At 33.4% G+C, this 237174-nt stretch overlaps 17 protein-coding genes and 5 long non-coding RNA genes across 48 annotated transcripts; 12 read left to right on the top strand and 10 right to left on the bottom strand.

Moving 5' to 3' along the window:
* Nucleotides 1-1112: 1112 nt before the first annotated feature.
* Nucleotides 1113-3779, bottom strand: LOC138132255 (chitin deacetylase 8-like). 2 transcript variants are annotated; one of them, XM_069049688.1, is made up of 7 exons: nt 3637-3779; nt 2432-2602; nt 2233-2376; nt 1982-2180; nt 1696-1933; nt 1464-1644; nt 1113-1407 (listed from the first exon to the last, which is right to left on the bottom strand). In XM_069049688.1, exons 2-7 carry the CDS (start codon nt 2600-2602, stop codon nt 1195-1197), a joined length of 1146 nt encoding a protein of 381 aa, XP_068905789.1. In that variant the 5' UTR covers nt 3637-3779; the 3' UTR covers nt 1113-1194. The 2 variants fall into 2 exon arrangements, with proteins under 2 accessions (XP_068905789.1, XP_068905796.1); XM_069049695.1 differs by lacking the exon at nt 3637-3779 and adding an exon at nt 3027-3032.
* Nucleotides 3780-17073: 13294 nt separating this feature from the next.
* Nucleotides 17074-19366, bottom strand: LOC138127987 (chitin deacetylase 8-like). Its single transcript, XM_069044170.1, has 7 exons — nt 19260-19366; nt 18368-18547; nt 18174-18317; nt 17924-18122; nt 17632-17869; nt 17400-17580; nt 17074-17351 (listed from the first exon to the last, which is right to left on the bottom strand). Exons 2-7 carry the CDS (start codon nt 18545-18547, stop codon nt 17139-17141), a joined length of 1155 nt encoding a protein of 384 aa, XP_068900271.1. The 5' UTR covers nt 19260-19366; the 3' UTR covers nt 17074-17138.
* Nucleotides 19367-23305: 3939 nt separating this feature from the next.
* On the bottom strand, nt 23306-31468 carry LOC138127976 (neuromedin-K receptor). Of its 2 annotated transcripts, XM_069044162.1 has the most exons (6): nt 26632-31468; nt 26473-26562; nt 26080-26423; nt 24424-24567; nt 24175-24366; nt 23306-24122 (listed from the first exon to the last, which is right to left on the bottom strand). In XM_069044162.1, the coding sequence occupies exons 2-6, from the start codon at nt 26525-26527 to the stop codon at nt 23793-23795; spliced, it is 1065 nt and encodes a 354-aa protein (XP_068900263.1). In that variant the 5' UTR covers nt 26528-26562; nt 26632-31468; the 3' UTR covers nt 23306-23792. The 2 variants fall into 2 exon arrangements, with proteins under 2 accessions (XP_068900263.1, XP_068900253.1); XM_069044152.1 differs by having other exon boundaries at nt 26080-26562.
* A 19-nt stretch (nt 31469-31487) lies between these two features.
* LOC138128045 (uncharacterized) lies at nt 31488-33974 on the top strand. Its single transcript, XR_011158503.1, has 3 exons — nt 31488-31810; nt 31865-33338; nt 33390-33974. It is a non-coding gene; the product is annotated as an uncharacterized lncRNA (long non-coding RNA).
* A 6635-nt stretch (nt 33975-40609) lies between these two features.
* Duox (dual oxidase) lies at nt 40610-72112 on the top strand. Of its 2 annotated transcripts, none has more exons than XM_069043932.1 (19): nt 40610-40937; nt 55892-55972; nt 63227-63576; nt 63626-63830; nt 63882-64276; nt 64329-64774; nt 64828-65029; nt 68623-69105; nt 69157-69441; nt 69491-69694; nt 69749-69894; nt 69946-70109; nt 70162-70536; nt 70593-70810; nt 70867-71092; nt 71139-71371; nt 71421-71576; nt 71632-71760; nt 71816-72112. In XM_069043932.1, exons 1-19 carry the CDS (start codon nt 40793-40795, stop codon nt 71942-71944), a joined length of 4572 nt encoding a protein of 1523 aa, XP_068900033.1. In that variant the 5' UTR covers nt 40610-40792; the 3' UTR covers nt 71945-72112. The 2 variants fall into 2 exon arrangements, with proteins under 2 accessions (XP_068900033.1, XP_068900038.1); XM_069043937.1 differs by lacking the exon at nt 40610-40937 and adding an exon at nt 47298-47339.
* LOC138128040 (uncharacterized) lies at nt 55115-55885 on the bottom strand. Its single transcript, XR_011158501.1, has 2 exons — nt 55473-55885; nt 55115-55388 (listed from the first exon to the last, which is right to left on the bottom strand). It is a non-coding gene; the product is annotated as an uncharacterized lncRNA (long non-coding RNA).
* On the bottom strand, nt 61198-88365 carry LOC138128056 (uncharacterized). Its single transcript, XR_011158512.1, has 3 exons — nt 88060-88365; nt 61526-61638; nt 61198-61459 (listed from the first exon to the last, which is right to left on the bottom strand). It is a non-coding gene; the product is annotated as an uncharacterized lncRNA (long non-coding RNA).
* On the top strand, nt 72401-104245 carry mol (dual oxidase maturation factor 1 mol). 10 transcript variants are annotated; one of them, XM_069044096.1, is made up of 10 exons: nt 72401-72608; nt 72678-72849; nt 99278-99457; nt 100320-100377; nt 102731-102865; nt 102920-103136; nt 103191-103402; nt 103460-103667; nt 103718-103936; nt 103992-104245. In XM_069044096.1, exons 3-10 carry the CDS (start codon nt 99293-99295, stop codon nt 104029-104031), a joined length of 1254 nt encoding a protein of 417 aa, XP_068900197.1. In that variant the 5' UTR covers nt 72401-72608; nt 72678-72849; nt 99278-99292; the 3' UTR covers nt 104032-104245. The 10 variants fall into 10 exon arrangements, with proteins under 10 accessions (XP_068900197.1, XP_068900178.1, XP_068900203.1 ...); XM_069044069.1 differs by lacking the exons at nt 72401-72608; nt 72678-72849 and adding exons at nt 88654-88977; nt 89191-89280; XM_069044118.1 differs by lacking the exons at nt 72401-72608; nt 72678-72849 and adding exons at nt 88654-88869; nt 89191-89280.
* Nucleotides 75577-78530, bottom strand: LOC138127899 (uncharacterized). Its single transcript, XM_069044010.1, has 5 exons — nt 77372-78530; nt 77017-77301; nt 76757-76964; nt 76344-76702; nt 75577-76283 (listed from the first exon to the last, which is right to left on the bottom strand). The coding sequence occupies exons 1-5, from the start codon at nt 77483-77485 to the stop codon at nt 75795-75797; spliced, it is 1455 nt and encodes a 484-aa protein (XP_068900111.1). The 5' UTR covers nt 77486-78530; the 3' UTR covers nt 75577-75794.
* Nucleotides 104246-104392: 147 nt separating the features above from the next.
* On the top strand, nt 104393-107866 carry tadr (torn and diminished rhabdomeres). 3 transcript variants are annotated; one of them, XM_069043988.1, is made up of 11 exons: nt 104393-104952; nt 105027-105349; nt 105399-105682; nt 105730-105867; nt 105922-106076; nt 106132-106373; nt 106424-106732; nt 106786-106979; nt 107032-107188; nt 107241-107423; nt 107485-107866. In XM_069043988.1, the coding sequence occupies exons 2-11, from the start codon at nt 105205-105207 to the stop codon at nt 107622-107624; spliced, it is 1947 nt and encodes a 648-aa protein (XP_068900089.1). In that variant the 5' UTR covers nt 104393-104952; nt 105027-105204; the 3' UTR covers nt 107625-107866. The 3 variants fall into 3 exon arrangements, with proteins under 3 accessions (XP_068900089.1, XP_068900098.1, XP_068900080.1); XM_069043997.1 differs by having other exon boundaries at nt 105106-105349; XM_069043979.1 differs by having other exon boundaries at nt 104393-105349.
* Nucleotides 107867-114524: 6658 nt separating this feature from the next.
* LOC138137319 (G2/mitotic-specific cyclin-B3-like) lies at nt 114525-116546 on the bottom strand. Of its 2 annotated transcripts, XM_069056651.1 has the most exons (8): nt 116391-116546; nt 116050-116296; nt 115732-115983; nt 115625-115674; nt 115449-115568; nt 115241-115396; nt 115026-115187; nt 114525-114970 (listed from the first exon to the last, which is right to left on the bottom strand). In XM_069056651.1, exons 1-8 carry the CDS (start codon nt 116529-116531, stop codon nt 114659-114661), a joined length of 1440 nt encoding a protein of 479 aa, XP_068912752.1. In that variant the 5' UTR covers nt 116532-116546; the 3' UTR covers nt 114525-114658. The 2 variants fall into 2 exon arrangements, with proteins under 2 accessions (XP_068912752.1, XP_068912740.1); XM_069056639.1 differs by having other exon boundaries at nt 115732-116296.
* An 11031-nt stretch (nt 116547-127577) lies between these two features.
* On the top strand, nt 127578-130934 carry LOC138128031 (uncharacterized). The gene is made up of 5 exons (XM_069044232.1): nt 127578-127731; nt 127786-128225; nt 128512-128671; nt 128733-129261; nt 130699-130934. The coding sequence occupies exons 2-5, from the start codon at nt 128057-128059 to the stop codon at nt 130726-130728; spliced, it is 888 nt and encodes a 295-aa protein (XP_068900333.1). The 5' UTR covers nt 127578-127731; nt 127786-128056; the 3' UTR covers nt 130729-130934.
* A 1441-nt stretch (nt 130935-132375) lies between these two features.
* LOC138128004 (transmembrane protein 120 homolog) lies at nt 132376-134390 on the bottom strand. Its single transcript, XM_069044194.1, has 8 exons — nt 134075-134390; nt 133899-134017; nt 133675-133845; nt 133497-133589; nt 133222-133439; nt 132943-133166; nt 132741-132890; nt 132376-132685 (listed from the first exon to the last, which is right to left on the bottom strand). Exons 1-8 carry the CDS (start codon nt 134132-134134, stop codon nt 132653-132655), a joined length of 1068 nt encoding a protein of 355 aa, XP_068900295.1. The 5' UTR covers nt 134135-134390; the 3' UTR covers nt 132376-132652.
* A 202-nt stretch (nt 134391-134592) lies between these two features.
* Nucleotides 134593-145400, top strand: Not3 (CCR4-associated factor Not3). Of its 2 annotated transcripts, XM_069043966.1 has the most exons (11): nt 134593-134810; nt 135375-135607; nt 135659-135814; nt 135867-136046; nt 136105-136401; nt 139335-139566; nt 139635-139753; nt 139817-139981; nt 144576-144824; nt 144879-145088; nt 145143-145400. In XM_069043966.1, exons 1-11 carry the CDS (start codon nt 134786-134788, stop codon nt 145239-145241), a joined length of 1965 nt encoding a protein of 654 aa, XP_068900067.1. In that variant the 5' UTR covers nt 134593-134785; the 3' UTR covers nt 145242-145400. The 2 variants fall into 2 exon arrangements, with proteins under 2 accessions (XP_068900067.1, XP_068900058.1); XM_069043957.1 differs by having other exon boundaries at nt 134594-134810; nt 144576-145088.
* Nucleotides 145401-145971: 571 nt separating this feature from the next.
* Nucleotides 145972-151871, bottom strand: RhoGAP1A (Rho GTPase activating protein at 1A). The gene is made up of 14 exons (XM_069043944.1): nt 151459-151871; nt 151140-151351; nt 150795-151091; nt 150596-150737; nt 150437-150544; nt 150206-150385; nt 149826-150152; nt 149645-149767; nt 149186-149377; nt 147442-147823; nt 147012-147384; nt 146815-146954; nt 146518-146764; nt 145972-146470 (listed from the first exon to the last, which is right to left on the bottom strand). Exons 1-14 carry the CDS (start codon nt 151732-151734, stop codon nt 146266-146268), a joined length of 3204 nt encoding a protein of 1067 aa, XP_068900045.1. The 5' UTR covers nt 151735-151871; the 3' UTR covers nt 145972-146265.
* Nucleotides 151872-152070: 199 nt separating this feature from the next.
* LOC138127997 (lysophosphatidylserine lipase ABHD12-like) lies at nt 152071-153965 on the top strand. Its single transcript, XM_069044181.1, has 7 exons — nt 152071-152472; nt 152539-152639; nt 152696-153004; nt 153054-153307; nt 153359-153520; nt 153571-153692; nt 153743-153965. The coding sequence occupies exons 1-7, from the start codon at nt 152363-152365 to the stop codon at nt 153783-153785; spliced, it is 1101 nt and encodes a 366-aa protein (XP_068900282.1). The 5' UTR covers nt 152071-152362; the 3' UTR covers nt 153786-153965.
* A 51-nt stretch (nt 153966-154016) lies between these two features.
* On the top strand, nt 154017-156254 carry LOC138128013 (lysophosphatidylserine lipase ABHD12-like). 3 transcript variants are annotated; one of them, XM_069044204.1, is made up of 8 exons: nt 154017-154532; nt 154578-154671; nt 154727-154827; nt 154892-155191; nt 155355-155602; nt 155657-155818; nt 155873-156000; nt 156051-156254. In XM_069044204.1, exons 2-8 carry the CDS (start codon nt 154628-154630, stop codon nt 156109-156111), a joined length of 1044 nt encoding a protein of 347 aa, XP_068900305.1. In that variant the 5' UTR covers nt 154017-154532; nt 154578-154627; the 3' UTR covers nt 156112-156254. The 3 variants fall into 3 exon arrangements, with proteins under 3 accessions (XP_068900305.1, XP_068900321.1, XP_068900313.1); XM_069044220.1 differs by having other exon boundaries at nt 154584-154671; XM_069044212.1 differs by having other exon boundaries at nt 154017-154528.
* An 88-nt stretch (nt 156255-156342) lies between these two features.
* ena (enabled) lies at nt 156343-173871 on the top strand. 3 transcript variants are annotated; one of them, XM_069044032.1, is made up of 8 exons: nt 156343-156513; nt 160497-160535; nt 171603-171768; nt 171822-171977; nt 172036-172533; nt 172784-172930; nt 172983-173259; nt 173314-173871. In XM_069044032.1, exons 1-8 carry the CDS (start codon nt 156509-156511, stop codon nt 173340-173342), a joined length of 1317 nt encoding a protein of 438 aa, XP_068900133.1. In that variant the 5' UTR covers nt 156343-156508; the 3' UTR covers nt 173343-173871. The 3 variants fall into 3 exon arrangements, with proteins under 3 accessions (XP_068900133.1, XP_068900143.1, XP_068900124.1); XM_069044042.1 differs by lacking the exon at nt 160497-160535; XM_069044023.1 differs by lacking the exons at nt 156343-156513; nt 160497-160535 and adding an exon at nt 164279-164532.
* LOC138128051 (uncharacterized) lies at nt 156529-160113 on the top strand. The gene is made up of 2 exons (XR_011158508.1): nt 156529-157247; nt 157294-160113. It is a non-coding gene; the product is annotated as an uncharacterized lncRNA (long non-coding RNA).
* Nucleotides 173872-175582: 1711 nt separating the features above from the next.
* LOC138141433 (zinc finger MYM-type protein 1-like) lies at nt 175583-177841 on the top strand. Its single transcript, XM_069062131.1, has one exon. It carries the CDS (start codon nt 175583-175585, stop codon nt 177839-177841), a length of 2259 nt encoding a protein of 752 aa, XP_068918232.1.
* Nucleotides 177842-177859: 18 nt separating this feature from the next.
* On the top strand, nt 177860-236970 carry LOC138141418 (uncharacterized). Of its 7 annotated transcripts, none has more exons than XM_069062142.1 (15): nt 194970-195215; nt 198826-199413; nt 212849-212944; nt 233424-233677; nt 233731-234138; nt 234188-234377; nt 234434-234563; nt 234694-234806; nt 234857-234880; nt 235010-235192; nt 235312-235525; nt 235578-235842; nt 235894-236046; nt 236135-236165; nt 236339-236970. In XM_069062142.1, the coding sequence occupies exons 2-14, from the start codon at nt 198871-198873 to the stop codon at nt 236160-236162; spliced, it is 2601 nt and encodes an 866-aa protein (XP_068918243.1). In that variant the 5' UTR covers nt 194970-195215; nt 198826-198870; the 3' UTR covers nt 236163-236165; nt 236339-236970. The 7 variants fall into 7 exon arrangements, with proteins under 7 accessions (XP_068918229.1, XP_068918243.1, XP_068918225.1 ...); XM_069062158.1 differs by lacking the exon at nt 236135-236165 and having other exon boundaries at nt 194974-195215; nt 212852-212944; nt 233731-233860; nt 233918-234138; XM_069062150.1 differs by lacking the exon at nt 236135-236165 and having other exon boundaries at nt 194975-195215; nt 233731-233860; nt 233918-234138.
* On the bottom strand, nt 187109-189818 carry LOC138141459 (uncharacterized). The gene is made up of 2 exons (XR_011163161.1): nt 188156-189818; nt 187109-188100 (listed from the first exon to the last, which is right to left on the bottom strand). It is a non-coding gene; the product is annotated as an uncharacterized lncRNA (long non-coding RNA).
* Nucleotides 236971-237174: the final 204 nt, after the last annotated feature.

Consider the following 237174-nt stretch of genomic DNA (forward strand, 5'->3'; position numbering starts at 1 on the left):
TGGGACACTCTGTATATGGCTCGTTTTACAAAGCGTCACTATGACTATGACTAGATAGTATAACAAACGCTGTGAACAAAATGCGAAATACTCGTAATTATCCGTCTGTCAACTCGTTTTAATTTGGATAGATTTTGTAAGTACATACTTACGTTTTGCAATAATGTACAAGTTTCTTGATTAAATCTTATTTATTCATTCAGCTTTCAACATCTAACATTCAGACACGAATTTGTTACAACTTGAGGCAGGAATTTCAAATGATTTAGCTAATCTGTATCAAAGTCAAAAATCCATCACCTGTTGAATTATTTTGCCAGAAAAAAAGAAATCCCTAGAATAAGTTTTTTTTTAGGTTGGCCTAACCTTCCGCCAAAATTTGACCTTCAGTTTGTCACAAATATCAAATTATAAAAATGCCTCGAAAAACAAGGAATCTTTTAACCGCTAAATTAAAGCGAGCGCTCATTAAGTGCTTCGAAGAATTTAAAAAACACGATGAACTACGACCAAAATGACTGTCAACCCCACGTTTTTCTGACACTTCCAAATACACTAAAAACAAAAATTGGCGACGTTGTCGGTTGTATTTTCGAGGTAGAATGCAGTGTTGGTAGATTGATTTTTGATTTTGAAACAAATTTATACTTTACTTCACAGCCGCTCATCAGCGAAGATAATAATTAATAACTTCACGGACGCTGGTCGGCTCGTTAGATGCCATAACAATGAAGTGACACTTTAGCATTATCAATGCAGCAGTATAATGTCATAATTTACGGACGTTTGAAGAAAAACAACAACAATTTTAGTTTATAAAAATACATATTTTAATACCAAATAAAATTTAAAGTAGTCATATGTTTTCGAGTGATGACGTCAGCGATATTTTTTTAAATGGAAACCTCCTATTTTTTTTCTTGATTCTGATAGCCTTTTTAGTGTTTTTCTTTCGAAACTTTCGAAAATACGAGAAAAACGTTTATACCTGTGAGTCGTTATGCATTTCTTTACAATTTAAATCAAGCTGACATTTTTTGAACTTTGCTAACTATCCTATCAGATTGTGTATGAATATTACTTGTTTTCGGAGAATAGAAATAAATAGAAACTTTTAATGTCGTTTAGCAATTTTTATTGTAGAAATATTTTTTATTAGAGTCTACTTTATACATTAGTTTTATATTGATCATCTTATTGTTGTTCACCTAGGGGATTGCCCAACCAAGGGTAAACGTCTGGACATTCACTACAGACAGTCATGTATCTAGTTTCATCACCTTTCTGTAACTGGCACGCATTTGGACCGGGGCATCCCAGGTCTTCAACTTCAACGCACGACGTCCAACTACCTGATCCAATCGGCGCAGGATTTTTAATCCATTCAATAGCCGTAGAAGGACTCACCTGAAATAAATTAACTTACTAGCTTTACAAAATAGAAAATAAATATTTTCAATTACCAAATACACATCATCTAAACCTTGTAGATAATCGATAAATCTCGAGTAGGCCTCTAGACGTATAGGATCTACATTGAAATATGCTGCGTGCACGTAAAAACCAAAGGGAGCCCTATTGCCACTGTAGCTAACGTTGAAGTTATCAATAAACCACCCGAGAAGTTCATCGGCATTGTCAGGGCTGTAAGTAACGTTTTACTTAAAGACATTGTATTTACTCTCAGACACTCACATGTTTACGCAAGCATCGACCATGCTGCAAACAATGTTAGACTGGTCTGTCCAGTCGATCATAGGAACGACCCACATTCCAGGAATGGCCTCTGAGGGACAAGGACCTATCGGACAGTCTTGGTTTGACTTGTAATCAAGAGTGTATGGCCAAAGTCCTGGATTTCTGAAGGTCTGAGTTGGCCAAGAACAGTCATATGTTAGACCTATCTCTTGGCCTACTTCGAAGCTATTGTCACCTACGATTGTTACTGAAGACTTTGCGCTGGTAGAATTGGGCTACATACCAGACAACTGCAAAAACGGTATTCTCATTCCCTTAATAGCGTCTTCCGGAATATTTGCAAAGTGAGCTATCAGAGTTTTTTCACCTCCGAATTCGTCTGTCAAACCTTCTTTAGAAATATCTCTCCAATAGTCGGTTAGGGCTTCGTGTGTGATAGAATGGAGCGCTATCTCCTGACTGTTGATGTACAAATCGTGTACCTATAAAAATGATAAGCCGCGATTTTTAATTTTTTTGTAAAAATTTACTCACTTTGCTGTAGTCAGTATATTCGTGTGCCATGAAGAATGTTGCCGAAATGGGACAGCCGTCAGGATTTGTTTTGTTATAAAACAGACTAGTGTAAATGTCGTAATTCGCTACTTGAATGGCGTCATCAAATGTGAAGAATACAAACTAAAATTACTTAAGTTAAAAGTGCTTTTTGACAAATAAATGCCACTTAATGTACCTGGGGAATTTCGTTAGTTTCAATGTCTGTTGGAGCTTTTGTTGATGCACATTTACAGTCGGGAAGAGAGCATTTGCTATTATCACATGCCTCAGCTGCTCGGGGTTTAAGATTAGTATGTCGTGCCATCACAACCGTGGCAATTAGGGTCAGTAATAGTACCTTCATCATCTTAAGAAATAACTACATTAGCACACAAGTAAAAATTCAAACATTGTAAAAAACAAAGAAAATATTGCTAACATTCTTAAGACTAATCTACGTGTTCTTTGTACATTTTTTAATAAAGTCACAAAGGCAATTTTCATTAGGAGTTGTCTTTTATTCATAGAAGTGTGAAATAAGAATAGACAAGAGTTTGTTGTTGTTATTGTTATTGATACGAAAGAAATATGAAAATTAACCTAAACTGCAAAAAGCGAATGAATGATTACAGAAACAACACGTTTGTTAAATAAAGTTTACGAAATGTTTCTTGTCCACGACGTTGTTCTTGTGATTGTTGGTTTCAATGTTAATTTTAGAAATAATTAAAATAAGTTGAAGCAGATTGAAGAGAACATACCTATTTCAGATAAAAGAAAATTGACATTAATTTAATTTATTTAGTTAATCTAATACAGCTAACTTATTGCAGTGGCACATTAAAAGCTTTTTGTAGAAAAATAAAGAGTATGTATTAAGAAAATTATAAAACACAGCATGAAATAGTAATTAATCAATCGATTAATGTAAATTAATAAAATTCCTTTTTTTAAATTTAAAGTAGATTTACTGTAAATTTGATTGTTATTACAAATCGGAGAATATTTTATAGTATTTAACATTACTAGCATGGTAAAAAGGGTTTTTACTGGCGACCTTCTGAAGCCAGTAAAACCCGTTACCATGCGTGTATTGTTGAATATTTTATTTGTTCCCTACTTGTAAACATCAGTTTATCAAGTCGCTGTATTTACCTTGAAAATTTCTCTTAACTGGCTAGCATGTAAAATGATACTAGCAAGCATGTAAAATAGTTTGTATAATTGTTTACAAGTGAGGAACAAATAAAATATTCAACAATACATGCATGGTAACGGGTTTTACTGGCTTTAGAAGGTGACCGGCTCGCCTTCAGGTCTCCAGTCATATCCTTCTGTCGCCAGTAAAAACCCTTTTTACCATGCTAGTAATGTTAAATACTATATGTTGTGTCTACTTACTTTAATTTATTTTATACAAAACTCTCACAGATCGCACTATCACAAATCACATGGCAATCATGTCATAATGTGTTTTATATACTTTTTCTTATCTTGAAATTTTAAATTAAGAAACTTATCAATCTAAAGTGATTTTTCAGTTCTAATCTAAGATTTGCTACAAATCTCACTTGTCGAATATTCGAATAGTTATTCAAGTGACTATTCGCATACAAAAATCCATCCATCAATCAGAACAGTTTTTAATATTATTTCATAATTTAACAACCACGGATGCGTCGACTATAAATTGGTTGAATAGCAAATATTCTTAATGCATTGATCTGTGCTTTTTAAAACTGAACATACGGAATATGTTCAGAGTTAAAAAAATGTCCCGGTATATCTACAGTAGCGAGCAATAAATTTTGGTCGTCAACGTCATTCTTTGACGCAATCGAAAATGTTCCATTGTAAAACAGTCGTAAATATTATAACCTATCATCATGTTGTATGACATTAATTGTCATTTTTTTCTCATTTTTTTGACACTTTGTTGACATGCGCATAATCAGGCAGGGAATTTTTTTAAATTTGTGACAATCTAAGCAAATTTTGAAATGACATTGACGATCAAAATTTATTGCTCGCGACAGTACATACTTATTATGTTGAGGTACATTTCAAAATTATTAATGTCTGCTAGAGTACAGTTGCGCCCAAATAAAAGCGACCACTAAATTGACATTTTATGTCATCTTTATAAATTTTGGTAATTCAAGCTTTTAAAATGAAAGTTTCTCGGGTAACCAGATACCCATACCTGTGGCACAACATAACAGTGACGGATGATGTCAATTCGAAAAATAGTTTTTTATGTTATCTCCTAGGAAATATTTTTCAGGTGATTTAATATTTAATTCCGATTTACAATAGAAAAAATTGCTGCCCAGTTTTATTTGGCCGCAACTGTACATTAAAATTTATTATACAAGGTGGGCCACAACTGCCTCTCCAGCGGAAATGTGCTAGTGGTAACAGCAATGGAAATGCCGTAAATGTAGAAAAAAGTAGGTCTTTTGTTCTTCGTTTGGTAGATATAGAGGTTTCAAAGTGACCAATCCCTGAAGCTCTCGCTCAGGTGTAGTGCTTACAGGAAAAGTGTTGCTAAGGAATGGAAAATATTCGTGCACTAGAATTTTTTTTTTTTTTTTTGGTGAACGAACCTTTTGATGCTGACACTGAGAGACATGACTAAAACCCGAAATTGAAACTTACTGTTGTCTGCCACAATAAAAAGGAATAAAACTGAAAAACTACTACATATTTTATGGTTGTACGAGTCGATTTTACGTTCGAAAGTCGAAATTTCGAGTAGGCCAGTGATGTGGGCCACCTCGGCTTATCCAACGCTGGGGATACTGCTGGTCCAATAATGTCATAACATCTCTGCTAAAGTGTGGTGGTGCACCATCGTGTTGATACCAACAGTTAGCACGAAAAACTAGGGGCACATCCTCAAGTAGATCTTCCAACTCGTTACGGATAAACTGTGCGCATCTTTGGCCCGTCAAACGCGCAGGAAATTCGAAAGGCCCAATCTTGCATAAAAGACTTATTAGGAATATGGCTTCACTGGAAGTAACTGTACCTACCACACGATCAACCAAAAGACCGGCCCACAAGTTGATAGGAAACCTTTCTTAGAATCCTCTGTGAAAGAGTGCGTGTGGATTTTCTTCAGCCCAGACATGCCCAGTTATGAGCATTAAAACAACCTTCTCGACCAAACATCGCCTCATCAGTAAATAGAACACGGGACATTATTTTGATTCAACAGCCACTCGCAAAACCTTAGTCTTATGGGATAATATTCAGGTTTTAATTGTTGCACCCGTGTGTAATGAAAAGCGTGCATGGTGTTGTCTTTCAAATAGTTATTTACGAACCAAGTGCGGGAAGACGATGTTCCCGCATGAGCGCATTTTTTAAAGCACGAGCGACGAAGGAGCGAGTGCCTTTAATTAATGCGCGAATGAACGGAAGATGTCTTCACGCAAGTGGTTCGTACAATATTTTTTGTACGAAAGTTAAATTAAATTTTTTTGTTTTAATACATTAAACATAAACGAACATAAAACCACTTGTCCTGTTTCTCTGCGTCTCGCTATTGCATGCAAAATGGTTTTATGATCCGGATGTCGGTTCCTGTTTGGAAAACGTTCGCGGTAAACTCTGGCGGCCTCCCGTGCGTTTCATCCACATTCTCCACAAATCACGATCATTTCAATGTATTCTACAGCTGTATACATTTCAGCGATAGATTTCTTTCCGCGAAATTAAATTTTCAGACGAAAAACCGTGACTGCACAAACGTCATTCACAAATCAATGACAGTAATGCTTGTCAAGTGGACGTAAAAAAACTCGTTCAGAATAACATCGTCCCTTTTACCTATTTTTGTTTTCCTAGCAACGTATTTTGTTCGCGCAGTCCTCCGGAGCGAGGTATTTCGTGATTGGTCACTTTCAAACCTTCTTCTCTCTTTTTTTTTTTTTTTTAATTGCCATTCCCGTTTTTTGCCATACGGCTTTTACGGTACCTTTCGGTCGGCCGTTTTTTTTTTCCAATTCATTTTCCTTGTTCCTTTGCCTATCGGTGATGCGACGGGGCTCCGGGGCACTTTCCCCGGCCACCCACGCCCATTCCACCTCACATTCACAGACATACACAACAACATTTATACACCCATGGGCACCCTTCCCGACGGGACTCGAACCCGTGCTGACCTCGCGGTGGTGGCCGAAAGAGTGTTGATTCTTCCTTCCACCACCCTACCGTCAGCTCCTGATAGACATACACACACATCCATGGCCGGGCGGAGGTTCCTTCCTTTGAAAAAATCCTCCCCCTTCGGTGGGATTCGAACCCACTAGCATCGGGACCGCGACCTCGGAGTACTTTCTCCGACAGCCATGCGGCCACCGAGCCACCTCAAATCTCCTTATCTCCTAAACGCAAAAAGTAAGAACTTTTTTGCAAAGGAATGTTAGCTTCAGAATTGCCTATTTTATATGCACGTTTCCGCTGGGGAGCCAGTTGTGGGCCACCCTGTATGTATTATTTTGTGTCTTGGACCCTGAAATAAATTAATTACAAAACAGGAAGTTTTCAATTTCCTTATGAAAGGTAACAAAATTTTTATACTGGCGTTTAGATAATTAAAAGGGCTATCAGAATCAAGACAAAAAATAGGGGGTTTCCATTTAAAAAAACTATCGATGACGTCATAACTCGAAAACAAATGATTGCTTGGAATTTTATTTTGAATTAAAATATGTATTTTTATAAACTAAAATTAACCTGTCCAAAGAATTTTTGAAGAGTTCCGAAAAAGCTCCATAACTTGTTTGTTATTAAAGATATCAACTTTTACTTTTTTCTAGATAGTTACGCTTCTACTGCACATAAGGAAAATATTGCGGTATATATACAGAGTGTTTCAATATTATAAAAACACTAAAGTTATGTTTTTTTAAACGGAAACTACCCAGTTTGATTTTATTTTTGAATATTTTTGAATATTTTGAAATACATATATTGACAATTCAATGGTCTGATTTACATAAATTAAATTTTAAGTGTCCCAGTTTTATTTGTCCACCGACCGTACCTTCCAAATCGTTGGACATAAATTAAATGGTTGACGCTGTTTGATTTCTGAATGTTTGCCGCATCTGCTGAGTGTTTCAAAATGGTTTGAAATGGTAGCGTTGACATCTGTATGACATTTCATATGCGTGCATTTAATTTTTTTTCTACGATCGTGCAAAAAGTGAGTGTTCATTGCACTGTTTTCAGTAGAAAAATTGCCTCTTAATTGCACTAGTGCAATAAAATCTTTATTGGACGCGTCTGTCAAACTTCAAAATAAATAGATAGAATAATCGAACAGTTAAACATTTAATTCAATGTAGTTTTGAACAGTGGCAAACGTTCAAATTCAATTTTTAAACACGGTAATGAAGAATTTTCTACATTCAATAGAGTTATTGTCTCTTGTACAGTCACGAGCAATACATTTTGATCGTCAAGGTCATTCTTTGACGCAATCGAAAATGCTCCATTGTAAAACAGTCGTAAATATCATAAATCATTTTATTTTTCACTTTAGTATAATTGCATGATAACTCCTAGGATAGGCAATACGTAAACATGGCCATAACAACCGGGGCATAATACAGGGCGTAATAAGAATAAGCGGGCGTAATGAATTCATAACGCCCTCATCAATTCATAATTGCAAAGATGCCAATTTTTTTTTTTAAAGAACACTTGTAGTGAAAAATAAAATCTTGTATGCACCACGGCGTCACCGAATGATTACGCCCATCGAACGATATCCATCTCTCGGGCTAAAGCCCTCGAGTTGGATTCATCGTCCATACATATGTCCATACACATGTTTAAAATGGTACCAGATCTATGTTTAAAATCACTAACGGACATCGTAAATTGTTCCATTGAAACAAAGGTGTTTCCTAACGTATGGAAAATGGGATTAATAACCCCAGTCCCTAAGATGTCGCAGCCTGTAGATTACGGGGATTTGAGACCTGTCTGTGTCTTGCCCGTACTATCGAAGGTCTTGGAAAGGCTAATTTTTCAACAAATTATGACATTTTTAGAAGATCATAAAATTATACCAATCTGTCAATCTGGATTTAGAAAGCATCATAGTGCAGCTACAGCTTTAATCAACGTTTTTGATGACATATTGAGAGCACTTGATAAAGGAATGATGACTTTATTAATATTGTTGGACTTTTCTAAGGCCTTTGATACAATTAGTCATAACTTATTAATAGCCAAACTGAAATACATCGGTTTTTCTATTGATACTATAGATTGGGTAAATAGTTATTTGAGAATACGGGGTGATCAATAAGGACTGTTTAAGTTGGTAACACTGAATCGTATTTTAAATCGTATAACAGGAGTAACTTCCGGTTGTTGGTGGCTTGTCGTTGTTAATGCTATACCTATATCAGATATTTGTCAAATAAACCAACAAAACATATCCAGTTACAGTGTTATAAATAAAAATTTTCTTAATTGTATTGCCAACTTAAACAGTCCTTCTTGATCACCCGGTAGATCTCAACAGGTCACAATTAATACGGAATCAGGGATGTTACGTCACAACATAGAAAAATAACGAACGGGGTTTCGCAGGGTTCAATATTGACCCCCCCCCTTGTTTGTCATTTACACGTTTGACTTTCATCATATATTTCATAACATTAACATTGAATATTATGCTGACGACACTCAAGCATACAATTCCTTCAAAGCAACAGATATCTTAGAAACAATCAATTTATTAAACACCAATCTAAACACACTATCAGCAAAATGTGAGAAACAACGTTAGAAACTTAATCCACGCAAAACACAAGCAATACTATTTGGTCCAAAAAAAAAACATGTGATGTAATCTATGATCCAATAAAGCTTAATATTAATGACAATGATATAGAAACTGTGTCTCAAGCTAAAGATTTAGGTGTAATTATAGACAATGACTTAAGTGTTACAGATGTTGAAAAGTTCCTTTTTTTTGTTTTGTTAGGATCGTGGTAGTTTTCACTTATGCGAAACGAGGGCAAATGTCCATTAGTCGCACTTGCCGACAGATCTAAGACAGCCCTCTGCGTTTCCCATGGGTGTTAGAAACAGTTGACATATGTTTTATGGTTAGTGTGTAAATTTGCTGGGACTGATATGACCGTTGTGGGTTTTTTGCGGGTGCATGTGGTTTGTGCATTTGGTGTGGGCCTTGGGTGGGTGAGGTGATAGATGGATGCCAGATGTAAGAAAGAGGATGTATAAATGCGATTTTAGTTAGTTTTTAGACACTCTTGTTTTGACCTAAGATCTGGTAACTTGTACCGATTTGCAAGAGTCCTTAATATATAGTGAATTATTAAGAGGTCTGAGTTTGTTTTTTTTTTAATCCTGACAAATTGAGTGTTTGATTGTAACATAAGTATGTCTTCACATGTGTCTTTTATCTGTAAACGTTGTTATTGTGCTCTGAAATCTATTTACCCACTACAATACACTCTTACTGTTCAATTAAAAATAAAAATCTGTGACACGCTAATTTTATCATTGATCAATTATTGTTTCATATTTTACGGCTCTTTTCTAACCAAGAGTGAATTTTATAGGCAACAAAAGATACAAAATTCATGTTTGCGTTATTGCTACAATGTTAAACGTTACAGCCCTTTCAAAATGGCGTTAACGTTACGTCGATGTTAAAACGTTAATGTTAACGTTAGATCTAATTACATGTATTTCAGTACTTTTTATAAACTATTTCCGTTGGCTATTGTTAGAATGTAACGTTAAGAATCCAGAACATTTCTAGAACTAACGTTAACGCTAACAATCTCATGCAACATTAATTTTCATCATAACGTCATTGTGAACGGTCCACAATGAAATACATGTAATTTTGAATTTCTAGATCTAACGTTAACATTAACGTTTTAACATCGACGTAACGTTAACGCCATTGTGTATGGACCTTTACGAACATATCACACCGTATCTACGCCGATCGGGTTTACTGCTCGTCAAATGTTAGATGGCCGCTGAGATTCGGATGCGCAATGGTAACGGTAGGAGTGGGGACGTCACTTGTTCGAGCGTCGCAGCAGTGGAAACACTGGTACACTCCAAACCATGGCTTTTAAAAGCACAGTGAAACATATTTATCGCGGAATCAGGCGATTCAAAATCAAAGAAATTTCTTTTCGAGAGGATTTCCCTTGCCATTCAACGTGGAAACGCTGCAAGCATTCGGGGCACTTTTCCAGATTCCGCAATATTATCGGAAATTTTTGTATTAAATATAAAACAAAAATGTTATGTAATTATGTTATTAATATTTTAAATTTAAACGATTAATATGACATTATGAATTAGGTATATGGAATAATGTCTTTGATTTCCTAATACATAACAGTTTATTAAAATAATGAATAATTCTTTGTGCCTCATCTTACCGTATTCGAATTCTGGGAAATTGTTTACGGCATTATGTAAAAGTGGCTGAAGCGCTGCGAATAACGAACATCTGTTTGTAATTGTAATTTAAGCGAACGGTTCAATCGACTCGTCCACCGACAAAATAGCAAGAACAGGTACTCCAATAAAATTTACAGTGCTTTATGATTTTGAAATTTAAGGAGACTTAATTATCAAAATGTACAACGTGTGTTAACAATAAGAGCAACTTTATGTGTCATTTTCTAAAAAGGAGAAATGTAAAAATTACAATGCCGTCGGAAATTTAGTGGAAAAGGTACCTATTTATTATTATTTAGGTAATAAAAATTGCAGATCACAAATACGTTGAAGTCTCGCAATACGTCAGTAGATTACAGCTACAGGATTAAAATCTCGTCGACAACGCGGAGTTAGAACAAGTCGATTTCTGTATCTGAGTGTATTTTTCAGAATTATACCCCACTTTACCGCTTCACCTTGTCGCATCTCGGTTCCACATCTTGCATCGCACTCCCTCTTCTGCGCATCCTTAGCGGCCATCTAAGATTTGACGAGCAGTAGTGGAGTAAAATCGGGCTGAAATTATGACTTTTAGTGATTCCAAGGTATAACTAAATGAGACCTATACTATCTTGTAGAGGACATTTTGGGGCATAAGGAATGGCCATCTATAACTTTTTTTAATAGGATCGAACTTTGAAAACGGCCTTCATACGTAGTTGAGGTGTAGTCCGAAAACGGGATTGTAGCAGTCTAAAAACAATAATTGTAAAATTTTGAGTAGGTAATAGTTATTTACATAATTAGTGGGATAAAAGCAATATTACAGGACTCGAGTGTGAAGATTGCAGATGACGAGGGCGTTAGCCCGAGTTCATCTGTAACACAGGAGTTTCCTGTAATATGCTTTAGTCCACGTGTTATGTACAACATTTTATCTACGGCTGCGAATTATTAATGAAAAAAATCAATTTTTGGCAAAAACGTCAAATTTGACATTTACAAAAATATATTTTGATAATTGTTAAATGTCAGTTTCAATCGTTTTAATTCAAAATCAAAGCAATAAGATTGAAACAATTTGCTCAATACCAGGACAACCAGCTAATTCTATTTGTAAACAACGCGTTGTTTTAAATTTTTCATAATTGAGAACCGGGTCGTTTACGTCTTATCGCGGCTCTCCGAAGTGAAGTGACTTCGAAAAATGTACATTGGGGTTACCCCGACGTCAAGTGAGAAAAGTACCAGAACCTGGAATGGAAACGTGTGTGATCCTGTTTCGAGGACGACCTGGAGTGCAAGAGACGAGCGTCTCTGGAGGTGTCACTGCAGTTTGCGTCGTTTTTCCAGTATGACGTGTATTACAAAGTGGTCTCTTGTGCCAGTAACCCAAAAGAGAGTAGTAGATGATATCATTAAAAGTGGAAGTGAGTCTTTTTGTGCCCAGCCCAGAGATTGAAGACCGAAACGAAGTCGATGCCGGCTACTGGGCGAACAAAATGCAAGGACTGTGTTATGTATTTACAATAAGTGCCTAGCTTTTCTTTTGTATTGTTGTATTTCAATAAATTTTGTCTGTTTGCTTCTAAATAAAAATGCGTTACGTAATGAAACCAGTGCGGTAATGAACTACATTACGCAACTCAAATGACTGTAAATGAGTGTGGTAATAACGACTTATCCAAGCAGCCGTAGATAATTTTTTTTTATTTTTGCTAAAATTTACCTACTTTAAATGCTTTCTTCTTCGTCATATTCATCCTCATATAAACAAAAAACATTGTTCTGACATTTTTTGCAAGAACAATCACTCCAGGATCTTAAGCCTTCCTTGATGCATATACATTTATTGTTTAATTATTTTTTTTAATTTAAGAAGGATAGATAAGCAATACCATTACAAAAAAAAGCAAAATATTATTTCTCGTCGATTCTCTTGTTCCTATAAAAAATGTTAGAAAAATGTCTTCAAAGTCAATCAATATCAAAAAATATTATTTTTTCACTACTAGTCTCAGAAGGCTTCATTATTGACTCTCGAACCGACCCCAGAATTTCTATCCCAAGGTTAATAATAATTTTCATTATTAACCTAGGTTAAAAATGAACAGCCGAAACAGTCCCTTATAGCCTTCGCGCCTTAGAACCCTAGGCACGCCTCGGGCTCTAATCTTGGCGCTCTGGCTATAATCATGAACTTCTTCACCTTGATGTATAATATGCTAAACTAGGCAAAAATGAATAGGGAATTTTTGCATTTTTGAATTTTTTATAAATGCAGTTTTAAATTTGTAACGAAATGTGTTAGAAATATAAATATATACACATTAAATGTAATGTTTCAAGTACCTGTAACATTTTAAATTTATCCAGTGTTTAAGATTACGTAGGAGGATTGGGGCAATTATTTTGCTTTCCAAGAAAAATTGTGGAATTCCCTATTCATTTTGGCCTAGTTTATTTTATACTAGTTTGAATTGCAGTTCATTTCTCGCTTTTTTTACTTCCTGTGCATTTTTTAACGTTTTAAAATCGGCAAAAAGAAGCAGCATACAATGTCCTTCTGACAACATTTAAAGAGTTAGGGAAGTTAAACTCGATGACTATGACCGAGGCGTTAAAATTTCTACTAAATTTACACTGGCTTTTTTAAAAAATAAAACTGAGACCATTAACATATTAAACCAACTACTGACTACAACCCCCAAATAGTCTGCTAAAATATTGCCACCAACAGATGATGCTTTTGGTCAAAATGTGCTAAGGTATTAACATTAAAAAATAATTATTATTATGTACATACTTCACTCAAATTTTAGGTGCATTGATTGTAAGAGAATTTTAAAAACGCAACAGAAAAACTACCTCTTCCACCCCAAACATGTGGCTCATAAATTATGTTCTGAAAGGTCCTTGACTCGGGGGTGATTTTTAAGAGTTCGACAAGCGAGACAGGGACAGTGTGGGCTTGGCAGCTGAAACCGACGGGCTGTCCAAGGTACGAGTACGAGAGTGACTGTAGGTGAATAGTTGTGGCCCGGAAGTGGTGTAGTGAATTAGGCTAGTGATAGCCGGTAATAGAGATACAGTTACCAGGTGTGTCGGTAACTTGGTGATAGCAGGTTGGGCAACCTGGGCTATAGATCAGTACCTCAATGCGTAAAACCTCGAGCAGATACCATGGTATAATTCCTGAGCACCGGATGTCCGGGTGAGGCATCTTTGGCTCATGACACGGCACGGCCGTTGACTGGGCGCGTCGGGAGAGACGGCCGGTGGTGACAACCAAATGTAACAGATCATACGTTGCGGATTGTAAGGTTATGAGGTCAGCCCAGTCCCCAGGTACTGAGGGGACAGTGTAACGTATGGAAGGGAGCTATCGCGCTCTCACGCTGGCATTGGCGGCCTTCTTCTGTGGAGGCTGCGGGCGGGCTGTGCACCCCAAACTGCACACGGGGCTATTACAGGTGCTACTAGAACATCTAACGCAATCCCGGAACGTAGCGCTCTGAAGACGACGCCCGTGGTTCGAGCCCCTCATCATGATAGAAGCTAGGGGGAGGAATCCCCCGGGTGAGTCACTGTATGACCTTGATTCGCGACAGATGTGTCAGGTGTTTATCATTTACATGTTTGTACCGTCCCATTGAGCAAACCCGAGTCCGGACCTGTGCTTTACCATTTGAATGACTGAATGAGGTGGAGGGGAGTCCGATTGTAGATTATCGTATGACTGTAGCTGAGATTGTCTAATTTAATGTGTATTAATGAGTCTGATCGATTAATTATCAAATATTGAGAGATAACGCCCTTGGGCAAAAACCAAGTCTTACATGATCAATTACGTATATCGTTGTGTAGTCATGTATAGTTTGTCCAGCGAGAGATTGGTTGACATAAAATTCATTAAATTCTACGTAGAGCAAGAAGTAGCTAACGCACGTAAAATTTGAAATATATTCTTCAAGCAGTTTATAACATTTTTGTCATGAACTTATGCTCTAATTAATGTATTCTAGTGCGTTTTGTAGTGTTGGGTTAATTTAATACAATTTAAAATCTCCCAATCTAAACAAGGGCATTTTACAACCTGTTTTAGCTACAATGGATCCCATACCTAATGACATTAGAAAGCTGATGAACATTTTTTGCACAGACCAATGATGCCAAAATAATAAATGTATGTGCATGAAGGAAGGCTTAAAATGCAGCAGATTGTTCTTGCAAAAAATGTCACAACAATGTTTCTTGTTTAGGTATATGAGAATGAAGATGACGAAGAGAGCATTTAAAATAGGTAAATTTTAGGAAAAATAAAAAAAAATTACCTACTCAAAATTTTACAATTATTGTTTTTAGACTGCTACAATCCCTACATCGATAGACGACTAAATACTCGTATATCTGCCTGCCAGGAGCCGCCCGGCGCGTTCACTCGTCGAATACAAACATTATTTTCTCAAAAAGTATACGGGCTACTAACTTAATTCTTTTTTTAAAAACTTTTACAATATCTTAGTTACATTTGACTCGCTGTATGTGTATCGAAATTTTCAACATTTCACATAGGTCCCAGCAGAGTGAAGTTTACGATGCGCATTTTTGATTAATCTAAATTTATTAATAATTTTTTTCAAAATTATCGATATTTCCGAAATTTCCGATTCACTACTGGAAGCGCTGTACTTTTTACTACAAATATACAGAAAATCATAATTATAGCTTCAATTGTTGAATTAACACAACGTTAAATGTTACGAGAAACGTAGTTTTTCGGACTACACCTCAACTACGTATGAAGGCCGTTTTCAAAGTTCGGTCCTATTAAAAAAAGTTGTAGATGGCCATTCCTTATGCCCCAAAATGTCCTCTACAAGATAGTATAGGTCTTATTTAGTTATACCTTGGAATCACCTACCCTCAGAAATAAGCGAGCTAGATATGTGATTTTACTCCACTAGTTGGCTGAATATAGAAAATAGAGATAAGTACTACTTGTGTAGCATTATTTTTAAAATAGTAACTACGAAGACACCCGAATATTATATAGCAGAATTACATTTAGGAAGGACATACATGATAGAAATACGAGGTCTAAACAACTGATTGACATCCCAAAACATAATAAAGAAATTTACAAATCTTCATTTACTTATATGTGTGCTAAATTGTACAATGATTTTCATGAATGTTTTAATTGTAATTCGTATATTGCTTTTCGGGCTAAGCTCAAACAAACTCTGTCTAAATAAATAGGCCCCTGGGCCTCTAAATGGCATGAATGGAAAACAGTCTTCCTTGACTGATTCATGCCTTTTGTAGCCGCTGTATTTTATATTTTTGTTCAATAATTTAAGGTTTTGCTTTGTATTTATTTATTTTATGCTTTTTTTGGAAGGCTGCAATAAACATTTATTATTATTATTATTATTATTATTCGTTCTCGTTCTCCGGGCGTAATCATCGTTGTAACGCCCTTGGTGCATAAATAGCTATTATTTTTCACTTTAGTATAATTGCATGATAACTCCTAGGATACGAAATACGTAAACATGTCCATAACAACCGGGGAATAAAACAACAAGGAGTAATAAGAATAAGCGGGCGTAATGAATTCATAACGCCCTCATCAATTCATAATTGCAAAGATGCCAATTTTTTTTTAAAGAACACGTGTAGTGAAAAATAAAATCTTGTATGCACCACGGCGTCACCGAATGATTACGCCCATCGAACGATATCCATCTCTCGGGCTAAAGCCCTCGAGCTGTTTTCATCGTTCTCCGGGCGTAATCATCGTTGTAACGCCCTTGGTGCATAAATAGCTATTTTGCTCATTTTGTTGACACTTTGTTGACATGGGCATAATCAGGCAGGGAAAATTTTTAAATTTGTGACAATCTAACCAAATTTTAAAATGACATTGACTACCAAAATGTATTGCTCACGACAGTACATTCTTCAGCTTCCATACGTTCTGCAGTCATTTCTTGTGGAAGAATCTTCTCGGCAGTAGTTATTTAATTTGTCAGTGACTCCTCAACGTACCCCTCGGCTACTGTAGTTGACTTCCAGCCGCCCGCCGTGTCCAAAACATTTGCCCCACTATTCGCTAAGATGGTCGTGGACCCTACACTCGTTTCACTGGCGTTTTAAACTGGCCCACTCATGCCATAAAAGCCCAATTTACACACAAACGAGTTGAATACAACGTTTTTTTGTTTGACGAGCCCCTTAGAGGCTCAAATCGCTTAAAATCTTTAAAATTAGCTTGACATTTCGTTTTGACAAGTTGTGACATTTATCAAAATCCCTTCGCACAGGCGAAAATTCTCAAATTCTGACAGTGCCGAACAAAAAAAAAAGTTTCAGTTCTTTTTAAAATAAGCTTTTATTATCATAATAGTGTCTTCTTCATTTACATCTTTTTATAACACTTAATTTTCTGCTATACCTAGTGGATTACCCAACCAAGGATACACTTCAGGACATTCACCACACAGCGTCATATACCTAACTTCTTCATCCTTTTGCAACTGACACACCTTTACATCGCATCCCAGATCATCAATCTGGGTACACTCTGGCCATCCACCTCCTCCAATAGGTACGGGATTTTTTATCCACTTAATAGCAGTAGACGGAGTGACCTAAAATAATTATTGAAGCACACGTGAAGGATATCGTTGCCAACATACCAGAAAAACATCATTTAGACCTTGTAAGTAGTCTACGAATTTTATGTAGGCTTCGAGATGTATAGGATCTGCATTGAAGTAGGCTGCATGTACGAAAAAACCGAAGGGGGCTTTATTTCCTAGATACTGAACGTTGAAGTTGTCGATAAACCATTGCAATAGGTCATCGGTATTGTCCGGGCTGAAAATCCACTGACTTTATAGACTTCCTACGCTTAGATTAATTACTAACATGTTAACACAGGCATCGACCATACTGCAGACAATGTTAGCCTGGTCCGTCCAGTCGATCATCGGAACGACCCACATTCCAGGAATGGAGTCTGCCGGACAAGGACCTATCGGACAGTCTTGGTTTGACTTGTAATCAAGAGTATATGGCCAAAGTCCTGGCTTTCTAAAAGTCTGGGTTGGCCACGAGCAGTCGTACGTAAGGTTAAGGTCTTTGCCCACTTGGAAAGTGTTATCACCTGAATTTCAAAAACGAAGAGTCAAATTTTCCTGAAAATTTATCAGTAACGCACCAGACAATTGCAGATAGGGAATCCTCATCCCTTGTATGGACTCGGGTGGAATGTTTGCAAATGTGGTAATGATCACTTTCTCATCTCCAAACTCACGATTCAGTTGTTCGATGGTGATGTCCCTCCAGTAGTCCGTTAGGGCCTGATGCGTGATCGAGTGAAGTGCAATTTCGTGGTGTTTGACGTACAAGTCGTGCACCTTTAATCACAAATTTTCACTGTGCAAATCAGAGGATGATCTAATACTTACTTTACTGTAATCTGTGTAGTCGTGGGACATGAAGAAGGTTGCCGATACAGGGCACCCATCAGGGTTCGTCAGGTTGTCAAACAGCGAAGAATAGATTTCATAATTGCCTTGTTGTATGGCATCGTCGAACGTCAGGAACACGAACTGGAAGATGCAAGTTAATTGGATGAAATTTCATTAGACGTTCAGCGTACTTGTGGAATTTGTTCGATGTCGATGTCAGTGGGGGGTGAAGTCCCGGAACATCTGCAGTCGGGTAGCACACATTGGGTGGAGTCACAAGACGCTGCGGCATCCAAATCGTAGGTGTAGTCGTTCTGGGGCGCCGCCAACGCAGCAATTACCAAAAGTGAAAAAATGACTGGCTTCAGCATCTTCAAATACAATAACGAATTTTAAAACAACGTACTTTTAGTATTGGAGATGATGTGATAAAAATTTGGACGTGATAAAACAGTATTTGAAGAGGATTGTTGTTGTTTGTGTCATGTGCATCATTAGCTAATTAGTTAATAACGGGTGACTATTAAAATTTTCACTTGGAGTTGGCTTTGAACGAGTTTTTATTTTTACTATTACTTTAGACACACGCAAGAACGAACGACAAACGTCAGTCAGTACTTACAGCTGGTTGCAAAAAAAACGGGAACTGTCAGAATAAAATTGACACATTTTTGCAATTTTTCCATAGTGTGAAACCTTCTTACAGGAGATAGGTTAGATTTAACGTCAAAATTCAATCACATTTTTAAAAATCACTTGATAGGTATTGTCAATTAGACAATTAATTGACAAATCGACAAAACCAAATTTACATTAGGAAAATTTTCATTTCCCGATTTTTTTGAAACCAGCTGTACAATTGAAACATAGTTTTGAAATGTCAAACTTTTCAGTGTCTAAGGTGCAACGGAAAACAAATAATGATCCATAGTCAACCCTAAGTGAAAATTTTAATAGTCACCAGTTGTAATTTACAGAGGAGAGTAAAGTAATGGTTCTAACGCAATTTTATGTTTGGAATAAAATAACACTTTAAAAGTTGACTAACATATTATATGAATAGAAATTTACAGATTTACTTACCTTATTGATTTTGTCGCAAACTGTTGATAAGTAAAAAATATCATCTTCACATGAAGTTTATATCGTTTTCTTATCTTAGGAACATATTGTCCTGTAACAATAACAACATGATTTCGACGGTTGTTGCTCTCATTTTTGTACTTAACATTTATACTTAAAACATTTTTAATCTGCAATACTTAACTGTTTCAAAGTTTGTTTCACTTACGGTTAAATGAAATATATTTATATTTTCTTCAATTTCAAAAGGAACATTTTACAATAATTTGACGTTTCGCTAGTTGTTTTGACCGGGAACCTCCAATTTATTTGCAGATTTGATAAGTTATCAAATTCTGATTTATGTCCATGTACATATATGACTTTAGAATTGATGGTTTTTCAAATATGTATGTATAGGTTTTTATTTTTCACTTTAGTATAATTGCATGATAACTCCTAGGATACGAAATACGTAAACATGTCCATAACAACCGGGGAATAATAACAGGGCGTAATAAGAATAAGCGGGCGTAATAAGAATAAGCGGGCGTAATGAATTCATAACGCCCTCATCAATTCAAAATTGCAAAGTTGCCGATTTTTTTTTTTTAAGAACACGTGTAGTGAAAAATAAAATCTTGTATGCACCACGGCGTCACCGAATGATTACGCCCATCGAACGATATCCATCTCTCGGGCGTAATCATCGTTGTAACGCCCTTGGTGCATAAATAGCTATTAAAGTCATGTTTAAATTTTATAAGGAAATTTTCAGAAAACATAAATTCTTCAATAAGAAAATGATAGGTACAATCGCGGCCATCCAAAAGTGAACGATAGCTTGCGAAAATTTTCGTATTTTTCGTTAAATTAAATCAGGCTGTATTCATTGGCGTTCGTGCAGCAGGCGTTACTATTTTAATAATAAAAAGTTGAAATAAATAATTTTTACTAAAAATGAGGCTGAGAAGTAATTAATGCATTATTAAAGTGAAAGTAAACTTTAGTAAAGAAACCTTTCCAACACCTATTCGTATTGGCCTCGCAAGCCTGTTTTTTGCCAACGCCTCTTTATACTGAAGATGCACCAGCAGCAACATGCAATGTAATTCTTTCGCAACAGCAGCCAACAACCGATTTTCTTCTAGCTTTGCAATAGCCCTAGCTGTCTGAATCGGAGTGAGATGTGGCATTTAAAAAAAAATAGTTTCAATAATTTTTTTAACGCTAGTGTCAAACTTTGACATTTTAGGACGCCTATGATTTAAAGTAAAAATCAAACTATAAAAAAAAAACGTTCACTTTTGGATGGCCGCGATAGTACATGGTTGAATTTAGATATTATCAGCCTTAACAAAGTACTATTGATTTCAACAAACTAAAACACCATATTAAAAGAGCATCCAAAATGCACAACAAAAATAAACAATCAATGGAAATTTCACGCTTATTGCCAGTAAATGCCAATTTCTTCTTCTTGGCAGTGTGCTAATCATCTTAGGAGCTCAAAAAAAAATTGGAGAGTTTAAGTTGCACTGATTTCATCGCTGATCATTTTTCTCAATTGCTCAACTGTATCTGGTCAATTGAAGTAAACCTTGTTTTCGATATAGGTATGTAATCCCATAAAAAAATGAATGGGGTGAGAATGTGACACCGCGTAGACCACTCAATAAAACCTCTTCGGAATTCTAAATTAATAACAGATTTAGGAATTATTTTAATTCCAAGAATTGACATTTTAGATGACCTTTTAATTTATTGTTTTAGTTTCTTGATACTAAAATAACATTGCTGATATAGAAATAATATCCAAATTCAGTCTTGTGCGCATCATTTTGTTATTGAAGGATTTATTTTTTATATAAACTCCTGTTCAAAATGATAGCACCACTCAGGTTTTTTGCTATATTTTTATTATAAATGGAATTATAAGAGAAATATAATAGTACAGGGTTATTCTAAATGATTGTAGTCGAAGTAGGCCATGCCCATGTTATTACGTTTTTGCCGCTTTCATGTGAACTGTCAGTTGTGTCACTGTCACTGTCATTTTTTAGGTGAAAAGTGCGGTAATGAGGATTTTATTTATTTTTGTTAAATTAACGATTGAATCCAGAAATATTGAGTTGTTCTACAATCAATTTTAAAAATATTGAGTTGTTTTGCACCCAATTTAAGACATCATTTTGATGATTTTTTTATGTGGAGCGGCAACCATAAATTTTACATTCAGTTTTCACCCCTACTTCGACTACAATCATTTAGAATAACCCAGTATATAATCAGTTGCTTTCTGAATTTTTCTTCATCGAAAGGTAAATTTCACTTTTTTTTTTAATTTTAATTTTTTTCCCAATATTCAATATGAATGCATGCTACTAAATTATTGTCTAGCTATTTCCCTTCACGCCACCAAATCTCAATATTGAATAATAAAAAGATACAGGCAGTAATTGAAGTGGTGGGATAATTTTGAACAGGAGTTTACATTTCGACGTAATTCCACCCTATTTTCGCTTTTAAAATTCGGTATCTCAGGAACCATCAGTACAAAGATTCATGTACATGGTATGTACAGTCGGAACGTTATGGATGTGGACTGGGGACTTGTCGTTAACTTGGCACTACCAGCAAAAGTAACTAGGCGCGCCAATAAGGTTATTGGAATTTATGACAGATCTCATTAATGTACAGTTCAATCATAAGTTTTAAGCGACCTTGAGTTTGACAATCCATATCCAAAACATTTCGAGTATACAGTGACGGACACGAAATTTCGTACATCAATGTCATTTCACTGGCAAAAATTGTGAAATGCTTTTAGTAATAGTAACCTCACTTTTAACATTTGACGTGTCTGCCAGTTTGTATTTGTCTCTATTTTGGTATAATGTATACTTTTTGGAATACCCAGTATTTTCGAAATATGCCCAAAAGTTACCATTTTAGAAAAGAGTTATTATTTTAACTTTATTAAAGTAAGTAATTTGATGTACGAAATTCCGTGGCCTCGATTGTACTGTTGTATTCAAAAAAATTGCGTACAGCTATTATTTGGCTGTGTAATTTTGTTGTTCTGGCGTTTATTAACGTTATACTGTGACACTTAAATTATTATTCAAAAATGCCAATATCAAAAGTTTCTGAACAAGAAAAGTGGGAATTTAGAGGAGCCTATGCCACGTAGATTAAATGCGGTTATCAATGCATACGGTGCCACGACTAAATATTAAAGTAATGTTCAAATGAAACTATCTAAAAATTAAGACATAACCTGTATTATTATAACTTTTGTCAAAATGACAGGAAAAGTCCGTTTTTAAACTATACAAAAACGTATAAAAACTGATTACTTGATTTAAATGGTGTACGCGATTTTTTTGAATACAAGTGTATATGTGCATAAATCAGAATTTAATAGCCTATCGAAATCTGTAAGACAATTGGGGGTTGATATTTAAAAAAATGGCGATGACGTCTTTTAGTGGAAACGGAAAGGGACAGAAGAATGAAAATTATCGAACAATTTTGCTTCTAAAAAAAATTGACGTGTTGGATTTATTTATACTTTCTCCGCGACTATACAAAGAAAAAACAATCTTTGAAAATTGAATTTCAACTGTCATAAATTCTCATTTTTCTCCTTTGTTAACTGCCTCCTAACTGCTCTAAAGCAAAAAGCAGATAACCAACCGTTGCCCTAGACAACACATTCAAAGTGACATTTCTTGGAAAATTTGTCAAAACTGTCAAAAGCAAATGCGAAATCATTTTTAATAGATTTGGAAGCTTTGGGGACGTCGTTTCAAACAATAAAGTTTTGTAACTATTACAAACGCATCCGATTGACGATCTGCCCATGATAAAATGAAAATACGAGGGATGTGATTGACCGACAGTCGTGAGTTTCTTCAGTACATATATTATATCACTGGGTGTGGAATTGATATCATCCTTTCATTGAATATCCAGCAAGAATGCATTCATTCTTTAATAGTCATCGAGAAAGAAAATATTTCCATTATTCCAAATTTTTGGCGCTCAGTGCATAATTACAGGTATACATTTTAAATAAACCTTGTTTATTAAATACATATTTCATTTTATATTACATTTTTTAAACAAAGCTATATATTTAATTTTATTTTTTGTGATACATATTTTTACTCTCATACAATAAGGTTAACAAAAAAGAGATAAGGAACGCCTATGGATAACAAAATTTCTGAAGACGTGCGACATAACTTAATAAGCTATCACTTGTCAGTTTTGACATTTATGTGAATTTTATTTAAAAAATGGTTTTTACTCGAGTATACAAAATATTCATGATAGAATCATATTCTTGAAATGAGAACTAAGAAAATGGTAACTGGATTTACCATTCATAACCTTTTATTGGAGTTTCGGCAAACCTCTCTTCATCAGCGCTATGATTGAAGCTACGCGAGACATTTTCACAAGTTTTGTTTTCCATAGCCGCCCTCCTTCTTTTTAAATACATATATTGTATATTCGTGCTGACAATGAGACATAAAGATTATTACTTTATTTAATAATTTGCAAATCATATTTGGGGTCAGTTGTCTCACCGCTGTCATCTGTCAAAGCGGTACTCTGCTTTTGTTTTTTCTTAAAAATAAACAATATACTTCTTTTGAAAAGTGACGACGTTTCGGAAGTCTTCTGATTTTCCTTGGGTACAATTACTGCAGGTTTATTCTTTTCGGGTGGAAACAGCCACTTGGACAATTTCGTCGTTTTGAATCCCCTTTGGAATTTGTCATTAGTCACGCTGTATATTAATGGATTCAGCGCAGAATTTACAAACATAAAAAATTTAGAGACGAACCAAAGATTGTGATAAGTACCACTGGCCTGTAAAAAATACAGTACAAGAATATTTGTCGGTGTGATGGTCTATACTCACTAGGTTTTGCACATGGTTAGACTGTGCCAGATTACTTTGACTCTTATCTCTGTACAAAATCAAAGCCGTAAAGGGCAATCTGCATATTAAGAATGTCACAATCATGGTGAACATCATGCGCACAGCTTTTTTCTTGTAGTTCACTTGGTGGTGGTCTAATTTTCTCATCATAGCTTTTTCGTATCTAGTAAGCTAAATCAAAGAAATTACAGAAGCGGAAGTGTTTTGTTTGGACGCACTTAACATTACCTTTATAAATATGGAGACATAGCAAATTAGCTGAATGGTTAAAGGGAGCCATACTAGTAGACTTATAATTACGTGCCAGTAAATGTTAGTAATTACACCTTGTTCAGTGCAATATTTTTCCAAAAAATTTTTCCACTGGCGCTCCTAGAATAAAATTCAAGTAGTCTGATTAAACAGCCTAAAATCTTTAGCAATCATTGACAAAGTGTAGCTCACAAATCCCACGATTTACTTTAATCCTCTCTAATAATATACAAAATAGAAGTTTATCAATTTCATAATAGGATATTTACATGTTAAGTTAAGCAATAGATTCATATTTAAATAACGGTTCTTAACAAGAACTGTGAAATTATTCCTTTGTAAAAAAGTGAATTTATTTCAGCCAAATAAAATCAATAAATTATTTATCGAGTCACTGTTTTACTAAAAGTGCATTACAATTTTGAAGTGTTGTTTATTTTGGATTTCATTTGTTGCACAACCATTTTAATTGATGTTATCAGCACTTACGGAAACATGAGTGTTTTGTTATCTTTATAAAACATTTTAGTAGTAAAAAAGGGTTAATCTAGAGTGAGACACAGGCAACTGTATCAATTACGTATTATTTATTAATAGAATCTAGTAAAAATGTTATTGGATTTGTTAAAAAAATATTCTATGTAAAGTTTTCAGAATAAGGAGTCAAAATCAATTGATTTGCCTCCTTTCTTCTTTTCTTTTTTTTTCATTAAATATTTCTAGATACTTTAATAAGTTCAGATTGATTAAATGACCGTTTGTTGGACTGAGTGAACTAGGAAAATAATCCATTGTCAAAATTGGTTTGAAGTTAAATTGATCAATTAGTTTTCTGTACCAAGTCCTAAAAACATTGATCCTACATCGACTAGAAGACTAGATGATCAAGCTGATATGGTACAGGGCCTAATTATTACCTAATTACCTAATAATTGTGAAATGAAATAATTCGCGAGTGCAGACGTTTTTTAAAATTAGTAAGTAGCAATAGATGAATTCAGAAAATTATGAATATTAAAATGTGTACGTCGTAGAAAAAGTATAGTATTTTACTCGCGTGTAATAGCAATTACACTCGAGGAATTATAGCTCGTGCTGCAATCTTCATTACACACTCGTTTAATAATAATATGCTACTTCTGTATTAGGTACTTCTTAGAGTCGGTAAATGTGATAAAAAAATCTTTGAAAAGCACCAAGTTTTTAGTAGATATTGATGTGAATTGGTAACAACTAGTAACAACAAATTTATCTGTAAAAATAAGCTGGCTTGGATCGTTCAACCTTATCGGTGAAATCTCATATCAAAGTCGGAGATTTAAAAATTGTACAATGTACTGTCGCGAGGAATAAATTTTGGCCGTCAATGTCATTTCATAATTTGGTTAGATTGTCACAAATTTAAAAAATTTCCCTGCCTGATTATGTCCACGTCAACAAAGTGTCAAAAAATTGGGAAAAAATGACAATTAATGTCATACAACATGATGATAGGTTATGCTATTTACGACTGTTTTACAATGGGGCATTTTCGATTACGTCAAAGAATGACTTTGATGACCAAAATTTATTGCTCGCTACTGTACCAGCCCGTGTTGGTGTAATTTATTAAAATCTAAAAAATATTCTTACCTTATAGGTTCGATAAACGCATAAAGGGGTAGAAATCAAAAAACCCGCAACCCACGTGATGACCATCACAATCTTCGCCCCCTTCTTCGTCAATTTAGACTCTCGAGGCAAAAGTATCGCTGTAAGTCTGTCGTAACTGATTACTGAGACGCTAATTACGCTAGCAAGCAGTATCGAACATTCGAGTGCGGCTTCAGTCTTGCACCCGAAACTGCCCAGTTGGTAATTTTGAAAAAAATCGTAACTCAGAAACACCCACGGATGTATGAGCAACGAGAACAAATCAGCCGCCGCCATGTTCCCGATGAGCATGTTGGTCGGGGTGCAAATGTGTCGGTTTTTAACTAGAACGTATATGGATAAGACATTGCCAAAAATTCCGAAGAGTACTACGGGAATAAAGATCGTCGATTCCACGATGATTTGAGAAGCTGGTCTCACAAGCCATATCTCGTTAATGAAGGAGTGATTCGAAATGTTCACCTGAATGATGTAAAACAATCATTTCATTTTTTGAAAGATGTACAACTGAAATTGACCAAAAATACTTACGTCCATTGCATAGTCGTCGCTGTCACTTTGATTTTTAAAGGTGTGATTGCCCATTACACTGTTTGATTTTTTAGGAATGAGCAATTCATGACTAGGTGTGTTAGTTAAGTATGTATACTGTTAATGCCTGCCAAAGCTATCACAGCTTTAGATATTTTGTCAGTTGATCGCTCATACTATTCTAATGGATCTTCATTAACCTGAACGAGTTTTGTTGATTCAACACTTCACGATGCACATAATGAATATTGTTCTAGCTAATGTAATTGGCGAAGACACACTGGTTGCCTAGACGTGATTTATACTAATGTTTTGGTCGTACTAAAGGATTCACGAAAATGTGCAGAAGCAAATTTTTCATTAAAATAAAAGTTGTAATAATTTATGGTTGATGATTTTTTTTATAAAGTGATTCTGATTGGGAGACATAAAAAATTTAGGGCTGTTTGTTTGTGTTATCAGAAAATAATCTGTAATAATTCTCAAATACAAATTTCTTGTGATTTTGTGTGTTAAAAAATTAATAACAACACTACGAGAGTTTGTTGAATAATTGTTTATGTAAACACGTGTCTGTTTGGGGATTTTGTGTTTTGTCCAAAATGAGATATTTTCACAAACAACGGATGTGTGTAAAATTTTGTGGACAAATCTTTTATGGAGACATTTTATTAAGAAAAAATGTTTTGGAAATACCGCTCTAGGCCGCCCTCAAACGCACAAGTTGCAGAAATATTTTAAATGTCGAACTTGAAGATGATCGTCAATATGAAAAATTAATGAAAATATTATAAAAATGTTGTAAACATGTCAAAAACTGTCTGGTTTGGCGAAGTACGAAACAATTTATTTACTCTCCGAATCTTGCAATTAAAGACTTTTTTATTCCTTAAATTAAAAATCATCTTGAAAAGCTGAAGCTTGGATCGAATGTTTCCATAAAAAAACAAAATTTGCTGACAGAACTGCGCTGCGTCCCAAAAAAGAATTCCAGAAATGTTTTAAAATATGGAAGAAACGTTGACAAAGATGCCTAGAATATGGAAAAAATTAATTCGAAGGTGTTAAATAAGTTCTAAACTTTGTCCAGCGAAAAATTGGGAGATTTTAAATTGTATTAAATTAACCCAACACTACAAAATGCACTAGAATACATTAATTAGAGCATAATTTCAGGGCAAAAATGTTACTGCTTGAAGGATATATATCAAATTTTACGTGCGCTAGCTACTACTTCCTCTACGTAGAATTTAGTGGATTTTACGTCAACCAATCTGGACAAACTTTACCAAAAAATTTTATTTCAAGAATTTGGGAATTTTCTGGACAAACCTCGTACTTGCAGTAATGTCAAGAGAAGAACGCGTAAACTAGAAAATTAAAATAACATTACTGCAGAAAAAACATGTTTCTTAAAATTATTGCACAAAAATGTGGATTTAGAATTAGAACGATCGTGACGTCACAGACGCTTGGGTAATAGATGGAATTAATCATCATCGTCTACCCCATGAAGTAAGTTTGTGGAAATGTTACATCATTTATCTGAAAAGTATTTCATCTGTTAAATCGCGGATATATTTAATAATACTGATTTCAGCAGAAAATAGAATACCTACCTGCTTCTATTTATTTTTTTTAAGAAATGAAAATAAATTTTACGACAATTAAATTGTTCAATCTTTGGCACAATTTCAGTATGAAACGTCACGATTTTTGTTGGTACTGTATTTAACACTAATTTTAAAGTTTAAAATTCAGTACCGTTGAAAATGACTGCAAGCTGTCAATTGCGACGCAAAACAGATAATTGTTTACAACGACAATATACAGGGCAAGTCACATAAGGCTTATTTCTGAAATTATTTTATACGCAACCAAAAATACTAATGAGGCTGACCACTCGATACCGTTTATAATGTGATATAATTTAGTAACGTAGGTGTGTAATTTGGCTAAAAATGTCAAAATGACAGTTGATGAATTTAATTTTTGATTTCATTAATCAGAACGGGATAATGTACTTTTGACATTTTTAGCCAAATTACATACCTACATTGATTACTAGTAGTACTATGGCGGACAAAAAATTTTGAACGACTTGTCATTCCTTTGAAATATAAATGTAAAACTGGCTTTATGGTCAACTAACCTCATTTTTTATTTTTGCCTTTCTTGTCATGTCACCAGTGACAGATTAGTCAATCATAGATTAACACAAAAATTTTGGTGTCCCTATGTCGGCTGAAGAATGGTGAACGTGGATGAATCTTAATCGTTTCGTCTTTGCCGTCGAAATTGCGAAAGTCGCTGCAGCCCCTAAGCTATCGAGTGGTGTTCTTAGAGGTTTAGCATCAACACAAAATCAGGAATGTCTTCATCATAGATGAAACCAAATTTAGTTCTATTTACGTCAAGACAGAAAGACCCAACAGGTTGTATTTTGGTACCTACGCAAATAACAAAAAATTCAAAGTACAGATCAATCCACAATACTAACAAATTATAACATTTATTTATTAAACTTAAAATTAAAAGTTTAAAATAAAAAAAACTTTACAACTAAAACTGAAGAAGTCAATATTTGATCATTGCTCCATTTTGTTGTACAACCAAGAGCAATCTATTCCTCATGGACAAGCACAGATTTCGGTGATAGTTCGGGGGTGCCTCGTTCTGTTCCACGGAAAACACCCGCCTTCTTCCAGAACCTGGACGCCGAACCACCGTCCCAGTGTGTTCCCACTTCCGCATAATGGCATGGATAGTGCCCTTCGATAACCCTAAATTCGTCGAAATTTGCCCATACGACATACCCCTCTGGTGAAGGGTTACTATTTTGGCTTTAGTAAATTCAGATACGGCTGGCATTGTATCACTAAATTATTATTATAAACTTGCGAGATGTTTAGGTACTTCAAACCGTCAATTTTTCGATTTAATTTATAAACGTCATAATAACAGTAAAGGGCAGCTTACATTGACATTTTTTGATATGCCAAAATTTGATCGTTCAAAATTTTTTGTCCGCCATAGTATCAAGTGGTCAGCGTCATTAGTATTTTTGGTTGCGTACAAAATAAATTCAGAAATAAGCCTTATGTGACTTGCCCTGTATTATTATTGACGTTATATGAAAATATAAAAATCTAAAATAAACTTTGATCATTTTTGCGTAAAAACTCTGTTATAAACATTTTTGAGCTTGAATACATTTCATGATATTGAACATTGAAAAAGAAAACCCGAAATTTTCAACTTCCTATGACATTCTTATAAACAAAATTTTATTTTTAATTATCTTCTATAACACATAAAATTTTAAAAACTACGGTTATGATCGAAAAAATGTGCACTTATTTGTGAAATAACTATTGTTGTAAAAGTTACAGTAGAAAAGATAAAATACGACTAGTATATTATGTTATTAGGAGCAAAAATGAAGTTTTATGTGTTGAGGATGGTAGTTTGGCTGCCGAACCAAATAAGGCAGACAAACCAGCCAAAGCGCATAAAACCATTTTTACTCAGAATATCATATGCTATTTTTTCTTCAAACGTCATGACAAATTATTTAAAAAATGTTGAGAAACTAGGAATTATTTTAAGGTAGAAGATTGGGTAGACTGATAAATTTATCTAGCTTGTTTTGGAAAAACAACTCTGTGAACGAAGTCCGATTTTAAAAAAATAATTATTCGTCTGTCAACCAGTCTTAATTTGGATAGATTTTGTACGTCGTGCCAAAACCAAATAATCACCACCACTGCATTCTACTCAGAAAATCAACCGGCAACGTTGTCTACTTAGATTTGGTTGGTGTAGCATCCTAGTAATATCAAAATTGCCATTAGTACACTTCGTGTAATTTTGTTTTCACCAACTTAATCCAACAGGTGGTGGTTATTTGGTTTTGGCATATGCCATATGTACAAGTTTCTCGATTAAATCTTATTTAGTCACGTCAGCTTGTAATATGTCAGATTCAGAAACGAATTTGTTAAAATTTAAGTTAGGAATTTCAAATGGTTTAGCTAGTTTACTTGTTAGCTCATCAGATGCCATGACAGTAAAGTGACACTTTAGTATCCAGCAGTATAATGTCATATTTTACTGACGTTTGAAGAAAACATAGTTTTTCTACTTTGGTATAATAATTGAGTTTTTGTGAAACTAAAAGTGGTGTCACAAAGAAACTTTTTGTGAAACTGTTTTTTTTTAATACGTATTACGTTGGTATTGCTGTAATAGCTGCTTTCCATTCGGTCAAAAGAACCGTTCGGAGCTGCTCCTGAGCTTGAAACTCCACGTTCCATTTGCTAGAAACGGAGGGCATCACGCTCATTGGTTTTACCGTTCCCTTTCCCCTCAAGGACCACCTTTCGTGCAGGGGCGTGTAGCCCAAACGTGCATTTTAATCTAAGATTTTAACCACGGGCATTTCAACTCAAAGTTCGCACATTTTAACCGTTCCTTTCATAACTGCTCTCGAGCAGCTCCGAGAAGTACGAGGCTTCAAGCACCAGGGGCGTAAGGATATTGAATGGAAAGCAGCTAATAGCACGCTGGCCGGCGTCCGGCATCTTTAGCGAGCTCCTGTTAACAATTAAAAAATTTGACATTTGACATAAATTTCACAGAAATGCCACCATAACTCATGCCACACAAAAGTCCCTAGATTATTTAATAATTAGATTTTTGAGTTTTTATTAAATTAATGCGAACAAAGTAGAAAAAATAGTATATTACACTCGTTTTATAAGAAGCACTGTGACGCTCGTTCCTCCTCACTGCGTTCATCGTGCTCCAACGAAGTCGTGTCACAATCAAGCGTCTATAAAACTCGTGTAATAATGTACTATTGTATCATTGTTGCTATAACAAAAACTACACTGCAATTCGAGTGTTTTTTTTGACTTGGAAAAAAGCTTGTTGATTATTATGATTATTGAATATTTACATTCTATTGTTTAAAATATCATATTTATAAATTTTACGTACATTTTTGAAATACTAATTAACGTTATAAGTCCGGGAATTCATAGTTTACAGTACGAGTGAGGCGTTTAAGGACGAGGCGACGAAGGAGCCGACTCTTGCAACTCGAAACGAGTGGAAAGCAGAAGACAATGAGAAGAAAATTACGGAAGAAGTTATGCTGGCCTATTTTTTAGAATTGGTAAGAATTTAAATGGTTATATTGATTATTTTATTTGTGAACTAATGTTTTTAGTTTAAGAAAATAGGCGCATCTTCTTTGTGGCCGAAATGATGATAATCAACATTAATTGCGAATGAAAATCTTGACATATCTTGCTTTTCTAAAAAAACAATCAATTGGTCATGATCATGAATCCAAACTAAACATTAACCCGAGAAGAAATCTATAGATTTATGAAAGAAACTTGTACTGACAAACGTAAGAGCAAATTTCAAATAAAACAATTGAATTGACAGATTATTGCTATGTTTGGAATAGCTGGTGGTTGCAGAAGAGAAGAATTCTATAACATTTCACTAGACCATATCCAGGAAACTCAAACGCAGTTAGTAATTATAATTCCCTGCACTAGGACAAATCAAAGAAGAACCTTTGCTGTAATAAACGAAGCATACGGAATTAGATGTGTGGAGTTATTCCAAAATACGTGTCACTGAGGCCAAAACATGTTAACCATAGAATGTTATTTTTGGGATATAGAAATTCAAAGTGCACCGTAAAAAGGGATGCCAAAACAAATTGCACTGTTTTTGGGTCTTCAAGATCCTGACAAATATACTGGTCATTCGTTTTGGAGAACTTCTGCAACGCTTTTGAGCAATGCTGGTGCTGATTTAGCAGTACTAAAAAGACACGGAGCTTGGAAGAGTTCGTCTGTGCCTGCTCTTTGGAAAGCAAAAATAAAATTGCTAGGATAATACTGAAGGGTGAAACGTTTGTCGAAGTGTTGCAGCAGCAAAACAAAGAAGTTAGTAATAAAACTAGTCTTAGTAACACCATTTCTTCTAGCAGTAATTATCCTCCAGTAAATATTGGGGACAATACAAATTGTACTATTAATCTGAACATTAACATTTAAGTTTAATTGTTAATTTGTATTTAAATGTAGTTTTCAATTAATAGATATTTATACACCAAGTGAGTTAAACCAATGTTTATTCAAGAGAAGAATGTTTAGCTCAAGAGCGCGAAGCGCGAGTGAGCTAATTCTTCGAATGAATAAACATTCGTTTAACTCACGCGGTTTATACAATATTTTATTCAATTTTGCGACAGACAGTTTCAATTCACGAATTATTATGAATTATGCAAAATACTGCAACAAAAATCAAGTCCGTGACAGTGGCAACACTTCCGTGACAACCATTTTGCTATAAACAATTATTTTAGTGTCAATAATTTTCGTGAAAAATGTCGGAGTCAGAAATATGCGACGAAACGAGATTTTTGTTCCGGAACATGTAATGAATGAAGCACTAGAAGCAGTAAGCAAAGTAGTGCCAGTAAAATGTAAAATATTGTACGAAAAAGAGTATAATTGTTTGTGTAATTGGAGAAATAAGAAGAACGACCCCCCGGTCGACGTGAAGATAATTTTGGCTTATATTTCGAAGCGATCAAAAACTGTAAAATCGTCTTAATTGTGGTCATACCGTTCACAGCTGACGAAAATGTTATTGATTAAGGAAAATGTCGATATAAACAGGTTTGTGGATAATGTTTAACTATAGAATTTGTGCTAAATTAAGGTTTGTAGATTCCATCAAGTAGAAACATTTTTGAAGCAGCATTCTGTAGGACACAGGGCAAAGAAGTAGAAGGCTTTGACACGGGAAGAACAAGTTCTACATATAGTTGAATTTTTTTAATAAACAATTGTCAAAACGTTGTCTTGTTGGTATGAGCCAAACTGTGATTTTCATGATAATACGATTGGTCACATTGAGTGTCAACATTTTTTTATGTAACTGAGCCTGCGCCCTAACGAGCGAGAGTTTATTTCAAATTCGAAAAGGTTTCTCCTGATTTCTCATTAAATTTGTTTTGAAAATGAATTCACGGAAGAAAGGTACGGGAAGTGAAGTGAACATAACCTTAACCATGATTTGGTGTCAAATTGTTATACAGCTGGTCCATATGTCCAAATTTTAGGGTGGTACAGTATGGTTTTTTACTTCATTTTTACACTGACAATTGTTTATTAAAAAAATTTCACTATACATATACATACGAGTACATTATACCGGGTGTAGAATTTGTTTACGAGACATAGGATTTTACATGTAAAAATAAAGAGTTTCAATTATTGGCTCCCCTAATAATTTTACGGCAAAATAGTTAAAATGAAAGTTGGAGAGAATTAAAATTACTGCCTAATATCAGTCTTACTTTTTTTCTAACATCTTGTGGTACTGAAAGAAAGGAAAGACAAAAGTTGACACAAAACAGTAAAAAGTACTACTAAGCATGAAATTGTATTTCTTCCTTTAAATGTTATTATGAAGGGTCTTTTTTAAGCAACTTCCAAGCAACATTTGCTTCAGGTTCCCCAGACCGATCAATTCCTGCCACAGAAACAATTGGAAGAATTGTAGAGAAGTTTGAGCATTTAATGGAAGATACCTTTTCATTCATCCTGTAGTCCTGTACGACTTTATTTGAAGGGCAAATTAAAAGACAATTAAATAATAAATAATAGAGAAACCATCTGACAAATACATAGTATTTTAAAAGTCAAATTTCATGGCTAGTGCTACTTTTTAGTATTTTTGTGTTAACTCCTTTCTTGCTTTTCTTTCAGTACCACAAAATGTTAGAAAAAACAAAGAGTGGAATTAGACAGTATTTTTAATTCTCTTTAACTTTCATTTTAACTATTTTGGCATAAAATTATTAGGGGAGCCAATAATTGAACTCTTTATTTTTACATGTAAAATCCTATGTCTCGTAAACCGATTCTACACCCGGTATATCTGTTTTTTAACAAAGAGTGAATTAAAAATTTTTTAAATCGCTAGTGAGTTAAATTTTTTTAACTCACTCTACCGAATAAACAATTGTTTACCTTGGTTGTTATGAAGTTGATAAATACGGTTTAAAACGTCAGAATTGAATAAACATTTTTAAAACCTGAATAATTGTTATTGCGTCTGTTAATTTTGTGTTTCCAATAGCAACACTTAACCGGCGTAAGGCCGTTTTTGCGTTTTCCCGGACTCAAACTGATCAGTGATCACGTAAAGAATTGGAATTTGACACAGGATGAAATAAAAATCATTTAACAATGGTATTCTCAATTTAAAATATAAATTACTGAGAATATTATTATCTTTCATGTTATTTAACCGAAACGAAATATATCTTGTCAGCAAAGTTTGAATGACTTCATATCTTCTGATTAAAGGAAATAAAAATCAGTGTTGATTTCCTATCATTACACTTGAAAAGTGAAGTTAAATTACTCACTGTTTGAATTTAGAGGGCTACAGAGTACAAAATTTTAACATAATCAGGTGCGTCATTATAGATTATAAATTTAATCAGATAAATTAATTTAAGTGTAAAGTTCCGGGGACTAAAAATTATAGATCAACAGATATTATGTGACTTATATTTGCAGTTTACGGTTTTGAATTTGGCGATTTAAAAAAGAGTCTTTAATTTGAAATGATGAACATTTTAGATACTGCCTCTGGACAGATTCAGTCTCGTCAATTCAATTGTTAAATAATTAAGACGCAAATTAATATCTCATACCTACTCTAGTTTAGATTTCAACCACGCATGTTTGGATGTTAGAATATTTTCTGTGATTCTTTGTACAAATGTAAAACCATATTTTTAAAAGCTTGGAAACCAGTGAGCAGAATGTGAAGATTAAATAAAAATTTGCTCCCTTTTTATGTTGTAGTCGAGTTCAAGTACCTATACAATAGTTCCTTGAATAAGACACAATACAATGTGGTGATAAAATAAGGAAAAGAAAATTATAATTGCGTTATTTAATGTTTTCAAGCAAAACGCTCGCACAGGTCGATTTGACTTACAAAAATGCCATCCCATGACATGCAATTTGTTTAAATGGCGTCATTGGTTTTTGCCAATGATGTCATCATCAATTTTTTTAAATGACAACCCCCACTTTTTTCTTCTCTTTCTTATAGACCTCCCTATTATCTAAACCATGAATGAAAAAAAAAATGGTCCTTACATAACAATTTTTTTGAGAAAATAACAAATTTTACTTCAATTTAATTCTATTTTTAGGCCAGGTTGTATAAAGCTTAGTTAACATCGTGTCGGCTAACAACGCGTCGGAAATCCGCCCATTTGATTGGCTGATACAAATAAAATGTTAAATATCCTCCAATCAGATCGCTTGACATTATGTTAACTTTAACAACGACTTGACATCGCTTTATACAACCGGGCCATAATGAAATATGTTGTATATTATGATACAAGTTTATAAGGAAACCTTTAGAGTATATTAAAGAACAAGTTTTATAAGGGTTGATTTGGCGCACGAGTCCCAGGTGTAGAAAACGAGCCGTAGGGGAGTTTTCTATGGGGCGAGTGCGCCAATGCCCTTATAAAACGAGTTTTTTTCTTGTTTTTTTGAATTTGCACCCTTTTTTTAATTTCTAAATAAAAAAATTAAAATTTCAAATTCTAGGAAATTTTGTATTACATAATTGGTAATTCAAAGTAACGGATGCAACTACATCTGCAACAGATGTTAAAAAGTAGAGTTTGAACGTTAATATTAGAAGTTTTTTTGGTGTAAATGACAATAATATGATAATAATACACTGAAATATTGATAAACATTTTCTTAGAGATCTATTAAACCATGAGTGCTTTTAATATACTGGGTGCCCCAAAATTCGCGGAACAACAAATGAGGCAATGTCAATTCATGTTAGAAAATAACGAGAAAAATAATTTAAAAATTCTATACCTCTAAGATTTGAAGATATGGGGGCCCAAAAGTTGCAGCTTTGATCTCATTTATTTTAAATAATAAAAAAGATTTTGACTATTTGTCTTTTACTAGCCAGTGGCCTAATAATTTTGAACGATTGTGATCAGGTTTGCAATTATTTTCTTCATTATTTCCAGCATTTCCAAGTAGTAATTTTTGTTCGTTTTACCTCAAATAGCGTACGGCAACACGGCTTTGATTTTTCCCTCTCATTTCCAAGGATACAACAAAAATGAAATATTTGCAGACTATTGGGACGCATAGAATGTTTTTAAATGTTGCCACATTTAGAGTAACGATAGGTTCATATCTTCTACAAAAAAAAAGATTGATTTTTTTAAACATTTTTGCCTGATCTCTTAATGACTACTTAACAACGTACTACTACGTTGTTCCGCGAATTTTGGGGCACCCAGTATAGCCATAAACGACTCCAACTTGAATATAATAATAGACCTATTAGAGACGCAAATTCGAAAAATGCCCAAAATCCGTTCAAACAGGAGAAAATTCTCAAATTCTGACAATGTCAAAAAAAAAAAAATTGTATGGTTTATTTAAAATAGAAGATTTATTTTAATAGACCAAACAATTTAGAAGATTTACGGCAGAGAATTCGCGCTGAAATGGAACAAAAAGCCTTGACATTATTGAGCGCAGTGTACAAAGTGTAGGTAAGTCCCTAATGGTTGGTGGGGGAAATTTCAACATTTGAGTTGTTAACTTTGTTTTTGTTTGAGGTGAATTAAAATTTTTACATTAAAGTTAACATGTAATTAACCAACTTAAGCACATAACATTTTTGTTTTGCAATGCAAAAATTTCCGATAATAATGCGGAATCTGGAAAAGTACCCCGAATGCTTGCAGCGTTTCCACGTTGAATAGCAAGGGAAATCCTCTCGAAAAGGAATTTCTTTGATTTTGAATCGCCTGATTCCGCAATAAGTCGGTTTTGCACCAAGGGCCTAAGGTTTCAAAGGCTAAATTTTTGCATTAAAAAAAATGTCATTTTCTCCAAAAAAATTGTTATGTAAGTAACGGTGAATTTTTCCATGAAGACTTCCTGATTGAGTACGTTTAACATTTGAATAAACTGATAAAGAAAGAATGCTTGTTTCCAGATTTCAGTAGGAATCGAAATTAAGATTCAGTATCTAGATTTTATAAAAATATAGTACAATGTTTAAGAACGAAACCATTTCCTCCTCGAGTGGACAAATTGTTATGTAGCTAATACATACAACACATGTCAAACTTGTAAAGGATTCAGTTAAGTTTATTTTTCGTTGGTGCAAAAAAATTATAAAGATATAACTGATAGGCTTCTTGCTTCTTCATATCAAGCTAATCAGACCTTCTTCAGAGAATTAAAAGTTTGCCACTGAGTTTTGTAAACACACGTTTACATCAAATGCCAGATTCACCAAATTATTTATGATACAAGAAAACAACGATTTTATCCACGATATGGTTCCCCTAAGTGGACGAGTCGGTCAAATTTATTGCAAACAGGTGTGCATTCTTTGTTAGTAGCGCAGAAAAACATTTTACACTCAGTTAAAAGAGAGACAAAAAGTGTATACTGTATGTTAACACTAGATCAGAAAGGCATTCGACAACAGATTTTTGAGACAAATTTAACTATCACCAGGATTTCGAAGCTTATTTTCTGATAATTTCAAGGCACAGTCAAAACGCCAGACTGTGGCAAACAGTTTGTATCGCGTGTTCAAATGAAATCCTGGGCTGAGTAGGCGTTGGAAAAATTAAACCGTTTAGAACACCGTTTGACACGTTTATGTTTAATCGGGGCATAATTGAACATGTTTGTTTTCAGCAAAGGGTGCCCTTAGATATTTGCTTCGAGAGTAACAATCGTTAAGTTATTCTTTTTTTAATGTAAAACATTGCAAAGAAAGAAAAAAGAAAGATTTTTTTGGTTCTAAATTTTAGGTTAGCTGTCAACATGCTCCAATTAATCTACGTTTTAAAAAAGCACAACAATTGACGGTTTCCAACGCCTTCGCAGCCCAGGATTTCATTTGAACGCGCGATATAACCACCACAGGAAGAGTTATGACAACAATTTTCTGAGAATTCGATGGAATGGTTTTGACTGATGATTTTTCAGCGTAACAACGGAGTACCTCTGATGTTAAATTAATTTCTGAACAAGCAAAAATTAAGAACAATAAGAAGCAATAAGAAGAGATATGTTTTATTAGGACAATACTCCGGTTGAGAAAAATTTAGTTCGATGGCTACTATCTAAAATACTATGTAATTTTCAAATCTTGAAGGAACTTCCCTATTCGTCAATTTTAACTACCATTGATTACTGCTTATTTCTAAAATTCTTCGTTTTCCGGACGTTACGACACTGACAAGAGAGGTTAATGACGGTCTTAAGACACATCAGCATCGTTACGCTAAATTAATGAATTGGTTTTGGTGACGGTGTTGCGAAACAAATGTATTGGAATCTAATACTTTATTATTAAATAATTCTATCTTTCCACACTCTTTAAATCAACATTAATAATTTAGCATTAGACTTGCAAAAATCCAGTAAGTACTGGTATTAATCAATACAAATTTTATATCAATTCGCAATTTTGTATGGAGAGAAGACACCAAAAATTTACATAAACTCGTAGATCATCATTTTGTCCAAGCTACGTTTCCATCTACTAAAATGTAGTAATTTATTCTCACATCTGAAATTCCTTACGCGGATACATTTCCAAAACGAACTCATCTTACTTTTTAATCGCCCATAATGTATTTTCCCAGCAGCCGTATCCTCTTTACACCTACGTACACTGGCACCGTCACACCGGATCTAAAAGACATTGAAAAGAGTGTTGGACTATATCTTTAACAATATCAAGAAATTTAAATCGCTTACGTCACCTCTGAATTCTTAATTACATTGCGGAAAAAGTACAAACAAAATTGATAATACTCCACAGTTCCTTCTAGTCGCTCTTATTATCCATCAGGGTTATTTCCGAACCTTGAGACTTTTCGTTCGATCTTATACTCGTAACATACATATAATTCAAGTTCAAAAACTAAGACGGCTAATTATGTCACGTCGAAAGCTGTTGACACATTTATTATTGTCGCCATGATTCATTGGGTGTCGTTCCGATTTCTCTATCTCAACTGGCGACTAACGACAGGATATGACACTATCTTCTCCTGACCAGAAACCATCTTCCACGTTAAATTGCCATCTTCCATCTCATTCAAGCGTGGTTAGGCGGCAATAATTAACCTGTTTTAAATCCATTACTGCAAAAATTCCGTAAAATGATTCAGGATGTCGTCAGAAAGATTATAATTTCAGGGTAATGACATTCACATATGGTCCTGCAACACCAACGGAAACAACAATTTATTTGTTTGCTCTTATACGCCAGAAAGGAAGCGAGCGTAACAAACTTAACATTTATCTAATAAATTAATTATTACATTCAACACACAAACTCGTAATGGCCTTTCCACATCGACGAATCCATCTGTTAAATTCTCGAAAGTAGAGCTTTCCTGCTTTAAAATCTGATGTCGAATGTTAAAAGGGTATGACTAATTAGTCTAACAATAAATGTAACGGTTGGGATGTTCACTGTTCTTCTTAGTCTTTTATTATTGCGTAAATAATGTATTGTTGCAACGTCTCGTTGAAAGTCTCATTAGCAATTTATCGAAAAAATAAATAACATCCTCCTCTTGGGTTCATTGTGGAAGAGTGTGAAGGTATCATATCTCGGTTGGATCTTTTCCATTTTGCAACTTCCTGCAAAGGCCATTTATGCGCAAATTATAAATTAAGCGCATAAAGTCACAGTTAGGCATAAGACGGGATTAAATAATTAATTATAAAGGTACATGTGCCATTGGAGGGGATTTATGTAAAGTCTACTTTCTCTTCAGTGTTGATGGTGAGGTTTTGTTTAAGCAATCTGTTAGTGTGAATGAAGTACAGTGTAGATATGCGTGCGTGTGTGCTGTTTCTTTCATGTTGTGAAAAACCTTCAAGAAAAACGACACTAACGTGACTTACCGATGTGGTCCATTTGAATACTTTGAATTTCTAATTTGTAAATAGTCCTGTCGTTTCTTGTTATTTAATTTAAATGTTAGTGCTGGTTTTACCGTGTACTGTAAATGTGGGATGTAAAACAGCTGATCGTATACATTAGATGGTTCTGGGGAGCCGCATCAGTTGATATGGTTTCTTTAACATCTCGTTTCTTTCGTCTGTTCACTTTCTGTGTCATTGTCCTCGTTGTCATTTCGACAGTTCGACCTGGTAAGTCTTGGTATACTTTTTATTTTGCACACCACTGATTATCTTGTTTGTTATTAATCAAGACGTTTACACGAATCACGAAGTCAGTACCGGCGCGAGGGTGGCGTTAGAATTGACAGAACCTACATTTCCTAGCAGGAAGCAAATTTTTATTCACTCACAATCTCACTTTGCAGGAATTGTCCGAATCTCGCAAACCGCCTATAGCGGCAGTCGAAGGCCGCTTTTCATGTCTCGGCGACAAGATACTAATGCCCTATATCTACATCCTGTTCAGATTCAAATGTTCCTCGGGTTAACGTCTGATTATAAATATAAAATGAAAACGTGACTTTAATAATTGTCGGGTTATTTCGTCCAGATCGTGAGCTAACTGAATTAGAAAACACAACTTAATTCATTTTGTCGGAGTTGTATCTTGGCAAATTTAATCCTTTCTAGGGGGTCATGAGATGTGGAAAGGTTATTATTTATTATACGTACAAGTGACCTACTTAAGCAAAGGCATGTCAAAATATTAGCAAAATAATTCCAGCATTTTTTTTGTGTAAGATGCTTTATATGTAAAAATGTGTGTCTGAATAATTTTCATATTTCAATAATTGCAGGAAGAATTTAAAGATCAGGTTTTTTAATTAAGTGTTAAATTATTGTCCCGGCGTATGTTCAGATAGAAAGGAAGATAAACAACGTATTCGGGTAAAAAATAGTGTTGGTCACGTTTATTTATCAAAACTCAAGATTTATTAATTTTTAATTTTTGTAATCAGTAAATCGAAGACATTGAGAAGTTTGATGATATTATCTCTAAGGGGACATCGAAGCCTTCAAAATTTTGACACGAAAATGTTACAATGATACAATCAATGATTGATTCTATTTTTGTCGTTGAGGTTCAGTTTTTATGCGTCTGTTTGGTATTCTATGCATAATTGTAGTGATTAATTAATTTTTTATTTACGTTCGTAGTTTTTATTACCGCACGTTATGAAATTCCGATTGTTGCAGATACTTTTTATACGTGAATTATTATAGGTGTGGTGCAGAAACGTATATGAGAAGCCTTTCTTAAGTTCAAATCATTAAATTAATTAGATTTTTGTCCTTTCTGAAAGGGATGTGTAACTGATACTCGTATAAGATATATCTTAACCTTCGGAAAGATTGTTACGAAACGTGAGACTGACTGTTGCAAACGAAATGAACACTATTAACAATAATTTATAATTTTCTTAATTAGTTTTAAAATAAATAACAACAAACTCAAAATAATCAGCTTTTCGTAAACCGCAAAACAACTGGATTAGTGTTAATTGTTATTTTACGATTATTATCTATGAGGTATTACTTAGAACAACATTAATCACTTATTAAGGAATAATGGTCTACTACGATAAATAGAAACGCCAACTCTACTCCTTTGTTATTACATATAGCAAAAAATTGTTTTCTAAAATGGCTGTGTGCACTAAATTAACATAACTTATTTTTGCAATAACGATATATAAAAAACGTCATAGTACATATATTTATTTAAATTTTTTATTGTTTTGTTTTTTTTACTAAAGACGAATTTAAAATTTTGTTATAATATTAATAATACGTTACCAATAATTGGAAAATGTATAGTGACATCATTTAACAAGTGATGTAATAAAAATCTAGCATCAAGGAAACATGAACTACTGAAAAGAAAACGACAAAGATGAAAGATTGCATTACTAAAGAATTTTTATTAAAAATTTAAATAAAAGGCCACATGGCAGAGAGGATGCTAAAGAGTATTTAATAATTACTAATTAATTTCAATGGTATTGACACAAAAATTAATAATTTTGTTGTAAAATTAGTTGGATAACACTATAAATGAGCAATAAACCTATTTTTGTAATAGCATAAAGTAGTGAAACTTAATAACTAGCAAATTCAATTGTGTTTCAAAACTTTCATCGTTAATGCAATTAACTTTTAAGTGATTTTGACATTTTTAAGAACATTGATAACAATCATCTCAGTTCCAGATATCGTTTTTAAATTATTCTCTTGAAATTGAATGTTATAGTACTTGTACAATAATAAGAATATAAAAGTCAAAATGTGGAAGCGAGACGCCGGTAATTATGTTGATTAGCACTGCACTATTACTTGATAGTAACATCCGTAATAGTGTATGTACTCCGGCAAAATTGCCGTGCCGCCGGGTGGTGGAGGGAAATAATAGAATCACAAATAAGGATTTTTCAAAATAAACAGTAAAATAAAAGTTTTTGTTTTAATTAAAATGTTATTTGAAAAATGTTTGTTTAACTAAAAGATGTTTTCTGATTGTTAAAAGACAGTATTTTTAAATAATTGTATGATATCTTTAACTGGTAGCAATATCAATTTTTTATAACGTACAAACAATCTATTGAATTTTTCTGTATATGTATTTTAATTTTTATGACAATTTAATTTTTATTTATTGTACCCCTAGCTTACGATGCAATGTCACCTTATTTTAAAACACTAGTTGTCCATTGCATAACTGTAAAAAATAAAATTGTTATTACTTTAGGTTTATTGAGTGGGCAATCCAGGTGGACTGGCATGAACAAACTGGATTACGTTGCCTTATTTAGCCAGAAGCAAAATTATTTATTTATACCACATTTCAACCATCTTTTTTATCAAGTTTTTTATCGATAGCTTACATGTGCCGTAAATTTATCATTTCAATCTAGAACGGTTTTCAAACCATATCATTGATCATTCACCAGTTGACATTTAACAAACAGATGGACTCAAATAAATTTAGAAACTTGGTAATTGCCTCCAAAATTTTCCTAGAAATTTGTCTTTGTCTCATAGAATTATCTGATTGATTTTCAGTTAAGTGTGTGTCGTATTGTTATCAGTATTTGTCAATGACTTTTTCCGTCCTAACTTATTGTTATCAACTGTTGCCGAATGTTATTGTTAAATAAATGACTTGAGATTTCGGTTTATATCTGCTTAAAGTATCAAAAGTACGTATCAAAAATTAAGATCCAAGTCGTACTGATGCAAGTTCTTAATTCTTTATAACAAAAAAATTGAATTTTCAATTCAATCAATTTGTTGTTTTTTTGTTGTTGTTGATTTTATACAAATTATTTTATTTTTAGTTCATTATTTAAACTTTAAGTATCTATGAATAAATAAAGAATCCCATTTATAAAATTATTAATCATGAAATAAAAATGAAAGTACACACTGTGAAATGTAAAATTGACTTGTAATTCAATTTGTAATTACTTTCAAGGTAAATATTTAATTCAAGTATTCACATCCATAAACTGATCTATTTTTCATTACCAACGTTAAAATCATCGGAGACTTTTTTAACGATATTACTAAATATGGGTACGTATCCTACACTAAAGAGAGGAGAAGAGTTGTTCAGTATGTCAAGAATACAGCAGAACGCATTTATTTGAAATAACAATTACATACTATATGATCAACAAAAAAGAAATAAGGGGCGACGATGAAAAACATTTCTGCAAACATCACTAAACAATTTTGACATTTACGTGAATTTTATTTTAATAGTAGTTTATTTAACGAGTTCGTGTGTAATTTGGGCTTTTTTTGTCATGAGTGGACCAGTTTAAAACTCGAGTGAAATGAGAGTTTTAAAGGCCCACGAGTGCCAAAAAAAGCCCAAATTACACAAGAACGAGTTGAATACAACGTTTTTTTGTTCGACGAGCCCCCCAAAGGCTCCAAATCGCTGAAAATCTTTAAAATTAGCTTGACGTTTCGTTTTGACAAGTTGTCAAATTTATCAAAATCCGTTCACACAGGAGAAAATTCTTAAATTCTGACAGTGTCGAACAAAAAAAATAATTTACACTCAAGAACAGAAATTATTCATGACAGAATTTTATTTTTGAAATAGAAGTGAAGAAAATGGTGACTGAGTTTACCATACACAATCCTATTTGTTGCAGTTTCGACAAAACCTCTCTTCATTGTAGTTGTTAGTATGACTGAAGAAGCTACGCCACATGTTTTCAGAGGTTTGGCTTACCACAGACGCCCCTTATCTCTTTTCTTATCGATCATATTGCACAAGGATAGCTCACCCTTGGCATAGAAGGAAATGTTTCCCCTCAAACTACTTTCCGTAAAAATAGTATATAATGGTATTAGGCCGATATGGGTTATATAACAGATGAGGTTGAGATATTGTAAAATCGAGGCGGAGCCGAGATTTTATAATCAACCGAGTCTGTTATATCCATATCGGCCGTATGTTGTTTTATAGTTTTCTTTATACCAGTAATACTTAACATTTAACGATGATTTATTTGTAAGACTGACATTTCTCTTTCCTTCAAAAATTAAATTTAGTTGTCATTTGTGCCGTAACCGTAGCAACGGCAGCAAAAATAACGGCCTCGGTCTGATAATTTTGAATAACGGCCTAGTCTGTTATAGGTGTCATATCAATCAAGCATTGAGTACTGATAAATCCTAATAACAGTATGGTATAAAGAAAATAATTTATTTACACATACAGAATGTCCTAGTACTCGCCGACGCCAATCTAGATCCCAAGAATGCAAATGAAGAAAAATTAATGACTTGCATAACATTGTTGTGAGACATCTAAGATCCACCAATTCCAGAACGGGAACTCCAGTCCAGGTGTTAATGTAAATAGAATCTGTCGCTAAGGGTATATTATCACACTGTCAGAATAACATTCCTGCCAAAGTGTCAACATTAACATGTTACCCTGCTGTCATTTAAATTATAAATTAGAGCAGGCTGTGAATTTTAAATTAGGTTGGCACTACGAACGGACTGTTGACAGTTTGATTTAAAAAATACATCTGGATGGCTTAAAACGCTTTGATTGGTCGAATTAAAAAATATTCTTTTCTTGAATACCATTCAAGGCAAAACAAAATTATTTATTTGTCATTTTTTTGGAGATTTCTCCTTTTATCTCCGGGGAGCGAGTTCTGGGACAGCTGTATATGTATTTTGTCCGTGTTGCTGATTTCCCGTTGGGTTTAATTTCTGTATTCTATTTTATCTGAAATTAACAATTGTTTATGAATATACACATTTTTTTTTTGGAAAATTTGTTAAATACAAGCCAAAACAATGTTATTTATAATCATTAAGAATAAAAATATTTATGAATATCTCGAATATGAATTTTTGTAATTAAATTTAAATAATTTAAATTTCCGTATCATTTTAAAACGGTAGAATTTTATTAAGAATCAGAAATCTATTAGGGCCGGTTTCACCAACGTGAGTTAAATTTAAATACAGATTAAAATACATATACGAAAAGATTGTTATAACAATAGGTAACTAAAGTAACGAAGCATTTTAACCTACAGTTAACTTTAACTGGCGTTGGTGAAATCGGCCCTAAGACATCTTAAATATTAATGAAAATTAAACAAGAAATAATAGTGTTTAACGTCCATTAATATGAGCTGTGGAAAGTAGATAATAAACAGTTTGTATGTTTTTAATTTACAATTAGTAATTACACTACTAAGAAAATTAGAATAACCAACGGCTGATAAATATATACAGTGTGTTCAAAAAGTCTGGAAATACCCAAATGAAACGTAACGCATAATTAAAAAAAAAATCCAAAGACAGGCGAATTAGTGTTTTAAAAAAGATTTCTGCTTGTATTTTCTTTTTGGTCTTTTCGATGACCTTGAAAAAGTTATTGTTATAAAAAAAAATTAGGTTTTTTCAGGAAATTTCTTATATAAATTGAAAATTTTTTGACCATCGGGTAGACAATTAAAAGATCTATTAAAATCGGTAGTAAAAATGCGACGTTGCCATTCAAAAAAAACTTAGATGACATCATAACTCTTTCAAGGTCATCAAAAATAGCAACAAGAAAGCTTTTTGAAAACGCTAGTTTACCTGTTTTTGCGCTTTTCTCGAAATTCATTCGTTTCTATTTTATTGGGGTGTTTCCAGACTTTTTGAACACACAGTATATATATAATGTTTTAAAAATTATTTTTAGTGATTTTAAAAGTCGAACTGTTTTATTCGAAAAATAATCTTGGGTTTTTCAGATCACCCTACTTAATTAAGAAAATTAAAAACCAAAAAACAAAATATATGGAACTAGTGTGTAGCCAAGTTTAATTTAGTTCGTTGAGAGCTTATCACAGTGATAAATGTTTCTCATAATAAAGAGTTGAAAAATGTACAATTGAACCAATTGTTTTATTATATTATTGAAGGCTTCACCTTGAGAAGTTACCTGCAACTTGTAATTATGGTCACATTGAAGTCATTATAAATCACACAAAGTAAAATTTAAATCTGCAAAACTAAAAAATAAACCTACATAGCTCTAGTGGTTTACAACGACCAGTTTGGGTAAGTAATTACTATAATTAACAATAGGTGACAGGTAGAGGGCGCGTACCATAAATCTTAGCTATCTTACTGACCTACTAGTACCAAAAACTACCTCGCCGCGCAATTATTGCACACATGTAGGTCTTTTTTCCTAACGAGCAACAATTCAAGTCTTCTAAATCCAAAAGCACACCATTATCAGCCAACAATCTCTTATTTACGATAATGATAAATTAAAGTCAATCAGTTGGAGCTTGTTATTCGTGTACTTGTAATAATTCACATTTCAAATCAGTAATTGGACAATAAATCAGTAGCCACATAGATAATTGTGTCTGGAAATTTGATAGAACGTTTCATCCAGACACATCAAGGTTTTTTCCTACAACTTCGAGAAAATGTTGAAATCAGATTGCGCCTCTACTTGAAAGAGAGTGATGAAGTGAAGAGATAATTTGCATGTTATCTCAAACGGATCTACTCACGCAAACCGTACAAATTGATTTTTGCTGCTCTAAATTTTCCTGAATTAAGTAAACTGGTATGTAGAAATGTAAATTCTCATAGCAGAAACTCAGTGAGAAGTGGGTCATAATTATACACATAAATTAAGCGAATTAAAGAGATGCACTTTATGTGAAGGTTGCAGAAACTATAGGGTATTAACTGTTATGCAATGCAAAAATATAGTCGTGATTTGAAAATGTCCGATTGTCTTGTACCATCATTGATTGTTAGAAGAATAGCTTGGCTCAGCGTAGCCGAGTTTCTGGGTTAATGGAATTTAATTTTAAAATGCAATTGCTAAATTTCTTAAGTGTAATCGAAAGAAATCCAAGTCGGAATGAATAATTACAACTATTTAAAACACTTGTGTAACCAAACTGAGAAAATAATCTTTCGTCACTTGAGGAATATTTATTTCTTGAAAGAAAAATTTTGACGTCAGTGTTGGTAAAATTAAATATTACTTTAAAATTCCAAATCTCATCTGTTGCGGTACATAACGCATGGTGCACCCAAAAAACTCTCTTAATTTGTTTTTTTGGTATAAACATAACTAGACATAAACGTAACAGTCTGCATTGGAAAGTAAACGAAAAAGCATAGATGATTCAGTTTTAATAACAGTGACATTTTCTGTCCCATTTAAGTAAATTCTCTGTGTAAATGTCAATTATCTTAAGCTATGTTAATTGTAGCAGTAAATAATGTAGTTAATTTATGTCACTTTGCATTGTCAAAATGAAGTTCATTTATAGCGGCCAAACCTTTCATACTTTTTCAAAATTTAATCGCCACAGTGTCCTACTTTTCGATTAAAAATGAAATTTTCACGGGTATAACTTGCAACTTTCATTTTATTAAAATATGTTATAGTTATCTACGTGATAAGGTCTGAGCATTACGTAAAAATTGCGTGTGTGATGGAGGCAAATATTTACATACATTTCCAAGCAGAAAAATGCGACAATAACTTCACCTTACAAATTTTGCATTTATATAAACATCATTGTTTTAAGTTTAATGGTTTAATTATTTTGTTGCCGAACTTGTTCTCTCTAAATTGTCAACGACTTGCAACACCTCATCATTATTAGTAATTTTTATTTTGATTAAAAACTGTGTTTTTTCGTTCTTTTTGATTTTCTTTTAAAACTTATTTTTTGTTCGACACTGTCAGAATTTGAGAATTTTATCCTATGTGAACGGATTTTGATAAATGTCACAACTTGTCAAAACGAAACGTCAAGCTAATTTTAAAGATTTTAAGCGATTTGGACCCTTTAAGGGGCTCGTCGAACAAAAAAACGTTGTATTCAACTCGTTCATGTGTCAATTGGGCTTTTTTGGCACTCGTGGGTCTTTAAAACACTCGTTTCACTCGCGTTTTAAACTGGCCCACTCGTGCCAAAAAAAACCCAATTTACACAAAAACTCGTCAAATAATTGTATATTATATAGGTGGAGAAGTTCATGATTATAGCCAGAGCAGCCAAGATTAGAGCCCGAGGCGCGCCGAGGGTTATAAGCCGCGAAGGCTATAAGGGACTTCTTCACCGTGGTTTATATACTATTTTTTCACTACTAGATACGTTAAAACCCTTTCTGATAATAATTATTAATCATATTATTTTGTCGGATGCGGCGGGTTCGAGTTGTCATTTCTTGACAGTTGGTATGAAAATCGTCTACGTTAACCAATGAAGTAGACGACAATCTTTCGTTGCTAGGTGACGGTCGTTTCATTATTCACCACTGGTTAATAATGAAAAATTATTTACCTGTCACTGGGCCAACGTAGAAAAACGAAACTTCTCAGTGTTCTATGACAACCGATAACGCTAGACTTTATTACTAGTAGTGAAAAAACGACTATTTTGTACTGCTACAGTGTGGAATAAAATGATTTAAGTACATCTAGTTACCTTTGCATTACCCTTGTAAAAATACGAAATGCCGCTCTACAAAAAAAAAGAAAGCCTAACCTCAAAATATTCCAAAATTCCAAATGTGATTTATTGCGAAGGGATGATATGAATGCAAAGTGGAGATTGAAATTAAAAAGGAGCTAACAAAAGCAAGTCACAGCTAGTGTTGAAAGTGGCCACCAACGTTTGTTAATTCAATTTAGTAAATTGTAACAATTGTCAATTCGATTGATGACATTTATTGACAGAACTAATAGTTCGGCACTTCAAAAAAAAAAGTAGAGCGGTACAGGAAAATTTACATGTGCAAAAATTCCAAAGGTAACTAGATGTAAATCATTTTATTCCACACTGTATTTCTTTTCAGAGTAAATAGCGAAAGGAAGAGTTCCACATTGTAAATCGATAAGAATCTTTGCAAATTTGATTTTTATTGAGTGATTTCCTAAATCCAATGTACGATTACGGATCGATAAGTCTTACACAATTTCAAATGTCACATGACGGAAATCCATTCATCCTTATCACCGTTATCTAGTATTATGATGGACTCAAGTTTCAAAATAAATCGACTAGGTTTAACGTTTTTTGTGTTTGGTTCACAATCTTTTATTAATAGAAAAACTTTGTCGTAAATAATTTTTAACCTGCGCCTGTCCCAGCCAGATACAATCTGCCTGTATGTAAATTATTGCAATTTGCATATTAATATTTTAATTTTATGTGGTCTTCTATGTTCATTTTAATAAAAAAATGATATTCAAATTTTCTCACCAGTAACGACGTTGAAGAAGCGTTGCAATTTAAATGTAATGGATTATTAACCAACTTGGTCGACTGCGAATACATTGCCATTTATTTAAGTAATTTTCATTGTTCTCAAAGAATTTTACAATCCTTTGAATATAAATACTTAAAATGTAAACAAATTTATAGCCATTAAATATTCTGTCACCAGATACAAGAATTGTTATGTCCGAGTGTCAGCAACATTTTACAGTTTTGGCTAATAAATTTGAAAGTTTTGTATAATTTTTGCTGACTACACCGTAACAGCAGGGAAGATGGTTGCGTAACGAAGACATTCTTCATTAACTTTGACTTTTTATTATATGGATAAAGTTCTGGAAGTAAATAAAAAAGGAGTTGAGAACCAGTGACGCCTTTTATATAGCAAAATGATATTAAACACGAAAACAATAAACATGTATTTCAAATTCGCTTTAGTAAAAATACGGAAATGTTGATTCAACGTTGCAAAATGCAGAAAAATTTATGACTGTCGCTGTCGTTTCTAAATTCCGTCGCCTTCCGTCTAAATTTTTGAATTCCATTAATTAATAATAAAGTTGTGGTCAACAACTCGCCTTAATTGAGATATAAATTCTCCAAATATTGTCAAAAGTCTCCTAAATTTGAAAATTAATGTACATACTTCTTCCAACAAACAAAATGTCATAATACTCATAATAGATACGTACAATAAGTATAAATTAAAAATCTACCGTTTCCTAAGTGTTCCACGAACTTGGAGAAGCGGAAAACGATAAATTTATCAACCATTATATTTGCATCCATTGTTTCATTGTGATAAGATTATATCAGCTGTCGTAAATCTTATTTTTCCCAAATATTCATATTGGTACATCACAATCAATCTCTAGACAGATCAAGGCTTGCGATTTTTAAGTAACTTATCATTCCATTATTCTTTTTTTGGTTATTTTGTCACTAATTGGTTCAAAAACTACTCAGTTGACTTGGCAACCAATCTTCAACCGTCTTTATTGGTCCAGCCTGACTCATTTCAACTTGGTTGATACAACTGGCCTTTAAACATATGAGTTAGCTTTTAATTTTGTTTATTTTTTTATTAAACTATAATACAGTCAAGGTAATTGGTCCCAAAGTGGTGTGGACGTTGTTAAACTTAAGATGTATTGTTTTTTATCTTTTTTATAAAAACAAATCTGAAAACTTGGACGCCACTCTTGAATGAATTGGCAATACTTTTGATTCGTTCTTGTATTTCTTATAAAAGAAATAGTTTCTAGTGCCTGGGGCGTTTCCTTTAACGCTTGAATTATAATGTTGTTACATAAACAGTATGTGAGCAAGTGAATAAACATGAAATTCTTATTATCCTGTTAATTAATATTAGTCTGAGCTATGGACAAGAAGAAATAACGACTTTCAGTCTGTAAAATATGACAATAGGTGTGCCAATAAAAACATGGATAGCTAGGTCGAGTCTAGGTTAACCTAACTGAGTTGACCCAAATATGCTATGGATATATCATAACTAGCTGCAATTTAAATTGTTGCTAAATTAACCCACATCAGCACTCTCTATTTTTATTTTAAAAAATCACATCTCGAGAATCTTGCATTCAAGGATCCAATTTGTTATGACGAAATCTGTACCTACTGAAGTAGTTGTTGCATTATCTGTTTAAAAAGCTTTGTTTTTAAAAAGAATGAGGATAGCTATTATGATTTTTTTCTATAAAGTTACATTATTTGCAAGGATAATTAAATTCATTAACAAAGATATTTACATATATATTTACAGCACAGTCTAACGGAATAAAATAATCGTTAAATAAGGCAAATATAGAGGAGTGTCTAAAGATGCACACACAAAGCAGACTAACTGAAAAGGAAATGAGAAAGGCTATAATTCTTTGTTTGCAACGAAAAAATAAAATTCAAGGTAAAATTAAAAACGTAATAAAAATTCTGTTGAATAACGGAATGTGGGGAGTATTTATGCAGTTCCACCTTTTATTATACTCTTTCTTGAAGAAAATGGGCGTACTATTTCACGTCAGATAAGATTACATGGTCATCATGAACCCTTCTTCGCCAGAATAAGGTTTGTAGGCCCTGTATAATCTTATTCAACGACGAATAGTGTAAAATCTGAAATATTCATTAAGCTCAAAAAAAGTTGTTAATACAAGTAGATAAAAAAATTTGCGATAAAGTTCTAATTATAGTGCTTCTTCAAACTCACGTCAAGTCATGTCAAGTTCTTTATAATGTACTAATTCGTTTTTGTTTGATTTTTTCGTAGCTTCACAGAAAATTTCTCACGAGTCTCCATTCATTTATTTCCAAAGTTAACATCTGCAAAGCAAATGTGAAGTTTCTAATAAAGTATGAAATATAATAGTATAAAGCATGGACTACATCAATTTTTTTTTAATTGACATGACAGTGACGGCCAAAATTCCGTGACCGCAATTGTACCTATTAAATGAAGACATCTACAATTTTTTTATTCTTACATAAATCTATAATTATGTAAAAACGATAACATCGTTTTTTATGTAATAAAAAAGCGCAATAGATGAATCATTTGAGAACACCGTATTCTGGACGTGTAGGAATACAGAGTTTTTCATAAAATGTGGTGAATCTTTAGAATTTTGTGTATATCTAGTGAAAATTACGTCAAAAGTTTCTACTTATAAAAAGTTTCTTCCGAGGTAACCCCACAAAGATATTCTCACTCTTGAAGTTAACGTCATTTTTTTATTATTAGATCAGTTTTGATAAATTCATGTTTTATCATTTGAAGCAATTTGGGAGATTGTATTCGAATTTTGGATAACGTTCTTGGGGGGTGCTCGACGGCAAAGCGCCTTCAGGCTTTCCAACCTCGAAGAAAATATTGGTGTTAGTTTTGAGCCTTCTTTACGTGCAAGATGTATGCTTTTTGATATCTTTTTGAGATAAACTCACTTAACAATGGAGGTTCCAATTTTTGTTCAAACAGTTAATAGTAGAGTTTTCAAATAAGTAGATATTTTTAAATAAACACCAGATGCCTCTTCAATATAAAACAATGTTATTTATTTCTGTATGAATTCATGGATTTGGAACACAAAAAATTCTACTTAAACCACCGAGACAAAACTAATTTCAAACATGGAAAGATTAAGATATATTATTAAATTTCATATTAAATGATTACTATAAAGACCCCCTTATCTGATGCATGCTCGTGCACGACATATTGTTGTTGTATTACTACACTCTCCATTAAATAACTTTGCGTTCCTTAATTTCATTTGAAGTAGTTCTTCTTCTATTTCTACTGGTGTCGCTTAAATGGGATGCTTTCAACATCACTGTTGCTTCAAGATGTTTTCTGCTACTTCAACAGTACGTGCTATCTAGAGCACCCTTGTTTTCTCTCGGAAATTGCTCATTTTATCGACATCAGACAAATATATCTTTTTACGTAAGAAAGTTTGAAAAAATGATAATAAAAATTAGTTCAAAATACTTTTTTGGGTTAAGGTTTTGAGTAAGTAGTAGAAATATTATCGGGTATTCGAGTACATTGTCTCAAATAGCTGCAAATGATATCGTGGAAAATTGGTTTTCGAAACTCAAGTTCGAGAGTGCACATCCTTGTAGGGTTACTTTAAAGGAGTTTTTTTAAGAATTTGTGACATTATCACTAGATCTACCAAAGTTCTAGAGATTGCCCATCATTTCTTGAATATCTTGTAGGTGATGTTTACCAACAATTAAGTAAAGTTACACCAAATACTTCATACAAATTTCAAAGATTTTATAAAACTTCTGAAAAACCGATCCTTATATTTAATTTTCTTTATTACTTTCTTTCTATTCTGGTTTGTTTCTATTCATTTATTTAACTACTTACACCTTATCGAGAATGTTTAAATGTACATGAAAAAAATATGGAAAACATTTTTTAGAGACAAAAAAAATCAATTATACTTAGGTACATACAATTAACGATAATACAATGTAAACAAAGATATACTCGTACATTATTACCTTGCAATGTTGCCGTAGTGGATTTAGGATAATTTTTACGATTTTCAAAGCTTCTAAATTCTATATAATAATAATAATAATAATAATAATAATAATGTTTATTTGCCCAACAGTTCTGGAAGAACCAATTACAGAGCAAAAATGACAAAAAAAAATGACATTAGTAATAATAATACATGAAACTAAATTAATGCTAAATGATATTCATCCTAACTTTTATTTACAATTTATTTATGCAGGATTAGATATTGGGAGTGAGTGATCTTGTACTTTGTGATAACTAAAAATTTGAAAACTGTTTTCAATACTTAAAATCTACTCTTCTTTCGTTATACGGGTCATTATAAATGTTTGTAACAACTAGTGGGCGTAGCGGCGCACCTAAAGCATAGCGCACAGCCACTACGATGGTACAATCATTTATAGTGACCCCGTATTAAAAAATATGTAATATTAATTTATTAATCACAAAAAAGTACACTTTGTTGCTTCATTTTGGAGAACTTATTCAGTGGTAAGGGTGAAAAAATGTAAAAAAAAATCAAAACGGCCATTAAGACTTTAATATTAAATAATTGCACATCATTGTGCAAAACTAAAGTCGGTAATAAGAAAAAAATGAGGCCATCTTTTATGGTCACAGCGTATGCACTTAATTACCCATCACGTATTTGCACACCCATCTTACTGAGATGCAAACTTTCGTTTCGTTTCCGTAGGCGTCATCTAACATTAGTTATCGTTTCTCCATTGGTACTTTTCATATTTCGTCATGAAAAAATGACTCACATGACGTAACCATGATACGTTACCAGAACTACAAATGCCTTCATTAAAAACGGTTTGCCCAGGATTTGCAACCGGAATTTCATCAAGGTTGATCCAGTTTTGGGTCACCTACCGAACGGAATTCCTCCATTATGATGTATGAGTCTTAATACCTAGATCTATTTGAGTCTCGTTCATCTAAATATAAATTTATGGGAATCAAATTAATTGATTCAGGTTATAAATAACGTGACCTGTGAAATCAGGATATACCTGCAACTAACGGCGTGCTTTTTACTTAGTGTTTACAACTCTAACCTACTTTTAAGTGACTATATCAGGCTTTATATTGCCATTATATTGCTCACTTTCTCTACTTAACTTATTATACTTTAACAATAAAAGCAAGGTTGTGTACGACTGTTCTTCAAGTGTTGTCGATGTCTATTTTCTCAAGTGATGAGCAAAAGCAATTACAAACACCTCAGCGTGTCAACGATTATCAAACAGTTCGATTGCAACATTATTGACAATTTTTTGTACTTGTTTCAGAACGTCTCTACAGTCGCACCGAAAAACAACGATACGATGGATGGTTCAATAATTTAGCTCATCCAGAATGGGGCTCTGTAGGTAAGAGTATTTCGGTATAAATTTCCTGTTTTTTAAGGAAATGTCATTGTCAAGCGAGTGGAGCTTTGCAAACCCACGACTATTACGTATTTACACAAAAACTCATCTTTAAATTAGATTTCATAAATTCTTATGTAGAAAAAATGATACTTGTAATAAGAAGTTAAGAATATTCATATCTATCATCAAATTGAACGAAAACCAAAAGCATTAACCCCGAGCTTTCAGATGCAATGCAATTAATTAATTATATTGAAAATTCAGAAACCAAATGAAAGATAATCTGATTTTGAAATTTTATTTGTCTACAATTTCTGTGCTTAACGGAAACAATATTGTTTTAAAACCACAAACTACATAAAATTTACATTATTCAAAATGATCTGTTGGTTTTCAAAAGACTACTTAATATGAGGTTTATAAAATACATTTGCATAATATCCACATTCATTTAATAATGTATTCAAGAAATTAAGAAGATGATTTTAAATACCAAATACCACTCAGTTTTATGAATTGTTAAACAGAAGAAAAGATGCTTAGCAATTTGTAACAAGAAGCACAAGGACATTTCGTATGTTGAACAAGTATTATAGGTACAGTGTGGAATAAAATGATTTACATCTAGTTACCTTTGGAATTTTTGCACATGTAAATTTTCCTGTACCGCTCTACCTTTTTTTTTCGAAGTCCGAACTATTAGTTTTGTCAATAAATGTCATCAATCGAATTGACAATTGTTACAATTTACTAAATTGAATTAACAAACGTTGGTGGCCACTGTCAACACTAGCTGTGACTCGCTTTTGTTAGCTCCTTTTTAATTTCAATCTTAACTTTGCATTCATATCATCCCTTCGCAATAAATCACATTTGGAATTTGGATATATATTTTGAGGTTAGGCTTTCTTTTTTTTGTAGAGCGGCATTTCGTATTTTTACAAGGGTAATGCAAAGGTAACTAGATGTAAATCATTTTATTCCACGCTGTACGTCCAGCAAGAGATTGGGAGATTTTAAATTGTATTAAATTAACCCAACACTACAAAATACACTAGAATACATTAATTAGAGCATAATTTCAGGGCAAAAAATGTTACTGCTTGAAGGTAAATAAATAAATAATTTACGCTAGGTAGTACCTCCTCTGCGTAGAATTTAGTGATTTTTATGTCAACCACTCTCTCGCCGGACAAACTATATCATATTTTTAAAATTCTGAATTTTGTTTTATTTTTTTATTTCGAACAATAACTATTACTTTCCAAAAGAAAAATATCAATTAAAACCACATTATTCTGGAGATAAATGCATTCTAACTTTTACAGAAGAAAATTAAGAAGTCTAAATTTACGTAATACGAAAGTGTTTATTCTGTTCCTGACAAAAGAAAAATTGGGAGCAAATGATCATTTATTGTCAGCAATATCTGTGCGTTTAAAATTTAAGCGATCAAGGAAAAAATTATTTGGTTCTGTACCATAAGCAGGTTACAGTGAAATTACAGCAGAGAGTGGTAACTTGTTTGTAGGTAGCGTAGAAAAAATTTGCATAGTGAATTATTATTATCCACTGGGTACCAAACTGGTAATTCTGGACTAGAGACACATTCCTATTCATGATGACCTATGATTATCATCGACCAGGATCCAGATGGATTCTTTGAAAGATTTGTTATAGTGAATGCATTTTTGGTTCAAAAATTGATTCAGGTTGGCGAAGGAAACACGAGGGTTTTCCACCTCACTGAAAGACCATATAATCACCTTAGCAAGAAATCTTTAGGAATAATTTTTGGGATGATTTTGATTCTGTATTTACTAAGTGGAACAATGTAGCAAGGAGTAATTGCTATCAAAGAGAAATGAAAGGGAGAGAACATAATTCTGTTTCATGGGGCAAATGCAAGAGGTGCTGTTCCTAAAGCCGCTTTGAAAATATTGGAATAACCCCTTCATTCGCAGGATCTAACCCTCAGAAATTATTATATATTCTTATTAATAAAAAAGCCTATTACTCGGTATTCTCCGGAGGTAAATGAGTGGTTCGAAACACAAAAGAAGATTTTTCTTATATACACATCAAAGCACTTCAGCATTGTTACCCAAAATATTTTAGTGTCTTAGAGGTGGCTAGTTGTGAAATAAAATTATTTGAACTTCCATATTCTTCTACTTCTATATCAGAGAAATAAATCGTAAACATCTTCGTATGTGCAGACGGAAAAATAAGAACACTGTTTTTTTTTTTGTTCCTACATTCAAACCATACGAAATTTAATGTGAAAAATAAAATTTAGAAAATCAAGGGTCCGTTTGTGTTTAAAAGAAAAATAAAGTGTCGCAGACAAATACCTTATTTCCGAACAACAACAAAAGCTTGACTGAAAAGTGAGGAAAAAAATAACAGCAATTAATTTAAATCGCACACCAAGTATCGAGTGTTCAATTGAAAAATTCGTCAAGTAGGTGGCCTTTGAATTTTTCACAACATTGTGAAGTATGTTTTAGAAGATCAATGACAAAAGTTAGGTTAAGACTACGTTAAAAAGTGACATTTTTGATTAAATTTATTTTATATGTATAAGGCATTCACGATCTTTTTGGGACCGAGTTGGCTATGACCATCTAATGATTTTGTTGGCAGTACCTCAGTGATAACTACATTCCCTAAAGGAAATTGACACTTTTTATGTTAGGTTAGGTTGTTTTCAGTTTAGGGTTATATTTTCTGAATAAGTACATTGTTGCCGGATCTCTTAAATCTGGTCTGTCCTTTTTAAATTAAATTAAATCGTTTAATAGAAATTGTTTATCGTAATAAAATTATTTTGGCAATTTTGACTGTTCCTTTGACGGAAATTTAAATTATTTTTGCACACTTAATAAATCATTTAGTTTCTCACAAATATTAAAATAAAAAATCTGGCAATGCGGTGGCAAGAAAATGTCGAACAGACACTGACAGGAAAAAAAATTGCATCTGTTGCATCACTGAGTCAGTTAGTCCAACATGAAAAGAAAAAATCATAGCCAACTCGGTCCCAAAAAGATCGTGAATGCCTAATATGTAATGTGAGTGGCAGGATTATAATTAGAGCAGGACATGTCTCTGACTACATGTTTGGTAACAAAATCTCTTAGTCTGACAAGTCGCAGCGATGTGTAATCTGTAAAATTTTAGATTAGATATGTTTTTTATGTTGAAATATTAAATGCACACAAGACTGGCTTCAATTCCCGTATTGCTGTGACACAGTAGGGATAAAGATGTAAATTCTTGTGTAACATTTTGTGCGTTGTTCCTAGAGAGAGATTAATTTACTGACGGATAGATGTTTTTGGTGCATTAATTAAATTGAAATTAAATTTAATTAAAGTTCAATTTCACAGAAAATGAAACTCAACTCAAAAAAGACGTTACACTCGCAAAACACAACTAACATCTGTCAAAGGAGACATCATCCCTTTTTCGCTCTATCTTCTTTCATCAAAAAGTCATAGTCAACTTGAAGAACTTCTCATTTGAACACCCGTTGTTATAATTACTTGAGAGAAAAATATTCGACTCGGTGTATGGAAAAAATTTTTCGTGCCCCTGGCCGGAATTTGGTAAATTACAGATCTCGAAATCGTCCAGAAACACATGCATTGCCGGCCTAGTCCGGCTAAAAGTAGGGATTTCGAGTTGTCATCGGTTTCAGTTGGCATTTGTTATCATAATTCTATCAAACGTCAATGTTTGTTCTGTGGATGGCTCGTTAAAAATGTTTTTCTATTTATAACAACGTACAAACTACAAAGAAGCAATATTTAACTAAAATTAATTAATTAAAATTACGTTTCGAGCCACTTCTTGAATATGGACTGGTGTATTTATTACAACAAATGTTTCAGGAAAATGTCAAAAACAAAACAAATTAATTAAATTTAATAAATGTCAGGAAACAAGAGCGATGTTGATTTTAAAATTTAAATGTTTAAATGTAAGTGTTGCCAACACAAAAAAAGTACCTAATACCAATTATTAAAACAAGTGCTTTAACTTCCATTTAACAAAAATCCGCAGAAGTCGGCATGAAAAATTTTGTGTATCGCACGTCCAGAAACTGTTTTGCAAGCATTCGTACTTACAATACTCGTCTATCGACTCGTACTGCAAACCGTACTCATACTCGCAAACGTGCAGTTTCTGGCCTAGTGATACAAATAACTATTACGTACCTATTTATGTATTAATTTCTTGAAATGGTCAAAAATTTCCCGAGTTTTTGTTGTAGCTAAGAAAACCGTACCAAATGAAAACATCACGAGAGGAAATTATTAACAGTTTAACATACAGGGGCAGATATTTTGGCAAACTATTTCCTGAGAAAAATGTGAAACTCACAAAAATTAATTTATGTTACAAACTTGCAATAATTAATCTTTTTTTTCGGTAATAAGTGTACTCGAAATTTGATAAGTTGATAACGATCCCTTGATTTCTTTTTAACAGAAATATATTTTTTATCACCACCATCGATTGATTATTTATTTCTAAATAATATTGTCTTATATGAAATTCTTTTGATATATGTACGAGTACAAGATATAAAATGGACATAAATCTTAACTGAACAAATAGGTAATACATATTTTACTTTTTCTTATTGCTGCATTATACAAGGTGATTCTGAAATAAGTTTGAAAAAAAAAAGTGGAGTATCATTGATTCAAAATAATTAATTCTGCGTAAATGACTTTTGGAGGTGAAATCAAAAGGAAGGAAATTACCCTATATCCTTGTATTTTCAACGCCTATGAATAGGGAAAATTTGTCCGAATTTGTTCACTTCATTAGCAACCATTATTACATCAACTCCACAATAAAGGCGTAGGTGCAAGCATACTGCTTTGTAAATGTTTCTATGGAAATAATCGAGAGGAGTAAGATTACGTTTGTGACTGATGGGCACCTTTGATTATTATTATTGATAAACTACCAAGATAATCAGGTAATCACCTTTAACTCAGCAGCGTATTAGCAATTTTGACCTAATTTTCAATCATTTGTATCTCGAAAACGAAAAAACTTTTATAAGAATTTTTTTTTGTCTATGACTTCTCAGCAATTACCGGTTTTTTTTTCCAAACTCATTTCAGAATCGCCCTGTACATTTTGAAATAATGTTTAAGTAATGTTAAAGGACATATAATCCATATTTCTATATATAAAATGTTTGCTACAAAAAAAGTTGTCTTAAAATTTTTAATATGTAAATGATTACTCTTACCTAATCTTCACAATTGAGTATTACAATTTTAAATAAGATAGAAAACTTGTTTCGCGCTACGAATACCTCCTAAAATTTAGTACTTAATACATAGTAGCTTTTCATGAATATTTTTCTGTCATGAATAAATCTCCTTAAAACACATAACCTTGATTTTGCTTTATTGGTAATTAATTGTTTATTTGATATTTTTTAGTATGATAGTCACATACCTAAAACCAAAATTTCGATTAAATATTTTAGAATCATTTTTATATTGTAAACATTTTTTAGCATACCTATTACTGCAAATGTTATGTTCAATATATTGTCAAAATATAAATAAATTTTGTAACCTTTGAAGTCCAAGGTAAATTTATAAAAGACATAATCCCAGTGGCCTTTACCAACCCTGAAACAGTATTACTCACTAATCTAGATCCATATATCTCATTTTTTATTTAATTTTTAAAAACCTCTCAGCGAGTCTAGTAAATAAAAATAAGGTGCCATTTTCTAATGCACTAAACATTGTTACTGTTTCGTCTGAATGTATTTATGAATAATTTTTTCGCCCTTGCTCTTTGACTGAATTACATCAGTTTTTATTTTATTGGATCAGGAAACCACTAATCAACAACTAAGTCGCCATGATAATGTATTTATAATAAAAATTAAGCAATTTATTAAAAAAAAGTCAATGATTGTGCAATATTTCTTACCAAATGTCGTCGACCGTTAATCGGTGTATTGTGATTGGCACATGCATTTGAAGAGAGTACAAAAAACTTGTACAGAGACAAAGTGTCTGGTGTTATTTAAAATGAAAGTTTGTCATTTTCAGGTCATATTAATTTTGGTTGGCCCACAAACAAGCGATACATACATAGACACAAAATGCCAATTTTATTTCAATTAGCTAAATTGTCTGACCAAGTTCTTCATTATGATTATTCATAAGTTGCCTTCGTGAAACAGCGTCCCAAATTTATGAACACTGGTTATATTGATTACACGTGAAAGCCAATATATTTCCAATAGATACATATCTATGACATTTTTATATTATTCAATAAAAATTTCTCTAAATGCCACATTTCGTTGCAAAAAATAACCTTGTCTCTTGAACTCCTGAAGGTTAATCTTCTTTGATTTCTAATTATTTCCAGTGTTAAAAATCTTCCAAATTTTCGAATTTATTGATACACTAACCAACGAAATATTTGGATAATTGCTTGAGGCATCCTTAGTTATTTTTCGTAGAAACTGATTTATCCTTGATAGCACTGTAACATATTCAATATATTACATTCTAATTTTTTTCACCGAAATTGGTCTTCATTATTTGTATCCAATAATCATTAATAACAATAATTAATTGTTGAATGTGGAGGACGAAAATGAAAGAAAACTCCGAACTGTTTGACTTACAAAAAATAGTTCATCACGTTTGAGATAGTAACCTTGAAATGGTGATTTATTTTATTTGGAAAGTAAATTTTAACCTGATGCTGAAAACGAGATCATATACTAGCTAATTGTGTATGTTGCAGGTGGACTTGTACCAATAAATTTATTGGTGCCAACTAATTTATACCCAATAAATTGCTAACATGCTATCTTTGATAAAAAAAAAAACTTATACTGGATACTAAGAATGATGTAATAATTTTATAAAGGTGTTCCATTAGCAGCAAATCCAGCAGCCGACATTAATTTCGGCTCCCGTTTTCTTGTAGCTTTAATTTATTTATTTTTCATCATCACTTTGCGACGATTTCCTAAGAAACGATTGTTCAAATTCTGACAATGGTTTATCTCGGTTTCTCAATACAAGTAGGAGAAGAAAGTGTTTACCTACAATTCATTGAATAGATATCTTGTCAAATTCGAGGAATAATTGCGATTAAATTGATATTTTCTAGATTTTGTCACAAACACCTTGCATGATTTATTCTCCTGTCATTGTTTACGTTTTGAAAAAAATATTTGTATTTCAGAGTCCCACCTCATCCGCCGCGCCCCCTCTGCCTACGCCGATGGCGTTTACATGTTGGCGGGTCAGAACCGCCCCAGCCCCCGGAAGCTGAGCCGATTGTTCATGCGAGGCTTGGACGGTCTGGGCTCCATGAACAATCGAACAGCTCTCTTGGCATTCTTCGGCCAGATGGTCACTTCGGAAGTGGTGATGGCCAGTGAGAGCGGATGTCCGATAGAAATGCATCACATAGAGATCGAAAGATGTGACGACGTCTACGACAAGGAGTGCAGAGGCGGCAAATACATTCCTTTCCACCGGGCGGGCTACGACAGGAAGACCGGCCAGAGCCCCAACAGCCCCAGAGAGCAGGTCTGACGAAAGCAATCTTGTTGGCGTCGTCGTGAACGTTGTCTTTCAGTTGAACCAAGTGTCGAGTTGGATTGATGGCAGCTTCATTTATAGTACCAGCGAGCCGTGGGTTAATACGATGCGATCGTTTCGCAATGGTACATTTTCAACAGACGCCACGGGCAAAATGCCGGTTCGAAATTCCATGAGAGTACCACTTTTCAATAACCCTGTTCCACATGTCATGAAAATGTTAAGTACCGAAAGATTATTCCGTAAGTACGGTGTCGGAGGAGAGATAAGGGGTCTCACTGTTGTTCTTGCAGTGTTGGGAGATCCTCGAACCAACCAAAACCCTGCTTTGCTCACCGTCAGCATTTTGTTTTTTCGCTGGCACAATGTTGTGGCTGAAAGAGTCCAAAAGGAGCATCCGGACTGGAGTGACGAAGACGTTTTCCAAAGAGCTCGAAGGATTGTTGTTGCCACTGTACAAAACATTGTAGCCTACGAGTACATACCGGCGTTTCTGGGCCAACCCTTGCCGGAATATACAGGGTACAAGCAAGACGTGCATCCTGGTATTACGCACGTGTTCCAGAGCGCAGCCTTCAGGTATGGACACTCTTTGATTCCTCCTGGTCTCTTCAGGAGGGACGGTGAATGTAATTTTGACGCATCTCCCATGGGACTGCGCTTATGCGCCACCTGGTGGGATTCTAATGTAAGACGCTTGAATAATATTGTTCTTGTGGTACAGTTATGATGTTTTAAAGGATGTGTTGTCTTCAAATTCGCTCGAGAAGCTTTTGTTGGGGATGACGTCTCAACTGGCTGAAAGAGAAGACTCAGTGTTGTGTTCAGATGTGAGGGACAAATTGTTTGGCCCTATGGAATTTTCTAGAAGGGATCTAGGCGCCTTGAATATCATGCGAGGCCGCGACAATGGCCTACCAGACTATAATACAGTCAGATCTTATTATAATTTGGCGAAAAGAAAAGAATGGGAAGAGATCAATCCCAAACTGTTCAAAGAAAAACCGGAATTGTTACAAGCGTTGGTGTCTGTCTATTCAGGTAACATCAATAATGTGGATGTTTACGTCGGAGGAATGTTGGAGAGTTACGGAGGTCCTGGCGAATTATTTACGACTGTGATTAAGGAACAATTTGTTCGCCTGCGGGATGCTGACAGATTCTGGTTTGAAAATGAAGCTAATGGGTAAGTGGTGTTGGAAAAAGAGATTGTATATAAAATTATTTGAAGATTTTTAGCATTTTTACCAAAGAGGAAATAGAAAGTCTTCGGAAAGTTACTCTTTGGGATGTTATAGTGAACAGTACAAGTATAGCGCCGCATCATATGCAGAAGAATGTGTTCTTTTGGATGAATGGCGATCCTTGTCCGCAGCCCATGCAGTTAAATGCATCGCTGATGGAACCGTGCAAGATTTTGAATGGATACGACTATTTCGAGGTAAACAAATCGATTAATAAATCAATAGATTGTGGGCTCAAATGTGTATATACTCATTTTAAAACTTCAATAAAAAAATCAATATAAAATTTTAAAGTGACCAAGGGGTCTTCTATTTATTTTGATAGAGTAATTCAGCGAGAGACTCACCGGACAACGTATCTAGTTAATTGAATTGATAATTTCACTTAAATCAATTCATTAAAATAATGAAAATCCATTCTATACTTGTGTATTCTTCTAAATGATTTTTAAATTTCATTTAGGTAAACCAGTATTCATACTATACAAAAAAAATAACCAAATTTAGTGCAAAATACAAATCTAGAGTACTCCAAATTAGTTAAACCTGTTCGACATTTAAATTTACTGAATTGTTAATAAAAAAATTTCGAGATTTATACACTGGATTGAGTATTCAAATGCTTATATTAACCTATAAATTTATTAGTAGAACATCTACTTTTCCTAATTATCCAAAAGTAGTAATAGAAATAAAAAATTAAAATTCTTACCATAAATTTAAATTCTTAAATAGTATTATTATTATTAGATTTGTAAAAACATTGCCATCTAATTTTTTCTCAGTGCATTTTCAGAATTTTATTAGCAAAAACACTAATTGCGGTTGATCTTGATTTTTTGTCAATAGAGAATATTCAACAAAATGTTTTATAATTGAATCTTTTCGAGGAAATAAAAATTACTCTTATAATTCCTGGCCTCAAGCTGACTCCAGTTATTTTTTAACACGCAACAGCTAATGATATATTTAGGTATATTCGTTCAAGACCTAGATTAATAATTTCAAGTTATCCAAATGTTTTTATATGTTTATTTTCTCAGATAAAATTAATTTACTTGATAACATTTTTGTCCTTAGTTGTTCTAATCTTGAATGCAACATATAACATAATAATAAATAAGAATACAATTCAAGTGTCACATGACCTTTTTTCGTTAATTAATTATTAATTGGCTGAAATAAGGTCCTAAGAAGATATCACAGCGATAACATAAAAAAGAAGAATCTATCACCTTATTTTGCTCAGTTTCTGGCGGTAACGACATTTATCAAATTTGACAATTAATCAATAAGTCAAAAATGCACAGTGTCCAAAAACCAAATTGGCGTATGTTTATGGATTTAAATGGTCCTCATTTATTTAATCATTGTACGAGCATTCTCTCATAAATATAAACTCGTGATTAGTAATCGATCATAATGACTCGTAAAACCGGAGCAGCACATTCTACTCGTCCTACGAATTCGTTTGGTAGATCTATTTCATCCGTAGATATTGATAAGAATCATATCAGCTGTTATATTAAAGCTGAAAATGTTTTGTGTTGAAACGTTATACATAGAAGTACAAAATAATCAAAAAGAAAACAAATCAGAGCAGGCGTTGCAAATTATCGGTCATGTCGTAGCATAATTCCAGGCAAATAAGCGTTCAATGATAATTTGTGATCTCAAACGCTAGTTTATAATAAATGATATCTCATGAATTTTAGGCGTTTTAGACGAATTTAGACTTATAATAGTGCATTTTATTATTATTATCTGATAATGGGGAAAATTTATAAAATAAACAAGAGCAACATTTTAGTGCTTATTCACAATGGACATAAGAAATACATAAGAGATACCTAAGAATAATTTGTAATTTTGGGCAATTGGAAAATAATTTATGTGTCCATATAACTCGCATATGATTCTTCATGCCTTTTTGTACACAACAATAATGTTCACTGAGGTGACTTCTCATAAGTTACGTAAAAATTAATAGTATATCCACTGCATGTATCATTTCTTATGCCTTATGTCAAGCTTATGTCCATTGTGAATAAGCACTTACATTCCTAATTTACCATCTTTATTGCCAAACGCGACGCTACTGGTAAGCAGATTTTTCGGTGAAATGTCAAACAAACGTCAGTTTTAAAGCAACGGTGTTGACGTTAACTTTGAAAAGAGTTTTCGATTTTGGCAAAATTTACTGACGTTTCCTGTAATTGTAAGCAACAATTATTATTATTATTATATATTCAATAGAGGTAACCTCCAATTATAGAATACATTCTGTCGATTAGTATATGTACTCAATTATCCCAGAATAAGTGGTAAATGAGTTTTACCAATTTACCATTATTAATTAATAATAGATTTTTTTTCCCTACCGGTTAGAAATGTAGGCTGTGGATACCTCATTTGAGGTGAGAAAATTCAACTTTCTCGCTAAGGTAAGAAAGTTAATCATGAAATGTTTATGGTAAAACTGTACCAAAATACAAATGTCAAAAGTGTCAAAAGTGAAATAAGTTATTGATAAATGAAAGCCAATTCAATAAAGCAAGTTGGTAGATCAATCATATAATCTGGAAAATAAACAGATAAGCTAGGTAGCTTATATCAAATTTTCGAACAAACGTCAAATCTTCAAATGCGATGACAAGTTAATTAAACAAATAACCCAGCCTACTATTCAATTCTCAAAATTTTCGTTTTAATCAGGAATATAACCATCTTTTTTTGACTTTTTTCAACGAAGTTGTGCCGGTAGAAAAAAAAAGTATTCAAACCTTGTTAAGAAAGTGCCCTTGCAGACCTTAGGCACTTACAAACCTCGCCTACGGCCCGGTTTATAATCTTTGCCTGCGGTCTGCAAGAAGGCACTTTCTTACCTTGGTTTGAAATATACTATTTCGAGAGGTAGGCAACCAATAAAACGACTGTGTATAGCAAGTATACATATGTGTAGGATTAAGCTAAGACAGACATTTCGATAAAACAAAAGATAAGGTAGCACTCTTGATTTGTTTTCTAGTTGAACATTCATTTTGTTATATTTAACAGAAAGAAAAAAATGAGGAAATCGACGTTCTGATTTGTACCATGTATACGAGAATACTCGTACATTAATTTAATTTCAAAAGCAGATCATTTCTGAATAAGTTGTAGCTACTTTCTCTATTAACAGTCATTAAAATTAATATTTAAATTATAATTTAATTATTAATTAGGTTATTAAAAATGACAAAAAAATTTAAAAGCACATATTAGATAATAATTATTATTCTTTTAAATTTTCTTGTCATTTTTAATAATAATAACCTATGAAATCTAAAATCCTTAAAAACATTAATATTGTCATATCGTAAATTGTCTGATGACGATAAATCAACTCTTGTCTAAAATTTGTGCTACTGCTACAGTGAATCGCGGTAATGAGAACTGTTAAATGAAAACATAACCAACCGGTTGATGGAATTAATAAATCTGCTTGCTGATTTATTGAAAGTTGATACATTAATAACACGCATTTGTGACCTTTATTGACACCAACAAATTTTAAACAAATTTTGTTTACAACAAATTTAAATTCACAAAAAAATTAAAAAGTATACCTAAGTAAAAGTATGACTTATGAGTTATGACTGTAGATGGACAGTTTAATTTTAACCTGGTCGAATAGTGTTTGGTACTTTCAAGTCTTCAGTTAACCTTTTAGAATTTAAGTGATTTAGATGATTTAAACGATTAAAACTGCGTAGCACACACGAAAATTCTATAATCGTCATCTTTTTAGGGCAACGAACTGGTTTACATCTATGCTTGCGTGTTTCTTGCTTTTGTCCCAATCCTCTGTGCCGGAGCTGGATATGGAGTTGTAAAGTTGCAAAATCGCCGTCGAAGACGCCTGAAGATTAAACAGGAAGAGTTGAGAAACTGCGTCGAGGGCAAACTCCCGGTCGACACCATGATCGTCCAAGAATGGCTTCACGCCAACCACAAACGCTTAGTCAAAGTGAAATTTGGTCCAGAAATTGCCATACACATAATGGGAAGGAAGGGAGAAAAACTACGCACAGTCAGCTTCAAAAACATCGAGTCCATCTTCGTCGAGGAATCCGTCGAGCTCACCAACCAGAAGAAACCCATGGTTCTGATCCGAGTTCCTCGCGACCACGATCTGGTAATCGAACTGGATTCTATCGGGTGTCGCAAGAAATTCCTAACAAAACTCGAACTGTTCCTGACGTCCAACAAGAAGAACCTGATCGTCACGCAGGTAGAGTTTTCTCTTTGAAGCAGTGGTCGAAGCAACTTTGGAAATTTGCAGGTGGTGCGCGAGATTATGCTGGCCAAAGCTGAGACCAGCGAGCGCAGACAGAAAAAACTGGAACACTTCTTCAGAGAGGCGTACGCTTTGACTTTCGGGCTTCGACCCGGAGAGCGTCGTCGAAGATCCGACGCGAGCGTAGACGGTGAAGTGGTAACTGTGATGAGGACATCTCTCACTAAGAGTGAATTTGCGAGTGCTCTAGGGATGAAACACGACGCAGTCTTCGTCAGGAAAATGTTCAACATCGTGGACAAGGACGGCGATGGGAGAATATCCTTTCAGGTAGGTCTTCTCGAGTTGCGAAGACGGAACCAAAACGAACCCATTTCAGGAATTTTTGGACACCGTAGTGTTGTTCTCGCGGGGAAAAACCGACGACAAGTTGCGCATCATTTTTGACATGTGCGACAACGACGGCAACGGTGTCATAGACAAAGAAGAACTATCCGAAATGTTGAGATCTCTGGTGGAGATAGCGAGAACGACGAGTTTGAGCGACGACCACGTGACAGAGTTGATAGATGGAATGTTTCAGGTTCGGGTTTAGCTCACCACCAATTTTCCTCAACCAAATATTAATTAATTGCAGGATGCAGGACTTCAACACAAACATTTCTTGACTTACAGCGATTTTAAAGAAATGATGAAAGAGTATAAAGGGGAATTTGTCGCAATTGGTTTGGATTGCAAAGGCGCGAAGCAGAACTTTTTAGACACTTCAACTAATGTCGCCAGGTAACAATAAATCCAATTTCTTTGTTCTAACTCTACATTTTTTGTATCTAGAATGACAAGCTTTCACATCGAGCCGACAATAGACTCAGAAAAAAACTACGTCGAGCTGAAGTGGAACTCCTTAACGACGTTTTTAGAAGAGAACCGCCAGAACATATTCTACTTGTTCATATTTTACGTCATCACCATCGCCCTGTTCGTTGAAAGATTTATTCGTAAGTTTTGAAACAAACAACAATAAGACTGTTAGAACGGCAACGATTTCAGATTACTCTTTTATGGCGGAACACACCGACTTACGTCACATCATGGGTGTTGGAATTGCAATAACAAGAGGCTCGGCAGCCTCTTTATCGTTTTGTTACAGCATTTTGTTGTTGACAATGTCCCGGAACCTTCTTACAAAACTGAAGGAATTTTCAATACAACAATACATTCCTTTGGATACGCACATTCAGTTTCATAAAATTGCAGCTTGCACAGCTTTGTTCTTTTCGCTGTTGCACACAGTAGGTCACATTGTTAATTTTTACCACGTGTCCACTCAACCCATTGAGAATTTAAAATGTCTAACGAACGAAGTCAGATTTCCTTCAGATTACAAGCCTGGGATTACATTTTGGTTGTTCCAAACGATAACAGGTAATCTGACACAATTTGAGTCATTTCAGAGGTAGACAATTTTTGTAACCTTTCAGGCCTGACTGGTGTCTTGCTGTTTGTCATTATGAGCATCATCATAGTCTTCGCCCATCCCACCATTAGAAAAAAAGCATATAATTTCTTCTGGGCGACTCACAATCTCTACATAATCTTGTACATCTTGTGCTTAATTCATGGTTTAGCCAGACTAACCGGAGCTCCAAGATTTTGGATATTTTTTATTGGACCTGGAACCATTTACATTCTGGACAAGGTCCTTGTTGCTCGAAACCTAAAACAAATCCGTCACATTAAATGTGCTCATTTTAGGTTGTAAGCCTGAGAACTAAATACATACCTTTGGACGTGATAGAAACCGAGCTGCTACCCTCCGACGTCATCAAGATTAAATTCTATAGACCTCCAAATTTGAAATATCTTTCGGGTCAGTGGGTCCGTCTAGCTTGCACAGCTTTCAAGAGTCACGAGTTTCATTCGTTCACTTTGACATCTGCACCACACGAAAATTTTTTGTCGTGCCATATTAAAGCTCAAGGTAATCGACAGACTCGATCATTTCCGGTGCTAATTCAGATTCGTAGGTCCTTGGACGTGGAAATTAAGAAATTACTTTGACCCCTCGAATTATAACCCGGAAGATCAACCGAAAATTCTTTTGGAAGGACCGTTCGGAGGTGGCAATCAAGACTGGTACAAGTTCGAAGTTGCGGTCATGGTCGGCGGCGGAATCGGAGTGACGCCGTACGCCTCGATTCTGAACGACTTAGTTTTCGGTACTTCGACCAACAGATATTCGGGGGTGGCGTGCAAGAAAGTACGAAACCGCAACCTGCGAGATTTGGTGTTATTTTGTTCGATTTCAGGTGTATTTCTTGTGGATATGTCCCTCGCACAAGCACTTCGAGTGGTTCATCGACGTGTTGCGCGACGTCGAGAAGAAAGATGTGACGAACGTCCTCGAGATCCACATCTTCATCACGCAATTTTTCCACAAGTTCGATTTGAGAACGACGATGTTGGTCAGTAGTGGTTGGCAATGAGTGAAACCTGGTTTTAATGGAGCTATCATTTTAGTACATTTGCGAGAACCATTTCCAAAGACTTTCGAAAACTTCCATTTTTACCGGACTGAAAGCTGTTAATCACTTCGGGAGACCGGACATGACCTCTTTCCTCAAATTTGTGCAAAAAAGACACAGTTACGTAAGTTTTTGCGTGCGTCAGTTTGAAACTTCGTTTTGCAATTTTGGAATTGTAGGTCAGCAAAATTGGAGTGTTCAGTTGCGGACCCAGACCCTTGACCAAGAGCGTGATGTCGGCGTGCGACGACGTCAACAAGGGGCGCAAGCTGCCGTACTTCATCCACCACTTCGAGAACTTCGGGTGAAGCCTGGCTCGGAGGTTTGGGCCGAGGGCCCTCACGGTGGTTGTGCGAATGTGATGATTAGTGCAATTTATCTTGTACATACTTATGTATATAACATTGCAGAGTTGTGTATGTTTAGCTCAATTCATTATTTATACTGCAATAGAATAAACCTATGAAACTGGAAAACGTGTTTCAATTTCCTCGAACGACACGCTGAACCAGTTGCCCGCTTTCGAGAAGAGCTATCGAAAACTGGTTTGACCATAATGCAAAAATAATTACAACACTAGCATCCGGGTGTTATCTTGCCCAACACCCACGCGTCTTGATGGCTGGAAATCGTGCGTCGTCCTCGTTCCATTGTGAAGAGCGCGTTTTGTCGGTAAAACCTAGTCTTGGCCACTTAAATGGTTTAAAATTTAACAACAAAACCGCCGACTTTCACCGAGATAAGTCGTCGGAGCTCGCGTGGTAATGTGATTTCACCAGGTCGACTGTCACCTGAACACGATGCAGAAGTAGTCATAGCGGGTGTCTGCATATACAAGGTCCATAAACTGTACTTGATCCATATTAACATTCTACAACTATGTAGGCACGTCTAAATCATGTGTGCAGCACCGAGCCATTCTTGGAAAATGTGAACTTGAACGGAGGTCAGAACTGTTGTCGGTGGTTGATGGTATTTAATTAATTTTAATTAGCGGCATTGTTTCTTAATTGACAATAGTTTTTTTTTTTTAATCAAAAGCTATGTGAAAAGTGAAAACTCTGGCTTAAGTGGGACGTTTTTTGTTAAGAAGTAAAGAAAGTAGGTGGACATGTAAATAATACCATCATCAAATAAAGAGTACAGTGACGTCACTTTTATGTGTTTCTCTTGAGAAAAATGAGGAAAGCTGGGTACTAGTCCGGGATTTAAGGTAAATATTTCGACGTGAAATTTTAACGGTTCTTTTGCTATTTTGCTGACACTGTAAACAAATTACTCACAACAAAACTATTTCGCTGCAATTTCACTAAATATTAATTTTTAATATACAACACCATTAAAGTTCAAATATTTGATCAAACATTTTTATTGAAAAGCTGACTAATAACCAGCGTCATTACACAAATAGGTTATGTTATTTAGTAGAGCTTCGTGTTCATCATCTCCCGTTTGAATTCTTCAAAACATTTAAATACCAAGGCAGCAAAAACATGTCTTAAAAGCACAGACAAGCTGCTCAGAGTATTTTTGTACGAGCTGACAATGAAGACATTACGGTTTTAATGAGAAGTCGAATCCATCAACATTTCAACGAAAGATATTAACACATCGATGTTTTACTTCTTTTGCGTTTGTACATAATTTTAAAATGAAAATTTGTCATTGTCAGTCAATTTAATATTGTTTTTATAAAGAACTATGTATCTACAAAAGTAACAGTCAGATTTTTTGCTTTTGTAATCTTAAAATGTTTCAATTAGGTTTGAAATATGCAAAATGAAACTGGATCAACAACTAACAAAAAGAAATCAGAATATAATTTGCTCGCATTTACTTTTTATCTAATTTGAAATGTTTCACGTTGTACCTACTCTTACTCCATATGTATTAAGAAGTTTTAAAAAAATCGAAAAGAAACTCGACCGATTTTTATGTAATTTAAGGAAACTATTACAGAAATGTCTTATGGATAAAAAATATTGAACTCATTAAGTTTAAAATAAAAAAATATGTAAATTTTAGTTTTGCTTGAAAAGAAAGTATCCAGTATTGTTTTATCTACAAATTTTCATTTGGAAAAAATATTGAAGTGAATGTGCTTTCTTGAAAAAAATTTGCAAAATTTTGAATGTAGGTCTTGAAATGAAGTTAATGTAACATTATAGCAATGACAGTAATTTAGAAAGAATTAGTACGTAGTGTGCAATTGTGGATAAGAAATTTAAAGAAGCGCTATAATGAGCGTAATTGCAAAAACAAATGTTAAAACATCTATCAAATAGAAACCATTTGCAGTAAACTCAAATTCTACTTTTTTGGTCATTTTGACAGAAATGTTGTGACATTCTTGCCTAATGACATAATTGCAAAATGTTGTGCTTAATAGATAAGTTAGAAGTTTTTAAGTCAAAAATGTGCACTGCTGTTGCAACAAAAAAAGTTGTCTTAAAATAATTATTTTATTATTTACTTATAATAAGCTATTGATATATTTTTTTGATATCTGTAGTACATATTACAATTCTTTGGATATAAGATTAAGGAGTTTTTTAAAATTATAAACAGATTTTCAAATCGACGATCGTTGTATATCTTTGTGGAAACATACTATATTATCTTACTCAATATTTAGCTGCAATAAACAATGATTGATTTGTTTTCGGTAATATAATGTATACTTTCGTCATTAGTCGGACAAAATTCTTCGAACGGATTATAAAATTGATTTGTTATTGCCGATTTAATTAATTTACATGTTGCGTAAAATGTGTAAAGTTACTGTTTACTACAGTTTAATACAGTCATATTTGCATCGCATTATTATTTTGATGTAAGAAATTCTCGAACTGCAGGGAGCCCACAACAGAAGCAACATTTTATATCTTACACTATGCTCAAACATTATGTTAGAATATATTATAACTAAATATTATATTAACATTTGGTATCTAAATTATATAAATATTTAACAATACTATAAGAAATAGTTATCGAAATGACATGACGAAATGACCCTTTACTCCAGACGTACATGCTAATTTTTATTTTTTAGAAAAAACATTCTTAAAATTTAAATGTAACTTTCTCAAAATTAGAGCATCAAAGTAGGCACACTTGCCGTTATCAAGGTTTAATTTTATATACAGGGTGTATCTAAAATGTGTGTTAATTTTAACACGTAGCAGAGCTCGTTAAATGAAACGTTTTTTCTATTTTAATTTTTTCGAAAAAGCGTTACAAATTGATTACATATTATTGTTAATAATAATAATTGATTTAAAATGTGGAAAAATTTGCCATCAAAATGTATACCTACCCGCCTATGGGTAAGGGCGAAAATTTTCTGTTGATAGAAACGTAGCATTGTCAAAAAAGTTACACTGTTATAGAAAAAATTCAATAATTAAATTCTGATGGTTACAAAATAAATAGAGACTAGTTAGTTAATCAAACAAAACGACTTGTTTAGTGTTGAATGAGGAGCAAAAAATCTTGGAAAACTTTTGCGAATTTTGCAAAATGTTATAGCGAAAAGTTTTATGAATTGTCGAGTTCTTCCACTGCTTAAAATTAACACACGTATTTCAGATACACCCTGTAGAGTTTACTTTACTTAGATTTTATGAATTTTTTAAGAATGGATAAATGGACAACGAAAATAAATGACAAAAAAATTAAGTACTGTAGATGCCATTTTTGCTTATTTGTCAAGCAAGTCAAAAACGTTATAATCAAAGTTCCTTATTAAGTAACACTTACAGCATTAAAACTTTAACAGTATTTTTACACCCTATGAAAGGAATATCATACTTGCGAGCCTAAGAATAGGTAGAAAATACCTACTTTCTTTTGAGGATATAGAAAAAATTTCTGTATTCAAATTTTAAAATTTTTCGTATTTTGATTTATGCGAAGTAGGGCCCGGATTTTAGGCAATTAAAAAGTCGGAAATAGGTGCCTAAAATAGTCCCTTAAACTACTGCAAATAGTCCCTTAAAAACTGAAAATAAGCCATACTAGGTCCTTAAAGTTGTGGTTAATTAAATTAAAAAATGTGTTTTTAAAGTTTTAAGTAGGTACACACAACAAGATATTTACTAATTATTTTTTATTAATTAATATACAATACTACAAGTTTGTTAGTTATTTACATTGTTACGTATTTACATTGCATACAAGATATTGCTCTAAATTTTCTACTTTAAAACATTGTCGGTTATCCACCAAAATGGACTTATATTTTGAAAAACTTCTTTCTACCTCGCAAGAGGTAATGGGCGCAAATTTGTAATAAATTTCTTCCATTTTGGTGTCATGTTCCGGCACATCTTCACCTCTAAAAATTCTTGCCAATTCTAGAAGAAATTTGTATCCAGGATTTTTTTCAGTAACATCTTCAAGTTTTTTTAATGCTACTGCTGCTACAGGGCCTGGAGATTTTTTTAGGGAGGTAAATACGTTTTCAACAATTTTGATTGAATCGGTTAAAGGTAACCCATTTTTTTCCAATTGAGTAATACTTTCGCAGATTATTTTAAAATTACTGCGAACATAAATTAATTGGTTTTTTATTCCGGGTTTCTTCATTATAGACTGTGCTTTTTGAATAGCAACAGCAGAACTTCCATCAAAGGACATGACAACCTGTGAGTAGTTAAAAACAGTTTAACAATCAATTAATTTGCTTATCTTTTATATACTTACTTCTTTAATGGAATCAAAGTGTTCGCTGTAAAACATAGCAGCCTGAAGCCATGTTCCCCATCGTGTTAAAATTGGCTGTGGAGGCAGTGGCATTTCTTTTAGTTTTTCTTTGTACATTTCAACTCTCAAAGGTGCCTTAACGAAAATTTTTTTCACGTTCGAAATTAAATTATCCACATCTTCATATTGATAGCGAATTTTTTCAGCCACTAGATTTAAAGCATGCGCTAAGCATGTGACATGCACAATTTTTGGATAAAACACCTTAAGGTGTCTACCAGATTTTATCATATATGGTGCTCCATCCGTTACAAACAAAAGAAACTTTTCAGCAACAACTCTGGTACTCCACAAGATTTCTACGCATAGAAATTTTAAATCAAAATAAATTTAAAAAAGTGAAAAACCCTTACCTAAAGATTGATTTACGAATCTAGCTATTGTCTCATGATTTGTTCTTTCTAATTGTTTAGACGCCAAAAGATAAGATTTTCCAGGTTCATCTTCTGAAAGTTTCCCAACCAGACAATTCGCCACATATCGCCCAAGTGCATCTGTTGTTTCGTCAACTGAAACCCATATGTTAAAAGGATCCAGCTCATTCCGAATGCGGTCAATAGTCTAAAAGTGAAAATAATTTTAAATTAAATATTAAAAGATAGTATGTTCATACATCTTTGTAGCATTTTGGTAAATAATTTTTCCGTAAAGTAGACTCATCCGGAATTTTTCTACCACAATATTTTGTCAGAAAATTCTGAAACGCAGGATTTTGTAGTTTGTGCCATGGTATATTGGCAGCTAAAAAGACGTTACAAAGTTCCATATTGAATGTACTATTTGCCGATTCCTCCAAGTTCTGTGTCAGCAACGTTTGCCGAAGCGGTGTCATAATGTTCTCTTTATGGATGGCCGTTTGCTCATGCTGTTGCAAGTGACATTTTTTTTCGCATATAAACTACAAAAAATAAAATTTTCAAATAAGTAAAAAATATAAAATGACATATTTTTAATTATGCTTAACTTACCAGTTTACCACAAGCTTTACAAAACATTTCTCGGGTTGATTTTATTTCATATAAATCTTTCTTGCTTGTCCACTGTAATATTTTTTCGCGTAAACTAATTTTTTGTTTCGGCATTATGTTCACTTTAAACAGGTTCACAAGAAACACGACCACTGCACGGAGATAAAGTAAACGAGAAATGACAAATTTGTAATGCTTATATTTACGTCTCCCACCAAATTTCAGAGGAGATGGTTAATTTTATATTTCTTAAATTTTTAGAAAATGACACCCTTAAGGTTTCTCTTATTGTTTCACTTCGGGATTTTAATTTTCGTTTTTATGGCAAGGACCATTTTATAAACGTTAAAGCTTCTAACAATACCTAAGTATCAGAAAACATTAGACCGCGTATACCTGCACCCCTTCGAACAGAGGCAAACAGATAAACTCTGTAATTTATGCCAGTCCAGTCTAATGGTTTGTGGTACTTAGGTATTGTCGGAGTATTTACCGCTGACATCATGGTCCCAACCGTAAAAGCGAAAAAGTAATTCCTGTATTGTACTGCACTTTGTACATTTCAGTAATTACATCTCCTTAAATTTTAAAATCATAAAGCATTGTAAATTTTATTGAGGTACCACTTTTACATTTTCAATACCGTAAACTTCCCAGAATTCGAAAATTGGGAAAAAACCGCAAAAATGAAATTGATTTTTGGTCATTTTAGGCATGTTCAGGCAGTTAAAAGGTAAAATAGGTATTTAAAGGGCATTTTAGGCCGAATAGGCAGAATCAAATATGGCTCTAATTACTCTAATTAAGCCAGAAATCATTTATAGACAAGTTTCATACATGTGCCTTAAAAAATAAAAATAGTCCATTTTGCCTAAAATCCGGGCCCTAATGCGAAGTATACCTACTGTTGTAATTTTTTTCTGTTTAATTTCTTGTTACATGTTAGCTAATTGTCGGCATTTAATAAAAATTGTGTCAAAAATGAAATCCTTGTGTTAAAGTCAATACTCTCTCATTCGTAACATAATGACCAGCATTAAGTAACTAGATCAATGCTATATTGTTATGCGCTTTTCAGCGATAATTTCTACAAATGGAATCAAAATGTAGGCAGTTTAGTATTCAACCTCGAATTTGACAAAGAATGTGAATAACCAAGTACCCACGCAACAATTTATTTCAATTTTGGTACATTCCAAAAATAAACTAAATTTTTCATCACTAACACAACCACATAAATGTCAAATATTTAAATGATTTTTACTCCTTTTTTTACAAGGATCCATTTCTGAATAAATTGTCTGTAAAATATATATATATATCACTTAATTATTTCCTTTATTTGCATTTGTCAGGACAACAATGATCATTGTTGTGATTGGTACTCGATGATTCAGCATTTAAATGCAATTTAAATTCTTTGTGAATTGAGAAACAAGGGAATCTAGACATAGTAGACCAGATTGAAATATAGTAAATATAAAAAAAAAACTCTTGTTAGTGATCAAAATCCTTGAGCAGAAGTCTCTAATTATTCAAGTAACAAGGCAAACATTGTTGACTTCCAGTTAAAACATTTCTTGAAGTAATTGAAATGTCTGACAAACGTCCATGAGAATACAAAATCGCTTAATTGACCCCGCAATAAATAATCTGGGAATGCTGGGGTCGCAATGTTCTGGGCAACGGTATGAGAAAAAGCACGGACGAAAAAAATAGAATAAATCAAAATAATAACATAATTGAATTACTCTTTCTCAATGTGTGTTAATTCGTTATTAACGAAGTCATGTAAAAGACATAAATAAAATATTATGTCAACGCAAACGAATAAATCATGTAATTATTCAATTTGAGCACTGACGCGAAACCATGTGGTTATTTTATTTTGTTGACATTATTCATCGGTTTATCTATAGTTTTACTTGAATGCACATGCATTATTCATGGTCGTTTCGTGAAGACTACGACCTTTCGTCATGTGTCACATGTCACAACAATTACCCTTGAGAACTAAGGCTTTTAGCCCAGTTTTGAAATTATGGTAGTTATTAATTTAAATTTTCTTGCTTGTATCAGTTCGCAACAACGCAACGACAACGATACATCTTATTACATGTACAATATGGATATTATATTATCTATTTAAGTAGATGGGAGATAAGGTTACAAGAATATTACGCAGATTAATTTACATATTAAAAAACAATTTCTAAACGTAATACAATATTGCTATTACCCACGTAATTATAGATACATGGACGATGTAAGAGCCGGAGACATTTGTTTCTATCTACGTATTTAGATAAAAATTCCACGTTTCGTAATGTTTTACGTTTGTTAAAAATTTTACAAACATTAACCTCCACTCTTGATCCAGTCTTAGATCAGACACTCAATCCTGCACAAAAAGCTTATTTATAGTCAATTATTATTGTAATCGTAGGAAACTCTAAAAACATTAACACTAATTGATGGTACGGAACTTTGCCGAAATATTTGCGCTGTGATAAAAGCAGATAGTTCAATTCTGAAATAAAAACACAAAAAACATACTAGTAGCGTAAAAGACACTAGAAATAAATGGGTCCGAACTTTTCGCTCAGACACCCGGTATACATTAGACATTATTGTAGTAATGCGTGTTCAAAACAATTTGTGATCAAGTCGCTTGGTATTTGCTTTTGTTTTCGTTAACGTATGGGGTAGCTTCATCAGCTGTCACCTGTCAAATATTTCGTGAAACAGGAAGAAAGAGTGGAATTGGACGATCATCAATTCGTCGTTTGTCACAACAAATGAAGGTATGATCGAAATGAGGTTATGCGTCTGAAGGATTTGTCAACTAAAAAGAAGACCTACGCTTGGAAAAGAGAGAAAAAACCACGGCCTGTTTGCCTGTTTGACTACAAATTTATTTACGGATTACAGATCATGGATCAGCTCACACAACATTACCAATTAAAAACAGTCTGTACTGACCTAATATTTCCTCTTAAGTTTTGAAATAAAAAAATAAATAAATTACAAAATTTCCCATAAGAGATTAGTTACTGCTCGAAAATGCGTAAGTGTACAACATAGCAACTGCATTATCAGTTTAATCGCACTTTTTTTTAAACTTATCTTAACGTAATGATTTATTATACACTTGACGAACAGTGATAAATTTGAGTTTAAATTTATCTAATGATTGCCAAACACCTGCGATATTTGCAACGATTATTTCAAAAACGCCTGTCTGTGTAATTAAAGCAGTAAATATAATGGAGATGTTATCCACATGTAAAGGTGATAGCATCCTGTTCATAGGGACAGATTACAGATTTACAATTCATGGCTAAAACCACAAGATTTGTTTGTTGTCTGTTATTGAATGGCCTTCGTTACTGGATATGTGAGGAAAATAATTATTGTATCCGATATTGAAACCATGAAACTGTAAAGAAGTATAATTTAAAACACTGTCAGCCATTAACTTTTGTTTTTAAATAAATGTGTATTGCAATAATGAGCAAATAAATTTTGTCTTGTCATGAACGAGAAATGTTTTTATAAAAAATTGATTTTTACACACTAAAAGCAATGTACCTAATGAACTTATCGAGGTCAAGTTTTACGAATATTTTGCTAGTTCGTGTGCACAGCCAGTGAAGAGGTGTACACATCTTTAAGAGTACATATTTGTTCACAAATTTTACTTTTATAAAAAAAAATAAAAATAAAAAACTTGATCTAGAAACCTAACCAGAAAACTGAATTCATTTCAAATGGCTTCAGGGATCATTCTTTTTACCTGACCAAGCTCCGCGTTTGAGTTAATCTACCTATTATTTAAATAAATGTTACTAAGAAAAATGCATTTAATTCCCAACGATTTTGCCATAACACTCTACAGTTTTAGAACTACGGTTAAGTTAACTAATCCAGAAGTATAAAGTAGATTCCAAAAGAGTTTAGTTTTATTTAAAAGTTAACCAATAATCTAACTTTTTAAATTATAACGGAAGACAGTCTTGCGTAAATGTATTAATTAAAATCCCATAGATCACAGACTACAAAAGTGAAACATCCATTTTATTATTCAATCAGTTTTAAATACTTTTCCGGAAACTGTTCGCATAAAGTAAAAATTACTGTTTTTATCGTGAGTAAATCTTTTTCAGAATTCTGTTAGTGTTAGTTGATAATGTGTGTTTTCCTTCACCCTTTCACCAAATTAATTATACGCATTTAATTTATTTTACCATTTTTGGTAATATTTTTAAATTTAATTTATCACGTATAAACAATACCTTGACTGACTTTATTGAAACTAACTCAATGCCATCCTTTTTAAATAATGATTGTCAATAAATGATAGATACATATAAAGCGACTCGTCTATTGTTAATTGGCCTATTTATATTACTTACACCAACCAGTGTTGCCCAATACGTCAAAACTTGTCTAAAACTGTAAATTGTCTAAAACTAATTAATTATAGCAATCTATAAACAATTAAAAATGAATTGTTGATATTTATAGCAATTTTTTCACTCAATATTAGATACCTCTTAATTTTACTGATACCCCATAAAATTTTACTAATAAAAACTCAATTTTTAATTTCTTTGTTAAGTATATAATTTATAATAAATATTCAAAAAATTTAATAAATAAATCACTACCATGCCATGTGTACCATATAACTTCGTGATATGTCTCACACGAAATGTATAAACTTGACCTTCATTTTATTTAAAAATACATTAGTACATATGTGTACACAAACAACATTTGTTCAGATGATTTCTCTCTCTAATACTGTCATGTAATGTAGATAAAGTTTACAATTTTTGTAAGAAAAATATTTAATGTTGATTTAATGTCGGCTTTTTTTAACGTAAATTGTTTTAAATTGAAAAATATTGTTATTATATTTTATTACATCAGTTAATATATTCATGCAACCATTTGGTCTTCACGCCTTTTAAATCCAATAGAAAAGATGTTCTTGGATGATGTTAATGTAGACATGATTTAATTAATTGATTAAAGATCAGAACTGCAGCAATTTAGATCAACCTTTTGAAAAAGTGAAGAATTTCTGGAAAGTGATTCAAGTCATGGTGGCAAATAGGCGGTGCAGCGCAAATGTGTAGCTATCTTTGTCCTACACATTAATTACCAATATGCGTTATCTTTCTCTTTTGCGACGTTACCATGACAACCACAAGTGCGACCGTCGCAAGTCAACTTGAAATCAGGCCTTTAGTTAAGAAGTTAATTCGTGCTGAAATGCTTTGCTTCTGTTAAAATTATTACGCTAAACATTTTTAATAAAATCTTAAAAGCATTAAAACATTTTTTTTAAATTTGTGTTTCTTAAATTCAAATGAATTTTCTTGTTTTAGATTATACAAACTCCGGATATTTGGTTTTTCGTATCCCACCTCCACCCGGCGGCACGGCAATTTTGCCGGAGTATATACACTATTACGGATAATACTATCAAGTAATAGTGCAGTGCTTATCAACATAATTACCGGCGTCTTGTCTCCACATTTAGACTTTTTTGTGTTTTATGTTCTGTGTCAATGTTAAGGAATTTCCTCACGATATGACATGAGTATAATAATATACCTTTTTGAATTTCAACCACCAATGTGTTCTCTAAATCCAAAATTTTCACATTTTTAAAAAGCGATTGCGGTACTATTCCCGTTGCTGAAATTATAAGTGGTAAAATAGAATTTTTTTCTAAACTCCAAAGATTTCTCATAGCAACGGAGAGTTCTAAATATTTATTAATTTTTGTGTTATATGTCTGTGTTATATTGTGTGAATTTGGAACAGCTATATTATACGAGTATTTTCTTGTACATACTCGTAGGTATATGAGAAAAAAGGGAACATTCTTTTATTAAACGACTTTAAGAAAATGAAAGTGTCCATGTCATTAAGTGAGATCATAAATTAATATTTTTTATTAATAATAAATGAAACAACACCCCGCTATTTGGTACAAAAATAAAATTGATTATGTGTTTAGTAAAACTTAAAAGCAATGTATAATATGCTGAAAACATTTGAAACTTAGTGGAAATATTATCAATAATCAGATTTAAGAAAAATTAAAAATCCCCTCTACTGATGCTCTTTGACGTTGAAGTCAATTTAACTAAATTCAAGTTGTTGATTAACAGTGAAATTTGTGTAAAACTGAGTCGATTAAACTCTTGGAAAATGTATTGCGAAATAATCACTCATTTCCTTAAATCACAAGTCCAGGATATTGTTTCTCATATTTGCTTTAGCAGGAAATGCATTCCTAAACAGGCACTACGAGTAACAGTTACAAGCTGATTGCTTTTCTCCAGCAAAATTGCACAATGCGTGCCGTACGATTAATAAATAATTTTGTAAACGCCGCTTATAACTCAAAAGTGAAAAGACTGATAATTGCGACCATTTCAGTTTGTTCCTTTGAATAAATAAAACATTACTTTACCTGGATGCAAAAATTCACGTCACATCTGCAAGATCTAGAACTTTCACCGAATTTACCAAAGCGTCTTATCTGTGCATATCATTACGTGTAAAATGCTTTCAAACTTGAATATTTTCGAAAATCACATAATAGGAAGTGGTCAGTGTTTCTTATCAGTTCACATTCCACTCTGATGGCCAGCAGTACCACATACTCACGTTGTATAATCCGAATTACTGTAATTGTATTTTTGAGATTACGAAGTCAGAATAAAATAAAATTTACGTAATTGTGTTAATATTTTTAATGAATTCAGCTGTGTACGTGTGAATTAAGTTTTTAATAACAATGTGGTTATTACACCAACCGTGGACCATAAGCAATACCGTAATTAGTAATTACGTGAAGTTGGAGGTTGTAGAAATCAAGTACTTGAAAAAGCAATTATATTAAGAACAATAATACCTAGGAGGTGATAGAGGACGTCGGATTATTTATGAAGATTTACGAGTTTTTCACAAAACATAACATTATTACCGCTTTCGTATTCGCGTTTCTTTCACCTAATTCAAAAAGGTTAAAAATAGGTGTCGACTTAATGTGCGCATCATTAATTAATGCTAAAATTCACACTTAACCTGTAATCTCACACAGAGTTTTCCAATTAAATTAATTAAACAATTATTCATAAATTCTACACCTACCATCTGTTTTTCTGATCAAATCCTACGACTCGCTTTCTTACTCACCGAACATACCGACCCGGATGACAAAGTCTCGACGTATTAATTCATCCATCTTTGTACTCGCAACGTACTTAACCGTATAATTCATTTATTACGAGCGGCTGAACATATTTCACAACATCTTTTGCTTAATTATTATAACAAGACTCGCTAATTTCCTGGTCAATGGCACAAAAGGAAGTGATATATAATCTCCGACGAAGTTGAGAAACGGTAAGACCCCGGGCTGATTGTTTAAATTTTCATTGTGGACGGAATCAAAAATGCCAAAATGATAGTATTATGTGTTTAGCTCGATACCAAAAGTGTAGGCATTGATAGCTAATGATATGTTATTTTGAGAGTTCTGTCCGTAATTGTGACCATATTTTACAACGGTGAAAGCTCGTCATAATAAGCACCCTCGGCAAATAACAAATATCCTTTCTGAATGAGCGATTTGTGCATAACGGGAAAAGAATTTTAATTTGCAAATACGGACACAATAAATGAATTACTTAATAATTATCGATAAATTACCTCTATTTACTTTTAAAAAATATTTTGCTGCAATCATATGTTTGCCCAAATAGAGAAACGACGATCGTTTAAAATTGTATAAGAACACAAAACACTTATTAACAATTATGTAATTACAAGAACATCCGAATTAACAGATGATTTACAGCAATAAAATACATACTGTCTACTTACATAAGACAGCAATTTGAGTCATAGGGCTTGCAAAATTTTTGGAAGATAAAAATTGAAACAACATGTTAAACACCATTTCCATTTGTTCTTTGTTATATTAGTGGAAATCACAGAGTACTAAGATCATTTTATTTAGTTATCGTAAAGTTTTCATAAATATGTATAGTTTGTCCAGCGAGATATAAAAGTCACTATACTTGGGCCAACCAACAGATATAGTAATAAAACCGCCCCCTAGTGCCCGCGTATTTTAAATAGCAGCTTCCAATTGGCTTATTTAAAACGTGCGCAGATTTTCGAAAGCCTGATGTACATCCACAAAAATTACTTGACGGCATCCGGCATCTCATTCGTTTTAACCTCACTTCGGGAGTTTGACCACGTGTTTATGTTTGTTTGTTTTCCTTGGCATTTTTCGATTTGTATTACAAAATAGTTTTTTTGAAGACTTATAAGAATGACAAATGGCAAAGAACCTGCTTCATTGTGGAATAGGCTTCGGCGTATATCGTTCTACGCAACTAGGCCACATCCCCCTTTTTTTATTACTATATCTGTTGGTTGGCCCAAGTATAGATTCTACGCACAGAAAGTATCACCGAGCGCGCGTAAAATTTGAAATACATAATATCCTTCAAGCCGTAACATTTTTTGCCCTGAAATTATGTATTCTAGTGCATTTTGTAGTGATGGCTAACAAGCCTACATTTTAAAATCCCCCAATCCTCTCGCTGGACGAAGTATATCCGTTTAGTTTTACAAATTATTCAAAAACACAATCTGATCATATTACTGACAAGATTGTTTTCTTTTTAATAATAATTGGTTGTACCCCTTGCAAAATATAATCAGGTTAAAATTTGTAGATTAGCTTTTCTTATATCAATTGAGTTTTTTGATATAATAATTAATTTTTTTCCGTTTTTTCCATTTCTTTTACTTCCTTTGTTGTTATTTTTCCATCAAATAATCTTTATGACTACATACGTTAAGTTTATTATTCTATGGATTTTTGTTTTGCGCTCTACTGGTCTATTAGATATAGTTTCTCTTTTTTCGGATTTTATTAGGTTGTTGCCTAGTTGCAACCTACATTGATTAACAGAAAAAGACCCACATGGTGTATAATATGATAACCTCCGTCCACATGTTTCACAAATGATTTTCCGAAAAGTAAACCAGCTATACAGCTAGAGTTTAATTTATTAATTTGAAATTTGTAAAGATACTATTTACCTAGATTTACAGGGTGACCAACGAATAGACGAAACAGGCGTGTTTCCTAACACTTAACCTCAATTTTTCGACAAATTAATTTGCGATATATAAAATAATTAGTAGCTATTTTCGTTTTCGTATCTTCAACCCGAATGTGAAGATGCACTTTACGCTAGGAATTTAATTTGACAAAACACAACCTGTCCTTGAATGTGTATGAAAACAAAGAAGATGCTCTCATTAGTTACCAAAAAAGGTATTTATTTAGGAAAATAGGTATCTAACGGGTGTTTTTTTTTTAATTTAGCATCGAAGTTGACTTTTTGCGTTATTTGTGGTTCATTCACAATCGACTCTTCAACGCCAATTTTGAGTATAAATTTAAATGGGTAAAATAGTTTGTTTCAACTTTTTTTTATCATTTTTTGTATTCACGCTTTATTTATTACTAAATAAACTTAAATGTTACTGTACAGTCACGATTTAGACTTATTTGAAAACAAAATATTAAACAATCGAACATCCATGAAATACAACTTCCTACACTTTATTCAGAAAAAGTTGTTGTCCTTTTCATTTAAACCGGAACCGGAAATACGATTAGAATAACACGCCCTAATCGAAATCACCAAGCATTCGTTAATACAAATTTGGTTCTAGGAACTTTTATTATTCCAAGGTAAAATAACAATCTGATCTCTTCCACCAGATATTCCTCAACTATCATGCTTCTAAATTTTAGATTTTTTACTAATTGTCCTGATACACTTATAAACTGTCCTGACATTGTTTATTGTCCTTAAAACAAAAATTAAAAAAAAATCATATGATTTACAATAATTGTACATTTTGGGCTTGTTCTTGTCGAAACATTTTAAATTATAATTGCACTCCTGGTTGCTTTCATTCAAACTATTTTTAAATTAAGATTTAAGCTAACGCAGGATAATCTCTGTTTCAATGAAAACTATTATCTAACCACATACTCGTAGTTGTTAGATAATACGAGAGAATAATTATCTGAGTGATATTTCATTCGCATGTAGCATCTTTAGAGGTACATAGTCTCATCTCAGTTGAACAGTGATCTTGTGTAATCAAAATGCAACTCTGACATTCTATGCTAAATCTCTTTTTTCAATAACTATTCTTATTCTAGACATTTTCATTCTTTCAGATTTTTTGTTATATGTACCTACCTACATATGTGTTTTTACATAGACATGTTCCATCTATTTTTATTAATAGAGTCTTTCGAGAAAGACAATATTAATGACGTTACCATTTAAAGGACAGAAATGTGGCAATCAGAGAAACAAAATTTAATTGAAAGTAAATCTAAAATTATGTATTTAAATTAAATCTGAAAATTTTTTTTTTTTGATAAAAAGCATACTTCACAAAGAAAATGTATGAAATCGAAAATTTGTATTAATTTAAAGATAAAGATAAAAATTTAGTAATATATACATAATACATATAAAAAATATGAAACTGATGTTTCGACAACAAATTTAATGAGTTAAGTAATTTTTTCATTACACTAAATAACAACAGACCTGAGAGATGGATGTTAAATCCAAAAATAACATTTTTTAACTACCAAATAAACACCAGGAAGTTGATGTTTGCACTATGTTTGTACTTTACTCTGTGATGAGCGTAGAAAAACTTGCTTTGGCATAACTCGCTAATGACCATTAATGTTTCATTGCCAAACAAACAAATAAACAACCCACACGTAAATACCACCTCACCGTACATGATTGTCGGAAAATCTGTACAGTCCCGGTCCCACCCTTGAATCCTTATCACGCCAACGTCACACCGCCTCTTGGAAGACAATGCTCCTCAAGGCAGCGCCGAATTTGACCCCCAACTGCGCTATCGTCATCCAGGCGGACCTGCCTCTGGGACATAATTATTGCAGACACGCCAACAAAAACAACATCAAAGGAAAATCCGAAATGTCATCTGTTGCACGAACGCGAGTGGTGCACGGCATGGTTGTCCCTTGAGTCACTCGTTCCTGCAAATTGTCGAGTACGAGCCGAGCAAAAAGTCCGGAGTAGCGCGCGATTCCGCTTCGATAGCCATGGTCAGAAGGTCATCGCAGAAAGTAGCTGTGTACGACCTTGCCGTAAGCTTCTCCCTTCTCGGCACCTTCCTTCCTGCCCAAGATCTCACGGCCATCGTCAGTCCACCAGTATCGCCGTACGTTGGTCTTATCACATAGGCGTCCGTCGCGCGAAGAGTGTCCGCTCCTGAAACCTCGCGGTGTTGACGACCGCGAAGAAGTTAAATGGTGTTATTAGTGACGTTTGTACGTGAAACTCTCGACGTTTGGTGGATTATTCCGGTTGGAAAAGGTATTCACTCCGTTCCTGGCTCCACTGAAATATCACGGATGCTCGCCTTTCAGATGTAAAGAGCCAGTATTTTTTTTGTGATTTTTTTTTCCTGCCAATCAGCACAAGGCAAGACTGTTTATTCGTATTTACTAATAACCCAAGAGTGTTAGGTGTGCACCTTTGATAAGAGAAATTATTAACCTTTTCAACTTGCATGCATGCCAAGTTATTTGATTTCCACTTTACTCAAACGTACGATTTATACCATTTATTTATTATTATTTATTACCGAAGGCACATACATCCTTCGATCGATTATAAAATATCTTCTATTTATAGATTTGCAGTTGCTGCTACAAACAGCATGTTTAACACCATTTACTAAAATATCTCGACCAACCCATCCCGGAAGCCGAGAGTAGAATTTAAGTAAGAGTATTAATTAAATTCGCTACTTAATGAAAGAGAAGGCTAATTTTAACCGAGTTAATAACCAAAAATGTCCCATATTAAATTTACGGCAACAAATAAATTTTGACCGTTTGTTTTCATCTCATATGATCATTTGTGTATTAACAATTAAGGAAGACATTAACTAATAATAACAGTAATTTAGCTGTGCTTTTCAGGGTCACTATTAATTAACACTTTTACGCATATGTTGATTCAAATTATTCCACCCGTCTTACGCCAACACTAAAATAATTTCATTTACACAATTTTAAACCATTTTACGATCAGTAATTATAGATTATAAAATTAATCACAAAAAAATTAATTGTACCTTACTTTTGTTCAAATTACAGATGATGATTCTAAATGTCAAAGCTTTATGTTCAATTTGGTACCGACAAAACTCAGACATTTAATTTCAATTACAATTATCGTTCACTGCCGAAAATACGCCAATGATAATTAAATTAAGCACATTTAAACCGTGTTGCCCATTTAAAGAAATATTTGGGTCCATGAACGCTTTTTACGTGCGAAAAAAAGACCGAAATCAATTAACAGTTTAAAATTCTACGCCCGACTAAATCCGCTTTATAACCACAATTAAACTTTTATTAAATGCAGATAGGTCAGTTTTACAGCACTTGTCGTTAATTAAATTTAACGTTTAATTAAACTCTGGTGCAGATTTTTTCATATTAGTTCAAATAAAATTTCTCAAGTCCGCAATGAACCGGACGAAGTTTTAAATTGCATTAAAGTGCAAGGTTGAGCCGATAAACAATTAAGTCAATTACATTTTTTGTTACCATTTTTTGCTGGCACTGTGTGATTAATTCATTCGCCGAAGGTTCATTCATCGACCTGAAAATCCATCTGTTATGCCTTTTTTGGCCAATCAATGTCGGCTGTAATGTAAAGTACTACTCTCCATTATAAAGATTATGAATATTGTATTAAGTGTTAGATATAAAGAAATGTGATGAACTTTACGGACTCTTTTTGAAGTGAAAATTTCTTTTTTCGAATTGCGTCTCTAATAGGTCTATTATTGTATCCAAGTTGGAGTCGTTTATGGCTATCTATTAAAGCACTCGTGAAAGCACTAAGAAAATGTTTATCAATATTTCACTGTATTATTGTAATTTACACCAAAAAACTTCCAATATTAACATTCAAACTCTACTTTTTAACATCTGTTGCAGATGCAGTTGCATCCATTACCTTGAATTAAAATTAATACAAAATTCCCTAGAATTTGAAAATTTAACTTTTTTATTTAAAAATTAAAACAAGGGTGCAAATTCTAAAAAATAACATAAAAAACTCGTTTTATAAGGGCATTGGCGCACTCGTTCCATAGAAAACTCCCCTACGGCTCGTTTTCTACACCTAGGACTCGTGCGCCAAATCAACCCTTATAATACTTGTTCTTTAATATACTATAGGCGCACCACACGGGCGGTGAATTAGTTTCATGCGTCACGCTAAAATCGTCACACTCAAATCGTCAGGCTCGGGCCAGAGAACAACGAGAGAACAAAACGGTCATTCATATGCGCCAAATTTAAAAATCTACAATCCATGAAAATTTGGTAATTTATACAACAGCAGGGTCTGCTCTATTCAATCGGAACTTACATGATTTGAAGAGGAGATTTTAATACCGATTTAAATAATAGGTATGTATTAATTATTATTTATGCCTTGTTCCTGATTGCTTTGGAGTACTTGGTACTATCATCCATAATAATATAATTTAAAATACATATTACTTAAAATCAATTAGGAGCGTCATAGAAGTTTTCTCTTCTGTCGTGCACACATTCTTTTTATTTTATTTAAAACTGGTGGAACTCAGAAACTTACTTCACTTCGAAAGAAGCAATTTCGAAAACCTTCACCCGAAAAATGTTTCCAGCAGTTTGATTTGGTGCGAGCACTACAAGCAACAGCGAACAAAACTGTTACTAATTATTATTGTTAATTAAAATCAGGTATTTTATTTAAAATGATAGTTGCTACACATGTTACAATGCGAATTTGTACCACAACCTGCATGACGAAATTCGTTTCGTGGTGCAAAACGTGTGGAATCCTTGAGCCATTGTTTTGCAGGCATATTAATAATTGTAATAAATGTTTTTTAAAATTTACGTGGTTTACCGCTTTTGAGTAAAATTACAGTGTGTCCGGTCGATGATTGGTTTGGCGTTAAATTATAGATTCTACGATAATAGCAATTTCCCAAGGAATAATTGCGCGGAATAGCAACAGAAGTCTGATCTCTCTGCGAATCAATTAAACCAATTTGGTAAGAATTAGGAAAGAGACTGAGCAAAATTAGTTAGTAGAAAGATTTGCAATTGTTGCACGAACAATAACATCGAATATAATAATGCGCCCCATTTAGTCGGCGATGGTGATATCTGAAATCGACTTTCCTCCTGTTACTCGCTGACCATCACCAACAAACGGGCCAAATCTCGCAAGGTTCAGCGAAGAGGTCACTCGTCAAAATTTGTCTTTCGAGTTAATCCATCATCCAGTCACGATTAATTCCACCTACTCGTTTTTTTCTGGCGCCTCTTTTGATTGTGATGTTATGGCCATATAAGAGAATGGTATGCCGGACTGTGGAGAGCTGAAACTCTGATTTACATAGTTCTTAATAAAAGAGAGTGAGGCGGATGTGGTCGTTGATGCGTGTCCGCAACGTTAAAACCACTTGTGCAAGTGAATGTTTAATGCCAACAATGAACCAAACAAAATCGTTATAGTAATAGTTCGGGTGAGCTGTGCTAAAGACACTGAAATGACGGTTAAATCTCGCTATATTTGATGTGGTGAGTGGAAGAAAGTGACATTTTGGTGGTGAGACGATTCGGTTTTCGCCCCGAAGTCAGGTTGCCATGTTCATTCTTCCAATTAAAGATCGCCTACCGGTTTGTTAAATCTGCAGAAGGCCAGTAGGAGTAGGTATTTAACTTGGAACCTTCACATTCAACCATAAAAATTATATTATGGTTGAATCTTGAAGCACTTGCAACGCATCAGGAAGTTTTGCTAAACCATCACATATTCTCGGATACTTCGCGGTACACCTCTCCCGAAGAGTATTTTTCAAAAGTGATGAAATTCTGAATTAAACTTCAATTAGACTTCCTCTCGCAGTGAGATATAAAATTATTTTCCATCACTGTCTGTTATTCACTGTTTGCATAATAATTTGTTTATAGTTTTATTTTGAAAAAATTGCGCACCTACGCAGGCTTCAGGTACGTGAAGGTTATTATATCGAAGCCACTTATGATGCGAATGTTAAATACTAACAGAAACGCAAATTAGTTGCCGGTCCATAAGGGCAAAATAAACAAGTGTGACTAATTGTGGAGAGATATATTTCCCAATTTTAGCTTCGTGTGTGAGCGTAAAATCAGCATGGATAAACCGGTAATTAAGGATTCTGAATGTCTGTTATTAACGTTATTAATATAATTCATTAGTTATTAAGTAGAAAATAATCAAATTATACGTCTCTGAATGCAGTCAGCAGTCATAAAAGGAATTCATAATTTAAATATACTGCCAGGAATAATATTAAATAATGACGATTTGTGAATTTTATGCAACGATTGATTAAAGTCAAACAATTAAAGTGTGCAATTAATGGAATGTATGTTTAATGAAACAAAGCTTTTATGAACTTTGAAAAAAATTGTAGCGTCATTTGATTTTCTATTTTTATGTCAACAGTAGTGAATTTTTACGGGCTGATTTTGGGCTGACACTAACACTGAAAAATTCAATACTAAATTGAATTGCTTAGTTATTTATTATTAATCTAAACATTATCCAGATTTCATAGTTTATAACAAGTTCAGAACAATAAAAAAAGATCTGTAAGACCAAAAAGTTTCTCTAATCACATATTTTTAAAAGTAATTTTTATTTTATCTTGAATAATTGTATTTTTTTATATTATTAATAAAAAATAGCTGTGGCTAAGTTGACACATTAAACAATAATTGTAATTTTCCGTTCTACAGTTGGTTGCAAAAAAACGGGAACTGTCAGAATAAAATTGACACATTTTTACAATTTGTCCATAGTGTGAACCTTCTTACGAGAAATAGGTTAGAATTAACGTCAAAATTCAATGACATTGATCGGATGATATTTTTACAGTTTGTTACATGTGAAAATTGGATCGATATTATTTTCTCCGGAATTTGTTAAATCGAACCAATTAAATGTATTGCTAGACAGAACAGAATGTATTGATTTTCGTGTTAGCTCAGGATATTGATCAACACTTCCCTCTTAATAAAATAAAATGAAATGAATTGAAATAACGATTCTCCTGACGGAATTGAGATGTGTGTGATCAACATTCATTGCCAGAACCCAGATGTGTATTTCATTAATTCATTTTTGTAAAACAAGCTTAATTAAACTAATTAACGGTAATTAAATAGAAGTGAGAAAACGGTCGATTTTGTTAAAAATGTATATATCACGCATCTAGTGGCACATTTCAAAGTAATTTGACAATTGTTTTAACTTAATAATGAAATGTACCACGTGAGCAACAATTACTGTTTGAGTTGGCAATAAAACTATGGTGACTTTTTTGGGTCCCTGTTGGCTAGATTTGTCACATAACCGGAAGTGACGGGAATTTGATAGATCACCGATTATGTGATGCGAAGCAACGGTTTATTGAAAAATGAGGAGTTTTCAAAAACAAAGAATTGAGCCCGAGGAAATAGTACTCGTAGTTTATTTAACGAGTGGCCAAAAAAAGCCCAATTTACACACGAACGAGTTGAATTTTTTGTTCGACGAGTTCCTTAAAGGCTCCAAATCGCTTAAAATCTTTAAAATTAGTTTTGACGTTTCGTTTTGACAAGTTGCGACATTTATCAAAATCCGTTCACACAGGGAAAAATTCTCAAATTCTGACAGTGTCGAACAAAAAAAGCATTTAAATTAAAGGTGCTGCTCCAAATGACTACCATCATTTTATCAATAAAAAATTACAAAAACCAAGACGTTTAAATGTGAAATTCATGTGTCATGTCAGCTGTCAATAATGAATAATGACAATGAAACTAACGGAAATAGGTACTATGACGGCCAAAAAATTTTAGCCGTCAATTTAGGTCACTTCAAAAAAAAATTTAAGCCATACTTTATTGTCACTATGATTACCGTCTTGATTATGATTGATATTTTTTGGTTGGTAAATTTCAAAACTCGAAATTATTTTGTCATTTTCTACTACACAGACGTTTACCTCAGGTTATCCATTTAATTTTGTTCATTCATGTCGGATTTTTGGAATAATCTGAGCTTTAAACAGTGTAAATTGATTGTCAGGATAACAATATGCATGTCAAAATGACAAGAATCGAAAGTGGGGTTACGGTTCCTAGAGGTTTATTTACATTTTACATGAATGTCAAAATAGTGACGGCTAAAAATTTTTGGCCGCCGTAGTAGTACAATTCACAGTTTTGCCAATTTCAAGCAAATTTTTTTATCGCCAACTCAAAGAGTAATTGTTCCTCAGACGGTATTAACTGGCACACAGAATGTTTTAATTGAAAACGATTTGGAACTTGGCTATTTCTATTGTTATTTATTTATAAAAGCTTTATTTTTTAAACAATATTACAATAGAATACAATACAATATTTGTTTAGAGGATTCATTTCATTCAAGAAATGTCACTCTTTAATGTATAGCGGTAAACAAAATAGTAGTAATGTTTCCATGTCTCTTTTAAAAGATTTTTTTTCTTCAGAATTTTTAATCTTTTATTATTCAAAAGTAAAGCATAATTTATGATTCCCGTTGTTAGCAGAAGAAAAAAATGTATGCTTTTGTTTATAATTACTTACTGATAAATTTTGGTGGGAAAAATATTTTTGATTCATAGTTGGTTGTACTGTATCAGTATCCGACATTAAACTGGATTCTAAAAAACTGGAAAAAAATTCACTAATAAAATAACTTCTTTAAAACTGCAGGATTATGATACCAAATCATACAATTTACAAACAAAAAAGTAAGTCAGGCTCAGGCCTTTCTCGTGGCCCTCCAGCTTCAGCTACGAAACAAAGGAACCGTGAGTAGAGCTATGCGTAAATACAAAGGTAGAAATTCAGTCGCTTTATAGCCCGTGAGGCGTTTTGTACTAATTATAAGGTACACGAGTTCAAAATGGTTGAACAACCCTGCATTATGGTAGGGGACACTTATTTGAATCCAAAATTGATGGGATTGATGTTACATTGTGGAGAATAATTGGGTATAGTTTGTCCAGCGAGAGATTGGTTGACATAAAAATCACTAAATTCTACGCAGAGAAAGTAGTACCTAGCGCGCGTAAAATTTGAAATATATCCTTCAAGCAGTAACATTTTGTGCCCTGAAATTATGCTCTAATTAAGGAAGTACCTTAACGAATAAGAGATAAAATGAATGAAAATATTACAGTTGCAGTATTTTACACGAAGACGTGTACTCTTGATAACTACTTGCGTCAAGAATATTTAAAAGTAAAACCTCAATCAACAAGATCGTTTATATATCAATGCGAAATCAAACGACTTAATTTTGCTGGGCGTGAAATGTCTACGAAACTGTTGTGTTCAAAATAGCGGAAGATCAGTTCGTGAAGCAAAATATGGGGAACTTCTCAGGGGACTAGGAGTTAAAATAAAACAATTCCTTGGGTTGAAGGACGCCTGCATTTAATTTTTCAAATAAATAAAATCAAATATGTTCTTGTTTTCACCTGCAGTAACTGGTTAATTTGAAATTAAATTTCTGACTTAGGTACACAAAATTATGGACAGTGCTGCTCGAGTATCCTTAAGACATAATACGTAATATAAACATAAAACAAAAATGGACAACGAGATCGTCAAGGTTAATTTAAATTAAATCCTGAGACTTCCTGCAGACGTTTGTCTGAATGACCTATTATCGTGCCCCAGTCCGAATTCAATTTGACTTATTAAAATAAATATATTCTAGAATATTAACTTTACTTATTGAATAAACATCAGAAGAGCCTTTGGCGGTACAAGACTGAAAATTTAAAAAAGAAATATTTCATTAAAAAAAAACTAGCTTTACAGTACACAACCCTTGTCTTACTGCTCTGCACCATATCATTGAGTACAAGATGAACTTCTTGCTTAATATTGCAATGCAAGTCTGCTGTAACTCTTCTGGGACGCTGCCTCGTCAACTTTCTTGATGATGTTTTAGTTGGACCATCTTTACACTTTGACACTGTGTTTTTGCTAACTCTTAAGCATCTCGCAGTGATCTTTAAGAAAAATACTTTTAACCCTTGATTAATCTGACCTAATCAATGATGATGTCAATAAAATTATGATATAATACTATTTTGTGTTATAAGGTATGAAAAGCAACCTCCAGTGGACTTTCAGTTGTAAGTTTTTCATTTATGAAAAATGAATAAGCACTTGCATCATCCTCTGGGCTGCTGGGTTGCCAGTTACAGTCAAATAGCTTCGGGTTGCCTACAAAACAGTTTTAAAGCAATGTAATTAAATTAAAAATATTATCTTCATACCTTTGCATTAGTCTAGATATTGTTCGTGATATCACTAAAGGGATTCATGTTTACAAATAGAAATGTCATTTAAAAAAGGCACTCGAAGGTAAACAATAGGGAACTTATAGAACAGAAACAAACTAAAACAACAAACTAACTAATCTTAAAAACTTTGAAAGCTTAAACACCACAAAAAAAATAGTTAAGCAAGAAATAACGAACAAAACACACATTACTCGGAGGTTAACTATACAGAACTTAGTCAATACAAACGAACAAACTAACTTATCCCAGATAATTAAGAAGTTTTAAACACAACAAAATACCTCACTTGAAGACGAAAGAGCAAATAAGCCACACACGGTGTTGACGATTCAAAATGATAGCGGCAACGACAACAGCTGAAATTTGACAATTTGCTGTGAAAGCATAAATTGGCGTAGGATTACAATGCCCACGAAATTATTTCAAAGCTACCACCACAATAATTTATTTTATTAAATTTTTTTGTATTGTATTCTAGTGCATTTTGTAGTGTTGGGTTACAAGCCTACAATTTAAACTCTCCCAATCTCTCGCTGGACGGAGTTTACCACATCTCGACGAAATAATGACTTAACGTCACCAGTTTCAATAAGATAACGACCTAAAACGTCTATCTAAACTTATTAAAAATAGGTCAGAGAAGAAAGAATAGATGTTCTATGTTGACTTTCGCAATCTCCGGATTTATATCTGACAGAAAGTGTGTGGGATAGTATCGAGAGTTTAATTAAAGGCCAGAATTACAACAGTTTAAAGGATTCTCGGAAGACGATTCATGAATTTTATATTGAAAACTTGGTCAAGTCTACGTCAAAACATTGATCTGCTATTACTAGAAACAGTTGAAACATGTTTTTATGTTAATTAAACACCGTGCAGTCATTTGTTATAAGTGGATGTCATTTTTGAAAGCCTTTAATACTACATCTAAACACGCAGTTTTTTTTTATCTCTCATTAATGTGCCTGCGTGCCTGAACATTTCTAGTGTCCACTGACAAATCGTTATTCGCAGTCTTAAAAGAATATTACCGGAAAATTGTTTAAAATGCTCCTTCTACCCCAAGGACTATATTCAGATTAAAAGGAGATAATGTCGTGGGCTCACAGTCCTATACTAGTTTCGATACTTTCCATAACAAGGTAGTACCCTTACAGACAAACCTTGAAATGGACAACTATCCGTTTTCCATACATAATTGTTTCTAGATCGAAGTCGTCAATGAGATATTGATTTTTTTTCATTAATACGAACCAGTGGTTCGACAAATCTGCTGTGGAAAAAAATTGTTAGTAAAATTTTAAAGAAGATCTGTATCTTGAAGTGATTCTTTAAAAGGCCAAACAATCAACGCAGATTCTTCTTATCAGAAGTTGAACTCGAAATATCCAACATTGAAGCAAAAATACACAAATAAAACCTATCAAAAAACAGCATGCGCGTCTTCACCACACCAATGTTCCACGTTATTGAACAGTACCAACTTAGAAGAAAAACTAGACACTAGCTGCTACTCCTTCCAGCGTGCTGTCTAGATATTCCATCTTCTAATCGCGAGATATTTTAGTTTATGCAAAATTCTCTTCTTAAAAAATCAAAATGTTGATAAAGTTGCGATTTCTGTCAGAAATAGACAGAAAAGATTAGTAGGCTTACCTTGAGAAACAGCAGTTCTAAAATTATTCTTATTTATTTATTTAAAAGAATGGCAACCTATGTATTAAGGTTAATGGTTCCTAACTAAATCCTGAATTTCTAGCAAGTTCGAGCAAACACCACGAACATTTTGATATTTTTGTTTACCTTTCTGGAAGTTTGGAATACTGTGAAATCCGTTGTATAGTTTTATACATATGAAGAAGAAACTTCACAAATGTGTTTGTTGCTCGTTCTATGTTCAGTACACTATTACATAATTAAAATAACTTTAAAAATTCTAAAAAGTATTTTAAGGAAATCTTTAATTTATTTAATGAAATCTACTCGACATTAATCTTGTTTTGACCGTTGGTAAATTTTATTCAAATTAAATTAAAATTAAATCACAATTTAAAAACTTTCTTTTGCAGAATAACAGACAACTTTCAGTTTCAAACGATTTGCAACACAGAATGTATAAATGTAACATGTACAAAAAGATTCTGCATGTGCACTCAAGGGAAAAACATCTGCAGATCACGAACTATTTTCCAAGCATGCAATAGCGCGCATAACGCCCATCCAGTGTTTCACTTGAGTGCCTTTCAATAACCATCGAATGCTAGTTAAGACAGAATGAAAGTATAAATGAAACGCCGACGTTTTTCAATAAAAATGTCTCTTCTGTTACAGCTGTGCACATCTGCCATGAAGGGGTGGTTTGATGCTTTCCGTTACGATGGAGGTCCCACACTTTACAGCTTCAATAATCGAACTGCAGTTACTGGAGACGTAACACTCATCACATTCTTAACGATTTTCTGTACTCTTTATGTGGCATTTTTAATTATATTTCCGGGTATTAGAAAAGAGGTAGGTGCTACTTTTTACACAATTACTAAAATTCCGCCATAATTACATTTCACAGTCCATCAAAATACATGGCGGCGCCCGTTCGGATGAAAGTGACGCTGATGGCATGCACCATTAAAATAATTAAACCAAAAAAAATGGACGCATTTTTCGCGTATTTACTGCGGTAATTAGTTCCGCGTGATGGATAAAAGTGAAAATGAACCGCTCCAAGTATTGGAAAATTTATCTCGCACTATTTTTAATTAAAAAGTTGACGCGTGCGTTTAATTACCTATTATATATTTCGAAATTTTTATTCAAATTTTACATTCACAAAAATTATTTATGGTGCAGAGATTTAAAATATTCGACTAGGAGTAAATTGGCCGAAAGCTTGGCTGGCCCCATATGGACACAGCTCGTGTCCAAAGCGCGTGGGTGCAAGTGCTAATTGCAGTTTTTTTCCGTAAGACAGTTTAATGAATTTGCTAACGAGTCTGACAGTTCTTGATATAAAAATAGAAATTATACTGTTTGCTATTATTAAATGGAAACACCTTGAAAAGTGATGAAAGTTGAACAATGTTACGGTTCATTAAAATTTATTAGAAAAGAATTTTAATAATGGGGCAAACTTTTCACTTATTTATCTCTCGAACGTCCTAAAAATGTTAGTTGTCGTCACACGAACAAACGAAATTGCATTTAATTATCTTGCAAATTTGACCAATTCCCAACTGTTCACAAGACCCCCAAACGTATTACAATGGACGGAGAGAACCTTAATTAACTTAATTTTGTTTGTTAAACAGTTGCACACCATCAAATTCTTACCCACAAGAGTCCCCTTTGGTTAATTACATTTTTAAATTTTTTCCAGCGGTTCACCACATTTTTCGCTGTGACGTTGAGCCTATTCGTGGGTGCTACAATATTAGGTGAGTTGTTAGTTGGTTTTTTATATTTTACCGTCACCTAATTATTTCATAAAACCTACTAGGTGGTCTGTCATTGCAGTTTCGTCATTGTTATCTACATCTGGTGCTTTGAAAACATTTACAATAGCGAAATTTTTGTATAGAATTTAGATCTTGCACAATTATTTTTTGTGTTCTTTTCAAAATATTGAACCACATCCGAAATTAAGTTAACTCCAAACGTGGATTAACAAACAAATATTTTGTGGAATTAGCACTTCAGACGTCACAGTCGGACTGCCCGCTGCTGTGATATGGTAATTACCCAGATTTTGTGCTTGCACTCTTGTAACACCACTTCTTTCGCCAATAAACTACAAATGTAATTTCTAATAAAGCGGACAACTATTGGCATTATATAAGCCTTTAATACAATAAAACTGTTTACAGTCTTAATCCAAGCTGTAGCACGGTGGCAAGACTCGTTATGAAAAACAGTTGGACGCACGCCGTAACTGTCAATCTCAAAGCTGAATCTGACATTTTTATTGAATTTGCAAGAACTTATTAAATTTCTGCATTCAAAGTTTGTTTAGCTTGCCTAGTTACATCAGCAGATTGGTCAATACTGAATGTACGATTAAAAGAAGTATTTATCAACAGGCGGTCACTATAATTACAATACAATGACACGGGTTTCAGATCAGCGGTCCCAAACGTTGCGAAGCTGCTACCACACTTGACAGAGAAGATTCTTATAATTTAGTGAAGGTTATTTGATTTGAAAAAGATTATTTCAGAAAAAAATTGAATTTTCGTTAATCCATATACTTAGTCTATTTTTTAATCAATGAACCACGACCTGTTGATTTAGGTTTGAAAATACAAAATTTCACTAAATTTAGGGAATTCGATGATATCTATTGGCTATACCAGCCAATGCTTGACCACGGCGCTTGTCATTTTTAATGTCCTTGAAAATTTGAACGTGTTTTTAAAAATGCCTCCCAAAGTAAGACATTTATTAAACTTTCAAATTAGTTGTTATCAGTTGTTATTAACTTTATTAACATGCTGCGCTACTAATGTCTCTAATAACCTCAATTTTTATATGATGAGATTTCTCACCCTATGTCAAAAGTGTACAACGTTGTCAGCTCAATTTTGCGTGTAAATTGCGGTGTTGTGGTTCTTTGATTAAAAAACAAACTATAGTTAAAACGTTTTGGATGTGGATTGTCAAACTCAAGGTCTCTTAAAACTTATGATTGAACTGTACGTTAGTGAGATCTGTCATAAATTCCAAATACCTTATTGGGCCGCCTAGTTACTTTTGCTGGTAGTACCAACTTAACAACGAGTCCCCAATCCACATCTATAACGTTCCGACTATACATATATAGTGAAAAATTTTTAATAAACAATTGTCAGTGTCAAAATGAAGTAAAAAACCATACTGTACCACCCTAAAATTTGGACATATGGACCAGCTGTATAACAATTTGACACCAAATCATGGTTAAGGTTATGTTCACTTCACTTCCCGTACCTTTCTTCCGTGAATTCATTTTCAAAACAAATTTAATGAGAAATCAGGAGAAACCTTTACGAATTTGAAATAAACTCTCGCTCGTTAGGGCGCAGGCTCAGTTACATAAAAAAATGTTGACACTCAATGTGACCAATCGTATTATCATGAAAATCACAGTTTGGCTCATACCAACGAGACAACGTTTTGACAATTGTTTATTAAAAAAATTCAACTATACATATAAATAAAATCGGAACCTGTATCTTATTTCGGTATTTAAAGACATTTTGAACTTTTTGAGCTACTTACGCGATACAGAAAACATTTTAGCAGTTTTCAGAATTTTTGTCTGTCTGATTCTCTGTTTGAATCAAAAACTGATGGATTGTGTTTCTCCAAATGAAGTTTGTTAGAAATGGAAAATTCATTATTGTGTTCTGCACTTTATTTCATCACGATATCATGTCAGAAAGCTGCGCAGTAACCAGTAACGATACATCTGTGCGGAACGTAGAGGTGCGGAATTTGTGCGGTATAGCGAGTTCGCCTCTCTGATGGAACATTTATTTAAAAACATATTTCTCTTAATCTGGTGTTTTCGTGGGTGCAGTTCAATAAAATAATGATGTCCACTACTTTGGGACTTCTTTATTCAAAATAAAACTGCATATTTGTGTCCAAGTTGACAATTGTTTAGTCTTGATGATTTGTTTGTACACAAAACCAGACACAAACATGACATTTTGTTTACGTCGTCCATAAAGTGAATACATATATAAAATTAATGACTAATAAAATTACCATAAAACCGTTTAAATAAAACGAAGATTTACGTTGTTTTAGTGACGCTGTTTGGATCTGCATGGCATGTAGCGAATGCATCAGTCATTAGCACTTACAAAGCGTTTTCAAAGGAGAAAATCGCCTCTAATGTGGGGGTATATGTAGGACTGAGACATGTAAACATTACCCTTCAAGGTATTTTTGTTCTGTTGACATTTCCATTCAGATCATTTGCAATCATGATTTCAGCGTCGGCTACTAACAATTCGACTAGTGATATAGACTTTAACGAACAATTTTTGTGGCTGAATTCAGACCAAATGGGCAATAGCTATAAAGAGGCCATGGTACGAGGTTTGCCATTTCCTATTTTAACCGTAGCTGAGTATTTTACGATGGGACAAGAGGGACTGTCATGGGGTGGACAGTACAGAGCAGCTGGATACTACGCCATCATTATGTTGTGGTACGTGGAAACTACACCACACTTTTAGAACTCGCGTCAATTTGTTCCCTCTAGGACATCCTTTTCCGTGTGGATCTTGATGAATCTCATGTTGATCGTGGTTCCTCGGTACGGAGCTGTCCTCATGACCACTTGCGGTTTCCTCCTCTTGGCCACTGCCTGCGGCTATTTTGGGTTATTACCCGAGACTCCTCTAGTTGTGCACATAGAAGGAAGCACCCTTCACTTCAATTTCGGCTGGTGCTACTGGCTGGTCTTGATCGCAGGTAAAAAGACCGCAAGGCTTGGCGTCCTATAGCCCTTCTAACTCTGTGGTATTGCAGGAAGTGTCTGTTTGCTAGCTGGTGTCATTATTACAGCTCTGGAGATAATTTTCCCCCACAGCTTCTCGACTATTCTCGAGGTAGATTACGACACTCCCTACGACAGGCACATAATCATCGAAGACAGTCGAGGCAGAAGATTTCAGAAGAAGAGGTCTAGCAACAGCAAGTTAGAAGAACCCGTAGGTATAGGCACTAAGATCTTGCGGTGAGTCTAAAAGAGGATTGTGTTTGTTGGAATTGTTGATTGCGTTTCAGTCGGTTATCTTCGAAAACCCGTGAAGAAAAATCGAACAATGATATTATTAAAAATAGCCATATTCAAAATTTCGAGCTAGGAGCGAAGCCAAATTGGAATTATCCTCATGGTCCCAGTAACGATTTCAGACAAAAACCTACACCCAGGTCTCTATCGCAAGAGTCGATAGCGTCATCTATTTCTAGAAATATTCCGGCAATTCACCGAGTGATTCCTAGGTGAAGATTTTCGCACTCTTTGGGGAAATTAGTTTTGTTTTACTATGCATTTTAGGCCGAAATCTGACAAACTGCAAGAAGTCTCCATGTGGTGAATTACGATTGTTGTGACCAAACTTATTCTTTGAGTGCAATTTAAATTATAAGTGATTTTTGTTGTGATATAGATAATGTAAAGGATCTTGCGTATGATAAATAGATAAGCTGCCATATTTATAAACATTTTACAAATTGATATGACTTGAGAAATTGTATATAAAGTATTATATCAGTCGTTTATTATTTATAATAAATAGATCTTAAAACATCGCCAGTTAAATCAATCCAGTCGAATCACTTTCACGATATTTTCTTATCAGTTGCGGTCACATGAACCATGCAACCAGCAATTTATTTCGCACAGGTGTAGTATACTCCGCGCACAAGAATAGGTCCAAATGCAACGCTTCAAGAAGAATTTTTATTTACCTCTTATGTTACTTATGTTGCGTCATCCTCTCGGTAAAAAAACTAAATATATAAACCAGTTTTGGCCGAAATTTATTTTAGACAAACAAGGGGTTAACGGCACGAACTCCAAGTTCTCTGACCCTAGAAATCTGCGCAGTTATGTGACTATCAAATTTAAAAATATGTTTAAAATTTTATTTAAATGAATTCTAGGAGGTGCTAGTAATTTCGTCGATCCGTTTATAAATGAAGCGTAATTTAATTAAGTACTTAGGCCAAATGAATGGTCAGTCATTGATTTAATTAATGGTTTCCAATATTTCGTAAGTAAAGGGGTGACTCACTTGCTACTTGCCCCTAAATAGTAAATTAATTTTCTTGTGGAGGCGCTTGCGTGTAGAAGTGTATCGATCGAATAATGCAGCTGTAATGCGGAAGATTTATATTTTACTTAAAATCAGTAGCCTAAAATGAACTAATTTTGTTACCAAATACTGTGATATATAATTTACAAGTCTAATGTTAATCGTAGATAGGTCTGTGTGTAACCATTTGGAACCATTCCGGTAAGTCAGTGCCAAATCAAGCGCAACGTTCCCTCGAACAGCTTCTGAATATTAAGTTTCATTATTAATTTCAGATTGCATAACAAATATGAAATGATGACAACAATGGCAGTGCTTGATGTTGTTAATTACCTTGACACATTTTGCTTTTAGGTTAACTGGCTTATTTCAGTTTCAATTAGGCTGCGTGACAATATACACCAAGTACAATATTTAACTAGGATGGATTTCATCTGACAGCTAGAAAACGAGATGAGTCTGCTGCAAGAATTCGGTACTTCTTGCATCCACTGGTCGCTGGGTCTGACGGTGCTGATCGGCCTGATTGCTTCGGAATTTTCTGGAGCCATCACGATCGTCGCTTTGCCAGTTTCACTTGCATCAATCACACTATCAGGTCTGTGAGAAACAGTCGAATCGGTGAGTTGCTAAACGTGGTGTTTCAGCATTGTGTGGAACGTCCCTGAACACGACTGACACCACGTATAAGAAACGAAAATTATGTGATATTTTAGACTTTTTTAAAATATGGGTTGAGATACTAGAGTTTTTAGCCGCGTCGGCAACGTGCGCTAGGATCGCTAGCGCAACTGTTGATTACATTAGCAATGAAAGACTGAGAGAGTGGTTTCTTGGAATCGAGTCGCATTCTCTTGGAGAACCGTGGCCGGATATTTTAGGTGTTTCTGTGGTCATCGTGCTAACTGGACTCTTCATGTTGGGACTGGAGGTAAATGCTACGACGAGAAAGAACTCCGCAAACTGCCAATGTTTCAGAGGTCGCCACTGTTTACAGCGTTGCTCTTGCTAGCGATTTTTGTTAGTTTCATATTTTTCGTCTCGATTGGATGCGCAGAGACGATCATCAATCTGTCCAAATGGAGCGAAGATTTCAAAACTTGCTCCATACAATCTGTAAAGATCAAAGAAAAACAGTTTGCGATGTACTAACGATTATCACTATTCCAGGTGCTAGGCGCAGCAGCAATGTGTTCATACGGTTTTATAAATACATTTCCAAAAATGAGCAAACATAGAGCTTTAAAGATATTGGCCATGATCACCATCCCGGTTTTTCTGTACACAGTTACCATAATGGTATTCACACTGATGTCCCATTACAAGTAAGCAATCTGTACACCTTGGACTCACACCTTACCCAGCAATAATATTGTGTAGGGAACTTGCCGGCACTGCTACTCCACTTCTTAGAGTATTTGAACTAAGAGACGTCGACTGGGCTAGACTAGTGATGTCAATATGCATTATATGCGTAGTGTGTCTAGCTCTAACTGAAATTCTACCGTCTCTGTACTCATTATTCGAAACATTAGCTAGTAAAGAATGGCAGATCTTTCTGACTTCTCTACAGTACAGAAATTCTTTTACCGGAGCCCCGCTACTTGCAATCTTTGCCGCAGGTAATGTTGTCGTTCATTTACAACACAAAATTGTACCGACTCATTTGTAGGTAGCTTGGCGGCCATCTTGGCATTTGCATGCCCTTTGGCGTACTTAGTGAAAACATTAAATGCAGCGGCACTGCTGAGGTGTATCGTCGAATCATTATTGGTGCTATATTTTTACTACCGCCCTGAATTCAGAAACGACTCTTATTTAGTCAGTACCACTAGTACTCAATACAGTAAATTAAAACAGAGGGCAAAGGGACAAAAAACTACTCCTACGAATTTTAAAAATAGACTGACGGGGATAATTTCTGGATGGAAAAAGAATGTGTCACCGACTAGCGTTAACCCTAATAGAAATCGAACTCCGAGTTAGTATTGTCAATAGCTTTGGGGTAATGTAGTTTCAGTGAATTATTTACAGAGGCTGGAACTACTCAAGATGATGAATATTTGTTGCTAAACGATTACTGTGACAAATCCGTGGATATTGTCTTGAATGATGATAGTTCAGATGACAACGATGAAAAAGAATCAGTTATGTCCAGTGACGTAGAAGATTCTTACAGCTCCACAGATGTTGACGCAGTCGTGCAAGAATATAAGGATAAAATACAAGTAATAAAATAATTGTGAATTATATTTTAGATATATTTTTTGTCAATTTTAGGTAGCCACCATCGATAACTTCAACGAAAACAAATATCCCACTTATGTTACAGCAACGACAGTAGTAATATTTCTAATGATAATAGCAATAGCTACGATATCCTTATCGCAAGTTGTAGTATGGAAACTATATAACTTACTGTGGCCATGTTTTACAGGTTTCTGCAAATTTTTTGTTGGATCTGACAGACAATAATCTTGCTCTTTTAGTGTCATTCTTTTCAACGATTATAATATTAGTTATGCCGAAAAGCTCTTATCAGTCGGAGCACGGATTGCTACCCAAATCGGTAGTACCTCTGTGCAGCATAATAGCCTTGCAATGTCATATCGTGTTAGTAAGTACTTTGATGAACGATGTCTGGCCCGGAATTATTTTTTGGTTTGGTGTAGGTGAGCAATTAATCAAACAAAATAAATTGAATGTTTTTGTTACCGCTTGTTTTGTTGGAAGGGTGCCTTCTTTTCTGGAGATGTGAATGCTGTACCTGTGATGGATTATTATCAAATAATCAAAAAAATAAACTTAATATCACTGAAAATATTGTTCAGTATCCAGAGAGCTACGTTGATACTATTTTAATAGCTAGATGACAGGAACAGGAAGAGCTTGACGAGGAAAATTTTATTTTTGACTCAGACGACGAAAATAATATTTAAATTTGTATGTTATTTTATATAAAATGTTGCACTCTGTATACATTGTAGTTTGGGGAAGATATTATAGTGATAGAGCGTACTTAGTTGCAATAAAATGCAATAAGATTAATTTATTGACCAACGAGGATTGTTAAGTTACTTTCATTTGTATTTCATATAATAAAATATTTGCTTAAGACATTTTACTTACTCAACCTTGTCACGTTATTTAACTCCAGTTGTTCATTTTTTTAAGGACTTTTTGTTCAATTCTGTTGAGTGCAAATTGTAACGCATTATTGGTTATACTAATAGTGCAATGCATACTATTTCTCTGTTTCAGGTGAGTACATTTACCCACTTTTAAAAAAGAAAATTTCAAGATTTTAATTACAATTTGGCGTGATGAAACTTTCTAATGATCTGCAAAGTAATTAAAGTTTTTGTTCTTAACTCTATTCTCTAATAACTCCATCTACTAAACCGAACTAATTTAACACAAATGACTGCCAACTTTACTTTTCAAAATAGACGGTAATTTTTTCTGCATTACAATTATTAACGATCCTTTAATTAATAATCGTAGCGGAGATTTTAATAGTTATTTGTGTATAAAACGGGGCAATCAGTGCCCATCTTGGTCTTTTGTCTTTGGTGTTTGGTCAGATCGGTGCCGGAGTGAAAAGGGGGCTCCAGGAGTGAGTGATTGAGCGGCAAGAAAAAGGTATGGAGACGTTAGTGGTCCGAAAAGGATGAGGCTGGAAGGAGAGTCCAGGGAGTCCGAACCCAGAGGAGCGGATTTGCGGTTCCCTAACGGAAGGTTCTCGAAGAACCGAACGCCGAGGCACATTTCACGCCCGAATTTCGGCGTCCACCGTGGTCCCGAAGAACGACCGAAATCTCCAGAGTCGGCGTCGACCGCCCCGTGACGACCAAGGCCAGGGTGATAGCTTTAGTTTTAGTTTCGGGAAGTCGGACGTTTTTCCCTTTTTTTATGCAACCTCGTCTTTCGCCGGACTGATTGTTCCGGTATTCCGTCGCAGAGAGATCAGTCCGGGAAGCGTGCGCGTCGTTTTGAAATAGAAACGGAAACAAAAGAATTTGGTTTTGTTTATGACAAGAGAATAAATGACAAGCTTGAATTTAATCTTGAGGAAGAACTTGAATTGTTACAAAAAAATGGCTATTATCTTAATTACAAAATCTGGCAAGGCCAGTGCAATGACCAAGTCGATAATACCGTACAAACATATAAAATAGTTATTTTCGTATTGAGTATTGACCTAACAGTCTCGACTAAAAACTCATTCTCATGCATCAACAAAACACGAATTTTGCCACGAAATACAAGCACTATTTTTTTTTACAACCGTCAAAAAAAGAATTTGATTTTTGAAGGCAAATTAGATGAAGAAAATCAAAGTATCAAGTATTGTGACAAGTCATTGTAACCTAGGAAACGCGCAAATGAAGACTACATTTTTTTACATGAGCAAAAAAGAGAAACTTTGCAACTTGATAACGATGCATAAACTTCTCACGTTTTTTTTTTTGACGGTTGTAGAAAATAGTTATTTTTATATTAAGTGCGCGAAGAGAGTGTTTTTTGTGCATGAAAAGGTCTTTTACGCCGAGACGAAGGTCGAGGCAGTATAAGCCTTTGAATGCACAAAAACATCTTCGCGCACGAAATATAAACAATATTTTTTCTATAATTGATTCAAAAAATTTAAATTAAAAATTCAAATTTTTGAAGGAACTCTGAAGTTTCAATGCAGTGACCATGTTGCTAGGTAACTAATAAAAAACAGTGCGTGAAATGAAAAACAGAAATAGTCGTATGCGTGAAATTGCATTTCACACACTGTTTTGTATGGTTTCTATGGTTTCGATCTTACTAACAATGTAAAAAGAAAGACACGTAAGAAAATGACCCACTTCATGCACAGATAACTATGCGTGAATTTCAATTTTTTGAATCAATTATATAAAAAAGTATATTAATTAATTAACAAATAAAAAAAATGTGACATAGAATTCAGCAAAGCGTGCGAGGCACTAGTCAAGAGCGGACAGAGTCCAGGACCTCTTCATATACATATACAGTGTGAACATAAAGCTTAGAACAAAATCCCTAATAGCGTCATGTGATGTTTTTATGAAAATCGCTCGGATAGGTCGATTTTTTAAATAACGTCATTGGTTTTTAGCACAAACATCATCAATATATTTTTTTTAATTACAACCCTCACTTTTTTCTTCTCTTTCTGATAGATTTTCTATGGGGTTATTTAAAATCGAGGGTTAATTTTAATAAACCAAACAATTTAGAAGATTTACGGCAGAAAATTCCCGCTGAAATGGAACAACAAATCAGCCGTGAAAATTTTTACATTAAAAATTAAATTACATTTTTGAAGTAAAATTTGTCATTTTCTTAAAAAAAATTGTTAAATAAGTTACCTTTTTTTTTCATTCATAGTTTATGTACTATTGCGATCAAAAATTTTTGGACACTAATGTCATCGTGCTGTCATACATTCTAAAACGATCCTTATGTATTAATAACGTCAATTTTGATTGTGTCAATTTTGAAAATGTGAATGTCAGATATACCGAGAAAATATTCAAAATGTTGTAAAACTTAGACAAATGGAATGGAACGAGGTTTTAATTAATAAAAAATATAAAACAAATACCCAAATGTACTCGCATATTAAAAAAAAAATATATTTTAAACCGGTGTGAAATTGACAACAATTTCATCTTTCATGTGATAGTTTCAATAAATCATGATTTAGAGTAATTTTTTTAATGTGACAGAAGTTTGATGTCCAAAATTTTATAATCGTAATAGTACCTACTAGGAACGTCTATCTGAAATAGAATTAAAAAGTGGGGGTTGTCATTTAAAAAAATTGGTGATGACGTCATAGCGTTAAAACCAATGACGTTATTTAAAAAATTGCATGCCACAGAATGGCATTTTTCAAAATAAAATCGACCTGTCCGAGCGATTTTCTTAAAAACATCACATAACGCTATTATGAATTTTGTTCCAAGCTTTATGTTCACACTGTATTTTCCCTAAGTTTTTCACATTGAGATCTGTTTGTTCTGTCTCTATGGTTGTTGCATTATTAAATACAGAGTGTCCCAAATTTGGCGTACTAACTACTTACTACCTTATCGAGGATGTTTAAATGTACCTACATGACAAAAAAATCTATTATTGTTATTATTACTATTAACGGTAATACAATGTAAACAAAGATATATTCGTACATCATTACCTTGCAATGTTACCGTAGTATATTTAAAATAATTTTTTCGATTTCCAAAGCTTCTAAATTCTCTATTATGCAGGATTAGATATTGGTAGTGAGTGATCTTGTACTTTGTAATAATATGTACGATTAGAGGTAGCTGTCATGACAATTTAATACATATATTTCAAAATAATTTTCCTGTTAAGTGCCACTTTCAAGGACCGCCCAATCAGTAAATAAGTCCAATAGAATTTTTTAAACATTTTTCTGACGTTTACGGTAGTCTCTTCTACACCGTAGTGCACCGTTAGTCCGCTATTTTTGGAACAACCTGTATGTAAAGTTCATTCACGTTGGATTTTCCCTGTCAAATTGTTGTCATGTTGCAAACCTGCGCCTCCGCCTTTTAGAACACCATAATAGTGTCTGTTTTATCCTCTGCATGGTGCTCTTGGCGATGTTATAATAGTGGGCTACCCTCCGGATCCACCACCCTTCTTCTAATTTGGAAAGAATGAGCACTTTCGCGTTTTCCGTTAGATTAGATATTTTGTTTGTCAAAATTGACATTGATCATTGACAAAACATGTAAGTGCATTTTACACTGTAGAAAATTAGGTGTACTCTATAATTTTGAAATTAACTGTAGCTGCCATGACAATTTAATACACATCGAAATAACTGACCTGTTAAGTGCCATTTTCAAAGACCGCCAAATCAGCAAATAAGTCCAATAGAATTTTTTAAACATTTTTCTGACGTTTACGGTAATCTCTTCTACACCGTAGTTCACCGTTAGGACGCCATTTTTGGGACACTCTAAATCGAAAAGCAATGAACCAAATTTATTAGCAGGTAATGAAATAACTTTGGGATGCAGAGCATTAGTCGATTAGTCCGTTCTGGGACACTTTAATCAACTGTGTGTTCTCCATTTTGTTAGTTATTTTTTTTTATACAAACGGACCGCACAGCTTCATGAGCCGAAGGCGAATTTTTAACTTTTTTAAAAATGCGTCAAGCTAATTTTAAAGATTTAAGCGATTTGGAGCCTTTAAGGGGATCATCGAACACATGGCACTCGTGGGCCTTTAAAACACCAGTGAAACAAGCGTTTTAAAACCCCACGAGTGCCATAAAGAGCCCAATTTACACACGAACGAGTTGAATATGTACCGTTTTTTTTAATTCTCAAATTCTGACAGTGTCGAAATAGCTATTTATGCACCAAGGGCGTTACAACGATGATTACGCCCGGAGAACGATGAATCCAGCTCGAGGGCTTTAGCCCGAGAGATGGATATCGTTCGATGGGCGTAATCATTCGGTGACGCCGTGGTGCATACAAGATTTTATTTTTCACTATACGTGTTCTTAAAAAAAAAAAAATTGGCATCTTTGCAATTTTGAATTGATGAGGGCGTTATGAATTCATTACGCCCGCTTATTCTTATTACGCCCTGTATTATTCCCCGGTTGTTATGGACATGTTTACGTATTTCGTATCCTAGGAGTTATCATGCAATTATACTAAAGTGAAAAATAAAAAAAATTAAACCATTAATGACCTGAACTAATAACGCAAAAATTGTTAATTTAAATGTTACCATAATTAATTGCTAGTTTAACTAATTACTTACCTAAATTTGAGTTCAACCGTTTAAATTAATGCAGAAATATTTTATTGATAGTGTGTTGATTTCCAAAATTATGCAATTTTCATGCAATCGGTAATGAAATGCAAGACAAATAAAGCGGGTTGTGCAATTTTCTTATATAATAGGTGTCTCATCTTTGTCCCCCGTTGGATACACGTGTGGAACACTCAAGATCTCAACACAGTTGTGCTGCAAATGTGGAAGTGTTCAGATACTCGATAATATTCCCACATCAAGGTAAGTAGATAACTTTAAAATTAGTATTAAATCTACGCCAAATTTCACCACTACACTCCAATCCGGAGACTATTCGAATTTGAAAATTATTTTTGCTACAAATGTTTACGTCTGTTTATCGAACATATTTTGTTATTGTCACACTTACACTAATAGTGAACGAAATGGAAAACATTAACTTTCTCCACGATTGATCACATGTAATACGTAATTCAAGAACATTATTTTTACGTAATAAAAATTTGTTAAACTGTAGAAAAATCGTGTTTTATTTTTATTAGTTCTCGTGGTTAATTATGGCTGAATATTAAAGGAGCCTCATTTTAGGCGGAAAACTGAAAATACTCGTACATCATATATTTTAATGATCTTTAAGAAAGATATGATCACGTTTTCACTTTCTCGTTGGCCCGGATATGGGTTACAACTTTGGTACTAGATTTCCTCAACAATAAATTAAACATATTCAAAATAGAAAATATAGGGTCATATCTCGAATAAAATTATACTACATTAAAATGAAAAGGTTCGCAAAATTCTATCTTTATTCAAAGCCACACAAAAGAGAAATGCATAGCAAGATGGAAAATTTTCTACTTAACAACTCCTATAAAGAGTAAAATTGTTTTATTACTGGCTTATTAGCCGATTGTTCATTAATTTTAGTACAAATTCCATTAGGCTAAATAAGATGAAGCCTACGCAATTGGAGCTCTTCTAGGAAAAAAAAAAATCAACAGTTCAAACATTATTAATTTTTATGCAGTACTTATAAGAGTTAAAAAAAAGTCTTAATACCACCACAGAGATCCCTCTTGTTTTCTTCCCTTGACTTGTGATGTAACCGCCAAGGATTATTAACAAAAAAATATTTCAGATGCAAAAACTCATCGTGATCCTTCTTCTTGTTTTTCCATTCACGATCGCTCAGTCCTTGCATCAACTGAATGATTTAGAACATGAGGATGTTCGGAGGACAGCTGCGCAGGAAGAGCTCTTACCGCCTCACTTAAAAAATCCCTTTTACCAAAATCCTAAAATCAGAGCAGCTCTAGCTAAGAGCTCATGGTTTGGACCCGGAGAACGACCTGTGAAAGGGAGAGATACACACCAAATACCTCGTAAAGAAATATTTATGGTGTTGAACCATGCAGGACTTTTACCTCAGCAGCATCTTTGAGTAAAAGTCGTTAATCTGTAATTATCTGAAACGGTTTATAATTACATAATTATTATATTGTTTGTTATGTTATTTGTGATAGTTATGTATATTAAAAATAATAAATAAAAAATATTATACATATTTGTGACTGCTAAGCTAAATCGTGGAAATAAACTTAGATTTAAGTAAGAAAAGTATGGAAACCACTGCACAAGTAATTAACGTCATTTCCAAATTAGCCGGATTTTGGTTAAGGTTAAGTAATTTTGTGTATAGGTGAAAACCTCTTCAAACTTTTTAAAAATATTTCACATGAAGCTCAATCAATCAATCAATCAATCACGTTCAAAATGATCTTACCAATTCCTAACTATAAATTCAAAAATCTGCTCGTGTCTGTGATTAGGTATCTTTTTTAGAACGATCTAAATATTTGAGACTTCTTAAAGTTTAACTAAAGGACATTTTAAAAGGTAACAAAGGTTCTAATCATTAGTTCATTAATACTGAAGATTTTTAAAAAATTAAGTGGTTACAAAAATCTATTTATTAATGTCTTCTAAAAAAATTTTCAAATTGTAAAACAGTTAATTCGGTACATTAATTTTTATCATCAGTCTAAATTTAAAATAAAATGCACAACACATACTTCGACATACAAGGTTACTCGAGAGTGAAATCCTTAGCGACACAACATTTGTCCTGTGCTGAATATTTTGCAAGAATTTCATTACAAATTTTTGGACATTTCAGAACCATATTTACAGACAATGCCATTTGGTCAGCGTATTGTTTAAACACGTCTTTCGCAATCAAGTGACTACCAATATAGGACATAAACGGATCAGAATTTATTTTATATTTACGCAAAATTAAATATAGTGCTGCGGCGGCAAGAATGGAGGGTGCTGAAGAAGAAAACTCGAGCAGCAAAGCAAACGTCTCCAGTACGAACATGGCACTGCATCGAACTATCTACAATTAGTAAAACTGTGTGTCAAATATTTCACAACTACATTTTAAACATTACCTGATTATTTTCCAACTTCTGACTTGTGAGATAGTAATAGAGAAATGTTGCCGGCTCTGAGAAATTAACATTAAAGTTTGTAAGTCTTAAAATATCTTTTTCCATTGATTTGATTTGTATCCTTGAGAATCGGCCGTTACACAATGCGTACAATTTTGACACCTTAAAAGCAACACTGTGTTTATTACTGCACAAGGGATTGAATGAAAACGTACTTGTATGAAATAAATTTCCAAGTTCTTATTTGCTATCCACATGCAAGTTATTCCTACTAACAAATATTTGTCTGTCTTGAATTGTGCAGAAATCAGTAAGTAATCGAACATGCGAATTGCTACGAAAAACGTCTGTTCACTTAAGTCCAGCACTTGCTAAAATTCGGAGAAATTATTAGTTCAGTCTTTTTTAAATATTGCAACGTACCTGTACGTAAACTAGCCAGTTAACAACAAGCATTCTGAAATTCTCGTCACTGTATTTCTTCAAATAACTCTTCCGAAACACATACTTTCCCTCCGTCTCAATCATGTACCGATAATTGTCCTGAAACGTTTGTCAAAAATTGTTACAGTTGGAATATATGACTTTTTAAAATTTACCTGGAAATAATCTTTATCGTACAGACACGTTCTATATAACTCGTCAGTCTCTAAAAACGGAAATCAAACGGTTCAGCAAGTTGAATTTAATTCAAGGCTGTACTTACTGCAATTCCTCTGCCTCCTGGTCAGTTTTTTGGTTAAGGTGGTTTTCTGCGCTGGTTTTTTAATGTCTTCCTTGTCATTTTGAGGACCCAAAATGCGCACTACTGGGACAGTTGGAACGATTTTAACCTCAGCACTTTCCAGAGTAGCTTTTTTGGGCAAATTCTTTGTTTGTACCTTCTTGGACAAATAATTAACATAGTGTTCTTCACCACTGACAAACACTTCGTCCACTTCAAGATCATTACCGGCATCTTTGGTAACCAGACGTTCGGTCACATTTTCCGATCTAAAATAATATTTCACTTCTTCCAACTTACTTGTAGAAGAAGAACGACATCTGACTTCGCTGCTGACAGCGTTGAGATATTTTCGAATGGTGCATGCTTTAAGATCTTTCTGAGGCAAAATATTTTCACATAAATCGGCCAGCGGATTACGTGCAGTCTTTTTTGATTCGGTTTTGTCTTCATTTATGTTTTGCAACTTGCCACAGTGATCCCTCTCCGACAATCGTGGAATATTTTTTTGACGATTCATTTTGAGGATGCGAAAAATTGTTGGTAACTATGTAACAAATGCACTGATAGTGTTCAGTTGATCTTAATACTCGCAGCATAAATGAAAAGACTGGACTGGAAATAGTTTTTACTGGACAAACCTTCAACTTTTTACATCCTCTTGTCAATTTACTTGTCTGCCTTTTTAGGAGCTTTTTCTTCTCGTTGTTGTTATCGTAGGCTATAAATAAAGAACACAATAGTTCACATTCAACTAATATCAAATAATGATTGTACGTCATGTAAATCTGAATTTTCAATATTGTACTTGGTTATGTAATTTTAAATGGTGAAAAATATTTTTATTTTAGAAAAGCCTTTGGTTGGTTTTTACAGCTAATCCGTTATTTTGTCATTTAACAATATATTATACAAAACAATAAATTTCCTAGATTATCATTAGTAATACAACGAGAGCAATTCTTTCTGTAAACAGACTAATCCGAAACAACTGGTTAAGTACATGTTATTAAAAATAAATTGGTGTGTATTTGCAGATTTTTTAGCAACATTTTTTTTATTCATGTTTGAAGAAATAAACTAAAAGATAACATTCTACCTCATTCAACAGAAATTATTTTACTATCAGCAATACTAAAGAACCTCAGTTGTGTTGAGCATTCTCAAAATATTTTTATAAGATGTAATGGAGAAACGTCATCAAAAATGAAATAAATTTTCGAAGTGATCTAATTTAGAAAAGAATGACCGTCAAGCAACCATCAAGAAAATATTGCTGTCTCGGTACAATGATAATTTAAGTGGCAGAAAGGCAGAAACTGCAATTGAAAGTTATCGCTCGCTACTTTCTTTGTAGTGTCTGCTTATACAAATGCATCACAATTTCCTTTGAAAATCACTAATTGCGGCAAAACAGTAAATCTAGAACAATTTGTTTCTCTGAAATTTTGAATAAAGTAGGCGAAAATTTCAATTATCCCAGCTTAAATTCTTCAAATCGCACAAATACGAGTACACAGCCTGGAAACTTTAATTGGAATAAAGTTCGTAACTTGGACGTAGGTGATTTTTGTAGAAAATCCCGAAACTGGTGAATTATTGTTTCCCTTTGTCCACATTTTGGCGCATATGGATTTTGTATATCTGCTCCCGGAAGTGCACGACCACCCCTAACTTTTTTTTTCTCAAATGTAAGGGTATGTCAAATGATACCTCCTTTGAAAGGCCACTCCGCAAGGAATACAACGCACTATTATTTGTTTCCTGAATATTTTCAAAGCCTACGTGCTAAAAAATTAAAACCAATGTTATAAGTAGAATATGTTGGAGGTGTACATTTCGTATTTTATCATAGAGAACAGCATCCGGATTTACCACCCATTAGCCAAACAAAGTAGCATTAAGCAAGTGCAAGTTTGAGGCGCAACACCGAAACTTAGGTCATGTAGGGGTTGTGCTCAGACAGCGAGAACCCACTGTTAGAGGGGATACTAAACGTATAATTAACTCTTCAAGAAAATTCGGTGACTCCAGCCCGGCAATTGTCCCGTGACAACGATATCACTGATATCAGTCTATACGATATAAACTATTGAGAATACATACTTTGATCTTCAAAGTTGCATCCTTACAAGGTGCAGATGCTCTAAGAATTAGCTAAGGATGACGCGGACATTTGCGAGCAAATGATGAACCTGATCGACAATAATCAGATCTCATTAGCATCCATAGTTTTTGCAAACGAAAGTACTTTCTTCTTACAAAGTAAATTTCAACGAACTGAAACAATTTAAAAGAAAGTCCGAAATTCACATTTTTGAAACTAAAAAACCTTCTAACAAAAATAAATAATGAAGATCAATGTTCAAACTGACTGCTATTTTCTTCTTGGGTTTAGGTATACTATATACAGGTGTCCCAGAACTCGCGGATCAAACTTACAGTGCGTTTTCCTTGGTGATAACTGAAAGCAATAGCGTTTAAAAAAAAGGACAGGGTATAACCGATTTTTTGTAATGAATAATTAAAGTTGACCAATCAGAAGGACGCTGTTAATTTGAATTTCACGTAAATTTAACCAACGGTTTGAATTGCCTAGCAACATAATTCTAGTAAGAATGGTATGGAATTTCAAGTAAATGTTTGGGCAACTGTGAAGATTTTGACAACGTCAAGTTATAATTTGATTCTAAATTGTCAAACTTCTTATTGAAATCCTGTATACAGCTGCAGAGTATGCCGGAATACTCATAATTTATGAAGAGTGCCGGCGCAATGCAAGTGAGGATGCAAGGGAATATGCAATACGTTTTCCACGACGTTTGCCACATCCAAATTATAACGTATTTCTATGGTTGGTGTACCGTGCTCGAGACACTGGGTCCTTGGTGACTACCTAACAAGCAATTGGTGGTCCCCCACGAGAAGTTAGAACACCAGAGACTGAAGATGCTGTTCTTCAGTCCTTTGATGACGACGGTAGAAGAAGTATATTTGAAGAACTATATTTACCGCGAACCTATCAATATTTTAGAAGAACTAAATGATCAAATTCACGAAACACTGGCTACTGTTATTCCTAATATGCTTAGACTGGCAAGGAAAAATTTAATAAAACGAGCTCGCCTATTCCTTCAGATGATTCTTTTTATTTTGCATGTTTCTTATTTCATTTGTTGCATTCTACATCATTTAGTTATAAAATTTGACCTAATAATGATGCTAAAATAAATAGGTTAGTTCAATCCAGTTTTGTCTTCTTTCTTTCAGAACTGCCACTATGCTTGATCTGTTGTTCAAAACCTACGTGTAACTCCAGCTTTTTTTGCAATGTCAAGAATGTTCCTAAAAGTCTTTTCTTTCATTTCGACGATGAAAAGTCCCGCTCGTGTATAGCTGCGCTAATACGTTGCAGATGCAGAGTGTATACACAGGAGTCAGGATAAATTTCTTGTGGTTCTGATTCACTTCACAGGCCCTGCATATTTCACTTTTTACTAAGATTTTTAAGGTAGTGATATTACTCACTTGACGCTACGTCGCCATTTTACCTTCCATCAACAAAGGTTCAATTCATCATATCCCTCCCGTCAATTTCCCATACCCCTCAAGGTTACAATTGCTCTGGAAATTTTCACTCATAACAAACCATATTTCATTAATTGCCGGAAGAAGAAACTTCTTGCGTTCCCTGATTTAGATTCTATACATTTGTTCACCTGCCTTTGGCGAAATTTCCCATTTTTGGTTATTTCAAAAGTAGCTGTCACTTTTGACGTCTGTTTCGACAAGTTGACCAGACAAATATTGAAATTAATTTTATTATTCATCGAATTATACGTTGCTTGGCAATTGAGGGAAGGTACTCAATTTTCTCATAAAGGGAAAATTAGATCGAGCTCTATTGGTCAATTTGATTAATTCATAACTAAAAAGCTGTTGCACCCTGCATATTTTTCTAAACGTTTTTTACCTTCATTTCCATCAAGGAATATACAGTTTCAATTTGATCCGCGAGTTCTGGGACACCTGTATATCCGTTTTTAAATTTCAGACATTTTGGAGTGAGCGTTCTTGCAGTTGTTCAATGGTACGAGTAGCTGGCCGATTGAAGCAAACCTTGCTTTAGATATGATGTAAAGCTATACTTATACCGAGTGACTATAAATGATTGAAAATTATTTTGTTATGTTGGTAACACATTTGAAATCTTTAGTTGGCGACATCGTTGGCATGACACACGTAATTTTTAAAATTGAAACAAACGTCAAAAAAATCTAAATCGACAATGTATTTCGTGACTTAACCTAACCTAAATAGAAATGACTGACAGATAATGCACGACAAGACTTGCACTACCAACTGCATCAGTGTTGCCAATCCACTATTTTCTTTCAATCATTTATAGTCACTCGGTATAAAAATCTAATGGAGTGAGATCTGCGAACCGAGTAGGCAAATCAATAATTCCGCTTCCACCAATTCTTAACATATGCACTGATTGACGAGATTTTTAGTTTAAAAAATATGGATTTTGAACGTTTTTTAATTTGTGGTTATAATTTATGAGTACATATCATTTTCTTATTAAAGAATTTATTTTTTGTGGAAATTTCTTGGCAAAATTTGAATTTCGCTGCCACCTTTTTTTCACTTTTAAAAAAGTCTTTATCTCAAAAACAATCAGTCCAAGGTCATAAATGGTACATGAATAGAAATCGAAATTCAATAATACAAAAATTGGAATATGCCATTTATAGTTATTTATGTATTAAGGGTGTAATGAAGGCGTTTGTGGCCCGCGGCGTGACATTGGGGCTCAAGACGTCAGTCTAGGGTCACAAACGCTAATTATGCCCGTGGTACATACTAGCTATTTATGCACCAAGGGCGTTACAACGATGATTACGCCCGGAGAACGATGAATCCAACTCGAGGGCTTTAGCCCGAGAGATGGATATCGTTCGATGGGCGTAATCATTCGGTGACGCCGTGGTGCATACAAGATTTTATTTTTCACTATACGTGTTCTTAAAAAAAAAAAAAAAATTGGCATCTTTGCAATTATGAATTGATAAGGACGTTATGAATTCATTACGCCCGCTTATTCTTATTACGCCCTGTTTTATTCCCCGGTTGTTATGGACATGTTTACGTATTTCGTATCCTAGAAGTTATCATGCAATTATACTAAAGTGAAAAATAAAAATAATTATGACGATGTCATTGTGTGGGAATGGAAAAGATCAGAAAATTAAAATTATCGAATATTGCTTCTTTTAAAACAATAAAATTGACCTGTTTGAATTTTTTTTTAAAAACCTCATCGGGAAAGATTTTTGATTATTCTGAACTTTTAGTACAGCCGCCCGCAAAAGAATCGAGCCTACCCGGCTGCAAGGCATAAATTCGTAAATCTAGCCTGCAACTATTTCGGACAGTTTGGTATACGAGGGTTGTTTCATTAATTTTTGGTCATTACTTAGACGTTTCTGAATTAAAAATGTTTCTTTTCTTAGATATCCCTAGAGTTTGTCTGTCTCTATATTTAAAAATTATTGATTTAATTCGATTGCAATAAATGTGATTTGTAACGGCCGACGTTTAGTAAAACTATAAAAATATGTGTATTAGCGCTGCTGAAATTTAAAAACTACCACCTGTTGAATTAAGTTGGTAAAATTAAAATTACACTAAGGCCCAGTTTATTCACCTTCAAGTAACTTTATTTGATAATTACCGTGGATCTACCAATAGCAGATTCTAAATCATAGCAACTACTGGCCAGATAAATTTACTTGAAGGTGAATAAACCGGGCCTAAATGTCCAAATGATAACTTTTATATTACTAGGATGCCAGCTAGACCTTTTGATCGATCTGTTTATTATGTCAAAAAGTGAGTGCCGTAAAAACAATGAAATCTTTTAAATAACACATTACAACAAATCGAATTTTTATTTATAGTTTTCATAAGGTATCATTGACATCACTGTAACCAAATATTTCTATTTCCCCTATGTCAAAAATCAACTATAAGCATACAACGTTGTAGGTTGTATTTTCTACGTAGAATCCAGTGTTGGTGTTTTTTTTTTAGTTTTGTAACAGATAATAGAAACCATGTCTCCAAAAAATTGAATTATAGAGCTAATAAAATAAAATAATTATCAGTAAGTAGTAATATAACAATTGACTTGAACATCGCATTGATTTGCAAAGGTGATGCCATTCCCAATCCCGATTTATGCATTTTTACAACAAATTGACACAATTCGCATGATTTTAAAAAATGTGAAACGTATTTATTAGTTACTATAAAGAGTTTGCCTTCAAAAATAATCACCGATTTATTTTAGAGAAAGAGTTACAGTGATGGATAGACGTTAACGAAATTTTTGATTTTAATATGATGAGTTGAATCTTCAATAAAATGATACACAATCGAAATAACCGGTGTGCTTAATAGAAAAAATAAATATGTAACTAAAATCAAAATTATTTTAATAATGAACGTAATAAAATAGATCGTTACAATATTTAAGAAAATTCTGGGTAAATTTGCAGAGGTAAAGTATCTTTATTAAACAAAACTAAAACAACATTGGGGCGGGGAGGTTAAAATGGCCAAACATATTTTAAATAAAATTTGTTTGCATATTGCTATATTAGCTGGAGTTTCTTTATTTTAATATTTCAATAGAAAATCGCACGGCACTCAAAATCAGCCAATGAATGAATTAGAACTTTTAATAACTGCCTAGCAACTCAAAAATTTTCTGATATTTTACATGTTACATACCCAAGCAAAATTAATAAGCGGTAATTTTTTGATAATTTTTCTTTTAACAGTTTCGCTGTGGATTTCCACATTAGTTTTATAACAGCCTCTTCATAATTGCCCCATTTTTGCGTTTCATGTTTCCAGTCCACCCCTTCAACAGCATAGTGGAATCAAGGAACTATCCAACTTGACATTGCGCTCTTTTAAGAACTGTTGAAACTGGCACCACACATTGGCCTTGCTTCGTTTTGTATTTTTTGTTTGAATTTCATCTATCTTCATTTAAATTTCCGGTCAAATTTGTCGTAGAAGAGTCGATTGTGAACGCACTACGGATTACGAATCACAAATCAGTTGTTTAAATCTTACCGTTATTTGTGTTTTTATACCAATGGTGCGTTCACAATCAATTCTTTACGCCAACTTTGATCGGAAATTTAAATGAACACCCGATAATTTTTAAACACTGTAATCTCCAAAACCTGAATGACACATTTTACAATTTATTGTTTATGCGGTTGACAGAACACATTCCAAAGACGACTATAGAAAATTTGTGATTTTGATATAAGGAAAATTATATGGTTTTTGTTAAATTTTTCTTTGTGTCGTGCGATTTTCTTATCGAATCAACCCTTGTGAGTAGATTAATAACTGGAATTTTTTTTCGATAATAAGTCTACTCACTTGGGAGATTATAAATGAAAATCTTTTTAGCGTATTAATTTTTGTTTATTTGTTATTCGTAATCATACGATTTTTTAACCAATAAACGTCATTGTATAACAATTTAAAAAAAATGCAACCGAATTATATTCGTCATTAAACGTTGAAATGCACAATAAAAACTCTACAGTTTTTCATTTGTCAGTCAACACCGTTTAAATAATGGACAAAAACTAATGGTACTGTCCTCGTATATCGAAATGTCTGAAAATGTTGGAGATTAGATTTATGAGTTTACGACAGTCGTCAGGTCCCTTTGTCGAAATATGGATTGGTGATTATTTCCTTGCAGAGGGTCGGCTCGATTCTTTTGCGGGCGGCTGTACCTACTGACTGGATGTTTAATAGGTAGTTATTTAGACAACGAGTGTTAGAAGTGCAACTTTTTTTCGTAAGTGTGGAAGTTTATTAAACGAGTCGTAGACGAGTTAAATAATCCACACGCATGAAAAAAAAAGCACGCTAACACGAGTTGTCTGTAAAAAATTTTTAAATTTCATAAATCAAAACCTATTTTAACTGTAATTTGTGCTTCCATTTTGGTCAAGTGCGGTGGCCGGTTGTGGTAACTACGGAAACATTATATGTTTATTGTTGTAAAATTAATTTGTCAGTTTTATGTCAGTCTCAATAAAAGTCAAAATGAGTGATTTAGATGAAGATCCTGAAATTACTAGTGGACTAAAGAAAGCTGGGTTTAATGTTACTAATTGTTCTAATCGATATTTCAATTTTCATTTTGATAAATTACTTCTCTGTAGAATACGTAGCTATATCGTTCATTCATGGATTAAAACCAAGCAGTTAAAAAAAGTTGCTGACATCATAACTTTTTTTCACTAAGTGAAAAAAAGTGATACTTCTAACACTAAAATCAATGAAAAATAGTCAACTTTTTTTAATGAAATTTTAAAAAATATATTATAATCTCAAAATGGCACCTAATGATTAGGTATTATAATCATTAAAAGATTAGCCTGTTTGCTGTGTAATACATTCATTTTTGTTTTAGACCAGAGTAGGCTATTTTAATTTTTTTAAATGTTGGTATCGGGGCTATGTCAAAATAACAAAATCAAAATTGTTCGAACTGCCAGTGTCAAATTTGACATTATTATTAAGTATTAAGGTAAATTAGTTTTAAATTTGTGCAATATTTACATTTATCACTATACTAAGGACAACGTAACATTTTATCTGCCCCGCCCATTTCATTTTCTTAGTTACCAATCAAATAGGTTGTTAAGACGATCTGATTTACACAGTAAAAATTTCTGACATTCGAATTGTCTTAATGACATTTTAGTTTTTAGAACCTAAAACAATAATTGTGGACTTGACAGCAAAATTCTAACCTTAACTTTTTTACGTGGCAAATGTGATGAAAAAGTATACAGATTGAATCTGGCTTTGATTCTGATTGGTCAATTTTAGTGGGCGGAGCAGATAAAAAGTGATAACGGCAATACTATAAATACACACATTATTGAGTCTTCGAAACTGTGCAGTTAATTGGAAAATGATAATGCTTGGCTACATGGTCATGAATTTTGACAAGAAAGTATAACCTCAAATATTATACATGATGTATATTGTCATTCAGCCACAGTCTTACCATACAACTCGCCAAATTTCCATAGCCTACTCTGGTCTAAAACAAATGTGAATGCACTGTAGATAATTTTTTGCTTATAAAATGTTCCCTTATGCTTAATCATAACTCATAGTCATAAGATTCACGCACCTACCTGTTAAAATCAAAATTATAGAGTACCTAGACCTAATTTTCTACAATGTAAAATGCACTTAAAGTTGACTCAAGTTGCAAAAAACCACTTTGCATTTGCAGCAGCATTTTTATGGCATTAGTCATTTGAAATTACTTTAAAACTGTACTTATATGGAAAATATTCAACCCAAACTATGATTTTCTGGTCCCTTTTTGTCGTTATATGAAAAAAATGCTGTTGCAAATGACAAGTGGTCATTGCATTTTTCGTTCATATTTAGTATATATTTTACCTACATATTTGAAAATGTTTTCGAATAATGACAGAACCGACATGAACTTAGTCCATTCAAAAATCAAAAAACCACTAACGTCGCATTTTCCTCGATAATTACTATCGGCAACGCTGTCCAGTGTAAAATTTGGTGACAAATTTATCGGGGGTTCGTGTGAATTCTGTTCTGGGCCCTGGGCATGTTTAAGTACTGAGTGCGTTTAAGTGCTGAGCGATAATAAAACAATTCGAACGAAATTCAAAGCAATTGAATTTTATTTTGAATCAAATAAATGTCATAATTTATAGTTATCAACATACACTGCGCCGCAAAATTAGCGCATACTGTGTAAAAACTTTAAAAATGCCTGTAAATTTAAATTTTAAATCATGCATTATGAAAAGTGGTTTTCTAATAAGTATCGGATTTAAACTTTAAGATAATGTGAATGAACATTTTTGGTTTCCAAATGGCAATGAAAAATTTTCTAAAAATGAATACGATTAATTTTCTAAATTATACGTTAATTTTGCGGCGCAGTGTAGTATGAAAAAATAACTACCTGGGGTTTTTTAAATTTTACCAATCTAAAACAACAGGTACATAGTGGTTTTTTGATTTTTGAATGGACTTTATTTACCCAATACTTTTGTTATTTTAGGCCTGGTTTATTCACCTTCAAGTAACTTTATTTGAACGGTAATTAATTAGTAATTACCATGGATCTACCAATAGCAGATTCTAAATCATCGCAACTACTGACCAGATAAATTTACTTGAAGGTGAATAAACCGGGCCTTAATTGCTTATTATTGTTATTAAATCATACTTTGTTGAGAGAGGTATTTTTCTGTCAGAACTTGACATTCATTAGGCTGACGTTAAAAGCTATCTATGTTTTATGTGCATTATGATAATGTAATAGAGATCGAGGTAGCTTAATAAATTGTATTTTGGGTTGCATTTTTACCTGGTCAGGCTCGTCAACGTCATCTTACGTGAATAACACTGTATAAAAAATATGAAGTCCAAATTTGAGAAAAGCATTTTCACATGTGGAAAAATAAATAATAAATCGACTCCTTGATTTTTGAGATGTACTATGGCGAGCATGGAATTTCAGGCAGCAATTTACATGTCAATTAAAAAAAAACAATGTAGTCTAAGCTTAATTGTCATAAATGTCATAATAATTAATTTTGACGGAACTTCAAAATGAACTGTCACAATTATGCACAATTATTTTACATTTTAGTTATTGATTTTCAAAGTTTAATAAAAAAGACGGTTTAGTTCTCACAAAATCACATCTAAGCACTTGCAGCTTTTCAGAATTGATGAATGCAATTTGCAAAATGATATGAGACAATAGTTGATATTAAAATGAGGTTATTAATACGTCTAGCACCTAAAGCCTATTTCACATTTTATATCAGTCAAATTTCAAGTCTGCCCGATATTCCGTGCTCCCAATAGTACCTACTCGATAATTTTGAAATTAAATTTGTATAAGTATACATACTATGCAACATATTTTCCTTTTATTCTCGGAAATTTTGTTATCAAAGGGTAGGTATAGTTTTTTTATCCCATTATAATCAGGAAAAAAAAACTCCAACAGAATCAATTAAAAAAATTATAGGTTACCATTTGAAAAATAAAAGTTGCTCATTGCCCATAAATGGGTAGATGGTATAAAAATTATATGCTCACTCAGGTTTGTAGAGCCATTTCGTTTCCTGTATAGTCTGTTTTTAAAATATATGCAGTTGTATCAGTTTATAACACGAACTACGTGTATGTAGCTATCTCCTTTCAACAGATGTCAAACAAGTTAGTTGCCTCTGCTACGTGCGCTATTAAGATGGTCGCTCTATGTATCTCACTCCCAACCGTACGATTTGAGTAACATAGAACTATTGCCACGACGCGGCGTAAGTAAATCGAAATAAATGCACAACTGCGCATGCGCATCATCCATAATAGGAGAGTCGAATGATATTTTGATTATTCACGGCGATTATTTCGATTTATTCGATTATCAAAATATATCGATTATGCCCAACACTAGAAAATACTATAATTTCTTGACAATGGCGGTAACATAAACAACTCATTATGCCTTGCTGTCAAATGTCAAATACAGACGAACGGCATGTCGACTTCTTGATTCAAACGTGACGTCACTGCATATAGTTCTGAAATGAACTATACTTATAATTTTTTTCATTTAGGTCATATAGCGTGGGCCGGTTTTTTTAAAGACAGGCTGTATAACGGGTGTTTTTTTAAATTTGGCGTCGAAGTAGGCGTTGAAGTGTCGATGGTGAACGCACTATACAGGTTACGGATCTCGGATCAGCTGTTTAAATCTTACGCTTTTACACGAGTGGTGCGATCTCGATCATTTAACGCGAGGTGGGGATTTCCAACTTAAATAGCGGACGATATACCACGGTGAAATCACAGGTATAACTACACATTATATGATAAACAAGTTCAGCCTATTCTTCATACGACTAGGTCATTCGCATCGCCAATGACGAGCCAACTTGCATTCTTGGACCGGCGCCACGTGTGCGGTTAGAGAGGCGGCGGTGCCGCCATTGCGGCGCCGCTCTTGTGGAACAAGGATATTGAAATATAGTGCCGACGTCGCCTACAAACCGCGAAACTGCGCAGTTGTTCACGGAGAGCGGCCACGCCGCAACGGGTGCAACTCATTAGTTTGCATGAGTCGTCGAGGGTTGATGAAATTCGACTGGATATCTGTTTCATTATACTGAAAGAGAAAATGTTTGATACGGAAAAATTTATTTTAGTGATACAAAAGAAGGAGTGTATATGGAATATCCACAACGCAGATTACAGAAATCGCGGCAAGAGGCAATGCTGGCAAGAGGTTTGCCAGGAAATGTATCCGGATTGGGAAAAGAAAAGCGCGAGTGAGAAACGCGAGAAAGGTAAGCGTATTGTGGGAGTTGTCATTTTTATTATCTCCGTTCAGACGGTCTAAATAAGCTATCATCAAACCACGGATTTTCACAACTTCAAAATTAGTTGACACATTTGTTTGGTATTCGGCGCAATCACAAACTCGCATTGATTGCAATTTAAGTCATTCAAAATGACACAAACTCGTCCATTACGAAACAGATTTACAGTAATAAAGCTTTCAGATTTTCTTAATAATATACGAATTTGTATTCTTTCTTCTCATATTCGGTAGAAATCAATGCAGTGTTGTAGGTATTGATCTCCAGAAAAAATGGAAAAACATTAAAGATAGGTTTGTCAAAGATATGCGAGCAGAAAGAAATCAAAAAGGTGGATCTGCGGCACAAAAACGGAAAAAATACATATTTTCCGAAATTTTGCAGTTTCTTTTGCCACAATCGGAAGACCATAGGTACTAACGCAAATTATTTTTTGTTACCAAATAAAAAACCACGACATTTCAAAAATTCTAGTACCGAATACTCCATTCCTGTGGAGACAATGAAGAACGAGGACACTCCGCCTCCAGAACCCTCTAACGAAGACTCCATCGAAAACGATGCAGTTATTTCTGATAATGAAACAGTGCCCCAGTTAACTAACCCCAGAAAACGAAGAATGAAGAAAAAATCAGAAAAAAGATCTTTTGAACAAAAACTACTTAATTTTCAGGAATCAGGAATCAGGAATCTACAGTGTGAAGAAGATGAAGATTTGTCGTTTTTTAAATCTATTCTTTCGGGAGTTAGGACGTTAAATGACGATCAGAAGACGGAGTTTAGAATAGAAGTGTTGCAAACATTGCAACGAATCAAAAGAAACTATTCTTTACATATTCAAAATTCTACGTCGTTTCCCACACGTCATCCAGCTGAACAGTCTAATTTTCATTCGGTATCTCCCGCTTCCTGTTCTTCCAATCAAAGTTCTTCGTTTCATTATTCCAACCAAACAAATATTCCTACACAAGTTTTATCTCCCAAGTCGGAACAGATTTCTGATGTAAGTGAAATTTATGACACATAATTTTTATTTTTCAGTTCCTAATTTTTGACTTTGTATAAATAAATATAATTTTTCAATTACGACTCACTTTAATTGTCATAATAACACAATTTATTTAAAGGTTTATTTCATTTTGTTGTGGTAAGCGAGATGAAGATGAATCGACAATTCAGAAATCTAATTAATCACAGACTGATCGGAATATTGAATTTATTTCTCTTTCTAAAGAAATAATAGTTATTTCCGCCAGTTTCATTACACCACTCAGTGGAATAATAACTTACTAATCCCACTGAGTGGGGTAATGAAGCTCACTTATCCCACTGAGTGGAGTAATGAAATGCCCCCGGTAATGAAGTTCCTTATTCCACTCAAATGAGTGGGATAAGTGTCATTTATCCCACGGGATTAGATAAATAAATATACATATAAAAAAAATGTAATATGTATATAAATACAGATTTTGCTAGTGAAGAAATTGACGATGAACTTACTGAATTTAAGTGTAACGAAAAATATAAATATACAGTGTACTCTCTCTTTGCGGACACTCCTCATAAGCGGACATCTCCCTTAAACGGACACTTTTTGAGGGACCGACAAAACATGTATGGCTTTGCTAATAAAATTTTTCCTCTTAAGCGGACTCCCTATTAACCGGACACGGACACTCAATTTCGGTGTTTAACGTCTCACAAACCTCTCTTATGCGGACAGTCAGTGTTGTAAAAATGTAAAAACATCGGGATTTCCCCTGAAGTCTGCTCACGGGTGGAAACGGAACGGTCTAAGAACTGCGTGCAGTAGTTTTACTCGAAGAAGCAAACATGTCGCTACCAAAACAAAATGCATTCTTACGCTTAAAAAAAAATAAATGTAGTTGAATTTTATGACAAGCAAAAAGAAAGTGTTCGTGCTCTAGCCGGTAAATTTCAAATTGGGAAAACACTGACGATGAACATTATAAGCAAAAGGGTGAATTTTTACAGAAGTGGAATTCCAATGAGTACGTCACACAAAAACCAGGTTTTTTTTTCAAAACGAACGGATTTAACATCGACAAATTCACTTACAAGTACTTTGCTAAAGCAAGAAACAAAAATATTTCCTTGTTAGGACCTTCTAATAAGATCAAAGGCGAAAGAAGTTGCATTACCAACATTTTCTGTTTCATTTTTATCATAATCACTGACCAAAGACAAATTATGATACACATACATATGTATTACATATTAAGAAAAAAATTCCTCTTGAACGGACACCTCTATTAAACGGACACAATTTCGGGAACCGCGGGTGTCCGCTTAAGAGAGAGTACACTGTACCTACCTACCTATATTCTAAAAAGGTGAAACGGGTAATCTTCTTTGCTCTACAGTGCGATTTAAAATAACCATAACTGCCAAAATAAAATATAAATGTTATGTTCTTCAGTTGGCAACGTTATACTGGGGGCCACAATGAAGCCCGAAAACAATCAAGTTGACTACGAAAAGAGTAAAGGGCATGTGGAATTGTGGACAAAAAACAAAGAAGATAGGAATAGCAAACCTACTTAGGTACTTAGGAACAGTCGCCTAATTCTACAGTCGTATTAAATTTTAACCGAAATAAGGTTTTCGGTGAAAAGCATTACGTTCAAGAATTTCGCTTAATAAAAAGTATAAAGACATATTTTTTGTTTAAAATTGTACACCTATTATACATTTATACAAGTTATTAATAAAATATTGTCTAAAAAACTTTTTAGTCAATATTTAACGAACGGTTGAGAAACGCTGGTCTTTAAGCTTTGACTTTTAATTTACATAATTCAGCTACAAAATGGTAATGATATTTTTTGAAATATGTAGATATTTACACATTAGTAATACAAAACGTGGTTTTCACATTAGAAAAACTAGGGGTAGGTAATTGCAATTTTACTTGTTTTACAGATTATTATACATATTATTATATTTCTTGAAAAATGTTCTTTTAATGCTGACAGTTAAGCTGCTTTTTCTACATAATTAAAATAAAAACTGAAGAGGTTACCGTTGTCACAGTTACTTGTAAAATTATAATTTATTATAACTACAGGTCATTATAAATGTAAAAAATACCATCGTAGTAGACGTTAGTTGAATGTTGAATGTGCCGCAAGCTTCGTAACATGAGTGAGACTAGCATCGCCGATACCTAGCGCTGCTGGCGGCAGAGGTAGAATTATTTCAAAAGAACATGTACGTCATCAAGAGGCCACGCCTTTTCCTGCGCGTAAATCCAATGGCGTATCGTGTAGGATCGAAATAAGGGAATTTAATTGAAATAACTAATATTTATCCTTTATAACATGAGTGAGACTAGCATCGCCGATAGGTAGTGCTAGCGCTGCTTGCGGTAGTGTAAATTTGTCTACGAGTTTGTCTAACGTTGCGAAGCTAGCGGCACATCCCAAATTTGTGTCGGTTTTCCACGCCAACTGCGATGGGACAATCATTTACAATGAATTAATGACCCTGTAGAACCGGGCCATGTAGTTGGTTTTAGTTTTTTTTTAAATTTGACATGTAGTACATTTTTTAGGTTATTTTTATTTAAACACAAATTCATTTTAGATTTGATAAATTTCACGTAAGGACAACTGGAAATTGTCTTAATTAAAGCAAAATAAAAAAATCAATTGGTATCGACTCGTTTGAGAAATATGTTTATTTGGTTGCGTCGGGACCTTGTTAGGCCCATTATTACTATTATTTAGTATCGTCGATCGGTAGCGTTGCTGGCGGTAGTGGAAATCTGTCTACTATAGCTATAGGTTGTCTAACGTTGCGAGGCTGACGGCACATCCAAAATTTGTGTGCGTTTTCAACGCCAACTACGATCATTTATAATGAATGACCTGTTACAACAAGTCTATAACAAACAGTCTGTCTATGTAAAAACTGGTCAATTACAGCCATAAAGTAATAAAATTACATTCTCATCTTCATACAACGAATAGGGACCTACTGCTGCTTATTTGCATTTTTCTTTGAGAAAATCGAATTTATGTATCCTAATTAGAACTTTACAGCAAATACTGGAATATGCAGATATGCAGTATTCTAGAAGATGAAAACAAATTGATCCCTCACTGAATATATTTTATTGCATCTTTTTTTATGTATGATTACAAAACTTCAAGTAATAGAAACAAACGTTTCCCTTACAAATGTCCATTAATCTAATTCAAAAGAAAACTACTCTAACCACCATGCATTTGTTCTGCTCATAACTCAAATGTAAGTTTAGTGAGATTCAATTTTTATTGGTATGTAAGTAAAATAAATACACCACAAAAATGACAGATCTGTCTCCATTTGTTAAATATTCACCAGAAACAAAATTTGTGCTACTATTTAATTTATTCTTGTTTCTTTGGTTGATTGTCTTCAATCTGCAACACAAAATATTAATTAGCTTTTATTAACAGCTGCAACAAATATGCCAACCTCTTTTGTTATAAGGTTGCCACTAAACCTTTGACTCATGAAACGATACTGCAATTTGACTTTTTCTTTGACTTTATCTGGAATTACCATAATTGTTGTTGCAGTGTTACCAATAAATAATATGAAAAACATTAAACTTAACACAGGTACCTAAATCAAGACCCTTTTAATTAAAAAAAAACCTGTTATAAACTCTACTCACATGCCATGTTGAAGTTGGGGTGTAGCTTAGTAGATATAAAACATAAGCATTATAGAGTTGGAACATGTACCCAAAAAACAAAAATGGTAACAAAAAACTTAACCCTCGCCACATCCATGAATGAAAACCTTCTATTGTAATATCCATGTTGTGCCTCTCTCCTAATGCTTTCAGTCGATACAAAACACCTCTCTGATATCTAAATTGTAAATATTGAACCACACCTTCAATTTAACAAAATTAGTAAAAATTTGACAAACTCATGACTGAGTGATGTACTAATGTAGCTATTGAACCACATAAATTGTGTCCTAAATTGTGCCCAAGTTAGTGTGTCTGGCCAAATTAAAAGAATTCCAGCAGCCACTGTTGATAAGAAGTGGTGCAACCTCCACCAACCTTTAATTCGAGACCCGTTCACTTTCAAGATGCTTTCTCTAATTGTGAGAGTGCAATAGTACCACACTAATAAGAATATAAAACTAAGTTCCAGTGGTCTGCAATAAATTATTTCATTATATCAAAGAATAATTTAGTTTAAAGCATATACATACCTAAACTTTAACGATAAATTCAAAAGAGACATCACAAAACCAATTATACTGAGAACCAACTTAAATTTTTCATATTCATCCTTGTATTTGAATCTACAATTTTCAACATTTTAAAAATGTTATTGCTTTATTTCTAAAGCAATAACATTTTTAAAATGTGTGGTTTCCCACAACTTACTTTGCTTCTTTATTTAAAATCGAGACATTTACGTTGCCTAAAATTATCTTGAGATAAATGCCATTTTGCTTAGGAAGAGTTTGTTCGATTTCATATAAATGGGCCTTCCGCTTCATAATGCCTTCCTGCAGTTCATTAATTTTTTCCTTATATTCGGGATGCTTTTTTAAGCTTAAATAATACTACAAATATTAGAACAACTTAATGCAAATTCACCAACTTACTCCTTCAGTGATTTTTCAATAATACTAATTCTGTAATGTTGATGTTCAATATGTTTCAGGCATTTCTTCTGATGGGTTTCGAGTTCCTCCAATTTCTCTAAATAAGTTTTATTGGTTACCTACAAAACAGTGTAATTTCGCTGTATTTTACGTTCATCATTATTTCACGTTCTAACCTCTAATTCTTTAAAGTCGGTAACTAGTTCGTCCCAATCTTCGAAAACACTATCACCCATTCTTAACAGTAACGAGATTCAAACAAAATACTTTTAGAACAGAATTTTCATACATAAAACCGCGTTTGTCCGTAAGTTTTCTTGTAAATATCGCTTTAGCGGCTTTAGCCTTAGTGAAATTATTATTACCTTTCCTTTGACATTCCACAAATTGACACACAACAAAACAAAAAAACAAGTAGATGTCAAAGTGGTCATATATTATGCAACGACATCTATCCTCAGAATGTACAAGACGTGCTGACGGTAATCGCACAGCTTACAATTAAAATGTTTTCGTCGTATTACGCTTATCTTTTTACATGTTAAGACCTCGGAGTTAAAGATAACAAATGTTGTTTATTAACCGCTTATAAAAAAATAAACAACAAAAATCGTTATGTTGACTCAACGTGTCTGGTTATTTTTAGCTTGTCAGTGTTGCTGTTATGTTGGCTATCTTGTCAATTCTTTGTGAAGTGAGACAGAATTGTTGTATGGTTGAGATTTTTCCAGTTACTTCCAAGAAGTTGGAAACATATTCTGTATATAAGCGGATTTATGTAATAAATATTTAATTATTTCAAGCGATATTATATGGCGAAGTACTTCTAAGTGTTTGGAGATAACAGTTTAGTGTCGTTTTTAATTATGAACTGATTATATTCCGACATGGCTGCTACTAGAAAATTACAAGGTGAGGAAGTGAAGAGCCTATGCAGCAGCATTCTAATTCACGCAGAACACTTGCTAATTGACAAAAAAATAGAAAAGTGTGGAAAATCTATTGTACAAGCATCTGACTTTAACGTTCCTGCATCAGTTTCCAAACTTGAAAAACATATTTATCTTACCAAAAAATTTACATAAGTTGTGGCCTGTTGATGCTAACAAAAATCCTGTTTTTGGCACATTTTTAGTTGTGAGTTATTTATCCCGTTGCATTTTTTAAATGTGTAGTAGTAATTGTTTTTGACAGAAAACAGTTCTTTCAGAATTGTCTAATCTGTCAAGTTGTCGAACAACCAAAGTAGAGAATTTTTCTATTCAAATTTTTTTTTTAAATATTTGTGTAGGTTTCTTTGTGACAAAGAGCTGAAATAAAATTTTTAAGACAGTTAGGTTACCTACCATATATTATCACTCCTTTGTATCAGCAAGGATGTGGTTAATGAGATATAAGTGTACAGCACATTTTGTGTGAAAAGGAAAAATTTAGTTTTATGAGTGAGGTATGTTAAAATAGATGTTTTAATTTAAGGGGAGATAGACCGATGCCTTAAAAAAGTCACTGAAGGTGTGGAAACTTTTGAAGATATTTGGCAGAAAGTTCACAATGCAACAAACAGTAATCAGAAAGAAAAATATGAAGCAGATCTCAAAAAAGAAATCAAAAAACTGCAGAGGTTACGAGATCAAATTAAAAGCTGGATCGCTTCAGCTGAAATCAAAGATAAAAGTGTTCTTATGGACAACAGAAAGCTCATAGAAACTGTAAGCATAAAAGTAAAGATTAACTGACAGACTCGATTTGAAACATTTTAGCAAATGGAAAGGTTTAAAGTTGTTGAGAGGGAGACGAAAACGAAAGCATATTCGAAAGAAGGTTTAGGAGCAGCGCAAAAATTAGACCCTGCGCAAAAAGAAAGGGAGGAAATCCAACATTGGTTAGTCTCGTCCATCGATTTATTAAATATACAAGTACGTGTGTTTCCCACTGACACAGCCGTTTTGATAGAATTAGTGATTTCAGACGGATTCGTTTGAGAGTGAAATTGAGTCGCTGTTAGCGAATAAGAAGAAAAAACTGGACAAAGACAAGCAAGAAAGAATGGACGAATTAAAAGCGAGGTTGGAGAGGCACAGGTTTCACATACGAAAATTAGAAACGTTATTAAGAATGCTTGATAACATGTCTGTTGAAGTGTCACAAGTAATAACGTTTTGTAAAATTACAAGTGAAGTATTTTTAATTATTTTTGCCATTTCAGATACGAAGGATAAAAGACAATGTTGAATATTACATAGAGTCGTCGCAAGAACCCGATTTTGAAGATAATGAATTTATATATGACGACATTATTGGTCTGGATGAAGTGGAATTATCAGGTGTTGGGCTCCCTTCATCGGCCACAACTGACAGCAACGAAACTGGTGGAACACCAACTTCAATCATTTCAGGATCATCCCCAATTGCATCGCCCGCCCTAGGCGGACAACCCTATAATCATTCCAGTGATAGTTCAAATGAAGCTGATAAGAAAGCGATTTTCAAAGACGCTCCTAAGGTGAGTGAAACTGTAAGATTGTTTGACGTTGCATAAATTAATCATTAAACATGCATACCATATTTTTAAACAGTATTTTGCTTGGTAAACTTGGTCATTATAGTAAATATATTATATTTTTCTTATTTTAAGACGAATTTGTTGACATTCTAATTTGCAATCGACCACGTATATTATTTTGAAATTTCAGTGATAATGAAGCAGCAATCACAGCTGCTCTGGCTTGATAACCTTTGTTGTTATATAAGTATGTATGTCGATTGGACTGTAACGATGTGGAAAAGTTGCAAACACTGGCCCTTTTTAGAAGTTGTGACGAAATGGGAGTTTTTTTTTTTTTAATTTAAATACCTATACTGGATGCAAATTAGATATTCGTTTCTAGAAATACTTTTATTATAAGTAGTTCTTCCAATTTCCAAAATGTCTTTTCTGTTTTGCTTTCGCTCAAAATGACAGAATCTTCAAACAAGACACTTTCTGTCCTAACGTATTTAGGAAAATTTTTAGTCGACGATATCCTCATTTTATTAGATTTATAATACATACTTGAAAAATTAATTTCAACCAACTGGAAATCCCGATTGAAAGGCCAGCTATTACATATCATGCTTAAGAAAGTCGTATTCATTTTATATTTTCATTGCAATTGAAAAATTATAAGGTATTGGGCATTCACGATCTTTTTGGGACTGAGTTGGCAATGACCATTTAGTGATTTTGTTGGTAGTACCTCGGTGATAACTAAATTCACTAAAGGAAATTGACACTTTACGTGTTAGGTTAGGTTGTTTTCAGGTTAAGGCTATATTTTCTGAATAGGTACATTGTTGCCGGAACTCTTAAATCTGGTCTGTCTGGTTTTTTTGACACTTTCAAACACACTAAAAACAAAAATTGGCGACGTTGTCGGTTGTATTTTCGAGGTAGAATGCAGTGTTGGTGGATTTTTGATTTTGAAACAAATTATAGCATCGTTTAATGGAAATTTTTTGTCGTAACAATAGTATATTAAAATATTAGCGGCGAGTTGAGGATCAAATGAGTGCTTGAAGGACCTTTTGCAACAAATCTTTTATACTATTTTTTCTATTTTGCCGCTTTATACGATGGCCGGCAATAAAAACTAGCCATCATTTTTGTGTTATGTCAAAATTCAAATGTGTAATTAATGCTTTTTTGACACTGACATTTAAATGATGGCTAGTTTTTTTTGCCGGCCATTGTACCATTTTATAAATAAAAAAATAAAAACTTAAATTAGGCAAATTGCACAAAAGACGTTAGAAAATTTACTGCCGAAGAAGTCCAAATCCCAGAATGAAAATTAAACGTTTTGTTCATTGTTATTTATTAATTTGCTTTGTTTTCTGCGAGATTTATTTTTTGACGTCTGTCAGTTGACACTTCACGCTACCAACATCAATACAGTAAATTTTACTAGTCCATTCTAACACGCCAACGACCTATTAAAGCACTCAAATGACATTCTAAACGCAAAATAGAAAAAAATATTTTGGCAATTTTGACTTTTTCTTTTACGGAAATTCATAGTATGTATATACCGGGTGATTTTAAATGAATGTGACTTTTTTTCATAGGTTGGTAATATTGTTGTTGGTTATTCTGCTTTTTAATGTGATAGTTGACATAAACATAGACGTCCTCGCCTATTTGACACAATTTATTAATACATAAAATGTCAAAATGACGTACGTACGCCAATGTGTTGGATAAGGTATTCTATCAAGTTTGCCAAAATAATTTATGAAAAATGTTCTCAACTTAAGAAGAAAAGTCACAATCATTTAAAATCACCCGGTAGTTTATATAACGCGTTTGTGTGTAAATTGGGCCTTTTTTGGCATGAGTGGGCCAGTTTAAAACACGAGTGTTTTTGTTCGTTATAAGATTTATTTTTTCCAAATTTATTACATTTTTTTTTTTCTCAAAAATTTCCTAATGTAAGATAACAAAACTTTTATACTGTCGTTTAGACGATTAAGGGTTATCAGAATCAAGCAAAAAAATAGGGGGTTTCCATTAAAAAAAATATTGATGACGTCATCACTCGAAAACAAATGAGTGCTTGGAATTTTATTTGGTATTAAAATATGTATTTTTATAAACTAAAATTGACCCGTCCAAAGATTTTTTTGAAACAAATTTTGTTTAATTTTTAATGAATTTATTCCATATTTTTGTTGCTCAGTGTGGTTATTTGTTTAATACAGACATTTTTGACTTGGCGAAAAATATTTAAAACTGAAAATATTCTTTCAGTAGATGCATTTTTCTAATAATTAAAGTAACAAGTAAGGAGTATGTTTTTTACCTGAAAGGTAATAATTTAAACGTTTGACCTAAACAGATGACTAACTTCATAAAAGTCGATACATAAATGAAAAGTGTAAAAAATCCATTAATCAGCCATAGAGTATGCATTAACCGACAGCAATCATCTCTGTCAGTTTCAAGGAATTACCGTCAATATCCGTGTTTACTGTCTTTTAGGGTAGAAATTTCGAATGTCTGTTTCATGACGAAAATTAAAGTAGAGATTTAGAGATAATTTTGTATTTACTTGAAGGAAAAGACAATTTTTGAAAGAGCGTATTTACCACGTATTATAATTCCGGGGTCGCTGAGAATAATTGGATAAGACCATAATGACTCATTTTTAATTTTGCGGCGTTTGTGTAAGTCCTGTTTTTGACATAATCAAGTTTGGCGTTCATTTATTAAAATAATAATAGACGATGCGTAGAAACCAAGAACATAGGTATGCATAGTGAACCCAATTCGAGCAAATCTCGACTTCGTCTTTTCCCAGTGACCACTAAATTATAAATTTCGGGATAGAATTTATCAACTTTTACTTATGTGTACTTAGACCAATGCTACCGGATGTTAATGTTATATATTCTTTTTAGCCTGTTAAACCGACAGCTGTCCGAGCGACGTCAGCAATGAACAGTACCAACAATTCCATACTGAGCTATAGTTGCAACAGTACGACATCTACACCAAGCAGCAAACCCATTCTAGTGAGTAGTACGCCGAGTAAACAGTCGGCGAGAGAAACATCACCGGTGGCTCAGTTGAATTCATCAGGAAACTTTGCGACAGTTGCTGCTACTGCCACCACGCCGAAACTGAACGCAAGTAAGTTGTCATCTCGACAAATTCGAATTACATCGATACTGATATGTGGTGTGTTTATGACGGCGCAGCCAACGGAGAAACTGTTATGTCTTCTGTGATAACAAACAATAGTCAAGTTCAACCACAAAATAATTCGACTGTTGTTTCGAACGTTTCGTCGCATACTCAAAATTCGACAAATGCACACGTAAGTCTGCTAGCTCCCGCGCCACCTGGTTTTCGAAATTTTATTTTTGCATTTTGTTTTCAGGTGTCACAAAACTCGAGTACCGTATCTCAGAAATTCAACGAACAACACGTGCAAAACAGTAGCATCAGTCCCGAACTTAATAACAGCAGCAGGACGTCGCCGTTGATCAATGCCGACGTCAGTCACATACAACAGTTGATGAATGGACCAACAACTGAGAATAAGGTACGTACCCGGCGTGTACGCTAGATTTTCACTCACGTTGTACTACCCTTGCTGTCGATCAGTTTTTATGACTATCATTCGTCTAAATGAAACTAAATTTAGTTAAAAATTAAATCAATACAGTCTTTTTAATCAAGAAGATAATAATTTCCTAATGTATACAGTACGATCGTCGATTGATTAGTAATTTTTTAAAGTGATTAAAAATTGGTTCCCGTCGTTTTAAAAGTGCTCCTGAAACTGAGTTAATATCAAATACAAGATCCATTGTGTCAAATAATTTTTATCTTTTATACCCCTTCATAAACAAAACAGTGACATCTACTTTATTTTTTAAATCAAGATTCAGAAATATTTGTCTGGTTAAGTTGCTGTTTTTGATTGTGAAAGGTTTACTTTTTTGATATCTCAGAAATTAAAACTGTCACGTCTAGTTTTTGGTCGAATATATTTTTATAAATTAATTTTATAAAAATCTCGGGGAGAGGGTCTTTTCCTTAAAATGACTCGTTTTTAAAAAATAATATCGTAAGTTTCTCATTAAAAATAATTTAACGAATCGTTAATTTTCTTTCACTTTTTGTTGAAATCAATTTTAGTTGGTAATTACCACGACCTGCTGTATTATAACCGGCCTGTTCATTTCATTAAAAATGCATTATGAAAATGTTTTTCCGAGAAAGAACCAATTTCCGTCGAAGAGAGCGCCACAAAACGGGCGCTTCACGCTTCTGTCAGATGTTGAATGACAGTTAAATTTAAGGTTAATAGGTGTATAAAGAATAAAGATTAAGTGCAATCTAATAATAAAATTCACGAATTTAATTTAAAAACAGCAAAAAACGAGGAGTTTTTTGACTTCAAATTCAAAATGTCATTTGAAGAAGAAAAATTCTCGGTGACAGAGACTTAAGATGAACGATATCCCCAAAAAGCGCCCGTTTTCGGGGAACCAGGAATCTAATAAATTCAAAAAACTCCTGGACTGTCAAAATTAAATTTTTAAATACAGTAGAGTCGCGATAAGGTGAACTAATTCAGGCAGACCCTTTTCACCTTATCGAGTTTGTTCACCTTATCAAGGTCAAAAAAATAAGGCAAAATATGATCGTGTAACTCTTTATTTAACACTTTAGATTTATTGGCCTTCAAAGTAATGCGTTAATTTAGTTTTAGTTCGAGTAGACTGCAAATTTTTGCGACCATAGGTATAGACCAATTTTTTTTTGAAATTGTGACGCCATCCTTGGCTGTTATTAAAATTTCTGTTTTCCTTTAAAATACCATTGAAATATTTTGGCTTTTTTTTATCATTGCACCGGAACTGGAAAATGCCTACGTCGCATTTTCAAAAACCATGCCTATAATGCTGCCTCCATTTTCGAAAGTTTTTTTTTACTCGTTTTTCATTATTTATACCTGAGAATTAATTTTTGAGAGCCACAAACTCTATAATTAGTAACACATTAATAGCGAAAGAGTGCAGTCACGCTAGACCCTTTATCAAATTTTAAAAACACTACAAGACTACGTCTAATGCCACAAAAATCTGAATTGAAATGAACATATGCAGACTTGCAGAAACGTAAAATCTAAGGAGGTGAGGCGCAGTAACTTAAAATTACAAAAAACGGTACAAGAAGCTTTTGGAAAATATAAAAATACAATTGCATTATGTGTAATAAAAAAGTGTTTGTTTTGTTCACCTTATAGAATTCTCTGTAGAAAATTTTGAGTGTTCACCTTACCGAGGTGTTCACCTTATAGGGTGTTCAGCTTATCGCGACTCTACTGTAAAATGCTTGTTTTGACTGTACTTGGGTATAAACATTTTTCACTAGAATGCACCCACGTCAATAATAGTTTATTTAACGAGTTTGTGTGTAAATTGGGCCATTTTTGGCACGAATGAGTTGAATACAACGTTTTTTTGTTCGCTTAAAACCTTTAAAATTAGCTTGACGTTTCGTTTTGACAAGTTGTGACATTTATCAAAATCCGTTCACATAGGAGAAAATTCTCAAATTCTGACAGTGTCGAACAAAAATAGTATATTATATTATAAGTGATAGAAATGCATCATTATACAAGAATGAGAATTTTGACCGTCGAGTGCGCTTGCGCACGAGTGGGACACTTCTCACGAGTTTCATAATGGCATTTCGATCACGTGTGATATACGACGTTTTATCTTACAGGTGCAACTATTGCAAAAATCCAAGAAATGCAGTTTCATTCAAGTAAAATGACAGCTGTCAAATTTAGTCACTTGTGAGTGATTTATGTCAAGTTAAATGGCAACTGTCAAATTAACTCACTAGTGAGTACTTTATCTCACTTGTGATTAAAATTTGACTTCTGTCACCGAAAACAATGGTCTAAGGTAGCTCAAAAACTCCACCTGTAAGATAAAATCTATTATACTATGGCATTAGAATTGAGACAGACTTTAGGAGCCAGTTTACAGAAAGAGAATTAAATATTTAATTCGAATTAAATTTTAATGCGCAATTAACCCATGCATCTGAAACTTCGATTGGTTCAATCTGATCACGTGTTCAGTTAATCTCGCATTTGATTACGATTAACTTTCTTAAACTCTACAACTTTTGTATTTAAGGGTTTGTTCTAAAATAATTAGGGGAGCCAATATCCGAGGATTTTTACTTTTACACGCAAAGTGCGTCGCGAGCAAAAAACTCTGGTCGTCATGTCATTTCAAAATTTGGTTAGATTATCACAAATTAAAAAATTTCCCTGCCTGATTCTGCCCATTTCAACAAAGTGTCAAAAAACATGATGATAGGTTATGATATTTACGACCATTTTCTTGCCATTTTACAATGGAACATTTTCCATTGTGTCAAAGGATGGTTTGAACGACCAGTTTTTTTTGCTCGCGACAGTACAATCGGATAGCAAAAAAACTGGTACAGTATGTTACTATAGACACTTCCGAAACTCACATTTTTGATTGAGTAGATAAAGTCCATTCAAAAATCAAAAAACCACCAACGTCGCATTTTCTTCGAAAATTACTATCGGCAACGCTGTCTAATGTAAAATTTGGTGATATTTGTAATTTTGAGGTTAAATGTTTATTAAGTGTCTTGTTTTTCTGGGGATGTTTAAGTAAAAATAGGTAATAAGGCTCAATAAATAAATGAAACGTGGTGCTAATAAAACAATATGAACGAAATTCAAAACAATTGAATTTTATTTTGAATCAAATAAATATCATAATTTATAGTTACCAACATGGTATTAAAAAATATCTACCTAGGGTTTTTTAACTTTTACCAACCTAAAGCAACAAGTGGTGGTTTTTTAATTTTTGTATGGATTTTAGAGACACGGAATTTCGGGTATCATTTTTGTGTCACTTCAAAAAATTGTCAACGTGACATTCAAAATTCAAATTTTGAAATTTATTTTCTGTTCACGTCAATCGCATGTCAATCAAAATCGTCGCAAACGGTAAAATTGAAGTTAAAGCTTGTTTGACACGATGCTAAATTTTGTAGAAAATTTGTTAGAAAATGAGAGAGACCCTCGATCAGGACCAATGAACGATCAGGATCATAGTCTGTCTTTGTCAGATTCTGATCCTTCATTGGTCCTCTCTCATTTTCTAACAAATTTTCTACAAAATTTAGCATCGTGTCAAACAGACTTAATAATGTAAAGCCTATTTTACATTTTTTGACGGTATATTGACAGTGATGCCCGAAATTCCGTGTCTCGAATTGTACCGGTTTTTTTGGTATCCGATAGTACCAAAATCCATTCTACCCCCGGTATGTAATTATGATTCAACTCGAAATGTTTTCCAAAATTGTTTCAGAATCACCCTGTATATTATTACATACTTTAAAAGTTAATTAAATGGAACTATTTGGCATTTAATTTGGAATTCGCGGTTTTAATAATTGTTGAAATATGTGCAACTAACTCTTCCGCCTTTCATTGAGAGACACCTTCATGCAGTATACAAAATATAACAAATTCTGAAAAAAAAAAACAAACGCCGTTACAACTTTTATTTTGGGAAATAAAATCACGAAAATGTTTCGCAAAATATGTTTTATTCTTTTGTACAAATATTTTGTGTAATTCCATACTAAGTTTGACGAAAATTTTAATTGCAAGAAAATTTCACCAATAACTCCATTGTTTTTGTTGGCTGATTTGACGAGAAAATGAATAAAAAGGTATTAACTTTTGAAACCACCGTGGACTTGAGTTTCAACTCTGCTAGAAAAACTGACACTCTTTTTGTAAACTTTTTTATTTGTATTTACGATAAATTCAATCGTCCGTGTTGTGTTTAGTGCCTAGTTTGAGAATGTGTCATTAGAGCAATAAATCAACCTGTATATCTAGAAATACATGACAAAAGTGATTTTACCATCACTGTTTAAATAAACCATAAAATTGTCCACAATTTTAACCTTATTTTTGTTAATTATATCATAGAACAGTGTTGATTCGTGATTTAAAAATTGGACGATATTAAATAAATAATGACGATGATTATTTACAAGGTCACAATCGACTTGTTGCAAGTCTGAATTGTATTGGTTTTATTTTTTAGATTGCCGATGGCATGTCGTCACTAAAAACGATGGCCCAGCAAGTGATCGACAGAGCAGGACTAGAGAGCAATCAAGTAATCTTGGAACCGAGCAAAATGCACAATCAAGAAAAGTCTGATGCTCATATTCCACCTTTATTGGGTGTTGCTCCCCTTGGCACAGTACCACTTCAAAAAGAGCATCAGGCGCAGTTTCAGCTTATGGAAGCAGCATATTATCATATGCCCCATTCGTCTGATTCAGAAAAAGTAAGAACTTACTTGCCAAGGAACTCATATCCCACACCATCATATTATATACAGACACCATTACCACATTCCGATACAGTGGAATTTTATCAACGTTTGGCGAACGAAACATTATTTTTTGTTTTTTATTACATGGAGGGCACAAAAGCTCAATATTTGGCCGCAAAAGCGCTTAAAAAGCAAAGTTGGAGGTTTCACACGAAATATATGATGTGGTTCCAGAGACATGAAGAACCCAAAGTTATTAACGAGGAATACGAACAGGTAATCTACGATTATCCGTCACGAAGTGATCGTTACTTTAATCTTCTTTTTCAGGGAACGTACATTTACTTCGACTATGAGAAATGGGGCCAACGAAAAAAAGAGGGATTTACCTTTGAATATAAGTACTTAGAGGATAGAGACCTGAACTGAATAAAGTATTTAAAAAACGTGTGTATTTTTATTTTACGTAAATTTGACGAATATTTTATTGCTTAGTAATGTACATTTTGTCAGGTGTGTAACTGTTTCTTTTTAGAGTCGTAAAAAACAGTTATTTCTGTTCGTGTAAATAAACATTTTCTATTAGGAGTCGTTGCAAAAATCACAACAACTGTTTGGTTTATCTTAATTTTAACATCAGTTCAAAAAACTACTGCCAAAAAAGTTCTTGTAAATAAGAGTAAATAAACAGACGCTTGTAGCCACTAGTTTTAAAAGTGAACAGGACATTTGTATAATAAAATGTTACAATCTAATCCTTATCTTGCTGCAAAAATATGCTTTTATAAATTGTAAAATTAGGCCACCTAAAATACTGATTGGCATTTAGTATCAGATTGCGCATTGGGTTGTCTAGTTTTATAGTTGCCGAGGATAATGCGATCCATAATAAGAATAAGTGCTAATTTATACGTATTTTTTTAATTGACGATTTACAATTCACGTCAGTTAAATAGTAAAGGAGAACTGTGTAGATACGCTCGTTAAAAGATACGGACATTTTTTTTAGAAAATTATGTATTATGTAATGTGAGATTTGTGCAGCTTCTGAAAGATTGCTTAACAATAAAGGCCATGTTGACTTTAATAATTATTCTAATACTCGTATATGGTCTCGTGGGAAGTGTTCCAGGTGCGTAATTGACGTTTTATCAAGATGTCTTATTACAATAATTATATTATGTTTCATTAATTTGTATAAAGGTACAAGAAAGCTTTGCCAAATTGCTTTACAAAAGCTTGTAGAATAGGATACAAAAGTTGATTCTGAAAAGCCACTATACAAAAATACTTTTCACATAAACATTACAGTAAGTCAGTGACCGCAAAAATCACACGAGTCAATACAAGATACAATACTGCTAAATAACTTATAAATATACTATATACAAATCGCGTAAATTACGAATTCATGTGTACTTCTACAATAATTGTTGTGTTGTGTGTTCCTGGATCAACATTTCTTGTTCGGAGTGTTGAGATCTTGCAGGTAACAGTACAAAATGCCTGCTTGCGCCATCACATCGACTGTTTCCGCTGAAAGCGTGTCCTTCGGTTTGGTCTGGTTAGCTTTCATTCCCGGCCTCAACAGCGTCGGTCCGAACACGGTTGCCAAATTGTGAAGGGACATTTTGTTCTCGTTCTCATGTTCGTGGACCCTGAAATCTTCCTCATAAACTGGAGAATCTCTCACTTAGCAACGCACCTTATCAAGTGCTCCAAGATGGATTTAATAATGATTTGGTTCAGTTGGGGCAGTTTCGAAAAACATTCTTTTAGCAGCTCTATCCTACGAGTAAAGTTGCCATTACTTTGGTTGAAAGCTTCCGACAGAGAAGGGTATAATTGATCGGTGAAAAGAGCTTCGGGGAGTTCTCGCAAATACAATTTTAAGATGCCAGTAACTGAATGAATATCAACATCTTTAAGTAGCTGCTCGGCTTCGTACGAATCTGCAAGAGAAAGTGTCAGTCGAGATTTAAAAGAACACGCAAAGAAATACTAGTTTCAAATGATTTTTTCAGTTTCGATAGATCTGACGCCGAGCCGGAAACTCGGTACAGACCGACTTCCGACATCCCTCGCCTCTCGACTTCTCTGATGCAGGCTGTGATTATGAAAGGAACCTCTCTCTTCTGGCGCCTGAAATAATACGTTTCGTCAAAGTTCATAACTTCTGACAGCGGTAATAGGACGTACTTGCAAACGTTCTGAATTTTTTCGCCAAACAGTGCTCCAGTTTTGCCGGTCGGAATCCTCCGCAAACTCACTATACAAGGGGTGAACGTCAGATTGATTCTTAAAATTGCTCCGTTTATGTTAAACTTCTTCTCGACAGGTTCCCGTCTGAGCCAACTTCTACTCAATTTTATGGTGTCTTTTCCCACCAAAGTGTCGGTCGCTTGATTTGAGTAATTCGTCCGATACACCAACACTCGAAGGTTTTCACATCCTTCGAGGTCGATGATGAATTTCTCACCCCAATTAAACACGTTTGAATTTGCGATGGTTTTGGTTTTAGCTTTTTGGAAAAAGTGTCCGTAAAAGTCCACTTCGAATATAACGTACAGATCTAAAAATCGATCGCTCAGTCATTTTTCCCAACTTGAAACTGTCTCCGATAACTCACCGCAATTATACTCCAAACCGGTTAATTCGAAAACGTGGACGTGTAAGTCGCCGACGAGCAAACTTTCGTCTTGGCCGCTGCGGAGGAGGTACGATCCCATGTTGGTTTTTAAGAAGGCTCGACATGCCGTGATCCACGTTTGTAACTCTAGCATGCTGAAGCTGGACGAAGGCGTTGGAGGTTTGCCGGTTCTTTGTAAAGTTAGGATGGCTTCGATCCACTGAGTGCGTTCAAATTCAGACGAAAGGAAAAATGTGTACAGCCTCCCAGTGTGTCGGCTTTTGATGCGGAATGGTAAGTTTGGGGAAACTAGCACCAGCTGACTCTCCAGTTCTACTAAGCGTTTTTTAAACTTGTCAGAACCCCGGGTGCTTCTTATTTTCTAAAAAAATAAATAAATAATTTAAGAAGTAGTAAGTGCAACACGATCAAAAAATGAACATATCGGTGTGAAGAACTATACGTGACTTCCAAGTTGTCAGAATTTGAGAATTTTCTCCTATGTGAACGGATTTTGATAAATGTGACAACTTGTCAAAACGAAACGTCAAGTTAATTTTAAAGATTTTAAGCGATTTGGAGCCTTTAAGGGGGTCGTCGAACAAAAAAAAAACGTATTCAACTCGTTCTTGTGTAAATTGGGCTTTTTTGGTATGAGTGGGCCAGATTAAAACGCGAGTGAAACGAGTCCATAACTTTTGCCAGTGAAATGACATTGATGTACGAAATTCCGTAGCCGCCACTGTACTTCTGCATACAATGTCCGGCAATAAAAACTAGCCATTACTTTTCTGTCACATAAAAATCCAAATGTGTAATTAATGCTTTAATGACACTGACATTTAAATGATGGCTAACTTTTTTTGCCGGCCACTGTACAACTTATTTATTATCCGTGAAACTTTTAAGAAAAATGCTTTTTCGAAATCTTGTTATGTTGATTTGATTCTAAGTATATATTTTTACCAGTCAGCAGTTGATCAACAGTACTACTTAATTCTCTAAAAAAGTTATTTGAACATTTTTGTAAGTCTAAATACAAAATTATCTCTTGAATGCCGTTCACTCTTTGTTTTTGTTTCAAATACTCTTTCAACAATTATCTACATCATAGTATAAACTACAAAGCACATTTGGGGTAATTAAATCGTTGCGAATTAAGCAGCTATACTTCCCGACCCTTGTTAAAAATTGGTCACAACCATTAAGCGAATAACATCGATTATTTCCTTTTATACCGTGAAAGTGTCAACAGCTATGACCCTTGACACTCTTGACAGAGATCCGCTCTTTCATAATTTTTGAACCATGTTTCAGAAAGATTACATGATAATGAATTTTTTGAATGAAAACGCCTTGGTTGAAGGTTCTTCTTATCCGGAAATATTAGTATTTTTAAAAATAATGAGCTGCTAAAATCTGTTTATTCAAAATGGAATTTTCTTTAGTTAAAATTCCATTACTTTTATCTCGTTAAAGGTAAAAAGTGAACAAATGTGCTGTAAAAAAAAACAGCATCACTTTCGAGATTTCCAAAAATATTTTTGTATTGCTGTAAGTCAATTTTTGGCAACACTCCCCAACAAAGCAAATTTCAAACTCGGATCTAACTATTTTCACACATGATTATTTAATTTTTTGATGATTAAAAACTATCGATGTGGTTTACGGTTAGAGGAGAGGAACGCCAAATTCGTCCGGATTTTTACTGTTCTCATGAAATGTGTATTTTTATGGGACTTACTTTATCTTCCAAAGCCTTTTCTTCTTGCCTAAGTTGATCTCTTACATTTGATGCCTGCGACTTAAGACTTACAATATTTGGTAGTGGGCTTTCGTACTGATGCGACGGACTAGTTTCTTGCAAAATAATAATATCTTCTACCGGGATAAACCATTTTAATTCGAACGTATATTTTTCATTTCGACCACATGACTGAAAATATGTTTACATATTAGTAAGACTTTTAAGCAGAAAATAAAAAACGTGCTAACTAACATAAATCATTTCACTAAACACAAAAAACTAAGCTGGATTTTTTTAATAAATAATAAAATCTTAATTTGTCTGTATATTTTTTACAGTTGTGCTTGTTTTGCAGAAGCCTATTAATTTGAATATTTTTGTTTTAAATCTAGCATTGTTAAGTTCTCTTTGCATGTTCATTTTCAACGAATTAACAACATAATATAAAATAAATACCTTATATTTGGCGCACGCTATGACATCATTAAATAAAAACAAATGCCGAAGCTTTCGATGACCATCAGCAAATTCAACAATAAAGGAATTTTTAACGAGACGTCTTTGAGCTCTATCAGGCATCTACAAATAAAAAACATGTACACAATGAACATCATTCCATCATTGTTCATTAACTCACAGGAAACATTGACTTCGTTTGAATCATATTAAACTGATCGAGGAAATTTTGGGTAAGCTGCAATGCTTCATTGAGGCTATTATAATCAGGATGAGTACTTGGTAAACAATTTAATAAATCATGTAACACTAAGGCATTCTTTTGGACTCTAGCAACTGGTTTGTGCAAAATATCTTCTAAATTTATGGGCTGTTTGGACAAATGCTTGCACGTAATGTTTTTGGTAACATCATTGAATTGAGAGTTGGAGTTGGAACATTTTCTCACAGTGTCTAAAGCTCGTCCGTAATTACTTAAAAATGCACCGTACAACTCTAAATTTAATGCCTGAAAATATATTATCTCATTAAGTCAACAGCATTATGAAGAAATGTTAGTACCAATGTTTTAAAACAATCTCCTATTTTATTATCCCACTTTTCTGTGTGCTTTTTCAAGGCTTCCAGAAATTTTGAATGCAAATTATGCAGTTCTGGAATTTTGTAAAATATTGTATTTAATTCAGTCTCAGTCACAATTCGTTGGGATGTACTCAAAGTGGCGTGGATTGCTTTCATATACTGGAATTCAAAAAATTAAAATAATTACATAAAAGCAATAAAATTATTTACCTTTATTAATACGTTGAGCCATTCTACATAATCTGTTTCACTTCCTATTATATTTAATAAAATGCACTTGTACATGGAATTTTCATTACCAACTTCAAGATCAGTTTCCTGAAAGAAAAATTGTTACTACAAAATTTGTATTAAATTTATTTTACATACTGGTGGAAACTTTCTCTTGCTAAATGGTGTCGAAGACTCTAATGAACTTGAACTTGCATATGACCCATTACTCCCTCTGTGATGTATTTCAGCGACTTCTTCGTCACTACTGCTGTGATCATTATCATTTTGATGACTTCCCCTGATAAATTAAAAAATAAAACAAAAACCATATTGTAACCAAGAAAATAACACGTACTGAATAAAATATTCAATGTTGACATAATTAGAAGTACTTGGAGACTGTGATCCTTTTTCATGTTTTGGCATAAACGATGTTGTAGAACTTAAAGTATTTTCAGCACTGGAATTGTCACTTTCAGCAGTATTAAAATCTTGTTCTTCAGGTGCAACAATATCATAATATGGTTCTTCAGGCGTTGATATACGTTCAGATGATGACCCTATTGATTCACGGTGCTCCAGTCTTGCTTGAAAGCTATCGAGTTTTGCTTGGAAACTATCATTCCTATAAAATTCAGGTTTTACTGGTATCCTAAAAGAACAAAAATATGACAAAGATAAATACAACAATCAACCCTACTTTGGTGGGGTTTGAGTTGTGGTCAATGACTTTTGTCCATTCACTTCAATTACAGTCACAAATGAACTAGGATCAGGAATTGATACATCAGACTCTTCAGTTTGTTCAGAATTTAGTTTTGAAAGTTCATTTGATAATTCTGTTACGCACATGTTAGCAGAAAATGTTTCAAATTCTTCCAAATTAATTCCAGCCGCAACTGGTGTGCTGCTCTGAAATTTACACAGAAACATAGTTATCTAAACCTACCCATTCAAATTTTTCTGATTTTATCCTCACAGGTTGTATAATTAATTTACAAAAATAGAAGGATATTTACATTTGATATGTTATCAGCTATGACATCACCAGATTCATTTTTCATTTGTTCTCCACTTTCTACAGGTTCACTCTTCTTGTGTTTTTGGATATCAAGAAGCAGCCTTTCTAAATATTCCACATATATTTCTTCTTTTCGCACCTCTTCTTTGAACATAGAAACTTTCTGTTTATGTTTAGCCAAATTTAATTTGACATGTTCTTCCCAAGCTCCTGGTAAAGGATTGTCAGGAAACCTTTGCAACCACACTTGCTGAAAATCGTTAAAAACACTCATTTTTGCTACACCTATTTCACATTATTCATTTAATCGATGAATCTAATCAAATTAAATGAACTTTCTTGCAATCTCACTAATAAAAAATATACAACTGACTGACATTACATGGGAGTTGATTTTTCAGCGTTGCCAACATGATTAAACCTACATTGCAATTTTATTTACATTGGTTGAAAATCATTCTAATTTTCATTATCATTTAAGATACTCCAATAAAATCTAACGCAGTTACAAAAAATACAATTTTAGATAGTGCAAAAATTTAATCTTTGGCCATTAACTTTACTCCAGTATACGACTATAATTTAAAAAAATGGTATTGTTGTGTTGGTATTTGTTGTTGACATTGTTGAATTGTCAAAATAGGTTATGTGTATGTCGTGGTTTTTGAAAAGAACCACCTTTCGTTGATGTGCGTTTGATAAATAACAATACGCTTATCGAGAGGAAAGATTAAACACAAAAATGATAAAAAACATATTTCTTAATTGGGAACACAAAGCGAAATACAGAACGTCACAGATAAGTGCTACCTGTAAAAATGGATAATAAAGTGGATAATAAAATTTAGATTATTTTGGTCAAGCTAGATAACAGACAACAATTATCACAAAACAAATTGCCAATGCCTCTATTGGAAGAACAAAGAAGTAGAAACAGAAATGAAGTTGTTTATGTAAGGAAAACATTAAGTAAAGTGAACAAAAGAAGATTAAAATGCATTGGAATTTTTTTGTGAGTAATGTCTTTTAAAGTATGCCAGATAATAATGACCTAATTTTGTATCTGAATTTTTTTCAGAATTGTATTAGCACTGCTATGTGTTCTATTTGCGTTTATAGGAATACCCATAATTTTTATGAAGTCAATTGCTTTTCAAAGACTTCTTATGTTTACTAACTGTAAGTGCACCTTAACATAAAATAAAATTATGCAATATGCAATAAATTTACTGCAGGGGGTTTGCCAAGTGATGGCAGCTATTTTAGAAAATACGAATTAAAACCAGGCTTAAGAAATTTGTATGTATCTGTAAAAGACATGAATAGTAAAAGTATTGTATCACTAGGAGTATGGCATCTGCTGCCTTATATGTTAGAAGAAGCTGTGATTACAGAACAAAATTTTGATTTTGACGAAGCTTTAAAGAACAGTAACAGAAGTATTGTACTGTATTTTCATGGTACAGGTGAAGACAGAAGTTCCTCACTTACAAAATACACAATTTTTAGATTTTTCTTTCACGTAATAACTTTTGATTATAGAAGTAAGTATTACATGTTTTTATCAAATTAAACTGACAAGTCAATCAATAGGTTATGGAGACTCGAGCAAAAATGAGCTATCAGAAGATGCAGTAGTTAATGATTGCGTACAGTTATATGAATGGCTAGTCACAAAAACTTCTGCCCCTATATTTATTTGGGGACATTCGTTAGGAACTGCTTTAGCTTCTAGAACAACTGTCATATTACATTCTAAACCTAATATTTCTCAACCAGTAGGATTAATTTTAGAAGCTGCTTTTACAAAAATGAGTGAAGAGTTATATGTTCATCCTTATGGTAAAGTAAGATTTTACAAGTTGTACGTATTTATTTTTCTAAATTGGTACTTACAGATATTTGCCTGGCTGCCATGGTTTGATGCAACTATTGTAAAACCTCTAGAAAAAAATGGATTTTTATTTGATAACAGTAAACACATATTAAATGTTGAATGCCCAATTCTGATATTAAGTGCTGAAGATGACAGCATTGTACCTTACCGCTTTGGACAAAAGGTACTTTTTACAAAATCAATAAATATAGATACATTTCAGACATTTTGCAGTTGAATGAAATAGCAAAAAGCAGGTCTGTAGTTAATACAACACTCTATTATCAATTTGCCTATAACTTGGGATATGATCACAATTTCATTTATCAAGATCCATTTCTTCCATACTTTATTAAGTAAATTGAATAGAATTACAAATACAATTGAGCTGTTTATATTATTGCAGTTATTTTCGATACATATGTACTGAATGGAATAACACTGAATAGTGAGCCACGTGAAAAAAGACAATTAAAGGCAGTATTAACGTATTTTTCATTATATTGAATGAAGGAGTGACAATAACTTCAAAGAAAAAAACGAATAAACTACATATACTAAATGACTAATATTATTTATTGTAGATCGCTCATAAATTATTTTATTAAAATAAATTTTTATCGAAAGCATTCCTTTTTACATCGTGCCATCTTTTACATGTGCCAGCCAGTGCGCCGCCACTGGTGGTACAGATCAGCAATGACGTTCTGATGTAAATTATCAATCAAAATTGATGTGTGTTCTGCTTTACTTTGTAATACTCTCCCGCAACACTCTCAAACTGTAACTCCACCGAAATAAGCCTGATTCTAATTTCACCTTCACTAAGAGCATATTTGCAAAAATCTACGACATTCTCTTTCCCTCTCTATTTTGCAGCACGGACAACACGTAATCAATTAATATGTTGCACTTTCTAAGTGGAAACATACATTCAGCTTACGTAAGACCGAGAAGAAAGTATTTTTCATAACATAAACATCACCGTCCTTCGTTACAGTGCATTGTTTATAATTAATTTATTATTCAACAGTAAACGCAGTGAACGCAAAAATATTACCCATTGTGCGCGCGGGAATTTTAAAAATTAAGTATTTTCGCAAATCGGTCTGTGTAATTGTAGTGGTCGCGTTTGTTATGTAATATTTTTATATTTTTTACACTTGCCAAATAGCAGAGCTTCCAGAAGCATGTCGGTAAGTTGTAAATTCGTAGCTCTCCATTTTTATCGCTCACTGTAGTTCCAGTTTTAACAGTTGGTTCTTAATCTGTTAAATATTTTCCAAGAAAAATGGTGAAATCTAAAAGGTGTTTTAAAAGAACTCTTATTTTTATGTAAGTAATAGAATACCTAATACTTAGTTTGTTTAAATAAATTTGTGAATTTTAGATGCGCGCTATTCTTGTTTTTGTTTTTGGTGGTTTTTGTGATACTTCCTGTTGTCTTTAAATATAGCATTGAAATCCAAAGAAGTATTATTTTTCCGACATGTATGTAGCCGGTTAATGGGCGATCAAATAAAGATAATAATTGATTTTTGATTTAATTTTTTAGGGAGCACTGAGGATGCAAATTTTTCTGATCCAGAGAGTTATGGCATGCAAGGAGTTAGAAATTTCTACGTCACTGTTGATAAAAACGATAATGTAACACTAGGAGTGTGGCAGATTTTACCAAGTAAATTGTTAAGTAATGTGGTGGAAAATAAATATTATGATTATGAGGGAATCTTAGCAAATGAAAACTACAACATTTTATTATATCTGCACGGAAATGGCGGTATTCGCGCAGTTCGCCTGGAGCTATACGATATTTTAAGAAAATATTTTCATGTGATGGCAATTGATTACAGAGGTAAAATATAATATAACAAATATAATTTAATTGTTAAAAACCAAAATATTATGATAAGTTGCCGGCAGCACAGTACTTATCTGTATACAATGCGCTTTTACGTATTTTTTATTTTTGCAACGTCCTATTATATTCTAAATATTTATCATCACTTGATTTTTAGGATACGCAGATTCCACTAAAGCGGAACTGACAGAAGACAATATGGTAAAGGACATGGTGAATTTTTATAAATGGATTCGTGGGAAAACGAAAGCTAGAATTTTTTTCTGGGGTCATTCCTTGGGTACTGGTATAAGTACACACACAATTTCCAACATAAAAGCCGAAAATATTGTTCCTTCTGGATTAGTCTTGGAAACTCCCTTTTCCACTGTACCTGATGTTATGGAAAGGCACTATGTTCTTAGAGTACGTAAAATTCTTAACGGCGTTGATTGGATAAAATTAAAATGACTGTTACAGCTGCTCTCATGGTTACCTTGGTACAGGACAACCATGTTAGATCCCATAGTGTACAACGGATTCGGATTCGAATCCACAAAATATATTGTGGATGTTGATTGTCCAATTATGATTTTACATGCCAAAGACGACACCATCGTACCCTACGATTTAGCAACAAAAGTATTTTTCTATGTTTTTCTTTTAATTACATAATGTTAATTGAAATTTTTATAGTTATATGAAACAGCGGTACAAAATAGAAATTTCACCACCCAAGGAAACGTTACCTATCATTTATTCGAGGCTAAGGGGTACGATCATATGTTGATTTATTTAGCACCTGAATTGCCAACTTATATAAGGTGTGTTAGTACAATATTAACTTGAATTACCATTAATTTTGATTTTTAAGGAACTTTGTGGATGGATGCGTTGCATTTGAGAAGAATTCTACTGCTAATACAGTAAATTAGAATGTGATAAATGCCCATTACGTTTTTTTATGTTATATTGTAATATAAAAACCCACAAGACAAGTATGTTTATTTCTGTTCGTGCCTTTTGCTTGTGTAAAATACAGAGGTAGCGAGTCTCGAAAATAAACATTTAAAACCTGGCGCAGAGTTTAATTTGAAAATAGCGCCGCTATCCTGCTTTCTGATTGGACGATAGTCGGGCTGGTCGAATTTTGTACCATGGCGGAGATGGCTGTTTAGGATGAATTTGTAATAGCGAGTTAGGTGATATTTGTAAATGGAGTTTCCAAAGATAAAGTTAAAAACCATTCCATGAAGTGTGAGGTGTCAGTGTAGTGATGTTATCGACGTGATCGACAGGTTATTCGCCAGTTTTCATTGAAAAAACATCAAAATGAGGCAAGTATCGGCTTTTTCAATTAAATATCTATTCCGTAACCGTGCAATAGACGTAAACTAGTTATAATTGTTGAAAACAAAGACTTCTAATTCAAGAAAAACCCAACACAGTTCTTTTTCACTAAGGCAACACACGAAAATAGAGCTACTTTCAAGAAATCGAGAGCTATTGTTTGGCAAAACATTTTTTTGACAGTTGTTAAAAGGATTTGTTGATGATTGTTCTAACAGCGATTAGACGTTGTAATCGAGGGTTATAAACAAACCAATTGCGATTTTGTAGTATTTTTGAGTATTTTTATTGATTTACTAAAAGTTTGGGTGTGTTGAACTGATCCTTGATGACTAAAAATGTTGATTTCCTCCCTATGAAGGTTTCCTTAAGGACAAAATTTCCCTGATGAGGTGAAATACACACGTTTTCTGTAATTGCGGTGTTCACTGTCATGTTGAATTAAGGGTTTTCATTAGAACGACGAAAACACTTTCTCCGTCTTGGTAATCCATTTTGCAGACTGGATGGTTTTTGTTTTGTTTTCAGACCACATATGGTCGAATGTTTACGTTAGTGAGATATTTTAGACGCTGATTTAACTTTTTTATTTTTATTTGAAGAGATGACACTATGGTGGTTGCTTTTTGTTGAATATGACACACAAAATCCCAGAAATTTCATCCAACGTGAAAGTTTATCTCTCATTACAATAATAATTATTAGCTATGCTGTAATAATGGTGAGTGTTTTGTCATTAACATGTTTTACATTTTTATGAAAGTCAGTACTTTTAGCTCACTAAACATAACACGTAATTGTTTGACTTTTTTTTAATGAAAATGTTAAAAGAACAATCAAAAAGCGAATAACTGGAATGTCAAACCGAAGAATGTCTACCTGGACGAAATTCTGTTTTGCTAATGTCAACATTTCTTTTTAGATTTAGCTGCAGATTTTACAGTACCGGTACCGTTTAATTTATTATCTTTGTCTTAAAAAAAATCAACAGTATACTGTACAGTTAGTCCACCAATTTGTAGATCTTTTACATAATGAAGGCATCCAAAAAACTAATGGTATAACTTTGTGAAAGTTAACGACAAAATGGCCTTTTAAGTTTTTAAGATGAGCTTTGTTATAGGTGGCATAAAATCTGAATCCGTAACGTTTTGCTCAGGCATTTTTTACGTTTATTTTGGTGTGATTCTAAACATTTTAAGTCAAATTGACGTAGCATTTTAAGAAACCGGTTATCACAAATTCTAGAAATTTATCGGAAATACCTTGTTCAAATACTTGTTTTGTTTGTTTGATTGATAAAAGTTCTCGACTAAAACTTGCCCTAAATTGTTCGATTATAAGAAATACTTATCTGACTTTTACGTAAAAAGAGAGCATTCATGTAAGTAACGTGCGATCAATTAAAAAAAAAATCGAGTTACCTGGATTGTGCTATTCTGATGCTTTGATTGGTTCAAACCACCATTTTCGCCTACTCTATTTTTTTTTATTTGATCGCACGGTATTTCCTGTAATTTACTAGGAATACGCGAGAACATTTTTGGATAGACCAGAATTGCAATTATCTCGTTTTATTGAATATTCAGTATGTTATAGTTTTTTCTTAAAGTAAAAATTAGACCGACAATTTGGTAAATATTTCGTTTTTAAAAAAGGCGAAAGTTATTCAGAAATTTTATTTTTAATGTACAGTCGTCGACCAAAATAAAATAGGACAAAGTGTTACCTTAGACAGTTTCACAATTCAAAGATTTGTGTAGTGTAACTGAGACGTATGTGTCTCAGATTACAACTTGATTTGACTTGACAATTGATTTACAAAAAGTTAGGTTGTGTTTTTTCACTTGTCATCTCGTCACTGTCACTATGTTCAATTGAATGATTGTGAGTTTTTGAAATATTGTCAAATGATGACACTTATCAGAATTATTTTTTTATTTTTGACACTTTTGTTTCCTAAGAGATGGATTTCGCAAAAATATCGAATTACACAATCGAAATTTACTTTGTCCTATTTTATTTTGATCAACGACTGTACATAGTATGTAATGTAACTTTTAGTCAAAATTTACCGAAAAGATTATACGTTTTTGTTTAAAAATATTTTTGTAATAAAACAGTTTTTGTAGTATCCAAGGATTACTCTATTACATATGTATATCTATTTCCAAATTTAGAAAGTATATGTATAATCTGTTTCAAAATCAAAAATCCACCACCTGTTGAATTATGTTGGCAGGAAAAGAAATCCCTAGAAAAACTTTAATTTTTTTGGGTTGGCTCAACCTCCCGCCAAAATTTGACATTGAACTGTTGAGTTTATTTACGAAACACAAAATAATTATTATGTACAAAAAGGTTTTAGCTACCATATCATACTTTTTGAATGAAATAATAAAATGAGAATAAAAACACGATGAACTACGACCAAAACGACTGTTCCAACAGTTTTCTCTCATAACCCCACTTTTTTCTGACACTCGTAGACGCACTAAAAACAAAAGTCGGCGACGTTGTCGGTTGTATTTTCGAGGTAGAATGCACTGTTGGTGGATTTTTGATTTTGAAACAGATTATATAGAGTTTTAAAAAACTCATGTAAAAAAATCAATAAAAATACATATAACGAGTTTAGATTTAAATTTGTCTCATTTCTTTTTGTTTTCATTTAAAAGGATAGTACAGTGGAAGAAATGACTTTTCAAAGAAAACAAATTGCAAAGTAAATGATGTTTTTTTATTTAACCATTAATCACGTCATGAAGTACTCATGTATTTTTTTTAACAAAATTATAGCACTACGAATATTTAAACTTATCATGTGGTGTTACAAGATAATAAGAAACATAATAGTGTAGTGCTTCCTGCAAAAGTTGTTTCAGTCATATTATAATCTTGAAGTTACATGTTATAGAAAAAAAAACTTAAATGTATCTACTAATAATTTATGTGTTGAAGTTTTTAGTGCTGTATTATAGTGCTCAAAAATTTATTTCACAGAACATTTTCTTTTTATAGTCGTTAATTTCATTAAATTAAATCAACAGAACATGTTTATACAGGGTGTCCCAAAAATGGCGTACAAACTACTTACTACCTTATCCAGGATGTTTAAATGTACATGAAAAAAATATGAAAAAAATGTTTTCTACAAAAAAATTAATTATTTTTATTATTATTATTAACAATGTAAACAAAGATATATTCGTACATAATGTTACCGTAGTGGATTTAAAATAATTTTTTCGATTTCCAAAGCTTCTAAATTCTCTATTACGCAAGATTAGATATTGGTAGTAAGTGATCTTGTACTTTGTGATAATATGTACGATTAGACGTAGCTGTCATGAAAATTTCATTCATATACATATTTTAAAATAATTGACCTGTTAAGTGCCACTTTCAAAGACCTCTAAATCAGCAAATAAGTCCAATAAATTTTTTTTTACATTTTTCTGACGTTTACGGTAATCTCTTCTACACCGTAGTGCACCGTTAGTACGCCATTTTTGGGATACCCTGTATGTATTGCAAAGTTTTTCTATTAGCATTTTCTGTTAAAATAAAACTGTTGTATTTGAAAACTGAATTGTCGTCTATCCTCTTCTTTTTTTCACTTGAAAAAAATGTGAAAACATCCAAGATTAGTTAGCTTTCTGTTGAAACACCGCTTGTTGAAATCGAAATTAAATAGATTCGCTTAAGCATGTAGGCTTTACAGTAATGGGTCATGCGTTTGTTGTCAATTGAAGTCGCCCACTTTCAAGCCCGCCACGAGTCGAACACCCTGTACTGTAGTCATCTCATTGTGAATTTTCAACAACAGTTTTTTAGCGTATCACACACTCAGTTCCTGTTTCCTTGTATGAAAATATATATTACTTACGAACACAAAAACAAACGCGTAGCTGTCGTTGACGTGACTTCCGCATATTAAATGTACGCTAAAACTATGGGATGTTTTCAGTATTGCCGAAATGAGTTCCAGTCAAGAAGTTCGTAGAAGGTATTGTCCTGGCATGCTAATAGCCACCCTCACATATTTTCGTTGACCTGATCTTTCATTTTTGCATGAATTCTATTTAACGTTAATGTATGCATGATTACTACGGTAATAATGTCGCATGGAAGCCTTATACTCTATCATTAAAACATAATTTGGAGTTTCTCTCGTTATTCTTCTGTAATATGTATGTGACACTGAATTTTATTTCAACATTTTTCAACGTGCACTTTTGACTTCAACGGGTGAATGCACCGATTATCTTATTTACTTACTAACAAATGCAGAAACTCGCCACAATTTAAAAATACACTTGTAAACTAGCTTAAAAAGTTTGATGTTTCGATTATTGACTGTTTCCTGTCTCTTCACTAGCTTTTTCTCAATTTTATTGCATACATTTTACAGCAAAACTATTAGTGTATAATGCATGTCTGTTAATTGTGACTCACATACACGTAGATAACAGCAACTATTTAATTCTGCATTTTTGCGGAAAGAATTGCGGAATAGAAATGTTACGTAGGTGCATCTCATATTCTCTCGTCTTGTATAAACCAGAACAATGCTTTTGGAATTAATTGGGCTCTTGTAGAGAGAGTCAACATTGATCTATAAAATATTTCTTGTGAAAGTAACAGTGTCCGATCCGGTCCAGTCAGTAAGGACACTCTTAAGCAAAGGTTGACTCATAATTCATTGGAATTTTTATTTGGATATGTATTTTTTAAAACGCATTCCTAAACAGGTACGGACATACCAACATCTATGATGATACTACTAATTTCAAAGAATTTAAGTGACAGCTTGGTTCATTTTTCGTTAATTTTAACAGATCGACTTTGTTGAATGCTATTGGGGGTCTTGACTGGATAACGGAAACGTTATTTAATTCCATCAGGAGGAATCAGTTCAATTGAGATTTTATGGATCTCTTTTTGTAGTGTGAATTACATTTTTCTTCGCCAAGTGTCGACAATTACAGTGAATTTCCAAGTCCCATTGTATTTTTTGCTAGGCCACAATTTCGTATTCAACGTTGAGTGAGAAACTATTTTTTGTTGTATGTATTCGTTCAAATTGAATTTATAAAATAAGTCGGAATAAAGTTAAGCGCAAAAGTTTGTTAGAAGACTACGTCTGAGATGACTCAGTTAAGACCTATACTCTAGATACTTTTACTACATATAACCACGTCATAATTATATCGTGTGTTCCAATAAAAACTCACTCGCAGTAAGCCATGACTATAGAGATAGATAGACTGGTCATGTCGATTTTAGGATCATTGGAAGTAGTTCATTTGTTACTTACAAATTTTCATTATATTGTGAGTTGTGACAGATAACCTATAAATTTACTTTAGTAGTTCATTTCACATCTGGTACTAAGACATACTTCACTTTTGTCATGGCTTGCTGCGAGTGAGTTTTTTGTGGAACACACGATACTAAAATACACATGATGAGTTGGTCTTGATTTTAATTTATTAGAATTATGTATAGCAGAAAAATTAACTTGTCACAGGTGTCTCTCGGGCTTCAATTTATTTTTGAATGTGTTGTTTCAGAAAGTACATGTATCGCAAAAATTAAATAGAATTACATATGTTTAAAATTGAGCAATTTGAGCTTTTTGATTGTATTATTTTCTCAAACTGTTCTAGGCCTTTAGAATTCTAGGAGAACCGAACAAAGATAAGTAAACCAATTATAAAATTAAAGAGAAAAATCAAAATATCTTACTAAAAAATTTATTTACTAATAAATATTTTGGGATTTAATTTCAAGAGAAATTAAATTGTTAGCATTTTAGTATCACTTAAATGACAACAAGATATGAATATATTGGTACATATATACCAAAATGTACATTTCCAGCATTTTATGATCGCTACATACATATTTGAACTTTGATATTTTTTTAGTAACTCCGTTCGTAGGTACTAATTTTTAGCAGGATAATCTCAGATGAATTATCACATAAATCTCGGAAAAATTAAAAGTGCTCTTGTATGTTCTAATAATTTTTAAGATACAGCAGGTAACGTTCCTCCCGAGTAACTCATTTTAATATTGAAATATTTATTAGTTTGATGCGAAAACTTTTGGAAGTTCGGAGTTACGCTTTGTACGTCTTGAAAAATTGATCTTATCTTTTGTTGAACCGAAACACGTAAAAATGACGTCAAGTTAGCGAGACACAAAACTGTATCGATTTTAAATTGGATCGTCTTCGTGGAACAGTGCCTATTTAATATTGTATCACGACGTGGATTAATTAGATCTTTTTTAATCCTGCGTTTAAAGGGCAAGGGTGACGTTGGTTCGTAGGTATTTTTTTTAATGGTTCATATCACCGTGCGGTATTTACTTATTTTTTAAGTTCCCGTGATAACGTTATCGCGAGGAAATAAAGTGTCGTGTTATCATTAGATTTGAGAGTATCGGTTCAATATTGAAACAGAGCGGGACGCGTCACAACTTTCCTCGTAGAAACGGTATATAATGAATAATGATTCACATTAACGGACGTTTGCATTGACACTAGTTACGTATGTGTCAAAAAGATTATTCCACTTTTTCGTTTCACCGAATTTCAGCATACAGTTTTTTAAATAAAAGAAATTGCTAAATGTAGGTCCTGCAACACGATCATAGTATTTAACACGGGTCAAGTGATTTTATCGTTTAGTTTTTTATTAAAAAAATATATAGGTATACATTTTTACGTTGGGTTTAAAAAGCTAAATTTATAATCTCAACTAGTGGTTATAGAACAACATAAATTTTATACATGAAAACCTATTTTTAAAGGTCACAGTTGAATATGTATTGATATCATTCGGTATAGAATTGGTCTTTAGATTTTTATTATTTATGCCGGCTTAAGGTTTCTCGTAGAAATGTGCGATTAAAATCTTTCATTATTTAGTTGTACAAGCAAGAAAGTTTCTTGACTCTTTTGTGTCACAGAATTATTGTGTAACTCATAATCTAGCACTCTGTATAAAATAATTACTGAATGCTCTTTTAAATATCAACTAATGGTAAAGTAGCATTCCTTTATTTTATATCAAAAAAGAAACAATGGAATCTGGCGATGCGTACATTGTCCACGTTTTATCCTTGAAAATATCCTTCGGTCAAGTTAATTGTCGATGCAAGCGAATAGCGATGTTATTTTATTTCTTTTATCGGTAATACGTTTTTTTGTTTGGTTTAATACGAGTTACCTTTGAGATACGTTCTGAATAGTTGTGGGTCAGTGATTGACCATTTTGACTCGGGTTGGTATTATGTATCCCTTCAAATTTCTCTGTTAAAATATCATTTGTCATTATTAGAAGTTTGTCGTGGTGGTGGGTTAACAATTAGGAAGTCATCTAGCGAGGCAGGCGACAGATGGTCACACCGAGTAGTCGTCCTCTCGAAACCCTGGGACATCCAGCTCATAAAGCTACCTGCCAACTTGCCTTGAAATTTAATTAGGTTAGTCACTTTTGCATATTGACGACCCTAAATGACGTCCGTCGCCACCATTACACTAATACCATTTTAACGTTACATGCTTCGGCCCTTATTGCTATTGATTAAGGATGAGGAAGGGATATTTTTCATGAGTCGTTCAGTATATGGGTCGCCTCGGACGTAAACAAAACGGTACGACCCTACTGCTTCATATTAATATTGAACTTTGCTACCAAACTTCCTGATTAATAATATAACTATTTGTGTCAGCACAATTTCCAGTCAGTTGTGTGTTGGCTTTTGTTTTACGTGCTTTTTTCAAAGACAGTGTTGACATAATTTATCGGTTTTTATTGTGTTATGTGTCACGAATTGATCTGGACAATAGCCTAACTACCTGTGTCGTTCCGGAGAGTAAACGCGCTCGAGATGGATTTCGACGCGGATAATTTCTGTAAAGAAATAGAAGAGGAATTTAACGTCAACTTACGCAGGAGCGTGCGGGAAAGCTGGCAGGATTACTGGGATTGGTCAGTTTTTTGATCGGATTTTTTTTCGATAATCTGTTGCGCCAATAAAAATGTGGCCAAGAATTTTACTGGTCTATCTCTGGTGTCGTGTCAGTGTCACGGTCTTTGCCATTATTTTTTTAACATTGAAAATCAATTAATGGAAATGGGCAGTGGCCAAAACAGATTAATTGACTTTTTAAATTGATTTGTTCGAGCGGAAACGACTGCTTCACATTTCCAGTGCAAAAATAATACGTGACTTGTTTAAATGATTCGGCTGAGAAAAACCAGATCCGAAATACTTTTAATTAATACGAGATGCACGCGTTATTGAACGTACTCGTAGATGAATGAGTCAGTACGAGTTGAAAACACGCAAATTTAGAATAACAAATAAACAAATTAGTGTGTGTTAATTTTTCAGTGTTGAAAGTTGTGGTGGTTTTTGTTTTTATTACAACTCGTAATTCGTTAATGTAAAATAGGTACAAATGACAAGCCCGATAAGCTTGACATAAAATTTATTTCATGTGTGTTCAGTTAATTTAATAATTGTTGAATATACAGGTGCCTCAAAATTCGCGGAACAACTTGGCAATACGTTGTTAAGTATGTACACTTCTGTTCACCGAAAAAGCGTACACTTACATTTTGCTTGTGTAAATCAGATTTACCATTACCTGATGTCATTGTCAGTGGCAGGTAATTGAAATAATTCGATTTCAGTCAGTAAAAGTGTACTTAATGCCCCCTCTAATGTTACTGTTATCACAACATTATTCTTTATTTTCAAGGTTTATTGTTGGTTCTTTTAAGTCTGGTATAATCAAAATTCGTTTGTAAATTCTTACCTGATATAGTGGAACCAGAAATATAGTGTTTTTATGAGGGATGGAGTACATTAACTTGAGAGCGTCAGTTATGGTAGGGCAATAAACTTCTGGCACTCGTCGCGCGACTGGGCTCTACCTACCTTTGTCTCCGATGGTCCATTTTCAGACGGCTCAAAAACATCTGTCATAGAAGATTTATAACTCTCTTCAAGTTGGTAACAAAAGTGACCCCAAAATTGTAAAAGAAATTATCGACCAGAGTCCATAAAAACACTATATTTCTGGTTCCACTATAACTTAATATCAAGTACATTTACACAGCCAAAAAATCGCAAAAATCTTTCTCAAAGACTTGTATGCTTTTTCCGTGAACAGAAGTGTACATAGTCATTAAAATATCAGGTAAAAATGATTTAAAAAATCAAACTTCTGTTTTGTGGGAGATATGGACCAATTTGTTACACTAAATGTGGCAACATTTAAAAATTCGATTTATTCTAATAATCTGCAAGTACGAGTACTATTCCGGACACGGAATCTTGGCCAAATTTTTTTAGACATTTCTAAAAAAATGATGTAAACCAGTCATTAATAAATGACAATTATGTATTAAAAATCACTTTGAAGTTTTTCTTGTGACATCAAAAAAGCAGGGAAATGGCATTATCGAGTCAAAAGTTGGGTTATATTCAATAAAGGCCAGTTCACACATATCTGTCATTTAAATGTTAGTTGTGGCTAATATTCCGTGTCCGGAATAGTACATACCGGGTGATCAAGAAGGACTGTTTAAGTTGGCAGTACAATTAAGAAAATTTTTTAATTCGGTTACTTAGAACACTGCAACTGGATATGTTTTGTTGGTTTATTTGACAAATATCTGATATAGGTACAGCATTAACAACGACAAGCCACCAACAACCGGAAGTTACTCCTGTTATACGACTTAAAATTCGATCCAGTGTTACCAACTTAAACAGTCCTTCTTGATCACCCCGTATTATAGGCCATGCCAAAACCAAATAACCACCACCTGTTGAATTATGTTGGTGAAAACAAAATTACACTAATGTACTAATGGCAATTTTGATATTACGAGGGTTGTTTGATGAATAACTTGGTTTGATATTAAAGACATTGATTTGAATTTTACAAAGGACTTTATTTTTCAACGTAGTCTCCTCGAAGTTCAACGCACTTGCCCCAACGTTTCTCAAATTTTTTTATCCCTTCGCGGAAGTGATTTTCTTCGAGCCCTTCAAAATAGTCGTTTACGCACTTCATAACGTCTTCGTTTGATTGGAATTTTTGCCCAGCCAGGAATGTTTTAAGTTTTGGGAACAGATGATAATCGGAGGGAGCCAAATCCGGCGAATAAGGTGGGTGGGGAAGAACTTGAAACTTTAAATCGGACAATTTTTGACTCGCAACACGACCTGAATGCACCGGTGCATTGTCGTGGTGGAACAACACTTTCTTTTTTGCCATTCCGGGACGTTTCTCTCCAATGACCGTCTTTAACTTGACCAAAAGGGCTGCATAGTAGTCTCCAGTAATAGTTTTTCCCTTTTCGAGATAATCTATTAACAGAATTCCTTTTGCGTCCCAAAAAACTGACGCCATGACTTTTCCTGCGGACGGGACAGTTTTTGCCTTTTTCGGGGTTGGTTCACCAGGTGCAGTCCATTGTTTGGACTGCTGTTTTGTTTCTGGGGTGTAGTGGTGAATCCAAGTTTCATCCATGGTTACAAAACGACGCAAGAAATCCGTTGAATCTTTCTTAAAAATTTTCAAACACTCGGCTGATGTTGTCATTCGAATCCGTTTTTGCTCAGGTGTAAGCAAACGCGGCACCCACCTTGCACAAATTTTTTTCATGTGTAATTCATGGTGCAAAATAAAATGAACTCGCTCGGTTGAGATGCCTACAGCTTCTGCTAACTCACGCACTTTCACCCGTCTGTCAGCCAAAACCATGGGTCATATGCATAAACCATTAGCAAATGCTTTTACTTGTATTAGTGAGAGATAGAAATACATGGACTCTATTAGATAGAAAAAGACAAATATATAGTATAAGCAAATGCTTATTCTTATGCATACTACCCCATATCATGGACTTTGTCGATTATTTTTGGTACGACTGCAGTTTTTGGCCCACCAGAACGTGGTGCGTCTTCGATGCTTGTTCTGCCACGCTTGAATTCATTAACCCAAAGACGAACGGCTTCATAAGAAGGACATGAGTCGCCTAACGTTGGAAAAATTCTTTCATGGATTTCCTTTGCTGTTTTTCCTTCCAAAAAAAAGAACTGGATCACACCACGAATTGCAATTTTATCCATTTTTCACAATCACTCGACAATCTTAACTTAAAATAATTCTACAACAACAAATTACTGACGGAATTCGTTGAGATTTTACAAGTGTCATTTATAGGAAGCCTACTTGATGTTTACATATAAAGTTATGGCTGTCACTTTTTAAGACTATGCGAACCAAGTTATTCATCAAACTACCCTCGTACATACTAGGATGCTAGACCAATCAAATCTAAGTATGTACGTACACAACGTTGCCGGTTGAGTTTCTAGGTGGTTATTTGGTTTTGGCTTTGATTTTATACTACATAAGATATAAGGTTTTGGCACGACCTTTTATGTATTTCATTTTTGTTGTATCCCATGGAAATAAGAAACAACAATCAAAGCCACATGTTGATTAAGGTAAAACCGACATAAAGTCACTTCTTGGAAATAATTAAGTAAATAATTGCAAACCTGATCAAGTTATGACAATCATTCGGAATTATTATACCTACCACTCGTTAGTCAAAAGCAAGTTTATGTAGTCAGAATCTTTTTTGATATTTAAAATAAATGAGATCAAAGCTGCACCTTTTGAGCCCCTATATCTTCAAATCTGAAAGACAGAATTTATTTATTATTTTTCTCATAATGTTCGAACATTAGTTGACATTGCCCCATTGAGTCGTTCCGCGAATTTTGGGACACCCGGTGTATGTACGAATATGTAAAAGTAGCAGTTGTTTATTTTTAAATACACACAATTTAACTTTAGGTGGACTGATAATTATTTTGCGTTTGTTATTGTTCCCGTTGCACATGAATTAATTGAAGTACGAAAACAAACAATTACATTTTAATTATGTATAAAATTCCTGTTGGGATAACGAATACACAAGAATTTACTATATTTCCAACAAAAATCGATTTGGTCTCTGAAAAATTGGCGCATTGTTGGCAGAGAGGAAACTTTTAATGTTTGAAGAAGAAAATCAGTAACCTGTCAGTGATAAACCTTCTGAGTGACTACATTCTTAAGCAACTATTGTTGACTTGCATATTTCATCATTTCATCCAAATAGGTGTCACAATAACACTACCGGTCTTTATAATCCTGCATTCCGCTTACATGATTAATCCTTCTTTATTCGGTCGTCCTTTACCTTAAAGCAGTTTTGACTGTGCATATTTGAAAAGATTAATTATAAATAATGATTTTTAAAAATTTGAAGTAGGACATTTAACGATTCATACGTTATAAAATAGTATATTAAAAGACAGGTTTCATAAGACCAGTCTTGAAGCACGAATTCAAGATTAAAAAACGAGTGACGTAGCCACGAGTTATTTTAAAGAATGAGTGCTTCAAGGTCTTATGAAACGAGTTTTTTTATACTATTTTTTGTAATTTGCCCTTTTTAAGCCGTTTTTAAACAAAAATGTTTGCTTTCCTCGATTTAGGGATTTTTGTTTCAGTTGGTAATGTCTTAATTTTAAAAGTGAAAATTTGATCAAGTCGCCTTTTGTTTTATCCAAATTCTGTCACAAAACACGAACATGGAAGATAATCTTGCCTGATAAATCCTGATAAATAATTCTTTGCACATTTTGTAATTTAAACTGACACGCATGACGGATCAAGCTTGCCAACCTAAAAATTTTCGTAAAATGTTCCGTGAAATAATCGCTATAAGGACATCCCAGATGATGACGTCGCTTTCGTTAATATGTCTATTAGAGAATCAAAATGGAGGCAAATTACAAAAACATGATTCTTACACAAGTAGGATCAACTAAAAAATTGTAGTAGTGTAAAGTATGTGTTGTGTTTACAAACACATGTTTATCAATTTAAAATTTTTAGTCAAAGTTTGTTAGATTTCTATTGATTTGTTTAAAAGTGTGAACAGTCATAAAATGTTTACATTAAAAAGTAAACTTGCTTCAAAAACTTTTTTATTATTGAAAAATGTGTTTAAAAAATATTCAATTATTTTTTGCAATTAAAATGATGTTGCGTCTGAGTTGGTTTTTCATACAAATAATTCATTTAATGTTTTTTTTAAATTTCACCTCGTAGTAAGCGTTGAAGAGTCGATTGTGAATGCACCATTCGTGTAAAAACGTAAGATTTAAACAGCTGATCTGTGATCCGTAACCCGTATAGTGCGTTCACAATCGACTGGTCAACGCTTACTATGAGGTGAAATTTAAAAAATCACTCGATATTCGATTCGTATAATTGTGTAGTTTTATTTAATAATTAAAAAACAACATTAATGAGAACAACTTTTTTGGCTAAATCGTTTTTTTTTTGTTTTCAAGTTCCCTAATTTCTCTTTGCAGTACATACCAACCCAAGATTATAATCAAAAATTAATTAAAAATATGCTGCTAAAAGTTGCCATAATCAGATTTAAGATAAATTTTACCCTCCTATCACCCCTTGTTATGTTTATGTAGCATTAGGAGGGTCAGAAACTCGTAATAACACTTACACCAATCCCAGACGCTCAATGTTATTAAGCAACATTTGTCATTGCACGTCGTTTGATATTTAAAATTGAAGGCCTAGATTGCATTTATTTATCAAATTTTAACATGTTGACAAGTTTGGGTTTGTAGTTTTTTTTTAATTACATAATTACTTACTTGACTTCCTCACTTGGTGTTTCAGTTAATTTTTTAACAATGTTGTGATTAAAAGTGTGATATCTAATTTTCGACACTTGCAGGAGTAAAAGTATTAATTTAATTCTTTTTTTTTACGGACGTATCAGTTTTATTGGCGGAATTTAAATGAAGAGATTAACTGAAAAATAATCAAGTGTTACCATATTAATTTTTTTTCTACTTTTGTAACTGTTTTCGGCATTGAATATTTGGCCCACATGGTAGAGGCTTTATTTATTTTTTATTTTTCAAAAAAACATACTCGAAGCATGTTTTCTTGTTACACTTTTTACAATAATAATTCATGGAACTCTTTCTTATACCTTTCATGATTTTGATTGTCTTAGTTTTGCACTTGCTTTGTCGGTAGCCTCTTTGAATTTTTTTCAATTTCATTTTAATTATTTTGTCCTCCCAATAACAGAAAAATAAATATTTCAGGAGCAAAATGTTTCACCTTTTGCCTTATTTGTAAATATGGCTACTGATAACTTATACAATTAAACAATAACTTAAACAATTGTTGCTATAGAGAAAATATTGCTATTATAAGTTCGCTTTCTTTTTCATTTTGACAACAACGCCTGACAGTTTGTTTCAACGCAAAGTATTTTCATTTATCTGCAGTTCTTAAAAGGTGGTAGTACACTCTTCAACATGTTTTATCTTCAACAATTTTAACCTTAGAACCTAGACATTTTTGTAAGAGTGTCTAGGGGTTGGAATCTACCACCGGTTAAAGTTCGTATGATATTATATGAATCACCCTGTATATTGCCAAGTTACCGAGTATGTATTGTAACCATCAGAAACTATGACTTTAATTTTGTTGTTTTAAAATGATTGTCGCGTTCACAGTGTATTTTAAAAGTTCGACTATATTACAATAAAGAAACTTTATGATTCACATGGAATCTACTGTCAGTAACTATCTTCATAGTAACTGTACTAATGGGGACGTCTCATAAAGAGTAAATTAGATGGATAGTGTGTAACGTGAGGACTCCGGTTCTCTCATTGTAATATCCATTCAATAATATTCACGTGTTTCATGTATGTATGTACTTCAACTTAACTCCAAGAAGTAATCTTTCGCAAGTCACGTGTCGAGACTATTTTAGCATTTGCATTTTATTTTAATTCAATTTGTTACAGCATGATTCGAATTCTTTTATTTCTCCTAAATGTTATTCGGATGTACATATGTGCTTGGTTGTTATTTTTGTGTTAAAACTTCGTAGCGTATCCTACATAACGTTTTCATATTCAATTGCAGTGAACAATCGATAGCTAGCGCGAGAGCTAGTGTTATGATCTACGATGATGTCAATAAGAAATGGATACCTTCGGGAACATCATCGGGACTATCGAAAGTTCACATTTATCAGCATACTGTACAGCAAACTTTTCGAGTTGTCGGAAGAAAACTGCAGGATCATGAAGTAATCATAAATCACATTATCAAGTTAATTTTTGCAACAATGTGACATTTTAGGTCGTCATCAATTGTGCCATTTTAAAAGGACTGAAATACAATCAAGCAACGGCTACGTTTCATCAGTGGCGAGACAATAAACAAGTTTACGGGTTAAATTTTAGCTCAAAAGAAGATGCCGATCTCTTCGCCAGGGCAATGTTCCACTCGTTAGAAGTCAGTTAATTTAAGTCATTGTCGACCGGAGTCGATTTAATTTGTTGTTACTTTTTAGGTACTTAGTAATATAGTTCGACAACCAGCCCCCCAGTATGCACCGCCGATAGCTCCTCAACCGCCACAACAACAACAACAACAACTTCCACAACAACAGTACGACGAAGATATGGGATATCGTACCATGACCAGAGAAGACGTTGCCATGATCCAAGAAAGGCGGATATCGAATTCGTTAATGTCGCCACAGCAAACGTCACCCATGACCCCGCAAAACAACGTGCCTGCAGCGCCGGCAATGCCTATGAACGCCGCCCCCGCTCCCAGTCCAATATCGCCTCCATCAGCACCAAGTGGTCACCAAAGAACCGTAAGTGCTCCACCCGCACCTCCACCGCCACCAGCCGGACCACCAATGCCACCGGCAGGAGGGCAGGCACCTCCTCCACCGCCCCCTCCGCCGATGAACATGTCCAGGTCTCAGAGCAGCGACGGCGGCGAGGTTAATTCGTTAGCGGCACAATTGCAAAATGCAAGATTAAAACGAAATAGCAAGGTGAGACGCAGTAAAAATAAACCTAAAGTATAATAATAGATGTTACAGGTATATTTTAGCGTTATCTTTGCCAGGTTCATCTTACATTTCAAAATTATTTTTAGTTGTTTTTATATAATTTTATTGCTCAAATTTTAATTTCTAAAAGTGTTTCCTGTAGCGTCGTGTTTTTTTTTTGCATGTTGTGTTCGATTTATTATAATCACTTGTAAAGTTGGGGAACTGAATAAGTATCGATTGTGTTTTGTAGAATACTCCACCACCAACAGAAAATAGTGGATCGTCCACTAGTAGCGGCGGTAGCAGTAATTATGGAACACTCGGTAGAGGAGGAGGAGGAAGTATGGCGTCGATGATGGATGAGATGGCAAAGACTTTGGCCCGAAGAAGAGCAGCTGTAGGATTATTTTGACGTGAAATTGTTATAGATTAAGAAAAATGAATTGTAGGTGGAAAAGAAAAATCCGGATAAAGATGAAGAAGAAAAGAAAGCAATGTGGGAGAAAACAAACACGTTACCAAGTAACACTTCCAAATTTTCAGAATCACCTAAAAGTATTCGCAAGAGGTTTGGCTCGGCCTCCGAGGAAACAATTTTGAAAGTAAACGGCCTATCAGAAGTTTCGGGGCTGTCACTTGGACCAACTGAATTAGAGAGCCTCAAAAACGAAATAGTAAAAGAAGTAAAAAAAGAAATATCCAAAATGAAACAAGATATTATAGATGGTAAACGACAATTTTTTTTGACTTCGATTTGTACTAATTGGATTTATTTTTCAGCAATCAAATCAGAACTGAACCGAAGGTAATTTATTATTGCCTTATATTATAATTTGTGCGAAGTTATAACCGTGACATTTTTTTAATATGTATAATTTTTACACTTGGATCAAATCATGCGACAATTTATAACATTGATAAGTAATATTATTCGGTCTTAACGTAAACATTGTACGTTTATGGGAAGAGTATGTTAATTAATGTTTCCTATTTGCTGTTCTGTACGTTAGCATTTAATCAACAGCGAACAGAGTAACGAGAAAGTAAACAGTCGACGGGTTGTATAGACACATGGGTTGAATAATTTTCAACTTTTCTTTCATATTGCTTTATTTGTGATCATACATTCATAATGCATGTGTCGAGTACAGAATAGCTGAGAATTTTAAAGTAATGCTATATAGGTGTCGTGGATATAGAGCACTTTTATTATAAGTTTTAACATAGTATTTATTTTATTGTAAGTTTAATTAGGTATTTAAAAATTTTGAATGATTCCTATGTAACACTGTTTACAAATTTTTCAGTCAGCGTACGTAATAAAGCTCTACTCATTGATAGATCATCTTTTTATTCGTGCATGCTAATAAGGTAAAACCCCATAAACATTCATCATTAGACTTAACAAGAAAAAACAGTATTTTCGATTATTCCATGTGCAATTGTCAGTAAACTGTAACACGGGAAAACGATTTAGTGTTGCTGACTGTTGTGGTGGTTGACGGACGAGAGATTTGCTGTAGGAAAACATTTTTAAACAGTGTTACAGCTCTTGTAAATATTTATATAGCATGGGACTTCCAATGATCTATTTATTAACTGCTCTTTTAGTTATTGCCCAATAGAAAATGTTCCAAGACAGTCTTACTCTTCCTGAGAAAGTGTTTGCTCGTCGCATTTATTGCTTTTTATAATCTAAATTGTGCCAATATCATTTGATATGTGTAACCGGAGCAGGATTGTCGACGGAACATTTTATGCTATGAATTCTGTTATGTTCAGAAGAGGAAACAATGATCGTGTGTATATTATAGATCCATAAGTTACTAGATGCTTATTAGATTAGTGTCAAATCATATAATACATCGAACGTTTCCATTTATCATTCTTCACATTTTATATGAAACATTGGTAACTTTGCAGAAGACAGCAAAGAAATTTATACAATTGAATTATCGTCTGAGTGCAAGAAAATGTATGATTTTTAGAAAATATCATGATCGTACATTGAGATTCTTTTCGCTTCGCAGTGATTCGTTGGTTAAAATTTATTGCTGTCGTGTTTGTGAATAGTGATCTGTATTGTTATCGAAACGCAAAACTTAAAAAAAACTCGCAGTAAGAGATGTGAGATCTTTTTTAAGTGAAATCAAGTATCGAGCGAATTATTATATTTCAGACATAATAAGTGATGGCAATTTTATATTATTTCGTATAACATATATATAACAACTTTGTGATATTGTATTATTGCAGTCTTAGTTCATGCATTTAAAATTATTGTATATTATCTAGCACGGTTTCCTTTAGTTTAATTATTTTGTATTGTGATCTCAAGTCAAAATTAGCACAATTTTCTAATTTTTATACTTTGAAGCGTTTTTATTCGTAACCAATGTTTGCGTTACAAATTTTACAATGTATTTGAAATAAACATATTTAAAGTACACATTCATATATTTCCTCATTCAACGCCTTTAGAAAATGAACTTTTAATGACATTAGTAATAAGTAATGACACTTATTCCACAAGATAATTACAAATTACAATTACAAATTAAAGGATATGAACCTTTATGAGTCCAGGTAATATAGTATGTATACTACGCACCACTGGCGGGTTGTATGAGACGCTCTGGGGCGGCACCCCCCCAGAAATTTATGAAGAAAATAAGGTTTTTTTCTAAATGTATTAAATTTTTTATTACAGACCAGTGGAACGGGCCGTGCTTGCGCACGGAGCAATAGAATATTAAAACATCATTTTATTATTATTGCTCATTTTCGACATCTCTTTCTTCCTGGCGTCTACGTCATTGTCGTTCTCTATTTGCTGCTCTTTGTTACTCAAGTTCGTCAAAATTATCCATTATAGTATTAAAGATATTGAATTTGTTGATTTATCGTATGCAACGGTTGTAGTAATCGAACTGTATCAGCGGTAAATTTACGACGAGGCGGTCAGCGCGGAGCCCCCGATCGCGTATACTGGATCAATGCAGCGTAGAGTTGCGTGTTGCGTTGCCATGACAACGTGACGTTTCACCAAATGATCGGTGGGAGGAGATGTCAGAGCCCCAACGTTCACAGGCTTCGAGGCATCGTTGTAAACGAGATTTTAACGTGTGTCGGCAGTTTTTACACTTTTAACCTTGAAAACATGAAAGTTAGTGATTTAAAAAAACTCAATTTTACTGTATTATCCATAGAAACGAAAATTGAATTAAAAAATAGCGGTCGACCAGTGCCGGATTTAAATCTTGTTCAAGAACAGAAACAGTACAAAAACAAAGGTGCATTTACCCGCCGGTTTGATAAGAGTGTTTATAAAAAAACGCCGTGGATATGTGGTTGTGAAGAAACAAATGCCTTTTTCTGTTTTGTGTGCCTGCTGTTTGGTGGAGACGATAAGTGGACTGAAGAAGGTGTTTGTGATTTAAAACATCTTGTTACAAAAAGTAACAGTCATGAAGGTTCCAAAAAACATAAGGACAATTTTATGAGTTTCCAGTTATTAGGAAGAACAAATATTGCAACCTGTTTAAGCACTGTTGATGCTGAAGAGCAAGAGATTAAAAAGCACAACGAGAAGGTTACGAAAAATAGAGATATTCTTGCAAAACTTATAGATATTTTACGTTTGTGTAGTAAGTGCAATTTATCACTGCGTGGCCACAATGAAAAAGAGGACTCTAAAAACAGAGGCGTATTTCTAGAGATCGTAAATTATACAAGAAAATTTGATGCGGCTTTTAACAGCCACATGCAAGAACCTCATGTGTTCCAAGGAACCTCTAAGACTACACAAAACGAACTTCTGCAGTGTATGCTGGATGTATGTCGACAACATATCATGGATGAAATACGAAAATCATCTTTTTTGTCCCTCATGGTAGATGATACAACTGACGTCTCGGCTCAGGCACAAACAGTTTTGGTGTTTCGCTATGAACTAAACGGTAAAGTTCACGAACGTTTTTGGGGATTCGCGTATCCGGAAAGCCAAAACGCAGAAGGTTTGTCGCAATGTATTTTACAACAGCTTGACCCGATCATAGGAGATTCTCCAGAAAAACTGATTGCCCAAACTTACGACGGAGCCGCTGTTAGGCGTGGATGTGAAGGGGGCGTTAACATTAAAATTACAGAAAAGTACAAAAATGCACATTTTATTTATTGTTATGCGCATCAACTTAACAAATTGTTAGAAAACGCAGTATCTAATATACCTAGCGTGAGAATTTTTTTTGCAAACTTAAATGGTATCGCAGCATTTTTCTCCGATTCTCCAGATAGAAGAGCAGCTTTACAGCAAGTGTGTGATAAGAGAGTACCCAGACCATCCCAAACGAGATGGAAATTCCAATCCCAGATTGTGGAAACAGTTTTTGACTATAAAGATGAAATATTAGAATGTTTAGAAAACATGGAAATGGGCATTCCGAAAAGGTATAATACGGAAACAGTTGCATTGAGTTCAGGATTTGCTAACTGGTTTGAGGACAGTACTTTTTTGTTTTGGTTAAGGTTTTTCTCTAAAATAATGCCTTATGTTGATATTTTATTCAACCAGTTGCAAGTAATTCCAGCTGATGCATTGAAAATTCAAGTTGCCATAGATACCTTCGAAAAAGCAATTACAAACATTCGAAATGATCTACCATCAGGATCGGACAATTCCCAAAAAACGTTAAAAATTGAAATTGACGAAGAAAGACCTGAAAAACGACGAAGATTAAATAATGAAGATTTAAACGTATCTGCAAAAGAAGTCTGTGATACCATTGTATTTCAAATAAGAGACCGTTTTGCTTGCAAAGAACATTTATATGGAGCAAAATTATTTCAACGAGAATGTTTTAAGGGATATAAAAAAAAACTTCCATTAAAAGACATTGAACAATTTTGCCAAGTTTTTACCATGATCGACAAAAACGCTTTAAAAGTGGAGCTAGGTGTGTTCTACTCAAGACCAGAACTAACAAAAGAAATGACTGGATGTCTGAAAACCTTAAATTTCATAAACTCTTTTGGTTTAGACATTACATTTCCTGAAATTACAAAAGTGCTAAAAATTTTAGTTACAATTCCCTATACCACGTCTGAAGCGGAAAGGTGTTTCTCAACATTGAAGATCATTAAGTCTTATTTGAGAAACATAATATCTGAGGATCGACTTACAGCATTGGCAATGATATGCATAGAATATTCAATGATCGAAGCAATACCAAATTTCAATGAGAAAGTCATAGAGAAATTTGTTGCAGATGATAAAGTTAGGAGACTGGAATTTTCGTTCAAGCAATAACCTTGTACTGTAATACCTATAAGTAATGTAATGTGTATATAATATCTTTCGTGTACTATTCGTATTTTTGTATGATTTTCAAACAGTATAAAACATTTTTAATCAAACCTTTACAAACTGGACAACTGGGTAAGTCAATTTTATAACCCATATGGTCATATATGTATAATTGATTTCATATAAATGTTCATCAAGTGAGCTGTGCATTTGTAAAAGCACCTTTAATTTAGTTACATTACAAAAGTCACATTTATGAAGGTCATGTCCAATAAATCTTTACTTGGTAAAAATACAAAGACAAAAACAAATAAGAATTACTTTAATTTAATCAGTAAAAAGACGTAACATTGCTTTTGAAATCAGCAATGTTAAAATGGACAAAAACTGAAAAATTAGTCAAATCGGGTTCGCGCAGAGCAAGCAACTTTGAAAGTCAAAGTCACTAGCTTTAGCTTTAATACCAACAGAAAATCAAATTTTCATGGCTTGCTTAGATGCACATTTATATGAAATTGAGTATACCTAACATGAAACAGAGCCCTCCATCGTCAACGGGTCACGAGCCGCCACTGCTACGCACGTAAAAAGTTAGGATATTGTTAGATTTCATAAAAAAGATAACGTAAAATGACAATTTATTGAATAAGCATATAAAAGAAAATTTTTCTAATTTTGAAGTACCTCAAATACGAACTGGTTTTAAGAAACGTACAAATTTATCATTAGCTAAGAAAGTCGAAGCAAAAGTAGCCGATTTTGATATCAGAGGAGCTGTCAAATTATTGTCCTCGGATGACTCATTAGCTTCATTCAACGAAGATGTTGCTAAAGAACTTAAAAAAAATCATCCTTCACCATCTCGCGAACTTTTTTTCCCAGACCCTTCCAAACCAGGAGACATTAGTTTAATAGTCAATGAGCAAAACGTTCGAGAAGCTATCAATTCATTTCCTAGCGGTTCTTCACCAGGTTTAGATGGCATGAGACCACAATACTTGAAAGATATTATATCTTTGTCAGCGGGTGAAGCAGGTCAGAAGGCACTAAGAGCTTTAACCAAACTGTGCAATTTTTTATTATCTGGGCAACTTCCTTCAGAAATCTGCCGTTTATTGTATGGTGCGTCTTTATGTGCCCTTAACAAGAAATATGGAGGAATTAGACCGATCGCTATCGGAAACTGTTTGCGAAGATTGACCTCAAAGCTAGCCTATTTTCAAAGTCGTGATATTGTAAATTCGTATTTATTATCTCCACACCAACTTGGCGTGGCAACTAAACTAGGATGCGAAGCAGCAATTCATACCACACGAACTTTTGTTAATAACGATCAAAACCGTGGCAAAGTTCTTCTTAAATTAGATTTCAAAAATGCCTTTAACTCAGTCGAACGGAATTGTATTCTAAAAGAAGTCCAGTGTCGTACCTCACTTCTGTACGTTATCTTTATCAATGCTATAGAAATCCTTCAACTTTATTTTTCGGTAATCATTTAATTTCTTCTTCTGTTGGAGCCCAGCAAGGAGATCCCTGCGGTCCCACGATTTTTAGTATTGCCATTCAACCAATTATTTTATCTTTGGATTCTGAACTGAATATATGGTATTTAGATGATGGAACCTACTTCTGGGTAAGTAGTTTTATCCGACTTGAAGAAAGTTATCAATTTATCTCAGGAAATTAGACTTAACAAATGCTAGATCTTTTGCTGTTCTGGAGAAACAGATTTAAAAGTCATAAAGGAATTTCAAAATTTAGCACCAGGCATTAAAATCTGTGACCGAGAAGGTTTATCTCTTTTAGGCTCTCCAAACTTTGACCAGGGTTTCAAAAACACTGTCGCAAAAATTAAAATGAAAATCTTTTAAACAAAGCTGAACTCCTAAACAGACACGTGGCTTATACTTTAATCAAAAACTGTCTTTTCATACCAAAATTTAATTTTTTATTAAGAACAACTCCATTTTGGAAATTTTCTAATTATGTTAATTCAATTGATTCTTCTTTAAAGTCTTCTTTAGAGAGAATACTTAATTTACGTTTAACTAATTTACAATGGCGTCAGTCCACTTTGCCGATTAGGTTTGGTGGTCTGGGAATTCGTCGTATTTCCGATATTTGCGTCCCTGCTTTCCTATCTTCAATTAATTGGGTAAAAAGCTTGTTTCTTTATTACTAAATTCAAAGGATAATGAGCTTATTATTCACCATTATGATGAAGCTTTAGCAGTCTGGGGTGTAGAAAATGAGAACGAAAAACCAACAAACCCACAATTTCAGAAGAATTGGGATAATTATCGTATCCCACCTCCACCCGGCGGCACGGCAATTTTGCCGGAGTACATACACTATTACGGATAATACTATCAAGTAATAGTGCAGTGCTTATCAACATAATTACCGGCGTCTCGCCTCCACATTTGTACTTTTTTGTGTTTTATGTTCTGTGTCAATGTTAAGGAATTTCCTCACGATATGACATGAGTATAATAATATACCTTTTTGAATTTCAACCACCAATGCGTTCTCTAATTCCAAAATTTTAAAATTTTTAAAAAGAGATTGCGGTACTATTCCTGTTGCTGCAATTATAAATGGTAAAATCGAAATTTTTTCTCATAGCAACGGAGAGCTCTCAATATTTATTAATTTTTGTATTTTATGTCTGTGTTATATTGTGTGAATTTGGAACAGCTATATCTAAAAGATATGCTTGCTTTTGTTGTTTATTTAAAATAATAATGTCTGGTCTGTTATGCTGAATATGAATGTCAGTTAAAACTGTACGATCAAAATACAATTTGTAATTGTCATTTTCCAAACAACTTTCTGGTTTATAAATATGTATAATGTGGTTGTGTATCCTTTAATAAGTTGAATTTAACTGCTAAATTCATGTGTATAATTTTTGCAAATATATCATGACGTTTTTTATATTCGCTTTGAGCCAAAACGGTGCAAGAAGAAATGATGTGGTTTCCCCTTCAGTTCCGCAAATCCTACATTTATCAATGATCGATTGTAAACCGCATATGTGTTTTTTATAATTTCTTGTATTTATAACACGATCTTGTATTGCAAATATAAAACCCTCAGTCTCAGGATGAATATTTAATTTTTTAAGCCATGCTTGAGAAGCTTGAATATTAATTTCTGGTTGTTCTAGTTCTTTAAAATATCTCCCATGTAAAGACTTCTGTTTTATATTTGCTATAGTGTCAGGTATATTTGGCTCAACAATATCTGAAATTATATTATCACTTAAATTTAAAGGTGTGTCACCTTTATCCGCTGAAACCAAAGCATTAAAAAAAGTGTTATCACGAGCTCTATTGAGAAAATAATTTTTTAGTGAAGCAATTTGATTGTGTTGTAGAATTTGTAGATTTGAAAAACCCCTACCACCATTTTCGCGTGGTAAATTAAATCTTTCAATAGCAGATTTGGGGTGATGTTTACAAAATTTTGTAAAGAGAACTCTAGTTTGAATATTTATATTCTGTAAATTAGTTTTGGACCATTTTATAACACCAAAAGAATAGGTCAACAATGGAACAGCATATGTATTAACTGCTTTAATTAAATTATTACCGTTTAATTTTGCCGCCCACCGTACATATTTCGCACAATCTACACTCAATAGTCAATACTTTTAGTTAGGCAACTCAATGTACACTTTTTGCTTATTTTCGTGTTCTACGGGTGAATGAAAACCGATGCATTTTATTACTTAGTAAGTTAATTTTATCACCTTTGTTTTTTTTTTTAATTTTATTATTTTTCCCCATAATGGCAAAACTGTATTTATGAATACAGTTTGTTTGAAAATCACACAAAAAATGTATGGGTGCTATTTAAAAAACCAAAGTTGGTTGCCATAGCAGCGAAACAAAAGAAGATAGGAAGAAACTAGAAAGACCAAATGATGCAGGATAATACACCAATCAACTTTTATATTAAACATTTTTTCATAAATTGTCAAATTAAAAAGTTACAGCCAATATTTGATACTTTTATTCCAGCATGTACAGGGTGATTTACGAGGAATAATGAGCCCGACGGAATAGAAAATGCAACCCGCAATTCATCAGGAGAAAAACCCGGACATTTACCGCTTCGATGTCCAGCTTTTTGTTGGAATGTATTGTGGGTTGCATTTTCTATTCCGTCGGGCTCATTATTCCTCGTAAATCACCCTGTATATTAAAATCACTATCTACTTGCAAAGTAAAAATGCCTCGGCAGTAGTCCAGTCAATATAAACATTCGACCGTGCAAAAGGTCATGTAGTTCTGATTTTTTAATATGTTCTTTGGACCTCAACCAAGAGTAAAAAACCAAATTTGCAACTTCGAAAGATTTGTGCGCGCTGCGTGGTAGCCGAAGAACAGCAAAATTTTCGCACTATTTTCAGTTTTTGCTCAATATCTCTTAAGATATGAGTCTAACAGAAAAAGTTGAAGTTATCTTTTTTAAACTAGATTAAATTCACTTCAGTTTGAGGCCTAAGCAAACTTTGTGCATCCAGCAGTTTCCGAGATACAGCTCTTCAAAAATTGGGTATTTTTTCCAAGAAGTGAAATATCGTCAAAAATGCTCGCCCCATGAGAAAAGTCAAGGGCAATGAACTTGAAGCGTATTTATTTAGCTTTAAATTAAGATCTGACGGGCAGCTGCAGGTCCAATGCTTCTCTAAAAAGTGGCATATAACCGAAAACCTCGAAAGATGGAATTTGGGAAAAATCAATGAAAACAAGTTTTCAGCGCATCAAACATCACGTATAGCGCCTAAACCGATGAAATAAGTTATTTTAACGTAATTTAGTATGTGTGGTTAACAACTTGAAGGGAGTCTGTAAAATCGGTGGAGAAATACTGCTCTCAGCGCCAGACTTGTTCTGATTGCATGGAAAATCATCAACTACCCCAAGTATGTTCCTTGTGGAACGGGTTCATTAAGCAGGTGACAAGTGGTCTTGATTTTTATGGCTCAAAAATTATTTTCCTGTCATTTATCTGCACCCTACCTACTGATTACGATATAGTGTTCATATCACCTTTTGAAGACAGTGAGAGAAGTAAAGGTCATTTTCAAAAAACCTGCTTCGTTACTTTTGATCAACCACTGTTCTTTAAGACCAGAGATATTGTTGAGGGTGGCCAACATTCTGAGATAAGCTGCGTGGTTGTGAGGCTTGGAGAGTTCCATCTCCTCATGTCATTCATAGGTTGTATCGGTGCAATAATGGCAGGGAGTTGCTTGAAGGCGCTATTTATGACTATTTATACAGATCACAGGCCTGGACAACATGCTGAATGGTCATGCCTACTCACGAGCGGTACGAGCACACATTTTGACTAATCTGATATTGGCTGGCATTATTTTGGATGAGGTAGACTTGACTGGGAAAGAATCTGAGAATAAGCTACGTGATAGTGAGAGGTCTCTTATCTTGTTTGTAAAGCCTAAGAGCCTAAGAGCCAAATTCAAAACTGCATTGCATAATTTGGAAGGTAAGTAAAGCTGTGGGACCAATATTTTCACACGTCTACTCCCGTAAAACTATTCATCCAGGCAGAGCGTCACCTGTATACTATCGATAAAATGCTACCTTGTTTTCATTCAGTTGGTCATTATTTCTTGACAAAGAGTGCCCACTTATATTTGCAAGATATGATGGCTCTAGAACAGCGGATGGATCCAACTGAGTTTAGGACATTCGTAGTACAAAATTTTACAATCCGCCGATCCGATAAATTTTGGCCCGTCCTATGGTCAGATTTGATTGCTGATGTGGTTTATGAAAAGCTACGGTGGATTGGCACATGTGCGTGGAATCTCCAGCAGTGAGCTAGCACAGTGGACCGTAAAAATGGGGTTCATGATAAACATACTTGTATATGCCAGGACATGTACCCGCTGGAGCTCAAATTAAAGCGCACCAATGAATGAGAGGAAAATAATTCTTGGTCGATCAAAATCAAGACCACTTATCACCTGCTCCATGAACCCGTTCCAAACGAGCATACTTGGGGTGTTCGATGATTTTCCATACAATTAGAACCAGAACAAGTCTGGCGCTGAGCGCAGTATTTCTCCACCAACTTCACAGACTCTCTTCAAGTTGTTAACCACACATACTAAATTACGTTAAAATAACTTATTTCATCGGTTTAGGCCCTATACTTGATGTTTGATGCGCTGAAAACTTGTTTTCATTTATTTTTCCCAAATTCCATCTTTCGAGGTTTTCGGTTATATGCCACTTTTGAGAGAAGCATTGGACCTGCAGCTGCCCGTCAGATCTCAATTTAAAGCTAAATAAATACACTTCAAGTTCATTGCCCATGACTTTTCTCATGGGGCGAGTATTTTTGACGATATTTAATAAAGTAAGAGACGTAAACAAAAAAATTTCACTTCTTGGAAAAAATGCCCAATTTTTGAAGAGCTCTATCTCGGAAACAGCTGCATGCACAAAGTTCGCTTGGGCCTCAAACTGTAGCGAATTTAATCTAATTTAAAAAAGCTCACTTGAACTGAAAATAGTGCAAAATTTTGCTGTTCTTTGGCTACCACGCAGCGCGCACAAGTCTTTCGAAGTTGCAAATTTGGTGTTTTACTCTTGGCTGAGATCCAAACAACATATTAAAAAATCAGAACTATATGACCTTTTGCAAGGTCGGACCCTTTTTTATGTTTACCTATATTGACTGGACTACAGGCAAAAATCGCAAAACTGACTAGGCTTGAAAAGTGACACTTTCCAGATCCAACTGCGTCTTGAAATGACCCACTTTCTTTACGATTTCAGGAAAACTACTGTTTCTCATATAATCTCACCAAAAACACTTTTCTAGATGGGTCAAATTTGATATGAGCCACTTGAAATCTGCGCAAACAAGACAAGCGAAAACTGGATTACATTCAATTCGTCCAGAATAAGTTCCTGTTCCATCATTGTTGAGTTCTTTTTTAAAGTGTTGGGCTAAGCAAAAAACTCACAACCCCGCCAAGCCAGTTCGAAAGATGATACATGAACAATATGTATTCATTTATGAATATTCTGGGGTGTCTTCATTGCATACCGGGTGTTATGGAAGTCCACGTAATAAATTTAATCACCTTAAAATAAACATTTTCTACATAGAGGCCTATTCTGTAACTTTTATGTTAAAATTGACAGGGATGTTAAAAGTTTAATTATAACAGAAATGTTAAAATTTTAACATGGATGTGTATTCTGTAAGGTAATTTTTAAAGCAACTGTTATAGTTAATTTTTTTAACACGCATGTTAACACTGACAATGTTGTCATATCATACAAATACGTTTTTCCTTTACTATCTCATATCATATCATACTTAGTATCTCTCCTTGTTCTGATATTTAATTTTGACGTCTGTCATTATATTTTTCATTTTCATCATTAAAAGATTCAGAAAATGAGCCTGCGTTCAAGACTACGCATTACAACACGGCAACTAGAAGCTCTTGTTGTCTTCTTGGAGTACAATAAGGAGAATTTGGCGGAAAACAGAAAGCTGTTACAAAATTAAGCTGGGATAGTAGAAAGCAAATGAATAAATTTAAAAGCAATATTAAATAATGATCTTGAAGGTCCAAAGCGCTCAGTAGAAGATTGGAAACGTGTATTTTACTACTTATTCGTCTTGAAGAATTATACCAACAAAATAGTATCAACAAAAATATGCTTTTAAGGTCTTTGGAGATCTAAAAACAAATACCAGAAGAAGAAATGCTGGTGGGTCAGTCAAGGAGAAACCTCTGACTGATATCGACGAACCAATTTTAAACATGCGACATACGTAGTATTGTTGTAATTGACGATGCATCAAACGTTTCTGAACCTGGACTTAACATAGGCGGAGATATAATTAAACTTGTGGGAGACATAGAAGCAGAAGGAAGTGATAATGAAGATGTTCAAACATATTATTAAATTATCTAAATAACAGAACCAGAGCCAATAACAATGGATGCACCTAATATGACACAACAGGTACCAGAGAGACAAAGAAAACGGAAATTGCCTCAAGTGTCGCTGCAAGACAATTTTAATCCAGTTGGTCTTATAAAAAGCCAAGAAACATTGGGTTCATCCACGAAGAGTTTAGCTGAAGCCATCAGTGACTTGGTCGAAGCTATAAAATATGCCGCCGACAAATTGTAAATCAATGTTAACTCATTTTTCATCGTATACCTATTAATAATATTTATTTGTTTTTTCTTCTTTTAAATTAAACCATGTATCTGTAAACGCATCTCTTTTCCTTTGTCCTTGAAGAAAAAATTATTTTGAGCATTATTTATCAATTTATCATAATTGTTTGCAAAGTTATAATTTGCACCATTTTCTTGTTCATTTATGTGAGGATAAGGCCAAGGAACTCGAAAATGTTGACACATGTTATGAAGCACTCCGCAACTGTAAATTATTTTGGCTGCTTAATGTATGTATCAACCTAATATAAAAAGTAATGTAAAGTTTTGTCTTTCAGAGACATCTAAATCTTTCTTTTAGTCGACCAGATAATAATTTATAACAAGATGTTAAATTTTAAAGGCACATAAGGAGAAGTGGTTAAAATTTTAATAGTAACAGGACATATTAACAGGGTCGATTAATTTTTTAACATAACATCGTTTTACAGAATACGATTTGCGATTTTAATGGCTGTTATTTTATAACATGATGTTTAAAATTAACATATTACTTACAGAATAGGCCTCAATATTGATCTTTTTTTTAATCGAATATTTTTTTACGTTTTTCTCACCCCTTATTTGACACGTCGCTCATGGGATAATCATCAATTGAAACGAAAGATATGAAAATGTTTTTGTGCGATAAAAACTTTACAGTTTTTTTGAAGAAAGAACGATCGCTGATCTAAATACCTACTAACAGTTTTTCATTCAAGTATTTTGATTGAGAATTTGAATTTGGAGAATTTGCGGAAAAAATGATACTTAAAGAAAAAAAATGTTTATTTTAACGAGTCCTATTGGTGGTTAAATTTATTACGTGCACTTCCATAACACCCGGTATATCAATTACAGAATTATACAGGATGATTCATCTTTTACCGCCGGTGGCAAAATTGACCTGAAAATTATAATTTCGTTTTCATATTTTGCAGACGTAACTTATTTTGTTCGATACCTCCCTAGAAAGTGGGTCTGTATCCATGGTTACCAGTGAGTGAAGGTTCCACTTTCGCTCACGCATAATTGAAATTCGATTTTATGAAAAAGAATTTGTATATTGAAAATAATTACATACCAATAATAACTAAACGTTATTCACGTGGAGTTGAACATTTCAAGGTCAAATAATTTTATTTTTTGGCTCTGTAATTATGTTTTGTAAATAGTGACATGCAGCTAACCAACATAATGCGAATTTAGCAATGCTCAATCCATCGTGAACGGTATTTACCTGCATGTCACTGTTTGCAAAATTATTTGACCTTGAAATGTTCAATTCAACGTGAATAACGTATACAGTGCGTTTTTTTAAGACTGGCCAGAGGGTTTTACATGCTAATTTTTCAACCTCCTGTTAACTTTGTATTTGTAATACCTAAATGGTTGTAATAGACAATTTACAAATAAAATGTTATTTGCAAAAAATAGTGTGAACATTAATATTTTACATTTTTTAACGATAGATTCATTATTTATGTTATAACAAGTTTCTTTACTTTAATAAAAATTAAATGAAATGTTCAAAATGGCCTCCAGAGGCAGTTAAGCAATCACATAATCAATTACATATCAAAATTACAAATGTCAGGTGAAATTTTAGGCTACTGAAAATTTAAAATTAGAGCAAACGGAATTCAAAAAATGTCTTTTTGCTATAACTTATTCCTTGATTCTAGTTATTAAATTGAAATTGTTTCAATACATTATCATATCCCACAACTTTACTACAAAACTGGGTTGAATATTTTCATGAGGACAAAAGTTAACAGGTGGTTGAAAAATGTAGCTTGTAAAACCCTATGGCCAGTCTTAAAAAAAACTCACTGTATAACAATTCATCACTTTACATAATTAATCACGACGGCCACCGAATATGCCCATCATCAGTACAACTTTCTGAAGGATCCACTCTTGGTCCGCCGCTTCCAGTAAAAACTTGCAAACATCGTTTCTTGAAGAAGTTGTAGCTTTTTTCGGCTGATAGTTTCTACATTTTGTTTTCAAAAAGGAGGTGAGACTGTTGAACCTGTACAATTTATTATATTAAAACAACTAATAGCTTATTAAAAAAAACCTCTTACCTGGATACCTGGAGATATAAACGTTTTGAAATACAAACAGTGTACTCTTCAACATTGAATACCCGCGCTGATGCTGCTTTCGTCTTTTCCCTTGATCTCGGTCTGCCATTGTGTAAACTGTAAATATTTCCAATTCTTTCTGGTATCGTAATTTTGATTTCGTAGGCACCATTTGGTACTTCGCGGCACTTGCCTCTTCCAGGACGTGTTCCCGGAACACAGAATTCTTCGTCATCCATTTCCACAACGTGGTGTGCACAATCACTTTATTGACTTTGCAAAACTTTGTTTATTTTGTATTTTATTTTTTTCCAGAGCAACAGATCTCTCCGAAAATGTGATTTATTTATTTTATTTTAATTTTATTTAAAATTTTGAATATAAAGTTACAGACTCATTTTCTAAGGAGTTATGTCTGGTATCGAACAAAATCAAATACAGCACTCGAGAGTAAGGCCGCTTTTGTTCACTTGAATTGCATCGACCACTCCGCTGCGCGTCGTGGCCGAACATGCAATTCGCGTGAATAAAAGCTTTACCTTCCTCTCTCGTAGTGTAAATAACTAATTCATAAGGCACATAATATCGAAAAATGAAATGTATAAGTTAATTAGGTCAAATTTTGGCATTTTCTCAATTATTAGTTGTTTAATTTATTCAACCTTGTGGCATATGCACACTCAGGTATTTTCATACAATTTTACCATGTTAAATTAATTTTAGCATATGGTATTATTGAAATAAACGCATTTTGATATTCAAATTTGTATTTGCTTCATGATTTACGACATAATGTCCCAATATCTTAACAATAAGATCTATTAGGGGATCTTTATTGCCACCGCAGTGGGTCCTTTACAACTTTATTCGTAAAATTCACCTAAGCGGTCAGTTTTACAGGGTAGTCATTGTTAAAGAAAATTTACGACACTAAAAGTCAACGAGTATGTACCAATAAAAGCAATTTTTCCATTCAAATCGATTTAATTCAAAAACTATCAAACATTTTTCGAAACGGATTGCAGATATTGATTTTATACGCCATTAGCCACATTCTGATGCAAAAATGTAAACATGAAAATTTTTTGAAAAACAGTTTTTTATAAATACCGGGTGAGATGAGTTTTATCGTCAGCACGATTAACCCTATTAAAAAATTAGTAAAAATTAAGAAACTTTAGGGTTACATTCCCTTGACATAAGACTTCAAATGTGTGTAATCAATTTTCACTAATCACTAAATTTAGAGCCATAAAATTTAAAAAATCGATTTTGAGCAAAAAAAATTTTTTTCCCGACCACCACTATGAAAAATGCGTAAATTCGCACAAATAACTATTATTGAAAGTTGGCTATTGCATGCAAATAGCGAACCCGTGTGCAATGAAACTGGTTAGCCAATCAGATACCTTCTAGCCTGTGCGCAATGAAATCATTGCACACAGTTGTAGTAACCATGGCCACCAATGTATGTTTTGTCCGCAGCTCTGTCGAATAATATTTGAAGTTTGAAGGAATACCGAATATTAGCGTTTTTTTTTGTGGTCGTCGGAAAAATATCGTGTATACCACAATATACTATTTCGTACACGCTCATAATTCACAATTCATTCAAAGAACACATTTACGAAATTCGCATCAAAAGAAAAGTATTCGTTTTTGAATTATTCCAATTTTAACATTAAGAGTCATAAATAAATATCTCATTGTTGGGAACATCTGTTGACCACTTTTCTAGTAATTCTTAAGTCCCTAAAGGGTATCATAAATAACCTACGTCAACTTCTTTTGTGGAACTGACCGCCCAATTTAATAATAAATCATAGCTAAATTTTAGGCTTTAATATCAAATTCCATTTATTTCAAAAACCGGTGATGTTTTCATGATTTCAATGACACCAAATTTTTCCTTAATGTTTGAAAGGACTCTCAGTGAAAAATTATGTAAATTAATGTAGCAGTTATTGAATTAAAACAAAATCTTTACCTGTTTTATTAAAAATTTTGAAATTTTTACAGACTGTTCTAGAGTGATACACAATCATTCCTGAATTTTTTGAGAATTTTAAATTGATTAAAAGTGGATGTTTTCGCACTGACGATAAAACTCATCTCACCCGGTACATACAGGGTGTCCCAAAAATGGCGTACTAACGGTGCACTACGGTGTAGAAGAGACTACCTTAAACGTCAGAAAAATGTTTAAAAAATTCTATTGGACTTATTTGCTGATTTGGCGGTCCTTGAAAGTGGCACTTAACAGGAAAATTATTTTGAAATATATGTATTAAATTGTCATGACAGCTACCTCTAATCGTACATATTATTACAAAGTACAGGATTACTCACTACCAATAGCTAATCCTGCACAATAGTGAATTTAGAGCTTTGGAAGTCGAAAAAAATATTTTAAAGCCACCACGGTAACATTGCAAGGTAATGATGTACGAGTACATCTTTGTTTACATTGTATTACCGTTAATAATAAAAATAATAATAATTTATTTTTTTGTCTGAAAAATGTTTTCCATATTTTTTTCGTGTACATTTAAACATCCTGGATACGGTAGTAAGTAGTTAGTACGCCATTTTTGGGACACCCTGTATCTGCTCTTAAAAAAAAAACTTTTTTTGAAATAAATTATACCAGCCGAAAGTAAATTTTTCGACAAATCAAATCTGTAAATTTCATAAATTTTTCTCAACCCTTAAGGGTCATTTTGCCACCGGCGGTAAAATATGAATCACCCTGTATTCTTCTAGATTTAAAACTGTATGTAGATATTTTCATATTTGATGGCAGAAACAAAAGACTGAGAAGTGTCACAAAATTGTATTGTCAGTGTCAAATTTCTCAAAGACACGTTCATGATTTCGACAGAAATGCAGCAGATTGGCAATAAGAAAAAATTTAAATTTAAAATTTAAATTTACCTAAACATTCCTTTTACGGCGTTTATGAAAAATTTGACACTGACAATACAATTTTGTGACATTTCTCAGTCTTTTGTCTCCGCCATCAAATATGAAAATACCTATAGCTAATAAAGGTTTTGCGTCACTCGCGTCTCAAGCTTTTTTAAATTCAATGTCATCAAAGGGATTAAGTTTGCGGTTGAATTCTGAATAAAAATTTTCTTGCTACATTTTGTCTCTTAGATTTCACATTGTTTTTACGGTTGGCTTCAAAAAAAAAAACGGGAACTGTCAGAAAAAGTTCCGTCAGATTTTATTAAATTTTTATAGTTTGAAACGGCCTTTTAGAATTTAGGTTAAAAAACTGCACTTATGTGTCAGAAATACTACTGTCAAACAGACATAAATTGACAAATTAAATTTCCAATTCACATTAGGTCAAATTTCATTTCCCGTTTTTTTTAAGCCAACTGTACAGTATACCCGTCTTACCGGATTATTATAAATGTACATCAGTTACATCGTAGTTGTCTATGAAATTTGCCACCTAAATTATAGTGCTATAATAGCGTAACTTTCTATACTAAACGTAAATTGGTGTGATTACTTGGTTGCCTAAAAATAAGGGGCTTTAATTTAAAGTTAAAAATAGTAACAAATAATTAAAATCAAATCAACCCACAACAAAATTCTCCTTTTTAGTTGATTAAAATTTTGGAAAAAAATGGTCACAGTAACGTTCCAGATTCTTGGTTGCTCTTCCTTACTTATTTTCCTCAATGTTTTGTTACATTGTTGACCAGTTAGCTTTCGTGTATTTACGCTTCTAAATACATACAGGTCGCTAAAAAGTATGGATACAGCTAAATATTTTCAGAACGGTTTAGCAAAGATCGTTGAAATTCGGCACACAAGTGTTGAATTCACAAAAAATACTCTTTTCAAAAATATTAAATTTGACCCCCCGAACTATTAAAAAAAATCAAGTTAGCTTTGTATCTTCAGAATAAATGAGGTTAGAAAATTGAAAAAAATTTCAGATGATAGAATTTAAACACTTCTAACTGTGTGCCAAATTTCAGCGAGTTCTGTTAAACCGTTCTGAAAATATTTAGCTGTATCCATACTTTTTAGCGACTCTGTATAGGTACAGGCTGGTCCAGCACTTACCATTTTTGCGATTACACATTTAATAATTGTCCAAAAATTCTGAAACTCAGTAGTCAGAATCTACAATTAATATTCTATGATTGAGCATTATCAACTTTTTTCAATTAAATTTGTGTGATGGAGCTAACTTTATAGCGACTTAATATCAAATTGGTCCAAATCTTGAAAGTTTTTTTTCTCTACTAGTGACAGAACTCTCCACCTTTTTGATTGATCCATTTCCAACTTTGAATTATAATTAGGTAATAGTGAAAATTACGATCAAATATCAAGTTAAAGAAAGCTGGAATCCAAGACCGTTTATGGTAGAGCTGAATAGGACAGCTCGTAATGTGATGGCCCCCCAATAAATCTTTTTGACGCAGGGCTGTTGGCTCCCCCGCAACCATTTTCAGGTCAGTACTGGTGAAATTCCAGTGTATTATAATTAAAACGATTCACAGGAACTTTTCATCCGTAAGGGATTTTTCTTTAAATGAAAAATGGATATATCTTAGAAAACTGAATATTGAATAAACCACTTTGCCTTTGCAACAGCACTTTTATGGCATTACCCCTCGTTTCCAATCACTTATAATCATCAATTATAATTACGAATTATAATTAATAAAGTTTGATCCATAGTTGTGAATGACGGTGTGCAAAATAAAATTATAATTAAAAAATTATACTTAACAAATTGTGTTTCATTTGTGTTTCACTTATAATTATCAAATTCTTGCAAACTCCAAGGTTTTTACGTATGTATAATCTGTTTCAAAATCAAAAATCCACCACCTGTTGAATAATGTTGGCAGAAAAAAAGAAATCCCTAGAATAAGTTTCATTTTTCTGGGTTGGTCCAACCTTCCGCCAAAATTTGACCTTCAGTGTGTCACAAATGTCAAATTATAAAAATGCCTCGAAAAACAAGGGATCTTTTAACCGCTAAATTAAAGCGAGCGTTCATTAAGTGCTTCGAAAAATTTTAAAAACACGATGAACTACGACCAAAACGACTGTCAAGAGTTTCATAACCCCACGTTTTTTTGACACTTTCAAACACACTAAAAACAAAAATTGGCGACGTTGTCCGTTGTATTTTCGAGGTAGAATGCAGTGTTGGTGGATTTTTGATTTTGAAACAAATTATATATCCTGTTCACGTTGGATTGAACATCAGTGGTGCAAATCGCACACATTTGGCATTAACTTTCATATGAGTTGTCATAGTAACAGGTCAGGTCATTTGCACCACTGATGTTCATTCCAACGTGAACAGATATTATAATTAGATAATTTGACCAATCAGATTAGCTGTCTTTAAAAATTCAAATTTGTCAGGTAGGTTTTTTGTCAAATGGACGAATTCGACGAAAAATTGGCGGCAAGTGGTTTCAATATCCATTACGCTTACCTACCTTCGTGACACTATTAATTGGGTATATCTAATTGCACGAGACTAAAACTAAAAACGTCAAAACTAGTGACAGTTGTTCTGAAATTTTTTTCTAGTTTTTCATTGGTCTGCAATTGTTATTAATTATTATGATTGTGAACAGCAAAAAATTAAAACATTTGTGTAAAGTGTAATTTTCTAAGTATAATTTATAATTATAATTTCTTAAGTGACTGGAAACAAAGGGTTAGTCATTTGAAATTACTTTAAAACTGTACTTACATGGAAAATATTCGGTAATTGTTCACTTTAACTACTTCTGGAATTTTCGCGTTTTTTCTGGCTAGACAGCCTCAGGACGTCCTCCTACATCGTTTCCCACCAGTCAAACCTTGTGCAAATGAAAATTTTCCTTACCCTTTAGTTATACTAAGACTTGGCGCGACCTTGACGCGACCTTGAAACACAACAAGAGAGAAAAAAAAGGCATTTGCACAAGGTTTGAATGGTGGGACACGATCTAGGAGGATGCCCTGAGGCTGTCTAGCCAGAAAAAACGCGAAAATTCCAGAAGTAGTTAAAGTGAACAATTACCAAATATTCAATCCAAACTATCATTTTCTGGTCCCTTTATTTGGTTGAAAATTATTGAAAAAATGCTGTTGCAAATGACAAGTTGTTTTTTGCAACTTGAGTCAACTATACTTTGGACTTTTGAAAATGTTCACCTTTTTCCATTTCAACCTCAAATATGTATCTTAAAAACTCTCCCTTGTAATAGCTGATTATTTTTACACAAACATTAAAAAAACGTCCTGTTTCATATGCCCTTAGAAATAACCCCATTGGTAGGTACTCACTCCATCTACCTACTTACTACTCGTTTTTAAATTCCCTTAAAGAGTTCATTATGAAGAAAATGCATTCTAATGTATCACGTTGCTCGCGTGCGAGAAAGAAGATACATAGTTTGTAACTGGTTTCTGGTTTCCGTTTGCACTGTCGGTGCTTTTGAACTAAGCAAAGTGAGCCCGCTTGTTTCTGACACATGTTCTCTTTCCTATTTTCAATCTTGAAGGTCCCACTTGGTCCCCGTTTCTCTTGTTGTATCTGCATGCGTGAATACGAAATGGATCGTATCTCAAATAACAATTAATAATGTGTCAACATATCTGTGAAACACCGGAAATTAATCAGCCCCACTCTCAAACGTAGATAAAAGACTTTTTTACATTGTGTAACGGCGTAAGTTTGTTCTTGTGTACGGCGCACTCCTATGTGTCAAGAGCCGCAGCTGGAGAGGTGGAAGCAAGAAAGCATGGCCCAATGCCCATTGCGTATCGACGTTTTGAACCAAGTCATGGCGCGATGGCAAGGCAACCCGAACACAGCATTAAGCCAATGCCAGTATTGCCAGTAATCGAAAGTCCTTTGTTGTGGAGTGTTGTTACTGCCGACACAACGATACACACCGACGTCTAAGTGATTACACATTTAACATTTTTATTTGTTGAACGTAAAAATTTAAAGTGTGCCAGTTCGAAAAGATAACAGTGACATTCCTTCCCACAACCCAAGGGTGATCGATTCATCGAGGTAAATAAAGCCGAACCTATTACAGAACTTTATGTGTCTGCAGTATTATGTCATAAAACGTGAAAAACACCGCTGAAGATATTTTTCAGCTGGTGGCGTTTTAATAACGAGCCAATCGATTGCGATTTGATGCAACAATCGTGCGGTTATTGATTTTTTGGAAGTTTTCGTACGGTGAATTGTCAAGTGTGGAAATATTTTTATTCTGTTCTATTTAAATAAAACCTGGGAGTTTGCCGGAGTGACCTTAGGTGGTACATTTCGAGCAGCTTCAGACGATCGCTAGGTAGACCCAAAATAATTACCGATTGTTGGAATCACTGCAACTCTGTGTATACAACAATTTTAAACGCTTTGTATAAAATAATAAACGAAAATTGCTGCCACAACAATTCTGTTATTAGATCAGAATCAGGCGAGTTTCCACCTGTTAGGTACCTGTCAGGTATTATGTCACTTTTTTATTTAGAACCTCCTGTCTTGACCTTTTGTTATTTGTATTAATTTATCGATTAATTAGTAACAATCTGAATAATGTAAGCAAACTTATAAATATACTTATGATGGGACAAGTCTCATTTTATAATTTATTAAGGAAATTTAATCATTAAGTAATGGTTATTATTAGATGTTGATACTGTTTAAAAATTAATGATAACAAAATGTATGCACGCACCGAGGCTAAGATCAAACACACTTAATCAAGGTTTCACAAGTTTAAAGGTGTTCAAACAGTTATTTACATTTTGCTATATTTTTATAAACTGATATGGGTTCCAACAGAAAAAATATAATGTAGCTTTTGTGCTTCAGATTAGAATTATCGTCCAATTTGTTCGGTTTATAATTCATGTTAATTTTAGAAAAATTAAGTGTAATTTTTATCATTTTATGAGGCTCGTTGGGCGGGTCTAGGTTAACCACACTGGAATATTAGTGTAACAATGCAAATGATGAGACATTTATCGGACAAGGAACAATAGAACAATAACATTATAAATGCTTTAAGCATGACATACACCTATATGGTTAAAAAAACGAGAAAATGTACATAACAGTTACACGACATTGACTCATATAACAAGTTAAAGCACAGTTTAAGTTATACTTGCACATTTTTTCAAGTTGTAAAACACAAAATTACGTTGTTTATCGTATTTTAAAGAAAGTGTAGAGAGGCATCGTAATTACTATGTATTTCAAATTTAAACTTCACTTTTTAATGGAATTTATTTTCATAGAAATTAATGGTTTTCACTAAACAAGGACCCAAATAGGGGGCTACATAATGTGAAGGGAAATAAAAGCCAGATTTTTTTTACTTTCGTCAAAATTTTAAGTCTTGCAAAAAAGTCTTGGTCAAAGATTAAAAAAATATAAATAATTCATGTGTACATATCATTATAATGGGAAAAATTTTAAAGTTGAATTTTTTGAATTTTTCAACAAATATAACTCAAGGTCAACAGCTTAGTAGTTATTTATACTCAGGATTACAATTCAACAACACCTCCTTAGTTAATATTTTTAGGGTAAATAATCAAACCCAGAAAGATTAAATTAAGGCTTGGAAAATAAACTTAATTAATGTTATGTTTGTTAGTTTTCGTCATCGCCATCAATTATTTAAAAGCGCACCTATTAAATTTTTGTTTGCATGTTTCGTTTATTTACAAATTTATATTGTTGCATGCAAGCATGCAAAAATAATTTCAAAAGATAAAATTGGAAGGAACTAAAAGGTACAAACCCACAAATGCAATAATTTGCAGTATTGAAATAGCAGTTAATTCTGTAATATCGGCAGTAATTCAGTTTAACTGGTTTAAGATCAATTAACATTTTTATGAAGCGATTTAATTGCCAAAATAGTAAATCCATTATTCTAAATTGGTTCTGTACCAGCGCTTTATTCGCAATGTTGACGGAATGAGTAATCGGAAAAACTAGATAAAAGTCTGTGTCGGTTTTCTCAGTGATGTTTTTTGGGTGGAGTTACTAAAAATTTAATTGTGTACTGACAATGAGCAGAATAAGATTGTGCATCGATAGCATTGTTTGGGCAATGGCTTTTTAGATTAAGTTTATGAGTTTAGCCAATAAGATAAGAATTTCTTCAAAACGTTACTCACCCTACAACAACAATAAAAAATTATTAGTTCCGCTCTATATATCAGCAGCTGTAAAGCGTTTGTTGTTGATTATCTTTAATGTGACTTTAATTTCTGAATATATGTACATAATTAAAAAGTTAATTTATTTTTTACTCTCACATTGTTTTGTTAAAATTTAAATAAATTTAATAATAATTTTATTTAATATAATTAGTGTTTCCTACTATGTACACCACCACATGAGGATATAGGAAAAATGGTATGAACAAAGTATTTCTTTCTATCATCTCTCCAGAACTTCCTTGTTTTTTTTTCATCGTTAGTATTTATTGATTTACAACATATTTTAATTTTCTTATTTTTGGAGTTTTTAATTCAATCGTAAAACAGAAATAGATTTCTAGTCTAGTGTTTTTCGTAGAGCGAGGTTTAACTTTTGATTACATTTTTAGTTAAATGCATCACTTTTAAAAGAGTCGAGCAACATACATAAGTGAAAGTTTTAATCTGAAATTAAAAAATAAAAGACATTTCAATTTATCAAAACACTTTGCGGGACATCCATTATGATATGGGGCCCTTTTTATTAACCCTCAAACAAGATGCTTTGTTTGGCAACAAATTAATTGACGTCTCGTCTTAATGTCTTTTTTCATAGTTGAGTCGACAGTAATTTTTTATTCCTTTGCCAAATATGGTAATGCTTTAAACTTGTACCTACTTCTCTACATCGAACTTTTAAAGTGAAGTCTTGGGTTGAATTTTAAGTGTCAACATTGATGAAATGAAATCTCATCTTTTTGGTCAGATTAAAAAGTTGCCACTTTTGTTAAACTCTTCACAACTCCATTAGAACCGAAAACAGTTTAATCGATAATTTATGCACCTGAAAAATACTTCCGTTAAACACTGTGTTAACTCAAAGTTATAAATGTACTACTATTTTCAAACAAGCAATATTTATATATCTATTTATACCTAAAGAATTGTTACAGCATACAATCCACTTAACTAGTACCATAAATATGAACGTGTTATGAATATTAATAGTGTACTCTAGATTTTTTCCGTTGTGTTGTAAATAAAAATTCAAAATGGCAACCAGAACAATACAGTCAATTACAGGTTTAATTGTATAGAATAATGATGGAGCGAGTCTTTAATGAATTGTAATAAAAATATATTTTCCATTATTCTACGTTCAAGAGTAGGTCTACTAGAAATATTACATATTATTTTGGGGTAATTATTTTGTTAGTGTAAAAATTGTAAATGACTTTTTAAAATTTGATGGAGGAGTGGTCAATGAAGATTTGAGTCATCCGTGCAATGCAGAACAAAGTAAATGTGAGCCTATACTTGCATAGCTAAAAACTGGAGCAGAGTTATATTTATAAGTATAGATCTGGGAGAGCTTATTTTTAGTGTATTCGCGTCCCGAGAACTCGAAAGAGGAAAATGCAGAGTGGAAACTGACTAAACCGAACCGTTTACAGGTTGAATGGGGAAAGGAGTAGTGCGAGTGGAACTATGGCTGTGACATGGGCGATTTAGCGGAAGCCGTTGAAGATCTTATCTGTACATTCGACGGAACAGGTGATACTACCATGGATACCTTAGCGATGTTTATCTTCGGGTGGATTCTGGCCGCATTGTTCGTATTGTGGTTAGGAAAGATTACCTATGCCAGATTCATGGCGAAATCGAACGAAACGAAAACGAAAGCTGAACCGGTGGTCAAAACTGAAGTTAGTGTCGATACCGTTGATACGAAGGCCGTCAAAAAGACTGTTAGTGCCCCTAAGAGTGGAATCAGCAGTAAAGGAGGAGGTGGAGGTGGTGGAGGAGGTTACGTTCCACCCACACCGCCCGTCAGGAAGAGGCTAACCAGGCAAAGTCCCACGCCCGAGGTCAGAAAAGTCAAGTATGTGCCTGCACCCCAGTGCACAGGGCCGGACAATATTTGTGTTTTGTGGGTTAATGACGTGCTCCAGTGGTTATACAATGATCTCGTCATTGTTAACGAACTCCTCTCCGTGTGGCTGCAGTCCATGAATGAATTCACCAAGAAGACGGCCACAGAGGTGAGTCAATTTTTCCAGAAGTTGAAGTATCTCGTCTCCGAGATTAATTCTACTATAACCTGTGCTACAAAAAGATAATATAAAACTGTCTCCTCTGAACAAAGATCAACATCATTATCCGCCTTCTGAATTGGAAATCAGACATCCTTTATAGCAAATGTCAGAAATCACATTTAACCTTACAGTACATGTCTGTTCCCTAAACGTGACTTTGTTGTCATACAGGGTAAGTCACATAAGGCTTATTTCTGAATTTATTTTGTACGCAACCAAAAATACTAATGACGCTGACCACTTGATACCGTTTATAATGAGATTTAATTTAGTAATCAACGTAGGTACAGCGTGGAATAAAATGATTTACATCTAGTTACCTTTGCATTACCCTTGTAAAAATACGAAATGCCGCTCTACAAAAAAAAGAAAGCCTAACCTCAAAATATATATCCAAATTCCAAATGTGATTTATTGCGAAAGAATGATATGAATGCAAAGTTAAGATTGAAATTAAAAAGGAGTTAACAAAAGCAAGTCACAGCTAGTGTTGAAAGTGGCCACCAAGGTTTGTTAATCCAATTTAGTAAATTGTAACAATTGTCAATTCGATTGATGACATTTATTGACAGAACTAATAGTTCGGACTTCGAAAAAAAAAGTAGAGCGGTACAGGAAAATTTACATGGGCAAAAATTCCAAAGGTAACTAGATGTAAATCATTTTATTCCACACTGTATGTAATTTGGCTAAAAATGTCAAAATGACGTTATCCTGTTTTGATTAATGAAATCAAAAATTAAATTCATCAACTGTCATTTTGACATTTTTAGCCTACGTTGATTACTAAATTAAATCACATTATAAACGGTATCAAGTGGTTGGTCATTAGTATTTTTGGTTGCGTACAAAAAAAAATTCAGAAATAAGCCTTATGTGACTTGCCCTGTATTTAATGCGCCTTATCATTTACTGATGGATTGTTCATATTAAATTTACACTCGAGTTTTTTTGGTATTTGATAAATTTCTTAGATATTCTTACATTCTTTTAAAAAGTTTTCCCATTTTTAATGCTTTTATTTTAAGTAATATTTTTGACTTGTTTTAGATTATTTACTTCTAATTGTTTCTTTTTTATTTTATACCCGTATTATTATGTACAAATGTATTAAAAGTGAAAGTCAAGAATCAAGAATTCTTCGGTAGAAATTTGTGTTTTTTTTTCAATAATCTTTATGTCTGTGTATTATGAAATGGGTATATAGATACATATTTTTTTGATTTAAATTTTAATTTATAACAATCATACAGCGAAGTTGATGTTTCTTAAAAATTACCTATTTTACATTTTTTAATACTATGGTGCTTAATAAATATAATCCCAACTCTTCAATTATGTATTAACATTTTTTGTCTTTCCTAATTCGAAGTTCCATTATCTACCAAAAAACCTTTGATGTAGAAAATTCTAATTATAAAAGTATACATACCTCCTAAATAAAAGAAACATTTCAACATAATGATATAGATGATATACCTACATAACAACACAAACATTAATACTGTGTTATGAGGATTATCACCTTTACACAAAATACACTTTTTTCCTAAAGGCTAAAGCTAACGCGAGTTGCCACAGTTAAGGTGTCATAATGGGGCGGACAATAAAACTTTATATCCCTCGTGTAATTATTGCCCTCGCTGTTTATCGTCGTTCTAATGATGACAGTTGTGCTGTGGAAACGAGCATCAACTTTTGCTCATTTTTGGGGAAACATTCTATTTAGTGTGATATGGTATTTACTGTATTAAACACGAAGAGTTTAAAATTTCATTTGAAGAAGACAAACATTGAAATTGCATAAAATATGTAATGCTCATCTTCTTATTTATGATTTAAAAAGTCTGTGATTTTTAGAATTGGTTTGTGATTTTTATTTAGTTTTTACAGCCTTGCTTCTTATGTATTTTTCTCAAGTTACTACAGTTGTCATGGCTCGATGTCAACATCCTTCACATCATTTTTTGAGTACAAATAAAATACAAAATACACGAATGTTATCCAAATAAAAGCTGCCCTCATATTTCATCTTCAGATAGTGGATCATTGTTATCGCTAGTTCCTATTATTTCTCCTAAAATGCCTCCATCAATTGAATACTCCGTAGTCATCAGACCCTCAATTGTTTAAATAAATTCTCCCAAGCAAGTTTAGTTTAAATTCATTTTACCGAAAGGTGAACAAAAAAAAAACCTCAGTTTTGAAACAGAACATAGTTTTCTTTCTTCCCAGTTTGTGGCGTTTTGCGTGATGAATCGGCGTTTGGTAATACATAATGTAGTTATTTACCTACCTAACGCATGTGGGAAGATAAATTTCCCGCGTGTGCACTTCCTGCATTAGTGCAAACGCGGGAAATTTCTTCCCGAAAAAGTTAGATAATAGTTGTTTGTGCAACAAGTGAGTAAAGTAATACTTTTTTTTTACGAGAAGGAAAATTTGCCGTTCGAGCGAAGTGAGTACGCAAATCCGCCGAGTAAAAAACAGATACTTTACTAACGAGATGCATACAAACATTTTTGGCGCCCGTAAGTTTGGATAACAATTTTTTCGACACTCAAAATTTGAAAATTTTCTCCTGTGTGAACCCGTGGACCTTTAAAACGTTCGTTTTACTCGCCCACCCATTCCAAAAAAATCCTAATTTACATACGTTACAAAAACTACTAATTATGAATGAAAAATTTTATAATTGCGTTAAAAAGTGACACGCTACGGCACTTTTTTTAACGCTTCTTGACCGGTTCAAAAATCACATATTTTATGAACGCAAACGAATGGAAAGGCACTTTTTTTGATGGACGTTAAAAAAATATTTTTTCTATTATTGATTCAAAAAATTGAAATTCACGCATAGTTATCGGTGCCTGAAGTGGGTCATTTTCTAACGTGTATTTCTTTTTGCATTGTTAGTAAGATCGAAACCATAGAAACCATACAAAACAGTGTGTGAAATGCGATTTCACGCACACGACTATTTCTGTGTTTCACTTCACGCACTGTATTTTATTAGTTACCTAGCAACATGGTCACTGCATTGAAACTTCAGAGTTCCTTCAAAAATTTGAATTTTTAATTTCAATTTTTTGAATCAATTATAGAAAAAATATTGTTTATATTTCGTGCGTGAAGATGTTTTTGTGCATTCAAAGGCTTATACTGCCTCGACCTTCGTCTCGGCGTAAAAGACCTTTTCATGCACAAAAAACACTCTGTTCACGCACTTAATATAAAAATAACTATTTTGTAACGAATATCTCAAAAATATTTAAAAATAAAATTAAAAGAGTAAGGGCCAGTTTCATAATAAACTTAAAGTCGACTTTATCTTAAAGTGACTTTAATGGATTGTTGCAACAATATGTTTCTATGGTAAATGGTAAACTTTAATGTTAAAGTAACCTTAGGTTGATTATGAAATTGGGGGTAAATAATTTAATATTAGTAACTTTTTTACTATTGAGTTGGTAGCACTTTCCGCGCTGATAACTATATAAATTAGGTGTAGGTTCATTTTTGGTCCATAATTTCGTCCACATTCCAAATTCTAGTGACGTTCATAAGGTCGTTTAATAAGGTAATGATCTGCATGGGTTTTTTATCTTCTAAGGCAGTCAAAGTTTAAATTATTTTTCTACAGAGATTTCTTTAGATTTAGGATGATCCCCTGATGTACTAAAGTCTATTTTGCATGCGTTGGCAGTAGTCAGTGAACATTAAAACTTTACAGTTTTTGGAATTTCACTCCCCGAGTAAACTATTTCTCATTCAAACTTGTCATTCAAACTTTTCTATTACGAGTATGTATAGGAATACGAGGCAGATAGTGAATTTCAATTTCTGTTTTCCTCCCATCTTAGTTACGATCATTGCAGTTATTCTCTCTTTGCTATGTGTGCAACCAAGACATTCTTCATTTTTAAATGTTAAAATTTTATGTGGTAGACATTTAAAAACGGCCGAGTTTAGTGGGCATTAAAAATGCTCTTTTCATAATACCTTGACAATAAATCGGGACATTGTTTCTCCATTTCTCGTATACTTCTTCTTGCATGTTGGCACGTTTTCCACACATTCCTCTCTTTCATGGATGTTATATGTATTTTTTTAAATTTAAGCAACTAAACAGGAATCGCGACCAAATTCGTACGTTCTAATGATTAAACTACCTTTACTTTGCAAGTGGTCTTATCACGAGCTAATTTAATAAGATTAAGGCCCGGTTTATTCACCTTCAAGTAACTTTATTTGAACGGTAATTACCATGAATCCATCATTCTAAATCACAGCAACTACTGGCCACATAAATTTACTTGAAGGTGAATAAACCGCCCCTTAACAAAGCAAATCTGTTACAAAGGTAGATACTTTGAAGAATTTTTTTTTAAATATCAAGTGAATTATCATTATTAATATTCTTGGAAACTTCAACTTAGGGAAACTCCTATTTAAAACAACAAGCTTTAGGGTCTAGCTCTAAAAATTCTAGTTAAATAGACGCCCAACAATTATTTTATAATTTAGCTCATTAATCATTATAATCTGTAGTAATAATAATTTTTTTCTATAATTGATTCAAAAAATTGAAATTCACGCATAGTTATCCGTGCATGAAGTGGGTAATTTTTTTACGTGTATTTTTTTTGCATTGTTAGTAAGATCGAAACCATAGAAACCATACAAAACAGTGTGTGAAATGCGATTTCACGCACACGACTATTTCTGTTTTTCACTTCACGCACTGTTTTTTATTAGTTACCTAGCAACATGGTCACTGCATTGAAACTTCAGAGTTCCTTCAAAAATTTGAATTTTTAATTTCAATTTTTTGAATCAATTATACAGTGAGCGGCAAAAGTATGGAATAAATTCATTAAAAATTAAACAAAATTTTTTTCAAAAAAATATTGTTTTTCTACTTTGCGTTCGTACTGATGCTATTACGATACTGTTTTGCGTATCGTAATAGGAAAAGGCGTGATATAATAATAATACTAAAAATAGTGAAATTTAATTTTTTAATTTTGACGGATACTGTGGTGTCGCGGCAGACCGCAGACGTGACCTTGGGTGGAATCCTTCAACTTTAACGGTTTTCAATTTTAATTTTTTTTTTCATTGAAAAAGTGGCAAAGTAGAAAAAATACTGTATGACATCTCGTTTATAAGGCATTTTATCGCACTTACTCCTTTAGGGCACTCCTCGCTACGCTCGTCGTGCTCTAAAACCGTGCGTGCGATAAATTGCTTCTTATAAGACTCGTATCATAATATACTATTATATTTCGTGCGTGAAGATGTTTTTGTGCATTCAAAGGCTTATACTGTGCCTCGACCTTCGTCTCGGCGTAAAAAGACCTTTTCATGCACAAAAAACACTCTCTTCACGCACTTAATATATGTAAAAATAACTATTTAGGTGCTGTTTTCAAAGGAATTATAATTGTTTGATGGAAATATGTATTCATAATGATGAATAAATCCGGCCCCAATGCCGTTCCTCCTTTCATTTTTAGAAAATTGTAGAATATTGGAAATATTTTATTTCTTTTACATTTTTCGAATAACTGTGACATTTTTTTAACTATGTTTACTTTTTTTTTCTTTTATGCAATCATTGTTTTGATTTCAATTATCAACTGTCACATTTCAGTTTTGATTATTTTGATCAGATATGTCCAACAAGGTTAAAAATCTATTAGCTGTTGTGGTTTGTAATTAAATTAATCTCACTCCTTGGTTGTTTTTATTGTTGTATGTATTACGTAACAAAACAAATAAATCCGTAGATCTCGAATACAATTGATTACTACCTAAATGACCTGTCAGTTAGTTTGATTTCTTGATTATTTTTTTGTAGAAACTTACGTTATTTGATGGTCAAGGAAACAACTGATGGGAATCGGCTTTTTTTTCATGTAACAAATGAAAGGATTTTGTCCATTTTTTTTCGAACAGTTCCATTCTGTGTGGGTTTTTTATTAACAATTATTTCTTACGTAACAACTAATCATTACATACATACAGTTGAATCCCAATCATTGTCACTCTCAGTAAATCTGAATGTATGTATACATCCCGTACAATTTTGGCGTCCGTTCATTTGAATAAAATTTAAGAATCCAGTCCCAGCCAAAGCTTCGCTCTAAGTTTATTTAAATGGTTGTGTAAATGTTCATTATAAACATAATAAAAGTGTATCAAGGGAAACATACAACTGTGAAAAACAGAAATCAGTTTACGATTAGATTTGTTTTTGCTCATAAAATTACTGAAAAATTTGCGAAATGGACGATGGAATCTCCCTTCAACCAGCACGCCACAACAACAGAAAAATTGTTAAAGGTAATGTGGTTTTCAGTGGAGTTTGATACTCGAAGCGTATTTGCAATGCCCTTTACATTCAAATTGGGATATGTTTTCATTTTGGCTTCGGTTTGGCTTGGCGCATTTGTATGGATTACATGTTGTAGCTTTTATTAAAGTTATAAGAGGTTTGATGGAAAAGTGTACCCACTGAAGGAAGCATGATGATGTATCGTACAAAAAAATAAGATTAAGTATTCGAGAGACAGAGAGTGAATTCATATTACAAGTGTGACCGTGATTCGAGCCTGCTCGATGATCCAGCAGAAAGATATTTTATTCATCTTGGCTTAAAATTAGCATGCACAGACGTAACAGATGAGAACTTGTAACACTAAGGATTTTAATAGCATTACCAGTGTTAAAAAAAAACGTAAATATCATCATAGCAACTCTTGGTGCAAAGTCACAATTCGAAGGAAACTAAAATCTCAAACCTAGGAAGAATTAGTTTTGAAAAATATTCATTGAAAAAAAATCTCCTTTATTTTTTCGAGTTCTATTGTTAGAACAAACGAATTACTTGTTGATTATTTTTACTCTATTTATACAATTAGAGCGCAACCGATGCATTTAATGTGTGGGTGGGGTGATATGTAATGTTGTTTTCAATACAACCCTGAAAACGTACTCGGTAGAGCAAACGTTTCAAAAAATAAAAATGGGTCAGTCTTGACGGTCAAAAACGTTCGGTGATGTTTGCCTTTCGATTTAAAAATAGCGTCCGTCATTCCACAAGTTGTTGAGTGTGTAAAAGAATTCAATGCATGATAGAGCTGTGCTGTGACTAGTTGCATAATTTCCCCTATAAATAGCAAACTCGATGGGCCACCCACCTGTGTCTGAGCCGAAACTAAACAAAAGGTGAACCGTGTTAGTTGCTGCAAACTTACCTCATCGCTTACGTCATCGTTGTGTTACACCTAATTCTAATTTTACACCGGTTTGGCACGAACGCCATTTACCACGCTTTACCCTTCATGTGATAATCTATGCGTGTTAATGTAATAACTAATAACGGCTGAAAAATGATTCACGTTTTCGATGCCAGGAACAAATTATCGGTGGTCGTTTAGTTTGGAAAATTTTTATTTCGTATCCAACTTTATATTTTGTTACTGAATGTCGGGTTTTGAAACCTAAACATTTTTAAAACTACACCTTCCATCGTTAAACTCATAGGTCTTCTAAAATGGGACGAAGTAAAAAAGTTATAAAAATTAAATTTCGGTGTGTATTTGTTATTCCAAGGTAATGGCGAAAACAGTATGTATCTACTACGAATTTCCAGTTTTTTGTTCCTCATTTGGTAACGTAATTAGATTGTACAGGTACCGATGGAAATAAAACTAATGGAGGATTAGAGTCATGAAACGTTTTTGCTTCAGTCTGAAATGGTGTTTACCAATTGCTAAATAGTATCATTAGTTTTATTATGGTATGTGTAAAAGAAATATACAATTCTATTGATAATTAAGACATAACTCTAATTTTATCGGAAATCGTTACGTTTTTCAAAAGGCAATATACGATGGGATCGAATTTTCATTTCAAAATTTTACGAGCCTCATGTACACATGACGTACACTCGAACGGAGCACTTTAAAAATATCAGGCATTTTTGAATTACAATAAAAATAGTATATTATTATCCAAGGTTGAGAAGACTATTATAATAGCCCGAGCGCCAGGGCTACAATAAATAGTCTTCTCAACCGTAGCGAATATATGTACTACTTTTTTCGCTACAACCACCTTAAAACTTTTTGTTATATTCAAAAGGGTTGCTATTAAAAATCTTAAGCAGGCATCTAACAGTAAAAATTAGAATACGAGTTTTTTTAAATGTATCCTAAACTACAGAAATAATATCTAACGTTCTAACGTATCCATCTGCACGATATTTAGTTTGTTGACTCGCTAATGTTACTCAAAAACATTGATTTTCGGCGCTGATTTAATCTAAAACCCGCTGACTGTGCAATTGAGGAAATTTCTAAATTAAATTTGTTAATTTAAATTTTAAAATTTTACTAAGATACCATTAATTACAATTAAATTATCGGAGGGTTTTTAAAAACATTGAATTTATTTAATGTTTACCAGTGGTGTAAGTAATGAAAAATTATTTACCGCACCAAACAATGGTAGAGAAACGGAACTTCACAATGTCAAAATACTAAGCTACGTTAGTAGTAATGAAAAAACAAATTCATCTACGATTAGGATTTTAATTTTTATTTTTAGATAATCACTAGTTTTCTTATTTTAACAAAGTAAAGTTGTCAGTGGATTTTTACCTTAATTTCTTCCTTTTCGAACTGCAAAGCGTAAAGTTTTTCCAATGCTTTTGAGTAAGAATCATTTTCCAGATGCTATTGTATGTCAAGTTATTACACAAGTGCACTAAATATCTATATTTGTATCAATTAACTGTTCATAAAGTATGTTATATGTTAATTGTCTTTGAACTCCTTTAACTCTACAAGCGTTCAATAACTGAGATATTTAATTCAGTAAGTCAATAGCAGTAGTTTTTTAGCGTATTTAAATAAATACATAGTTTACAATTAGACGATATCGAGAATTAGGTCATATTGAAAATTGTCTAAGATATACAGAGATATAACCAGTCTCCTGGTCGATTTTAAAAGATAGAATATATTTAATAACATAGAAGTTAAAGTATTTACGAAGTAAATGTACCAACGAAGAGTTTGAAACCATATCTCAAAGCTTCCGTACACATATCACCAGTGTCCGGACGAAATAGTACCGGACAAGTCTATCAGTACAACTTTGCGTAATCCCTCGCTCGCACATAAACACGATTCAGCTGGTTCCCTGTTATTGAAAACGAATCAGCTGAATCGTGTTTATACGTGAGTGGGGTATTACGCAAAGTTGTACTGGTCGACTTGTCCCGTACTATGTATTTCGTCCGGACACTGCATATCACAAATGGTTTGCTATTCGGCGCAGTTTTTTCTTAAGAAATCGTGACCAAAAAATATGACAAAATAGAATTGTAATAGTTTTTAATCAATGAGTGTATGAAAATAGAAAACTTTCTGATTTTACATAGAAATTTACAATGTTAAGCAGGTAATTTTGGAACCCACAAAAATGGGAAGAGTGAAAGTAGCAGAATTTCCACATGCTCATTGAACAGGACGCTTGCGTGTACATAATGTTAATGAAGAACTATTCCCAGATTACTGTTATATAATTTAAAGACTAATCTGTACACGAAACACGAAGGAAAGCTTTTACAAATTTTTACCACCTGCAACAGATTAACAGTTTAATTTGTTGTGATGTAGATATCATATTCAAGCAGCGTGAGTAATGAATTCATTTCTATTATCTCCGTTGCGCTACAGAACTTTTTGAAATTTTCAAAATTGACTTCATGAGTAACAAAGAATCAACAGATAGTTGTCGTACAAATATTTCCCGGGAACATTTTTGCATATGATTTGCTTTCCCATTATAACACAATTGTAATAAAATAATTCTTGTTGTTTTTCCATATAAAATTACTTTTTCTACTTCGGTGTCACAATGAGCATTTTGTGACACCGAAAACAGTTTCACAAAGATCAATTTTATAGCAGCGTTTCTAGTGATAATAATTGAATTTGGGATTGATATTGAAAGTAAATTTCAGTGTTAAATGTGATGTCATTTGAACCTAAATCCATGTTTTGGATCAAAATAAACTATGAAGGGGGTAGATTATTATTGTAACATCTGGGAAACCATTTAAAATTTAAATTTCAAAGAAATGACATTGCTTCGTCAATACCAACCCAATTCCATTAAAATAAAAGTCACTAGATAATAATTTTATATTTAAAAAAATTAATTATAATTAAAAAATTAATGAATCCGAAGTAGAAAAAATAGCATGTTACACTCGTTGCACAAGACATGTTGTCTAACTAGTTCCTTTAGAACACTCCTCACTGCGTTCGTCGTGTTCTAAACCCTCTCGTTCTACAATAGACTGTCCTATGCAACTCGTATGACAATATTCTATTTTCAAACCGGTAAAATTATACGTCTGAAACTGCAATTTTCTTTGTGGAACTCAGTTTTTACTGAATGCACATCTAAAGCTGTCTGAAATGTGAAACTAAGAGACTAAGTAAAATGTCGGTTTCCTTGGAGAATCCATACGGACACAAGTTTTTGTAGGTTATTGATCCTCCCCAGAGGCGACCAGGACGAGAGGAGATTATAAGAAAATGTTCAGTTTTAATGAGTTTTTGAGCTGATTTAGTTCATCTTTACCTGGTAGATTTCAAAGGACTTTGTTATATCAATAATTAGGATCAGATTTCAAATTCAAAAGTATTTTATTTTCGGACATAACTTTACTTTTAACATCTTATTTTATACACCAACAATGACTCAATAACCGTTGATTGTTTTTAATGTGTATTTGTTTGTTGCTAGTAGAAATGATAAAAAATTTCGAATCGTGGATCTCGATTTTTCATAATCAGCAGTTCCAAATGTTCTAAATAATGGAAGTCTTCCTACTTTTAATGACTATTATTAAACTAGGATCAACACAGAAATCTTACTAGATAAGTGTATTAAATCATAATTAGACATTAAAAACCCATGAAATGTCTTTTATGAGCTTTCAAGATAATATGAACTATAAAACCGTGTAACGACAGCTCAACCAATATACTAAAGCTCTTGACTAGTTTATGCTTGCATTTAGGAATTTTTTGTTCATTCATTTACTAATTAACTGCATAAACAAATAAAACACTTTTGAAGTTATATTTTTCGATTACATATTCTCAAAAAAGTGCAAGTAAATATCCTGTCTCAACCGGTCATATAAGTGCCAGTTATAATTTATACATATTTTTGGTGTCTATGTTTTTCCGGAAAAATGTTGTAGCTTATGCCACACTGAATAAATGCTCTGCAATGACGTAACCATTGATCCTTGTCTTAGTTTAATTAAAAACTAACAAATTCCAACTCTGTAAGTTTAGTTAGTACCATTTGAGTTGTATGACAAAAATTTACTTTTAAATGTTCAGCCGTAATTTAGTAACAAAAGTGGAACGAAAGCTTCCGGTTGTACAACAGAAATTACGAGATTTCTATCACAAATTCGTTGACTATGATGATCAGCCAACCGTGTTTGTTTAAATTTTATTTTTAATTAATTCTAAGGAATAAAGTAACTAATGTGTACGTGTTAGAAGGTTAAAGAATTGTTAGTAGTGAGTACCGAATGCAATAAAATATTTTGGTGTAGAAGTCACTTCTGAAAAAGTTAATTTTTCAAAAATCAAAGCCCCAAAATAAAACCTTGGCACCAACTTTGTATGTAATTCTTAGATAAAATTTATTTTGCGTAATTTTGTCACTAAATGGTAATTTTATAATTATAATTGTAACCACAAATACATTTGATAAACTTTCACGAATGTCAATGGATGTTTTATTTTAATTACCAACAAATATTAAACACGAGAGATAATTATATTGAAATTATTAAAAATGCCATCATCGCTTTCGTAATCAGTCCGACTGTCGGTCTCTCTAATCATGTGAAGTGAAATTCATTTTAATTGACCCCAAACTTATCTACTCTACCTACGCAACACATTCTTTTGACTGTTTTATTTTAATTTGTGCCATTCTGTATATCGCAAGAAAAGTTTGCATATACATATTTTAAAAACTCACTTTGCCGTGTAACCCACAATTGATAAGATAACACAGTTTTACTCCAAAATCGTATTGTTACAACATACCGTGCGACGAAAATAATAGCTAATTAAGGACGGCTTTAATTTTGTGACTGTGATTGGTAAACAACAATAAACGATTTTGTTGTTAACCCAAAGCTTGGTCAAATATCTACTTGCATATGCCGAAAAACTCGCGCTAGTGGAAAGCATTTTCAATAATGATAAGATTGATAACGTTTCGGAATATAAAACATTTTTTTTATTGATAGATTCCCACTTTCCACGAAAAAACATAAAACATTCAAAATCAGACGGTGCATAAAAATAAAATAAGAAGTGAAACTTTTATTTTTTTACTTTATTAAAGGAAAGTAGAGAGAGTTGGTGATAATTTCAAACACGTCTTTAAAAACCTTTTGTGCATTTAATGCATATGCTTATCGCTTCTCAAGGTTTAGGTATTTTTAAAGTTCTTATTTACAAATTATTTAAAGAATCTTCGGTAAATTGTGCAAGACTAATGGAAGTGAACTTACTATTTAAATTAATTAAAATGTTATTTTTGTGGCAACAGATCCGTTGATCTTCGAAAAATGTAACATTGAGCGGTCCAGCCAAAAATGCTGTAAAATTCCGCTTCGAATACGCCAAGAGAAATTCATTTCACTTCATTTTAGCAGTTCTAAATTTACTTTCGGATTATGAAAGTTTAATTTTCCTGTGGTAAGTTGTGCTCGTTGGGAAAACGCAACGGAAACGAAACTGTTAACAATTTGCAAATGACACCGGATAGTTTTCACGATAAACTGGTTTAAGACTCGAAGGTTCAAGCAATTACATAATAAGAGCTTGTTCGATAGTACAGACATGTGGTTGCTTTCGTATCACCTGACTACGATGGTTTAACCTCAGTCACCTAGAATTTTTTCAATTCGATCCTTATATGGTTTACCTTTTTAAAATCACATCGCGTTGCAACACCATAACACTAATCCACTTCGGCTAAGACTTAAATGTCATGTTAAAATGCTTCCAAAGTGGATATTGGTGTAATTTCGAGTAATTTGTTGATCGAACTGCAACACTTTGAATTCTGGGGTACAGATACAGATGAGTAAGACAGTTGTATAATATCGAATGTAAGTCAGATGAAGTCATGCCAAAATATTTTGTTGGCATCTTTCTATTGTTCAAATTGCACCAATAAACTGAAAATGTAAACAGTGAGACGCTAACTGCCTAGTTACAGCCGCTAAAGCTTATTTATAATTTTTTCATTTCAGCAGGGAGTCGGAGTGGAGTTCGTTCGCATCCTACCTGAAACGAATCCTCCAACATTATCGAATATTTTTGCCGAGAACGATTCGAAAGATGACGTGGTAAGTAAAGTAAACATACCTTTTTATAGCCCTATGACATCACATTACCATCTTCCACAAATTGCATCAACGACGATTAAAACGGTGACGAAAGTATGGAGCATAATCCTTTTCCGATTGAGCATTCGGGTCAGTCGAGTCAATTTTTTAACGGACCATGATGTAATGTAATTTACGAACCATTAAAATATGTGATTCCATTGCATGATTGTCGGACAGTAGACGGCAAAGGTTAATAGTGCTCGGCAAAAAATATGGGACATAAAAACATTTATTTTGCCGAGAAACTAGCGCACGAAATACAAACAAGCATGTTTTTACAATAAATTCGAAACGCGATAATGCCACATAATTGTCATATACTGTAATTATTTTAATCGTCGAATCTGTTGCACCACGGTGGGGAGAAATAAACTTTGAACAAATTGTCAAAGCAATTATACAAAATTGCAAAAACCTCTATTGGTACTTTGTTGGTACCAGCAACAGATAAGTCTTACGATTAATTTATAGGTACATTTGTACCCAGTTTGTGGACAAAACCAGTTTTTCCAGTTTTGGAAACCACAACAATAATATTTTTTAATATAAAATTAGTTATTCCGGTTATAAACTAAACAACAATGTTGTTGAAGTCTTGCTCAAATATTGTATTAGAACAACTTAATTTTGAAAATTATTTTTAAAATACCTATACAGTATGAGTTAATTGTGGCTTATTTCTGAAGTGATCTTTGATGCAACCAAAAATACTAATTACAGCATTTACTAGATCGGTAATTTAAAAAAAAGTTAAAATATTAATCCACGATTGCATTGTTCTGAGAATTGTCAACTTTGTCTTGACAGTTTTGCTAAAACTTTCTTATGAACTAGATATTATGACTGAACGATGAGAAAGTGGACATATTTTTTATGTATGGGGTACCTCTGTCGTAAAAATGCGATGGTCGCTGCGGATCTGTATCTACAGAGATATCCAAATCGCAAACATTTTTTTTAAATTTACATTTTTTACAAAATCAGTTAAGTACAATTGGAGACAAAATACATTGGCCGTCACTTCTCTGACACTTTAATGGAATTCAAGCTTTAACGTTAAAATGAATGACAATTTCAAATTAAAGACAGCTATTATATTTTCCTATCAAAAATATGGCACCGTCCGTGGCTGATAAATATAGAATCGTTTTCCTATATTTCATACTTACACGAAACCGAATATTTAATGAAAGTAATTAGCTACATACACAGGCTACATACAACTTGTCATCTATGATTGACAGTGGCTAAAAATAAGGTTAACAGTCCTAAAGCATGCTTTACAATTTAATGTCACTCAAGTGACATTGACGACCAAAGTATTTTGTCTCCAACTGTACCTACTCTTTTTGTTGGAAGAGTTGGATCTGAATACACGAACAAGACAACAACGTACCGGGTGTAGAATGGATTTTAGTACATAGGCACTTTACGTGTAAAAGTAAAAATCCTCGGATATTGGCTCGCCTAATTATTTTAGAACAAAGCCTTAAATACAAAAGTTATCGAGTTTTAAAAATGATTCCCAATTCTATTTTTTTGTTTTGTTTTTAAACATCTTCCGGAAATACACAATAATGGAAAAAAAATTGAAGAATTTGTAAAAATAGCAATAGCTGTGAAGTGTAACCGAGGTGACAACACTGACAACCAAAGATGACAATGTGTGATATTTGACATGTCAAACTTGGAATTGGTCGCTCAAGATAGAATGCAGGAAATGTTGCTTGCATGTTTCTAAAAGACAATCCGGAGTTAACTTTTTCTTCTTTATTAAAAGAGTTCATTCTTTGAGGAATCAGCAAACTCGTTACTTTTGTCAAAAAATGAACTTTATTGTTGTCGGGAGTCATGGCTATTACTATTTTATACATAGATTTTTAATATTTAATTTATCTTCTTTAACAGAACCAGAAGGTGTTAGAAAATAATTAGAAAAAAATTGAGGTACAATTTTTTTAATTCTACAACTTTTGTATTTAAGGTTTTGTTGGAAAGTAATTAGGGGGGCCAATATCCGAGGATTTTTACTAAGTATTACACGTAAAGTGCCTATGTACCAAAATCCATTCTACACCCGGTATGTGGCTCTAGCAAAATGGGGCTCCACGCCATTTTCATAGAAATGTCAGACAATATTTAGGTGATAATTTTACAAACATTTGTATAGGACGAAGTTCCAATAATCTTTGGCCACTCCGAAGTCCGGACTTAACGCCTTTAGATTTTTTTCTTGTGGGGCTTATTAAAAGAAAGAGTCTACCAAACATCTGTGCTTATAATTGAAGAACTCAAAGAATTTGTGATGAGTGCATGGCCATAACGCCAGAGACATTACGCCACGTTCAAAGGTCCTTTTTAAACAGGGTTGAAGCATTTACAAAATGGAATGCATGTTGAACAATTTTTACGTTGTCATTTTGCTGACTAAATTTCCTACATTGTCATTTTAACATTTGTACCCAAAAAAGCAATTTTGATTCAATTTATTATTTAATTATAATTGAAATTATACACAGTATCAAGTGGCATTGCCATCTAGAACACAAAGCCTTAAGGCAGCAATTGTTTTTGATCGTGACGTCACAGTAAAGGCTTCATCGAGAAACGCATTAAACCTCCAGAATTTAATAAAAACAGTAAAATTTTTGGTTAGCACTCTTTTTTTTAATAGAACGATGTGTTTAGGCTTTACAATTACTGCCTCGTGGAGTAAAATGCCATTAATGACGCGAAAATTTTCATTTACATTTACATTTACATTTAATTCCATAATTTTAGGTACTTACTAACACAGTTTTTGACATGTTTTTGTTCGTTATAAAATTTATTTTTTCCAACTTTATTATTTTTTTTCTCAAAAAATTCCTTATGTAAGGTAACAAAATTTTTATACTGACATTTAGACAATTAAATTTCCATTTAAAAAAAACTATCGATGACGTCATAACTCGAAAACAAATGACTGTTTGGAATTTTATTTTATATTAAAATATGTATTTTTATAAACTAAAATTGACCTGTCCAAAGATTTTTTTGAAAAAAATTTTGTTTAATTTTTAATGAATTTATTCCATACTTTTGCCGCTCACTGTATACACTTGCCACCAAGCTTTTGCTTATCTCACAATTTTCCATAAGAATGATTAAAACACCGTATCTGATACTTTCTGAAAATGTAAACAAATGTCAAATTCTGACGTTTGGTCTTCCTCGTGACGTCACACGCTGTCTGGCTTAAGGCCTGGAGTTGCAAGTGGTAAGTAGAATTAGTATTTTGGGTTGCATTTAAGAATATTTCAGAAATACACCACAATTGACTCATACTTATAAAACTTTTTTTTTTTCGACACTGTCAGAATTTGAGAATTTTCTTCTGTGTGAACGGATTTTGATAAATTTGACAACTTGTCAAAACGAAACGTCAAGCTCATTTTAAAGATTTTCAGCGATTTGGAGCCTTTGGGGGGCTCGTCGAACAAAAAAACGTTGTATTCAACTAGGTCTTGTGTAATTTGTTTTTTTTTTGGCATTCGTGAACCTTTAAATCTCTCGTTTCACTCGAGTTTTAAACTGGCCCACTCATGCCAAAAAAAGCCCAAATTACACACGAACTCGTTAAATAAATTACTATTTTATACAACTGACATTAAAAGTGACGTTTTTAGTGGAAGCTAATTTGATTAAAAATTGCTCTTTATAACTTACCGTGTTAAAAGTACGTATTTTGTATTTTTAACGCTAGTAAAAAAAAAAACTTTTAACACTAGTAATTTTTTATTTATTTATAAATGTTAAAGTGGCTCTATTTGCCGCTTTTTCAATATTTGCGGGAAATCTGTCGTCGATGTCGACATCGTTAACGTCGTTTTCTTTGCATTCCATGTTTACGAATGCAATAATGTGGAATTGAAAGTGTTTTACAAAACGTAATGAAAACTTTTTTGACGTTTCTAATAAACAAATGTCAATACAAGACTAGACTAGCTACCTGATTTTTGCCGCAGAAATTAAAATAAACATCAAAAATACGACTGCGTTTTTTAATGCAATGCAAACCAGTTAGTATAAAAAATAGATGTATGATGGACGTGTTAAAAGTGATTTTATTTTGTTCGTGGGGTTGGACAACTCGCTGCGCTCGTTTCCCAATCTACCCCACTTACAAAATAAAATCTCACTTTTAACACTTACATCATAAATAACTATTAAGTCCTCACAAGTTTTATAAAAATGAGAATATAAATCACGTGTCACATGATCCCTTTTCAACGATGTTAATTGGCTCAAAAGGTAGTTAGAGGATACCACAGCGATAATATAAAACAAAAGAACCGATCACTTTATTTTCGTCCGTTTTTAACGATAACGACATTTGTCAAATTTGACAGCTAAAAATGTTTTTCCAATTGTGCGGTTATAAGCTGACAAAAAGACAGTTATCAAAAAGGAAAGCCAGTGGCGTCCATTTATGGATTTAAATGTTCCTTATTTATTAATTACTTAATTAATTAATTAATTAATTCTTTCATCAAACACAAACGTGTGATACGATTAATAAATCGATGATATGAATCGTGAAACCAGAACAGAGAAAATTATGGTTGTTATATTGGGTGATTCAAAATGATTGTGAATAAATGTGGCAACTCTGTAGGTAGGATAGAGTTGACATTTCTGTACCTGTACCTAAATAAAACAGATAAAAATTTCCTAAGAAGGTTCAGTAAAATTAGTAAAAAATAACACTTACAAGCAAATTATTACAAAAATATGTAAGAGTAAAGTTTTTGTTTTTATTGATCGTAAGGGAAGTTTTATGCTTTTTTTAAGGAGAATTTTAAGTTTGGAGTTTTATAGTTCTTTTTTAAGAGTAATAAAGGATTTGCTCTTATTGATCAATTCGCTTTTTCAGTGACTCATGACATGACTGTACACTATAAGGGAACCTTTTTCCATTCCCGTGTCTAAGCTTTGTAAACAACTTCCTTTTGTCCAATTAAAACATTTTAAATTCAAAAACAGAGAAACTATTCACCCATTGATTCAGATTGTACAGGGTGAGCAACAATAACTATTTCAGTTGGCAATAACAAATTTGACATGAAATTTTCAAGACTATGAATTGTATCTATTTCAAATTTAAACGTCTTAGTTTGTGTAATCTTTTATTAATAAAATGGTTTTCTCCTTGGAACATGACATAAAAGTCACCAAAAGTCACCAGAATTTATTGCCGACTCAATACTGATTGTTGTTACTGAATTGTTGCTCACACGGTACGTTTTTTGACAGACACGGAGAGCCACTACGCGGATGCTACGCGATGAAGAAAGACTAGCACGGCTCCTAAAAATGCATCGTATCATATATCATGCGTTCATTTAAATTTATCCTCAAAGTTGGCGTTGGAGAGTCGATTGAGTACGCACCACTCGTGCAGAAGCGCCCAAGATCCCAAGATTTAAAGAGCTGATCCATGATCCGTTATCCGTGTAGTGCGTTCACAATCGAGTCTTCAACGCCAACCAAGTAAATAACATGCGCATAAGGTTACAAGTGGGGCGAACTGTTACACAGGGCTACCAATGATATACCGATCGACTTGAAACAATTAACATGCTGCGTTTAGTATTTTTCATTGTTTTATGCTTTTATATTTTTGTTTTAAAACTAGAATTTAAAAACGTAAAATCTCGGGAATGGAATATAACGGGTGTTTTTTTAAATGTGGCGGTGAAGAGTCGATTGTGAACGCACCACCGGATTGCAACTTTGATCAGCTGTTTAAATCTAACCTTACATTTGGCGTGTTTTTATATGCAATTTAAAAAATCAGTCTTTTTTAAAACGAGTGGTTGATCAGCTGTTTAAATCTAACCTCACTTTTTGCGTTGTTTGTGCTTTTTAATCTGAAATTTGAAAAATCAGTATTTTTAAGACGAGTGGTTCATCCACAATCGACACTTTAACGTCAACTTCGGCGCCAAATTTTAAAAAACACCCTTTACAAAATATTCGCATTATGATTTCGAATTGTCAATTTTTTTATTTTGAGTTTTATATCCTTCGATGATCATTCCTGTTATTCTCAATGTATTCAAACTTAGATAACTGGGCAATTGTATTGTGTTACATAGTTTCCAAAATAGTGAGTAGATTTACTTTCTTATTTTTACCGAAATTTTTTTTGAAAATTATTGTTTTTCTTTAAATCCAAGGAATCAGATCAACTAGTGACTAAATACAGGGTTATTCTAAATGATTGTAGTCGAAGTAGGCGTGAAAACTGAATGTAAAATTTATGGTTGCCGCTCCATATAAAAAAACATCAAAATGATGTGAATAAGTGAGTACACACTGGAGTTAATTTGGGTGCAAAACAACTCAATATTTCTGAATTCAATCGTTAATTTAACAAAAATAAATAAACATCTCATCACCGCACTTTTCACCTAAAAAATGACAGTGACAGCGACAAAACTGACAGGTCACATGAAAGCGGCAAAAATGTAATAACATGGGCATGGCCTACTTCGACTACAATCATTTAGAATAACCCTGTATAAAAATGTAACTTATTTATCGAAATTTTTAAGCACAATTAAACGAATTAGTTTTGAAGTAAATGTCGTAAATTTTATGTAATTTCTAATTAGATATTTTGAAGACAGCTAAATGTGAACGCGCAAGTACTGCTCCCAGAAATTAACACACCACTAACATTTTCTGTGATAATCGAAAAGTCTACAAAAATTTCAAAACATGGATGCTATGATTTGTTAAAAAAGTACGTGCAGAAATTAATATACTCGCAGATAGCTTGTCTACTTATTTATTGTCAAAAAAAGCTAAAGCCAAAGAACCGAGTTTCTCGCAATTTAAGCCGTGATGAGTGTGTTTGAAGTGGCTACATAACGAGTGAAGGATATTCCCATCGTGCGCTAGCGCAAAGGTTTGGTGTCTTCGCAGTCTACCATTTTTTCGGTCATGCAACGTTATGTTAGGCGTCCTGGACAAGGAAGACATCGGGCCACAACACCAGCACAGGACAGATATCTGAGATTGCTCGATGTCAGGGAACGCCTCACCAATATCCTACGTCTGCAAATGCAGCTAGTCTGAGGAACTAACGTTCGAATTGGCCTCGAAACCATTCGCCAACGTCTTCTAGAAGACAACTTGCATACCCGACGCCCTGCTACTGGACCCTTATTAACAGCAGCTCATCGGTAAGCACGTCTGCAGTTTGCCGAAAACCATACCAGATGGAAGGATCATGACATAAGTGTAAGAGTAATCGACGACCAAATGAACGCTATGCCCAATGCAACATTCTTGGAAGGCAGCCTTTCGGAGGTGGCTCGGTTATGGTTTGGCGTGGTGTATGTTCTACGGCTCGTACCGATTTGCATGTTTTTCGGGACAATGAATAGCACAATTTATGTAACAGATATCGTGGAACAATATGTGGTTTATACCTCATTTATCTGGGATAATTTCATCTTCCAGCATGATAATGCATTATCAGTGTCAGAATTGTGTCCGAGTACCTGGACGAAGTCGGTATTGCTTCTATGCAGTGGCCAGCAAGGAGTCAGGACCTTAACCCGATAGAAAATGTGTGGGACATGATGGGGCGACGAGTCCGGGCTCTTCAGCCACCTCCAACCAAGCTGGTTGAACATGGTGAGCAGATAATCGCTGTTTGGGACAATCAGGACCAAGCAGATGTCCTGTCCACTATTAATTTCTGGGAGCAGTGTACATACCTACATATCTACTAATGATAAATAAAATCTAGAAAAACTAATGGTTAGTAATAAAGGGAAGCTCTGAACAAATAATAACAGTCTGAAATTTTTATGAAATCAATACTCTAGCTGGTCACGTTATGACAATGCGTAAGACGGAGTCCACATTATAATGTTTTTGACCTAAAATTTTTTCCAACAAAGGAAAAGTAATACGCTTTGTGTCTGCGACCCGTACGTAGCCGACAATAACATTCATGAATTATTATTATTAAGTCTATGTTAATAGCGTAACCTTTTCTTATAAACGTACTTATATTTTTCCAAAACGAGAACACTGCGCCTTATTTATAGACACGGTTTATTTAATGTAAATGTTTAAATTAGATTTTGTTTATATAACTTCAAGGAAACTCATTTTACATACTTTGCACGTATGTAACAGGTATTTTTATAAAAAAGATGCCCCAAACCAAGTCACATTTACATCTAAAATTCTCAGTTGAAGTTAAATTTAGCTAGTTGTGAATTCACTTTCGGTTGCACGTCCATTTATAGAAATTAATCTACCCTCGCCTATCTATACATGTGTACGTAATTTATTACTACGTGGTCTAACAACCCTCGCCAGAATTTCCTCTAACCCAGACGGAGACGGCGCCAGGGTCGTACGAGGGGCGTCATTTCGACCCCATTACAATTGCTACAGCGATTTGGGTGGCTTTATTACAGTCATTCGCGTTCTCCGATTGTTTTATATCATTTTGTCAAGGTGAACTGGCAAATTTGTTGCATATTCCAAATTTAGGACTCACCGTTAGTAATTAAAAAAATGAGGACTTGGACTGTGTTGTACCAGTTAACAAAAGACTGATGATAATTGGCGGATATGTGTTAACCCTACAGTAATTTCAGCAAAACCAAAATGAACAACAAAACCTAAGCACGCATCAACTTTCAACGGAAATTGTAATCATGTAAGAGTACCTGTATACTATTTACACAGGAAGTTAATAGAAATACTGACAGCGCTTTAGGATGTTTGGTAATTTAAAAATATTTTACGAGTATAAGACAAATTTCACATGTTATTCTATCTGCACTGGTTACTTTAAAAGTTTCATAATACCTATGCCTTTTTGAATAATTGAACTTATTTCTGTTACGAAGTTTATCAGAATTGGAGATGTTATACGAAAAAAACATAAGCCCAATGATGAATCTTTGATAAATGTAATTAAAGTAAATTATTACTAAATTAGTGTCTTACAAGAAAGAAATTTGTTTTAAAAGACAAATGTAGAGATATTATAAACAAAGGTAAAATTGTTCTTCAGAATATCCAGGGTCCCGAAGATGTAGTCCCAGCCAAAAATATCTTGACAGTAAAAATTACCAAACGTAGACCGCAGATCCAAAAAAATAGTTATTTACGATATGTGTATCGTAATGTGGAATTTTATGATACGCGATGGAAAAATTGATAATCTATCAAGTATAGTAACGACACATTACGATACAAATATCGTACAACGTTTTATCTACTTTTATGCAAAAATAATAAGGCGGCTAATGTTGTAATAACCACATGTAGTTACGAAGTTGTTGACTTTTTTCACAAAGTTCCAATGACAGCAAGTTGCAGTGTAAGTGCAATAATTAGTGATTCAGAAGAAAATTTGCCTTCTAAAGTAGAATTGGGTGCTCAATCTGCTATAGATACATTAATTCTTGCCAAATCTAAAGAGCGTTACGAGATAGTGTACAAATATTTTGAAGAATGGATGGAAGTCAAGAAAATTCGTGAAGTCTTTGAAAAGGTGGTCCTTGCCTATTTTGCGGAACAATCAGGGAAGCTAAAACCATCCTCATTATGGTGCCGGTATTCTATGTTGCGGACGTTGGTGTCGATTCTGAAAATGATTGATATTAGTCAATATTATCAGGTTGTGGCTTTCTTGAAGAGGAAATCGGAAGAATACCGACCTAAAAAATCGTTAACTTGGGAACAGCTTCTGGAGTCAATATTAAAAATTAATTATGTTAATTTATAATTAATAATTAATTTATGTTAATAAATAGTTGCAAACATATTTTGCAAAATTCAATCTCTTTACCGCACTATTGCTTTATTACCGCACTAGTGCCGTAAAAACTGCCATTACGATTCTAAAAAACATTGTGAAATATGGCACATTACAGTATGAAAGTAGATAAAGTACGTTATAGTTGGTACAGTTTATAAAATTCTACAATACTTATTCGTTTATTCACTAGCAGTCAAAGGCAAATTATGGTCAGTAGACAAATATAACCATGACAGTGGTTCTTTCGAATATGAAAATTTGCAAGAACTGATAAAATTGAATCTTTAGGAGAAACTTGGGGGATTTGTGGTATTACAAAAAAAAAATAAATTTCCGACGTGAACAAATCCTTCCTTACTCAATAATGGAAAAATGAAATGAGAACACTTTGTAATGTTGATAATACGTTATTTTTTAATGTTCCATTTAACAAATTAAAACATGTTGACAACTCATTAATAACAATCAGGCGCCAGAAACAATATTACAGTCGGAATTTTAAATCAAGGTAAACAATTTTTTGAAATCCAGCAAAAAACGTATAAGCAATTCAATAGGTGCTCCCAATCGTTTAAGAAATTTAGATCTACATTGTCATAATACATAAATTATTTGAAATTATGTATTACTCGTTGGCAAAACTTAAATCCATCACAGTTTAGATCTGACCAAGTTGAATCAAGTTAGTTTTAGGCTGTTATTATTTAAAAAAAAAATTTGTGACACTAACGTAATATTAAAGAGTTGAAAATTTTCTTCAGAAATTTATTCCAATTGACATTTGAAACCGTTACAGGTTGAGTTTGGCATGACATTTGGCATTTTACATCTGACAGTTTAAGGATGTACATATTAATAATGCCATTTTAACAAATACAAAAATTCAGAAATGTTACACGAATTTTTTCTATGCAAGGAGTGTACAAGCATTCTCCATTTTTCAACTTGACGCGATTTCAAGAGTAATTTTTTGTTCGACTGTCAGAATTTGAGAATTTTCTCCTATGTGAACGGATTTTGATAAATTTGACAACTTGTCAAAACGTCAAGCTAATTTTAAAGATTTTAAGCGATTTAGAGCCTTTAAGGGGCTCGTCGAACAAAAAAACATTGTATTCAACTCGTTCTTGTGTAAATTGTGCCTTTTTTGGCACTCGTGGACCTTTAAAACGCTCGTTTCACTCGCGTTTTAAACTGGCCCACTCATGCCAAAAAAAGCCCAATTTACACACGAACTCGTTAAATAAACTACTATTTATTCAATATTTTGAAGCATTCTGTAAAAGTTAAGGGATCCTGACAAAATTGTATAGGTTATATTATTAAGGTTTGTGCGTTCGTTTAAATTTATCCTCAAAGTTGGCGTTGAAGAGTCGATTGTGAACGCACTATACGGATCACGGATCGGCTGTTTAAATCTTACGTTTTTACACTAGTGCTGCGTTCACAACCGACTCTTCAACGCCAACTTTAAGGATAAATTTAAATGAACGCACGATATTTTTATTCATCACTGTCAACATAAATTTAAAGAAACCAATTTCATAGCCTAGAGAATAAAACTATTCCATCTTATGGTATTAAAACATTACGGACTAGTTGGGTTTAGTCCATTTATTTTTATTTTTTAAAGAGATGCCAAGGACGTTAAAATTTAACCTCCTTGAGAGATGCAGTAATAGAGCGTAGGAAAATTCTTCAACAATTGATATCAGTTGACACTTTCTGGATATTTTTCCTTGTTTCTCATTGTGTAATTTTTTTTCGTACTAATGACTGTGATCTCCACAGAAAATACCGTTTCGACAAATTTTTGGAAAAATTGAGATTTAGATACTAAACTGGACCTGTAATTATTGTCAATGAACTGAACGTTGGCATTTTGTTCTTTACACAAGAATTAAAATTTGTTAAATTGAAGACTAAAATAATAGTTCATCCACTTTATTGATCTGATCTTTCCCTCTCAGATTCTGAACTTTTTCAACTATCAAGAATGAACTAAAACTGCGATGATTGATGATGACAACCTTTGGGTAGCCTAGGATCAAGCGTGTGCTGATCTTCCCTTAGAAAAATAGAAAAAGATGTTGACCAATAATAAATTTATGTTTGCGCATAAATATGAGTATGTAAATAGCGATAGGGAGTTGTTTGAAAGATCGTGATAAATAGCATTGTATGTACTGCCAAGCTTTTGTAAGAACATGTGTAATTAAATAGAGAACGTAAAAAACTAAGATATAAAACGTTCGTATTTCATTCGAATTTAGATTTTATGTAATTTCCCAGTTTATTTTGTATCAAGTCATTATTGGCTTTGTAGTGATCTGCTGTTAAATAGGAACTCACTTTTATATTAAATTAAAAAAATATTTCTTTACTTTCTTCGACAGAATACCTAGTTATTTGAACATTATATTTTATTACTTGGGGAAGATATTCAAAAGCCAAAACGTAGTACCCACTTGACTAATCTTCAAAAGAAGATCAGTAATGTTTTGATCCCAAAAAAGCTTATCTTTTGGTTGCCCAATATAAAAATAAAACATTCACACTCATGACAAGATTTTTGTGTTTAATAAGAGTAAGTAATAAGCAGAACAGAATAATAATTCAAAAAATGGTTGCACAGAAGAGAAATCAAGAACAAGAGCATTATTATAATTAAAAGTTATTAAAAGAATCACTCAGAAGTTAATTTAGGATACATTTTAAATTGATAAAGAAAATGAAATTCTCAATGTGTGTGGGTAGTGCACGAGTGTTCATTTATTCCCTAATTGAGTGTATTTTTTGTATTCTATTGTTCATGCTATTGAATAAAATATCAGTAGTTATTTTAAAAAGAGTGAATAAAAGTAGGACGGAAAGATTTTGAATGTAATGCAGTTATTAAATTACGTGGATAAGTGCTGCTATTACAATACAGTTTTAAGAACAATGGACTGTTGCATTGCAGATTTGCAGAACTTTATGATAATTTCTAATTGTTTTTAATTAATCGCATTAGTGTATGTCACAAGAAGATAATATATGTAGGGCCAGTTTACAGAAGCGAAATTAAGTTAATCATGATCAAATGCGAGATTAACTGAACACGTGATCAGATTGAACCAATCGAATTCTCGGATTCATGGGTTAATCGCGCATTAAAATTTAATTCGAATTAAATATTTAATTCTCTTTCTATACACTGGCCCGTAGTAAATTAAAATTTTAGTTGAAATTAAAAATTTACTTCTGGTAAATTCAAAAACTTTGAAATTCTTCATGAAATCTTGACAAGTGTGTGCGGGCCAACTGTCTGATTACAACATTTTCCCAAACTGTTTCGTAAAAAGAAACAAGGCTAGTTGGTGTTTCTTTTTCAAAATATTTTCTGAACACTTCCATGTAATGTTGACTCAAGTTGCAAAAAACCAATTTGGATTTGCAACAGCAATTTTATGGCATTAGTCGTTTGAAATTACTTTAAAACTGTACTTATATGGAAAATATTCAATCCAAACTATGATTTTCTGGCCTTTTTGTGCCTTTATTTGGTTTAAAAATATTGAAAAAATGCTGTTGCAAATGACAAGTGGTTTTTTGCAACTTGAGTCGACTTTAGTTGATAGTTTCTTGTCGTTGTCATACCTTCATTGTCGTATTTTGTTTCTGTTATTTTTCGATAACAAATTTCCCATTATCTGTGATACAGTTGGTTGCAAAAAAAAAACGGGAACTGTCAGAATAAAATTGACACATTTTTATAATCCTTTCATAGTGTGAAACCTTCTTAGGAGAGATAGGTTAGAATTAACTTCAAATTTCAATTACATTTTTTTAAATTATTTGACCAGGTATTGTCAAGTACATACATATAATCAATCTATTCATTTTGATTGTGACCACTCCCCAGGCACGTAACTAAGGGGGGGCCTGGGGTGGCACAGGCCCCCCCAAAAATAATTGTGCCCCCCCGGGTGCCCCTGCAAATTTTAGGTCCAATCCAATACATTATTGTCAGATAATTTCTCTTAATTATGTAGGTAGATACATACTCGTATATTGTTTCTTGAGAAATCGAAACAAAAAATTATCTCACAGGAAATAGCTTAGACATGCAGTGTTTACAATAATGTTAAATACCCATACCCAAACATTGCATTTGTGACAGTTCAAATTACATAGATTGGAGTTCAAATAGCGTAAGTTGTGCTGAGAGTCGCAGTTCTCAGGAAAGCGATATTAATTCAGTGCCGAGTGTGGGTACTTGAAACCAAATAAGATGGTATTTTTTACATTAGGTACTTCGGATTTCTTTTATTTTTCTTAATCTCAAATTCAGTCCACATTCAGCATTTAGTCAGTCTTTGCAATTCGGCGTTACGGGATCGTTGGTAACTGAAAATGTCGGAAAAAAAACGTAGCATCGCGGACTATTTTGTTCCGTCTAAAAAATTCAAAGAAGACACTAGTGAAGTGCCAAGTACAAGTAGTGGTGTGACAGTAAATACAAGTGCCGGGGTAGTTGAAAGTGGTACTGTGAGTGACGAGGATTATGACGATACAGATGATTCTACTACGGAAGATGATATTGAATTACACGATGAATCAGATTCTGAAATACCTCAATTTGTGGAATGGATGTCAGAAAGATCACAATCAGGAAGTTCTTCTCAGCAAAGAAGTGTAATAATAGCACCTGCAAAACCTGGACCCGGAGACTTATCTCAATTTGTACTGGATGGCCCCAAACAGCCAGGCCGCCAATTTTATCCAAAAACCAGGTTTGCCAATAAATTGCGACAATTTAATAAAAATTGGTATAATTTATTTCCGTGGGTAGAATACAGTATAACTGCCGATGCCGTTTTTTGTTTTGCATGCAGACATTTTTCTACTCACGTTGAGGTTGATAAAACAATTTTTATAAATGTTGGTTTCAAAAATTGGAAAAAAGCAATGGACCAAAACGCCGGTCTAAAATTACATAATGTAAGCCATGAACATAAAAATTCTATGATTAAATGGGCCTCATTTAAAGAAATAAAAATTCGAGATACTAATGTCCAGTCTGTTGCTGCTCAAGTAAATGAGGCACATTTAAATTTGGTAAAAGAAAATAGAGCTTACCTTGGTATTATTGTGGATATATTAATTTATACAGCGTTACAATGCATACCACAAAGAGGAGACAAGGAGGGAATAGAAAGTAGCAACAGAGGAAATTTTTTGGAACTTTTGACGTTATTCGGAAAATATAACGAAATTGTGAAGAAAAAAATTTCTGGCCGACGAAGCTGCTAAAAATGCGAGATACACAAGCCCGCTAATACAAAATCAATTACTATTTGTTATATCTAAAATGCTTTTAGATCAAATTGGGGACGATATTAGAAAAGTTTCATGTTTTGCTGTAATTTGTGATGAAACAAAAGACATAAGCAAAACTGAACAGTTATCTGTCGTAATTAGATATTATTTAGAAGGGGCAATTCATGAAAGATTCATTGGTTTTCGACCAGCCCGGGAATTAAATGCACAGTCTCTTCTTGAATATATCAAAGAGTTGCTAGCAAGGTGTTCAATAGATATCAACAAATGTGTGGCACAAACGTATGATGGTGCCAATGTTATGAGTGGAAGAGTGAATGGAGTCCAAAAACTACTACGAGATGAAGTGGAAAATGCATTATACGTACACTGCTATAACCATAGATTAAATTTGGTGGTGGTGGACATTTGCAAAAATTTGCCGAGTGGCAACTCATTTTTTGGCTTGGTAGAAAATGTGTACGTCTTTATTTCGGGTTCGGCAGTGCATTCTAAATTTGTGCAAATTCAAAAAGACCTTAATCCGAACAAAAAGGTGATTGAACTCAAACGGATTTGTCATGTTAGGTGGACAGCCCAAGTTTTTGCTTGCATATCATTAAAATCAGTATTGGGAGAACTTTTAGTGTTACTTAATAAAATTATTTTGAATCGGGATGATCGTGCCTCTGAAGCAATTGGACTTTTACATCAAATGGATTTTAATTTCGTTTTTAACTTGTGTTTGTATTCAAAAATTTTAACAATATTCAAAAAAGTTAGCGACTTTCTCCAAAAAGTCACTTTTAATTTAACAGAGGCAAATATACTGATTGAATCAATCGTTAGCTCATTCAGCGATATGAGAACCGATTCAAATTCAATGGTATTCCTTGAACTATTTTCTGAGGCTAAAAAAATATGTAGTGACAATAATATAAACATACGACCTATTACAAGAGAAAAGAAAATACCAAAAAAATTTGCTTCCTATTTTATTACCGAATAAATTAAAAGTCTAGAATCTTCAACTGAAACAAATAAGGATCATTTTAAAGTGGAAATATTTTATCCAGTCGTGGACGTAATTTTAAGTGAATTGGACAGACGTTTCAAAAAAAATTCATCAGTAATTTGTGCTATGGATGTTTTGCATCCACAAAATGCGAATTTTCTTAATTTTGAACATTTGAAACCAATGGCTGAACATTATGGATGTAACATGGATATTTTACAATGCGAACTGAAGATACTTCCTACAACTATTAAAAAATATGAAGAAACAATTAAAGAAAATGCCACGTCGTCTTCTCAAAGTTGGGACCAAACGGTTAATATTGACTTGTTTCGAGACATTTATTGAAGCCAACGGGAAAACAACTCACAAAGACGAACATCACCAATAAAGTTAACTCTATTTGTGCTTTTTTGTTGTACATTTTGGCTAGTAAGTGTTGTAGTTTGATATCTTCTGCTTTTTCATCTCCTGTAAATCATTTTTTTGAACTTTTTGTCTGATTAGTTTTTATCTGAAAATATTTGTATTAATCAATGCTAATTGAAAGTTCTGATTAGTAATCCCCAGGCATTTGTCGCGTTTGTCTTACTGTCAAATGACCATTTCCTTCGTTCTTCATTAATATCGAGAATTGCATAAGGTGATTTCGAAGTTTTTACGTTAAATAATCTGTACCTGGATATAACCCCACTTTTCAACAGACGTGATCACAGAATCAGACCGACGTTTTTAGTTTCTCCTACTTCAAATATTGATTTCCGTTATTAATATTGATAAACACATTAAAATCATTGCTTTACTACCATGGTCAAGTTTTGACAATTCTGACATTTTCACATCATGTTCACACCACACAAATATTTAGTATAAAACGTATGCAGCACAAAGCTAAACAGCGCCTACTATGTTTTTCGTTGTGGTCACAATCAAAATGAATAGATATTAGACAATTACATTAGGAAAATTTTCGTTTCTCGTTTTTTTTTTGCAACCAACTGTACCATTTATCTGCTTCTTCCAAAATTCATCGATTCTGCAAGCACCAACAATTTCTATAACCACTGCTGCTTAATAAATTAAGTAGATAGATAAAATGACAGATAAATTGATTTTTTTCTTTTCAAATGACTACATAGTTAAAGTCCATTCATTTTGTATTGAACTTTTCAAGGTCAAATAATTTTATTTTTTGGCTTTGTAATTATGTTTTGTAAATAGTGACATGCAGGTAAACACCGTAAACGTTGAATTGAGCATTGCTTTTTTTTTTTTAAATCACATTATGTTGGTTATATGCATGTCACTATTTACAAAACATAATTACAGTGCCAAAATTTAAAATATTTGACCTTGAAAAGTTCAATACAAAATGAATGGACTTTAGTTTTGGAAATTTAAAAATATCGACATTTTCTTTGAGGCTATCTTTAACATAGAGTACTCAGGTTATAGATCAGCTAGTGATTTTAATTTTTCTGACCATCCTAGTGTATACGCCAGCATCACATTTTCAGATATCGCGCGTTCAAATGAAATCCTGGGCTGAGTAGGCGTTGGAAAAATTAAAGCGTTTAGAACAGTGTAAAGTTTGAATTTCCCGCCGTTTGACAAGAATGACATTTGTTTATGTTTAATCGGGACATAATTGAACATGTTTGTTTTCAGCAAAGGATGCCCTTAGATATTTGCTTCGAGAATAGGAATCGTTAAGTTATTCTATTTTTAATGTAAAACATTGCAAAGAAAGAAAAAAAGAAAGATTTTTTGGCTCAAAATTTTAGGTTAGCTGTCAACATGCTCTAATTAATCTACGCTTTAAAAAAGCACAACAATTGACGGTTTCCAATGCCTTCCCAGCCCAGGATTTCATTTGAACGCGCAATATAATTCTTATCCTATCCTGACTTTCTTAAACGTTGTGTATGTAAGTACTATTGCGGGCAAAAAAAGTGGGACATCAACGTCATTGTCTTGACTTTTAATGTGAAATAACCCTTACCTGATTCTAACCCTACTTTGAATCGATTGACGTTGTCATTATGTATTGTACGTTGTAGGGAGCGATTGTAAGTAAGCACGTAGTGAATATTTATTTAATGCAAAGTTCCAATCAAAATCTACCTTTATCAAAAGAAGAGGGCATTTGGAAAAGGAAAATAGGAGGATAAAATAAATTTTCAAACTGTCAGCTGGAATAGTGTCAAAAAAATATGACAATAAAGCTTGAACTACATCGAATTTTTCAAAACTGACAGAAATTTGATGTCCCACTTTTTTTGCCCGCAATAGTACATTCATATTTTTTTCTTGACTTGGCCAGCAGTAGATCTAAATATGCAATTTCTACAGCTTCTCTACCCATTTCTTACTTTTAAATCTGCTTTTGTAATAAATAACACATACGGGAAAAATGTGCGGTTTGTTATTGTTTGTTTGTACGTAGTAACCATTACGACTGACACAGTTCGCTAAAAATTTCCAATTCAAATGTTCAAATGAACGTTTAATTTTATGAATTATTTTTACGTGGATATTAAATCCTCGCCTGTGACTCTATACAAACCATCGTTCTCGATAAAAAAAAAGTTACACTTACATCCGTTGATGCGTAAATAACTATTTTTTAGTTTTAGAATAAAAATAACGTAGTAAAAAAGTATGGATTCTTTAACATAAAATGTGAAAAATATTCTAAACAAATGTATTTTATGTATAGTTGCGGTCCTCGAAAACTAGGACACTTTGACAAATTCAAAATTTTGACTGTAAATCGATACCGAAATTTAAGTTTCTAAAATGTCACTCAAACAATGCAAATCAGTGCCGTAAAATACAAAATTAATTGCAAAATAGCTTTGTTTCCTTCTGATATTACCGGTTTCTTCAAATTTACATTTTGCCTATACAGACAGGTGTCCCAGAGTTGCGAAAAAACTCCATAACTTGTTTGTTATTAAGATTTTTCCTTTTTTCTAGATGATAGATGATAGCTACGCTTCTACTGTACGCTCGGACAATATATACTGGGTGCCCCAAAATTCGCGGAACAACTTAGCAGTACGTTGTTAAGTAGTCATTAAAATATTTCATTTTTGTTGTATTCATGGAAATGAGAGAGAAAAATCAAAGCCATGTTGCCGTACGTTATTTGAGGTAAAACGGACATAAAATTACTACATATTTGGAATGAAAAAAATAATTGCAAACCTGATCTAAATCGTTCAGAATTATTATGCCACTGGCTAGTAAAAGATAAATAGTCAAAATCTTTTTTAATATTTAAAATAAATGAGATCTAAGCTGCACCTTTTGGGCCCCCTATCTTCAAATTTAAGAGGTGTAGAATTTTTTTATTATTTTTCTCATTATTTTCTAACATTAGTTGACATTGCCCCATTGAGTTGTTCCGCGAATTTTGGGGCACCCAGTATACAGGTGTCTCAATATTATAAAAACACTAAAGTTATTTTTTTTTAATGGAACCTACTCAATTTGATTTCATTTTTTGGGATCTATGCTAAATTTTGAATCAAATCTATAGAGGTCGTTTTTACTTTTCTGCCACAAGGTTGGTGGAACTGAGTAATTTGTAACAATAGTTTGAATTTTTTTCCCCCGCAAAAGTTACTCGTGACGTCATAATGCATTAAACTTTTACTACAGAGTCTGGCGCATTATTATCGAACTGGTCGAAAGCTTTTTTGACAAGCTTGTTTTTAGCGGAAAAGTTGCTCCCAATTTAGTGATTTTAGGATAGCATCCTAGATTTTCACATTCGACTATATAAAACCCTGTACCGTTGGAAAGCTTGTCAAAAAAGCTCGTTTCACTGGCCCACTCATGCCTTAAAGAGCCCAATTTACACACGAACTCATCAAATAATATACTATTATGTACAGACGTGCAATTATGATTTATTATTCTCGAAAATCTTGAAATGAGATGCTACACACTTTTGACATTGATTAAACTGTTGCGCCTATCGTTAATAGTTCAAATTTAGGACGCTCCTAAGAAAATTACCTCATCCTTTGTGCTTACTGTTGCATCACACTTGACATTTTTAAAAGAGTATATTGATCGTTCGTTTATTTTTAAATTAAAACTTTGAATCTTGATTTGGTGCTAAATAGTAAGTTTTGAATTAATTAATTCAGGCATTAAAGAAGTGGAAATTAATGTTTGCGAATACGTAATTTCATACCATGCACTCATGTAATCATATTTAGAATTCACCGACTTATCATTGTTATTAATTCACTGTTGTTTACTTTCAGACAATCACATGTGACTGTGAAGCTACACCTGCATTTCAGTTAAAAAGCTTCCGCCAAAAAGGTGACAAAGTCGAAACTTCTCATTACAGAGTTAATATTAATCGCTTTAGGGCAAGGTTAAACATCTTTTGCGTTTCTGAAAAATTACAAGCCAGCGTTAAGTGCGATGGATGGCCTGAAATTAAAGTGGCACTCGCACCTGTTGGCAACATCAAGAACAATTTAGACGAAACTCACCTCCAGGAAGTCATCAAGTAATGTTGACCCCGGCGATCGAAAACCCGCAACTAATTTCCTATAATTCCAGTGAGATTTTAATCAACGCCCTGAGAAACACAGAAGTCCACCTGAATCTGGCCCAGTACCCCACCTGCCCGAGACTCATCCGACATGTTGCGACACCAGGACACATCCTACCTGTCCACTACGACAGCATGGTAAGTACCACCCAATTTTTGTTTACCAAAATCATGTGGTTGTCGCGCTTTTTACAGTCCAATGCGTACACCTCAACCCCCAATCATCTATCGCCCATCGGCCAAGTTCCAGGAGAAAAACGCTTGCTAGTAAAGGTCATCCGCGCCGCACAATTGGGGGCGTCTCAGGGTTGTTCCGAGCCGTATTGCGTCGTCGAACTGGACGAGCCACCCCAGAAAAACCAAACTTCGGTCCAGAAAAACACAAATTCGCCATTCTGGGATGAACACTTCCTATTGTAAGTGGATTTTTGGGGTCAACGTGCAGAATGAAAATGTTGCTTCTAGTGATTTATCTCCAACCACCGCTGAAGTTTTGTTTGAAGTCTACGACCACGCCGTCAAGCCCAGTAAATTTCTTGGATTGGCCATCGTCGGGGTGGACGAATTGATCGTCAATCCGTCGCAAAGGCAAATTATTTCCCTTCAAAGCAGACCCTACGAAAGCGATCCGGTGTCAGGGACTCTCACTATTGAGGTAACTTCTGTTTTTGTGGCGTGAGTCAGCGTAATCATCGTCATTGTTCGTTTTAGTTTTTATTCATCGAAGGAGCAGATATACCAAATGTTGGAAGCAGTCAACCGTACAAAATCAAGCAAAGCATTAAACCGCTGACGCCCACTAATAGCGCTAGGTTAAATACTACTTCAACGTTCCAAAATGGTAAGTTAAACGGAAACCACAAATAAAACCATGAAAAACAAATATTTATTAAAAGAAAGTAAAACAGTATTGCGTACGACAATGTGACTTTGACATTTTTACAGTGGAAGTTGTTTCTTTCAATTTTTAGAGAACCTAACCAATGGTAATCATTACAATGAAACCGCTTTAAGAGACTTAGATAGAAGTAGACAGAATGCAAATCTTAACAAGAACACTTTGGTCATCCATAGTGTTCAGAGAGTAAGTAGACATTCTCATTGCCTTAATGGTATTAATGAGTTTTTCTTCAGCAACCGTCGCAAAGGCTCGTGAAGGTAAGACTGCCGAAGAGTAATGTGTATTTTTGATTTTTTGAGAATTCTAACAACTTAACATTTTTATACATACATAGAGTTTTGGTGTGCATTGTTTTTTTTTTTGTTTCATCTATTAAACTAACCAAGGTTGCATTGAGTGATGGTACTTGGAAAGAGATTGAAAGAGTTGAGAAAGTGAACGATGAACAAGAGGAAGACAAGAAAGAAAATGTCGAAGAAACTCTGGACAGTTTGAATGGAAACGTGACCAACGAACTAAACGGCACTACTGAAAGTAAAGATATTACCACAGAGAGTGACACATCAAAGGTTTGCTTTTTTCATAAACTGTAACACCTTTTGCTCGATTTTTTTCTTTTGATTAATCGACTAAATCCGCAAGTGAAACGTTCCCCTCTTCTCGAAGTTGATTTGTGTTTTGTCTTTAGCCGGGTGATTACTCTGTGACTGGAACTCTTCAGTCTCAACCGCCGTCAGATTTAGATTACCGTGGCCGACCAAGAAAGAGACGTGACTTCTTCGGAACGATCAAGCGAAGACTCGGGAAGTCACGTTCGAAATCGGTGGGACCTGAAAATGACGCGGGCCGAGAAGATTCCTTGAATCGGTCCATCTCAGCTGACAGGAGCCGCAATGACGGTAGTAAGGTCGGAGTTCCGTGAGAAAGTTCGCTTCTCATTTTGACGTTTCGAAGGTTACCGATTGAACGTTCCGGGTCAGAGGTCCATGGACGAGACTTCGCGAAGATCGAGTCTCTCTGAAGCTTCGGGACTTAGCAGTGCGTCCACAAGAACGTACATCAACGAAGCTAGCACTCTGGTGCTCGAGACTGTCGAGAACGGGATCAAAAAGCACTACTTGGTCCCGTTGTCGTTAGCCCAGAAGTCCAAGTGGAGGAAAAAGGGTATAAAACTACATATTTTCAACGATCACACGTTCATTGCTAAGCACTTGGCCGGGTAAGTTCCACTAGATTCTTGTCCATGATTGTTTTAATTTGTTTCTTGCAGAGGCACTGTGTGTCAAGTGTGTGGAAAGAGCATAGCTAGAAGGATTGGGAAACAAGGGTACGAATGTCGCGACTGTTTGCTGAAGTGTCACAAGCACTGTCACGTCAAGGTCAACGACAACTGTCCCACGTCCACTATCCACAACATTGAGCTGTAAGTACTTTTGATATATCAAAGTTGTCATTTTACTACAAACAAACCATATTTAAATACATAACTAATAAATGTCTTCTTCCTATGGGTCCATGCTTCCGGTTTTGAGCGAATAATTGGTAAGATTTGTGTGGCGGAGTTGAATCGCAAGTAGACGTCCATATATTGTCATCATGCATGTTTATGTTCCTTATTTACTGAAGTTGTTTGGTGGCTTGTGTTACATTAATGAAATTTAGTGTTAAGCCAACGTCGAGCTTAATAGTGATGTCTAATTTTTTTTAATTTCCAGATCTTACATCACCAATCCGTACACCGACAAAAACATCCGAATGCTATAAGAAAAACTACTCTCTGGTTACCAGGCATCTTTTATTTACACGGGTAGTTTAGTGTTATTAGTGTTTTAAGCATACCTATAAGCACAACGTTCTTAAGCTATACAAGTGGATCACACAAGAATATCGTTTTATAATTTTATTTTATTTACTTCTATATATTTTTTTAAACGGTTTAATCATATATTATTGTTTTCAAAAGAGTTTTAAATTGTTTTAATTATTTATTTGTAAATATTTGTTTAGAGTTTGTATTTGTTTCATTACCTGACGAGATCTGACTTTGTTTATATCACCTGTTTTGTTAACTATATTTACCATGTTGTACTAATTATATAATTGCATCAAATATCTTTGTATCAAAAAAATGTTTAAATGCGGAAAAAAATATCTTATTTACATGTTTCTGTAAGTGCCTGTAATTTAAAAAAAAATTAAGACCTTTGTATTTCTATATAATACATATAATGCTATTTAAGGAAAAAAATTTGGGTGTTTTGTTAAGCCTGAGGTGTAAGTTTTCAATATTTATATTTTCTTTTGTTAAACGCATAAATGGAAAATAAATTAATACATTTTAACTACAGTTACATCAACCAAATTCTTTTATTTATCACCCACCTTAATTAATTTAAAGTGATTTCAGAGAAACAAAAAGTATAAAAGTCGTCAATAAAATGAAACTACCAAATTCATTTCAATTACCTGCTAAACGATAGTAGGTATAGATTGAGTTGGAGAAGTGACACGCGAAGAATGATAAGCAGAAAGAGAAATGTAATAAAAGTGT

The sequence above is a fragment of the Tenebrio molitor genome, chromosome 1, assembly GCF_963966145.1.
Source record: "Tenebrio molitor chromosome 1, icTenMoli1.1, whole genome shotgun sequence".
Classification (NCBI taxonomy): Eukaryota; Metazoa; Arthropoda; class Insecta; order Coleoptera; family Tenebrionidae; genus Tenebrio; species Tenebrio molitor.

What these genes read in the sequence shown, in the direction of transcription:
- LOC138132255 (XM_069049688.1), bottom strand. Translation starts at nt 2,602, where the DNA reads ATGATGAAGGTACTATTACTGACCCTAATTGCCACGGTTGTGATGGCA. An exon ending in AAACTAACGAAATTCCCCAG is followed by an intron (nt 2,377 to 2,431) that starts GTACATTAAGTG and finishes AAGTAATTTTAG; the next exon opens with TTTGTATTCTTCACATTTGA. An exon ending in GTTTAGATGATGTGTATTTG is followed by an intron (nt 1,408 to 1,463) that starts GTAATTGAAAAT and finishes AATTTATTTCAG; the next exon opens with GTGAGTCCTTCTACGGCTAT.
- LOC138127987 (XM_069044170.1), bottom strand. Translation starts at nt 18,547, where the DNA reads ATGCTGAAGCCAGTCATTTTTTCACTTTTGGTAATTGCTGCGTTGGCG. An exon ending in ACATCGAACAAATTCCACAA is followed by an intron (nt 18,318 to 18,367) that starts GTACGCTGAACG and finishes TGCATCTTCCAG; the next exon opens with TTCGTGTTCCTGACGTTCGA. An exon ending in GTCTAAATGATGTTTTTCTG is followed by an intron (nt 17,352 to 17,399) that starts GTATGTTGGCAA and finishes TAATTATTTTAG; the next exon opens with GTCACTCCGTCTACTGCTAT.
- LOC138127976 (XM_069044152.1), bottom strand. Translation starts at nt 26,685, where the DNA reads ATGGGCAATCACACCTTTAAAAATCAAAGTGACAGCGACGACTATGCA. An exon ending in GCGACGACTATGCAATGGAC is followed by an intron (nt 26,563 to 26,631) that starts GTAAGTATTTTT and finishes TACATCATTCAG; the next exon opens with GTGAACATTTCGAATCACTC. An exon ending in CTAACCATGTGCAAAACCTA is followed by an intron (nt 24,123 to 24,174) that starts GTGAGTATAGAC and finishes TATTTTTTACAG; the next exon opens with GCCAGTGGTACTTATCACAA.
- Duox (XM_069043932.1), top strand. Translation starts at nt 40,793, where the DNA reads ATGTGGGATGTAAAACAGCTGATCGTATACATTAGATGGTTCTGGGGA. An exon ending in AGAACCTGATCGTCACGCAG is followed by an intron (nt 69,106 to 69,156) that starts GTAGAGTTTTCT and finishes GGAAATTTGCAG; the next exon opens with GTGGTGCGCGAGATTATGCT. An exon ending in TGATAGATGGAATGTTTCAG is followed by an intron (nt 69,695 to 69,748) that starts GTTCGGGTTTAG and finishes AATTAATTGCAG; the next exon opens with GATGCAGGACTTCAACACAA.
- LOC138127899 (XM_069044010.1), bottom strand. Translation starts at nt 77,485, where the DNA reads ATGCCGAAACAAAAAATTAGTTTACGCGAAAAAATATTACAGTGGACA. An exon ending in TACCAAAATGCTACAAAGAT is followed by an intron (nt 76,965 to 77,016) that starts GTATGAACATAC and finishes TTTCACTTTTAG; the next exon opens with ACTATTGACCGCATTCGGAA. An exon ending in ATTCGTAAATCAATCTTTAG is followed by an intron (nt 76,703 to 76,756) that starts GTAAGGGTTTTT and finishes TTCTATGCGTAG; the next exon opens with AAATCTTGTGGAGTACCAGA.
- mol (XM_069044077.1), top strand. Translation starts at nt 99,293, where the DNA reads ATGAAGGGGTGGTTTGATGCTTTCCGTTACGATGGAGGTCCCACACTT. An exon ending in CGTGGGTGCTACAATATTAG is followed by an intron (nt 100,378 to 102,730) that starts GTGAGTTGTTAG and finishes ACGTTGTTTTAG; the next exon opens with TGACGCTGTTTGGATCTGCA. An exon ending in ATAGGCACTAAGATCTTGCG is followed by an intron (nt 103,668 to 103,717) that starts GTGAGTCTAAAA and finishes ATTGCGTTTCAG; the next exon opens with TCGGTTATCTTCGAAAACCC.
- tadr (XM_069043979.1), top strand. Translation starts at nt 105,205, where the DNA reads ATGAGTCTGCTGCAAGAATTCGGTACTTCTTGCATCCACTGGTCGCTG. An exon ending in ACTTGCAATCTTTGCCGCAG is followed by an intron (nt 106,374 to 106,423) that starts GTAATGTTGTCG and finishes ACTCATTTGTAG; the next exon opens with GTAGCTTGGCGGCCATCTTG. An exon ending in AATATAAGGATAAAATACAA is followed by an intron (nt 106,980 to 107,031) that starts GTAATAAAATAA and finishes TGTCAATTTTAG; the next exon opens with GTAGCCACCATCGATAACTT.
- LOC138137319 (XM_069056639.1), bottom strand. Translation starts at nt 116,531, where the DNA reads ATGACGTACAATCATTATTTGATATTAGTTGAATGTGAACTATTGTGT. An exon ending in CAGGAGGCAGAGGAATTGCA is followed by an intron (nt 115,675 to 115,731) that starts GTAAGTACAGCC and finishes TTCCGTTTTTAG; the next exon opens with AGACTGACGAGTTATATAGA. An exon ending in ACTGGCTAGTTTACGTACAG is followed by an intron (nt 115,397 to 115,448) that starts GTACGTTGCAAT and finishes TCCGAATTTTAG; the next exon opens with CAAGTGCTGGACTTAAGTGA.
- LOC138128031 (XM_069044232.1), top strand. Translation starts at nt 128,057, where the DNA reads ATGTTTGATACGGAAAAATTTATTTTAGTGATACAAAAGAAGGAGTGT. An exon ending in GAGTGAGAAACGCGAGAAAG is followed by an intron (nt 128,226 to 128,511) that starts GTAAGCGTATTG and finishes GCAGTGTTGTAG; the next exon opens with GTATTGATCTCCAGAAAAAA. An exon ending in CCACAATCGGAAGACCATAG is followed by an intron (nt 128,672 to 128,732) that starts GTACTAACGCAA and finishes CAAAAATTCTAG; the next exon opens with TACCGAATACTCCATTCCTG.
- LOC138128004 (XM_069044194.1), bottom strand. Translation starts at nt 134,134, where the DNA reads ATGGGTGATAGTGTTTTCGAAGATTGGGACGAACTAGTTACCGACTTT. An exon ending in AATTTATCGTTAAAGTTTAG is followed by an intron (nt 133,440 to 133,496) that starts GTATGTATATGC and finishes AATTTATTGCAG; the next exon opens with ACCACTGGAACTTAGTTTTA. An exon ending in GTGGTTCAATAGCTACATTA is followed by an intron (nt 133,167 to 133,221) that starts GTACATCACTCA and finishes GTTAAATTGAAG; the next exon opens with GTGTGGTTCAATATTTACAA.
- Not3 (XM_069043957.1), top strand. Translation starts at nt 134,786, where the DNA reads ATGGCTGCTACTAGAAAATTACAAG. An exon ending in TGCTACTAGAAAATTACAAG is followed by an intron (nt 134,811 to 135,374) that starts GTGAGGAAGTGA and finishes TTTTAATTTAAG; the next exon opens with GGGAGATAGACCGATGCCTT. An exon ending in GACCAACAACTGAGAATAAG is followed by an intron (nt 139,982 to 144,575) that starts GTACGTACCCGG and finishes TTTATTTTTTAG; the next exon opens with ATTGCCGATGGCATGTCGTC.
- RhoGAP1A (XM_069043944.1), bottom strand. Translation starts at nt 151,734, where the DNA reads ATGAGTGTTTTTAACGATTTTCAGCAAGTGTGGTTGCAAAGGTTTCCT. An exon ending in ACAACTCAAACCCCACCAAA is followed by an intron (nt 151,092 to 151,139) that starts GTAGGGTTGATT and finishes TTGTTCTTTTAG; the next exon opens with GATACCAGTAAAACCTGAAT. An exon ending in GGCTCAACGTATTAATAAAG is followed by an intron (nt 150,386 to 150,436) that starts GTAAATAATTTT and finishes TTTGAATTCCAG; the next exon opens with TATATGAAAGCAATCCACGC.
- LOC138127997 (XM_069044181.1), top strand. Translation starts at nt 152,363, where the DNA reads ATGCCTCTATTGGAAGAACAAAGAAGTAGAAACAGAAATGAAGTTGTT. An exon ending in ACTTCTTATGTTTACTAACT is followed by an intron (nt 152,640 to 152,695) that starts GTAAGTGCACCT and finishes AATTTACTGCAG; the next exon opens with GGGGTTTGCCAAGTGATGGC. An exon ending in CTTACCGCTTTGGACAAAAG is followed by an intron (nt 153,521 to 153,570) that starts GTACTTTTTACA and finishes GACATTTTGCAG; the next exon opens with TTGAATGAAATAGCAAAAAG.
- LOC138128013 (XM_069044204.1), top strand. Translation starts at nt 154,628, where the DNA reads ATGGTGAAATCTAAAAGGTGTTTTAAAAGAACTCTTATTTTTAT. An exon ending in AAAGGCACTATGTTCTTAGA is followed by an intron (nt 155,603 to 155,656) that starts GTACGTAAAATT and finishes TGACTGTTACAG; the next exon opens with CTGCTCTCATGGTTACCTTG. An exon ending in CCTACGATTTAGCAACAAAA is followed by an intron (nt 155,819 to 155,872) that starts GTATTTTTCTAT and finishes AAATTTTTATAG; the next exon opens with TTATATGAAACAGCGGTACA.
- ena (XM_069044023.1), top strand. Translation starts at nt 164,432, where the DNA reads ATGGATTTCGACGCGGATAATTTCTGTAAAGAAATAGAAGAGGAATTT. An exon ending in TGGCAGGATTACTGGGATTG is followed by an intron (nt 164,533 to 171,602) that starts GTCAGTTTTTTG and finishes ATTCAATTGCAG; the next exon opens with TGAACAATCGATAGCTAGCG. An exon ending in GAAAACTGCAGGATCATGAA is followed by an intron (nt 171,769 to 171,821) that starts GTAATCATAAAT and finishes GTGACATTTTAG; the next exon opens with GTCGTCATCAATTGTGCCAT.
- LOC138141433 (XM_069062131.1), top strand. Translation starts at nt 175,583, where the DNA reads ATGATCGGTGGGAGGAGATGTCAGAGCCCCAACGTTCACAGGCTTCGA.
- LOC138141418 (XM_069062128.1), top strand. Translation starts at nt 198,871, where the DNA reads ATGGGCGATTTAGCGGAAGCCGTTGAAGATCTTATCTGTACATTCGAC. An exon ending in ACGATTCGAAAGATGACGTG is followed by an intron (nt 212,945 to 233,423) that starts GTAAGTAAAGTA and finishes GTTTACTTTCAG; the next exon opens with ACAATCACATGTGACTGTGA. An exon ending in TACTTCAACGTTCCAAAATG is followed by an intron (nt 234,564 to 234,693) that starts GTAAGTTAAACG and finishes TTCAATTTTTAG; the next exon opens with AGAACCTAACCAATGGTAAT.